This window comes from Anomaloglossus baeobatrachus, chromosome 8 (genome assembly GCF_048569485.1).
Source record: "Anomaloglossus baeobatrachus isolate aAnoBae1 chromosome 8, aAnoBae1.hap1, whole genome shotgun sequence".
In the NCBI taxonomy this organism is placed as follows: Eukaryota; Metazoa; Chordata; class Amphibia; order Anura; family Aromobatidae; genus Anomaloglossus; species Anomaloglossus baeobatrachus.
In genome coordinates, this window is record NC_134360.1 from 192,408,575 (window position 1) to 192,645,133 (window position 236,559).

The 236,559-nt window shown below is 45.6% G+C and overlaps 1 protein-coding gene across 2 annotated transcripts; it reads left to right on the top strand.

Moving 5' to 3' along the window:
• The first annotated feature begins 9,564 nt into the window (after positions 1 to 9,564).
• Positions 9,565 to 222,188, top strand: BRDT (bromodomain testis associated). 2 transcript variants are annotated; one of them, XM_075322321.1, is made up of 20 exons: positions 9,565 to 9,650; positions 24,008 to 24,235; positions 58,221 to 58,358; positions 58,500 to 58,644; positions 68,203 to 68,378; positions 87,454 to 87,819; positions 102,041 to 102,169; positions 111,976 to 112,155; positions 118,143 to 118,336; positions 119,259 to 119,536; positions 119,624 to 119,731; positions 143,043 to 143,171; positions 191,944 to 191,990; positions 192,949 to 193,108; positions 194,227 to 194,339; positions 197,501 to 197,612; positions 207,822 to 207,913; positions 212,762 to 212,970; positions 216,330 to 216,519; positions 221,788 to 222,188. In XM_075322321.1, exons 2-20 carry the CDS (start codon positions 24,047 to 24,049, stop codon positions 221,854 to 221,856), a joined length of 3,024 nt encoding a protein of 1,007 aa, XP_075178436.1. In that variant the 5' UTR covers positions 9,565 to 9,650; positions 24,008 to 24,046; the 3' UTR covers positions 221,857 to 222,188. The 2 variants fall into 2 exon arrangements, with proteins under 2 accessions (XP_075178436.1, XP_075178435.1); XM_075322320.1 differs by having other exon boundaries at positions 119,259 to 119,539; positions 221,788 to 222,187.
• The last annotated feature ends 14,371 nt before the right edge of the window (positions 222,189 to 236,559 follow it).

Here is a 236,559-nt window from a genome sequence, read left to right on the forward strand (position 1 = left end):
GTTCCCTCCGGGGCTTCATTCCAATAAATTTCTGGGATATGCTCGGGTGGAGGAAACTCGTTTTTTTCATGTGCTCCAGGGAAATACCCTGCCCCCTTATGCATCTCTACGGGCCACAGGGAGAGAGGTTTCCTGGATAGAATATATGCAGCTGAAATCGTTTCTATCCAACCAGGACAGGGAGAGGAAGTTGAGGACCCCCCCTACTCCATTTGAGAAATTGTTCTTGCAGGGTTCGTCACCTGGGCATGTCATCTCTCTTATTTATAAAATGCTGAACCAGAGAGACATGTCGGACAAACCCAAATTTGTCTATAGATGGGGAGAGGAACTGGGAGAGGACATTTCGGAGGACAGATGGAGCAGGGCGTTTCTGTGGACCCACAAACTTTCTCTGGCTTGTGCCGCCCAAGAGAAAAACTATAAAATTCTCACAAGGTGGTACCAATACCTGACCAAATTGCATGCTATCTTTCCCTCAGTGTCCGACATGTGCTGGAGATGTGGTACAGAAAAAGGGTCTATGTTACATATATGGTGGAGCTGTGCTAAATTGCAACCATTCTGGGACTCAGTGTTTTCTCTGTATAAAAAGATGAGTGGGGGTGAGGTGGAGAGATCCCCCCAGGTGGCCCTCCTCTCTATCCTCCCAGGTTCATTCAAGTCACAAAAGAGGGACCTGCTGCGATTTTGTTTAGCGGCAGCCCGTATAATTATTCCCAGATACTGGAAACAGACTAGATGCCCCACGTTAGCTGACTGGGTAGAGGAGATGGCAAACCTCCAGAGAATGGAGGAACTCACAGCTGAACTTAATGGGCTCACGGAAAAATTTATCACAGTGTGGGGACCGTGGATTACGTTCATGGAGTCTCCTGAGTTCACGGTGAGTCTGGCAGGTTATTTGGGATGAGAAATGGTGACATACCTTGTCTTCCCCTCTCCCCACACACTTTTTTCCCCCACCCTCTCTTTACCCTACTTTCTTCACTCTATTTGATTCCTTCTTTTCTAAGCTTATATCTGTTCTTTTTTTTTTTTCTAGTTTTCTACTTTTTCTTAAATGTTTATTCAATAACTTAAAAGGGGATTGTTTTATGCTGAGAGTGGTCTTGTCAATTATCAGGAAGACATGTTTAGCTGGAACTCTGATTTCTAGTGTATGGTTTGTCATGGAGTGTTAGCATAAGGATAGCTTATAGAGTTCCAATGAAATATACAATGTGATGTTATTTTTGTCATTCCGAAACTGAGAGATCACTGTTTATGTTTTATAATCTTTATAAATGTTCAAGATGTATGCTTGATTTATAAACTTAATAATAAAACAGATTTGAAATAAAATACCTGAAGAAAAAGAAAAAAAAAAAAAAAAAAAAAGCATAAAGCTATCCCACCAACGCCAAGGTGTACCCAGTTGGGATAGTACCTAGATTGTCAAAAACAGTGTTTACTAAGTACCCTATGTTTATATGCACTATGCTTTTATTTAGTTACAGCAGGGTATGTTTTCACAATTCCATGTATACCATCTCATACTCCGGCTCACTTTTTTGTTTTTATGTCTGTATATGTGTTCACATCTCTGTACTGTATGTTTACATGTCCTTGTTTCTGGGGTTGTGTATGTGTGTAAGATGCCTGTACGTGAGTCTGCATGCCCACCATCAGTGTTCACAGCGTTTTGGATTCAGAGTGTTTTTGCTGCATTGTACAGTACAAGCACAGTGGATGGGATTTCTAGAAATCCTATGCCACTGTACGTGTACAGCCAACAGCAAAAACTGACCTGTGATGCGGCTTCCCGAGCCCTGGCATGTCAATTTATTGCTGTGTAGCCACAAGTGTCTCCACAGAGAGAACAGAATAGAGAGACCCCGGCGGCCGGAACCCTGACTGTGGGCGCAGGTCACTGTGGTCCCTGTAGAGAGCACTCATGGCCCCACAGGAGAGGACCATGGGCACAAAGCCTTATAGTGTATTGTGTATGTGTAAAACGTATCTTTAGGGCACAACACTAAATCTATACGGGTGAGTGCCCACCATCAGGTGTCCTCACGGTCTGGACGCAGCGTACCTTCTCTGGTGGAGACGCTAGGCTCCTGGGCGGGAGATTGCGCTGTCCGTGTACACGATCAGAGAGATTGTCAGCGGATATTTGCTGTATTCTCCTGCTCAGAGGACTAGCATCGCTGTTAGAATAAATTGACTTGCTGAGGATAGGAAAGCAGCGCCACAGGTCAGTTTATGGAGCGACTAAAAGATCCCAAGGGACCGGAGATTTCTATAAATCCATCCACTGTGCCTGTACTGTACAATGCAGCATTTTGGAAACACCTTGTGTCCAAGACGCTGCTGATACTGATCGTGGGCACGGGCCCTAAGGGCTCACTCACATATGTGTAAGGGAATTTCGTTTGTCTTTCCATATTTATGAAAAGAAGTGAAATTAACCCCTGTACTGTGACGTAGCTATATCACCACCTTATGGCCTCCTTCATATGTCTGTGTATCTGGTACGTGTTGTATCCATTTTTTTCAAAGAGAGCTTTAAAAGATCTTGTGAAATACTTTTTCTATCTTATGCTAATGAGCGCAGGGACTAGTCCCAAGGGCATTTCTCCCTTTAGCTAGTTGGCCCACATAGCATACCCCTGTGGGCGTACTAACATGCTAATGAATACGCAGCGACGCTGCACATACCTCACTGTTCATGAGGGCCAGCGGAGGATGGATGCGCACTGGGCATAATCCGGAGTCCTCAGCACCTCCAGTCATGCGCACTATACCTCACTGAAACCGGGAAGCTTACACCCGGCATCAGTTGAGTACGCATGATCGGAAGCCTCGGGTGCTCCGGATCATGCGCAGTGCGCATCCATCCTCCACCGGCCGCCATGAACAGTGAGATATGTGCGGCGGCGCTGCGTATTCATTAGCATGTTAGTACGCCCACAGGGGCGTGCCAGCATGCTATGTGGGCCGACTAGCCAAGGGGAGAAACGTCCTTGGAACTCTTGGGACTAGTCCCTGCGCTCATTAGAATAAGATAAAAGATCTGCAGAAATACTTTTTCTAAAGATCTCTTTATCTATGCTATTAGATACAGGGACGGTTAGGCAGGGATTAGCAATATGCACCCAGAACTGCTCGTGGTTCTGGGTACATATTGCACCTGACAGGTTCCCTTTAAGAGGCATAAAACAAAAACCCTTATCTTACAGTACAGGCTGAAATAAAACTTTTATTTACCAAAAGGGCCTATCATGGAACCTGTGGATGAGTAATAACTTTTCAAAGGGATAACCCTTTAAATTGAACCAGTCACCGGGTTTTTTCCTTGGAGTCAGCTCTTATGTACCGCATTCTAGAATACTGTATATAAAAGCCCACGTCGCTCTGTACAACGTAAAAAAGAGCTGTATTAGGTTATGTGCGCATGTTGCATCTTTGTGGTGACCACAAAGATGCATGTTTTTGGTCCCAAAGAAACGCTCCCTTGGCATGCATTTCTTGTTGCGTTTTACTGTGTTTTTTACAGAATTTTTGCACAGTGCGTTTTTTAAGTCAAATCTATTGGCTGGAAAGGCTCAAAAATGAAGAAGAATTGACATGCTGCAGTGGTCACCACAAAGACGCAGCCAAAAAAAAAAAAGCTGCAACATGTGGACAGAAAAACGGAAATCTCATTGACTTGGCTGGGGAAGGAAATGCATGCAGTTTTGGGACCAAAACTGCACCTAAAAAAAAACGCACAAAAACGCAGCAAAAAATGCAGCGTGCGCACAAGGCCTTATGTGGCGCCCCTGAGGCTTTAGGCGCCTCAAGGTACTGCACCTCACCCGAGGAGCGGTCTTCATCTCGGATACGGAGGAGGTTGTCACTGGTAACCACCACCAAAACACCCATCCAACACATAACACAGGAGATCTTCCACTGGGACCGGGCTAGGGTAGGTGCTGGGGTGGCCATCATGAGGTATGGGACCTCTTGCTCACTAGTTCAGGAATCCGGGAGGCGGGGCTTCCACAGGGGACGTGAGGAGTGATCACACACACAAGTCAGTCAGAAGTTAGCTCCGGGCGCAGCAGCGTCTGGTCAGACTTGGGAACCAGCAAGAAAGGACATGGATAGTTCGGGGCCCATGGTCTGGAGCTGTAAGCTCGACCCGGGTTCTTAGGAAGGAAGGGGGATCCCAAAGTTCATGGGGAGTACAGAAGGCATCCGTGACCCGTTCCTTGGCCCAGGAGCTGGGGTGTAGGGAAATCATCAAAAAGAGACGCACAGAAGGAAACACCTGCCTCGACCTCCGAAGTATCCGGGATCGTCCGAGGCCCATCACAGCGGGATGCGACACACCAAAGGCAGAGTAACTCCAGTGAGTAAAAAGAACTTGAAAAGGCACCCTCTGTGTCGTCCCGTCATTGCCGCCATCATCCTCCCTGGGGCCTAGCTCTACCTGTGGAAAGCTGAAACACCCAAGCTGCGTCACCATCCACCCCAGAAGAAAGACGCACCCGCAGCGGCGGCTCATACTGGCCACACACCACAGGTGGCGTCACGAACACCTACCCCCATCCCCAGCCTTTATTGACACCGACGGAGTCACGGAACCGGGCAAGGCTACCGCGGCGACCCAGGAGAAAAACCACAGCCCGGTGACAGGAAGCCCTCCGATCCCGTGGGCGCGTCACTTACACTCACCTAGGGGGGCGGTCCGGTCTGATGGGCATCGCTGGTCTCGGGTCTGGGCGCCTTCTCCATCTTGTGCAGGTGTCATCCTCCTTCCCAGCTCCATGTAGATGATGTGTTCTACATAATCCATTGCACTCCTGCACATGAGCACTTTGATCTGCCTGGCTGAGGGGAGAGCACAGTACTGTAGTGTGTCTTTCACCTTTCCTCGCGCCTGCACATTACAGTACTTTGCTCTGCTCTCAGCAGGATCAGATCAAAGTGTGCATGCGCAAGAGTACAATGGAGGCTTCTGTGTGGATGATGTGGATGCATCATCCACACGGGGCTGGGAAGGAAGACGGCGACTGCACAAGATGGAGACGGTGCCGTTCTGAGAGCAGCGACACCCATCAGACCTGACCGCCCCGCAGGTGAGTATAATAAAGGTCTTTTTTATGTTTTTTATTCTAGAATACTATATATAAAGACTCACTGATTTTGGCAGGTTTTCAAGGGAAAAACCTGGTGATAGGGTCCCTTTAAAGGTGATGTCCACTACCTGGACAACCCCTTTTTAAGTGAAGTAGTTCCTCTTGTAAAATAAAATGAACTTATACTCCCTTCCTGCACCAGTGCTATTTCAGCAATGTTGGCGCTGGGACTTGCGTGACATTGCTATGCTACGTAAACACTGCAGGCAATCACTGGCCGGTGATGGGTTGCTGAACTCTACTTCCCTCGGACGAATGTCGGAAAAGCAGATGTGAGAGTGTGGCAGGCTAGTAATTGCTGTAGGTCTCACATGGCATAATGCCATGCAAACCCCGCCCGACGCAGTGCCAATATCATTGGAACTGCATCAGTGGGGGTGGGGAGTAAATGTTTTATGTTTTTACAAGAGAAACTACTTAATTTAAAAATGGGTAATCCATTTAGTGGACAACCACTGTAACTCCTACTTTATCCACGTGTACCACGGATAGGTATTGCCTGTATATCACACACAGAGAGCTCAAGTTTAATAGAGCCCAACTATTAAGAACTGTTCACCATAAAAGAAATCTCCATGTTTCCCAGACTCCAGTCACTTGGTAACTAAGCTACACATGCCGAAATATACTACCGTGTTTCCCCGAAAGTAAGACCCTGTCTTACATTAATTTTACCCCAAAAAGTCCCACCCTGTCTTACTTTCGGGGGAGGTCTTACATTAGCCGAAAAAAAATGACAATTTCTTTTTAACCAATAAATTAACATTTATTAACATGCTGAAGAGTCGGTCAGTCGGTCGGCCGTATCCCACTGCACACAGCCCCATACCCCATAACAGTGCTGTATCCCACTGCACACAGCCCCATACCCCATAACAGTGCTGTATCCCACTGCACACAGCCCCATACCCCATAACAGTGCTGTATCCCACTGCACACAGCCCCACACCCCATAACAGTGCCGTATCCCACTGCACACAGCCCCACACCCCATAACAGTGCCGTATCCCACTGCACACAGCCCCACACCCCATAACAGTGCCGTATCCCACTGCACACAGCCCCACACCCCATAACAGTGCCGTATCCCACTGCACACAGCCCCATACCCCATAACAGTGCCATATCCCACTGCACACAGCCCCACACCCCATAACAGTGCCATATCCCACTGCACACAGCCCCACACCCCATAACAGTGCCGTATCCCACTGCACACAGCCCCACACCCCATAACAGTGCCGTATCCCACTGCACACAGCCCCATACCCCATAACAGTGCCATATCCCACTGCACACAGCCCCACACCCCATAACAGTGCCATATCCCACTGCACACAGCCCCACACCCCATAACAGTGCCGTATCCCACTGCACACAGCCCCATACTCTATACAGTACATGTTTCCCTACTTGGTTTTTAAATGCTGGACGTTTTCCTCTGCGGTGCGACTGTGGGTGCGGAAGGCCTGTGCTGCAGGGAACGCTGTGCCAATCAGCAGGGAAACAGCGGTGACGTGGGGCTGGGGCGGCCAATTACAGCCCGAGCTGCTGGGCCAATCAGCGCTCGAGCCGGGGGCCGGCGGTGACGTGGGGAGCAGGGGCGGCCAATGAGCTGTTGAGCTGGGCGGATTGCGGGGTTAACACGGCGAGTTAACCCCATGAGCGCTGGACCCGCCCAGCTGCACCTGAGGATACCTCTGGAGCCTGGGGACCCAATGGGGGACAGCGGCGGCCCAAAAGGTAAGGGCCTTACATTTCACAGCGGCCCCCCAACCCTGCCTAACATTCGTGGGAGGCCTTACATTGAAGGACCCCCCCGTAACCCCCACCCTGTCTTACTTTCGGGGGGGGGTCCTACTTTCGGGGAAACACGGTAATAAATGTACTGCACCACATTCACTAATGTGCTTTCAGCATTTTTATCTAATACCCCAGACAAGGGGGAACACTCTACTGCAGTTAGGAGGGTTCTGTATGTAGGTTTGGGGTCTGTAGAAAGGGCTCGACTTGGGTCTGTAGTTCAGCATACAGATCTGTGTTCTGTACTCTATAGGATATTTTGTATACAGGCCTGGAATCTCAATATAGGAGGTTCTGTATAAAGGCCTGGGCTGGGGTCTGTATATGAGGAGTTCAGTATACAGATCTGGGCTCTGTACTCTATATAGGGGTATCCTGTATACAGGCCTGACATCTCAATATAGGGGGCTCTGTATAAATGCCTGGGCTGGGGTCTGTATATAGGGGTTCAGTATACCGCCCTGGGGTTTGTATATAGGGAGCTTTGTATAAAGGCTTGAACTGGGGTCTGTATATAGAGGGGGTCTGTATACAGGCCGGGATTCGGGTACATATATAGGGGTATTCTGTATACTGCCCTGAAGTATGTACATAAGTTAACTGGCCTGGGCTGGGAACCTTATATATTCAGCCTTGGGCTTGGTTGCATATATAGGGTTGTTCTGTGTACAGGTCTGTACTCTGCTACATATATAAGGGTATTCTGCATACTGGCCTGCTGTCTCTACATAGGAGGTTCTGTATATTGGTTTGGGCTGGGTTCTGTATATACAGGGTTCTGTATACCGGTCTGGCCAGGGGTCTGTATATAGGGGGTTCCGTATACCGCCCTGGGTTGTGGTCTGTATATAGGAGGTTCTGTATACAGGACTGGGCTCTTTATATAGGGGGTTTTGTATACAGGCCTGAGCTGGGGTTTGGATATTGGGGGATCTGTATACCGGCATGAGGTCTGTATATTGGGGGTTCTTTATATAGGGGGCTATGTATACAGGACTGGGCTTTGTCTATAGGGGGTTATGTATATAGGCCTGGGCTCTGGATATAGAGGGCTCTGTATAACTGCTTGGGGTCTGTATATAGGACGTTCTGTATAGCAGTCTCTATATATGGGGTTCTGTATACAGGCCTGGGCTCTGGATATAGTGGGTTCTGTATACCGGCTTGGGGTCTGTATATAGGGGGTTCTGTATAGCAGTCTGTATATATGGGGTTCTGTATACAGGACTGGGCTCTGTATATAGAGGGTTCTGTATAACTGCTTGGGGTCTGTATATAGAACGTTCTGTATAGCAGTCTGTATATATGGGGTTCTGTATACAGGCCTGGGCTCTGGATATAGGGGGTTCTGTATACCGGCTTGGGGGTCTGTATATAGGGGGTTCTGTATAGCAGTCTGCATATATGGGGTTCTGTATACAGGACTGGGCTCTGGATATAGAGGGTTCTGTATAACTGCTTGGGGTCTGTATATAGGATGTTCTGTATAGCAGTCTGTATATATGGGGTTCTGTATACAGGCCTGGGCTCTGGATATAGGGGGTTCTGTATACAGGCCTGGGCTCTGGATATAGTGGGTTCTGTATACCGGCTTGGGGTCTGTATATAGGGGGTTCTGTATAGCAGTCTGTACATATGGGGTTCTGTATACAGGCCTGGGCTCTGGATATAGGGGGTTCTGTATACCGGCTTGGGATCTGTATATAGGGGGTTCTGTATAGCAGTCTGCATATATGGGGTTCTGTATACAGGCCTGGGCTCTGGATATAGGGGTTCTGTATACCGGCTTGGGGTCTGTATAGCAGTCTGCATATATGGGGTTCTGTATACAGGCCTGGGCTCTGGATATAGGGGTTCTGTATACCGGCTTGGGGTCTGTATAGCAGTCTGCATATATGGGGTTCTGTATACAGGCCTGGGCTCTGGATATAGTGGGTTCTGTATACCGGCTTGGGATCTGTATATAGGGGGTTCTGTATAGCAGTCTGCATATATGGGGTTCTGTATACAGGCCTGGGCTCTGGATATAGGGGTTCTGTATACCGGCTTGGGGTCTGTATAGCAGTCTGCATATATGGGGTTCTGTATACAGGCCTGGGCTCTGGATATAGGGGGTTCTGTATACCGGCTTGGGATCTGTATATAGGGGGTTCTGTATACCGGCTTGGGATCTGTATATAGGGGGTTCTGTATACCGGCTTGGGGTCTGTATAGCAGTCTGTATATATGAGGTCCTGTATACTGGCTTAGGTCATTATCTATTGCTGAGTGGTCTGTTTGCAGTCTGTACGGTGCTATAACTGGAGCTAGCCCTACAGGGCATCCTGGGTATTAGGTAACATTCGGGTCACAGTGCGCACGGTTTATGGCTGCTGTGATAACACAGCACACAGCAGGCCGGGAGGCTCCAGGTTAGGATTCCACCTCTGCTCTCCCGCCCTCCTGCCCTGCCGCCGTGACTGCACTCAGTTACTACTGTTGTACCAGGCTCTTCCAGCAGACACGCCCATTGCGCGCATCCACATAGCATGACGTCATCACGTAGCGCTCAAACATCAATGACACGGCTGACACCTGTTCCCGCGTAAGTTGTCTACAAAGTGGGCGTGTCGTCGCCATAGAAACTCGGCGTGTGCGGAGCAACTGTAATAACCGGAACTGCGCACCAGTGAGCGTCAGGTAACAGCGCCATGACAGCGCTCCGTGCAGTGGGCCAGTCTGTAGTCAGAGAGGAGGAGTAATGGCGTCCACCAGAGCCTCCTGTGTCACCAGCCATAGGGACAGCTAGAAATAAGTGTGGTCATCTCCTCACACAACATACATAGCAATGATTGGCTACATGGGGCGCGGGGCCAAGATGGCCGTATACTGCTGGGGCACTGCGACAAATCACAGACTAGGCAACCACTTCAAGCTTTTTGTGGCGCACTGTAGCCCCCATGTTGTCTGTAGCCACATTCACTCATATTGCAACATACTTTGGCCTCGCAGCCTGTGGCACTGCATAGCTCCGGCCTTAGGGCGTGTTCACATTTTGTGATGCGTTTTTTTTTTCCATGGGGGGGGGGGGGGGAAGTCTTGTCACGCCGAGGGTACGCTCACGCCGAGGGTACGCTCACATGAGCGCATGACTCGCACAAGTACAATGCGAGAAAATCTTGCATTGCACACCGCCCCATGTAAGACAATGCTGCAGTTCAGATCTGTGAGTTTTTGCTTAGCCCTAATCAGACTGAGGAAAAAAAAAATCACAGCATGTTGCAATTGTCTGCCAGAGATGTGTCACTTGCACCCATACAAGTCTATGGGTATGAGTGTAACATCGGACTGCACTCTGATGACACCGGAGTGCAGTGCGATAGTCGCATCAGCTGACAATGGAGGAGATTGAGAGATTAATCCCACCTTCTCCTCCACAGCTGTGAGCCGATTGCAGTTGCATGACACTCGGCTCACGCTGGCAGCACAGTGGGAGCCGAGGGTCATTAACATATGACATCCAATGCTCTCATATCGGATGCCATAAGCTAGTGTGACTCCAGCCTAAGATTGAGTTTTAACGTTGCATAGTGTTCACAATAGCCGGCCGTTGGTAAAACAGTAAAAAAAAATAATAAAATATTGATCGTTGTTTTGCAGCATCAGTCACATCAGTTGTGCCACTATCTGCAACGCATCCGTTGCATCAGTCACACAACTGATTGTGACGGATGCAAAACAACGCAGGTGTGAAAGCAGACTGAATACTACAGTTTTTTTCCCACTGTTTACCTTTCCGAACAAAATGGATGGGATTTAATGAGAACACCTCCCATTATGTTTTCTTGGTCTATGGGAAGTTTAAAAAAACGCATATCAAGGCCCTTAGGCTACGTTCACACATCAGTTTTTTTTCATCAGGCACAATCCGGAAAAAAACTGATAAAACAGATCCAGCGCCGGATCCGTTTTATCCCCATTGATTTGTATTAGCGCCGGATTGTGCCTGGCCTTGCATCCGGCTTTTGACGGATCCGGTGTAATTACTCAATGTGGCGGCCGGATGGAACGACTCATTGAACGTTTTTTGTCTCTGAAAAAAAACCTTATCACACCAGATCCGGCGCGATATGGCGTGATTTACAATGTAAGCCTATGGACGCCGGATCCAGCAAAAAACGGATGTGGCCACTGGATCCGTTTTTTTAAACTAAGCATGCTCCAATTTATTTAAAAAAACGGATCCAGCAAAAAAAAAAAAACGGATGAAACTGATGCAAAAACGGATGAGCCGGATCCGTTTTTTGACTGATTCGGTATACCTGATCATACCATATCTCTTGTGCCGAGGAGGAAGTAATGAAGTATACAGACAGGACAGCATGGGATTCTTTCTGTGAGGTAAAACAAGTTTTTAAACAGATTCCATGCTGTAATGTCTTTATATCCTTTTGATTCCTCCCCAGCCCAGGAGATATGATATAATCAGACCATGTCCCTGTACGTACAGACCCTGCCATTACACAGTACACAGCAGGGACACATATATAAGATTATTTCAGCACAGGAATATTTGTTTTATACACATCCAATTGTAGAACTTATTATTCCAAGATCTAATGATTAAAATGAACTTTGTTCGTAGCAAAACCCCTTTTACTGACCTTTCTTTCTTTGTCTTGATGTATTTGTTTACGTTTATTGCATCAAATTCATCCAAATGACGCCTGAGGTTCCTGAATTTGCAGCAGAGAAAAAAAAAAAAATCTTCTTTCCTGTCATTAAAGTTGTGGTCTGATATAGGGATTTATGCTGAAAATTACTTTCTATCTAATGCAATAATCTAGCATCGCCCCTATCAGTGTCTTGTGATTTGTGGCCTGCCAGCAGCTCCATTGTTTCATGGAGGTGCCGGAAGACACAAATCAAAGTATCTCTATGGGAGCCTTGTTAGGGCTCTCATAGACTTGCATTGTGAGCTTGTGACGTAACTTTTGACTTCCAGTTAGTCAGAAGGTACGGGCACAAGATGGCACCATTGGACCAAAGCGATGCTGAAAAAGCTGCCAGAACCAGAAGGGAAGTATGAGGGGGCATTGGACTTAGATTTAAAGCGCCACTCTAGTGCTGAAAAAAACAACTTTGAAGTGGTCTTTAAAAACTCTTTACCCTCTCTTCATAATCTGACTGCTTTTCTTTTGTACTACTTCCTGTCTATGGGTTACTCTCTGTGAGATGTACACAATGACAGCGCGCTCTGTTGCTGACTCAGATCAACAGTAAGGCTATGTGCGCACAGTGCATTTTTTGTGGCGTTTTTGTGTGTTTTTGGGCTCCAAACTGCATGACTTTGCTTCCCCAGCAAAGTTTGAGTTTTCATTTTTGCTGTCCGCACACAACTTTTTTTTTTTTAGCTGCGTTTTTGAGCTGAAAAAAAAAATGGTCATTTTCAATTCTTTTCTGCGTTTTCCACCCATGCAATGCACTGAAAAAACGCAATAATCAAAAACGCAGCAAAACACAGCCAAAAACGCACCGAAACGCTCGTTGGCACACCTGGGTGGAAATACTACGCCTCAATCAAGGTCTGAGTCGTCAGAATAGCTGCTGTGTGACAGGGTCCCAACGACCACCGAGGTCGTTATACGGATCGCCGTATCGCTCCTTGATTAATTAGATCTGCCTGTTTGCCAGCTCACTAGCGACAATGTAGCGACGTACCAGTGATACTGACCAGGTCGTATCGTTGTCGGGATCGCAGGAACGTCGCTACGTGTAACGGGACCCTAAGAACGCATGTTCGTTTTCTACATGCGGATTTTCCGCATCTAATATGTCTGGGGAAGATCTACACAGAAAACTCAGTGTACCAGCAGGAGAAATTGACATGTTGCGGATTTGAAACTTGCACCACAGCTCAGTTTGTGCTGGATAAAAAGAAGCGCAGTGCGTAGGAGATTTCTATAAATCCCATCAACTTTACCGCATTTTTGACACAGTGAAAACACGCAGTATCAAAGGCTCATCATGGGAAGGTATTCTAAGGGTATGTGCCCACGATCAGGACTCGCTGCATCCTGGACGAAGCGGGTCCTGACCTGAGGGGCCACGATTATCATCCACAGGAGACTGCAGCGCACTGAACCCTGATTGAAAACATGCTACATCCAAAACGCTGCAAACACCGATTGTGATCAGTGTTTGCAGCGTTTTGGATGCAGCATGCTTCAGATACGTCCAAAATGCTGCTTTGTACATTACAAGCACAGTGGATGGATTTCTAGAAATCCCGTGCCCACTGTGCTTGTTTTTCTGCAGTAAACACTGACCTGCGATGTGTCTTTCCAGGCATGTCAGTTTTTGCTGCGGAGTTGCATGTGTTCTCCTTAGGAAGAACACAAGCGAAAGACCACAGCGCACCAAACCCTGATTGTGGGCACATACCCCAAGACCCTGTGCACACTGGAAAATGTAATTTTATTAAGAAAATTACGCAGGCCCTGAAAGATTACCACACCCGCGTTAAAAAAACGTGGCAAACCGCACCCTAAAACCGAATGCGGGTTTGCCGCGGTATTGGTACATGTGTTTTAATGCATTCAATGCTTTAAAGCACATTGAAAAAAAGTGTCATTTCCGAGATAGATAAAGATAGAGGAATAGATAGATAATAGATGATAGAGGGATGGATGGATAGATAGAGGAATAGATAGATAAATAGAGGGATGGAGAGATAGATAATAGGGGATAGAGAGATAGATAATAGAGGGATAGATGGATATATAGATAATAGAGGGATAGATGGATAATAGAGGGATAAATAGAGAGATATTAGCTTTATTTCTGTTTTTGTTCCCCCCCCCCCCTTAGTATTTCTCATACAGGAGTGACCCTGCGGGACCTTGTATCTGAGTTCTCGCAGGGTCAGTGATGTCACTCTATTACTGCTAGTGAGGCCCTGAAGTTCTCGCGAGCAGTAATATGTTAACATCACCGACCATGAGAAGTGACTTGGAGTTAGCCCTGCAGTCTTGTTACGAAGCTGCATTGAGTACTATGTGACAGACGTGGCTGGATCAGTCTGCAAGCGTCGTGGGACCTCTGTGGATTACGCCGGAGCTGTGTGTTTGAGGAGTTAATAAAGTGGTGATAAAGGGGTTTTTTGTGTGTTTTTTATTTCAAATAAAGGATTTTTCCGGTGCGTGTTTATTTTAATTACAGGTTAATCATGGAAGCTGTCTCAGAGACGCTGCCATGATTAATCTAGGACTTAGTGGCAGCTATGGGCTGCCACTCCTTATTACCTCGATTGCCACCGCATCACGGCAATCGGGAAGAGCCTGTAAGGCCGGTTTCACACATCTGGCTTTTCGCCGAATCCAGTACAGTGTATACAGTACAATGACAGCGCCGCAACTTCCGGGTCACATGCTCCAGTCACATGACAGCATGTGACCGGTGCTTCTCGCCCTGCCATTGTACTGTATACACTGTACTGGCGTGCGCAGAATCCGGCAAACCGGTGAAAAGCCGGATGTGTGAAACTAGCCTAACACGCCGGGACTGTCGCATAATGGATGCAACATGCTCGGGCCAGCTGCTGGCTGATATTCTTGGCTGCGGGAGGGGGGGGGGGCAATAACCCTGGCCCTCCCCAGCCTGAGAATACTGGGCCGCCGCTGTGTGTTTGCCTAAGGCTATGTGCGCACGTGTGCGCTCTGCACCGCACCTAAAAGGTGCGCTTCAGAGCGCAGCTGAAAAGCTGCATTCTGAAGCGCATGGTGCCGGCGAGAACGTGCGCTCTGCCTGCAGCTCCTGCCATAGACAGAGCAGGGGCTGCCGGCAAAGCGCACGGAAGAAGTGACATGTCACTTCTTAGAACGCAGCGATTCGGGCAGCAGCCGAATCGCTGCGTTCTAATATGCCACGTGCAGGGGACGCAGGACGCATGCAGTTACGCTGCGCTACAAAGCGCAGCGTAACTGCATGAATTACGCACACGTGCGCACATAGCCTTAAGCTAGACGGTAAAAATATGGCGGAGCCATTGGTTTTTTTTTTCGTTTTTTATTTTTAATATGCACATTTGATTTCTATGTGTATTATATATGTCTGTGATGTGTGTGTGTTTACTCTCTGCTCCGCTTCCTCTTCCTGTCATAATGACATCACTTCCCTGCAAAACGCAGGCAGTGATGAACATTATGTCCCTAAAAACGTGGAATAACGCAGGAAAACGCAATGAAATGCACAGAATTTGCTATCTGCGTTATTCCCTGCGTGATTTCATGATTACATTAAACCCCCTTTATACGCAACGACATCGCTAACGAGATGTCGTTGGGGGTCACGCAATTCGTGACGCACATCCGGCCTCGTTAACGATCAAAATTACTTACCTAATCATTGATCGTTGACACGTCTCTCATTTCCTTAATATCGTTGCTGCTGCTGCTGCTGCAGGTACATTGTTGTTCGTTGTTCCTGCGGCAGCACACATCGCTACGTGTGATACCCCAGGAAGGAGGAACAACACCTTACCTGCGGCCGCCGGCAATGAGGAAGGAAGGAGGGGGGTGGGATGTTCCGTCCACTCATCTCCGCCCCTCCTCTTCTATTGGGTGGCCGCTTAGTGATGCCGAACGAACCGCCCCCTTAGAAAGGAGGCGATTCGCCGGCCACACCGACGTCGCTAGGCGGGTACGGTAACTATGTGATGGGTGTTAGCGATGTTGTGCGCCACGGGCAGCGATTTGCCCGTGACGCACAAACGACAGGGTTGGGTGCTTTCGATGTCGCTGCGTGTTAACCAGCCTTTACAGTCAATGGAGTGAAATAACGCAGGTACCTGCAGAAAACAAGTGACATGCAATTCTTTTTGCTGCAGAAAACATGCAGCAAAACCTGTAGGTGACATAAACTGCAGTGTGCGCACAGCATTTTCTTTTACCATAGGTTTTGCTGGGGAAGGACTGCAGCAAGGTTATGAACATTTTCTGCAGCAAAAACTGCAGCGTGTGCACAGGGCCTTAGAGTCTTTACTGCAGCTTTTCCCTTTTGAGATCAACAAGGCTTAGAGCCTAAAGAAAAATCCTGTGTTTTCCTGGACACAGCATGCAGAAAAAAAAATCACAAAATGCTACATGTGAATATACTCCTACTGTGTGAGCCTTGTATAGTTATGTGGATTAATACAGGTATCGAAAATGTGCAGGAGGTACCAGTGGTTTTCCTCCAAATTAGTCAGCCAGGCCACTAATCTTCCCTGCTCACCCAGGTGGGTGCAGGTATCACATGGGTGTATTGGATCAGGTTGACACAATTAGGTTAGAACATGCAGACATAGGCCAGAGTTGTAACCGATGGAATTGCTGAAGATTTTGCCTGTGAATTTGATCTGGTAAGGAGCTCTAGAATCATTCATGATCACAGTCTGGATTTTTTTTGGCGAATAATCAGCACTGGTTTTATCATTGAAAGTAAAAAAAAATCTAATATATGGTGTATTTACTTTGTAATATGATTGGGACTATTGACAAACCATCACCTTAATTTCTAGTGTGTACAGGTCCCTTAACCTGCAGGAGATTACACTGCCAGGCAAGTGTGTGAGACTTTAAAAACCACATTCACATGTTGCAGTCTTTCCTTGTGGACATTGACCTGCTGTAACAGATGATTTCACTGCTGTCAAGTCAGAAAATCAGACATAAATTGCATTGGGAAAATCTACCATGTGCCATGGATTTTCTCAAATTTGTTACAACCCTAATCTGGGTATGTCATGGTCAGGCTGTGTGCACATGGTGCGTCTGTGTTTTTTATATATATATATATATATATATATATATATATATATATATATATATATATATATATATATATATATATATATATATATATATATATATATATATATATATGTTATTGTGGCACAAATCCACATGCCTATGTTCATGCCAGCAAAGTCAATGAGAATTTAAGTGTTTTACACACATTGCTTATTTTTTCCTTGCTGATTTGATGCAGAAAATCTGCAACATGTCAATTGTTGGGACGTTTTTTCTTGCAGTCTTTTTTTTTTTTTTTTTTAGCCTTTCCACCCATTGAATTAGGTAAGAAAAACGCATGTGTTTTTGTGCCAAAAGGAGCAGAGCTGAAGGAGAAAATTCCTGCAACGTGTGCACATGGCCATAATAAGCACTAGGGCGGCCTTTATATGTGCTCTTATAGCGTTTATGTACCTTAAATGAGTTTTCCAGTTTCCAAAAACCCCTGTTCTTCAGCTGCAGTTCTTCTCAAAAAAGCAAACTGTGCTTTATTCACCCTCCTGTGTCCAGATTTGAGTCTCTACTGCTTCTCCTGGTGTCTGGTATTGTCTGCAGTGCTGATATCAAGACTGTAGCTTATTCGCTTCTTGGGTAGAGCCTCGAACTGCTCAACTCACTGATTGGCTGCAGCACGTTTGACATGATATAAGCGCTGCAGACAATAAAACCTCTTTCACAGGACCGTGTTTAAACACGTACATGCCACACACATCGGCATGGTCATACATGTGACTGATACCGGTAAAACACATAATACTGAAATGAATATTTTTTTTTTGTGTAAAAGATGTGCAAAGCTAGAAAAATTCTAGAACAGATAAATTAGAGAGATCTAAAGAAAGATAGATAGTTGTTACGTGGGAGAACGGTTAGAGCAAAACTAATGACCGCTCTAACTTCTCCCGAGGTCCCCTAGGCAGATGTCAAAGCCACAGATGGACAAGCGGCCAGACGAGAAACAGTCCATGTGCATAGGGGGCACACCAGGACCGTGAACGCAACCCAGTTAGCTTCACTGGGCTGTCACAGTAGGACTGGAGTGGTAGCGCAGAAGCGGGATTACTGGTCCTGTGTGTACCGCGCCACGAATCTCCTACTGCTTCCAGTATTACATGCAACCCTGTCAGAGACACTACAGGTCTGTATTGGTGCTATGGCCGCTATGTGACTGCAGTGCTCTGCTGGTGTCACAAAGCACAAATGATGCTCGCACAGCCATGTGCGTCGTCCAGGGTCTTTTATAGACTAAGCCCTGCCCAAAGCCAAGAACCAGATGGCAATGGTGCCGGCCGTAGCCACTCGGGGACAGCCACATCACCAATTATGCCATCGACGGCCAAACACCGGCCGCCGCGTCATCGCTGATGTCATCGACGGCCAGTCAGCCGCCGTCGCATCATCGGTGACATCAGCAACTGCTAATCAGATCATGCCGCATTACTGGTGACATCATGCGCAGTAGCGGGAATCCCGCACTTAGAGCCTGGAAAGGCAGCGGGAACCCAAGCATGCGTGGAAGGGTAAAATAGGGACTTAGCCTTAGAACGAACAAAGACCCTAGACACCTGACGCCTAGCAGCCAAGTGCCTGAAGCGGCGGACAGGTGGCGCAGGAGAGTCACCAGGGAATGAGACCTATCGCAGGAGCGGTTCGAGGCTCCAGAGAACCCCGAACCGTAACACCAGCCTGGCCAGCTGCTTTGCAGCATTTTTATTTTTTAATTTAAAAAAATAAAAAAAGGCATTCACCAGAACAGCAGTAGCTGCAGGCTGCAACCTTCAACTCTCTGCTGTACACTGAGTGGTTATTAAAAATAGAGGGGATCCTACCCTTATTTTTTTTCAATTTTGAATTTTTATTTTATTTTTTTCCATTTTTCTAAAGGCAGCAAAGGTACAGCGGACAATTGGAGGCTGATATTATTAAAGGTGGGAAGGACCATGGTTATTTTGCCCTCTCCAGTCTAACATTAGCAGCCTGCAGCAGGCCCAGAAGTGGCACATCCATTAGATGCGCCAATTCTGGCACGTGACTTGGCTTTTCCCGTTGACCTGGTGCAGTGGCAAATGAGGTAATATTTGTGGGGTTGATGCCAGCTGTGAATTGCCAGTTGGCATCAACCCCTTGTATTAGTAATGGGTGGGCGTCTAGCAGATACACCCATTACTAACTCAGTAGATGAAAGTAGAATAAAAATTTTTATATGAACAAAATAATCCAGACTCCAGCCCTTGTTCACTAATTTTATTTCTTTATTTTTTTTAAAATCCAAAAGGTCCTCTGTAATCTATTGTGAGGTCCCACGACATTCCCCAAAAGCGAACCTGAAAAGCCATAAAAAGAGAATTTTTAAATAAGTAAAGAAAAGAGACACCTTCTTTTCCAATTTATTTACCTGTCAAAGTACTAATACTGATCCACCGTAATCCAATTAGGGGGTACCCATGGCGATCCCTTACTCGCTGGCACAGTCAATGGAGAATCGAATGTTCACTATTGATTGAGAGCAGCCCTTTCAGGCACACACACTGCTGTGTTCACTTCCCTGCAGTGACCTGAGATGGCCTCATAAGGTCAGTCCAGGTCACCGCAGGGGCGCCCTCAGCAGTGTGAGCGCGACAGTGACGTCGCAGTTTCATTAGAGTTCCCAATGAACTCTGATGAACCCGTGAAGTCACTGCCGTGAAACCCGCGGTTGTGCGGGTCGCTCGGTAGTGACGTCAAGAGGTCATCTGAGTTCATTGGATACGCTGATGAAACTGTGACATCACTGTCACGGCCTCACACACACTGCTGGATACTTGCCTGTCCCCGGCGATGCTGTCTCCGGTGCTGCTGCTGGGTCCGTGGTGCAGTGAATATTTATGAGCATAATGAGCAGGCTTGGAAGCAAATGACAGCAGCGCCGAAGACAGCATCCCTGGAAACGGGTCAGTATAGAAAATATTTATTTCAAAGACACATGTTTTTTCCAGTACGTGTCACACTTGGATCACATGTGTGCTGGCCTTGTGACATCAGTGCTGGCGGAAAAAAACGGAGATGTCGTTGTGTCCTCCACACAAACGTGTGCGCAGACCCATTGATTTTAATGGGTCTACGTGTGTCCACGTCTCTGGTGTGTGTGAAAAGAGGCCTAACAGACACCAGGAGCAGCAACAGAAACTCAGCCCTTAAAATGGTTGAGGAAATCAAATTTTAATTTTTTTTATTTTCTTTCTTAAACTGCTTCTGTGGCCAGATTTTCTGAAGCTGAAAACCCCTGTAAGTCTATGTGCGCATGCTGAGTATGTGGTTGGAGACATTTCTGAACCAAATCTGCATCTGCTGGCAGAAGAAAAATGTGTTTTTTTTTGCTGGCTGTCTTTTCCATGCATTTTTGATGCGTTGTGGTGTTTTGTTTTTTTTTGGGGGGGGGGGGTTTCCCATGCATTTGGGGTGGAAAAATGCTGCATGAATGAATAAATAAATGAATGAATGAATTGACATACTGCAGTTAATCTTCTGCTGTAAATCTGCAAGGGAAAAAAGCAACGTGCACTAAACTTTAGGATTGTCATTGACTTTGCTGGCATAAAGATTTGCATGCAGATTTGTGGCAAAACTGCACTCAAAAACACACAAATATGTGCACATTACATCTTTTCCAGGTTAACCAACCGTCTGAGTACTTAAAGAACAAGTCAGATCACTTCTTTAAATCACTCAGCATCTTTAGAAACCTGAAGGGAATCTGTCACCAGGTTTTTGCTTCCTCATCTGAGAGCAGCATAATGTAGAGACAGAGACCCTGATTCCAGCAGTGTGTCACTTACTGAGCTGTTTGCTGTCATTTTGATAAAATCACTGTTTTTTTCTGCTGCAGGTCTAGCAGTTATACAGAGCTCATGGATATGCTGGTCTCATGACAGCACGCCAAGTAGTCCTGTAATGATAATCTGGATTATTTCTGGAATCAGAATCTTTGCCCCTACATTATGCTGCTCTCAGATTAGGTGGCAAAAATCAATGATAAATGCTCAGAAGACAATATATGAGATGCAAGTCATATATATGTGTATGAGTGTGTATATATACACACATGTACGTTTTGATAAAATCACGGTTTAATCAGCAGTATCATTACAGGACTACTTGGCGTGCTGCCAGGTAATCCATCATTTCCATGAGCTTTGTATCATATCCACACATATCCAAAAAGAGTTTTCCGTGATCAGGAAAAAATATGGACCAATGAAAGGGAATGTCGTAAAATAGTAAAAGGCCCATTACTTATAGCAGCCTGTTTTTCAGAAATGCTGATCTTTGTTTACTGTGCTACAATAATGTTGTGCGCGAACACACACACAGATCAGCAGTGATTCCCCACACGTCATATTGAGGGTGCAATATGGGGAGATAAGGTATGCACACCAGTGACTATGTAAGAGGAATACATGAAATAGCAGAAACTGCTGTGTGAATACTGACATGAAAAATCCAATAGCTATATGCAAGATAATTTCTCTTGATTCATATGTTCATGGCAGTAATGCAGGTTCCATTTTTCACATATTCACTCTTGCATATAGCTATTGGATTTTTCAAGTCAGTATTCACACAGCAGTTTCTGCTATTTCATGTATTCCCCTTACATAGTCACTGGTGTGCATACCTTATCTACCCATAGTGATGTTTTTTTTAGGTTTTTGCCCAGTTCGGACTTAGAATCATATTGAGGGTGCAAGGCTGACTGGGGTCATCACACAGTATTCCCCCCCCCCCCTTCCCCTCCAAAAAACACACACAATGTCCCCAGTCACCCAATGCTGTCACAACCCACCCACTCTGTATGATGCTAAAAGTACCTCCACAGTAACTGCTCCCCCTCACAGTATGATGTCCCTACCACACCCATTGTCTCCACAGTGCACTTTACACAATGTTATGCCCCCACGCAGTATGATGCGGCTCCCTGTATGATACACACTACAATGTCACATGATGCTCTCCAAGTATATTAACTGACAGCCTTCCACACAGTATATAATGCCCTCCCCACACAGTGTGATGCAAAAAATCCAAAACTCTGTTCATTGTTTAAATTAAGACTCCCTACAATAGGCACGATCCAGTGAAGTCCTTGCAACTGCTGGGCTGAAACTGATGCACTGACCACATGTTCCCCACGGAGCCTCTGTTCCCCCATTGTATTAAACTGTGTCTGCACCTAATTGTCACCGACCCTCCCATTTCCTCAGTCTTATGGGCATCACTTCAGCCACATTATCTGCCTCTATTAGCCATACAGCATTGGAAAAGGGTGAAATTTGCACTTACAGTGGATGCAGAAAGTATTCAGACCCTTTAAATTTTTCACTCTGTCTTTCATTGCAGCCATATAGTAAATTCAAAAAGAGTTCATTTTTTTCACATTAATGTGCCCTCTACACCCCAGCTTGACAGAAACCCGACCCAGAAATGTAGACATTTTTTCAAATTTTTTTAATGAAGAAAAACTGAAATATCACATGGTCATAACTATTCAGACCAATTGCTCAGACACGCATATTTAAGTCACATGCTGTCCATTCCTTGAGATGGTTATAGTCCTTCATTGGAGTCCAGCTGTGTTTTTATTAAATTGATAGGACTTGATTTGGAAAGGCGCACACCTGTCTATATAAGACCTCACAGCTCACAGTGCATGTCAGACCAAATGAGAATCAAGAGGTCAAAGGAACTGCCCAAGGAGCTCAGAGACAGAATAATGGCAAGGCACAGATCTGGCCAAGGTTACAAAAAAAAAATTCTGTATTACTCAAGGTTCCTGAGAGCACAGTGGCCTCCATAATCCTTAAATGGAAGAAGTTTGGGACCACCAGAACTCTTCCTAGACCTGGCCGTCCAGCCAAACTGAGCAATCATGGGAGAAGAGCCTTGGTGAGAGGGGTAAAGAAGAACCACAAGATCACTGTGGCTGAGCTCCAGAGCTGCAGTAGGGAGATAGGAGAAAGTTCTACAAAGTCAACTATCACCGCAGCCCTCCACCAGTCAAGCCTTTATGGCAGAGTGGCCGACGGAAGCCTCTCCTCAGTGCAAGACCTATGAAAGCCCTCATAGAGTATGCAAAAAAAAAACAACAACACATGAAGGACTCCCAGGCTATGAGAAATAAGATTCTCTGGTCTGGTGAGACGAAAATGGAACTTTTTGGTGATAATTCTAAGCGGTATTTGGGAAAACCAGGCACTGCTCATCACCTGCCCAATACAATCCCAACAGTGAAACATGGTGGTGGCAGCATCATGCTATGGGTGTGTTGTTTTTTTTTCTGCTGCAGGGACAGGACGACTGGTTGGTTGCAATTGAATGAAAGATGAATGCAGCCAAGTACAGATATGTCCTGGAAGAAAACCTCTTCCAGGATGCTCTAGACCTCAGACTTGGCCGAAGGTTCACCTTCCAACAAGACAATGACCCTAAACACACAACTAAAATAACAAAGGAGTGGCTTCAGAACAACTCTGTGACCATTCTTGACCGGCCCAGCCAGAGCCCTGACCTAAACCCAATTGAGCATCTCTGGAGAGACCTGAAAATGGCTGTCCACCAATGCTCACCATCCAACCTGACGGAACTGGAGAGGATCTGCAAGGAAGAATGGTAGAGGATCCCCAAATCCAGGTGTGAAAAACTTGTTGTATCATTCCCAAGAAGTCATATGGCTGAACTAACTGAAAAGGTGCATTTTCTCAATACTGAGCAAAGGGTCTGAATACTTATGACCATGTGATATTTTAATTTTTCTTGATTCAAAAATTTGCAAAAATGTCTACTTTTCGAATTTTATTTTTTTTTCTTCTGTCAAAATGGGGTGCAGAGGGGTACATTAATGAGAAAAAAAATGAACTTTTTTGAATTACCAAATGGCTGCAATGAAACAGTGAAAATGAAAAGGGTCTGAATACTTTCCATACCCACGGTATATCTGCAGTAAAAATTGACATTACTGCAGTTTGTGCATGATATATCTTAATCGTCTTGCATTTTGGCAGCACTCTAAAACACATGGGATTTTTTTGCTGACATATACACACACACACACACATCAAAAAATGTGCATTATGGGAACTTAGCCTAGCCTAAGCGTCGACATGTTTGAGGAGGTCTCGATTTTTTTTTTTTTTTTTTTGCGGTTTAAAAAACTTTTACCCCGTATAAACTTTTTTTTTTTTTTCTTTTCAGGGGAATGTTTGCCGTAGAAGTAAACTGCTTTGCTCCATTATGTCAAGTAGACAGCTGCACTTATCAATCGTGAATCCGCCTCCACCAGAGCACATTAATCGCAAGAAAAGCGGGCGTCTCACTAACCAGCTTCAGTACCTGGAGAAGGTGGTGTTAAAGGCGTTATGGAAGCACAACTTTTCCTGGCCATTTCAACAGCCTGTAGATGCTGCAAAGCTGAACCTCCCAGTAAGGGTGTAATTATGTCACTTCTATTACTGATACCTATGTTTACTGATACTTGATTAAATGCTTGACAAATGAGATTCTAATTGTGCATTCGGATGGGCCAAAGTAGGACCAATTTCGACCGTCAATGGATCACATAAAAGTTGTTGGTCACCCGACGATTGACTATTTTGGGTGGTCGACTGCGCTATTACACTTGTCTGGAATTTGTTTTTAAAAACTATGATTTCTAGAATACACCCCCCCCCCTCCCCCAGGTGCTGGCCAGTATGGTGTGTTAAATACAGTGGAACCGTTAGCTGGTTTGCGAGCATTTCGCTATATGAGCAAAGCTTGCTGTAAATAAGCTTTGCCGTACGAGCAAGTACTCACCGCACACACTTCCGGTTCTGTATTGTATGTATAATCTTTCTTTATTAAATAATTCACAACAAAAAGACAAAGAACAGAAAGAGAAAAAGATCATCAGTATCATCAACATGACGTATACATCTTGTTAAAGACTTAAGCCTGCTTTACACGCTTCAATAGATCTTTCAATCCGTCGTCGGGGTCAAGTTGTAAGTGACGCACATCCGGCATCGTTCGTGACGTATTTGCGTGTGAAACCTACGTGCGATCGATATTGAACGCAAATACGGTGATCGCATACACGTCGTTTATTCCTCATACATTGGACGTTTGGTAGTACGAAACTAGTCACTTGTAACGTGTGACATCCCTCATACGATTTTGGTGTCTGAGGCTATGTGTGCAGGTGTGCGCTCTGCACCGCAGCTTAAAAAAGGTCCGCTTCAGAGCGCAGCTGAAAAGCTGCGTTCTGAAGCGCCTCACAATGTCTGTCATTCACTAATCTCTGTCAGTCCGTCAATATCTCTGTCCCTCACTCTCTGTCCATGTCAGTCTATCCCTCTTACCCCCTCTCTCATATACTCACCGATCCCCGATCACCGGCGCGGCGCTGCACGGCGTTCACACTGCTCCGGCGGCTTTTACTGTTTTGAAAAAGCCGGCCGCCCATTAAACAATCTCTTATTCCCTGCTTACCCCGCCCACCGGTGCCTATGATTGGTTACAGTGAGACACGCCCCCACGCTGAGTGACAGGTGTCACACTGCACCCAATCACAGCAGCCGGTGGGCGTGTCTATACTGTGTAGTGAAATAAATAATTAAATAATTAAAAAAACTGCGTGCGGTCCCCCCCAATTTTAAAACCAGCCAGATAAAGCCATACGGCTGAAGGCTGGTATTCTCAGGATGGGGAGCTCCACGTTATGGGGAGCCCCCCAGCCTAACAATATCAGCCAACAGCCGCCCAGAATTGCCGCATACATTAGATGCGACAGTTCTGGGACTGTACCCGGCTCTTCCCGATTTGCCCTGGTGCGTTGGCAAATCGGGGTAATAAGGAGTTATTGGCAGCCCATGGCTGCCAATAAGTCCTAGATTAATCATGTTAAGCGTCTATGAGACACCCTCCATGATTAATCTGTAAATTACAGTAAATAAACACACACACCCGAAAAAAATCATTTATTTGAAATAAAAAACACAAACATATACCCTGGTTCACCACTTTAATCAGCCCCAAAAAGCCCTCCATGTCCGGCGTACTCCAGGATGCTCCAGCGTCGCTTCCAGCGCTGCTGCATGGAGGTGACAGGAGCTGCAGAATACACCGCCGCTCCGGTCACCTCCACGCAGCTAATGAAGACAGCCGTGCGATCAGCTGAGCTGTCACTGAGGTTACCTGCTGTCACTGGATCCAGTGGTGGATGCAACGGTGGCCGCGGGTAACCTCAGTGACAGCTCAGCTGATCGCGCTACTCTCCTCAGTTGCTGCGTGGAGGTGACCGGAGCGGCGGTGAGTAGCGCGATCAGCTGAGCTGTCACTGAGGTCACCCGCTGCATCCACCGCTGGATCCAGTGACAGCGGGTAACCTCAGTGACAGATTAGCTGATCGCGCGGCTGTCTTCATTAGCTGTGTGGAGGTGACCGGAGCGGCGGTGTATTCTGCAGCTCCGGTCACCTCCATGCAGCAGCGCTGGAAGCGACGCTGGACCATCCTGGAGTACGCCGGACATGGAGGGCTTTTTGGGGCTGATTAAAGTGGTGAACCAGGGTATATGTTAGTGTTTTTTATTCCTAATAAAGGATTTTTTCGGGCGTGTGTTTATTTACTGTAATTTACAGATTAATCATGGAGGGTGTCTCATAGACGCCTGACATGATTAATCTAGGATTTAGCGACACAGACAGAGCCGCAGCATGACAATGAAGTCGGGTGAAGTTCACCCGAGTTCATTCTGACAGTGCGGCTCTGTCTGTGTCTGCTGTCATCTGCCATTCACCGCTGCTACATGGCTGTCTGTGTCTGCTGTCAGCGGCCATGTAGCAGAGCTGAACGGCAGATGACATAGTAAAAACGCATCCCTACACATTACACACGCTTGTCAAGTCAATAAATAAAAAAAAAAAAAAAAAAAAAAAGGTGCCCAATGCATGCGTCACAGAACACATGATCTAAAGGATCGCACACAAAATTGATCAATTTAACATAGACTACTAACGCACGTGTGACAGCAAATGAACGACCTACGTGCGATCTCATTCAATCGCATATGCGACCTGGGCGTGTCACATCGCATACGAGATCGCATACCTAATTGTAAGGTGTAAAGCTGGCTTTAGATTGATTTTCATCCTGTATTCCTCATATTATTGCCACAATTATGCCCTATATTAACTAACAACTTATTGTAGCTAAAACTACTATATATTCTTACATTTGAAACAGAAGGAATACTTATACATCAGTTGTTGTAAATCAGTTTTTCACATCATGTGGGGAATCTGTTCTGTGTCCACACCTTTACATTGAAAAAATTCTAATACCCCACTGAGGTTATATGCACTTCCAAACTTTAATTTTTTGATCAAAAGAAAAGCAAAAAGTAAGAACGAGGTAAGAAAGAGTAAAACTGAAGAAAAGAAGGGTAGTATTAGAAGGGTGCACAAGAATGGCCAAGGGGAAGGGAAGGAAAGCTAGGAGAGACAGGTGTCAAAAAGGGTTCGATAATCATTAGTATCCTTATATAATATCCATGGCGTCCATATTTTCAGGAACCTTTCCGTATTGCCTTCCGCTTCTGCTGACAGATCCTCCATATGAAGGATATATGAAAATTCCTGCTGCCACTCCCCCAAGGACGGAACATCCATTGATCGTCAATGTCTGGGTATCACTGCCCTTGCTGCCGTTAGACAAAACTGTAATAGGCCCTCCTTCTGGGCTCTGAAGGACCCAGGAAGCACGGTTCTGTATTTTAACTGCGTTCTGACACATACATACATACATACATACCTTCCTTCCTTCCTTCCTTCCTTCCTTCCTTCCTTCCTTCCATTCCATTCCATTCCATTCCATTCCATTCCATTCCATCGCCGGCCTCATGGTTCTTGTAGTTCGCTGGTACAGGATGTGTATCGGGTAACCATTGCGACGAGGGAGGAACTTCCGCTGTCAGCCGCTACTCAAAGACAGCGCGCTGACCAATCAGAGGCAAGCGGTTCTGCCTTTGACGTCAGCGCTCTGGCAGCAAAAGTTCCGACGTCGGTCGCGATGGTTACCAGATACACATGCTGTACCGGCGGACTACAAGAACCGGGAGGCCAGCGATGGAACGGAAGGTAAGGTGAGCATAATGTGTGTGTTTGTGCCATTCCACACATGCACAGTAGGGGACCAGGATGGGAGATGGAACAAGTTGTGGGACGAATTGTCTGAGCTTCCATTGTTTCCTATGGGAAATCTTGCTTTGCTAGACGAGTAACTTGGTTTACAAGCGCACTCCCAGAACGGATTATGCTCGTAAACCAAGGTTCCACTGTATTTCTATATTAATATTAGGGCATCTGTAAGGTGCCAGAATGCAGATTGACTTTTCTTGAACATGGGTTTTCTTTCTATAACGGCTATGGGGGGTATAGCCATATATGAAATACACAGTAGGAAAATTCATACCAAGCCGTTCAGATTTGTGTGCAGAAATGATGTGGATTCACTGCCGATTTCAATAATTGAATTGCAAAGTGTTTCCTTTTTAAATGAATTTTAGAGAAAAAAAAAAGTAATGCCTTGTTATATGTAGCTATATATGTGTATAACAGCCTAAGGTGGTTGGGGTATGCAACAAGATTCTCACTTTTTAGTGGTCTTTTTTTAATTTTGTTGTCATGCACTTCCCTTTCTTTCCTTTGTTAGACCAGAGGTCCCCAAACTTTCATACCATGAGAGCTACATTTAGCTCCCACCCCCTCACAGTTGTGATACCCAGAGCCCCCACTACCAGTATAATGACACAAAGCTTTTCCGCAGGCAGTATACCAAGCTCCAGGGGTTCCTACCTTACCCCCAGTCATGTTTGATAAAATTGGTGAATTTTTAGGCTGTCTACTTTACACTATTCTTCATTACACTTCACTTAGATCATACACAAATTTTGGCAGTGTTCCATTTTCCAGAAAACCCACCCCTTCACTCTAGATTCCACACCCTCTTGTTAAGTCAGAGGTGTCTCAAACACCTAGTAAATGAGGTGCAAGGCATTTATAGGGCATCTTGTCAGCACCGAACGATTAAAGTACAGGCACTCGGTGCATCATGGCGTGGCCAAACATTTTAGTGCACCCTCCACTTGCTTGCTTTCCCTCCACCCCTTTCTTAGATGGTCCTGGCTTAATAGAGCCAGAGAAGGGCAGTGATAAGATCCATCCTAATTCCCTGACATACATTCATTTATATTCTACCTGCTGTAAATGCTGCTGTTCTCCTGAATCTGGTGATGCATTTTTTTTTTTTTATTTTTTTTTTTCTGTCCCTCTCCACACCTGAAGATTAGCTCCATTTTCTCGGTAAACAAATCTAGTCTTTTTAGTCCTCTTTTAGCAAACATACCCATGTAGTGTTCAGGTCTGCACTTATTTGGTTAACGAGGCCGGAGGCCAAATGGTAGAGCTGGAGCAAAAAGAAAACCGTTGCAAGATTCAGGAGAACAGTGGCATGTACACAATGTAAAAGTTTTATGTAATAGTTTTAACAATCTTTAAGGCAAGGGAGCTTACATTTCTGATTGTTTGATATTGGCAGAAAAGGCCCCATCACACACAACGAGATCACTAACGAGATCGTTGCTGAGTCAGTTTCTGTGACGTAGCAATGATCTCGCCAGCGATCTCGTTGTGTGACACCTACCAGCGATCAGGCCCCTGCTGTGAGATCGCTAGTCGTTGCTGAAGGGTCCGGACCATTTTCTTCAAAGGGGATGACCTGCTGGGGCAGGACGCATTGCTGTGTTTGACTCCTACGAACGACCTTCTAACAACCTCGTTGACGACTGCAAGTGCTACGCCCCTTTTCGAGGTATGAATTGTCACACTAGCTGCTGTGTGACAGGGTCCCAACGCCCGCCGAGATCGTTACACAGGTCACTCATCGTTACTGCATCGTTGGTAATGTCTGACTGTGTGACATCTTACCAGCGATCCTTATCCGGTCGTATTATTGTCGGGATCGCTGGTAAGTCGTTGTGTGTGACTGGGCCTAAAGGCCTGTTTTCTGTTTAAAAGTTTTGCTAAATAAGGCCCTGTGCGCACTGGGAAATTTTCTTTTCTTAAGAAAAATCCGCACCCTCTGGCAGAATTCCGCACCCGCGTCAAACGCGTTAAAAACGCACCTGCAATTTTGCCGCGGGTTGGTCCCTGCGGTTTTTTACCATTATCTATGGCAAAAACGCAGGTACCTGCAGAAAAGAAGTGACATGCTGCTTCTTTTTTGCGTTTTTTTTTTTTTCTGCGTTTTGGCTGCGTTTACAACTGCACTGTGTCATTGACAAAGTGCATGCATTCTGATTCCCCAGCAAAGTCTATGAGAATCATGCAAAATCTGTGCGCACTATGCTTTTTGAAACATAGCGTTTTGATTGTCAAAAATTTGTCAAAAACCCATGCATTTGAAGAAGCAACATGTCAATTGTTTTTGCCATTTTGGCTTCGTTCTACACCCATTGAAATCAATGAGTTGTAGAAAATCACTGCCAAAATGTGAAGCAGTGCGCTTGCATTGCATTATTGTTGCGATCCGCATGTTTTTGTTAACATAACAAAGGCAGGTCTTTTCTCTTTCTCTCTCTTTCTCTCTCTTTCTCTCTCTTTCTCTCTCTTTCTCTCTCTTTCTCTCTCTTTCTCTCTCTTTCTCTCTCTTTCTCTCTCTTTCTCTCTCTTTCTCTCTCTTTCTCTCTCTTTCTCTCTCTTTCTCTCTCTTTCTCTCTCTTTCTCTCTCTTTCTCTCTCTTTCTCTCTCTTTCTCTCTCTTTCTCTCTCTTTCTCTCTCTTTCTCTCTCTTTCTCTCTCTTTCTCTCTCTTTCTCTCTCTTTCTCTCTCTTTCTCTCTCTTTCTCTCTCTTTCTCTCTCTTTCTCCCTCTTTCTCTCTCTCTCTCACACGTGAAAGACTCACCTTTGATCGCAAATCCCCTGAGTGACTGCAGTGAGTCGGGTGATCAGCTGTGCTTTCACTCAGGTTACTCGCGGCCACAGCTGCAGTCCCCCACCTGAAAGTGATGGCCGCGAGTAACCTCAGTGACAGCACAGCTGATCGCGCTACTCACTTCTTGCTGCATGGAGCTGACAGGAGCGGCGGTGTACTACTGCCGCTTCTGTCAGCTTCCGATGTAGCCGCGTAATCACAATGAAGTCGAGTGAAGTTCATTCTGATCACGCGGCAGTGTCTTGCAGCCAGCCATACTCTTTTTGACAGTGCGGTCCCACTCGGCTCTGCTGCAAGTCTATGGGGATGTTGCAGAGCCGAGTCGGACTACACTGTCAAAAATGTGCGTTCTGGATGCTTTTTCCCACTCTGTCTATGGCAGAGAAAGCATCCCGAACGCATGAATTCTCCAGGAATGTGCGCACATTGCGTTCTGCCGAATGTGTCTCAGAACGCAGCTTTTTCGGCTGCATTCTGAGACGCACAGGCAGTGACTTACACGCTGCGGAATTGAACGCAAAGTGCGCACATGGCCTAAGGACTCACCTGGAGTGTGTGTGTGTTTTTTTTTTTTTTTTTTTTTTTTTTTTTTTCTCTCTGCGTACTAGATCTATCTATAGTTTTCACGGCTAGCAGTCATACCTGTGATTAGTGTATGGGGCCATTCACATGTCCATAATTTGTCATCGACCGTGCGGTCCTGAGAAAATCGTGGAGACTAACCACATTTTTTGATTGTGGTTTGTGTTTTTTGGGGTTTTTTTTGTTTTAAATCTGAAGAGCTAATTGAATTCTTTGGGTTAGTGCAGTCCCATTTTGACTGACTGTCAAAATGCAGAAGGTGGAGAAACCATACGAGAAAAACTAATGATGACACTCGGACCACACGCTGATCAAAGTGTGATCCAAAAAACTCTGTCCATTTTTCTCATGCATGGAAAAATCGTATATAACCTGAATGAGGCTTTATTATGACACATGCTGTACTGCCATCGTGTGACTTTGTGATCTATTGGTGAATCGCGTTCGATAAGATCCCAGTCCTGGTTCCAGATGATGGAGATATCAAAGTTTCACTCTGATCTAAACTGTGAGACACATTTTGCAGTGATCTTTTACCTCCTTGCATCACTTATGGGACTCTCTATGGAGTACAGGCCTGGTTAGGCCGGGAACCCATATCCGGCTTTTCGCCAGTTTGACGGATGCGGCGCACGCCAGTACAGTATGATACACTACAGTGGCTGCGCCGCAACGTCCGGGTCACATGCTCCGGTCACATGACAACATGTGACCAGCACTTGTTGCACTGCCAGTGTACTGTATACACTGTACTGGCATGCGCAGCATCCATCAAACCGCCGAAAAGTCGGATATGTGTACCTGGCCTTACTATTGTAGCTTATACTATTGGAGGTCTGGTATTTGTCTTAAGGACCACAAGTTTGTTTGACAAAAAGAAAAAAAAAAAATATATATCAATGTATGAATGAAGAGTCATTTGTTATGTCATCTCTAAGAGCTGTTACTATGTCTTGATCTATTCTCAAGTGATTTTCTCACTCTGTACATAATTAGTTGGTGCTGGAAAAGTAACATCCAGATGATACCAGCCTTTACGCTTCATGTCCATTTTGGCAGTAATTGACTTTACAGTATACACAGATGACCCCCAATTCAACTCTTAATCCCACTTTCTGATTTTGATTCCTTCTTTATTACAGGTCACATTCTTAAGCTTTACGTGCCATCTAGCGATTAGGCCTGCCAATCCAATTCTAGAAAACTTTTACCCCTCCTAGTTGTATGCGGCGTAAAATGTGTGAAAGGTTCTATACGAAAAACACTATAATTACCCGCATACTGGAACTTATGGCCATACACGATTTGTCACTTTAGTGTCTTATTAAAACCACAACTTGTCTATAAAGATTATGTAATTCACATTAATTGTCTGGCTTTTGACAACTTACCCCAATTAGTCTGTATTTCTCAAATGTGAAGAATAACTGACCAAGGGGTAAAGATAGAAAGGTCACCATGTCGGTCTTGCAGCAGCTGAAGTATGTAATCACGAGCTACCAAGACTGAGCGTTTAACTAAATGGTGATTATTAAAATAAATATTGACCATTTGCTTTAGAAGACTTTTAGCAAGTATTTAAAAGGGATTTTCTCAACCATTGGTGATGTGCAACTCCTGGCACCTCCCACATACCTCCTATCTAAGTGGAGACTGTAACGTGCAGAGGCTCCTTGCGGCTGCCTTTCAATACTGTGTCACCTATAGCTTTGACATTTCAGTATGGCTTCAGTCACTTAAAGGAAACTTTTACAGCTGATTCATGTAGCCTGAACCACGGGCGGCATAAATCGGAGTGCGGCTCTGTCATTGCAGCCATCTTAGGGTTATTTTTCTGAAGATATTAAGCTATTTCTTGGCCTTTTAAACTTTTAAATGTTGGCTTCTTCCCACCCCCTCTCCTCCTAGATTGAATGATCTCTCCCTTTTAACTGTGTATACTTATATGTGAACACGCGTCAGTCAAGGGGATCGGGGCAATAAAATGGAGAAACCCTGTCCACCCTCCCCTGGATGTTTTCTGTGCATGTATGGCTAGCTGCGTATGGGCGGAGACCCAAACTACCCAGTTAATGTCTTCAGTTGGGGTTCAGGTCAAGTCCAGGACCCAAACTGAACTTTATCAAGAGCCTGGCTGCACCAACCGAACTTGCACGGGTCTGCACATCTCTAGTAGAAACTGCCTGCTTGGTTTTTTTGTTTTTTTTTGTTTTTTTTTTCCCTTCATGATCCGGCCAACTTTTTTCATCTCCAACCAGCATCACCAGCGGCGGACTGGAGTACCTGGGGCCCACCAGGAAAAATCAATCTTGGGGCCCACCAGCACCATGCAGTTACCGTACTGTATATAGCAGGGGTGGGATTCAAATTTTTAACAGGTTCTCTGTAAACCCCGCCCATTTGAAAACCACACCCATTCTGTAACCACATCCATTCTCTTAGCCACACCCATTTTCACGCAATTTCCTCAACCAAAAAATACAAGTAATTTTAAAGTAAAATCTCCTTCCCCTCCAATACCTGCACTCGCCTGTCCAGCACCAGTTGTTCCAGTCACTGTCACTCTTATTGTATTAAATGATTTTTCTACAGTTTTTTTAAAAATTATTACTAAAGGAGCCCTGCTAAAATAGGAATGGACGACCTTCCCCATGCAGATCTCATCCCATTATGGCCTCTTTTCCCCTACACATCCCATCCCATGTGGCTCCTTTCCCCCTACACATCCCATCCCATTATGGCCTCTTTCCCCATACAGATCCCATCCCATTATGGCCTCTTTTCCCCTGCAGATCTCATCCCATTATGGCCTCTTTCCCCTGCAGATCCCATCCCATTATGGCCTCTTTCCCCAGCAGATCACATCCCATGTGCTCCTTTTCCCATATAGCTCCCATCTTATGCGGCCCCTCTCCCCATATAGCCACATATAGCTGCCATCTTAATGCGGCCCCTCTCCCCATATAGCCACATATAGCTGCCATCTTAATGCGGCCCCTCTCCCCATATAGCCACATATAGCTGCCATCTTAATGTGGCCCCTCTCCCCATATAGCCACATATAGCTCCCATCTTATGTGGCTCCTCTCCCCATATAGCCACATATAGCTGCCATCTTATGTGGCTCCTCTCCCCATATAGCCACATATAGCTGCCATCTTATGTGGCCCCTCTCCCTGCATCTTCGGCTCACTGTGCGCTTACCTGCTCCAAGCACCGGTGGCCTCTCCTCTGTCTTCCATCCTCCGCAGCTCCCTGCACACTAAGGGTATGTGCGCACTAGGTGTTTTTTGTGCGTTTTTGGCCGCAGAAAAACACACAAAAATGCACCCGGTATGTGCGCACTAGGTGTTTTTTGTGCGTTTTTGGCCGCAGAAAAACACACAAAAATGCACCCGACCACGTTTTTGGCTTCATTTTTTGCTCACTGCTTTTTTTATGCGTTTTTTATCAGTGAACAATGCCATTAAAGATTGTTGAAAAAAAAATCTGATGTCATTTCCTTCAATATGTTCTTCATTCTCCACTAGTGTATGCAGGAGAGCAGACAGCTGCAGAACTACAAGGCTCAGCATGCTCCATCCAGGACTGTATGCAGGAGTTTTTTGCCCTCCAAAAAAATAACGTGGGCTTCGCCATATTTTTGTATGCTAGCCAGGTACAGCAGGCAGCTATGGGCTGCCCCCAACCCCCAGCTGCCTATTTGTACCCGACTGTGAACCAAAAATATAGGGAAGCCCTTTTTTTTTTTTTTTTTTTTTTTATTTCATGAATTTCATTAAATAATTAAAAAAAAAAATGATGTGGGCTTCGCCATATTTTTGAGTCCAGCCAGGTACAACTAGGCAGCTGGGGATTGGAATCCGCAGTGCAAGGTGCCCAAGCTTTCTGGGCACCCCCTCTGCGAATTGCAGTCCGCAGCCACCCCAGAAAATGGCGCTTTCATAGAAGCGCCATCTTCTGGCGCTGTATCCAACTCTTCCAGCTGCCCTGATGCCGGGTGGCTCACTGGGTAATAATGGGGTTAGGGCTAGCTGTATATTATCAGCTGGCCCGAAATTCATGGTGTCACGCCAATATTAGACATGGCCACCATGAATTTCTAGTAAAGATAAAAAAAAACACAACACAGAAAAATATTTTTATTAGAAATAAAACACAACACAATTAGTGACTCCATCTTTATTGAAATAAAGAACCCCCCTCCGCAGTAATCCTGGGTCAGGGTCCCTCGCCGTCCAATCCGGATCCAATATCATCTGATCGTTTGCTAGAAGGCAGAGCGATCAGATGATGTGTCAGGATCAAGGATGTGAATTCCATGACACAGCAGCTGATTGTATAAAAGCCGTTTATACAATCATCTGATGCATCAGTGCAAAAAAAAAAGAAAAAAACCCCACACACTTCTGTGCAGGCTCCTGTCAGACCGATGGATGCAGGACTCGGCGGTAATCAGCTGATAAAGTCTCCTGACTGCATCAGCTGATAGTTTAGCCGGCCGGGTAGTAAAAAGCCAGCGTCACCGCTGTCACTATCACTGTCAGCTGATTCCAGGTGACCCTGCTCGCTCCCCGGGCCCCCGCACCCTCCCCCAGGGCCCCCGCCTTCTATACTCACGTGTTGCTGCAGCCAGTGGGGTGACGCCGGTCCGTCCTCCGCAGCGCGATGCTGCCAGCACCTGCACAGGAAGGAAGCAGTCATCCCTCTGAGACTGCCTCCTCCTGCAGTGTCGCTGCGCAGATGAGTCAGAGCCGCGCGGCACTGACAGTGACAGCAGGCAGATCGCTCTCCCTGCTTGCCGCTCCAGAGGGAATGGGATTGTCACTAATCATATCGGCAATGTGCCGATATGATTAGTGAAATTACCGGCCGGGGGGGCCTCTCACACACATCCATAGGGGCCCAAGGGGCTCAATCATATCTCATATACAGTACTTGTATTGCAAGCTTGTGACGGAACTTTTGACCTCCAGTCAGACGTTAGTCACAAGATAGCGCCGCGGGAAGGGAGCAGCATTGTTAAAAAGTGAACACTGCAGAGGCCAAAAACTGTAGCTTTAAAGCACCACTCCAGTGCTGAAAACTCCCCTACAAACTCTGTAGTCCAGTCAAAATAAGGTTTGACCCGGAACAAATTCCAAGAAAGCGTTATGTTTTTTTTTGTTTTTTTTTTGTTTACTATATGTGGGTATATTCCAAAAATTGATCACCACAAAGGTCCTAACTATGACGTCATAAGACGATGACAGCCATCGCACTAAAAATAAGAAATATTTCCCTATTTCAAAGCTGTAGGTTACAGAAGACGAGTTTGCATTTTTTTATACTATATATTTTCATATAACAATTTTTATACAAAGTTTTTTTATACTAACTACATGGACAAGTGAGGTCATGACGTCCTCAATGACGTCATGACATACATGTACATTTCTAGAAATTATAGAATTAATACACAGTGCATTTTAAGACCTACTTTATCACTGAATAACTGTGTCAGGTCAATAGTCACTATTTTCATCATCAAAACAAGAATGCCACGGAGACACCATCACATGTTTCTCAACGCTGGCAGGAAACTAGACAGGTCTTTCACTGGGAAGGAACAACCATGGGAAGGGCAGTCTCCAGTCAAGGAGACCACTTATGCCAAACATGGTATCCATCCACAGACAGCTGTTTCGGGGTATTTGCCCCTCATCAGTGTGGAGTAGGAAACTGGCTAGTGGGAGCAATGCCTAGTAGAAGACTACATGGGTAAGGGTGGTTGACCTCTTGGAGATCAACATCCAACACCGCAGAGACACCATCATGTGTTTCTCAACGCAGTGACACTAGAACAAGGCCCCCTGTGAAAATATGCAAAACAAGAATGCCGCGGAGACGCCATCCTTGACTGGAGACTGCCCTTCCCGTGGTTGTTCCTTCTCGGTGAACAATGCCACCATCGCTTTACACCCAGCGTCTTCAATCTCAGCTAAGTTTTTCTTAGGTGTGGAAAACATTTTAGCACAGCTATTTAAGACAGAGTCTCTCTTCAAAACCTTGTGTAGACCGAGTTTTTTTCCGATTCCAAAAACCACGGAAGTGGTATCGCAACCCGTGAATGCATGCAGGAACAGAAGACTGCTGTAGACATGGTTTCCCAGGAACTTCTTCATAACCTTAATGTTGTATACTGTTGCAGGACTCCCTTTATCCGAGTAGAAATAAAGCTTGTTGCCATCGCTGGTTGACGCGTGATGAAGTAACAACACCAAAAGATCTGTATCTTCGCCAATGAGACTAGTACTTTTGTTGGATGACATTGACACTGCTGCCTTAACAATCTCCACATCTGCATCCCCTTCTGATTGTATTACGTGGCAACCTTTGTCATTCATGCGCTGTGAAACAAGATTGATAAGAGACTGTTTGTTCTCCACATTCGAAAGGAAGTCCTCCTTTTTCCCGACAAATTTCGTTCCTTCAGCAATGTTCACTTTGTTCCTTGCTCGATTCTTTTTGTGCTGTCGCTGATGGGTAATGTCCTTAGTATTTGATGGTTACATTGGAGGACCAAACACTATCGTAGCCTTACCATAGTGCTTTACTGTGAAAGATGCATAGTCTTCAGCGATTGAACAATATGTCTTTCCTTCTGACCACTTCAGCCTATGGAGAAGAGAACCTCCGTCAAGAACATAATGTTCCACTTCTGGTACATCCTTGAGTTCTGCGTCATCTGAACTCTGTTCTTTTATAGCAGCCATCAGTTGTGCTTTGTTTGCTTTGCGTAAGAGATGTTTTGCCTCAAAGAGGGATGGTGGGTTTGGTGAAAGTTCATACGCCATCACCTCATCAAGGGATAGATCAGCAGTTTGAGACACCGCAAGAAACCTTTGGAACAAGAGAGCGGGGTCTATTTTGTCCTTAGCAACGTCAATTGCCTCACTGGATGCCAGGGTCTTGGCTTTCATTGACCGCTTGTACTTAACTGAAAACAGTGATTGACCCTCCATTGTTGCCACTATTTCTCTGCCAATGGTGAACAGGTTATGGACATTCACATCCTTATTTGCATTGACACCGGTGATAATGTTGCGAAGAGACACTTCATCAGAGAAAGGTAAAAAGGTCTCGAGTTTATCTGCAATTTTCTCCAGGTCTTCACGATCTCTTCTTGTCCTTTGACGTTCTTGCCTCCTTGTGTTGTTCACTGGTGACAAAGCTCTGCCGAGTGAAACCCTGCATTGCATCACTGTAGGAAGAGGACACTGGCACCCAGAAGGCCCTCTGATGCTCGGACATTCCACTTCCTCTGGTAAAAGAAATATCATTATAAAAGAAATGATAGACACTGAAAGGCGAGTCGCCTTTTAACATTTTACATCTTTGGCGGCCATATTCTTTGACGTTACATTTGGACCCTTTGTGGTAACCATATCTTGGTAAACTTTTAGTATGTTTGTTTTTCCTTACATGTAATACTACCAAAAAAAACAATAAAACGCTTTCTTGGAATTTTGTTCAGGGTAAAGGTGTGTGTTTTTTTTTGTTTTTTTTTTTTTGTTTTTTTATTTGGATTTTGACTGGACTACTGGAGTGGTTCTTTAAATAACATTTTGACTTCTTCTAGTTTTCTAAACTTTAACATCTGTAGCGTTGCAAAATAAGTGGCTGTCATGCTCTGGAGGAGTGTAATGGGGGGATAGGGATGCACAGCCAAATTAGACAAAAGTGCCCATATTATGTGTGCTCTTTCCTCTTTTCGCTCTGGAGGAGTGTAACTAGACGTCTTTTATTACTTCTCAGATTTCTGTCACTGGCCATTTCCTACATGGCATGATCACTGCTGACACTCTTTGCTATACCTCAACTATGGATATGTAAGGAGCAGACATGTCCAGAGTGAACTTCAGGAAGATTCCCTCTTTAAAAAAAAATTCTGATCCAGTTCACGATTGCAATTTGCTTCACATTACAGAATAATTGAACTTTCTTTAACGTTCCTATGGGAGACCCAGACCATAGGGTGTATAGCTACTGCCTCCGGAGGACACACAAAGTACTACACTCAAAACGTGTAGCTCCTCCCTCCCAGCATATACACCCCCTGCTAGCCAGTCCTAGCCAGTTCAATGCTTTGTGTTTCAGGAGGTCACACACACATGCATTCTCTGATTTTGATTTTTGATTTTTCCTTTTGGATCAAAGATTTGGAAGAAAAGCGGGTCCAGCTGGACTCCCGGCATGTCCCTTCTCACCCCACTGTGTCGGCGGTGCTGCTAAGGTTGATTTTCCAAGGCTGGAGCCTTCTCATGCCGCGCTCCTTCAACATCCTTTTCAGGCTCTGGTTTGAAGTGGGAGCCAACACGGTCCTCACTGCTTTGCAGGAGACCGGTCTCCATCCGCAGCCCTTTTTCAGGATCCTGCTGGACGGAGCTATCACCCCCCAGGGACCTGGCAACCTGTGTCTCACAAGCTAAGTATATGAGACGTTATTACCACAGCAAGTGGTCTTTCCAGGGGTCCTTTATATTTTATTTATTGGGGGAGTGTGTTTTATGTTTGTGTTAACGTTTCCGGCCGGTTCTCCAGTTTTCACTGGAGAACCGCGCCGATGGTGCCTGCACGCCGGCCGCATGTTTTACTCTAGGCCCCGGCTTCGCCTGAGGCCTAGTTTCGGTTTCCACTGCCTCTGCATGTCAGTCAGGCAGAGGGACAGTGTGGCTCCGCCCAGCGGCTGTGCAGCACAGGGAAGGGACACTCCTCACTGAGGAAGGATTCCCTCCCCTGGCTACCTCATTTGCCGCTCTCAGAGTAGGCCCCGCCCCCTCTCCTCGCTCCGGTCGCCATTTTCTCAGCGTTCTCTGTGCCTGCATAGGCACAGAGATTCCACATTGTGACAAGTGGGGGCCTGGGCTGAGGGACTGGAGGGCACAGAAATGTCTGTTTAAACGATCTGGCAGCCACAACCTCCGGTTTGTGCAGCTGCTTATTTTATATGTTTATATATGCTGGGGGCCATTCTAGGAGAGGTGGTCAAGGAGTGACAGAGCCCCCACCTCTGCAGCATGTCTCACAGAGCGAGGCTGCAAGGCTGTTTTTATTATGCACTGCATGTAGTCTCGTACGGCTGTACCGAGCTCATATAACACAGTGGCTCCTCAGCCTGGAGGCTCATTAGTGGTCCCTCCAGCTGCTCCGGCTTCGGTGGCTGACCCCTGGTTTGGCAAGAATCCCCTATTTCCAGGGGTCGGCTGTCCCTGAATCTGCTGAGCATGCAGCCCCCTTCTCAGGGCGTTTTCTGCTACAGTTCGCTCCGCAAGGCTCACAGAGGACTCTCTTCTGGTCTCAGACCCCGTCCTCCTGACAGGGAGACGCAGGGTCCCCTGTCCTCCCCGTCCCGCAGCTCTGATTACGAGCTGACTCACTGGACGAGGAGGATGTCTCTACCAGGGGCTCGGACGCTACTTTACCGTCCGTAGGTGACGCAGATGCTAATGAATGGATTGCGTCCATTATACTTGTACTGGACCTCCATCCGCCTGTATCAGGGGAGTATTCCCCGCTGGCAGAAAGGCATCAGTATACCTTTAACAGGACAAGGAGTGTGTTCCTTAACCACTCCAGTTTTCAGCCCACTGTGTCCAAGCCCACAGCCTGTCCTGTCAGACCCCAAAGCGGGGTTCGGCTGCCTGTTTCCCCCTCCCATCAGAGGTGGTCAAGGAGTGAGCTCATTCGCCAAGGGTGGTCCCTCCGGTGTCTAGACTTTCAGCCCGGATAGTTGTATCAGTGGCTGACGGCACCTCTATAAGGATCCCACGGTACATTAATTTTGTACTGGACCTCAATCCGCCGGAGTTACCTTGCCTAGGAGAACACAATGTGTGTTCCTTAACCACTCCAGTTTTCAGGCCACTGTGACCAAGCCCAGGGTCCGCTCTGACAGTCGCTTCCCATGAAGCGTGATTCTGAGGACTGTTTTTCCCTGTCCACCAATGGTGGTCAAGAAGTGGGCTCATTCACCTCAGGTGGCTCAGCCCGGACCATTATGTCAGTGGCTGATGGCTCCTCACTTAAGGTTTTGCGGTCCGCCAGGTTGTCCTTCTGGCCAAATCTGTATGGGGGCGGCAGGAGCTTCGTTCTCCTCAGCTTTACAGCAGTGCGGGTTTTTTTTGTAGCCTTCTCTGCTTCTCTAGAGGAGATGCATTCCCTCACAGGGACTCTATGCCCGAAATGGTTACCTGAACTTCCAGACTTCAGTCTTTTCATCCTATGCCATGTCTGCCATGCTGGACACCGCACGGCGGTGGCCTTGGCTACTTTCTCTAGTCCCTTCCACGACAGCATAGGAGGTTGTCTCTCCACGCCCTAATTGGGACAGGAAGTTCAAGAGGTTTAAAAGGACCCTCCCACCTCCCACAGCCAGTGTCTTTCCTGTCCCCATGGGGCATGGAGAGGTTTTGTTTTTCTCCTATGCTGTGGTGGCCGGCGACCTGCAGTATATTTTTTTTTTTTTTCCCCCTATTACCTTCAGCCGGACAGCATCGGTCGGGCCTTCACCGCTCCTCCCTTGCTGTTCCCTCACGCTGTGGGGGACCGCTGCTCCAGCCTTCCGGATCCTCCTGAGGGGTGATGCAGGCTGTTGAGCTCCCCGGCCGGCGTCCTCCCTGAGCCGCCGGCCGCTTCCCGCATGCACGCTGCCGGAGCGATCCGGAAGTGCTCCCGGGGGCGGGACTTCCGGTCTTGCGGACTTCCGGTCGAGCGCTTACGGTTTGCGGAGGCAGCGTGGAGGCACGCCGACAGACTCGGCCTGCCCAGGACCGGATGCGGGAGGCGGGGAAAACGTGCACCGTCACTGGGGTGGCAGGCCCTTTTCCATAAGGGCTGCCACGAAGACATCAGATCATGGTAAGACCGTGCTCCCTGTCATGTCTTCCGCTGCCTCTGCAGAACCCAGTGTGCCCCCTGCTACTGTGAGTATGGAGGGGAATGGTCCCTCGGACATAGGTCTCATCAGTTGATTATGGCTCTCTGCTCTGTGTTTCTAGGAGGACAAGGCCACCAAGAAAACTGACAGAAATGAGAAATCAGAGAAGCCTGAGAAGTCAAAAAAAAAAAACTGACAAGTCCGATAAGCCTGATAGACCTGACAGAGTGGACAAAATTAAAAAATGTCCCATCTGTATAAAGAAGCTCCCTGCAGTATGGGATAAAAAGCTTTGCCAGCAATGTACGGACCAGATTATTAGGGCCGAACAACCATCTCTGATAGATGAGTTGCGGTCCATGATGAAACAGGAGATTAGGGCCTCACTGGCTTCTCTCCCTGTTCCTGGCCCTGTTCCTGGCCCTGTTCCTGGCCCTGCTCCTGGACCCTCTCCTCCAAAAAAGAGGAGACTCCAGTCGACCCCTTCTGATCAGGAGGACGCTGATTCCACCTCTGAGGGTCCTGATGACGGAATTCCATCTGGGGGGTCTGACCAGTCCTTTCTCTTTCACTCAGAAGAGTTGGGGGATCTTATTGAGGCAGTTCGGAGCACGATGGGTTTAGAGGAAGTGCAGTCTCTTCCTTCAATCCAGGACGAAATGTTTGCTGGCCTGAAGTCAGTCAAACGATTGGGATTCCCAGTTCATGCCAATATATTGGATATTGTCTCTCAGGAATGGGAATGTCCTGAGAGGCGGGTACGGAGTGACCTTAGACGCCGGTTTCCTCTGGAACCTTCGGGACTACATTGGGAGATCCCAAGGGTGGACGTTCAGGTGGCTAGGGTAGCTAAGCAAACGGCTCTTCCTTTTGAGGATACTTCCCAACTGAAGGATCAAATGGATAGGAAGGTAGAGGGCTTGATGAAGCGGTCCTGGGAGGCATCGTCTTCCTCTATTCAAGCCAACATTGCCTCCACCTGCGTATCCAGGTCCCTAATTAGGTGGTTAGACCAGTTGGAGGCTCATATTTCACAAGGGACCCCTAGGGAGGAATTACTAGAATCCCTTCCCTTGCTTAGGAAGGCTACCTGTTTTCTGGCAGATACCTCGGTGGAATCTGTCCGCCTGGCAGCCAGGACCTCGGTGCTTTCTAACTCTGCCCGACGTGCCCTCTGGCTTAAGGCCTGGAGTGGAGACTCCACCTCTAAAATGAGGCTTTGTTCCCTTCCGTTTAAAGGGGATTTAGTGTTTGGGCCTGCCCTGGATGATATCCTGGACAAGGCGACCGATCGTAAGGCCTTGCCCGATCCTAGACCTAACAGGAAGCGGTCCTTTCGTCCCTCGATGCCTCAGGCCTCCCAGCCCAGAGGGAAAGGGAAGGCAGGCAGGTGGAGCTATCCCAAAGGTAGAGGGAGAAACATCCTCATCCCTCCACATCAGCAACGTCCTCAGCAGGACAAACAGTGACTCGGCCCGGGTGGGGGGAAGACTCTCAGCGTTTCTTACCCAGTGGCAGTCCATAACCTCTTGCCAATGGGTTCTGAAGATCATCTCGGACGGTCTTCTCATAGAATTCCTTTCCCCCCCCTCTTCCGGGTCTCCGAGTCACTGCGCTGGCGTCACCGAGTTCACAGACTCTGTTGTACACAAAGATTATAGAGCTAGTACACTCGGGGGTCGTTTCCCCAGTCCCGAGTCAGGAAGAAGGGGTAGGACACTACTCCCGTCTCTTCCTGGTCAAGAAGCCATCCGGCGACGTCCGTATAATTATCAATTTAAAAAGTCTAAACCGTCAGGTCAGGTACCGGCGGTTCAAGATGGAGTCAGTGAAATCAGCTATTCCCCTGATAGGTCTACACCATCAGATGGCCTCTATCGATCTGAAAGATGCCTACTTCCATGTACCCGTCCATCCGGGACACAGACAATACCTCAGGTTTGCGGTACTTCAGGGGGAGGAAGTACTTCATTTCCAATTCAATGTACTTCCCTTCGGGATCTCCTCAGCTCCAAGAATCTTTTCCAAGATCATGGCAGAGGTGGTCGCCTTCATAAGATTGCAGGGTATCTGTCTAGTTCCGTATCTGGACGACTTTCTTCTCATGGCTCCGTCTGCTCCAACCCTCCGGAACCATGTGGAGAGGTCTTTGGGAATCCTTCGGTCTCTGGGATGGATTCCCAATCTCAAAAAATCACAGTTAACCCCCTCCTCCACTCGGCAGTTTCTCGGAGTGCTGCTGGACTCCGACAGACAGGCATCCTTTCTCCCAGAGGGCCACAGGATAGCTCTGTTATCCAAAATATCAAAACTCCGCAGGCAGGCTCGCCCGACGCTTCGAGCGGCTATGTCGGCCCTGGGTTCCATGACATCCTGCATTCCCTCGGTCAGGTGGGCTCAGGCCCATTCTCGGTGTCTCCAGGATCATATCCTGGCACATTGGGACAGACTCCCGTCATCCCTAAACAGAAGGTTTCGCCTCTCGGGGTCCGTCTCCTCATCCCTTCTCTGGTGGCTGAGTCCCGCCAACCTGCAGGTGGGGGTTGCCTGGACTCAGAGTCCCCTGGTTACACTGACCACAGATGCCAGCCTACGAGGATGGGGGGCAATGGTGGCAAATTCCCCATTTCAAGGGGTCTGGAGTCCTTACGTCAGTTCCCAATCCTCCAACTACCGGGAGCTCAGGGCAGTCAGGGAAGCCCTCCTTGCGGCTCAGGACCTCGTCCGGGACTCTCACGTCCTGGTATATTCAGACAATGTCACTACGGTGGCACATCTCCGACATCAGGGCAGTACACGCTCGGGCGCCCTGAAATCAGTGTCCTCCCGAATCTTTCAATGGGCAGAACACTCGCTGCTCTCCCTTTCTGCGGTCCATCTGAAGGGCTCCCTCAATCTTCAGGCGGATTTCCTGAGTCGTCGGGATGTTCATCCGGGGGAATGGAGCCTGGATCAGGCGGTGTTCTGCTCTCTAGTGGCGAGGTGGGGTACACCAGAGGTGGACCTCTTTGCCTCGGCAGGGAATCGCAAGGTCGCAACATATTTCTCCCTGAACCCAAGGGACGAGGCGTTGGGGGTAGACGCTTTCTGTCACAGTTGGTCCTTTCGCCTCGCTTACGCGTTCCCCCCCTCTTCCTCTTCTCGCACGGACCCTGAGGAAGATCAGAGACGAGGGGGTCCCAACTATACTGGTGGCCCCTCTGTGGCCCCGGAGGAGTTGGTACAGCCTGATCCTGACGCTAGGAATCGACGGCCCAATCCTCTTGGGTTCGGACCCAAGCTTACTGTCGCAGGGTCCGATTTTCCATCCGGCTCCTCAGAAACTCAACCTGGCTGCCTGGCTTCTGAGGCCCGGGCACTGAAGGCCCAAGGGCTTTCTGACAAAGTTGTGGCTACACTGCAGAAGAACCGTAAACCTGTGACTAATAGTATATACAACAAAATCTGGAAGAGATTTTACTCCTGGTGTGGTTCTCGGCCTCCTGACCCTCTTCGGCCTAATATTGCGCAGATTCTGGACTTTCTCCAAAGTGGTTTAGACTTAGGTCTTAGGCCTAGCACCCTGAAAGTTCAGGTGTCAGCACTCAGTGCGGTCTTTGACATGGCTCTGGCAGATCATCGTTGGATCCGTCGGTTCTTTGTGTCCGCTAGTAGACTCTGTCCACGTCAGAGGGTCCTGACGCCTCGCTGGGATCTCAATGTGGTCCTTACCGGACTATCTCGGTCTCCGTTTGAACCTCTGTGCTCTTGTAACATTCGTTCCCTTTCTCACAAGACTGATTTTCTTGTGGCTATTACATCTGCTCGCAGAGTCGGCGAACTTCAGGCTTTGTCCGTTAGGGAACCTTACCTGACCATCAGAGATGACAGCATTGTTTTTCAGCTGGACCCTTCCTTCCTTCCCAAGGTGGTTTCGGATTTTCACCGTTCGCAGTCCATCGTCCTGCCTTCCTTCTGTCAGAATCCTCGGACTCCGGGTGAGGAAGTGTTTCATTCTTTGGATGTCCGTCGGATAGTGTTGCACTACCTAGAGGTTACTGCTTCTTGGCGCCTTGATTCTAACCTGTTCATCCAGCCCTTTGGCCGCAATAAGGGCAAGAAGGTGGCTAAGAGTACAGTCGCCAACTGGATTGTGCGAGCAATTAGAGATGCCTACCTCGCTCAGCATCTCTCTCCGCCTACTGGATTCACGGCGCACTCCACCAGGGCTGCCTCTGCCTCCTGGGCCGAACGGGCAGGGGCCTCCCCTGAGCAGATCTGCAAGGCGGCTACGTGGTCTTCACTCCATACTTTCACGAAGCATTATCGTCTGGATCTGGATTCCAACAGGGATTTGGCCTTTGGCAGGAAAGTCCTGCAGGCTGTGGTCCCCCCCTAGGTATCAATTCTTTGGTATTCCTCCTATGCTGTCGTGGAAGGGACTAGAGAAATAAGAATTATTCTTACCGATAATTCGGTTTCTAGGACCTTCCACGACAGCAGGTAATTCCCTCCCCTATGTATTCATGTATTCCTGACTGTGTAGTACTTCTCATATGCTATGGATTCTTTGTAAGACACTGGCTGTGGGAGGTGGGAGGGTCCTTTTAAACCTCTTGAACTTCCTGTCCCAATTAGGGCGTGGAGAGACAACCTCCTATGCTGTCGTGGAAGGTCCTAGAAACCGAATTATCGGTAAGAATAATTCTTATTTCCTCGCTATCCGCAGGCTCCTGTGGCTTCGGAAAGGGAAGGCAGATGCTTCTATAGAAGTTCCTTGCTGGGCTCCCTTTTGTTGGGACCAGTCTCTTCGGAACCAACTGGATGAAATTAGGGAAGCTCTTGGCGGGGAGAGTTCTTCCTTGCCACAAACCTAAACCAGGGAACCTGTCCAGGGCAGGAATCAGTTGAGGTTTCGGTTGTTTTCGTTCCTCCATCTGATCGTTCTCTAAGCCCTCGGCCTCGTCCACTAGCTCGGCCAAGGTTCATAGACCCAAATGGCGCTCGAAGCTGCGTCTTCACAAGACCGCAGGAGATGCTGCCACTGAGTCAGCTTCCTCCGAGCTATCTAGCCACGCCAACAACGTCCTTGGTCGGTGGCAGGCTCTCCCACTTGGCGACGTATGGTTTTAATACGTCTCCGTTCAGTGGGGGCGGGATTATATCTCCCATGGCTACAGGATGGAATTCTATCCACCCGCCAAACAGATTTTTTTCTGTCAACTCCCCCCGGCTCCAAGGCCGCCGCCTTCTCACAGGCCGTGGCATTTCTTGCAGGCCAATGGAGTAATTGTACCGGTTCCCGACTGGGAACGGTTCTGAGATTTCTGCTTAAATCTATTCCTAGTCCCCGAAGAGGGCGGTGCCTTCCGACCTGGATCTTTAGCTTTTCAAGCATGGTCAGGTGTGGTGTTTTCTCATGGAGTCTCGGTCTTGTTCCGTGTGTTTTTCACCGGATCAATCAAGAATCCAAGGAGATTCCCTAGCAGCCATCGGCATCAGAGATGCCTATCTGCAGGTGTCAATCGCAGTTTCACACCAGCGTTGGCTACGTTTTGCAATCGGAGTGGTCCAATTCGTGGCTCTTCTCTTGGGGTTAGCCACGGCCCCTCGAGTATTCTCATTGGGGCAGCTGTGATTAGGGTCCTGCACCTCTAGGGATTGGCAGTGATCTTTTGCCCTGGACGGTCTTCTTGTCGGGGCTTCATCCAGTGCAGACTCTTAGCAGAGTGCTTCGCTCACTCTCGCCACTCTAACCAATTCGGGTGGCTTGTCATTCTGTCCAAGTCCACTCTGACTTCGAACCAGAGGTTCCCAGGGACGCAATTCGAGACTCTGTCGGCACTTGCGAGGCTGCTCTTAGTCGAACAGTAGTCCCTCCGCTGGCGGTCGACGTCGTTCTATCAGGCACCGAATACAGGTGCTGGTCAGATGGTGGCGTCAATGGAAGCGATTCCTTGCCCAGTTTCTCCTGCGTCCTCTGAGACTGGATGTTTTCCGCTGTACAAGCGAACTTCCTCCTTCCACGGGGTGGTGGCTTCGCCACTGACCAGGGGCTCGTTTCAGTGGTGGCTTCGGCCACTCTGTCTCAGGGACGCTCCTTCCTGGCCCCGTTCCGGGTGATCCTCACCAGGATGCTAGTCTATCCGCCTTGGGAGCAGTATATCTCCACCGTGGAGCGCAGGGCGCTTGGACTCTGTCCGAATCAGCCCTCTGGATCAATGTGCTGAAAATCAGAGCTGTATTTCTAGCTCTCTAAGCCTTTCACCATCTGTTGGCGGCTAGGCACATTTGAGTCCAGTCGGACAACGTGACAGCGTTTTCCTACATAAACTTCCAGGGCGGGACACTCAGCCGCCTGGCAATGTTGGCGGCTCAACGCATTCTTCAGTGGACGAGGGACTCCTAGTCCACCGTATCCGCAGCCCACATCCTAGATGTGAAAACTGCGAGGCAGACTATTTCAGCTGTCCAACCGTGGTCCACGACTCTCAGGTTTTGCGGCAGACGCACTGGTTCATGTTTGGTCCCAGTTTCGTCTCTTTTACGTGTTTCACCCTCTAGCTCTTGTCCAGAGTCCTGCGCAAGATCAGTAAAGAGGGCCGTCAGGTCATTCTCATACTCCAGACTGACCCAGGCAGGCTTGGTACCCTGACCTGCTCCATCTGTCCGTTGGGTTGCCATGGCATCTTCCGGACCGTCCAGACCTTCTCTCAAAAGGTCCGTTTTTTCCGCCAGAATTCTGGACTCTCCGATTGACGGCGTGGCTCTTGAGTCCTGGATCTTGACGACTTCTGGTATCCTTCCTGAAGTCATCTCCATTATGACTCGAGCTCCAAAGTGTCCTTTGGCCTTTTTGGCCTTGCCGACCCTCCTGTCCCTTCCTTCCACAGTCCGGTCTACAGCTAGGACTATCCCTCATTAAGGGACAGGTCTCGGCTCTGTCAGTGTGTGCCAGCAGCGTATCGTCCGGCTGGCTCCGGTGCGCTCCTTCAAGGGCGCATCTCACATCATTCCGCCTTACCGGCGGCCTATGGAGCCCTGGGACCTTAATCCGGTCCTCACGGTTCCCGGAAACCCCCCTTTGCGCCTCTTAGGGAGGTTTCTTTGTTTCATCTTTCACAGAAAGTAGTCTTTCTAGTGGCCATAATTTCCCGCCAGAGAGTTTTGGCTGCACTCTCTTCGGAGCCACCCCCTTTTTTGGTTTCTTTCATCAAGACAAGGTGGTCTCCGTCCGACTCCGGACTTTTTCCCTAAGGTGGTTACTGCTTCCACCTTATCCGGGGCAATTTTCCTGCCTTCCTTTTGTCCGGCTCCTGTTCATCGCTTTGAAGAAGCGTTGCATATCCTGGATCTGGTGCGGGCGCTCCGGATCTATGTGTCTCGCACCGCCGTTATTAGGCGGTGCACCTCTCTGGTGCTGACCACTAGTCAGCGTAGCGGTCTCTCGGCATCTAAGCCGACCCTGGTTCGTTGGCTTAGGTCGGCCATTTCCGATGCCTACAAGTGTACTCAAGTGCCTTCCCCGCCGGGGATCAGGGCACACTTGATCAGAGCTGTCGGGGCCTTTTGGGCTTTCAAGCACCAGGCTCCGGCTCAGTAGGTCTGTCAGACTGCCGCTCGGATTAGTCTGCATACTTTTTCGGAGCACTACCCAAGGCATGCTCATGCTTTGGCAGACGCGGGCTTGGGCAGACGCATCTTTCAGGCGTCTGTCGCCCATTTGTGAAGTTAGGTTTCGCCTGCTTCTCAGTTTCTGTTTATTCCCACCCATGGACTGCTTTAGAACGTCCCATGGTCTGGGTCTCCCATAGGAACGTTAAAGAAAAAGAGAATTTTGTTACTTACCGTAAATTCTTTTTCTTGTAGTTCCGTCATGGGAGACCCAGCACCCTCCCTATTGCCTGTTGGCAGGTTTCTTGTTCCGTGTGTCTTCACCGGCTGTTGTTGTTGTAGACAGAGGTTCCGGTTCTTCCGGGTTTTACTCTGTCTCTTCTTGTGGGTGGATGTCCTCCTTCAGCTTTTGAACTGAACTGGCTAGGACTGGCTAGCAGGGGGTGTATATGCTGGGAGGGAGGAGCTACACGTTTTGAGTGTAGTACTTTGTGTGTCCTCCGGAGGCAGTAGCTATACACCCTATGGTCTGGGTCTCCCATGACGGAACTACAAGAAAAAGAATTTACGGTAAGTAACAAAATTCTCTTTTTTCATAAGACTTTTGACATGCCATAGTGACAGTTGTGGTGATCGAGTAAATTCATAAGCACTTGTTTGTGCACCCTGATATTGCATCAGTATACACCACACGCAAGGAGTAAATAATGCAGAGCATTTCCCAGCAAACAGTGGTAGAGGATGGAGCATACTTGACCTGTCTCAAGACTACATTTCCCTTGGAACATTTGCTTTTCCAAACTCAACTACTCAACATAACACTACATACGGAGTCATTCATACACCAGGCTCTTTTAATCACAGTTTATTTTATTGCTACCTGACTGCAGAAAATTGAATAATGTAATTCACTTTGCTGGCTTTCATTGAAGAGCTGTAAAGGCTCATTCACATCTGCTTTTCATATGTTTTCTGCGTGACAGACTAAATCAGTGGAAAATAAAGTGCAGAGTAAAGACGTTAGGTAGTGTACGTTTCTACTCTGACACAGCTCAGTAAATACTGTATTGTGCAACAGATGATTTTAGATGAGATGTCGCCTGGATCTGGCTGTAGGTTACAGAGTGGGTGGTTATTGGTAACTTTCTTTTATTTTTCTGGTGGAACAGATGTCCTCATGATCATTCATTCATGGAATGTCTAACCAGAGGGTTTTTATTACTTGTTGAGAGAACCTGTCATAAATCGGTGATTGATGAGTAGCCCAGTTGCTGGGACCACCAACAGGCTAGTTTTAGTCCTGGTCGCCAGAAGAACAGGCTATACACATACTGAAGGCGACTAAACTTTTTTTTTGGGTGGTTGTGGGGTGCTGGTGTTGCAAAAAATGACTGCTCGAGGCATTCTTACTGTGGCTGAGCAGTTTTGGGCTCTTCCCCTACTTAGATGGAAAACTAGTATCTCCACCTTGATTGGCGGGTTTACAGTAGACATTTGGATGGAAAAAAAGTAGGTTTGATGGCGCACTGAGCTGCAGGTTATTTATATTTTCAGCAATTAACGTGCCATGATTACAATCGCTGCCTGAATAACCTATTACTAAAATAATACTGTGAAAACAATGCTGAGTAATCTAAATTTTGCGCCTGTGGTTTGCAAAAGTATATAGGACTGTGCTATTAACAGCACATAAAGCCAAATTCACATGTCCAATTTTGTAATGAATAGTATATGGATGCTGTCCGTTAATATCACACACCTATTCATTGAGATATTAGCTTGTTCTGCTAATCTGACTAAACAGGTTTCTGCTTTTTCTTTTTCTTTAAAAAAAAAAAAATAAAGAAAAAAAACATTTTTATATACAAAAAAAAAAAATAAAGCAGAGTTCGGGTGCCTTACGCAAATGTGTCGCCCGGGGACCAGGGGTTACTCAGATCCGGGCCACGGGGTCACTCCTGTGGGTATCACGGTAGCGTGACCCAGTCTGTGATCCCAGGCTCCACAGTAAAAGGGGATTTGGTAAGGGAGATTGTCCGTGACGCCACCCACGGTTGTGGTGATTGTGGACACCACCGCTGCGATGAAGGTGCGGGACTCCCGGGAACGGTGTTGGGATGCAGCTTAGGATGTTAACCCCTCCGTGGGTAGGGGCAGTTGGTCCCGGGGCCCGTTCGGGGATAAGCAGGGTGCAGTGCTGCGGTGCGGTGCCTGAGGGCACAGGCGTACTCACAAGTATTTCACACAGAGTCACTGGTAACTAGGAATTGCCGGTGTCCGCAGCCTTCGGTACGGGGGTGTTAGTGTCCCACACACGGTGCAGCAGCTCCTGTTGTTCTTTCCCTGCAGCCAGGTGCCTCTCTCTTCACTCTCTTCCTCTTCCTCCTCAGCCGGGAATGGGGAATCCACTCCCCTGCAGTGATCCGGGTCACCCTAGGTACCGGTGGGCCACTACCCTGCCCCGGCTACCTCTGGCCCCTTCCTCACTCAGCCTGTCCCGGCCCTTTCGGAGCACGCTTCACTATCAGCCTGGGAGCTACAACTCCAGACTCCTCTTCTGTCTGTCTCTCCACACACTCTGCTCCAGCCCCTCCCCTCTGCTCTGCTTTTCTCTTACCCTGGGGGATGTGGTTTGTCCTGCTGCATCGGTGTGGGATCAGGTTACCAAGGAGGATTAACTCTTTCTGTGACAACCTGGCTTTGCCAGGGCGTCACACAAAGCACTCGCATCTCTGTTCTCGGGGATGCTCGGTGACCAGACCAGTACAAGCCGCTTGCAATGTTTGATGGGCTTGCACAGGGGGTAACAAGTGATTGGATGTAGTGAGTACCGAAAAAAAAAAGTGAAATAATCCAGGTTCCATACCGAACTCTATCTAAAGTTCGACAACCTGCCGACGCGAACTTCAACGGGTCCGCTCATCTCTACCCACAAGCTATAATTTGGTTTGGTTTCCTTACCATGAGAAAGAAGATGTGAATGAGGCTTTGTCCTGACTTCGCTTTCTGGGATTGTTGTTTTTCTTTTGGAAGAACAGTGATTAAATCTGTGGATCCTGATGGGCTTGGAGGGGAGTAAAGGGTGCTTTACATGCTGCGACATCGCTAGCGATCTTGTTAGCAATGTAACACGCCAGATCGCACATACGATTTGCCGAGATCGCACATGTGACCAGCGCTACAAAAATGACCTATGTGCGATCTCGGCAATTCTTATCTGCGATCTGGCGTGTCACATCGCTAACGAGAATGCTAGCGATGTCGCAGCGTGTAAAGCACCCTTAAGACGTTCATTTTCAGATGGGTGGGGGATTATGTGTGTGTAATCTCCTTGGATCAGACATTTGTGGCAAACCTTATGCAAATTTCATAATTTATAAATGCCTCTAGCTACTATAACTGTGGTTTTAGCCCAGGTGTATAATGGGCTTCTGATACCTCAATGTCTCCCTTGTCATATCATTGGGGTTGAAATGTATTATAGGACACAGTGAGGCATTGTGTCGGTATGGTTTGTCCTACATATCACTGCCTGACGCTGCCAGCTGTGACCTTTTCTGGTGGTTGAGGTCTTATTCAGCAAAGTTATTTCAAGCCCTTTGATCATTTTAATGTCTATAGTATGTGTATATATTCTTACAGCGTAACCCGTTCACCCCCAGCCTGTTTTCACCTCCCTGACAAGCTTTTTTTTTTTTTTTTTTGTTTTGTTTTTTTTTTTGTTTTTTTTTTTTCCTTCTTCTCATTTCTGATCAGTGTCACTATAAGGTTTTAACTCTGGGGATTTTGAGATTATTTTCGTGACATTGTACTTAATGTTAGAGGTAAATTTAGGACTTTTTTTTTTTTTCCATTTATTTATGGACCTTTGTTGAAAATTTAGCAGTTTTCAAACTTATATTTATGCCTTTTTAAACCTGACTGTTATATCACACAAAATAGTTACAAAATAACATTTCACATGTGTACTTTACAACAGCATCAATTTTAAAACTCAATATTTTTAGTTTTATTTTTTTTTTGTTACGAGTCGTTAAATGGCAGTGGCTATCGCCAATGGCGGCAGACCACGCCGTTGCTATTGGGCCCTTGAGTCAGGTGCCCCGCCCAGTATCGCACTTATGGTATCATCAATTCAGATGCCAATACAATTGAAAGCAGTGATGAAAGAGGGAGCAGATCACTCCCACTGCCATCCTCCCTCCTGCTGTCTGCACTCTGACGTCGCAGCGGAGCATGATGACATCACTACTGCGCGCTGCTGTCCTGAGATGTGTAGAGCGAAGGACGCTCACACGGAGACTGGAGCAGCAGGGAACTGAGGAGAGGTGAGTATTTATTTAATCAGTGAGTACACTGTAGTCAGAGAACTGTGGGTGCATTACAGTGAAAAAAATAATTATTTGATCTCTTGCTGATTTTGTAAGTTTGCCCACTGACAAAGACATGAACAGCCTGTAATTTTAAGGGTAGGTTAATTTCAACAGTAAAAGATAATATATCCAAAATTAATCCAAAAAAATCACATTGTATAAATGTATTTAACGCTAAGTTCTAAGATTTTTTTTTTTTCTATGTACACAACTCCTTTCCCTCCACCTCACAGGTGTGGCATATGAGGATGCTGATTAGACAGCATGATTATTGCACAGGTGTGCCTTAGGCTGGTCACAATAAAAGGTAACTCTAAAATGTGCAGTTTTATCACACAGCACAATGACACAGATGTCCCAGATTTTGATTCATGCTGATTGCAGGAATGTCCACCAAAGCTTTTGCGTGTGAATTGAATAATAATTCTCTACCATAAGCGGGTATCCAAAGGCGTTTGAGAATTTGGCTGTGCATCCAACCGGCCTCACAACCACAGACCACGTGTAACCACACCAGCCCAGGACATCAACATACACCATCTTCACTCCCAAGATCGTCTGAGAGCAGCCTCCTGGACAGCTGCTGCAACAATCAGTTTCCATAACCAACGAATTTGTGCACAAACTGTCTTGGGAGGCACGACTGTCTCATCGGGGTCTTCATTTGACTGCAGTTCTTCATAATCGCCTTGAGTGGGCAAATGCGCACATTCCATGGCATCTGGTACATTGGAGAGGTGTTCTCTTCATGGTTGAATCCCAGTTTTCACTGTACAGGGCAGATGGTAGGCTGTGTGTATGGCGTCACTTTGGTGAGAGGTTTGCTGATGTCAACGTTGAGAATCGAGTGGTGTTATGGTATAGCAGGCATATGTTATGTTCCATGAACACAGGTGCATTTTGTCGATGTGATTTTGAATGCACAGAGATACCGGACAAGATCCTGAAGCCCATTGTTGTTCATCCACCACCTCATCATGTTGCAGCATGATAATGCACAGCCCCAAGTTGCAAGAATCTGTACAGAATTGCTGGAAGCTGAAAACATCCCAGTTCTTGCATGGCCGCATACTCACTGGACATGTCACCCATTGAGCATGTTTGAGATGCTCTAGATCAGCATGTACGACAGCGTGTTCAAGTTCCTGCCACTATCCAGCAACTTCACAAAGACATTGAGTGGAGCAACACTGCAGAGACAACCATCAGCAACCTGATCAACTGTATGCGCTGCACTGCGTGAGGAAAATTGTGGTCGCACCAGATATTGTCTGGTTTTCTGACGACTTCCCCTTTTCTCCCCAAATACTGTAAAATTGCACATATTAGGCCTTTTATTGTGGCCAGCCTAAAGCCCCCATCACACATAGCGAGCTCGCTAGCGAGATCGCCGAAACGTCACAGGTTTTGTGACATATCAGCGACATTGTTAGCGATATCGCCGTGAGTGTCAAGCAGCAGCGAGAGGGCCCCTGCTGCGAGGTCGCTGATCGTGACACAACGATCAGAACCATTTTTTGCTCGTTGGTCTCCGGCTGTGCAGCACGCATCTGCGTGTTTTGACGGCGGGTGACAAACGAGCGCCGTTTCTGAGTGTTCAGGGAGCTGTTGTTACACGGGTCACTGGTGGCTGGTGGCTGGTCGTTGTGGAGAGCTGCCTGATTGACGGCTCAACAGCGACCATGTAGCGACGTTCCAGCGATCCCTGCAAGGTCGGATCGCTGATATGTCGCTATGTGTAATGGGACCCTTAGGCACACGTGCAATAATCATGCTGTCTTATCAGCATCTTGATATACCACACCTGTGAGGTGGATGGATTATCTCTGCAAAGAAGCGCTCACTAACAGATTTCGGGTACCGTCTCACTGAACGACGTACCAGCAATTCCGACCACGATACAACCTGGTCGGAATCGCTGTTTCGTCGCTACATGGTCACTGGTGAGCTGTCATTCAGGCAGATCTCACCAGTGACCAGCCACCAGCGACTCTGCGCTTGGTAACCAGGGTAAATAACGGATAACTAAGTAAAGCGTTTTGCTTGGTTACCCGATATTTACCCTGGTTACCAGTGTACACCGCTTAGCGCTGGCTCCCTGCACACGTAGCCAGGGTACACATCGGGTTACTAAGCAAAACGCTTTGCTTAGTTACCCGATATTTACCCTGGCTACTTGTGCAGGGAGCCTGGAAAATTTATCTTGGTTACCAGCGTATGCTGCTTACAGTCTGTGCTCGTTGGTCTCCTGCCGTCAAACACACCAATGCATGTTGCAAAGCGGGAGACCAACGAGCAAAAAATGAACTAGAACAGTGTGTAACGATCAGCGATTTTCACAGCAGGGGCCAGGTCGCTGCTTAGTGTCACACACAGCGATATTGCTGATGAGGTCACTGGTACATTACAAAACCTGTGACTCAGCAGCGATCTCTCTATGTGAGAAGTACCGACACTACCAGACAGCCAGCTCACCGGTCAGTTACATTTGCACCCAGCCTGCTGTTGTTCCAGGCACTATCACCTATTCACCCTGGTTTCCTATGACTTACCCCTACCTCATGCCATCCTCTGGTATTTGCTATCCTAAGCCCATATTCTGCCAAGCATCTATTTTTGCGCTTATCTACCTCTTGATATATATGCCTTGAAAAAGCCTCAAATGTGAGCCGAAACTTTGGCATTTTGGTTGACTCCTTTTGCACAATATGAAAATAAAATATTCTTCAATATCATATTGAAATATTTTTTTCCTATGCGTGCCAGAAATATCAGTATTATGTTATACATTTTTTTTCTGAGCACCAACGTATTACATGGTTGTAGCAGAGCTCCTCCCTTCTTATCGGCTGAGTTGGCCTGGGAAGCTGCGTGGCACCATTTACAGTCAATGAGGGACCGACCATGTGATGCATGATTGTACTATTTAATTACATTAAGGTGCAATGAGGACTACTGGGATATTGTAATTTTTGGCCAGGTATTCTTTGCTTAATACAGAGTAGTCCTAAGTTTATGGACAGGGGATGTTCTAATTAAGGGGGGGGGACTTTCAAGAAATTGCATAGGAAGCTTTCTGACCTAATGTAAGTTGTTTTTTTTTTTTTTGTTTTCACTGCTGTTTTTTTTGTCATTTTGTAAGTTTGTTTTAGTTTTGTGACTTTCTTTATTTTATCAGTCTAAAGGGATAAAGCTCTCTCACAGGCCCAATGGTGCTTTCCAAATCATATTTTCACGTGGACTGTCCACTGTCCAAGCAGGAGTAAGGGGTTGTTGTTGCTGTTGTTGTTGTTGTTGTGTTTTTTTTTGTTCACACAATTATCAATATTTAGACTGATTTTTGATTTCTGTCTCATAAATTCATCCTTCCTGATTAAAAACAGATTAAAACAGTTGCAGCAAAAAAGATTTTTACTTTGATGTCGAATTGTAGTTAGGTTACCAATAATTGGTGTAACTCAATTCACTGGAATTGGTCCAGCAGACATGTCAGTTAGGCTGGGCTATTGCCTCTATGTTCAATGGCTCTGTCGGGGCTTGCATACAAATCCCTGAAAAACGGGAATTGGGTGTATGTGCCGATGTGTCCATTGACTGTATTGATGGAGTTGGAGTCACAGTTGGCTCTGTCATGCTTCATTTTGGACCATAAATGACTATTTGAGGCGAGCAGCCAGACGTAGTTGACTACATCGTGCTGCCTGCCTCAACTACGTGTATAGATCCAAAATTGGGGCATGAAAGAGCACACTAACTTCATCGGCATCATTATAGTCAATGACCCCAACGGCACATACGCCAAAATCCAGTTTTGCGGTGGTTTGGATGTAAGCCCCAACAGAGCCACTGAACATAGTGATGAACTTGGCCTAATTTGGGCCTGCTGGGCAAGACCCCTGAAAACCACTTCTTTCCTTAGGGCATCTATTTGGTTCTTACCAAAACTGATCAATTCTTTTCTTTTTATTTGCAGGATTATTATCGCATTATAAAGAATCCAATGGATTTGAGCACAATAAGGAAGAGACTGGAATATAATTATTACCCAAAAGCTCTGGACTGCATTCAGGACTTCAATACTATGTTCACAAATTGCTTTATTTACAATAAGGTAAAGTCATCAAATCCCTCATGGCCATCTGCAGCCTGTTGGTGTTAGTGAGGCAGAATGTGGCCCAACTATGTGAAATGTCAGGTGTTTTTAATTCTTTTACAATATGAATTAATCAGTCGCACATACTATGTATTGCAGCCTGGAGATGATATTGTCCTAATGGCTCAAGAGCTGGAAAAAATATTCATGCAGAAAATTGCTGAAATGCCCCATGAAGAAATTGAATTATCTGTTGTTGGGAACAGAAATGTTAAAAGAAAAATGCCAACATCATCTGAAGGAGGTATCTACCAAGTGAGGCACTCATCTGTGGCCTAAAACTTATTTTGTGTAACAGCTAGAATTTTTAAAACTGTAATTCCATCTCCAGGATCCTATCCCATTTATATAGTAGTAGCAGCAGCAGCAAATATCTCCAATTAGAAATGTAGCATACTGTGCCTTGCGAAAGTATTCGGCCCCCTCGAATTTTTCAACCTTTTCCCACTTTTCAGGCTTCAAACAAAAAGATAAAAAAATTTAATGTTATGGTGAAGAATCACCAATAAGTGGGACACAATTGTGAAGGTGAACAATATTTATTGCTTATTTTAAAAAAAAAATGTAAAAAAAATAAATAACTGAAAATTGGAGTGTGCAATATTATTCGGCCCCTTTAAGTTAATACTTTGTAGCGCCACCTCTTGCTGTGATTACAGCTGCAAGTCGCTTGGGGTATGTGTCTATCAGTTTTGCACATCGAGAGACTGAAATTCTTGCCCATTCTTCCTTTGCAAACAGCTGGAGCTGAGTGAGGTTGGATGGAGAGCGTTTGTGAACAGCGGTTTTCAGCTCTCTCCACAGATTCTCGATTGGATTCAGGTCTGGACTTTGACTTGGCCATTCTAACACCTGGATACGTTTTATTTGTGAACCATTCCATTGTAGATTTTGCTTTGTTTGGGATCATTGTCTTGTTGAAAGACAAATCTCGGTCCATCTCAGGTCTTTTGCAGACTCCAACAGGCTTTCTTCAAGAATGGTCCTGTATTTGGCTCCATCCATCTTCCCTTCAATTTTAACCATCTTCCCTTTCTCTACTGAAGCAAAGCAGGCCCAAACCATGATGCTGCCACCACTATGTATGACAGTGGGGATGGTGTGTTCATGGTGATGAGCTGTTGCTTTTACGCCAAACATATCGTTTGGCATTGTGCCCAAAAAGTTTGATTTTGGTTTCATCTGAGGAGAGCACCTTCTTCCACATGTTTGGTGTGTCTACCAGGTGGCTTGTGGCAAACTTTAAACATTACTTTTTATGTCTATCTTCGAACAATGCCTTTTCTTCTTGCCACTCTTCCATAAAGGCGAGATTTGTGCAGTGTACGACTGATTGTTGTGCTATGGACAGACTCCCACCTCAGCTGTAGATCTCTGCAGTTCACCCAGAGTGATAATTGGCCTCTTGGCTGCATCTCTGATCAGTCTTCTCCTTGTTGGACATGAAATTGTTGAGGGACGGCCGGGTCTTGGTAGATTTGCAGTGGTATGATACTCCTTCCATTTCAATATGATCGCTTGCACAGTGCTTCTTGGGATGTTTAAAGTTTTGGAAATCTTTTTGCAACCAAATCCAGCTTTAAACTTCTCCACAACAGTATCACAGACCTGCCTGTTGTGTTCCTTGGTCTTCATGATGCTATCTGCACTTTAAACAGAACACTGAGACTATCACAGAGCAGGTGCATTTATACGGAGACTTGATTACACACAGGTGGCTTATATTTATCATCATTTAGGACAACATTGGATCATTCAGAGATCCTCAATGAACTTCTGGAGTGAATTTGCTGCACTGAAAGTAAAGGGACCGAATAATATTGCACGCCCCAATTTTCAGTTTTTTAATTCTTACAAAAATTTAAAATGAGCAATAAATATCATTCACCTTCACAATTGTGTCCCACTTGTTGATTCTTCACCATAAAATTTAAATGTTTTATCTTTGTTTTAAGAAATGTGGGAAAATGTTGAAAAATGCAAGGGAGCCAAATACTTTCGCAAGGCACTGTAGTTCTCCTGATTAGCCATGGCTCTTACCTCATGTGCAGGGCATTACAGTAGCTTAGTGATCCTGATTACGACCACTCATATATTGACAGTTGCTAGTGGTTGTAACTATGAATGCTTAAGCTACTGTAATGCCCTGCATATGAGGCAAGCTACAGTATGAGTTAGTTGATACCAAACATGTATAGTTTTACTTTTATCTTATCAAGTAGGTAAAATTCTATACTTCTTTGTCGCTCTATTGGGAGACCCAGACAATTGGGTGTATAGGCTATGCCTCCGGAGGCAGCACAAAGTATTACACTCAAAAGTGTTAAGCCCCTCCCCTTCTGCCTATACACCCCCCGTGCTCCCACGGGCTCCTCAGTTTTTATGCTTTGTGCGAAGGAGGCAGACATGCACAGCACAGCTCCACAGATTGGTCAGCAGCAGCTGCTGACCAGGTCGGATGGAAGAAAAGTGGGCCCATATAGGGCCCCCAGCATGCTCCCTTCTCACCCCACTCTTGTCGGCGGTGTTGTTAAGGTTGAGGTATCCATTGCGGGTACGGAGGCTGGAGCCCACATGCTGCTTTCCTTCCCCATCCCCCTCAGGGCTCTGGTGAAGTGGGATCCTATCGGTCTCCAGGCACTGAGACCGTGCTTCATCCACAACTCCTGTGGAGACTGCTGGATAGGAGCCGGGTTCCGTTCAGGGACATGGCCCTGCTACTTGAAGGTACTCTGTATCCCTGTAGGGACCGTGCACGGCAACACCTCAGCTTTGCTGGGTGTGCTAGTGCACCGGGGACCGCGGCGCTGACCGGGTCTATATGTGCCATTACACACTCAGCGTCGCTGAGTGTGTTTATATGTAGGGGCTACCGCGCTAACCGCCGCTGCCATGTGAAACTGCGGCGCGGCTGGGACTTGTAGTTCGCCGGGGACTTCGGCGTCGGCCGCGCTTTTACGGCGGCGACGCTTATACTCGAGTCCCCGGCTTTTCTTGCTGCCTAGCTTCCTTTTTCCCGCCCTCAGCCCTGACAGGCAGGGGGAAGGGCGGGACGCTGCACGGAAGAGAGGGACAAACGAGCAGCATGAGGGCTGGAGCATGCTTTGCATACTCCACTCCCCTCACTGTGCACTGTGTGAGACGCCCACGGCTCCCTCCTCTCGTCAGGACGCCGCAGCCATTCCTGTCAGCTCCTCCGATGCTGCAGAGAGGGATTAACCCTGGGAAACCCAGACACGGTCTCTGGTGGCCTCCCAACCGCTTTAGGCGGCTGGTAAGCAGCACCTGGGGTGTTACCCCATGGTGCTGTAGTGTATTGATACATTCTGTGTTATTACTATATACTTTACACTGTATGAGCACAGTTCATTATGGCTATTTACCCTTTTGTGTTAATCAGGGAAAACAATAGCATGGCGCCCACAAAGACAGGGGTGCCAAAAAACAGGATTATTAGGCTGCCTGCGCCGCTTGTACGACCCAGCTGCCGGCAGGTCCCATTGACCCTCATTGTGTGCAATGTGTGGCCCCTGTGACTCTCTTCTTCAGCCAGAGCATCTGCTAAGAGGGGCCCAGGGGGAGACACCTGTTGACACGGTCCTTAGTGACGGGGATGGAGTTTGCAAAACTCTCTGAGACTATGGCTGAGATACTAGAAGCCTTGCAGTCCAGGCCGGTATCTCAGCAAAGGGACTCTGTTGAATCATTGTTCCCTGGCCCCCCTCAATTGGACCAACAATGTCCTCCCGGGATACATTCCAGGCTGAGGGTTCTGACTTAGACCCCAGCCCCAGACCGACTAAGCGGGCTCGCTTAGAATTTCCCTCGACATCATGTTGTTCAGGGTCTCAGCGGGGGGAATCTCCGGTTGATGATGCGGAGACAGCTGATCAGGATTCTGATCCTGAGGGCGCTCTCAATCGTAATACTCCAGACGGGGACGCCATAGTGAACGATCTCATTGCGTCCATCAATCAAATGCTGGATATTTCTCCCTCAGCTCCTCCGGCGGAGGAGTCAGATTATCAGCAGGAGTAATTCCGCTTCAGGTTCCCCAAGCGTACACCGAGTATGTTTCTAGACCATTCTGATTCCAGAGAGGCAGTCCAGAATCACCATGCTTGTCCAGATAAGCGTTTTTTCTTAGCGCCTTAAGGATACACGTTGTCCTTTTCCACCTGACGTGGTTAAAGGTTGGACTCAGTGTCTCAGAGTGGACCCTCCAATCTCACAGACTGGCGGCTAGATCATTACTTGCAGTGGAAGATGGAGCCTCGCTCAAAGATGCCACTGACGGGCAGATGGAGCTCTGGTTGAAATCCATCTATGAAGCTATCGGAGCTTCTTTTGTCCCAGCATTCGCAGCCGTATGGGCGCTACCAGCTATCTCATCAGGTCAAGCGCAAATTGAAGCAGCCACATGCACGGCCGCGCCACAAGTGGCATCCATTACCTCCCAAACCTCGGCAACACTATTAGTGCTGTCCTGGACTCTGCGAGCTGTACGGCGGTTGCGGCCGCCAATTCGGTGGTACTCCGCAGGGCCTTATGGCTACGGGAATGGAAGGCAGATTCTGCTTCCAAAAAAGCGCTTAACCAGTTTGCCAATTTGTGGCGTCAGGTTGTTTGGCGAGCGTCTGGATGAAGTCATCAAACAATCCAAGGGAAAGGATACATCCTTACCCCAGTCCCAACCAAACATATCCCAACAGAGGAGAGGGCAGTCGAGGTTTCGCTCCTCTCGGGGCGCGGGCAGGTCCCAATTCTCCTCGTCCACAAGGTCTCAAAAAGACAAAGGAGCTCTGATGCATGGCGGTCTAAGTCACGTCCTAAAAACACCACCGGGGGCGCCGCTAACAAATCGGCTTCCTCATGACTTTCGGCCTCCGCTAGTAGCATCCTCGGTCGGTGGCAGGCTCTCCCGCTTTTGCGACACCGGGCTGCCACAAATAAAAGACCGCTGGGTGAGAGTTATACTGTCTCACGGTTACGAGATAGAGTTTACCTCTCGTCCCCCGACTCGATTCTTCAGGTCATCCCCGCCTCCCGAGCGAGCCGAGGCTCCTCTGCAGGCGCGGCGCACTCTGACGGCTGAAGGAGTGGTGATCCCTGTTCCTCTTCAGCAACAGAGCCACGGTTTTTACTCCAACTTGTTGGTGGTCTCAAAGAAGGACGGGTCTTTCCGCCCGGTCCTGGACCTGAAACTGCTCAACAGACGGGTAAAAACCAGGCGGTTCCGGATGGAATCCCTCCGCTCCGTCATCGCCTCAATGTCCCAAGGAGATTTCCTTGCATCAATCGATATCAAAAATGCTTATCCCCATGTACCGATTGCTCCAGAGCACCAGCGCTTCTTTCGCTTCGCCATAGGACACGAATACCTGCAATTCGTGGCACTGCCGTTCGGCCTGGCAACAGCCCCACGGGTTTTTACCAAGGTTATGGCTACTGCAGTAGCGCTTCTACACTCCCTGGGTCACTCGGTGATCCAGTATTTGGACGATCTGCTGATCAAGGCACCCTCTATAGAGGCATGCCAACGCAGCCCTGACGCTACCCTGGAGACTCTCCAGGGTTTCGGGTGGATCATCAATTTTCCAAAGTCAAATCTGACACCGGCCCAATCGCTGACATATCTTGGCACGAAGTTTCATACTCTCAGCGATAGTGAAGCTTCCGCTGATCAAACAGCAGTCACTACGGAAAGGGGTACAATCTCTCCTTCAAGGCCAGTCACACCCCGTGAGGCGCCTCACGCACTTCCTGGGGAAGATGGTGACAGCAATGGAGGCAGTCCCTTTCGCGCAATTTCACCTGCGTCCCCTTCAATGGGACATCCTATGCAAATGGGACAGGAAGCCGACGTCCCTCGTCAGGATCGTCTCCCTCTCTCAGACGACCAAAGCTTCCCTTCGGTGGTGGCTTCATCCCACTTCATTAGCGAAGGGGAAATCTTTCCTACCCCCATCCTGGGAAGTAGTCACGACGGACGCGAGTCTGTCAGGGTGGGGAGCGGTTTTTCTCCACCACAGGGCTTAGGGTACGTGGACCCAGCAAGAGTCCTCGCTTCAGATCAATTTTCTGGAAATACGGGCAGGGTATCTTGCCCTGAAAGCTTTCCAGCAGTGGCTGGAAGGCAAGCAGATCAGAATTCAGTCGGACAATTCCACAGTGGTGGCATACATCAACCACCAAGGCGGCACATGCAGTCGGCAAGCCTCCCAGGAAGTCCGGCGGATTTTGATGTGGGTGGAAGCCACGGCCTCCACCATCTCTGCAGTTCACATTCCAAGCGTGGAAAACTGGGAAGCGGATTATCTCAGTCGCCAGGGCATGGACACAGGGGAATGGTCCCTTCACCCGGGCGTGTTTCAGGAGATCTGTTGCCGCTGGGGGGTGCCGGACGTCGACTTCATGGCGTCCCGGCACAATAACAAGGTACCGACGTTCATGGCACGGTCTCAAGATCCCAGAGCTCTGGCGGCAGACGCCTTAGTTCAGGATTGGTCGCAGTTTCAGCTCCCTTATGTGTTCCTCCGCTGGCACTGTTGCCCAGAGTGTTACGCAAGATCAGGGCCGACTGCCGCCGCGTCATCCTCGTCGCTCCAGACTGGCCGAGGAGGTCGTGGTACCCGGATCTGTGGCATCTCACGGTCGGCCAACCGTGGGCACTACCAGACCGACCAGACTTGTTATCTCAAGGGCCGTTTTTTCCATCTCAATTCTGTGGCCCTCAACCTGACTGTGTGGCCATTGAGTCCTGGATCCTAGCGTCTTCAGGATTATCTCAAGACGTCATTGCCACTATGAGACAGGCTAGGAAACCAACGTCCGCCAAGATCTACCACAGGACGTGGAAAATTTTCCTGTCGTGGTGCTCTGCTCAGGGTTCTTCTCCATGGCACTTTGCCTTGCCCATTTTTTCTGTCCTTCCTTCAATCTGGACTGGAAAAGGGTTTGTCGCTCAACTCCCTTAAGGGACAAGTCTCAGCGCTCTCTGTGTTTTTTCCAGAAGCGCCTAGCCAGACTTCCACAGGTACGCACGTTCCTGCAGGGGGTTTGTCACATCGTTCCTTCTTACAAGCTGACGTTAGAACCCTGGATTCTGAACAGGGTGCTGCTGGTTCTTTAGAAATCACCATTCGAGACAATGAGGGATATTTCTCTCTCTCACGCCTTTCGCAGAAAGGGTTTTTTCTAGTAGCAGTCACTTCACTTCGGAGAGTGTCCGAGCTAGCAGCGCTGTCATGCAGAGCCCCTTTCCTGGTTGTTCACCAGGACAAGGTGGTTCTGCGTCCGGTTCCGGACTTTCTCTCTAAGGTGGTATCCCCCTTTCATCTCAATCAGGATATCTCCTTACCTTCTTTTTGTCCTCATCCAGTTCACCAATGTGAAAAGGATTTGCACTTGTTAGATCTGGTGAGAGCACTCAGACTCTACATTTCTCGTACGGCGCCCCTGCGCCGCTCGGATGCACTTTTTGTCCTTGTCGCTGGCCAGCGTAAAGGGTCACAGGCTTCCAAATCAACCTTGGCTCGGTGGATCAAGGAGCCAATTCTCGAAGTCCACCGTTCGGCTGGGCTTCCGGTTCCCTCAGGGCTGAAGGCCCATTCTACCAGAGCCGTGGGTGCGTCCTGGGCTTTGAGACACCAGGATACGGCTCAGCAGGTGTGTCAGGCGGCTACCTGGTCGAGCCTGCACACTTTCACGAAACACTATCAGTTGCATACCTATGCTTCGGCGGATGCCAGTCTAGGTAGACGAGTCCTTCAGGCGGCGATTGCGCACCTGTAGGAAAAGGCCGTTTTACGGCTCTCTTACGAGGTATTATTTTACCCACCCAGGGATTGCTTTTGGACATCCCAATTGTCTGGGTCTCCCAATAGAGCGACAAAGAAGAAGGGAATTTTGTTTACTTACCGTAAATTCCTTTTCTTCTAGCTCTAATTGGGAGACCCAGCACCTGCCCCTGTTTTTTTGTGTACACATGTAGTTCATGTTGAATGGTTTCAGTTCTCCGATATTCCTTCGGATCGATGTTACTTTAAACCAGTTTATAATTCTTTTTCCTCCTTCTTGCTTTTGCACCAAAACTGAGGAGCCCGTGGGAGCACGGGGGGTGTATAGGCAGAAGGGGAGGGGCTTAACACTTTTGAGTGTAATACTTTGTGCTGCCTCCGGAGGCATAGCCTATACACCCAATTGTCTGGGTCTCCCAATTAGAGCTAGAAGAAAAGGAATTTACGGTAAGTAAACAAAATTCCCTTCTTTGTATTGTAGCATGTGGCTCATAGCATTGCTGCAACCTTCAATGCTGCAGGTTGGAAGTTAAAATCTCAAGGAAAACCAGACTTAGGGTACCGTCACACTTTAGCGACGCTCCAGCGATCCCACCAGTGATCTGACCTGGTCAGGATCGCTGGTGCGTCGCTACTTGGTCGCTGGTGAGCTGTCAATCAGGCAGATCTCACCAGCGACCAGTGACCAGCCCCAGCCAGCAGCGACGCGTGGAAGCGATGCTGCGCTTGGTAACTAAGGTAAATATCAGGTAACCAAGCGCTTGGTTACCCGATATTTACCTTGGTTACCAGCGCACACCGCTTAGCGCTGGCTCCCTGCACTCCTAGCCAGAGTACACATTTGGTTAATAAGCAAACCGCTTTGTTTAGTTACCCGATGTGTACTCCCGCTACTTGTGCAGGGAGCCGGCACTGACAGCGTGAGAGCGGCGGATGCTAGTAACCAAGGTAAATATCGGGTAACCAAGCAAAGGGCTTCGCTTGGTTACCCGATATTTACCTTGGTTACAGCTTACCGCAGGCTGCCAGATGCCGGCTCCCTGCACATTCAGATCGTTGCTCTCTCGCTGTCAAACACAGCGATGTGTGCTTCACAGCGGGAGAGAAACGTCCAAAAAATGAACCAGCAGTGTGTGTAACGAGCAGCGATCTCACAGCAGGGGCCAGATCGCTGCTCAGTGTAACACACAGCGAGATCGCTAATGAGGTCACTGGTGCGTCACAAAAACCGTGACTCAGCAGCGAACTTGCTAGCGATCTCGCTATGTGAGAAGTACCCCTTAGTTAAATTAAATGAATGTAAGTATGCACAGAGCAGAGAGATGCCAGCCCCTCTGTCTGAGTAGGAGGAAGTGCTGAGCAATGAAATTCATAAGGACACATGCAGTCTTCAGGATCTCTGATCACAGACCACAATGCACTGACTGGCCGAGGGTCTGTTAAGCATTGATAGACTTATAGAAACTTATGAAACTACCATGCATCAGTCGGGAGACCCATGCCGTACTCGTGCATTGCGATCCGTAACTGGAATGAGTTCCGTAGGGCTCATGCAGAGGTCTAAACATGCAGTGAACTTGCACGAGCAGAGACAAGACACGATCATCGCAGACAGAGAAAGTTACGACATAGCCCTGACGTCCCGTTACAGATCAATCCAACGAATTGCAATGGTTCCACAAGATGGTTAAGAACACTATACGTTTATACATTTTTATTTTTTTTTTTTTTATTTTTTGTTTTTAATTTTTTTGTTTTTCTTTATTTCCTACCTTGTATGCTACAGAATTCATCATATATTGGTCTACATGTGTTATTGTATGTCATTTGTCTAGCTATAATGTGCAATAAAGATGGGGGGTGTTAATAATAATAATAAAAAATAATAATAATAAAAAATAATAATTATTACTACTACTAATAACACTAATATTGTTAGGTACTGCTAATTTCTGTAGGATTACAGATGTAAATTCTAAGTAATATTCCCTCTTTTATTTCAGAGTCTAAAGAGGATGTGGAGCCTACTTATGTTCCAATGAAAAAAGTCACTTCTCAGAAAATGCACAGAAATCCATTTCCTCGGCCGGTTATTGCAATGATGCCTCAGAGAGCTACCCTGGTTCCTTTATCCATCATTAGGACTACAAGTACTGTACTCACCAGCCCTTTATCCAAAGTAAGCTTAGGCTCATGACTTTATATTTTACATTATATATACAGTATATTAAGAAAAAGAAATGGAGCTTAAAAGGCCAATATTGTAAAAATATCAAAGTTTTTATTTATACAAAATTCATATTGAAATGGTTACAATCATTATGGAAAAAGTGCATATACGGTGCTTCATAGAGAAAAAGGTGAGTTACCACACAATAGTGGGAGAGCAAGAATGATAACACCCCAAGTAAATTTAAGGGGGCAAAGGGTCATGAATAATTTATGAGTGGCTAGCTAGTGGCTATGGTATCTCTGTCCTAATAGTGACCATGATTCTATATAGCTCAATCAGCATAGATCTACGTAGCAGGACACGGATATACCAAGAATAAGGCTGATCAAGATCTCCCATTGGACGGCTGAGGGGCGTGCGGTGTTGGGCGCGCGGTGCGCGTGCGCGGCGGCAGGGACCCGATTGGCTAGGACGCATTCTCCAGGTCATGGGCTGCCCAATGAAGTCTAGCGACTTCCGTTATAAGGTCCTTGAACGGCAATTGCCGTACACCTTCCCTGATGAAGCCAGCAGACGCAAGCCGTGCGAAACGCGCGTAGGAAGGCTCGTTACACTATCGTGGGACGCTCTGATGTTCGCCCCTCCTTTTAACCATGTGTAAGTTACGGGTTTTTAGGGTCCTTTTTATGTGACTGGCTTGTTATTTGGTAATCCCTGTACTGCAAAACGGACTTATGCCGGTTTGGCTATTTAACTTTATGTGTTCAGTCAGGGTGAGGGCACCATATATATTTTTTAGTCCTTTTGTGACCTTTTATCTTGATCAGCCTTATTCTTGGTATATCCGTGTCCTGCTACGTAGATCTATGCTGATTGAGCTATATAGAATCATGGTCACTATTAGGACAGAGATACCATAGCCACTAGCTAGCCACTCATAAATTATTCATGACCCTTTGCCCCCTTAAATTTACTTGGGGTGTTATCATTCTTGCTCTCCCACTATTGTGTGGTAACTCACCTTTTTCTCTATGAAGCACCGTATATGCACTTTTTCCATAATGATTGTAACCATTTCAATATGAATTTTGTATAATAAAAACTTTGATATTTTTACAATATTGGCCTTTTAAGCTCCATTTCTTTTTCTTAATATTATGTGCCATATGGAGTGGCGTTGATTTTTGATACGAGATGTGCTTTGGTTCAATTTTCTTTTGTATTATATATACAGTACAGACCAAAAGTTTGGACACCCCTTCTCATTCAAAGAGTTTTCTTTATTTTCATGACTCTGAAAATTGTAGATTCACATTGAAGGCATGAAAACTATGAATTAACACATGTGGAATGAAATATTTAACAAAGTGTGAAACAACTGAAAATCTGTCTTATATTCTAGGTTCTTCAAAGTAGCCACCTTTTTGCTTTGATTACTGCTTTGCACACTCTTGGCATTCTCTTGATGAGCTTCAAGAGGTAGTCACCGGAAATGGTTTTCAAGTCACAAGTGTGACCTGTCAGGTTTAATAAGTGGGATTTCTTGCCTTATAAATGGGGTTGGGACCATCAGTTGTGTTGTGCAGAAGTCTGGTGGATACACAGCTGATAGTCCTACTGAATAGACTGTTAGCTGCTTTTTTCTTGCCATAATACAAATTCTAAGTAAAGAAAAACGAGTGGCCATCATTACTTTAAGAAATGAAGGTCAGTCAGTCCGAAAAATTGGGAAAACTTTGACAGTGTCCCCAAGTTCAGTGGCAAAAACCATCAAACGCTACAAAAAAACTGGCTCACATGAGGACCGCCCCAGGAAATGAAGACCAAGAGTCACCTCTGCTGCGGAGGATAAGTTTATCCGAGTCACCAGCCTCAGAAATCGCAGGTTAAAAGCAGCTCAGATTAGAGACCAGGTTAATGCCACACAGAGTTCTAGCAGCAGACACATCTCTTGAACAACTGTTAAGAGGAGACTTTGTGCAGCAGGCCTTCATGGTAAAATAGCTGCTAGGAAACCCCTGCTAAGGACAGACAACAAGCAGAAGAGACTTGTTTGGGCTAAAGAACACAAGCAATGGACATTAGACCAGTGGAAATCTGTGCTTTGGTCTGATGAGTTCAAATTTGAGATCTTTGGATCCAACCACCGTGTCTTTGTGCGACGCAGAAAAGGTGAACAGATGGACTCTACATGGCTGGTTCTCACCGTGAAGCATGGAGGAGGAGGTGTGATGGTGTGGGGGTGCTTTGCTGGTGACACTGTTGGGGATTTATTCAAAATTGAAGGCATACTGGACTAGCATGGCTACCACAGCATCTTGCAGCGGCAGGCTATTCCATACAATTTACGTTTAGTTGGACCATTATTTATTTTTCAACAGGACAATGACCCCGAACACACCTCCAGGCTGTGTAAGGGCTATTTGACTAAGAAGGAGAGTGATGGAATGCTACGCCAGATGACTTGGCTTCCAGTCACCAGACCTGAACCCAATCGAGATGGTTTGGGGTGAGCTGGACCGCAGAGTGAAGGCAAAAGGTCCAACAAATGCTAAGCATCTCTGGGAACTCCTTCAAGACTGTTGGAAGACCATTTCCGTTGACTACCTCTTGAAGCTCATCAAGAGAATGCCAAGAGTGTGCAAAGCAGTAATCAAAGCAAAAGGTGTCACTTTACTAAACAAATTACACACCTAGAGGAATTTCATCAAAAACATTTAAACTTGAATGTTGCACATACTGTATGTTTGAAAAATACCTAGCGGTGAAAAATTTTGCAACTTTTGTTCTTACAATGCGATTCTTAAAAGTGGACTTGGGTGGAGGGGTTTAGAGCAACATATTAGATTTCCATTAATTTAAGCCAGAAAGTGGCACACATTATAGCAGAAATGTACTTGAGTTCATGACCTGTGTACATTCAGGTGCACAGCATACTGGAAAATACTGCAAATTCTGGGAAGTTGTTAAGGGTTTTCCAGGACTATTGTTTGACAAAAAAATCACAGCAGTCTTCAATCCCAAGGTTAGTAATAGGGAGGGGTCTATGAGACACCCCCATTACTAATCATCTAAGTCATGGGTCCCCAAAACCAGTCCTCAAGGGCCGCCAACAGTGCATGTTTTCAGGATTTCCTTAGTATTGCACAAGGGATAATTTAATCACCTTTAACAGTTGATGATTCCAACACCCATGCAATGCTAAGGAAATCCTGAAAACATGCACTGTTGGCGGCCCTCGAGGACTGGAGTTGGGGAACCGTGATCGAAGTAAAAAGAAACGCAAGGAAAAATCCTTTTATTGAAAAAACAAACATTTTCTCCAATTTTTAACCCTCAAAGCACCCACAGGCCAAAAGTAATCCGCAACACTACGTCCCTTGTCAATCTCGTCTCTGCTACATCCTGAGGTTGTAGTGTGTGGTCTTATTAGAAAACGTAACCGATGGCGAGACACTGTGAATGTTTTCCAGTTTGGGGCTCCCTCTTGTGGTCAGTGCTGGCGGTGCAGTTGATGTGTGGAATGAAAGCCACACACCTGTGGAGGTCTGGCAATCTGGGTCAGATTGGGCTATTTAGCTGAGTAGTTTTCTCTTGTTACTTGCCGGTGGTCAATGTTTCCTGTGTGTTAAGGGCATTCTGTAACCAGCTCTGCTGACTGCCAGAACTCCTCTCAGATAAGTGGTCTTTGTACCTTGTGTTCTTGTTGTTTTTTCTGCTTTAATACTAAAGCTTGATTCCTATTATGTCTGTGTGGAGTTCTTGGTGGAATGGGATCATTCCCTGCTGCGAGTGTCTGAATACTTAGCTCCATGATTCTGCAAGGTATTGTGTTTGTCATGCTTGGTATTCATTCAGTCCCTCATCTGTATCAGTGTTTTTGGATCCCAGTAACATCCGAGTGCTGATACAGTGGGGGAGAGGTTGCGTGACCTCAGGATTTTTCCATATCAGAAGTGCTGGTATATATTAGGGTTTTTACGGCTGCTGACAGTTGCTCTTTCCTATCCATTCCTATAAAGATAGTTTGTGCCTCACCTTTGCTGAAATCTGTCTTTTTTGACTTTGTATTGTGTTTTTCTATATCACCGTAGCCTTTACATGTGGGGGCGATCTATCTAACTCTGTGGACTGCTCCGATCCAGATTAGCTTTCTTATATCTCTATCTGTGAGATTATTTAGTTCTCCGGCTTTGTCGAGGCGTCCAGGTCATCGTAGGCACGCCCCATGACTACTTCTAGTTGTGTGTCAGGATTAGGTCTGCAGTCCGTTAAGTTTCAAGCCATTCTGTTATCTTTTTGGGATTCCGCATTTTTTCATCCTCCTCGGTCCCTAAATCCTAACAGGACACACTGACAAAGTCACTGCTGTGAGACCGGTTACGTCAGTGAGTTCTCCTGCGGTCACAGCTGGCTGTTCCCACGGTACCCCAGCTGTGTTCTTGGGTGAACTCATTGAACTCCATCTCGGATTACCGAATTAGGCTATGTTCGTATGTTGAGTATTTGATTGCAGACATGTCATGTTTTTTTGTGCGTTTTCCTGCTAGGAGATGCAGATGTTTTGTAAAATGTCTGCAACCAAATACTTAACCGGTGCACATAGCCTAACCCAGCATTGAGTTCAACTGAGGTCACAGCTGGGGTACCCATAGTAACCCAGCTGTGATCTCAGGTGAACTCGTTGAACTCCATTTTGGATTACCAGAAAGTGCACATTCCGGTAATCCGCCATGAAGTTCAATGAGTTCAACTGAGGTCCCAGCTCTGTACTGTGGGAACCCCAACTGTGACCTTAGGTGAACTCCATGCTGGATAACCGTCATTAAGTTTAATGAGTTCACTTCAGGTACTTTCACCGGAGGTCACGGGTGGGGTACCGTGGGAACCACCAGCTGTGACCTCAGGTGAATTCGGACGACGCCACTCTCACAGCTCCATCAAGGTGTCCCGGTGGCCACAGTGATCAGTCACGTTTCTTAATGGGACCATACACTGTGTCCTCAGGATGTAGCAGAGCCGGGATGTCGTGAAACCTCGTGGTGTGATTACGTCGGATTTGGAGGAATGTTTTGGGGGTTAATAGATTAGAGAAAGATGGAGGTTTCTGTGTTTTTATGTTTTTTTTACTTTCACGATTAGTAATGAGGGAGGTCTCATAGATCACTACCCTTACTAACCTCGGGCTTGATGACAGCTGTGTGTGTTGTTTGTTTTTTTTCAAATTACAGCTGTCTTTAACACTTTATATTACACCAAATTGCTACCCCACAAGGGCAATTAGGATGAGCCAGGTAAAGCTCCAGAATTGGCTCATCTAATGGATGTGCAAATTCTGAGGCTGCTATAGGCTGCAATTTTAGCTTGGGGAGGGCCCAATAACCATTGGCTTCTCAAGACTGAGAATACCAGTCCTCAGCTGTCTGCTTTATCTTTACTGGGTATCAATATTGGGGAGGACCTCACACAGTTTTGTTTAAATTTATTTAATAAAAAAAATAAAAAGCTGCATTTGGTCCCTTGTATTTTAATACACAGGCAAGATAATGCACACAGTAGGGGGCTCCAGCTGTCTACTTTATCTGTGCTGGGTATCAACATACAGGGGACCCTATGCCATTTTTTCAATTATTTATTTTTACACTCCACTTCGGAGTCCCAGGCAACTAGTATGACAGCAACCAATCAGTCAACCAGTCTGGCTGCAGCTAATTACAGATGCTGTCACAGAGGCTGCACAGAGAAGCCGTGAATATTCATAAAATTTAATGAGCAGACCCGGAAGCAGTGTGAAAGCAGCGTAGTAAACAGGGCTGTGGAGTCGGTAAGCCAAACCTTCGACTCAGACTCCTCAATTTCCCTTACTCCGACTCCTACATATATTGCTTATAGTTAAGTGAAAAACACAACACAAACTGTAATAAATTGTAAATATGTAATACACTGTGTAATATACAGTAGATTACATATATAGTATGTAATATATATATATATATATATATATATAATATATATATATATATATTATAATATATTTCTTCATCGTTCCTTATGGGAGACCCAGACCATGGGTGTATAGCTTCTGCCTCCGGAGGACACACAAAGTACTACACTCAAACGTGTAGCTCCTCCCTCCTAGCATATACACCCCCTGGTAGCCAGTCCTAGCCAGTTTCAATGCTTTGTGTTCAGGAGGTACACACACACACATGCATTCTCTGATTTTTGATTTTTTGGATTTCAAAGATTTGGAAGAAAAGCGGGTCCAGTCTGGACTCCCGGCATGTCCCTTCTCACCCCACTGTGTCGGCGGTGCTGTTAAGGTTGATTTTACAAGGCTGGAGCCTTCACATGCCGCGCTCCTTCACCATCCCCTGGGGCTCTGGCTTGAAGTGGGAGCCAACACGGTTCTCACTGCTTTGCAGGAGACCGGTCTCCATCCGCAGCCCTGTTCAGGATTCTGCCGGACGGAGCGTTTAACCTCCCCCCCCCCCAGGGACATGGCCCTGCGTCTCAAAAGCTAAGTATTGAGACGTCTTTACCACAGAAAGTGGTCTTTCCAGGGGTCCCTTGTACTTTATTTATTGGGGGAGTGTGTTATATGTCTGTGGTAACATTTCCGGCCGGTTCTCCAGTTTTCACTGGAGAACTGCGCCGATGGTGCCTGCACGTCGGCCGCATGTTTAAATCTAGGCCCCGGCTTCGCCTGAGGCCTAGTTTCGGTTTCACTGCCCCTGCACATTAGTTATGCAGAGGGACAGTGTGGTTCCGCCCAGCGGCTGTGCAGCACAGGGAACGGATACTCCTCACTGAGGAAAGATTCCCTCCCCTGTCTGCATCATTTGCCCGCTCTCAGAGTAGGCCCCGCCCCCTCTCCTCGCTCCGGTCGCCATTTTATCAGCGTTCTCAATGTCTGCATAGGCACAGAGATACCACATTGTGACAAATGGGGGCCTGGGCTGGGGGACTGGAGGGCACAGAAATGTATGTTAAACGGTCTGGCAAGCCACAACCTCCAGTGGTGCAGCTGCTTATATTCTCTGTTTATATTCTCTGTTTATATTCTCTGTTGGGGGTCATTCTGGAGATGCATTCCCTCACAGAGCCCCCACTTCTGCAGCATGTCTCACATCAGAGCAAGGCTGCAAGACTGTTCTTAATAGGCACTGCATGTAGACTCGTACTGCCTGTACTGAGCACATTAACACAGTGGTCCCTCAGCCTGGAGGCTCATCAGTGGTCCCTCCAGCTGCTCCGGTGGTGCTGAGCATGCATTAGCCCCCTTCAGGGCGCTTCTGCTGCTACGGCTTGCTCAGCAAGCTCTCAGAGGACTCTTCATCTGGTCTCAGTCCCCGTCCTCCTAAAATGGAGACGCAGGGTCCCCCTGTCCTCCCCGTCCCGCAGCTCTGATTCACGAGCTGACTCACTGGACGAGGAGGATGTCTTCACTGGGGGCTCGGACGCTGCTTAATGTGCCATTGATCTGTCCAAAGGTGATGCAGATGCTACTGATTTGATTGCGTCCATTATATTTGTACTGGACCTCAATCCGCCTGTATCAGGGGAGTATCCCCCTCTGGCAGAAAGGCATCAGTATACCTTACAGAGAACAAGGAGTGTGTTCCTTAACCACTCCAGTTTTCCGCCCACTGGACCAAGCCCAGAGCCTGTCCTGACAGACGCTCCCAAAGCGTGGTTCTGATGACTGTTTCCCCCTTCCACCACAGGTGGTCAAGGAGTGGGCTCATTCACCAAGGGTGGTCCCTCCGGTGTCTAGTATTTCAGCCCGGATAGTTGTATCAGTGGCTGACGGCACCTCTCTAAGGATCCCACTGTACATTAATTCTGTACTGGACCTCAATCCGCCAGTATCAGAGGAACAACCCTCTCTGGCAAAAAGGCACCAGTTTACCTTGCCTAAGAGAACAATGAGTGTGTTCCTTCACCACTCCAGTTTTTAGGCCACTGTGACCAAGCCCAGGGTCTGCTCTGGCAAACGCTTCCCAAAGCGTGGTTCTGATGGCAGTTTTCCCTTTCCACCAGAGGTGGTCAAGGAGCGGGCTCATTCACCAAAGGTGGTCCCTCCGGTGTTTAGACTCTCAGCCCGGACCGTTGTATCAGTGGCTGATGGCTCTTACGGCTTTGCTGTCCGCCAGGTTGTCCTTCTGGCCAAATCTGTATGGAGGCGGCAAGGGCCTCTTTCTCCCCAGCTCTTGCAGCAGTGCGGCTTTCAAAGCCATCTCTGCTTCTCTGGAGGAGATGCATTCCCTCACAGGGACTCTTTGCCCGAAATGGTTGCCTTAACTTCCAGACTTCAGTCTTTTCATCCTATGCCATGTCTGCCATGCTGGAGACTCTCACCGCACTGCGGTGGCCTCGGCTAATTTCCTCGCTATCCGCAAGCTCCTGTGGCTTCGGAAGGGGAGGGCGGATGCTTCTAAAGAAGTTCCTTGCTGGGCTCCCTTTGGCAGGGACCAGACTATTCGGGAACAACTGGATGAAATTATTAAGGAAGCTCTTGGCGGGAACAAACCTAAACCAGGAAACCTGTCCAGGGCACGAATCAGTTGAGGTTTCGTTCTTTTCGTTCCTCCATCTGATCGTTCTCTAAGCCCTCGGCCTCGTCCACTGGCTCAGCCAAGGATCGTAAACCCAAATGGCGCACGAGAAGACCGCAGGAGATGCTGCCACTAAGTCAGCCTCCTCCTGGCTATCTGGCCACGCTAGCAACGTCCTTGGTCGGTGGCAGGCTCTCCCACTTTGGCGACGTATGGTTTTAACACGTCTCTGATCAGTGGGTGTGAGATTCCATCTCCCACGGCTACAGGATAGAATTCTATCCAGCCCGCCAAACAGATTTTTTCTGCAACTCCCCCCTGCTCCAAGGCCGCCGCCTTCTCACAGGCTGTGGCATTCTTGCAGGCCACTGGAGTAATTGTACCGGTTCCCGACTGGGAACGGTTCTGAGATTTCTGCTTAAATCTATTCCTAGTACCCGAAGAGGGCGATGCCTTCCGACCTGGATCTCAAGCTTCTCAAGCATGTTCAGGTGTGGCATTTTCGCATGGAGTCTCTGCGATCAATCAATGACCCAAGGAGATTTCCTAGCATCCATCGACATCAGAGATGCCTATCTGCATGTGCCAATCGCAGTTTCACACCAGCGTTGGCTGCGTTTTGCATTCAGAGTGGTCCAATTCGTGGCTCTTCCCTTGGAGTTAGCCACGGCCCCTCGAGTATTTTCAAGGGCGGGGCAGCTGTGATTGAGGTCCTGCACCTCTAGAGGTTGGCAGTGATCCTTTTGTCCTGGACAGCCTTCTAGTCTGGGCTTCATCCAGTGCAAACTGTTAGCGGAGTGCCTCGCTCACTCTCGCCACTCTAACCAATTCGGGTGGTTTGTCTTTCTGTCCAAGCCCACTCTGACTTCGACCCAGAAGTTCATATTCCCAGGGACGCAATTCGACACTCTGTCGGCACTTGGGAAGCTGCCCTTAGTCAAACAGCAGTCCCTCCGCTGGCGGTCGACGTCGTTCCATCAGGCACCTAATACAGGTGCTGGATCAGATGGTGGTGTCAATGGAAGCGATTCCCTTGCCCAGTTCCATCTGCGTCCTCTGCGGCTGGATATTTTCCGCTGTTGGAACAAGCGGACTTCCTCCTTCCACGGGGTGGTGGCTTCGCCACAGACCAGGGGCTCGTCTCAGTGGTGGCTTCGGCCCCTCTGTCTCAGGGACGCTCCTTCCTGGCTCCGTACCGGGTGATCCTCACCAAGATGCTAGTCTATCCGGCTGGGGAGCAGTATATCTCCACCATGGAGCGCAGGGCACTTGGACTCTGTCCGAATTAGCCCTCTGGATCAACGTGCTGGAAATCAGAGCTGTGTTTCTAGCTCTCTAAGCCTTTCGCCATCTGTTGGCGGCCAGGCACATTCGAGTCCAGTCAGACAACGCTACTGCGTTTGCCTACATCAACCTCCAGGGCGGGACACTCAGCCGCCTGGCAATGTTGGAGGTTCATCGCATTCTTCAGTGGACGGAGGACTCCTAGTCCACCATATCCGCAGCCCACATCTCAGACGTGGAAAACTGGGAGGCAGATTGTCTCAGCCGTCAAACCACGATCCTCAGGTTTTTGCAGCAGACGCGCTGGTTCAAGTTTGGTCCCAGCTTCGTCTGTCTTTCGTGTTTCACTCTCTAGTTCTTGCCCAGAGTCCTGCACAAGATCAGAAAGGAGGGCCGTCGGGTCATTCTCATTACTCCAGACTGACCCAGGCAAGCTTGGTACCCTGACCTGCTCCGTCTGTTCGTAGAGATGCCATAGCATCTCCCGGACTGTCCAGACCTTCTCTCACGAGGTCAGTCTTTCCGCCAGAACCTGCGGCTCTCAGATTGACGGCGTGGCGTTTGAGTCAGGGATCTTGACGACTTCTGGTATCCCTCCTGAAGTCATCTCCACTATGACTCGAGCTTGGAAGTATCCGTTGGCCTTTTGGCCTTGCCGACCCTCCTGTCCCTTCTACAGTCCGGTCTGCAGCTAGGACTATCCCTCAGTTCCCTTAAGGGACAGGTCTCGGCTCTGTCAGCGTTGTGCCAGCGGCGTATCGCCCAGCTGGTCCAGGTGCGCGCCTTCATGCAGGGCGCATCTCACATTATTCCGCCTTACCGGCGGCCTTTGGAGCCCTGGGACCTTAATTCGGTCCTCACGGTTTCCGGAAACTCTCCCTTGAGCCTCTTAGGGAGGTTTCTTTGTTTAGTCTTTCACAGAAAGTGGTCTTTCTAGTGGCCATAACTTCCCTCAAGGGAGTCTCTGTTGTGGCCGCACTCTCTTCGGAGTCCTCCTTCATCAAGACAAGGTAGTTCTCCGTCCGACTCCGGACTTTCTCCCCAAGGTGGTTGCTGCTTCCACCTTAACCGGGGCATTTTTCCTGCCTTCCTTTTGTCCGGCTCCTGTTCATCGCTTTGAAAGGGCGTTGCATACTCTGGATCTGGTGCGGGCGCTCCGGATCTATGTGTCTTGCACCGCTGTTCTTAGGCGGTGCACCTCTCCTTTGTGCTGACCGCTGGTCAGCGTAAGGGCCTCTCGGCATTTAAGCCGATCCTGGCTCGTTGGTTTAGGTCGGCCTTTTTCCGATACCTACCAGTGTACTCAAGTGCCTCTCCCGTCGGGGTTCAAGGCACATTTGATCAGAGCTGTCGGTCCCTCTTAGGCTTTCAGGCCTAGGCTACGGCTCAGCAGGTCTGTCAGACTGCCACTTGGTCTAGTCTGCACACCTTTTCGAAGCACTACCAAGTGCATGCTCATGCTTCGGCAGATGCGAGCTTGGGCAGACGCATCCTTTGGGCGGCTGTCGCCCATTTGTGAAGTTAGGTTTTGCCTACTTCTCAGTTTCTGTTTATTTCCCACCCATGGACTGCTTTGAGACGTCCCATGGTCTGGGTCTCCCATAAGGAACGATGAAGAAAAAGAGAATTTTGTTACTTACCGTAAATTCTTTTTCTTATAGTTCCGACATGGGAGACCCAGCACCCTCCCTGTTGCCTGTCGGCAGGTTTCTTGTTCCGCGTGTTATCACCGGCTGTTGTTGTAGACAGAGGTTACGGTTGTTCCGGGTTTTACTCTGTCTCTACTTGTGGGTGGATGTCCTCCTTCAGCTTTTGCACTAAACTGGCTAGGACTGGCTACCAGGGGGTGTATAGGCTAGGAGGGAGGAGCTACACGTTTGAGTGTAGTACTTTGTGTGTCCTCCGGAGGCAGAAGCTATACACCCATGGTCTGGGTCTCCCATGTCGGAACTATAAGAAAGAGAATTTACGGTAAGTAAATATATATATATATATATATATATATATATATATATATATATATATATATATATATATATATATATATATATACACACACATATATTATATATACACACATATATTATATATACACACATATATTATATATACACACATATATTATATATACACACATATATTATATATACACACAGTGGTACCTTGCTTAACAAGAACAATCCGTTCTGGGACTGTGCTTGTTAATCAAGGTACTCGTTCAGCAGAGCAAGATTTCCCATAGGAAATCATTGCAATGCTGACGATCCGTTCCACAACTTCTAAAATGTCCCATCCTGGTCCCCTATTCTATCATTACACACACACACACACACACACACACACACACACACACACACACACACACACACACACACAAAAACTCAAGCTCACACAGACACACATGCGCACACACGCACATATTATATGCTCACCTTACCTTCCGTTCCATCGCCGGTCTCCTGGGACTTGCTGTTCTCTGGTATGGGGCCGGGCTGTGTAACTCGTTACCATAACGACGAGGCAGGAAGTTCCCAGCCAGAGCGCTGACGTCAAAGGCAGAGTCGCTTGCCTCTGATTGGCCAGCGCTCTGCCTTTCATTAGCGGTGACAGGAAGTTCCTCCCTCGTCGCTATGGATGCAGATATACAGCGTGGACTGGAGCGGCGCACTACAGCACCCAGGAGGCCGGCGATGAAACGAAAGGTAAACATATTATGTTATATTATATGCTCACCTTACCTTCCGTTCCATCGCAGGCCTCATGGGTCTTGTAGTTCGCCGCGAGGACGCCGCGATGTACCCGGGAACTACAAGAACCATCAGACCAGCGGTGGAACGGAAGGTAAGATGAGCATAATACTGTATGTGCGTGCGTGCGTGTGTGTGTTTGTGCGTGCATGTGTGTGTTTGTGTGGACTGCAAGTGCAGGTCTGAGTGTGGTGGATGGACGAAACCGGAAGTGTGTGCGGTGAGAATTTCGCTCGTACAGCAAAGCATTCTCGTAAAGCGGGTTACAAATTTACAGAAAGTTTTGCTTGTATAGCGAAATTCTCGTTAAGAGGGTTACTCATTAAGCGAGGTACCACTGTATGTATGTATATGTATGTGTATGTATATATATATGTATATGTGTGTATGTATGTGTATATATATATATAGTGTATGTATGTATATGTGTGTACACTATGTAAGTGGCAAAGTACAGTTTTCAACAAAAACCTACTAAATAAACATTTGTGCAGTCTATGAATTTGTTCTAAGAAATAGAATTGCTTCCATCAGATCATTCTTCGCAGATGACCTCAAATCTGACCTAATAATTTTAAGGCTTGAAAACAACCTCTCTACACTAACTTGGGTTGGAGGCAAAGCCGTAACCACATGGGCAACATCTCTAACGATTTCCGGGTATAAAGGAATTGCCTCATGCACAGTCAGTTTTGGTGAACGGTTGAATTTTTCTATTTCTTTGAGAGCAAGGGAAAAATTTTACTGAAATCTGGTCAATCTGCTGCTATAGGAGATGGAGTGAAATCTTTTTCCTTACAGCAACGCTTTGCCTGCTCCATGTCATCCAAATACTTGTCAAAGTTAAATTCCTCATCTGATGAGGATGAAGATATGGCAGCAGTAGCACTGTCAGGACCCAAGTCCTCTTGCGCCTGGCAGTCCTGTAGCCGGTTCTCCTAACTGCTACCTCACACAAAGCTTCTTTTCCTTTAGAAAGCTGTTGATCATCAAGCAGTATACGATGACTTGGGTCCATATAAACAGCTGCTAGAAGAATTTTACTTTCCAATAGCTGTGTTTCTCTCCGTTTCATTGAACCAGAAATGCCATCTGCGATTAAACCTCCTCTTTGGGACAGGCAAAAAAACAAGTTTTCCACTCCCTTATGAAAATGCCAGGAGTTAAATCCTCAGCTTGTAATTTTTTTAGTCACATTAAATGGGTGATTAAGCAATTTCTTAAATTCAGCCACCTGTGTCCATTGACCTTCATTTAATGTTACTTGAGGGTTCACCATATCTATAAAAAGCGATTTTTAGTTCAAGCAATCGCTCAGTCATTAAATAAGTGCTGCCTCACCGAGTGGCTTGATCAACAATTGCCCCTTTCCCAACACGTCTCTTCAAGATAGAATCAATTTTAGGGGTTCTGGCAGCAATAACCAACTTCCTCACTTTTCCAATTAGATTTCCAGCATGTCCACCCAGTTTCACACATCCGGCTATTCACCGGTTTGGCGGATGCGGCGCACGCCAGTACAATACGATACAGTACAGTGTCAGCGCTGCAACTTCCCGGTGACATGCTCCGGGCACGCTGCCACTGTACTGTATACACTGTACTGGAGTGTGCCGCATCCGCCAAACCGGCAAAAAGCCGGATGTGTGAAACCGGGATCCCTCTTGCAGACTATCTTTTCTTGCCAGCTGCAGCGTGTGCACAACACAGCCCATGTGATGAATATGAATGTGTTTTGAAGTAGCTTCAACATGATCATCTAATCCTAAAGTATCATTTTGCTGTTCTTCTGTTGTAATATCTGTTTGTTCCTCAGTTACATGAACAGCACTGTAGCTCCATCTCTAACATACTAAATCCTAAAATTTTTTCTAGCTGTTGTTCATTACTCTCATTCATCAGTTTACTTGTACTTATCATGTTTGAAGCATTCTCCTTTACAATAGCAAGAACCTGTTCTTTTTTGAGTTCGTAGTCTTGAAGAACTTTTTCCACTAAGGCCTGGAGAAACTGGCTGGTGTGATGATCTTTAGTATCTTTTACTGCCAGTGTCTTGCTAACAATTTCTTTCTTGTCACAAACATATCGAACATTGATGGCAAAATAATTCAGTGAAATGCGGTGACTCTGGCATCCCAGAAAAGGCAATGGGTTTCAAAATAGAACATTCAGACACATCAAAGAATGAGCATATCAGTTTGTGTGGCCTTTTTCTAATCTGCTTTTGCTATTGAATGCATTATTTATGAGCTCAGAAACCTTTCAGGTGATGCGGTTTTTTAAAAAGCTGATCTGCTTCTGCAGCTGACAAACGTATCCTCAAAAAAGGCAGCAAAAACGCTGTGTGTGAATGCAGCTTTAGATCAGGAATAGAACAGACATTTATAGGACATTTCATAACTTTCCCAAATTCCTTTGAAAAATTATTCAGCACATTCTGCATTGCACTACTGTCCCCAATTTATTATATATTTTCGGAGTCTGTGCATTTTATACCGACTCCACCAAAATGAACCTTACCTGGTAGTAAGTATAATTGTCCTGCTTTAATCCTTTTTTTTTTTTTTTTTTTTTTTCCGGATGGCCAAACCCGTCTGTAACACTGACTTCCCTGAGAAGATCTCTTTTAGAAACACTTGTACTTGAGAATTGTTGATACTTTTTCTAAAATTTTTGTTCTCCAATTCTCAGATGGTTTTGTTCTTTGTCTTCCATGCTTAGTGTGGCGCACACAATACAAAGATTTAATTAACTTCTCCTCTTTTTATCTTGATTTTCATATTACCCACACTTACCACAAGTGAGTTTGAGCGAGCGTCACATGCTTTTTTTTTTTTTCTTGTTGTTTTTTCACCCACAATTTTAGAATGGTGGTAACAATGTTGAATTTTGTCAGACGTATTTTTGTGTGTGTGTGTGTGTTTTCTTTTGTGGGGTTTTTTTTTTTTTGTGTGCTTCCAAATACAAAATATTTAATTGCTATAATTTTCTGGGATAAATATTTCATATTCTGGAATCTTTTCAAAGGTTCCATTACTTTCAATCATGAAGTATGTATATATATTTTAGAATTAAATATGTAAACTATGGACTTAATAACTAAAAGGCAGGTAGTTGCTAAATATCTACCTGTTGTGCCAGACGCTGATCTCTGCCAGGATGGACGGCTTCGGTCAGCGATTCAGCGGCTGACGTTACATCGACAGAGCAGCGGCTTCTCTTCAGCTCTGCTTTGTTGGTGCGTGACTGCCGACGTGATGGTGATTGACAGCCAGCTCCCCCTGCTCTGAGCCGCTGCCAGGTAAAACAGGCAGGTAGTTTTAGCAAGTTAATTTTTAGGCCAGCATTATTAAAAATAAAATATTCCACGAAAACCTCTCTAATGACACTTCAGGCCTATAAAATGCAATTTTTATCAATTTCCCCATAATGTTAAGATGTCTGACCTTCTTTGTGCTCAACTGATACAGCTGTATCGTAGACACACACAGCATGGCTGTGATAGGAGAAGAAATACATTTTCTGGGGACTGAGAACTGAGACTGTTCAGAAAAATACTTTGTGCTCAGTCAGCTGAGAAGATGATTAATTTCTTCTGATGTTACAGCTCTTCTCCTTGAGAGCAGAGAGAGTGCTCAGTCTACACTGACGTGAGAACCGAATATAAAAGAGATCAGGACAAATCAAAGGGTGCAATACTGTTTTTTTTTTTTTTCCAAAACGTTTTTTATTGATTTTTCAAATTTGTAAAAACATGACAAGTATCATTGCAAAAGAAGAACATTCGTCTGACAAAATGTGACATAGAGGTGGGTGATACCCCAATTTGGAGTTCCATGTTGCTGTTCGATTTAAGATAGTACACAGTAACATTAAACCAAAACATAGGTAATGAAATATAATATAACATATGCAATACAATTCGTTAAATCTCTGTGTCGTCCCTGAATGATTTCAATTTTGCTAGCGTGTCTTGGTATTCCCAACCGTCTCGTCTCCCCCTCCCGCCAGAGCCCCCTCCTAGGTGATTCTCAGTTTACCCAGGCTGTCCTGGATATCGCTCAGGATATACCACTCCGAGTGAACAAAAGGTGCCATCAGGTTAATTATTTCTCCCTGTGTGAATTGGCTTTCAATAAAATGTCTCCATCTCACAAAAAACTTGGCTGTCAACCCATCTTTATCCCTCTCCGCTTCTAGTTTTTCCCACTTCAGAAGGTTGTGTAGTTCGCCCACAACCTCCTTTATGGATGGGCCCTCCCTTTGAATCCAGTGTTTTAAGATGCAACGCTTAGCTATCATGGCTATGTCATGCGTTATTGCGTATTTCCTCTTTTCCTGCGTGCTCGGTCCTCCTCCTCCCTCAAAGGAGTGGAAAATCCACACCATTAAGTCTAGTTTGCTGAAAATTCCCCATGTTGACTGGGCAAATAGTCTGACTTGGTTCCAGAACCTAGCGATTGTCTCACATTCCCATAGCCCATGCAGCATATCCGTTTTCTCTTTTTGACACTTAGGACACCACCTATCCCTACCTGGTATGTTGAAACCTATAATGGCCCTATGTAGAATTCTGAATTGAGTGTCTCTCCATCTCTCATTGGTAATATGTTTCCGCACTTGTACCCATCCTCTCAGTATATCATCCACCACTTCTTCCCTTCCCAATTGTTTCCCCCACGCTTTTAAAGTCCGACTATCCTCCCGTGAGATAAGCACCCCCCTTAGCGATCGATAAATTTTAGAGACATTTATACTTGTTACATCACATTCCAGTAACTCATCAATCGAACTTCTGTTCAGCTCTCTTCCAACCACACCCAGGTCTCCTATTATTCCATGTTTCAATTGTTCATACTGGATGACATGTGAGCTATTAAGGTTGTACTTATCCAACACTTCCCGACCTGTCATCCACCTCCTGTCCTCCACATTCATAACATCTATCATTCTCCTGACTCCCCTCTCTTTCCATCTAGTAAATAGCTTGTTTTCTCGTCCCAGGGGAAAATTTGGGAATGCCCAGGGGTTCAAGTACTTGGACACTTTCCATGAGAGCCCCAGTTTTTTCCTTACCGACTTCCATGTTAGCATGGTGTCTCGGAATATAATTGAGTTCCTTATGTGCCCTTCAACCCTGGATAGTGGGGAGTGCAGAATGGACGTCAGATCCCACGGTGACGCATATTTAGTTTCCATCGCATGATCTGAGTGCCTACTCGTTCCTCTCACCCAATCAATTACATGCCTCATGATACATACAAGATTATACCCTTGGACATCTGGAAAGTTTAGACCTCCCTCCTCTGCTGACTTCATCAGCGTACGCAGCTTTATTCTGGGTTTCCTTCCCCTCCACAGAAATTCTGTATACGCGGAGTTGAGCTTATTCACATCCTTTAGTTTTAGCAATAGCGGGATTGTCTGGAAGGGATACAGCAGCCTAGGAAAGCTCATCATTTTTATCAGGTGGCATCTTGCCAGTAATGGAAGTGGCAGACCTTTCCATCCCTTTAATTGAACTATAATTTTCCTGATTAGCGGTCCATAATTCAAGTTATAGATTGTTTCCACCGATCTTCCTATATGCACTCCCAGGTATTTAATTGAAGATTGTGCTATAGGAATTCCACATAGACAGCCATCCCTTATTTGTCCCCCCATTGTCCCATGATGCCCCTTTAGGAGCAATACTGTTTTTATTCAATGTGTTTCGAAAGCTGCCTCACTTCTTCATCAGGAAGCATTGCTACAGTGACATCCAATTTGTAAACGTTTCGCATTTGAATTTTTAGCGCCAAAAAAGCACATGTGTCAGTTCAAAGAGGAAGGTGTTAATGAAGAGTTGAGTATTCTATCAAAAACTTTTTTTTTTTTTTTAACACCTTCTTCTTTAAACTCTGACACGTCATGTGCTCTTTTGGCGCTAAAATTCAAATGTCAAACGTTTATAAGTTGGATGTCGCTATAGTACCGCATCGTGGTTATTTTCCTGATGAAGAAGCAAGTCGGCTTCGAAATGCATTAATTAAAAACTGGACTGTGTCCTGGATCCCTTTTTTATATTTGCTTCCCACGGCAGTGCAGACTGAGCACTACTCTCCTGGATACATGTTGTACATATGTGCATCTGCACCAGCCGTACACATTCAATAGGTTTTTATGTGGTTTGAAAACATCCTACCAAGGTGAGTGCACTATTTTTATTACAATTCCCATTCTACATTGGATAATACCCTATGGCACCAATCGTTTCAGATTTTCTTTAATAGCCCTTTTCCTTGGCTTACGGAGATACAGTATGTATATTTCTGAAACATAGGCCCATGTCTGTCCTGACACGTGACTGACTACTGGTTGAATTATGTGATTGGGGCTATTTGTTACATTTTTGGCGATTCCCTTTTGATGTGAAGAAATAGGAAAATCTATTTCACTAAACTTTTTTTTGCAACATTTTGTCTTTTTAAATTTTTATTTATTTTGTTTTAGGCAAAGAAGGGCATTAAGAGGAAGGCGGATACTACAACTCCTGCAGTGTCTCTTATATCTATCGCCTGTGAATCTTCTCCTTCTCTACCTGTACCAAGACAAGCTCAGACACCAGAAAGTCCCGAAAAACCACAAGCCGACACCTCTGTCCAAGATCTTCCAGACTCTGCGCATCAAGTTCACGTAATTGCTCCTAATCCACTATCTGAACAGCTGAAATGCTGCCACAATATTCTTAATGAGATGATGTCTAAAAAACATGCAAGCTATGCCTGGCCTTTCTACAAACCTGACCAGTCTGCATGCCTTAACCTGCCGGGCTTCAGTGACCTAATAAATTGTCCCATGGACCTGGGAACCATCAGAGTAAGTATATGAAGGAACCAGTGTTCTTATAAAAAAAATTCTCGGAGATTTTAAGAGATTCCAGTAAGTGAGATTTCCACTCAAGTATAAGTAGATTAGATTAGGATGTAATTTTTTTTATATATATATTATATTATGTATTCCTAATTTTCCTTGATGAGCTGCATGCAGTATCCAAGAGCTACAAAATTGTTTTTGTACTGCTGTGTAGTCAAACACTCAAAACTTTAGTTAAACCCCCCCCCCCCCCCCCCCCCAAAAAAAAAAAAATAGATCGTACTTGCCTACTTTATAAATGGTAAGACGGTCTTTGTTGCCCATAATAACTAATGAAAACATAAATTTATTTAAAGGGACTCACCAACAAATGACTGTAAAAACCAAGTACAGCCGCTCGGTACGTCATGGCGTGTCCAAACCTTTAAGTGCATCTTCCTCTGCTCGTTTTCCCTTTACACCCTCCCCTATTACGATACAATACACTTTATTGATTCTGAGGTAAATTTTATGGTATCACAGTAGCACAACATAAGAACATGAATTTGTAAATTAACAAGAAAGACTATAGCGTTGACAGAAGAATATACATTACAGGTCATACACAAGTGGTAAATTAATATCTTTCACTGATTTCATTCTTAAGTAATTGTTGTACCTTCCCATAGCAGTTGGCACTCTTCTTTAACAGCTCTGGCTTCATAAAGCCAGAGAAGGGCAAAAATAGGTGAAAAACAAGCAGATGGGAAGGTGCTCAGAAATATTTGGACCTGCCATGATGTAGTGAGCGCCTGTACTTGGTTAGAATAGTCATTCTGTTCTGACAGTCACTTTGAAATCAGATCTATCAAAGAATAAATAAAAGAATAAAAAAAATCTGTAAAAGAATAAATAAAAGCACTTCTTGACCACCTGATAATGCAATCTTTGGGAGGAACAATTAATGAATTAAGGGTCAACTCTCATATATCCTGTGCTCTACGCTGAACGCTTACACTGGGGTTTACATATAAATCTCTGAAATACGGGATTCCGACGAAACCCCTAACAAATTTAGTATGAGGCAGATAGTCATTTAAGCCTGTGTCGCCTTATGACTCGGTGGTGCATAAAAGCGCTGTCAACCAGTTTTGTGCACTTCTAAAAAGGACACACCTCTAAACAGAGGCTAGATGTAGTCCAGAGTAACTCTGCTGTCTCATTAAAGTGAATAGATCCCTCGGGCGTGTCATCGGATGTGTCATTTAGATGGAAACTGTGATGTTGGTGCTCAGCGTAGAGCATGGGATAAATGTGATCCGAGATGTTATGTAAAATGTTCCCAATAAAAGCTTCAACTCGATCCACAAAAAAAGTCGCAACTCAGGTTTGGCATTTGTTCGTGGAAATTTAGGGAGTTTTCACATAATTGGTAGCACAAAGGCTCTCCCCCCCCCAAACGAAACTTGGGGGGGGGGGGGAGTGGGAGGGGGAGGGGGGTGTCTGTTTGACACATCAGGGGCTCTGCAAATGCGACGTGGTGGGTGACTGCTGCCTATTCCAACCAATTTTGTGTTCCAAAAGTCTAATTGTGTTTCATCCCTCCCAAGCCTTGCTATGCACCTAAACAGTAGTTTTCCATCACATATGGGGTATCTGCGTACTTGCACAACAAAGTGTATGGTCCATTTTCTCTTGTTACCTTTGTGAAAGTGAAATATTTGGGGCAAAAGCAATATTTTTATTGAAAAAAGTAACATTTTCATTTTTTTTCTTTTCACATTACTTTAGTTCCTGTGAAGCACCTAAAGTGTTAATAAACTTGTTTGATGTTCTTTTGAGCACTTTTAGGAGAGTTGTCACTTTTGGGTATTTTTTTGTCACAGGCCTCTATCTCCAAATGTGATGTGGTCCCTAAAATAAAATAAAAAAAAAAAAAAGTTTTTGTAATTGTTGCTAAACTTTTAACCCTTCTAATCTCATACCAAAAAACAAAAATATGTAAAATAGATATGTGGTAATTGTTAGGTAAATCACACAAATTCATTAATAACCATATGGTTTAAGGACATAAAAATTCAAAGATCGAAAATTGTGACATTTTAAAACAAACTGTTTTCCTAAACGTAAATATCAACCAAAATTTACCAGTAACACGAAGTACAATGTCACAAATAAACAATCTCCAGATCACTAGGATCAGTTGAAATGTTCCAAGTTACCTTATAAAGCAACACAGGTCAGAATTGAAAAAAAATTGCCCAGCCAGGAAGGCATAAACAAGCTCTGGCGCAAAAGGTTTAAAGGGGTTTTCCGGGCACCCAGATTATTAAAGCATTTCAAATCCTTTTGGAAATTAAGAAACATCATTATTTACTTACTGTGAATATTCTGCCCTGTTCCTGAGCTTTCAAATGTGGTGATTAGGGATGATTGAATATCACAAATATTCGGCAATATTCGGCTTCACGAATATTCGATGAATAGGTCGCCGCTATGCGAATATTCCATGCTCAATGTAAGTCTATGGGAAGCCCGAATAGTTGCTATTCGGCAACTATTCGGGTTTCCCATAGACTTACATTGTGCATCGAATATTCACAAATAGTCGAATAGCGGTGACCTATTCGTTGAACATGGGCGTAGCCGAATATTTTGAGGTATTCGATCATCCCTAGTCGTGATGTGAACTCTAGCTCCTTACTTGCAACAGTCCGTTTAGAGCACAGATATATGTGGGTTCACAGTATAGTTCCAGTTGCAGTATATTCAGAATTATAGTTTTAATTAGTAGTTTTAACATTATTCCCACTAAGTAAAAAAAAAAGTGGGTATTCATATTAAATCTATAACCCATTTAATAAAAAATTGCTGGTATATCAATATTAATAAAAAATTGCTGGTATATCAATATAAATGTATCAGAACAACCACCATAGAATCAAGTAAACATACGAACCAGCTCACTGCTAGCAGTATAATCAGGACAATTACCACTTGAACCTGCACGGAAAGTCCCAGGTGAGGATGTCCACAATTCAGGATAGAAAAACCAAAATAATCCAGCGGATTCCAGGCTTTTTTTTATTTTTTTTCTTCTTAAAAATACTTTTTATTTCTCACATTAAAAAATCGGATGTCGAAACGTGTTGGATGTAATACCTTTTTATCTGCTGGATGCCATCTGTGATGATTTTTTAATGTGAGAAATAAAAAGTATTTTTAAGAAACAAACACCTGGGATCCGCTGGATTATTTATTTTTTCTACCCACCATAGAATACTACTAACATAGTGGTTAAGGTAATGGTATCAGAAAATATACAGTTCTATGCCTTATGAGTAAATGGCAATTTAGTAAAACTTACAGCCAAACAACCACTATTGCGGTTGTATTTGCGGCTGCGGAAAATGCAGATTTCCCGCAGCTGCACGTAACTGCATGTCAATTATTCATGCGGAATTATCTGCGGAATTCCTGCCTTTCCACTATGGAGATGCAGGGCGGGAATTCCGCACGAAATACGCAATGTTTCCGCAGGTTTACCGCAACAATTCCACAAAAATACTGCAGCAATGGTTAGCTGCGGATTCCGGGTTTCCGGATTTTGCTGCGTGAACCTGCGAAAAGACCTGCAGAAAAGTCCGTGGGCACATGGCCTTAGAGAAGATTCAGAATGTTTTGAAGAGAAGCACTTTTAACTGTACCTGCAGAAGAGAAATGGAAGCATGTGAACAAGAGTCAACACTCGTACTGCTAAAGAACCGATACCGGGCTCTCACGCAAGACAAGTACGACGATATAACTCAAATAAGTGCTTTGCCCACAAAGAGCACTCCAGTAAGCAATCGGAAGCTGTCACGAGGGTTCCATGATGAAGTGGTCTCTCCTATTTCTGATGTCATGAGATCGCAGTGCAGGGCTTCATACACGCTCTACTCAGGTTAATACTGTTGGCTATGCAGATTTTCCTTTTATCCCGCGCTGCTAGGGTTAAGTAGATTCTCTGCTCTCCTGAACTCTGAAGGAAAGCTACAGCCAGCTGTTCTGTATTGCTAATTGCCTCTGCTATAAAGACTTATCTCCCAGTCCAGGTTATCACTGGTGATAGTTTCTGCATAGCTTATTTCTGGAAAGAACCTGTCAGCTGTTGACCAGGAAGCCATTCAGAGATCATTTGCTGTGTTGTTTTTCCCTTCCTTAGTCCTTTTTTTGTTTTTCCCCTCTGCTCTGTTCCTCATTAGTACATCTTGTCATTTTTGGAGTGCTTTGTATGATTGCTGTTCATTTTACCCCTGTCTGTCTAATCCTCTCTTTTGTCTTTAATCTAGAGCGCGACTAGTGTTCCTGCTGCCGTGCGCACTATATAGGGCTGAGTCCAGGGAAAGTCAGGGATATGCAAAAGAACCCGTATAGGGACGTTAGGGAGTGCAGGGATCAGCCTCAGGTGAGTTTAGGAGGTGACCCTGCTCCCCTTTCCCTAGCGCCAGGACCCACCATTGTATTGTGTACCTTGTGTGTTGCGGTGCTTGCCGGGGGTTCCCGTGTACCTGGCGGAATCCCGGTAGTCACTGCGTGACAGCAGCTTCTTGAAGTGAAAAAAATAAGCGTTGTGGAGAAGAAAAGGAGGGTGGTAGTTGTGGGGGATTTCCTACTGAGCGGAACAAAAGCCATTATCTGCAGACCTGACAGCACCTCACAAGAGACGTGCTGTCTTTCAGGTGCCCAAATTGAAGATGTGCCCAATAGGGTATCAAGAGTCTTCACTGCTAAATAAGACTACCAATTTCTAATAATGTAGGAACAAATGACACAAGGAAAAAAGGACCTGGAAATTATATACAGAGACTTTGATGACCTAGGCCAGAAAGTGAAGGAAGTGGGAGCGGCGGTAGTCTTCTCATCCATCTTCTCAATGGATGGACATGGAACAAGGAGATTGAACAGGATTCTACAGGTGAAGAGCTGGCTACATTAATGGTGCCATCAGCACTGTTTTGGTTTTTTTGACCATGGAGTGAATTACCTGTATGATGGACTCCTTGCTAGAGATGGGTTGCTTCTTGCAAAAACAGGAAAACGCATATTTGGTAGACTCCTTGCTATACTCATCAGGAGAGCTTTAAACTTGAACAATTCATATAAGAACCCTGCTATAAGAAACAAGGATCACAAATAAATGAAAATAGAAGAGACAGTGATCATGCTATCCTCGTATTTTGGCTTACAAGATGAACACTGGTGGACTTCAGAAAGGCAGATTTTAATGGACTCGGAGAGGGTAGGAAATGTCCAATGGCTGGATGTTGTAAAGGATAGAAATGTCCAGGAAGTATGGGAGATTTCGCTAAATAAAATTCTCACTGCACAATCAGTAACCATCCCTAAAAGAAGGAAGAATTGGAAGCATTTAAAGAGACCAGTATTTATGAACACAGAACGTTTTATATCTTTATTTCTCCCTTTTGCAAGGGTTTATCAAAGGGAAAAGAGTGGCATATCTACGGAATATATTGCTGTCAGCAGGGCACGCGTTAGAAGAGTTAAAGCCAGTAATGAAGTGAGGCTTGCAAGGGAGTCCAAAAGCAATAAAAAGGTTTTGATGGTATGTCAAAAGGAAAAGAAAAGTCAAAGGTGTCAGGATTTTTACAAGCGTTAAAAGGGTGAAGCAGTCAAAAATGATATTGAGAAGGCCGAACTTTAAATTCCTAATTTGTATCTGTTTGAAAAATGCAAATGTAACATCAACTGATTCTCGCTGCACTATAAAATAATCAGTGTCAAACAATACACTGTCTATAATCAGAGAGTTGGTGAGGGAACACTTAACTATTTTGTATATTAATTTAAATCTTTTGATCCAGATGAATTACACTTTAGGGATACTGCAAGAGATAGCAGAGGAAATTGCAGAACCACTAGCCAAAATTTTGAAAATTCATAGTGAAGAGAAATTCCAGTAGACTGGAGAAGAGCAAATGTAAGTACTTGGATAATACAGTAACTAACAAGAGCCAGCATGGGTTTGTAGCAAACAAGTCATGCCAGACTAATCAAACTTCCTTCTATGATGTAACCACTGACTGGGTAGATCAAGGAAATGTGGTAGATATAGTATATCTCGACTTTAGCAGCGAATTTAATAAAGTTTTATAATGTTATCGTTATTGAAGAAATGACCAAATATGGGATTGAAAAGGCTACGTGTAGGTGGATTCATAACTTGCTCAGTGATCGTATTCTAAGAATGGTAATAAATGGTTGCACATCCAATTGAAAGAATGTTTCCAGTGAGGTACCACAAGGCTCTGTCTTGACTCCAGTGTTGTTCAAACTTTTTTTTTTTTTTTTTTTTATAAATTATCTAGATAAGGGAACTGTAGGGAAACTAATCAAAATTGCAGACTAAGGCTATGTGCACACGGTGCGTTTTTGTCGGGTGCGTTTTTGGTCAGAAAACTGCATGACTTTACTTCCCCAGCAAAGTCTGAGTTTTCATTTTGCTGTCCGCACAGTGCTTTTTTTGGCTACGTTTTTGAAGTGACAAAAAAAAATGTAAATTCTTTTCTGCGTTTTTCCAACTGTGCAATGCATTTGAAAAACGCAGCAAAATGCAGTGAAAGAACGCAACCAATAACACTGTAAAAACACATGCGTTTTTTTTGCGGCCAAAAACTCACAAAAACGCTGCATCTTTGTGGTCACAAAAAAGGCAACGTGCGCACATAGCCTAAGGAAAGCTAAGAGGGATAGATAACATTAGATAAGTCAGAGAGAGGTTTCAGAAGCATCTAGATAAGCTGGAACAATAGGCAGTGAGTAATAGAATGGTATTTAACAGGGAGAAATGCAAAATTCTACATGTGGGCTAGAAATACGAAAATAACATTTACGGAATAGGAGGAATAGAACTAAGCAAAAACAAGTTGGGGATATTCATAGATCACAGACTGCACATGAGTCAACGGTGTGATGCAGCAGCAAAAAAAGAATACTGGGATGTATTAAGAAAATCATAGTCCAGATCACATGAAGTAATTATCCCACTCTATTCCTCTTTGGTCAGACTTCATCTGGAATACAGTGTGTCCAGTTCTGGGCACCACATTTAAAAAAAAAAAAAATCAAAAACGCAAGCAAGTTCAGAGAAAAGCTACTAGAATGGTGAGCAGACTGCAAACGTCCTACGAGGAATGGTAAAAGGATCTGGGAATGTTTAGCTTGCAAATACGAAGGCTAAGAGGAGAATAAATAGCTGTGTACAAATATCTGAAGGCATGTCAATGTGGAGGGGTCATCCTTATCATTTACACATTGGAACATGAGACGTGATGGAATGAAAGGGAGAAGATACAGATCAATGAGTGGCTGCCATGAGAGGTGTCGAGTTCTCATTCAATGGAAATCTTCAGAGACTGGACAGACCTCTGTTGGAGATGGTTTAATGAATCCTGCATTCAGCATGGTGTTTGGACACGATGACCCTGGAGATCTTTCAACTCTAATAGTCTATTATTATTGCACCATTTATCCCATGGCGCTTTACATGTAAAAAGGAGTGCACATAATGGGGACAAGAACAAAAATCATAAACAAAACAATGCACAGACTGGTATAGGAGGAAAGAGGACCCTGCCCGCAAGGGCTCATTGTCTACAAGTCTATGAAATGAGATGGTTATAAGAACAGAGGTGTGACAATCCCTACACGTTTCCTCAGAATTCACTGCTGTGATTCTACAGGGGCTGGCAGTATAACATGATGGCAGATATTTTATGTCCCATTTAGATTGATAGCACTGATAAACATGTCAACATGATTGCAATACTTGTTCAGACCCCGCACTGTTGCTCCTTTTTAAAGGTTCACAAGTAACAGGGGATGACGCTAGAACCAGTCAGAGGTCAGGGATATGTCCAATAACCTGACTCGCACCTCACAGCACGCTCTATCCAATTCTGCACAGCGCAAATTAACCTGATGCCTACGATTGCAGTAATGCCAAGCACTTCAATTATGTTGCGGGGGCTTGATTATACCTCCTCCCACTGACCTCCAGAAGACCAATCCAGAGGGCAGAGCCGTGTCTGACATCCCTGTCACACCTCCTGACACGCGCGCTCTCCAATTCTAGGGTGATCAAGACTGGCGCCTCCTGTTACCATATTCAGAGTGCTCCAGCCAATAGGAATGTGGAGACTCGACAATGGTGCCTCCCACTAACCCTGGAAGCAGCACTGAAGCAAATTATAGCCAAGGTACGGTCAGCCCGTATTTGCCTAGCCAATCACAAGCAGACAAAAATGATCACTGATGTGTAGCCAAAGCAAAACAGGGCAATTAAACCATAATAGGTTTACAAATAAAAAGGCTAACTCATGAATGGAGATGTAGGAAGCCAAAATGTATAGCATGATGATATAAATAAATAAATAAATAAATAAAAAATGCATTAAAAAGAAAAGAATTAATGATACATATTCCATTAATAAATGGGATCATAAAACAATGTCCTGTGCCTCAACTAATATTTTGTAGGCATATAATAGGGTGGGATTGTAAGATTTAATAGTACACCCATCATATAAGGAAAATGTAATTGATTACATCAATGACCATCAAATCATACATCGCACAGTCCTAATTAGATGTGAGAACTATTAGTAGAGCTTGAGATATTGTACTTGGCCAATGAATAGAAGAAACATTTATACTGTTGCCAGCCAGTGGCAATGGGGTCCATAGTAAAAGGAGGATTGAGTACAGTAGGCAGCAAAAGAACAAACAAATATTTAAAAACTGACAGTGCTACACAATAGCCATTATAAAGGAAATGGCAAGGTTAAGTTATGGCTCATACAAGTATGAACTCAAAATATGAATCAATAAAATGAGAGGTATTAATTTGTACCCCAGGGTTCAAAAGAAAGCAGGCGGTAAATCCACCATTTTTTTTGCAGAAGTAACTTGTCCTAGTTTCCCAGTTACCACCTCTCTGTGGTGTATGCATTACTTCCAAGGCTTGAAAGTGGAGATCAAATGGATTATTAGGATGTGCTTCAAGCATATTTGTGACACCATGGTATCCTCCTTTTTCCTGATATAACTGATATGATTAAGGATTCATCTTCGGGAATTCTTTTTGTTTTTCAAATGTAGTTATGGGGGGCAGCCACATGTGTTCAGGTAAACCACCCCTGTTTTGTTTTACAGTTGGTGAATTCATGATTTATATATTTTACTGTGGTCGATGTACTCTTGTAGTTGAATTCACATGCTTTACATCCTCCACATTTAAAAGTGGTGACAGTTCTACAAGCTAACCAGGATGTCTTTTGGTTTGGATTCAGTAAAGTGACTGTGATTAAGAGAGTCCTTCTGTTTCTTTTTTTTTATTCCTACCCTGCCCCCCTTCCTACCTCTTCTCCCCCCCCCCCCCCACGACAGCACCACCAGAGTGAGAGGTCCACCCATCTTAGGACAGGGAACCCATTGAAATAAAAGGGTGGCACCACTTCTCTGCATAAGTTCGGTTTCCAATCCCAAGATGGGAGACCCAGAAGTCCATGGGTGTGGCGCTGCCACGGTGAAGACTGACTTGTGCAGTAACTGCATCCAGAGGACAATTAGTGAGGAGACCCCAGACTTCGCTGCCAGCCTTAGGGCAATAATCAGGGCAGAAGTTAGAGAGTCCCTTAAAGGCCTACCCAACCTGAGGTTAAGAAGGTGAAAAGTGGGGCCAGGGACAGGACCGTGACTTGGCTGAGATCTCAGACTCAAGTTCAGGTGCCTCTTCTTCCTCTAACTCTTTGAAGAAGGACCATGGAGGCAGGCCCTGTTTTCCTGCAGTCAACTGCCTAATCAAAGTGGTCAGAGCTACTTTGGGGCTAGTGGATACCGAAGGGCCCGAATCCATAGCGGACCTCATGTTCAAAGGGCTAGAACAGAGGAAGAGGCGCTCATTTCCGGTCAATGATAAAATCAGGAGGCTGGGGGAAGAGCAATGGAGGAAGCTAGCCAGGAAGGCTATCCTTTGCTTATCATTTAAGATAAAATATCCCTTTGGTGAGGACACTTCTCTCTGGGATAATGGCCCCAAGATCGACATAGCGGTGGCAAAGTCTGTGAGAAGATATCTTCCCCCAACCCCCACCTTTTGAAGCTCTAGTTAACCTCAAAGACCAACTAGACAGGAAAGCAGACCGCTACCTAAGGGGCTCATGGGAAACGTCAGCGGGGAAATTGAGACCAGTCATAACGGGCACCCTATGTTGTGCTTCTCTCAGATTAGGTGGCGAAAACCTGGTGACAGTTTCCCTTTTTAAATCTGAGGAAACGTGTAGGGTGTGTCAATATGTTCATGGCTGTCACACGTTTGATCCTATAATCACCTCATTTATCTATTCTTTGGCAGCTAAATCGCTACCAACTATACCAACTAGCTTCTATGTGTGCACATTTATTTATACATCTATTGATGCACTGTGTGCCTTCACATTAATAGTTGATTCCTGTGCAACTCAATATTACATGTTTAAATAGTCTGTTAGTCTATAGGTTAGTACTTTAGTGCCCCCTGCTGATTATGCTGGAACTACAGATAATTACCAGCCCTATATCGAATTTATTATTGAAATACATATTATTGGTTGTTTTAAATAGGGGTTGCTTTGGCCATTAGACTTTCTAAGTTGACATTCATTAGCCATAGAATTTTATCATTTCTGATAGCATTTTCCTCAACCACTATTTCAGCAGTATTACATGTTGGTTGTCTTTACACTTATTTGATCCACTAGCAATTGGTTATCAAATGGTTTGTAGGCATAGGATTCATACTTTTTTTTTTTTTATACTTGGTGTGAATAATCTTTTAAAATGACTAAAAAAAAAAGCTAATTCTTAAATTGACTCAAATTGGAACTGTTCTGTTCTGTGAACCCAGTGATCATTAGTTGGAGATGCAATATTCTACACTAAACATTCATAGCACAGATAAGAGATCTCACTGTCTCAAGTCAGGAACTCTGTTGTGTACTCCTGAATGAAAATCTGTGCTCCAAAAATCAAATGGCGCTCCTTCTCTCCCGAGCCCTACATTGCGGCCAAACCGTACCATACAGTCGAACTCTGTTTAAAACAACCTGTTGGGGATAAAAATGTAATTTTTTTTTTTTCACTGCCCAATAGTGTAAAGTTTTGTGACACACCTGTAGTGTCAATATGCGCACTGTACCCATATATTCATTGAGGGGTGCGGTTTGTAAAATGGGGTAAATTGTGGGGGATTTTTCTTCTTTTATCATGTCACGGGCTCTGCAAATGTGACATGGCACCCCCAAAACATTCCAATTAAGTCTGAAATATATAGTGTGCCTTCTGTTCTTCACTTTGTACTGTGCTTCAGAAATAGATTTTGACTACGTAGGGAGTATTGGTAAACTCAGGAGAAATTGCACAACAAATTGTACAGTGCTTTCTCTCCTGCTACCATAGTGAAAATGAAAATTTTGGGATTAAAGCAACATTTTTTTGCTTAAAAAAAAATGTAATTTTTCAAATTCACGGCTCAACATTGTAAAATTCTGTGAAGCGCTCCTTGTGGGTTCTACTTTCTAAAATACTGTCTCTTGTTAGTGAGCTCCACTGTTTAGGCACATCAGGGGCTCTGCAAACAAGACATGATGTCCGCTATCTATTCCAATTAGGTGCTCTAAAACTCAAATGCGGTGCCTTCCTTTCTAAAGGTACCGTCACACTAAGCAACTTACCAGCGATCCCAACAACGATAGGGATCGCTGGTAAGTTGCTAGGAGGTTGCTGGTGAGCTGTCACACTGCGACGCTCCAGCGATCCCACCAGCAACCTGACCTGGCAGGGATCGCTGGAGCGTGGCTACACGAGTTGCTGGTGAGCTCACCAGCAACCAGTGACAAGCCCCCAGCGCCGCGTGGAAGATGCTGCGCTTGGTAACTAAGGTAAATATCGGTAACCAACCCGATATTTACCTTGGTTACCACCGCACGGAGCTACACGTGCAGAGAGCAGGGAGCAGCGCACACTGAGCGCTGGCTCCTTGCTCTCCTAGCTACAGCACACATTGGGTTAATTACCTGATGTATGCTGCAGCTAAATGTGCACAGAGCAGGGAGCAGCGCACACTGAGCGCTGGCTCCCTGCTCTCCTACTTACAGCACACATGGGGTTAATTACCTGATGTGTGCTGCAGCTACATGTGCACAGAGCAGGGAGCAGCGCACACTGCTTAGCGCTGGCTCCCTGCTCTCCTACTTACAGCACACATCAGGTTAATTAACCCGATGTGTCCTGCAGCTAGCTACATGTGCACAGAGCAGGAGCCGGCAGCACAGGCAGTGAGAGCGGCGGAGGCTGGTATCGAAGGTAAATATCGGGTAACCAAGGACAGGGCTTCTTGGTTACCCGATGTTTACATTGGTTACCAGCCTCTGCAGAAGCCGGCTCCTGCTGCCTGCACATTTAGTTGTTGCTGTCTCGCTGTCACACACAGCGATCTGTGCTTCACAGCAGGACAGCAACAACTAAAAAATGGCCCAGGACATTCAGCAACAACCAACGACCTCACAGCAGGGGCCAGGTTGTTGCTGGATGTCACACACAGCAACATCGCTAGCAACGTCACAAAAGTTGTTCGTTAGCAGCGATGTTGCTAGCGATGTTCCTAGCGATGTTGCTTAGTGTGACGGGGCCTTAAGTCTTGCCATGTGCCAAAACAGTAGATTTCCACCACACATGGTATGTGTGTTCTCGAAATTGCACAACAAATTATATAGAGCATTTTCTCTTGTTGCCCTTTGTGAAAATGCAAAATTTGGAGCTAAAGTAACATTTTTGTGAGAAACCGTAACATTTTCATCTTTTTTTTTTTTTCTTCCCTTCCACATAGCTTAGTTCTTGTCAAGTACCTAAATTGTTAATAAATTTCTTGGATGTGGTTTTAAGCAGTGTGAGGGGTGCAGTTTTTAGAATGGTGTCACTTTTGGGTATTTTCTGTCATCTAGGCCTCTCAGTCACTTTAAATGTGATTTTGGTCCCTACAAAAAAAATGGTTTTGTAAATTTTGTTGGAAAAATTAGACATTGCTGATACATTTTGAACCCTTTTTAATTTCCTACAAAAAATGTCTTTGAAAAATTGTGCTAATATAAAGAGTAGACGTGGTAAATGTTAACTATTTTGTTTGAGATAACTCTGGTTTAATGGCATAAAAATTTAAGTTTGAAAATTTGTGAAGATATTGGAAATGTGAAGAAAAGTTTGCAAATGCAAAAAAATATCGTCCTAAACTTACCTATCATAAAGTACAATATGTCATGGAAAAACAGTCTCATGATTATTAGAGTTTTTACATCCTAAAGTGGCACTGGTCAGAATTAAAAAAAAAAAAAAAAAAAAATCAGTTTCCCAGGAAAGCAGCATGTACTTCAATGCAATTGCAGTACTCCTGTACAGAAGCAAAGATGTTACAGAAGCAAAGATGTGTCACTGCAGCATTGCAGAGCGCCGTGTATATCAGCGGCGCTACAATGATGCTGGTTTGGACTGTCAATCATCAGTAGATCACTGCCCCCCCGCAAAGAAGGGAAGCGGTGCACCTCTGAACATTCATCATGAGAATAACCCTTTAAGAATAACTTATAAGTTAGTCTAGATTCATCCTATGAACTAATTTAAGTATGCCCTCCAGATACTTTCTCATGCCATCTGGCACAGAGTATGGGAGACACACATGTACCCTGCACTGTACCGTTGCTGAGGCAGCCCTACAGCCCCTGATGAGTATTGTGCACTGGTCCTTTTAATTAAATGGGGATCATGTATGATACTGGCCGACGTACCACCCAGTGTGCAAATTTATCAGGCCATGTTCATTGTCAAATTAGAAGGGAGTGTGTGTATGGAAGCATGTTGCTAGATTAATTTTTATTTTTGTATTGTGATCTGTAATTATACAAAGCATTGAAAAACAATTGCATTGTCGGCTAACTTACTATTTTGGTTTTCTTACTATTTGTAAGGACTGTACAAGCAAAATCCATGTTTCCTTTTCCTCTGTAACAAACCAATTTTACTTGTAAGTTTTTACAAAACTTAATTGTGTGCATATCCTATAGCAAAACATTGTGGTAGATTGGGTAAAAAGTGCATTGACATACAGCTTTTCTATCATTTCTGCTAAGTATGTTTGTTTCATTTTTATATTCAGGACAAGATGGAGAACAGGCAGTACAAAGACTCACGGGAATTTGCCTCTGACATTCGGTTAATGTTCATGAATTGTTATAAATGTAATTCACCGGATAACGAAGTGGTGACCATGGCACGGAAGTTACAGGTAGATGGTTGATCTACATTAGAAAATATAGAAAACGCAGCACACCATAGCCTGTGAGACATATATATTTTTTTTTGTTCATAAGTCTCTGGCATATCAATTCATAAACCCATTAGGAAAAACTGTTAAGCAGAACAATACTACGTAAGGTGTCAGTGACATCAATGGGAGAGTTTTGCAAAGTAGAACATACCAAAATAATGTCCCCTTTAACTGCAGAAAAACTGGCATATGTGCCACGTACGAAATTTGTATTTAAGACCATTTTATGCCTAAATGGATATACTGTTTTGAAAAATGTCCTAAAAAGTAGGTGTAGCCAAGTGGGGTTCTGAACTGTGCCAAATTTGACTGCTGTGATCAATTTAGTCTTGCGCAAAAAGACGTTTTTGGTACTAGTCATAAAATCTGTTCGTAGTCTTCATTGGTGAACACAGAACCATGGGACGTCCTAAAACTGTCTCTAGGTTGGCAAAGAATTAAATATACTGTTACCACCTAATCTTCCATCACAACTCAAGCAGAAGACTACGTGGTAACCTATCAATTGAACGCTCAGCTACTGCCGCCCTCGGAATTTTCCTACCAAAGCTTGCGTCTGCCAAGGCAAAAGTATGGACCATGTAGACTTCAGAAATGAGCCCCTTAACGAGGTTGTGGACTATAAATGGTACCTTTTTACAGCTCTAATAGCGTCTAAACTGTGCATAGCCTTCTTAATAGGATTGGGTGGTGCCAGCAAAATGGAAGGTAAAATAATATTTCTTAATTTAGGTGAAAATTCAAGACCACCTTTTGAGAGAAAAAATGGAATTGGCCTCAACACTATTTTATCTTGATGAAGAACAAGGTAGGGAGAATGACGAGACAGAGCCGCAAGCTCAGAGACCCTCCTATTAGAAGTGATGACTATAAGGAAAGCAACCTAATAAGAAAGAAGAAAAAAAAAAAGTAGAGATCTCTCTGATAGGTCCAAAAAGCAGGGACTGAAGAGCTTCAAAAACAAGATTCAGATTCCAAAGATCCAGGGGAGCCTGATGGGGTGGTTTAACATGCACCACCCAATAAAAAAGAAAGTCCTAACCTGAGGTTTAGAAGCCAAATCTCTCTGAAACAAAATAGCCAGGGTAGACACCTGACCCTTGTTGGAACAAAGCCCCAGCCTTGCCTCCAATTCGAACATCCGGAAAGAGCGCAGCACTGAAAATGTCATTGGCGAAGTACAGGTACACCCGCACCAATGAAAATAAGCCTTTCGTGTGCGATGATAGACTCTCAATGGGGATGGCCTCTTTGCATTAGTCATAGTCTGAATGACAGATTGAGACACACCTGCAATCCCCAAAATTATGGCTTCAACGGTCACACTGATAAATTCAGCGCTCGTAAATTCGAATGGAAGACTAGACCTTTGGGACATATGATCCGGATGGTGCAGAAGAGCCTATGGAACATCCGCCAGGAGATTGACAACAGCCAAATACCAGTCCCTCGAGGGCCAGCCTGGAGCAATGAAAATGTGAGAAGAGGTATAGGTGGAAATGGGTAATGCAGAGAGAACTGGGACCAAGAGCTTACAATGATGTTGTTTGCGATCTCTTGAGGGTCGCTGCATCTTGGCACAAATTCGGCACCTTGTGGTTCAGTCTGGATGCCAAGAGATCGACATCCAGAGTACCCCACCGTCGACAAATCTATTTGAACACTTCTGGGTGGAGAGCTCACTCTCCCACATATATAGCTGCTGGTGACTTAGTCCGCCTAGGTATTGATCACCCTAGTTTTATCAACTGCTTATATTAGTGTAACCTTGTCCTCTGCTCATTCCAAAATCTCTGCTACCTCCAACATGTCAGAAGAGCTTCTTGTGGCTCCTTGGTAATTTAATATAGGCCACCACAGTATCATTGTCTGTCTGATTTGAAGTCTGATCGGGAACCCTCGGAATAAGTGCTGCCAATGTAATGGGGTCAGACAGATTGCCCTGAGCTCCAGCACATTGATTGGGAGGTGCTTTTCCTGGCTGCTCTAAACTCCCAGGACTGTTAAGTGATTGGAGATGGCTACCCAGTAGAAAAAGCTAGCACCTGTGGTGAGCACCTGCCACTGAATAGATTGATAGGCGCAACCCTCAGTTAACAAGGGGGCATTGTCCACTACCTGAGAGACTGGTGACAGTGAATAAGGAGATGTCTAGACTGATGCAGGAACTGTATTGACTTGTACCAGGAGGCTAGAAGTGTCTTCTGACCAAGATTGAGCAAACAGGACTGCCTCACAGGTTAACACCATCATCCCTAGGACCTTCATGCAAAATCAAAGAGAATACCTGTCCTGACATCTCAATGTTCTGATGGAAGACTGAAGAGAGAATATCTTCTCCTCTGGAAGAAATACTGATGCCTGAACAGTGTTGAACATCATACCCAGAAAGCATAGCTGCTGTGTTGGAACCAAAACAGGCTTTACCTGTTAACCATCCAACCAATTTGCTCCTCGGTCTGAAGAACTATCAGCAGGCTCTCTAGATTCTGAGCTAAGGATGGCACTTCCACAAGAATATTGTCTAGGAAGGGAAAAATAATTATGCCCCTGGACTGTAGCCGTGCCATTGCTGGGGCGAGGATCTCTGTGATTACTCTGGGCACTGTGACCAGACTGAAAGGGAGAGCCCTGAACTGATAATGATCTTGCTTGACTGCAAAGCCAAGAAAGAGCAAATGGGCCGGAAAAATTGGCACATGTGTAACACCTGAATGTCAGTGTTGTAGATAGATACGGTGGTGCTATGGAGGACTCAGAGACACAATGATGATAAATAACAGTTTTTTGCTATATATGTTTCAATTAAGATAAACAATCGCAACTCATTACAGCTTATAGGCTGCAACAGCCGAAAAATACAGTTCATAATCTATGCAGCTCAGAGAACGTCAAGTACCGGCCCGTAGGGAGGGTGAGGACTATATTCTCCGGCTATCTACTCCCTCCCTTAAATATTAATTGGGTGTACCCGGGATGTGCTACTACGGGTTGCGGTACGTGGTCTCTCCAAGAGTACAATCTTACAACCGCCACCCCCCTTATATTTGCAATTCACACAGGGTACCCAGCCAATTCTCTCCTTAAGTCCCTCTGCAGAGAACACTTAACATTATATAATATTATAATGTTCATACTTTCATGTAATTACTTTATCTTTCGCTGCCTCCGGGCAGTGGGAGGAATCAGAAAGAAAACAGTCAAACAATTTTAGTCCTCTGCCATGGGTAAAACACAGTTTCACTTTTAAATACCTTCTGGATTAATGCAAAATGTCTTCAGTTAGCACAGTCCTTTCTCTGTAAACAACTCTTTAACAGCAGTCTTTTTTTAAGGAGTCTTTGTTCTAACTAACTGTCCGTATCTAACTATTAACACACACTGACCGGTCTCTCAATAGTTATAACTCAGACTTATTTCGATGTCTTTACCCACACACATACAGCACTCAGGGTTGACTCGCAGGAGGCCAGGCTGTTATCCCAAGATGGCGGATCTTTTTCTCCTCGCAATATTCACTCTGCTTCTTGTTTATTTAAACCACGACTTAAACACATCATTCCTTAGTTCAGCATCTCCTTTGACGGAGCAATAAAAGTCCTTCTGTGGAAACAGATCAGCAGTCATTCCCTTTTCTCAAAAGATAGCAACCGAGCCGACAGGACCACACCGCCTCTCCTTAACAGCTCCAGTGCACGCACTTCACTCGCCCAACCGCCACAATATTTTAAAAATCGACTGTGCACAGTCATGCTCTACAGTGACACCCGGTGGCCATTCAAATCATAGCACAGGTATACTCCACTATATACAGTGCCTACAAGTAGTATTCAACCCCCTGCAGATTTAGCAGGTTTGATAAGATGCAAATAAGTTAGAGCCTGCAAACTTCAAACAAGAGCAGGATTTATTAACAGATGCATAAATCTTACAAACCAACAAGTTATGTTGCTCAGTTAAATTTTAATAAATTTTCAACATAAAAGTGTGGGTCAATTATTATTCAACCCCTAGGTTTAATATTTTGTGGAATAACCCTTGTTTGCAATTACAGCTAATAATCGTCTTTTATAAGACCTGATCAGGCCGGCACAGGTCTCTGGAGTTATCTTGGCCCACTCCTCCATGCAGATCTTCTCCAAGTTATCTAGGTTCTTTGGGTGTCTCATGTGGACTTTAATCTTGAGCTCCTTCCACAAGTTTTCAATTGGCTTAAGGTCAGGAGACTGACTAGGCCACTGCAACACCTTGATTTTTTCCCTCTTGAACCAGGCCTTGGTTTTCTTGGCTGTGTGCTTTGGGTCGTTGTCTTGTTGGAAGATGAAATGACGACCCATCTTAAGATCCTTGATGGAGGAGCGGAGGTTCTTGGCCAAAATCTCCAGGTAGGCCGTGCTATCCATCTTCCAATGGATGCGGACAAGATGGCCAGGCCCCTTGGCTGAGAAACAGCCCCACAGCATGATGCTGCCACCACCATGCTTGACTGTAGGGATGGTATTCTTGGGGTCATATGCAGTGCCATCCAGTCTACAAACATCACGTGTGTGGTTGGCACCAAAGATCTCGATCTTGGTCTCATCAGATCAGAGAACCTTGAACCAGTCTGTCTCAGAGTCCTCCAAGTGATCATGAGCAAACTGTAGACGAGCCTTGACATGACGCTTTGAAAGTAAAGGTACCTTACGGGCTCGTCTGGAACGGAGACCATTGCGGTGGAGTACGTTACTTATGGTATTGACTGAAACCAATGTCCCCACTGCCCTGAGATCTTCCCAGAGCTCCTTCCTTGCTGTCCTTGGGTTAGCCTTGACTCTTCGGACAAGCCTGGCCTCGGTACGGGTGGAAACTTTCAAAGGCTGTCCAGGCCGTGGAAGGCCAACAGTAGTTCCATAAGCCTTCCACTTCCGGATGATGCTCCCAACAGTGGAGACAGGTAGGCCCAACTCCTTGGAAAGGGTTTTGTACCCCTTGCCAGCCTTGTGACCCTCCACGATCTTGTCTCTGATGGCCTTGGAATGCTCCTTTGTCTTTCCCATGTTGACCAAGTATGAGTGCTGTTCACAAGTTTGGGGAGGGTCTTAATTAGTCAGAAAAGGCTGGAAAAAGAGATAATTAATCCAAACATGTGAAGCTCATTGTTCTTTGTGCCTGAAATACTTCTTAATACTTTAGGGGAACCAAACAGAATTCTTGTGGTTTGAGGGGTTGAATAATAAATGATCCTCTGAATAAACTTTTCACAATTTAAAAAAAAAATAAAAAAAAGAAATAACATTCTTTTTTGCTGCAGTGCATTTCACACTTCCAGGCTGATCTACAGTCCAAATGTCACAATGCCAAGTTAATTCCGAATGTGTAAACCTGCTAAATCTGCAGGGGGTTGAATACTACTTGTAGGCACTGTATATGTCTTTCACCCTGTTACATATGCAGATAAGCATCTCAAATCTCTATCAATGAAAGAAATTCCCTGCCTTCCATGGATGCAATCACTGACCGGAGTGACTCCATCTTGAAGTGATGATGAAGCAGATCCCATTTGATCAGGCACTTTAAATCTAAATTGGGCCACACACAGCTGTCTTTTTTGGAGATGATAAATTGGTTTAAATAAAACCGCTTGAAGCACACTGATGTAGAAACCCTTACATTTACCCCTGCCTGAAGCAGGGAAGCTAAAGCTTGGTCGAATACTCTTTTATGCTGGAAGACCTGGGAGGGTGAGGAGAGAAAGGGGAAAAAAATGTTCCTGAGGTAGAGTGGAGAAGTCTATTCTGGAACCTAAAGAGATTACTTCCGTGACCCAAGCCATGCTTCCTGAAATAAAAAGGTGATGACCACCCACCCGTGAAATTCCTGTGTGGGTGCCTGCCAAATATTGCTCTTCCTGCTGCCTCTGGATTTGGAGGGTCTAGACCCTGATCCAAAGGTGTCTGGCAGGTGTTGATTAAAAAATAGCACTTCTAGGCTCCTGAGAGTCCTTCAGTCTGACCTGCTGACCCCGGCTTGTTAGATGCTGGAAACTGGCAAAAGGGGTTAACCTGAAAAGCCCATGCTTCCAAGAAGAATGGCTGGCCCTGGACGTAGGAAGCATGGTGCTTCTGCATCTGTAGCTTCCAAAAGGATTTTATCTAGCCAGGGTCCAAATAAGTGCGAGCCCTGGAATGGTAGTCCTCTTAGCAGGTTTTGGGTTTTTTGTTTTTGTTTGTTTTTTTAAAGCTATGTCCACCCACCACACCTTAAGCCAGAGCATGAAGCGGAACGCTATGCAATTACTTGCCACCTCTGCAAAGCACACCGCTGCATTTAAGGATGCTGGACAGAGATTCTTATCTACCTGCGTAATCTGATCAGCGATATCGGCCAACTCCAGATTCTGGGAATCAGCCAAAAAAACTTTGTTGCAAATTCTTAGTTTATGCTGTCACCGCGTCGGAGACCCAGGTAGCAGAGAAGGCTGGGCAAAGGGTAAAACCTGCTACCTCAAAAGCGGACTTCGCCATAGATTCTATACGTTTATCTGTGGTGTCTTAAGAGCTGCAACCTCTGCCAGAGGCAGAGTGGTCACCTTGTTTATGCAATAAACTGGAGGGTCTACCACCTCCATGCGACTACACTTCTCAAAGCCTTTGGGTGCTCCCACGCGCTTTGTAAAACCTCTGAAAAAAAACTTGGTTAATTCAGCTACAGACTTAGCAAAATCACAGGTACAGGCAAGATAGGCCATATTCTCCTTGAATGTAATACATGTCACAAACTGATCAATGGGAAAACTTAGTATTACAAGTTACACAAGTGGAGAAAGTGACATTTGGAGGTTACGCTAGTTTGCGTGCACAGTCTTCTCTAGACTGACGTTATGAGCTCTAGATAAAAGGGCATAAAGAAAACAGTGACAAAAAAAACCTGTTACAGTGCTTTAATATTCTTTTGACACCAACAGCCTATCCTATCCACATTGCAGGAAGCTGTGTCCCCCCCCACCCCCCGTGAGCCTACTATACCACAAGGTGGAAGATGCCTCTGTGCTCCACACTACTTAGAGTAACATGCCTAAGACTTTGTGCACACTTGAAAATGGAATTTTCTCAAGAAAAATCCGCAAGCACTGAAAGATTACTGCACCTGTGGTTAAAAAAAAAACGCGGCAAACCGCACCCGAAAACCGCATGCGGTTTGCTGCGGCTTTACCGCGGTATTGCCGCGGTTTTGCCGCGTGCGGGTTGGTACATGTGCTTTAATGCATTCAATGCAATAAAGCACATTGAAAAAAAAAAAATTTTCCTTAGAGAGACAGCTAGATAGTTAGAGGGATAGGGATAGATAGACAGAGAGTCCCTGTGAGTACACACTGCATTTCTCATGGTCGGTAGTGAGTTTAAATTACCGGCCGGGGGAAATGCCTTGTGGTTACCTCTGCTGTCTCGCTGCGAGGCTGCATTCAGCAGTGTGTCTGTGTCAGTCGCGGCTGGATGCAAGCATCACAGGACGTGGATTACGCCGGAGCTGTGTGTTTCAGGGGGGTTAATAAACGGGTGAACCAGCAGCTTTTTTGTGTTTTATTTAAAATAAAGGATTTTTCGGTGTGTGTTTTTTTTCACTTTACTTACGGGTTGATCATGTGAGCTGTCACATAGACGCTGCCATGATCAAGCCTGAACTTAGTGGCGGCGATCCGCTGCCATTAACTCCTTATTACCTGGATCGCCACCGCATCACGGCATCTAGAAGAGCTGGGGACACTCCGGTACTGCCGCATAATGGATGCGACAGTCCCGGGGCAGCTGCGGCTGATATTCTCGGCTGCGGGAGGTAGGAGGGAGGCGGGGGACATTAACCCTGCCCCTCGCCCTCCCCAGCCTGAGAATACTGGGCCGCCGCTGTGTGCTTACCTCGGCTGGAAGGTAAAAATACAGCGGAACACACGTTTTTTTTTTTGTTTTTGTTTTTTCTATATTTCCGTTTGCTTTCTATGTGTATTCTATATGTCTGTGTCTGTGATGTCGGTGTGTGTCTGTGATGTGTGTGTTTACTCTCTGCTCCGCTTCCTTTTCCTGTCATAATGACATCACTTCCCTGCAAACCGCAGGCAGCGATGTACATTACCGCAGGTAAACTGCGAAATACCGGAGGGGATAACGCAGGAAAACACAATGAACCGCACAGAATTTGCTGCCTGCGTTATTCCCTGCGGGATTTCACGATTACATTGCAGTCAATGGAGTGAAATCCCACAGCGACGTGCAGAAAAGTGATATGCAATTGTTTTTGCTGCGGGAATCCCGCAGCAAAACATGCAGCTGTCAAATTCCGCATAGTGCACACAGCATTTTTTTTTCCATAGGTTTTGCTGGTGATTCACTGCAGAGATGTTCTGAACATTTTCTGCAGCGAAACATGCAGCAAAACCGCAGGAAATCCGCGGGAAAAACCGGTAAGTGCACACAGGGCCTAAAGGAGGAAATGGAAGGAGTGGATCCAGAGTGGGGCCTAGCGTCCCAAGATGGGCTGAAAGACCAGCTGCGCTGATATGCCAACAGTAATATCGCTGCCAACTGACTGGATATGTCTTAGCTGATTGGCTGGGAATTCAGCCAGTTAATTAACAGAGCACTCCAAAAGGCCACATGTGCTTGCGGTCTGCCCCGGCCTGCAGAGAGACACTCAAAGAAAAACAAGTAGCCTTGCGGCACAGTCGCCCAATGAGACAAACCAAAAATAACAGTGTAAAATAAGCCAGTTTATTCATGGACCGTGTTCTAAATCAATATTTAACCGAATCAGTTGAACTTAAATATCTTAGAGGCATAAGAAACATTAAAGATCTAACTGGTTTCGCAGAAAATTTGTTTTTTTATCAATGTTTGTTTGCAGCGCAGTTATCTAGCTCTTCCCGCTATTTTGCTTTCTTTTGCAGCCCCTTAGCCCTTACTATGACTGTTTTACCGCAATGTTTGATTACCCATTGACTTATATGACTTAAATGGGGTTCGGATCAAGTCCGCGCACCGAACTGAACTTTTAACTAAAGTCCCGACAAACCCGAACATCCATGGGTTCACTCATCCCTGCATAGGGGCTGTAGAATTGTCCAAAATTTGTATTAGTACCCTATTGCAAAATTAAATACATTACAATATTAAAAATATGGTTTCTGTATCCATTAAGGAAGAGACTCAGGCCTATATAGTAAGATGTCCCAAATTTATCAATGTACCCCACCATGATGAATTTGGCAGTTTCTACCTAATGCAGCTTTGTGATCATAATAAATCTGCTCTATTGGCTCGTTGATTTCTAGTCCTCTCCCCCTTACACCATATTTTCATAAGTTTTGGGGTTTTTTTGTGCGGAGGGTAGGAGCCAGTTACTGAGTGCTTCAGGTATTTAGAAGCTCTTAATTCTTGTCCTTTTAGAGCTTGGTTCTATCACATTATTGAGCCCAAAGATATCGTCTCAAATATGATCACAAATGTGGCTTTTACTGCCACCCCTTGCATTCTTTGGAAGACTTTAATGGGAAGCACCAATTCTTGTACCAATCTTTAGAAATCATTTTTAAATTGTGGTCCCTATGAGCCTTTCGGAGCCACCTTTTTTTTAAAAGCTTGTGTACTAATGACATAATCTTTCCATTATATACCCCACACCTTTTTGTAATCTATGTAAGTTGCTTTAAAAAATGAAAAATCAAAATGTATTTTATTGGAAGCATCTCCAGTTGAATCCTAATGCTTATGCTCGTGTTTTTCATATTTCAGGATCTTTTTGAGATGCTATTTGCTAAAATCCCGGATGATCCTGTTGCTGCTGCTTCATTCTCCCAACAAGTGGTAAATAGATACACGTCCAGCGAAAGCAGCAGTTCAAGCTCCTCAGAGAGCTCATCTTCTGATTCAGAAGATGATAGAGATCGACAGCTTGCCATGTTACAAGAACAGGTGAGTCTGTACTCACAGAAAAAAAGATGCGCACCAACTAAACCTTTTTTTACCTTATTAACCGGATCAGAAAACCACCAAGAAAAATTAAAAATTACCCCTTTTTAGTGCCACAAATACTCCCTTCCCCCCCCACCACCACCACCACCACCACCATAGTGTAGTGCCAAAAAATCAGTGTTAAATGACAGTAATGCTACCAACTGGGTCTTGTAGAGAAGGTTAGTAGCAGCAGCGTTAGATCACTTATAGGTACTTATGACAACCCACCAGCACCATATTATAATACTGATATGGTGGGGATTTAAGCTGATAATAGGCCATCAACGTCTTATAATTGGAGAACCCCATGAAACGTCTTTTCATGTGCCCTGTTAGGATCCCAATCTTTTGGATAGAGCCAGGAGAAACTAAAAAAAGAAAGCATCTCCCACTCTGATGAACTTTCAACGGCAAGATATTACATGGTTGCTCATTTACTTGAAAGGGTACTGTGCAGTCTTACATTTCTAATGCAGCACCTAAATACTTACCCTATAAACAGATAATCAGTGGTGTAACTAGAGTTCGATGGGCCCCGTTGCAAAATGTGGACCTGGCTCTTTTTCTCGGCACCCAGCTTTCCCATGCTTCAGTATCTTGATATAATATATGATATAATGCATCTCATAGTCCTTCATATATTATAATGCGCCCCTCATGTTATCCATATATTATAATGCATCCCCAACAGCCTTTGATATCATATAATGCATCTCCTAGTCCTCCACATATTCTAATACACTTCCCATAATCCTCCACATATAATTCACTCCCATAGTCCGCCATATATAATACACACCTCAGTCTTACATATATTATAATGCAACCCTTAGTCCTGCATATAGTTTAATGCACTCCACATAGTCCTCCATGTATTATAATGCACCCCATATTCCTCCATATAGTATTAATTAGCCCCCACATAGTTATGTAGCCCCTATATAATAGCAAACAGCCCCATATCGTTAAATGCACCCCCATAGTCCTCTGGCCACTATGATTAAATACATATACTCACTTCTCCTCTTCTACTGCTGCAACGGTCTCCTCAGCGTGTTCACTCTTCTGCCCCTCTTCACATCTCAGCACAGCAGGCGCGCAGTAGTGATGTCATCGCACTCCGCTGTGTTGACACATCAGAGCGCACACAATGACACAGCGGGAGAATTATGAGAGAGGGAGCGCACCGCTCACTCATCATTGCTTCCAATTGAAAGTGCGATCTTCGGCAGGGGGCTGGCATCTGGCCCCATAGCGGTCGCGTGGCCTGCTGCCATTGGCGGTGCGCCGCTGGCTGAGATCCTCGGGCACCCTGAACACCCAGGCCCGGTCGCGATTACAACCGCAATCGTTCTGCCCCTGCCTATAAACCTCTTATCGATCGGTGGTTATTCGATATGAAATGGTCTCCGAGCTGAGATGTTGTTGTCAAGTTCCCTATCTTGTCAGAAAGGTAGCTGCATATTCGTGCCCAATTTCGACTATAGTGAGTGGGACATATGTCAATGGGCAGGAAAGGGCGCACTTCTTTCTCTATGATGATGAGTGATTCTTTACAGTCCCCTTTCGACCAGGGACAGTGGACACCTGATTTTTGTGAAAACCATGAGTTACTTTGTTAACCCCTTTACGACCGCCGATACGCCTTTTAACGGCGGCATATTAGGGTACTTTTTCCGATCCGCCGCTTTTTAACGGCGGTCGGAAAAAAGGGTCTAGGGCCCCCCCAGAGTCGGAAAATTTCCGGGGTCTCAGCTGCCGGGGGTAGCTGAGACCCTGGAGATCATGATTCTGGCCGGTTTTTCCGGTCCCCGCTCACCTGATGACCGGTATACACCGTTTACCGATGATCAGGTTACAGAAAATGACCGCGCCGGTAAAAAATGATTTATCTCCCATCTGGCATGATCAAACATGCCAGATGGGAGATAAATCTTTTTCCCGGTTCCCTCCGGTCCCCTCGGTATCCCCAAAGTGCCCCCCCCGACCCCCAACCCCCTCCCGAAAATCCAAGATGGCCGCGCGCACCGGCGATCACAGCAGCGCGCCGGCCGCATTTCCCCCTTTCCTATGGTTTCTGTCGCATGTGCCATCACACATGCGACAGAAACCTGCTCCCCAGGCCCTGCCGGGTCCCCCCCTATCCACCCCGGTGTTCCCCGGTGTCATACATACCTGTCGGAGCGCTGATCCCCCGCGGCCCCCTCCTCCGGCTCCTTCTCAGCAGACGCCGGTCACATGTGCAGAGCGCGGCTGTCAGCTTCCTGTGTTCAGGACGCTGGCTGCTGCTGCTGCTGCACTGAGTCTGCAGCTGTGACCCGGGGAGGGTGGGTGCAGATTCTTTGCACCCACTCTCCTGAAATGGAGGGTCTGCCCTCCTAGAAAATGGGGGATACGTTCCCTGAACGTGTCCCCTATATTCTAGAAGGTCCAGAGTCGACGTGGGACGTCCAAATGGATTACAGCGGATTTTTTTTTTTTTTCAATAAATTGGTCAATCAGGGAATGTTTTTGGGGAGTGTTTTTTCAAATAAATTTTTTTTTGTTGTCAATTTTTTTTTTATTACTGTCAATTAGTTATGTCGGGTATCTGATAGACGCCGTGACATAACTAATTGCTGGGCTTGATGCCAGGTGACATTACACATCTGGTATCAACCCCATTTATTACCCCGTTAGCCAACGCACCAGGGCGCGGGATGAGCTGGGGCGAAGCGCCAGAATTGGCGCATCTAATGGATGCGCCACTTCTGGGGCGGCTGCGGCCTGCTATTTTTAGGCTGGGAAGAGTCCAATAACCATGGCTCTTCCCATCCTGAGAATACCAGACCCCAGCTGTCAGCTTCACCTTGGCTGGTGATCTAATTTGGGGGGACCCCACGTTTGTTTTTTTTTTTTTTTAATTATTTATAAATAATTAAAAAAAAACAGCTTGGGGAGCCCTCCAAATTGATCACCAGCCAAGGTGAAGCTGTCAGCTGTGGTTTGCAGGCTACAGCTGTCTGATTTACCCTAGCTGGCTATCAAAAATAGGGGGGACCCCACGTCATTTATTTTCATTATTTTTTTTTCTTTTTGGGCTAAATACAAGGCTAGGCACCCTTTAGTGCCACATGAAAGGCACTAAAGGGCGCCAGCTTAGAATATGCAGGGGGGTGGGACGTTATATATGTTTGACATCTATCCATTCATCCATTGTAGCATTTTAGGCTGTGTGCCCACAATCAGGGTTTGCAGCGTTATGGGCGCAGAGTGTTTTCCCTGCGTCCATAACGCTGCGTTGTGCAGTAGAAGCACAGTGGAAGGATTTTTAGAAATCCCATGCCCACTGTGCTTCTTTTCTCCGCAGCATAAACCGACCTGTGGCGCAGCTTCCCGAGCCTCAGCATGTCAATTTATGCTGCGGAGATGAGTGTGCTCTGCAGGTAACATAGAGCTCCACAGCAGCCTGAACCCAAATCGTGGGCATGGGCAGCTGCGTTCTCCCGTGGACAACACTCACATCTCTGCAGGAAGGCTGACACTGTGTACTAGACGCCGTGTCGCTGGATCATGGCCACATAGCCTAAAAGAGAGACATTTGTTGCTACAGCAACATTTTTGTGAAGTACCTGTGGATTCAAAATGCTTACTATACTTCTGAATAAAATCCTTGAGGGGTCCAGTTTCCAAAATGGAGTCACTTGTGGGGGGTTTCTAATGTATAGGTACCCAAGAGGCCCTGCTAATGTGACATGGTGCACGCAATTTATTTCAACTTTTCCAAAATTCAAATGGTGCTCCTTCCATTCCAAGCCCTCCCATATATCCAAACAGAGGTTTTTGGCCACATATGGGGTATCCCTGCGCTCACAAGAAATTGGATAACAACCTGTGGGGTCCACGTTTTGTTGTTGCCTCTTGAAAAAGTGAGAAATGTGATGCTAAAGAAACATTTTTGTGAAAAAAATGAAAATTTTCAATATGGCAACCTAAGCTTATCAAATTCTGTGAAGTATTCGTGGATTCAAAATGCTCAATATACACCTAGATAAAAGCCTTGAGGTTTCTTGATTCCAGAATGGGGTCACTTGTGGGGGGCCTCCACTGTTTAGGCACTTTAGGGGCTTTCCAAATGCGACATAGCGTCCACTAATTATTCCAGCCAAATGTTCAATCAAATTGCACTCCTTCCCTTCCAAGACCTGCCGTGTCCCCAAACAGTTGATTTCCACCACATATAAGATATCACCAAACTCAGGAGAAATTGCACAATACATTTCATGGTGATTTTTTTCCTGTTACCCTTGTGAAAAAAAAAGCTACCTGGTTGAAGTAACAATTTTGTGGTAAAATTTTATTTTTTTATTTTCATGGCTCAACGTTATAAACTTCTGTGAAGCACCTGGGGGTTCAGGGTACTCACCAAACATCTAGATACATTCCTCGAGAGGCCTAGTTTCCAATATGGGGTCACTTGTGGTGGTTTTTTTCTGTTTACGTACCTTAGGGGTCCTCCAAATGCGACATGGTGCCCGCAATCTTTTTCAGCCAAATTTCCTTTCCAAAATTCAAATATTGCTCCTTTCGTTCCAAGCCCTCCCATTTGTCCAAACAAAGGTTTCAGACCACATGTGAGGTATCACCGCGCTCATAAAAAAGTGGGTAACAAACATTTGGGTCAAATTTTTGGAATTACCTCTTGAAAAAGTGAGAGAATTGATGCTAAAGCAACATTTTTGAGAAAAAAATTACAATTTTCAATATGACAAAGTAACGTTATCAAAATCTGTGAAGTACCTGTGGGTCCAAAATGCTCAGTATACCCCTAGATAGAAGCCTTAAGGGGTCTAGTTTCCAAAATGGGGTCACTTGAGGGGGGTTCCTGCTGTTTAGGTACCTTAGGGGATCTGTAAAAGCAACATGGTGCCCGCAATCTGTTTCAGCCAACTTTGCTTTCCAAAATTCAAATATTGCTCCTTTCATTCCGAGCTCTCCCATGTACCCAAACAAAGGTTTCTGACCACATGTGGGGTATCGGCGCGCTCATAAGAAAGTGGGTAACAAAGTGTGAGGTCCAATTTTTGGTGTTACCTCTTGAAAAAGTAAGAAAATTAGTGCTAAAGTAACATTTTTAGGTAAAATGTTAATTTTTATTTTTTTTCATTCCATATTACTTTAGTTCCTGTGAAGCACCTGAAGGGTTAATAAACTTCTTGAATGTGGTTTTGAGTACCTTGAGGGGTGCAGGTTTTAGAATGGTGTCACTTTTGGGTATTTTCTGTCACCCAGGCCTCTCAAAGTCACTTCAAATGGGATGTGGTCCCTAAAAAAATGGTTTTGTAAATTTTGTTGAAAAAATGGGAAATTGCTGATGAACTTTGAACCCTTCTAACTTCCTAACCCCAAAAAATTTTGTTTCAAAAATTGCGCTGATCTAAAGTAGACAAGTGGGAAATGTTATTTATTAACTATTTTGTGTGACATAACTCTCCGGTTTATGGGCATAAAAATTAAAAGTTTTAAACTTGCAAAATTTTTAATTTTTTTGTCAAATTTCAGATTTTTTCACAAATAAAATAAAAAAATATCATCCTAAATTTACCTCTAACATGAAGCCCAATATGTCACGAAAAAACAATCTCAGAATCACCGGGATCCATTGAAGCGTTCCAGAGTTATAACCTTATAAAGTGACACTGGTCAAAATTGCAAAAAATGGCCTGGGCATTAAGTACAAATCTGGCTTCGTCCTTAAGGGGTTAAATGTCCAATGAGTGGTGCTCATATGGCTTATCCTTTTTAATATACTGTAGATGTGGTTGATTTTCACAGGCACGCTTTTCCTTATCTAGATTTTTCAGGAACATTGTCTGATATTGTGCATCTTTCCATGAAATGTTCTGTGTGTTCAATGCCTAGCTTGCGATATTGGTTTGTCACCATGTTCCCTTCCTTATTGAAAGCTGAGGGCTGTGCATGAACAACTTAAAGTCTTAACTGAAGGTCCGAGTGCCAAACCCAAGAAAAAGATATCCAAGAAGGAAAAGAAAAAGAAGCTGAGGGAGAAGAAAAAGAAACTGAAAAAGAAAGCTAGCCTAAATCAAAAGAAAAAGAAGAAAATGAAGCAAAAAGCACTGAAGAAGAAATCTATAGCCAAGTAAGCCTAAATGTTTAGTCCTCTCCAGCAAATGCAAATATTAGGCTATGTGCCCACGTTGGTTTATGTGCTTCTTTTCTGTACATAAAAAAACATGTTTTGGTAGAAAAAACGCAGCAGAAAACACGCTTTTTTTAATTTATTACTTTTGTGCTTTTTTTTTTCCTGCTTTTGCCGCTATGCTAGTCATGGCGATCGCGGGGTTCAGGTGCTGTACCCTCGCGATAGCTGCCAGGTCTCCGGATGATATTGCAGCCGGAATCCGACTCTCACTGCCCGAAGCGATGCCCGCATTGCTCCTGGCATTTTAACCCATTAAATTTAACCCCTAAACGTGATCACAGCATTGAGGAGGCAGGAAGAGGAATCTCTTACCCCTCTCCCTGGCGATCCAGTTCCTGTAATGCGATCAGTGTGACCTGATCGTTGCCATGGGATCCCTGGGTCGTCACCATGACAATCCCGGGTTACTGAGCTACAGACCGCCTCACACACCATGCTGTATGCATGGTTTGTTATGCAAACTGCTGCAATATAATCCAGTGTAGTGATAAAGCATTGCAGGGGATTATAGAAACGCAGAAAAAAATGCAGAAACAATTGATATGCTGCTGCTTTTGTCAGCAAGGAAAAAGGAACGTGTGCACAAGGCAGGATTCTCATAGACTTTGCTGAGATGCTTTTTCTTTGCTTTTATTGATTAAAATAAGCAAGGAAAAAAACGTATGAAAAAAGGCAAAAAAAAAAAACCAAACGCCACGTGTGCATGTAGCCTAAATGTCAATGTACATAAAGGAAGTAGAAATTGTTTTTTCTAGCTGGATGCCAGGCTCCAAGTAGAACCCACTAATCATTTCTTGGAACTGATTTTGGAAGCTCTTTGCATTCACTATTTTTAAACACTTTTTTTTTTTTTTTTCAGTGATTTCAAGAAAAAGAAAAAAAAGCTGTCCGTATCTGATGATGATCAGGCCAGGCCTATGACATATGATGAAAAGAGGCAGTTGAGTTTGGATATTAACAAGCTGCCAGGTGAAAAGTTGAGCCGAATTGTCCATATCATTCAGTCCAGAGAGCCATCATTGAAAGACTCCAATCCTCATGAAATAGAAATAGATTTTGAGACACTGAAACCATCAACTTTGCGGCACCTAGAACGATATGTCATGACTAGTCTGCGAAAAAGGCCCAAAAAGACAGGTGGTATGTGTGTGTGTTTGGCTGACCTTACTGTAAGACAAAGTCAGAGGTCCGGAAGTTATAATAACCTATACTTTTCTTTTGTAGGAGAAAAATCCAAATCCAAAGATCAGCTAAATAAAGAGAAGAAACTAGAGCTGGAGAAAAGACTTCAGGATGTTAGCGGGCAACTAAACTCTGCTAAAAAAACGAAAGGTATATTCAGCTTTACATGAAACGTTAACAAGTAACCTCTTTTATTGACCTGAAATCGTAAAATCTTGTTAAATCACAAAAACGTTTTTTTGTGGTTCATGACTAAAATAAGCCTTTTGCTCCTTTTTCAGGAATCTGCCTAATAAGCACTTTAAGAATGCTAAAAAGTATGAACATGTTCATAGTCCTGTCAAAACAACTTGTTTTACAAATTTTCGCTCTCTTTGAGCTTCTTTCAACTACTTCAAGTACTGCAGCGCCTAAATGAATGCGTGGTACATTTTTCAGGTGGCCTACGCTCAATAGTTTTATATAAAATGTGCCCCCTAAAAAAGTGCTTTGATCACCCTCCTCTGGTCCATTCCTGAGCTTCCGCCATTGATCCTGGTATCTGTTATTGTCTGCAGCACTGACCTCACGTTAACAGCGCTGCAGACAATGAATGACCTGAGGTGCTTGTGTCGTCAACTCTGATAGTGTTATTGAGCTCTGATATAGGCTGCAGTGCTATCAAAGTGACAGCCGAGAACTGTAGACCATAACAGGTGCTGGACCCAGTGAGCGCCACTAAAGACCAGGTTTTCTTTTTTTTTTTTTTTTTTTTAAAAAAAACAAAACAAAAAAAACACAAACCAAACTACAGCCGGGAGAAAGGGGTATTGATATTGGACAACCTTTAATTTTTAGGCCTATAGAATTTAAAGTTAGAAATGTAATCATGGGATGGTTAATAAATGACAAAAAAAATCCATTAACGGGTATGTCATTAGAGAATTACTTTTCTTTATCGTTCCTATGGGAGACCCAGACATTGGGTGTATAGCTTCTGCCTCTGGAGGACACACAAAGTACTACACTAAAAAGTGTAGCTCCTCCCTCTGAGCATATACACCCACTGGATAACCAGATCTAGCCAGTTAATTGCTTTGTGTTCAGGAGGCATACATCCACACATGCATTCTCATCTGATTTTTCATTTTTGGAAAGTTTTTGAAGAAAAGCGGGTCCAAGCCTGGACTCCCGGCATGTCCCTTCTCACTCCACTGTGTCGGCGGTGCTGTTAAGGTTGATTTACAAGGCTGGAGCCTTACATGCCGCGCTCCTTCACCATCCCTCGGGCTCTGGCTTGAAATGGGAGCCAGCACGGTTCTCCTTGCTTTGCAGGAGACCGGTCTCCATCCGCAGCCCTTCAGGATCCTGCTGGACGGAGCACTCATCCCCAGGGACTTGGAACCCTGCGTCTCAGCAAGCTAAGTACCTGAGACGTTTATATTCGGGGGGTCCCGGTACTTTATTATGGTGGGAGAGTGTGCTGTGTAACTTTTGTGACATTTCCGGCCGGTTCTCTGGCTGTCGCCTGAGAACCGCGCCGATGGTGCCTGCGCGCCGGCCACATCGCTTAAATTTAGGCCCGGCTTCGCCGGAGGCCTACTTTCGATTTCACTGCCCTCGCATGTCAATCATGCAGAGGGACAGTGCGGCTCCGCCCAGCGGCCGTTCGGCACAGGGGAGGGACACTCCTCTCTGAGTACATGTCCCCTCCCCTGTAAATCTCCTTGGCCCTCCAGATCCCGCTCTCAGAGCAGGTCCCGCCCCCTCTCCTCGCTCCGGCGCCATTTTTTCTCAGCGTTTTTCTCTGGATCAGCGCTGGCTGCAGCATCCCTGCTAAGCTGCTTGGGGGTCCGGGCTGTGGGATCTGGAGGGCACACAAATGGTCTGGTAAGCCACAACCTCCGGTTGTGGACCTTCTTATATACTCTCTGGGGGTCATTCTGGCTCAGAGCCCCCACTTCAGAAGCATGTCTCACACGAGGAGCAAGGCTGCAAGGCTGTACTCAATATGCACTGCATGTAAGCTCGTGCTGCCTGAACCGAGCACATATCCACATTGTGATGCCTGCTCTAACCTGACAATGCCTCAGCCTGGAATCGCACCCTCAGTGGTCCCTCCGGCTGCTCCGGCTCCGGTGGCTGAACCCCCGGCTTGGGTAGAATCCTTCTCTAGGTCAATCTCCCAGTCTTTTGCCGACTCCATGGGACAGCTGTCCCGGACTTTGCTGAACATTCATGAGCCCCCTTCTCAGGGCGCCTCTGCTGCTAGGGCTCTCTCAGCAGAGCTCACAGAAGATTCTTCATCTGGTCCCAGACCCCCGTCCTCCTAAAAGGAGACGCAGGGTCCCCTCTCCTTCCTCGTCCCGCGGCTCTGATTCACGAGCTGACTTGCAGGACGAGGAGGATGCCTTTACTGGGGGCTCGGACGCTACCTCCATGTGCCCCATTGATCTGTCCGAAAGTGACGCAGATGTTAGTGATTTGATTGCGTCCATTAATTCTGTACTGGACCTCAATCCGCCAGTATCAGAGGAGCAACCCTCTCTGGCAGAAAAGCACCAGTTTACCTTGCCTAAGAGGACAAGGAGTGTGTTCTTTAACCACTCCAGTTTTCAGGCCACTGTGACCAAGCCTAGGGCCTGTCCTGACAAACTCTTCCCAAAGCGTGGTTCTGATGACAGTTTTCCCTTTCCACCTGAGGTGGTCAAGGAGTGGGCTCATTCACCAAAGGTAGACCCTCCGGTGTCTAGACTCTCAGCCCGGACCGTTGTATCAGTGGCTCATGGCACCTCTTTTAAGGATTCCACTGACCGCCAGGTTGACCTTCTGGCCAAATCTGTATATGAGGCGGCTGGGGCCTTGTTCTCCCCATCTTTTGCAGCAGTGTGGGCTCTCAAGGCCATCTCTGCTTCCCTAGAGGAGATGCATTCCCTCACCAGGGAATCTATGCCCGAAATGGTTGCCTTAACTTCCCAAGCTTCAGCTTTTTCATCCTATGCCATGTCTGCCATGCTGGAGGCTTCTCACCGCACTGCGGTGGCTTCGGCTAATTCCCTCGCTATCCGCAGGATCTTGTGGCTTCGAGAGTGGAAGGCAGATGCTTCTTCAAAGAAGTACCTTGCTGGGCTCCCTTTTGCTGGATCCAGGCTATTCGGTGAACAACTGGATGAAATTATTAAGGAAGCTACTGGCGGGAAGAGTACTTCCATGCCACAAACTAAAACCAGGAAACCTGCCCAGGGTAGGAACCAGTCGAGGTTTCGTTCCTTTCGTTCCTCCAACTGGTCATCCTCTAAGCCCTCCACCTCGTCCACTAACTCAGCCAAGGACCAAAAACCCAACTGGCGCACAAAGGCGCGTCCACAAAAGACCGCAGGAGCTGCTGCCACTAAGGCAGCCTCCTCTTGACTATCTGGCCCCACCAGCAATGTCCTTAGTCGGTGGCAGGCTCTCCCACTTTGGCGACGTGTGGTTTCAACACGTCTCCGATCAGTGGGTGCGGGATATCATCTCCCACGGCTACAGGATAGAATTCTCTTCCAGCCCGCCAAACAGATTTTTTCTGTCAACTCCCCCCTGCTCCAAGGCCGCCGCCTTCTCTCAGGCCGTGGCATCCTTGTAGGCCAACGGAGTAATTGTACCGGTTCCCGCCCGGGAACGGTTCAGAGGTTTCTACTCAAATCTCTTCCTAGTCCCCAAAAAGGACGGTTCCTTCCGGCCCATCCTGGATCTCAAGCTTCTCAACAAGCATGTTCAGGTGCGGCATTTTCGCATGGAGTCTCTGCGATCAGTCATTGCCTCAATGACCCAAGGAGATTTCCTGGCATCCATCAACATCAGAGATGCCTATCTGCATGTGCCAATTGCAGTTTCACACCAGCGTTGGCTACGTTTTCAAATCTGAGAGGAACATTTCCAATTCGTGGCTCTCCCCTTCGGTTTAGCCACGGCCCCTCGAGTATTCACCAAGGTCATGGCAGCAGTGGTTGCGGTTCTGCACCTCCAGGGGTTGGCAGTGATTCCTTACCTGGACAACCTTCTAGTCAAGGCTTCATCCAGCGCAGACTGTCAGCGGAGTGTCTCGCTCACTCTCGCCACTCTAACCCAATTCGGGTGGCTTGTCAATCTGCCCAAATCCACTCTGACTCCGACCCAGAGGCTCACGTACCTAGGGATGCAGTTCGAGACTCTGCCGGCACTTGTGAAGCTGCCCTTAGTCAAACAGCAGTCCCTCCATCTGGCGGTGCGCTCTCTGCTGAGGCCCCGCCGTCATTCCATCAGGCACCTGATGCAGGTGCTGGGTCAGATGGTGGCGTCAATGGAGGCTGTTCCCTTTGCCCAGTTCCATCTGCGTCCTCTGCAGCTGGACATTCTCCGCTGTTGGGACAAGCGGACTTCCTCCTTGCACAGGCTAGTGGCTCTGTCGCCACAGACCAGGGGCTCCCTTCAGTGGTGGCTTCGGTCCCTCTCTCTGTCTCAGGCACGCTCCTTCCTGGCCCCGTCCTGGGTGATCCTCACCACGGATGCCAGTCTATCCGGCTGGGGAGCGGTATGTCTCCACCACCGAGCACAGGGCACTTGGACTCCGTCCGAGTCAGCCCTCTCGATCAATGTGCTGGAAACCAGAGCTGTGCTTCTGGCTCTCCTAGCCTTTCACCACCTTTTGGCGGGCAAGCACATTCGAGTCCAGTCAGACAACGCGACAGCGGTTGCCTACATCAATCACCAAGGCGGGACACGCAGCTGCCTGGCAATGTTGGAGGTTCAACGCATCCTTCAATGGGTGGAGGACTCCCAGTCCACCATATCCGCAGTCCACATCCCAGGCGTGGAAAACTAGGAAGCAGATTATCTCAGCCGTCAAACCGTGGACAGTGGCGAGTGGTCCCTGCATCCGGCAGTGTTTCAGTCAATCTGCCGCAAGTGGGGCACTCCGGAAGTGGATCTAATGGCATCCCGGCACAACAAAAAGGTTCCGGTTTACGTGGCTCGCTCCCACTATACTCAGGCCCTTGCAGCGGACGCTCTGGTTCAAGATTGGTCCCAGTTTCGTCTGTCCTACGTGTTTCCCCCTCTAGCTCTCTTGCCCAGAGTTCTGCGCAAGATCAGAATGGAGGGCCGTCGGGTCATCCTCATTGCACCGGACTGGCCCAGGCGAGCTTGGTACCCAGACCTGCTCAATCTGTCCGTAGAAGTGCCGTGGCATCTTCCGGACCGTCCAGACCTTCTCTCACAAGGTCCGTTTTTCCGCCACAATTCTGCGGCTCTCAGATTGACGGCGTGGCTCTTGAGTCCTGGATCTTGACGGCTTCTGGTATTCCTCCTGAAGTCATCTCCACTATGACTCTGGCTCGGAAGTATTCCTTGGCCAAGATCTATCACAGGACCTGGAGAATTTTCCTGTCCTGGTGTCGCTCTTCCGGCCATGCTCCTTGGCCTTTTTCCTTGCCGACCCTTCTGTCCTTTCTACAGTCCGGTCTGCAGCTAGGACTATCCCTCAATTCCCTCAAGGGACAAGTCTCGGCTCTGTCAGTGCTGTTCCAGCGGCGTATCGCCCGGCTGGCTCAGGTGCTCACCTTCATGCAGGGCGCGTCTCACATCATTCCGCCTTACCAGCGGCCCTTGGATCCCTGGGACCTCAATCTGGTCCTCACGGCCTTGTAGAAACCCCCCTTTGAGCCTCTTACGGAGGTTTCTTTGTCTCGTCTTTCACAGAAAGTGGTCTTTCTAGTGGCCATAACTTCCCTCAGGAGAGTCTCTGATTTGGATGCGCTCTCTTCGGAGTCACCTTTTTTGGTTTTTCATCAAGACAAGGTGGTTCTCCGTCCGACTCCGGATTTTCTCCCTAAGGTGGTTTCTCCTTTCCACCTTAACCAGGACATTTCCCTGCCTTCCTTTTTGTCCGGCTCCTGTTCATCGCTTTGAAAAAGCGTTGCATACTCTGGATCTGGTGCGGGCGCTCCGGATCTATGTGTCTCGCATCGCTGTTCTTAGGCGGTGCACCTCTCTTTTTGTGCTAACCACAGGTCGGCGTAAGGGCCTCTCTGCTTCTTAGCCGACCTTAGCTCGTTGGATTATGTCGGCCATATCCGATGCCTACCAGTGTACTCTGGTGTCTCCCCCGCCGGGGATCAAGGCACACTTGACCAGAGCTGTCGGTGCCTCTTGGGCTTTCAGGCACCAGGCTACGGCTCAGCAGGTCTGTCAGGCTGCCACTTGGACTAGCCTGCATACTACCAAGTGCATGCTCATGCTTCGGCAGATGCGAGCTTGGGCAAACGCATCCTTCAGGCGGCTGTCGCCCATTTGTGAAGTTAGGCTCCGCCTACTTCTCAGTTTTCTGTTTATTCCCACCCATGGACTGCATTGAGACGTCCCAATGTCTGGGTCTCCCATAGGAACGATAAAGAAAAAAAGAATTTTGTTTACCGTAAATTCTTTTTCTTATAGTTCCGTATTGGGAGACCCAGCTCCCTCCCTGTTGCCTGTTGGCAGTTTCTTGTTCCGCGTGTTATCACCGGCTGTTGTCGTGGACAGTCTCCGGTTGTTCCGGTTCTTGCTCTGTCTTTACTTGTGGGTGGCTATTCTCCTTCAGCTTTTGCACTAAACTGGCTAGATCTGGTTATCCAGGGGGTGTATATGCTCAGAGGGAGGAGCTACACTTTTTAGTGTAGTACTTTGTGTCCTCCGGAGGCAGAAGCTAAACACCCATGGTCTGGGTCTCCCAATACGGAACTATAAGAAAAAGAATTTACGGTAAGTAAACAAAATTATCTTTATTGTTTAGATAAGCATCACATTTTCATATTAAAATATATCTAAAAGAGTTACTAGTGTTTTTTTTTTATTTTTTTAGAATTTTTTTTCATGGAAATCTCAAACCTAATATTTAAAGAGGTTTTCCACTACTAATATGATCTTTTCATTTATCCTAACTTTTCCTAAATAAAACTCTCCTAATATATTTCTGCTATCTACTCTGCTCCTATAATCTTATCTCAAAGAAGCTCTTAAATATCTTTTTATTATTGTTGTTGTAGCTTTGAGCCTTCTGGCTGCAAACTGGAATCGGACCAACTGAGTGGGGCACGTCACTGGTCGGGGCAGGTGTGCCTCTCTGTGAGTGGCAGCAGTGGGACACGCATGCCCAGATCACACTTCACTCTCCTCTCAGCCCCCACCAGTAACGTACCCTGCTCAGTTGGTCCAATTCCAGTCTGCAAATGGAAGAATCAAAGCTACAACAACAATAAAGGTATTTATGAGCCTCTTGGAGATGAGCTTTCAGGAGCAGAGTAGATGGCAGAAGTATATTCAGAAAGTGTTAGTTAAGGCCCCGTCACACTAAGCAACATCGCTAGCAACATCGCTGCTAACGAACAACTTTTGTGACGTAACAGCGATGTTGCTAGTGATGTTGCTTAGTGTGACATCCAGCAACAACCTGGCCCCTGCTGTGAGGTCGCTGGCTGTTGCTGAATGTCCTGGGCCATTTTTTAGTTGTTGCTGTCCCGCTGTGAAGCACAGATCGCTGTGTGTGACAGCGAGACAGCAACAACTAAATGTGCAGGCAGCAGGAGCCGGCTTCTGCGGACGCTGGTAACCAATGTAAACATCGGGTAACCAAGAAGCCCTGTCCTTGGTTACCCGATATTTACCTTCGTTACCAGCCTCCTCCGCTCTCACTGTCAGTGCCGGCTCCTGCTTCTTGCACGTGTAGCAGAGTACACATCGGTAATTAACCCGATGTGTACTGTAGCTAGGAGAGCAGGGAGCCAGCGCTAAGCGGTGTGCGCTGCTCCCTGCTCTCTGCACGTGTAGCTCCGTGCGGTGGTAACCAAGGTAAATATCGGGTTGGTTACCCGATATTTACCTTAGTTACCAAGCGCAGCATATTCCACGCGGCGCTCCTGGCTGGGGGCTGGGACACTGGTTGCTGGTGAGCTCACCAGCAACTCGTGTAGCCACGCTCCAGCGATCCCTGCCAGGTCAGGTTGCTGGTGGGATCGCTGGAGCGTCGCAGTGACATCTCACCAGCAACCTCCTAGCAACTTACCAGCGATCCCTATCAGGTTGGATCGTTGTTGGGATCGCTGGTAAGTTGTTTAGTGTGACTGGGCCTTTAGGAAGAGTTAGGATAAAAGAAAGAGGATCACATTAATAGTGGAAAACTTCTTTAAGGGAATGCTGCTTGTTTGCAGAGGTCCCTTCTCAGTAGTTATCTTATTATTCTGGGGAGGATTACAATGAAAGTAGTACCTATATGTATACAATTGTTGATGGTCTCAGCACACCTCCTCTCCCTTTCTGTACAATACACAGTGCGCACATCTGGAAAACTGTCACTGAACAAGACCACCAAATTAATGGCCCAATCACAGTAGTGCTAACTCTAGAATCCAGAAAAACCAATGAAGTAACCAGAGTAGATAGCAAAGGATAAAATCAAATTATTTTATTGAAAGCATTATTTTTAAGACATTTTTTTAAAAAACATTATGTGAAAAAATAGAACAGTAAGGGGATGTCTGCCAAAAAACAACCCTTCCAATCACTGCTTCACTTCACGTATGTGTGTAACACAGAGGAACCACTGATATTCACTTAAAATAATGATTTATAAATGTGCATGAAAAAAAGGGGGGAATTAAATAACATGCTACACGCAAGAAAATCTCCCATAAAGTATTGCACAATCCCAGGGAAAATTATTGCACAGCCCCAGGAAAAAGGAACAAACAGCGGTTTAGAACGCCTCAGAATGACCATAAATAAATAAATTAATATTGCACTCTCCCATCAATACAGCAAAAATTCACAAACCAGTACGTATTATAAAATTCATTTCAAATGTGACCTCCTTATGGACAGAAATTATGTTGGAAGTAAGTATTAGAGTTCACTTGCCCACATAAACAAGGATAAGAGGGGGGGCGGAGCTAGACATGGCTGAGTGAAGACGTGATTTCTGGAGCTCCTCCATATAATCCCCCATAAAGCCGGCTTTTATATGCAAAATGGGCAAATCCACCACTAAAAAGGCTAAGCCCAGCACCCCAAGTCGGCCCCCTGCACCCCAGAACAACATTGGGGCATATTTCACCCGCTCCAAGGAGTATGAGACAACTGCACAGCCGGGGCACAAATCGCGGCCTGCAGGACCTGATCCGGCCCCTGCCCCTGTCCTGATGCCTGAGAATGCGACAATGCTGGAGGCCCGGGATAGGTATGAAGCAGCAGAGACTCCCCGTGATGTGAGTGAGCCGGCCGAGAGACCCACAGCGGCGGTGTGCACATTCAAGAGCTCAGCGACGAGAGGAGCGGTAAATCTGCTGGCGCCATTCCAAGATGGCGCCCGCTCCCCTGGGACGCGGCCTGAAGGATTAGCACTGGAGGACGAGACACCCGTGGCCGCGATCTTGCCTCCCCCGTACCCCAAGGCGTCGCCGATGAGACCGGTTAGCCCCCACAACTTACCTGCAGTCAGCGCCAGTGGATCCAGGAGAGTTGCAGCACGCGAGAGTGATCTGTACAAGTGCCCGGGCCCAGGTGATGACTCACCGCTGCAGCCCCGGGCAATGAAGAATCAGACGCCGAGCAGAGCGGCCGAAGCTCAGGCGCTGCCAGCCTCTTATGTGAGGGCGGCTGACGATGGTGGGGACGACGCAGCAGACACCCCTGTAGGACTGCTAGACCAAACGTTGCAGGTACAGGGGGGGAGAGAGGACCTGCTAAAAGGGGCCTACATCAGAGACGGTGGTAGCAGCATAAACCACACTCCCCTACCAAGGACCACACGGACCTCAGAGGGACCTGCGGACAGAGGAGGACCGCATGAGTCTATGGAGGTAGCCGCTGAGTTCTGGGAGATACCTCAGAAGGAGTTGCCCCCCACCTCTCCAGACAGTTGGTGCACGGGATCCTCCTGGGCTGAGAACCAGACGGGTGCAGACGGGGTTCTGGATGGGGGCACATTGATACCCGTACACAAAGGGCCCATGACGTTAGGGGCTCCCCCACACCATCTTGTAGCCGGACCACCGCTATGGGAGGACATGAACAACCCCCAAAGTGCGCAGAAAATGATCTTTGGCCCAGTTATACAGGACTCTTTTTATGCATACCCCAATATACCTCATGCTGCCGCCTCAGCGAGCGAAGATCGCCCGGCATCCTTGGCAGATCTGCGGGCACTGTTACAAGCAATTCCTACTAAGAACGACATTGCAGCACTGGCCAAGCAGGTGGTGGCGGAATGTAAACAGGAATTTATCCAATTGCGGTCTGATCTCTCCTCACTTACCCATAGGGTTGATACCCTTACCGAACAACAATCAAATTCTCAAGTCTCTATTCAATCCATCCAAGAGACAGTACAGAACCAGTCCAAACAATTATTTGCCCTTCAACAACACGTAGATGATCAAGAAAACAGAAATAGAAGAAACAATCTACGTATTAGAGGCCTTCCTGAATCGATTGCGCCCCCAGACATCCCAGCCGTCCTCCGTTCCATCTTCAATAATCTGTTAAGGAAGCCACCAGGGACCCCTCTAGAGCTTGACAGAGCCCATAGGGCTCTACGTCCCCCGGATCCAGAGGACCCTCGCCCAAGGGATGTTGTGTGCAGGGTGCACTTCTTTGCTGCAAAGGAGGCCATTTTACAAGCTGCCAGGAAGAAACCGAACTTATCATACAACGGCTCTGCCATTCGCATCATGCCAGATCTTTCAAGGCACACCCTAGCCCAACGTGCTACCCTTAAGCCTCTTCTGGATGTCCTAAAAGAAAAGGGACTACCGTTCCGGTGGGGATTTCCATTCTCCCTATCGGTTCAGAAAGACTCTCGATGGTGGGTCCTACGCTCCCCAGAGGATATCCCGACGTTCACCAAGAACTTGGGCCTACCTGCAATTTCTATCACGGCCTGGCCACTTACGCTGCTCCAGCCCTGGGTCCCAAGGGAAAGGAACACCTATTCCAGGCCAGACCCACCTTCTGGATACAACAGGGGACTACCTCCGCGAGGTGAACGGGGCCGCGGGGCGGGTCGCCCTCGTTACCCGACATAGAGAGGCTCAGAGGCCGCGTGCGCCCCTTTGACCTATCTTACCTACAAATATTCAAAGCTAAATGACTTTCACTTGTGTTTTAAAGTTTATTCAATGCCCGTATCATATCAGCATCTAATTCTTTTGCCGGCATTTATGGTTATCTCTAAGGTTCTTCATATATCCAGAGCTCTGCTTGGTCATGCCTGACATCCTTTTTCCCCAAATAGGTCGGGATCCTCTGTCCTGCCTAGTTAGGGCGGATATGTTCCCTAGGAACGTTTGTTCGGATTTAGTTTTCTGTGCAAGGTCTTTTTACCTGATGTTCTTTCTGTTTTCTTTCCCGCTATACTCTACTCATCTTAAACCTCTTTCTCTCCTTTACTTGGGCGGCCGGGCTGATCGTGTTCGATCCCCTTTCTCATATATTTCTAATGTCTCACTCTCTTATAGATGGCGGACCTAACTATTGCTTCTTTCAATGCCAGGGGCCTCAATGTTCCGGAGAAGAGATCACAGATATTATACCACCTTCACAAACGGAAGGTGAGCATGGTGTGTTTTCAGGAGACCCATTTCAAACAAGGGCATGTCCCCACTCTTAAAAATAAGTATTATCAGACATGGGTATCCTCAGATAACCCGGATTCCCGCTCAAAGGGTGTGGCGATAGCTATTCATAAATCCCTTCCGCATCAAATCCTAAAGTGCACGACAGATAGTTTTGGAAGATACATTATACTCTCACTGAGGGTGGGGGACCAAATACTTACAATTATTAACGCATACGCCCCAAATCAAAAGCAGGACAGCTTTGTTACACGTCTGGTGGACGCTGCGATCCCCCTGATACAAGGTACAGTAATTTTATGCGGTGATCTCAATGTCACCCTTGACCCCACTTTGGATAACTCCAGGGGGAAATCTAACATTGCCTACACCACCATTAAACGGATCAAAAAAGCTCTATTGCGCATTCAACTATTTGACACATGGAGATTGGAACATCCGTCCGACAGAGACTATAGTTACTATTCCCATACCCAAGACTCATATAGCCGCATAGATTACATATTATTACAGCATAACGCTCTCCCCTGGATCCAACACACTGAGATGGATAGCATATTGTGGTCTGACCATGCGCCGGTCTATTGCTCGATTGAGATCCCCTCTCTCCCAGCCCCCAGGGGGTCGTGGCGGTTGAATGAGTCGCTGCTGCTGGATGAGCTCTGTGTTACTGATGTTCAGACCTCCATCACAAGGTTCATAGAAGACCATTCCGTAGATGACACAGCTCCCACTTATAAGTGGGAAGCATTGAAATGTGTCATACGAGGTATTTTTATCAAACATGGGTCCCGAATTAAAAAAGAACGGGCCCAAGATATAGTAAAAGCTCTTCAAAAGGTTTCTGAACTGGAGCTCATTCACAAGCAAGCCTTATCGGCCGCAAACTTACAGGCTCTCTTACAGGCCAGGATAGAGGTTAAAAAACTATTGGACTCCTCATATAAGCGCCTAATGCAGGTAGGAAAGGGGAGATTCTATGAGTTTGGGGACAAGCCAGGTAGGTTGTTGGCTAATGCATTGAGAGAAAGGAGAGCCCACACCCTCATACCCTGTATTAAGAACTCACGCGACGAATTACTCTATGCCACCCCTGACATTTCTAATACTTTTCATGATTTTTATTCCAAGCTATATAATTTACCTGTCGAGCCCCCTGCGTCGAGTGACGGATGCCCCGCAATATCCTCACCTTTTCGACGTCTCAATAGCTCCATAATTGAGGACCTGGAAAGTCCATTTTTATTGAATGATTTACTAGCAGTGATCCGCGACACACCGGGTAACAAGAGTCCCGGACCCGACGGATTCCCTGCCAAATTTTACAAGGCCTTTGCGGAGCGGTTGGCACCTTTAATGCTTCTTTCCTTCAACTCAATCTCGGACTCTGCTCCTTTTCCGCCTCATTCAACCACCGCCTATATTTCCCTGATCCGTAAAGAGGGAAAGGATCCCACGGCATGTGGTAGTTTCAGACCGATATCACTCCTTAATGTCGATTTAAAATTCTACGCCAAGCTACTAGCAAATAGATTGGGCCCTCTGCTCCCTGACCTAATTCATCTAGACCAGGTCGGATTTGTCCCGGGTAGGGAGGCAAGGGACAATACTATAAAGACCCTAGATCTAATCCAACACGCGCACACTAAAAAACTCTCTCTTATGTTACTGTCCCTGGATGCCGAGAAGGCCTTCGACAGAGTCTCATGGCAGTCACTTTCACAGACGCTGGAGCATATAGGCCTGGGACCTGTTTTCTCATCCAAGATTATGGCCTTATATCATTCCCCGACTGCATATCTTAAGATTAATGGCACTCTGTCGAGACCCTTCCCCATCCGGAACGGGACCCGACAAGGTTGTCCCTTGTCACCATTACTTTATGTTCTAGTAATGGAACATCTGTTATCGGCCATCAGGAATAACCCGGATATACAGGGTGTTCGGATCGCCAACCGGGAGCATAAATGTGCCGCGTTTGCCGATGATCTCCTTATTTATCTATGTAACCCTCTTACATCCCTCCCGTCTCTACTACTGGAGCTAAACCGCTTCAGCAAATGGTCCAACTTCAAAATCAATTTTGATAAATCAGAGGCCCTAAATATCTCTCTACCCCTGACAACGGTAAATGCTCTTAAACCAAATTTTCCCTTTCGATGGCCGCCCCACGGCAGTATTGGATACCTGGGTATAAAGATCCCTGCTGACCCAGCCAGGCTTTTTCAACTAAATTATCAAACTTTCCTGTCAAGGCTCGAGGGAGATTTGGCCTCATGGCAAAAAGGCACTCTATCGTGGTTTGGCAGGATTAGCGCTCTTAGGATGACGGCCTTGCCACGACTGTTGTACTTAATACAGACGGTTCCGGTCTACATCCCGGCAACATACTGGGCCAAGGTACAACGCCTATTCAATCAATTTGTCTGGTCCAAAAAGCGAGCTCGCTTGAGATGCAGCGTATTAACTAGGACCAAGAACGCAGGCGGAGCGGGCCTGCCCGACTGTAGGCGGTACTACATGGCAGCCGCCTACGCCAGGGTTCTGGACCTTCTGCATTGTTCTGGATCCAAGCTCTGGGTTGATCTGGCGCAAGATTTGTGCCCTTTGTCAATTCCGACCCTGCCGTGGACTTGGCCTCTCCTCACCAAACATAAAATTGAGATGTCCTATAGCACCAAACAAACATTGAAAACAATACATTCTATGTCATCACGCAACCTCATGATCCAGCCTGGAGGGCCCCTTATGCCACTAACTGACAATCCAGAGTTCCTGCCGGGAGCATCGTCCAACAATTTTCTGGGCAGCACGAAACTAAACCCCCTGAGATTAAACCAAGTGGCCCCGGGGGGTTCCCTCCTTCCGCTCCGGGAGATTGTAGAGAATCGTAACTTCAAACTGCGGTTCCATTTTGAATATGCCCAACTCAAACACTTTATAACCTCCCCAGACACTGTCAGGGCCCACTGCCCGCCCCAAACACCTTTTGAAAATCTTTGTAGTGGGTCTTCTGATTCGCGCCATGCAATCTCAAGGGTGTACAAGTTTATGACAGGCGCGGCAGAGACGCCCAGCCCTCACTTCTGTGCGGCATGGGAAACAGAGCTCGGTCAGACGTTCCCTAGGAAACAATGGGAGCGTTGCTACCGTCTGACCCATAGGTCAGTGGTGGCCACCAGGATGCAAGAAACCAGTTATAAAATCCTTTCTAGGTGGTATAGGGTCCCAGCATCTCTCCATGCATGGTGTCCCGAAGTTCCTGACACATGCTGGCGCTGTGGAGCGCAGGGGGGCACCATGTCACATATCTGGTGGTACTGCCCGAGTCTGTCGGTCTTTTGGAACAAAGTACTGGTGGCCATCCATGAGGTTACCGGGATTGTGGTTCCCAGCCGCCCAGAAGCAGTTTTGCTGTACATCTTTAACATACCCGAAAAGGTCTATAAAAAATCTATCCTAGGTCACCTCCTCCAGGCTGCCAAGACAGTGATCCCACGACGTTGGAAGGATCCTACCCCCCCTACGCTAGATGAGTGGGTAATGGAGGTGAATGTAATTCACCGAATGGAAATGGTGATGGCCCAGTCACGTGGGCAAACGGTAGAGTTAGCCGCCAAATGGTTTCAGTGGGAATCATTCCTGTCGGGTAAAAAATTTATGGAACTAATCTAACCTCCGGAGGACAAGTACCCTGGCCCCCCTTATTCTTCAGATAATATACTACCCTTTTGATAAGTTATGGTCCAATAGACACAGTATCAGCCCCGGTCGCCGTGCCCAACTTCCCTCCCTTCCACTTCTTCCTCTGACCCGCTCTTTTCTTTCTACTCTTCACGACTGCCTCTTTTCTTAAGCTTTCTTCTTTGTTTCACTATTTTCTAGGGTTTAAAAAATGATTATCCATATATTTTTGTAATCATCCATATTCCATTATGAAGCCCTTGATAGTTTTTTATTGATTCAGATTATGGATGAATGCTATTTGATGCAGCGTGGTTTTGTGCCCTTCTCATGTATGTTTTATGTTTCTTTTTGAAAAATTTAATAAAACTTTAAATGGGAAAAAAAAAAAAAAAAAACAAGGATAAGAATGCCCAGAGGAAATAAGAGGGTAGTGATAACAACACAATTCATAAAAAGATAATCCTGTCCAAAAAGAGGTACTGGGTAGAAAAATGCATGGAGAAAATACCAGCCAAGGATGAGTGCAGAAAGGAGAAAGCAGGATACACAAGCAGTCAAATAAGAACAGATGCCTGACTGCCAAATACCATACTGGAAGCGGATGGAAAGGACAAATAACCTGACGGCCGTTTCGCCTAGGGCTTCTTCGTGAAGTCAAGCAGTGATTGGAAGGGTTGTTTTTTGGCAGACATCCCCTTATTGTTCTATTTTTTTCACGTAATGTTTTTTAAAAAAAGTCTTTTAAAAATAATGCTTTCAATAAAATAATTGATTTTATCCTTTGTTATCTACTCTGGTTACTTCATTGGTGTCACTGAATAAGCCCGGTCTTTTGTTTTCTATGGTCCATTTGGTTGCTGTAAAGCATATCTCTGAATGCTGTCCCAAGATTTTTTATTTTATTCTTGTGTTTTTGTCTTGGGTCTCCACACTTCTGTGTTTAGAATATGTCCAGTATCTGTTTTGGTTTGTTTTTTTTACAGTTGCAACACGTTCCCATTATAACCTATGATGCTGCTCACATGTCCGTGTTTTTACACAGACATTTTGTCCGTGCAAAACACACTGAGACATGTTTGTTTTGTGTCGGTAGCTCGAATGAGAAGGGTCAATAAATGTCCAAGGGTCCATGAAACACGTACAGCACACAGATGACATCTGTGTGCTGTACATGTTTTACATTGAAAAATATAGGAGAAGCTTTGTAATTTCTTTAGCCATCTGTGGAAAAATCCTGATGACCCACAGATGGTAAAGACGGGCACACTGATCCAAAACACAGACACCGGAACCTTTTTTCCATGTAAGTGTTTAAATATGGACGTGTGATGGAGGCCTTACTACGGTGAAAGACTTACTCTGGTATACTTTCCCACCACTGCCCCAGCTACCTCTCTTCGTTGATGTCTCATATCCACTGCCTCAGCATTACTGCTGATCCCAGTGATGGGCTTCAGCGGTGACATCAGATACAGTGCACTCAACTGCTGCAGCCAATTAACAATAACCAGTGTAGTGGTGCGGAGCCTGAGCTTAGAGCATGATTTGGTGGTATATGTACTGTTTTTAACCTTGGCCTACCTATATACAAAAAAAATTGAAATTACCCTTAAACAACTCGGGCCAAATGGTTGCCCCTCCCCCCCCTTCCCCCATAATCGCAGCCAGTAAATAAAATTACTAAAATGAGAAGATGCAAATTGGAAAAGAGAATATATATTTTGGCATAATTGTGTAAAAAAAAATAACTTAATAAATAAAAATGCATAGGTGATGCATTCTCTTTCTAAATCTAATTTTCAATCATGTTCATATTAAAGGGAACCTGTCAAGCTATTTTTGCTGGCCAAACCATAAGTTGCATGAGTTGCAGCCTGGCTGCATGATTGCATCTAGGTAAAGTATTGTCTCAAATGCTTTGGTGTTTTATGGAGAATATTCTTTGAAGATCTGATGAGTAGTTCGGCATTGTCCTGGTCATCTCTTCTCAGCGCTGCTAGAGGTGATTGACCAGTCTGTCGCTATGTGCTTGTGAGGGTGACACCTGTCAATCATCTGCAGTGGTGCTGGGAAGAGCCGGTTGGGAGTGGCAACGGGCTAGTCTAATCCGTTCTTATATTTGTATCCGATGTTTAACTTTTTTATAAATGTATGCCCTGTGTAACTTGTATTTCTTTATCGTTCCTATGGGAGACCCAGACCATGGGGTGTATAGCTACTGCCTCCGGAGGACACACAAAGTTACTACACTCAAAACGTGTAGCTCCTCCCTCCCAGTATATACACCCCCTGCTAGCCAGTCCTAGCCAGTTTTTTGCTTTGTGTCAGGAGGCACATGCATCTTTTTTTTTGATTTTCATTTTTTCTACAGATTTGGAAGAAAAGCGGGTCCACTGGACCCCCCGGCATGTCCCTTCACACCCCCCTGGCGGCGGTGCTGTTAAGGTTGATTCAGGGCAAGAGCCCTTCATGCCGCGCTCCTTCACCATCCCATGCTGGGGCTCTGGCTTGAAGTGGGAGCCAACACGGTTCTCACTGCTTTGCAGGAGACCGGCCTCCATCCGCAGCCCTTTGACAGGACCCTGCTGGACGGAGCACTGGACCCCCACCCCACCAGGGACTGGACCCTGCGTCTCAAAGCTAAGTATAGAGACGTTATTCAGAGGGTCCTTCTGCAATGTGGGGCACTTTATTAGGGGGACAGTGTTTGACTTTGATAATGCTGCTTGTACTGTGTTTCCGGCCGGTTCCACTGTTTTTTTTCTGTGTACCGCGCCGATGATGCCTGATTTTCGGCCGCATGTTTAACTCTAGGCCCCGGCTTCGGCCGCGGCCTAGTTTCGTCTCGTTCCCCTGCATGTCAGTCATGCAGGGGGACGCTGCAGCACCGCCCGCCGGCCGCTCTGCACAGGGGAGGACACTCCTTGTTGAGGAGATGATTCCCTCCCCTGTACATTTCTTAGCCCTCCGATTCCCGCTCCTGGGTTAACCCCCGCCCTCCCCCCTCACTCTAGCGCCATTTTCTCAGCGTTCTTAGTACGCTGATCGGCGCTGGCTGCTCTGCAGTGCAGAGGGAGTGAATATCTGGGGGGGGGCTGGGGGTCCAGGCTTGGAACCTGGGGGGGCACTCACAGCGGCCTGACAAGTCACAACCTCTGGTTGTGCACTTTTATATACTATCAGGGCATCGTGAAGGAGTTAATTCTTTATTATAGAACCTCCTCCTCAGCAGCATGTCTCACTAGGAGCAAAGCTCCAAGGCTGTACACTACATGTTCTGCATGTAAGCTCATATTGCCTGAACCGGCACAGGCCATACTGTCATGGTTCTTAGGTGGTGGTGCCTCAGCCTGGAGTCTCCCCAGGCTGAACCCCTGTCTTGTGTTTTCTACACATTCTAGACAGAGCCCCCCACCTCTGCAGCAGGTCTCACAGAGCGAGGCTGCAGGCTGTTTTTTATTATCCACTGCTGGTAGTCTCGTACGGCTGTACCGAGCTCATAACCGCTGTGGCCCCTCAGCTTGGAGCCTCATGCATGGTCCCTCCAGCTGCTCCGGAGTGGCTGACCCCTGGGGGAATCTCTTTTTCCAGGGGTCGGCTGTCCCGGCATCCCCTGAGCATGCAACCCCCTTCTCAGGGCGTTTTCTGCTTGCTCAGCAAAGCTCACAGACCCCGTCCTCCTGACAGGGAGACGCAGGGTCCCCTGTCCTCCCCGTCCCGCAGCTCCGATACGAGCTGACCCACTGGACGAGGAGGATGTCTCTATCAGGGGCTCGGACGCTGCTTTACGTACTTTGATCCGTCCGTAGATGACGGGGATGCGAATGATTAGATTGTGTCCATTATATTGGACCTCCATCCGCCTGTATCAGGGGAGTATTCCCCGCTGGCAAAAAGGCATCAGTATACCTTTAACGAGACGAGGAGTGTGTTCCTTAACCACTCCAGTTTTCAACCCGCTGCGTCCAAGCCCGCAGCCTGTCCTGCAGATCCCACAGCGGGGTTCTGCTGCCTGTCTCCCCCTCCCATCAGAGGTGGTCAAGGAGTGTACTCATTCGCCAAGCGTGGCCACTCCGGTGTCCAGACTTTCAGCCCGGATAGTTGTATCAGTGGCTGACGACACCTCTATAAGGATCCCACGGTACATTAACTTTGTACTGGACCTCAATCCGCCGGAGTTACCTTATCTAGGTGAACACAACGTGTGTTCCTTAACCACGCCAGTTGTCAGGCCCCTGTAACCAGCCCAGGGTCCGCTCTGACAGTCGCTTCCCATGAAGCGTGATTCTGAGGACTGGGTTTCCCCCGTCCACCAATGATGGTCAAGAGGTGGGCTCATTCACCTCAGGTGGCTCAGCCCGGACCGTTATGTCAGTGGCTGATGGCTCCTCAGAGGAGATGCATTCCCTCACAGGGACTCTATGCCCAAAACGGTTGCCTGAACTTCCAGACTTCAGTCTTTCCATCCTCTGCCAAGTCTGCCATGCTGGACACCGCACAGCGGTGGTTTTGGCTACTTTCCTCGCTATCCGCAGGTGTGGCTTCGGCAATGGAAGGCAGATGCCTCTATAGAGGTTCCTTGCTGGGCTCCCCTTTGGTGGGACCAGTCTCTTCGGAACCAACTAGATGAAATTTAGGAAGCTTTCGGCGACGAGAGTTCTTCCTTGCCACAAACCTAAACCAGGGCAGGAATCAGTTGAGGTTTCGGTGGTTTCCGTTCCTCCTTCTGATCGTCCTCTAGCTCGGCCTTAGTTCATAGAACCAAATGGCTTGAAGCTGCGTCTTCAGAAGACCGCAGGAGATGCTACCTCGGAGTCAGCTTCCTCCGAGCTATCTGGCCACGCCAACCACCTCCTTGGTCGGTGGCAGGCTCTCTCCACTTGGCGACGTATGGTTCTACCACGTCTCCGTTCAGTGGGGGCGAGTTTATATCTCCCATGGCTACAGGATGGAATTCTGTCCACCCGCCAAACAGATTTTTTCTGTCAACTCCTCCCGGCTCCAAGGCCGCCGCCTTCTCACAGGCCGTGGCATTTCTTGCAGGCCAACGGAGTAATTGTTCCGGTTCCCGACTGGGAACGGTTCTGAGATTTTTGCTTAAATCTATTTCTAGTCCCCGAAGAGGGCGGTGCCTTCCGACCTGGATCTTTAGCTTTTCAAGCATGGTCAGGTGTGGCGTTTTCACATGGAGTCTCGGTCTTGTTCCGTGTGTTTTTCACCAGATCAATCAAGAACCCAAGGAGATTCCCTAGCAGCCATCGGCATCAGGGATGCCTTTCGGCAAGGATCAATCGCAGTTTCACACCAGCGTTGACTACGTTTTGCCATCGGAGTGGTCCAATTCGTGGCTCTTCCCTTTGGGTTAGCCACGGCCCCTCGAGTATTCTCCTTGGGGCTGCTGTGATTAGGGTCCTGCACCCCTAGGGGTTGGCAGTGATCGTTTGCCCTGAACGGTTTTCTTCTCGGGGTTTCATCCAGCGCAGACTCTTAGTAGAGTACTTCGCTTACTCTCGCCACTCTAATCTATTCGGGTGGCTTGTCATTCTGTCCAGGTCCACTCTGACTTCGCACCAGAGGTTTTCAGGGACGCAATTCGAGACTCTGTCGGCACTTGTGAAGCTGCTCTTAGTCGATCAGTAGTCCCTCCGGATCGACGTCGTTCTATCAGACACCAAATAAGGTGCTGGTCAGACGGTGGCGTCAATGGAAGCGATTCCTTGCCCAGTTTCTCCTGCGTCCTCTGAGACTGGAGGGTTTCCGCTGTACACGCGACCTCCCTCCTTCTCGGAGTGGTGGCTTCGCCACTGACCAGGGGCTCCTTGCAGTGGTGGTTTCGGCCACTCTGTCTCAGGGATGCTCCTTCCTAGCCCCGTCCCGGGTGATCCTCACCAGGGTGCTGGTCTTTCCGCCTTGGGAGCAGTATATCTCCACCGTGGAGCGCAGGGCGCTTGGACTCTGTCCGATTCAGCCCTCTGGTTCAATGTGCTGGAAATCAGGGCTGTATTTCTAGCTCTCTAAGCCTTCACCATCTGTTGGCGGCTAGGCACATTCGAGTCCAGTCGGACAACGTGACAGCGTTTTCCTACATCAACTTCCAGGGCGGGACATTCAGCCGTCTGGCAATCTTGGCGGCTCATCATTCTTCAGTGGACAAGGGACTCCTAGTCCACCATATCCGCAGCCCACATCCTAGATGTGAAAACTGCGAGGCAGACTATTTCAGCTGTCCAACCGTGGTCCATTGCGGTAGGCACACTGGTTCATGTTTGATCCCAGCTTCGTCTCTACCTCTTGCCCAGAGTCCTGCGCAAGATCAGTAAAAAAGGGGGCCGTCGGGTCATTCTCTTACTCCAGACTGACCCAGGCAGGCTTGGTACCCTAACCTGCTCCTTCTGTCCGTTGGATTGCCATGGCATCTTCCGGACCGTTCAGACCTTTTCTCAAAAGGGTCCGTTTTTTCCGTCAGAATTCTGGATTCTCAGATTGACGGCGTAGATCTTGAGTCCTGGATCTTGGCGACTTCTGGTATCCTTCCTGAAGTCATCTCCGCTATGACTCGAGCTTCAAAGTGTCCTTTGACCTTTTTAGCCTTGCCGACCCTCCTGTCTCTTTCACAGTCCGGTTTACAGCTAGGACTATCCCTCATAAGGGACAGGTCTCGGCTCTGTCAGTATGTGCCAGCGGCGTATCGTCCGGCTGGCTCCGGTGCGCTCCTTTCAGGGCGCATCTCACATTATTCCGCCTTTCCTGCGGCCTATGGAGCCCTGGGACCCTAATCCGGTCCTCCCGGTTCCCGGAAACCCCCCTTTGCGCCTCTTAGGGAGGTTTCTTTGTTTCATCTTTCACAGAAAGTAGTCTTCTAGTGGCTATAATTTCCCGCCAGAGAGTTCTAGCTGTACTCTCTCGGAGTCACCCCCTTCTTGGCCTTTTGCATCAAGACAAGGTGGTCTCCGTCCGACTCCGGACTTTTTTCCCTGAGGTGGTTACTGCTTCCACCTTATCCGGGGCAATTTTCCTGCCTCCCTTTTGTCCGGCTCCTGTTCATCGTTTGAGAAAGCGTTGCATATCCTGGATCTGGTGCGGGCGCTCCGGATCTATGTGTCTTGCACCGCCGTTATTAGGCAGTGCACCTCTCTCTGGTGCTGACCGCTAGTCAGCGTAGCGGTCTCTCGGCATCTAAGCCGACCCTGGGTTGTTGGCTTAGGTCGGCCATTTCCGAGGCCCAACAAGTGTACTCAAGTGCCTTCCCCGCCGGGGATCAGAGCACATTTGATCAGACCTGTCGGTGCCTTTTGGGCTTTCAGGCTCCAGGCTACGGCTCAGTAGGTCTGTCAGACTGCAGCTCGAATTAGTCTGCATACTTTTTTCGAAGCTCTATCCAAGCCATGCTTATGCTTTGGCAGACGCGGGCTTAGGCAGACGCATCTTTCAGGCGTCTGTCGCCCATTTGTGAAGTTAGGTTTTGCCTGCTTCTCAGTTGTCTGTTTATTCCCACCCATGGACTGCTTTGGAACGTCCCATGGTCTGGGTCTCCCATAGGAACGATAAAGAAAAAGAGAATTTTGTTTACTTACCGTAAATTCTTTTTCTTATAGTTCCGTCATGGGAGACCCAGCACCCTCCCTATTGCCTGTTGGCAGGTTTCTTGTTCCGGTGTCTTCACCGGCTGTTATTGTTGTAGACAGAGGTTCCGGTTCTTCCGGTTTTTACTCTGTCTCTTCTTGTGGGTGGATGTCCTCCTTCAGCTTTTGCACTAAACTGGCTAGGACTGGCTAGCAGGGGGTGTATATACTGGGAGGGAGGAGCTACACGTTTTGAGTGTAGTAACTTTGTGTGTCCTCCGGAGGCAGTAGCTATACACCCCATGGTCTGGGTCTCCCATGACGGAACTATAAGAAAAAAAATTTACGGTAAGTAAACAAAATTCTCTTTTTTGGGAAATAATCCACTGATATATTTTATTAATTGCATCCTATACTAAATTACACATTGGACTGCCAGTGGGTTGAGGTAAATCACTACCTATATTCTGGTGTATTTTGGGGAAAGTTGGTTTTTTTTTGTTTTTTTTTGGGTGGGGGGGTTCTACATTTGCCTCATGTATATTGGTCAAAGCCTGCTAAACTGAGTCAATTTTATAATATTCATTTTGGGGCTTTTCCTACCTGCAGATGAGGCGCCATCAGTCCCACAGCAGATTGGTGGTCCGAAACGTCTGAGTGAAAGCAGCAGTAGTTCCTCCTCCACATCGGAGAGCAGCAGCGACTCCAGCTCTTCTGACAGCAGTGACTCGGACTCAGGTTAGGCGGGCTGGCATTATTTCTTGGCCGTATCCTTGTCTGTTCTATAATAGGCTTAAAAAATACTAAGAAATCCTCATCTTTTTATAAAAACATTTCTTTTTTAAAAGTAACAAAACATGATTGGCGTTCGTTTGCAAAATTCACATAAAACTTCAAGTATTGTAAAATGTCTCCATTTAGAAGGCACAAAATGTCCATGAATATTGGAAAAAAATCATCTCATTGCAGCTTTTTAGTTTTATTGCTAACAACGCAAAATAGCACCTACTTCTTAGGCCAGATTTACATGTAATATGGAGTACAATGTCTCGACCAGCCGCAGGTCTGCTGACCAGAACTCAACAGCTTGTGCTGTATATGCCTATATGGAGTTCTAGTTAAGAGACCCTCGACCAGTCAGAACAATAGTGGTCTCTACTCTGACCATCACGTGTATAACCGGCCTATGGTTGTGATACTAATCTCATTCGTGCCAACAAAACATTTGATTTTGGTATCCATTAAAGATTCTCACCACAATCAATTTCTGCAGGTGAATTACAGAAACTACAAACACAAAGCCTCAACAGAAGCACAGAAAATAAATGCCCATAAGATACTGGTGTTACGGTTATCATTCTGATGCTCTTGTGTGTTTCCATTTGTATTTATTTTCAAGTATCTGTCATTTAGTGTTCAGGCCTTTTGAGATTGCCCACTGTACAGGGATAAACAGTCGTTATTACAATACTTAGGTCCTTATATAGGTTGCATATTTTCAACAGCACATCACCCGTTTACATGTGCGATCACCCAACAAATGAGCTGGCTGATTACATCCATGTTTACACAGGACAGTTATCCAAAACAAGCAATTATTAACCCATGTAAAAGGGCCATTAAATAGTAATTAAACTTTTTCCTTCCTTTCCTTCCTTCCTTCCTTCCTTTCCTTCCTTCCTTTCCTTCCTTCCTTCCTTTCCTTCCTTCCTTCCTTCCTTCCTTCCTTCCTTCCTTCCTTCCTTCCTTTCCTTCCTTTCCTTCCTTTCCTACAGTTTCTTCCTTTCCTACCGTTCCTTCCTTTTCCTTTATTTTTTCCTTTTTTTTTCCCTTTTTTTTTTCATTTTCCTTGTTTTCTTTACCTTTTTGCTTTTTTTTCCTTTTTTCCTTTTCCTTTTTTTTCCTTTTTCCTTTTTTTTCCCATTTTCCTTTCCCTTCCTTCCTTCCTTCCCTTTTTGTAGTATATTTCATTACCTTATTTTGTTTCTTCTCTCTTAAACACTATGCTACAGAGCTGATTCAATACACAGTTCATATTCCTTTTAGAAGCTGCTTTGAACTGCTGCTTAGAAAAAAAAAATCTATACTCTATATTCCAAATGTCTGTGTACAGGACTTTCCCTGTCTGAGCCTCTCTGCTTCTGCTCCCTTAACAGAGACAGGGGAACTCCAGTAATGATAGTGTGACTACAGTGTGTGGATCTTTTTTGGAGCATAATCTTTCGGAGAGAAGGAAGCAAAATTGAGAAATTAATCATATTACAAAATTCACAATTTTGTAGAGCCAGAAGAATCATGTTAAAGGATACTGTCAGGCGATCATGCTGCCCAAACCACGGAATGTATGAATCTAAGCTAATCTGCATGATTGCTAGGTTATATGTATAAATCATGCTTTTGTTGTTGCATTTCCCAATGTAGTATACTGTTTTCTCATTTGGTTATTTTCAGTTCTTGTATCAGTGATAACAGTTTATCTATAGTGGGAAGATGCATAGCTCTGACCGCTAAATGTTAAAGTGATAATAAAAATGGTGAACATATTTGTCTCCTTATTTTCATTCATACCACAGTTTTCACTGCCGGTTCACACCATATTACCGTATGTATGACATTTGTTAGGTATGACCGTTTTGGATATTATGAATAGGTGTAAGGACATTTTCTTTTTACTGGATTGAAACCTTTTTATACGCTATAAAGTAAATCTATTGTGACATTTGCAGACAGATCTTAGATTTGGCAGCATGTGGTATAAAATTATTTTTGGGAGAAATGTATTTTGAGTATCCCTGGACACTCAGCTTCTACAGTACACTTTTCTATAACGCTATGTTCACACGTTGCTTTTTTGATGCAGGTAAAAGCTGCTCTCTTTGCAATAAAAAAGCGCTTACAAAAGCTGTTTTTTCAGCATTTTTGGTGCTGAATATATAGGTCCTTGTTAAATATGTACTTTATACAAAGGTTTGTTCTATTCACCAAAAATGCAGGGTTGCATTTTGATACCGTTGCTGCACTTCCTCATTGCATTCTATGGTGAAAATTCGCTGCAAAAATACCGAAAGAATTGACATGGTGCAGTTTTCCAAATTGGTCAGGAACAAAAAGCAATCGTGTGCATGAGACTGCTTAAATCTTGTAGCTTTTACTGGTACTATACAAAGCTGTTCTTAATTTTCAGAAACGCAGCAAAAACGCAATGTGTTGTCTGTTTCTGAATGCTTGACCTAAAGCATGCCTTCTTTTTAACCCTTTCTGATATTGGACATACTAGTAGGTCCTATTTTTGAGGTGTTCCCACAAATGGAAGTGCTGGTACATCCTAGCAATCATGCGGGCACAAGAGCTGTGCCCGTGTGATCGCTGCCGAGAGCTCAGCTTAAGTGATAGCCAAGCTCTGGCTGTCATAGCGAGGGTCGGTGCCAGAACCACTCCTAACTGTTTAACCTCCTAAATGCCACAGTCAATAGCGACTGCAGCATTTAGGAGGCTGGAAGAAGGAGTGCACTCCCTCTTCCACTCAATGGGCCCCCCCTCCCCTCAACACGATCATGGGGTTCCTATCATTGCAATGGCAACCTTTGGGCAAAGGATGATCTCTGAGTTATCGAACTACTTTGGCCTGTTAGACCATGTCAAGAGCATTGTCTGACAGGTGCTCTGTGAGTTTTTCACATTGACCGATATAATGTATTATAAATGCATTACACCAGCAATGAGACTAATAGTTAATGTTCCATAGGGATACTAAGTAAATTAAAAAAAAAATGAAAATATAATATGCTTGCCAATAAATACATATATTTTTGGAAAAACAAAAATAAAGTACACATTTTGTTAGTCATGCCCCCAAACGGCCTGATCTATAAATCTATCACACTAGTTAACCACTTCAACCATATTGAATGTGGAATACAAGATGATGACAGTCATAAATTGTATAAACATTGTATCTGTTTAAAAAGTAATCTCCTCCTGCAAAAAACAAGCCACCATACATCTGTCAGCAGAAAATTAAAGTTATAGATGTCAGACTATAGTGATAGATATATATATATATATATATATATATATATATATATATATATATATATATATATATATATATATATATATATATATATATATATATATATATATTATTTTTTTTTTTTTTTAAAATTGTGCGTTGAGGAGGCAAAAACTTAAAAAAACAAAAAAAAAAAATATATAAATGTGGTATCGCTGCAAGCGTACAGATCTGAGGAAGAAAGCAGTGTTATCACTTTTACCAAACCGGGAGCAATATAAAGCAAAAAAAAAACTATTACTGAATTGCTGATTTATTTTTATTTATTTATTTTTTTCTTTCTTCATTCTGCCTCCCAAAAAGAATAATAAAATGCAATAAAAAAAAGTTGTGCCTGAAAATGGTAACAATAAGCTTCATGAAGCAAGACGTGTAGGGACTGAGCTCCTTCACCCGGGAGTGAAATAAGCCCATTTGCATCAGCTTGGAGTGCCCAGGATGGGGAAGAGAAAGCCCCTAAAAGTTGCCAGGGACCAAGGAATCCCAGCGCCGCTCACCCTGGACTCCTATCTACTAAAGGAGCTGCCAGGAAAGCAAGACCGGGAGGACGCTAAGATGGCACATCCCCTGCTCCCACAAGCTGCTGCAGCTCCAGGAGACATGGGAGACAGCGAGCGGAGGGAACCGGAGCACTCCGCAGACGGAGGAGGAGGTGAGGGGTCTGGAGAGGTCGGCGGCGCGAGTGAAGGTAGAGAAGAGGAACCAGCAGGTGCCGACAGGAGGGGAACGGACCTCGTGGCAAAGATGGCAGCGGCGGCGGAGGAGCAGCACAGCGACTCGCCTGCTCGCGGCCGGGACCGGGACTGCGGGGAACAAGCTGAGGCCGCACGCCCACAGACTGCAGGACCGGGTAGGAGGCAGACGTTCTCCCTAGAGGCGAGCGCCGGCGGTCGCATAGAGATGGGGGAAATGCCGCTCCTCCCCCCACTAGAGATCCTGGAGAGCGACGGCAGCTGGAGTCCGTCGGCGCTAGCTGTAGAGCCGCAGGGGGAGACCGGTGGCTCAGCCTGGGGCGGTGAAGCTGAAGACTGGGGGAGCTCTGGAGGTGGGATGGGGGGCGGGGGAGAGGCATATGGGGAGGCCCAGGAGGCCAGGAGTGAGACCCGGCAGTCTGCAACACTTTCCCAGCCTGTCTGGGATGACCCAGACTTTCATAGAGGTGCCCCCCTTTCCTCCCCACTGGGACCACCAATATTACAAAGTGAGACTTACACCCCAAGGCCTCAAAGGCACCAGAAAGCAACGGGGGAAGCGGGGCCAAAGAGCCCAGTCCCTGTAATACAATATAAGGAGACCTCTAGGACCCCACTGAGTCCACCTGACGGAGTGGCTTCCAGGAGGGGGCCACCGGGAAACCTGAGTGCTGAACCCGTGCCTCTGCAGCCTGCTTGCCCTCCAGCAGACTGGTGGGAATTTGTACGTCAGCTCCCTACAAAAACGGACTTCCAAGCACTTATTTCTGAGGTAAAAGATACCTGCAGGTCTGAAATAGCGGCGGTCCGACAGGATGTGATATCTGTCTCTAAAAGAATAAACCAGCTGGAGACTGACCACAATGATGCTAGAACAACCATTCGCCACCTCCAGTCCCATGCCTTCTCCCAAGCCGACGCCATAAGAGATTTACAGCGTCATATTGAAGATCTGGACAACAGAGGTAGACGCCATAATATAAGGGTCAGATGCGTGCCGGAGGCCCAAGTAAAGGAGGACGTTACAAAAATTCTGCAGACCATATTTAATTCACTCCTTCAGCGTCCTCCTGATAGCCCAATTCCTATGGACAGGGCACACAGGGCTCTGCGCCCCAAAAATTTGACAGGGAACCCGAGAGACATTATTTGTCATATTGTGGACTTCCAACTTAAAGAGGAAATAATGTTCAGAGCACGACCGCCAAAACAAGCAATGTACCGAGATGCTAAGATTCAACTGTTTCAGGATCTTTCATGGCTGACGCTACAGCAACGGAGGGCCCTCCGTCCACTACTGTCATCCCTAAAGGCTAACAATATCCTCTATAGATGGGGGTTCCCGTTCAGTCTGTCGGCGCGGCGAGGGGAGTCGTCGGCCAGCCATAGGACCCCTGCGGATCTGGAGTCTTTTTGCCGGACATTCGGCCTTCCTGTCCCGGACCTGCCAGACTGGACTCTGCCCCAACAGATACAGCAGCTTCCTCAGACCTGGCAACCGGCTGCGGCGGCACGTAAACGGCGATCTAGAGGCCCAAGAGCAGAAGGACCTACCTGATGGCTTTTTTCCGTGACTTTATAGTCATTTTTGGATCCCATATGGGAATTTCAGGAGGTCAACTGATTTGCTTTTACGGCTTCCCATTTCCCGGGGACATCCTCCTGTATACAAAATCCCGGGGGAGGGGGGGTTTGGATCCCTGGTCCGGTTTGTGAAGTTCCGCCACTAACCCTTCTGCAGAGTCGTACCAATTGATTCGCACTTTGGTTTATAGTGCAGGTTATATTTAGTGAGGTATTTTTAATTTGGTATAAAAGTAAGTCGACTCTGCTGGTGGGGTAGTGGACGGTTGGGGTTGAATCCATACCCTTAGTACATAATTGGAGAGTTTATATTTTTTGGTAGAACATAAGTATGTTTTGGTTTATTCTTTCTTGTTCTGGTTGTACTCACAGATATGCAATTCACTATAGTAGAGGCGCTCTGTCCCGGAAGAATCCAGGGAGTATGATTACCATACACATCGCGCGACAGTCACAAATGCTAGCCCTGACATTAGCTTACTTTAAGGTACTGGGATGGCTACGTTGATGAGCCTTAATGTGAAGGGGTTGAATTCCGATGTTAAAAGGAGGCTGGTGCTTCAGGAGATGCGAAAATCACTGGCGGATGTGGTGTTCCTGCAAGAGACACACTTCACCGAAAAAAGTTCTTTTAACTTTGCCCGCCATTGGTTTCCTCAATCCTTTTCAGCTACAAATACAAAAAAGAAAGCTGGGGTGGCTATACTAATTTCTCGCACTTGCCCGCTTCAAGTGAGTAAGTGGGAAGCAGATCCCTCAGGTCGCTACCTGATCATACAGGGCACGCTGAATGGGATTAAATTAGTCCTATGTAACCTCTATGCTCCAAACTCTAACCAGAATAGATTTGTTTCCTCGGTCCTTTCACGCCTCCCGTCAGATCGGGGGGTCTTTCACATTATAGGAGGGGACTTCAATATGGTGTTTTCACATAGAGCCGATAAAATGCTAGCACCCTCGCAATCCACAAACTTGAGTAGGTCATCAAATCTGTCTACGGGATTTCGCAAGTTGATCCATAAATACCACCTATTTGATCTGTGGAGAATTGATAACCCGACAGCAAGACAATACACTTTTTTCTCACACCCTCATAATTCCCACAGCCGAATAGACTATTTCTTTGGTAATGTCCTCACGCTTAGAACACTCAGACAAGCACAAATAGGCAGTATCACGTGGTCAGATCATGCTCCTTTAAAACTACACCTTAATTTAACAAATGTTCCCACAAAAAGAACCCATTGGAGATTAAATGAATCCCTACTCACTAACCCCACTTCTCGAGAATATATCTGTAAGGCTATACAGAATTACTTTGCGGAGAACTCTCAGACCCCTCCATCTTTCCCAGTGATATGGGAAGCCCACAAGGCGGTTATTAGAGGGGAGTGCATAGCTATTTCCTCCAGGCTCAAAAAGGACTCACAGCACCTTTATTGTCAATGTGAAACAGACCTCCGAGCAGCGGAGGAACACCTTCGCACCCGCCCCTCCTAAGACCCGACTGAAAGCGGTAATAGACCTCAGATCTAAATTAAAAGAGATATCGCACGGGAAAATAGAAAAGCTATTGCGATACTCACGTCAGAAGTATTATGAGTTTGGCAATAAGCCGCATACGATGCTGGCCAGAATGCTCCGGGACCAAACAATAACTTCCGCACCTAGCGCCATAAAGGATACTTTGGGCAACCCTCATTATGATCCCCCAAAAATTGCACAACTCTTTCACGCATATTATACATCCCTGTACTCTATTCCTCCGTCACTACCAATGTCCCACCCAGATAGAACAACAATTATGAATGACTATTTGGCTGACTGTCACCTTCCAAAACTGTCCCAGGAAGCTCTGGAGGATCTTAATCGAGAAATAACCCCGGATGAGATCCATCAGACCGTTAGAGACCTCCCAAACCTCAAGGCCCTAGGCCCAGATGGGTTTACTTACCTATATTATAAAACCTTCCTGGGAGAATTGTCGCCTCATTTGACTCACCTTTTCAATCTCTTTATGAAGGGTGAGAACATCCCAAACACTTTTTTACACTCTTATATATCTGTTATACCTAAAGCTGGTAAGGATCCCATGGAATGTGCGAGCTATCGCCCGATCAGCCTCTTAAACTCGGATCTTAAAATATTCACCAAACTGTTGGCAGACCGTTTAAATAACTGGATTCCACAGCTGGTCCATAAGGACCAAGTAGGTTTCGTTCGCTATCGGCAGGCGGGGGACAACACCAGAAGGATCTTGGATTTGGTGGAGGTGGTGAACAGGGAGGGAGTGGAGGCACTTCTTCTGGGATTGGACGCGGAGAAGGCTTTTGACAGACTGGATTGGTCCTTCATGTTTTCTGTGTTGGGCCACTTCGGCCTGTCGGGACAGTTTGTCTCAGCCCTACGGGGCTTGTATTCTCTCCCGGCGGCAACGATTCGCCTCCCTCATGCACACTCCAACCCCCTGCCGATTCGGAATGGAACTAGGCAGGGTTGTCCTCTGTCCCCTTTGCTATATGTTTTAAGTATTGAACCACTGGCAGCACACATCCGACTTAATCCGGACATTGGGGGGGTCAAAGTTGGGGACAAATCATTTAAAGTGGCCCTATTTGCAGACGACGTTCTCCTGTCTCTGACTAACCCCGCCATTTCCTTGCCAAACTTACACGCAGTACTCACACAATACGCTAGACTCTCAGGCTATAAACTTTAACTCCGACAAAACAGAGGCCTTGCCGCTTAACATCCCAGAAACTAAATTACAGACCCTTAAACAGAACTTTAAGTACTCTTGGCGTTCAGACTCCCTACGATACTTAGGAGTCAAAATTACCCCTAATTATAGAACATTGTATCAGGCTAATTTCCCGCCTCTGATACGCGAGGTGGAGAATAGCCTGAAAAAATGGTCATCACTTCAGATCTCTTTCTTGGGTAAAATCGCTACAATTAAAATGTCAGTCATCCCTAAATTTCTGTATCTGTTTGAAACACTCCCGGTGCGGGTTCCCCTGGGGGTATTGAAAAAAGTCCAATCAAAACTTTTGCAATTTATATGGCACTCGGGAAGGCACCGCATCCCGGATTCAGTACTATGCGCACCACGTACAAAAGGGGGCTTCTTGTGTCCGAATCTTAGGCTTTACTACTATGCCGCACATCTGCGTAGCCTGGCGTCATGGACGACCTTACCGGCTTTTAACAGGTGGACGGAGATAGAGAAGCTTTGGTTGGCACCTTTCCACCCTAGCTCGCTAATATGGGGACGCCCTAGTGACACCCCCTCCAGAGAACTCCTGGGTCCGATGGCGTTTACAAGAGAGGTATGGCGGCAGTGCAGTATGAAGTTCCAGCTGGCCTCACAGTCTTCTCTGCTGACTCCTTTCTTGTTCACACCACATCTGACAAAGGGCATGAACTCGGAGGTGACGGGGCAGTGGGTGAAGGCGGGCCTATACTGTTTCCGGGATCTGGTCAACCCGGGTACGCTGAAATTGAAACCATTTTCGGATTTACGATATCAACACAACCTACCCCTCCGCCTATTTTCCTCATACCAACAGATATCACTTTTTTTCACAGACACTATGGGTCGGACGGGGGCGCAACGTCCCACAGCATTCGAAATTCTTTGTTCGGGCAGGACTTCAACCAGGGGACTGATCTCGGCTATTTATAATATTTTGATAATGGGGGACCAGCCGGAAGCACTGAAGCATTCATATATGAAGAGATGGGAGGGATGGGTTTGACGCCCCCTTTCAGATGCACTCTGGTCAGTTATATGGGCTAGGACATTTAGGTCCTCGATTAGCACTCTTTATAAGGAAAATCAAGTAAAGATCCTCATGACATGGTACCACACACCAGAACTCCTTCATAAATTTAACCGTACATACCCAGATGTGTGTTGGAGATGTGGCCTTGGGGGAGCATCCCAATACCATATATTCTGGACATGCCCGCTCATAGAGGGCTTCTGGGAGGAGGTGGAATCCTTGATTGGCAGATTGGTGGGGGGTAGTGTGACCAGAGATCCGGTAGTGTATCTGCTGAATGCCCTTCCATCGTCTGTAAGCAAACCTGAACTAAAGCTTTTACTCCATGTCCTTACTGCGGCCAAGTGTCTAATTTCACTGTTTTGGAAAAGGGTAGCCCCGCCCTCAGTCTCAGATCTATATGCCAGAATAAAGGATGTCAGGAATATGGAAAAGCTGACAGCACAGCTCCATAATACAATGGATAAGTTCATAGTGACATGGTCTCTTTGGGATGCCCTAGTGGACACATACCAGATGTAGGGTGAGGCATGAGAGCGACGGGATAGATACTCGGGGGTTGGACGGATACCGGGGGACATCTTCCATCTTATACTTGGCGCTTGGAGTGTTGGTGAAATGATCGATTAATGAGCATGACTGTGAAATGGTACATTTATTCATGTAACTGCATATCTGTGTATTATTCTTTTCGTTTTTAATGTATAATCTGTTTTAAAAAATCTTTTTCAAAATAAAAAGTTGAACAAAAAAAGAAAATGGTAACAATAAAAAGTCAGCTCATCCTGCAAAAAAACAAACCCTCAAAAGACTATGCAGAAAAATGAAAACATTATAGCTCTCAAAATATAATTCAAACATTTAGTGTAATAGTAGCCAAACATAAAAACCTAATATAAAACTGGTATTGCCAAAGAATAAAAGTCTTATCACTCATATCGTACAGTGAATTACAAAAAAAAAAAATTCTTGACCTACTGTTTTATTCTGCCTCCCAAAGATCGCAGCAAAGCTCAGCTGACCTTTATCCTGTGCTCTGCTCTAAGCGCTGACACCAGGTATATCTCTGAAATACGTGATTCAGATGGAACCGCCAACTGAACATTTAGGCTCCTTTCACACTGGGTTTTGCCTTATATACGTTTTCTGCAGACGGACCCCTGAACGTAGTTGACTACATTTGGGTGTCCGTCTGCAGAAAACTTATATGCACAAAAATGGCATAAAACAGAGCACACTCTAACGTAGTGTGCTGGCATTACAGTCAATGTTCCTGTCGGCGCATGCGTCCGAAACACGTTTTGCAGAGTGCGGGAGAGGCAGTTCGGATGGATGCCCCGACGGGACCTGTGAATGTAAGGCAAAACGCAGTGTGAAAGGAGCCTTAATGTGAGGCAGGTGGAGACGCTGTGGACTCTCTCTGGCCTATAATCCAGTGGTGTCTGGCTTTTTAAGCATTCATAAAAGCGCGGTCTGCTACCCTTTTTGTGCATTTCTGAAAAGACAGACACTGCTGAAGAGAGGTCAGATGGAGTCCAGAGTAACTCTGCGGCCTTGTTGTAGTGAATGGATTCGTCAGGTGTGTCATCTGAATCACGTTATTCGGAGATTGAGATGTAAACCCAAAGTAAGTGTTCATCGTACAGCACCGGATAAATGTGACCCAAAATGTCATTTAAAATGTTCCCAACAAAAGCTTCAACTTATTGCAAAAAAAAAGTCCTCACTCAGGTCATAATCTGTCAATGGAAATATTGGGGGCCTCCATGTTACTGGTAACCCAAAGGCTTTGTAAAATGGCCATTGCTTCCCCCAAAAAGAAATCCTGCAAAAACTGCACTTAAAAATCCAAATGCCCCACTCTGCAACCTCCACTGCTGCTTGTTTTTGGAAAACACTTATGGAGTCAAAATAGTCACTATACCTGTGGATAAATTTAGTTTGGTGTCATTTCCAAAATGGGAACACTTGAGGGGGATTCTGCTCTTTTGGCACTTATGGACTACATATATGGAGTCTGAAACTATTCCAGGAAAATCTGTGCTCCAAGAGTGTAATAGTTCTTCTTCCCTCCTGAGTCTCACGGTGTGGCTAAGCAGTACTGTACAGCCACATATGGTGTATTTCCATGCTCAGCCGAAATTGCGTGACACAATTTGATGCCATTGTTGCACGTTTTCCTCTGTGAAAATGTAAAATCTGGGGCTAAAACAATTTTTTTTTTTTTGTGGTAAAAATTAGGGATGATCGAATACCCTATTATTCGCTTCGACGGATATCCGGCAAATACCTCGCCGCTATTCAAGTATTTGCAAATATTCGACGCCTAATGTAAGTCTATGGGAAACCAGAATAATTTTACGTCGGACCTGTCTGTGACCTGTGCTGAATGAGGAAAAGGCTGAAATGGATGGGAAAAGGAAACCGTATGGGCACAGCCTATAGAAGGTGCCTCACTGCATTTCTGGTGTCTTTTTAAATAACGTGGTCAGAGCAGCATGCGGCGTTTACGTAGTCATCAGAACAGGTCTCAAAGCAGAGTAAAAGAGGGGAAATTGCTAAGAAACAGTTTCTAGTGCCTAATAACTGTAATAAAAATCAAGCCCCAACCTCCCAAAAAAAACACTTTAGCATATGTTCACACGTTTCGTTTTTTACATTTTTCCTTTTTCGATTAGAAAGGGCTGTAACTTATACATTATATTGGTGTCTCTCTCACACCTCCTTTTTGGGACATATTTGACAGCATGTTAAAAGGTCAGCTACAATGTGCTCATTGGGATGTTGACCTTGCCCTCCTCCTCCTCCACCAGCACCACCGACTCCAGTGGCTCTCTACTCAAATGTAGGAAGGGCCACTGGCTGTCCTCAAATCTCTGACATCTTAGGGCTCTCAGGTGGGCCCTGTAACATACATTGGGGAGGGATGGCAGTCATTTGTAGTTTTCTGCGTCCCCTATATCATTAGTATGAAAGTTGGAATATGTACTCCATAACACTTTACAGTGCTATTGCCAATGTGGCCATTTAGTTGTTGGCCTTGCCCCCCTCCTCCTCCACCAACACCACCAGCTCCAGTGGCCCTCTATTCAAATTCTATTAAAATGATACATTTCTGAATGTTTTATGGACAAATGAACGCCACGCTGGGACATCGAAGCTGATGTCGTTGATGATGATGATTGCATCTGACCAAAAGCAGGTTGGGAGCAGGAGGCACAATCGCCTTCTTCCTAGACCGCAGTTTGTGAAGCATGCATCACCGTGGAAGTGGCAGTTTTTTCACTCTGTAACTCTGGCTTTATTCCACTAACTAACACCTAGGATTTAAAAAAAATTCAGTTCCCCCAGTGGGGAATGGTTCAAACACCATGTAGCACTGCATCACAAGGTACTTCCAACAGCTTTTTTTTAAAAAAAATTGGTAGGATTTGCAACAGAGCATAACATGCCAAGGCGTTTAATACATTCAGTTTTCCCAGGGGATAATGGTTCAGACACCATGGAGCACTGCATTACAAGGTACTCCCAACAGCTTATTTTAAAAAAAAAAATTGTTAGGATAAGCAACAGGGCATAACATGCCAAGGAGTTTAATAAATTCAGTTTCTAACACCGCCAAAAGGTCGCGGAAAGCCTCTGTTCCCACAAGTCGATACGGAATAATCTCAAAGGCTATCAATCTTGCAATGTGTTCAGTCATGGTTTCTGCCCTTCGGTGCGTAACTGGGTATTTTCGCTTCTTTTCGAAGGTCTGTGGTATGGACAACTGAGCAGAACGCTGGGACACCGAAGCGGATGTAGTAGTTGATGATTGAGTTTGGCCAACATCAGGTTGTAAGAAGGAGGCATCAGCGCCACCTTCTTGCACACCAGTTTGGAAAGTGACAGAGTTTTGAGTCTGGAAATTGTGTTTTCTTTATCGTTCCTTCCATGGGAGACCCAAACCATGGGTGTATAGCTACTGCCCCCGGAGGACACACAAAGTTACTACACTCAAAAACGTGTAGCTCCTCCCTCCTAGCATATACACCCCCTGCTAGCCAGATCTAGCCAGTTTCTTGCTTTGTGTCAGGAGGATCACACACACGCATGCATCCTTTTTTGATTTTTCATTTTTTCCAAAGATTTGGAAGAAAAGCGGGTCCACTGGACTCCCGGCATGTCCCTTCACACTCCCCTGGCGGCAGTGCTGTTAAGGTTGACTTCAGGGCAGGAGCCCTTCATGCCGCGCTCCTTCACCATCCCTTAGGGGCTCTGGCTTGAAGTTGGAGCCAACACGGTTCTCACTGCCTTGCAGGAGACCGGCCTCCATCCGCAGCCCTTGTGCAGGACCCTGCTGGACGGAGCACTGGACCCCCACCCCACAGGGACTGGGCCCTGCGTCTCAAAGCTAAGTAGAGACGTTTATTCAGAGGGTCCTTCTGCATTGTGGGGCATTTTTATTGGGGGGACAGTGATTGCTTGATAATGCTGCTTTTCTACTGTGTTTCCGGCCGGTTCCACGGTTTTTACTGAGAACCGCGCCGACGATGCCTCATTCTCGGCCGCATGCATTACTCTAGGCCCCGGCTTCAGCCGCGGCCTAGTTTCGTTTCGTCCCCCTGCATGTCAGTCATGCAGGGGGACACTGCAGCGCCGCCCGCCGGCCGCTCTGCACAGGGGAGGACGCTCTTTTTTGAGGAGATCATTCCCTCCCCTGTACATCTCCTTCGCCCTCCGATTCCCGCTCCTGGGTTAACCCCCGCCCCCCCCCTCACTCTGGCGCCATTTTCTCAGCGTCTTAGTACACTGGTCGGCGCTGGCTGCTCTGCAGCAGAGGGAGGGAATACTGACTGGGGGTCCAGGATTGGAATTCGTATGGCACTCATAATAGCGGCCTGATAAGTCACAACCTCTGGTTGTGCACTTTTATACATTCTCAGGGCATTCTGTAGGAGTTAATTCTTTATTATAGAACCTCCTCCTCAGCAGCATGTCTCACTCTAGCAGCAAAGCTCCAAGGCTGTACACTACATGTTCTGCATGTAACCTCATATTGCCTGAACCGGCACACTGTAATGGTTCTTGTGTGGTGGATGGGTATTCTAGATATTCTAGACAGAGCCCCCACCTCTGCAGCATGTCTGAGGCTGCAGGCTGTTTTGTATTATCCACTGCAGGTAGTCTCGTACGGCTATACCGAGCTCATAACCACTGTGGCCCCTCAGCATGGGGGCTCATTAATGGTCCCTCCAGCTGCTCCGGTTTCGGTGGCTGACCCCCGTGGGAATCCTATTTCCAGGAGTCGGCTGTCCCGGCATCTGCTGAGCATGCAGCCCCCTTCTCAGGGCATTTTCTGCTTCGCTCAGCAAAGCTCACAAGGAACTCTCCTTCTGGGCTCAGACCCCGTCCTCCTGACAGGGAGATGCAGGGTCCCCTGTCCTCCCCGTCCCGCAGCTCCGATTTCGAGCTGACTCACTGGACGAGGAGGATGTCTCTACCACGGGCACGGACGGATCCGTCCGTACGTGACGCAGCTGCGAATGATGGATTGCGTCCATTATTCTTGTACTGGACCTCCATCCGCCTGATCAGGGGAGTATTCCCCGCTGACAGAAAGGCATCAGTATACCTTTAACAGGACGAGGAGTGTGTTCCTTAACCACTCCAGTTTTCAGCCCGCTGCGTCCAAGCCCACAGCCTATCCTGCAGACCCCACAGCGGGGTTCTGCTGCCTGTCTCCCCCTCCCATCAGAGGTGGTCAAGGAGTGTACTCATTCGCCAAGGGTAGCCACTCCGGTGTCTAGACTTTCAGCCCGGTTAGTTGTATCAGTGGCTGACGGCACCTCCATATGGAGTCTACGGTACATTAATTTTGTACTGGACCTCAATCCACCGGCGTCACCTTATCTAGGTGAACACAACGTGTGTTCCTTAACCACTCCAGTTTTCAGGCCCCCGTGACTAGCCCAGGGTCCGCTCTGACACTCGCTTCCCATGAAGCGTGATTCTGAGGACTGTGTTTCCCCTGTCCACCAATGGTGGTCAAGAAGTGGGCTCATTCACCTCAGGTGGCTCAGCCCGGACCGTTATGTCAGTGGCTGATGGCTCCTCACTTAAGGTTCTGCGGTCCGCCCGGTTGTCCTTTGGGCCAAGTCGGTATAAGGACGGCAGGAGCTTCGTTCTCCTCAGCTTTACAGCAGTGCGGTTTTTTTGTACCTTCTCTGCTTCTCTGGAGGAGATGCATTCTCTCACAGGGACTCTATCCCCAAAACGGTTGCCTGAACTTCCAGACTTCACTCTTTTCATCCTCTGCCAGGTCTGCCATGCTGGACGCCGCACGGCGGTGGTCTGGGCTACCTTCCTCGCTATCCGCAGGCTCCTGTGGCTTCGGAATTGGAAGGCAGATGCCTCTATGGAGGTTCCTTGCTGGGCTCCCCCTTGGTGGGACCAGTTTTCCCGGAACCAACTGGGTGAAATTAAGGAAGCTTTTGGCGGGGAGTGTTCTTCCTTGCCACAAACCTAAACCAGGGAACCTGTCCACAGGAATCAGTTGAGGTTTCGGTGGTTTCCGTTCCTCCATCTGATCGTCCTCTAGCTCGGCCCAGGTTCATAGAACCAAATGGCTCGAAGCTGCGTCTTCAGAAGACCGCAGGAGATGCTGTCACTGACTCAGCTTCCTCCGAGCTATTTAGCCACGCTCCTTGGTCGTGGCAGGCTCTCTCCACTGGGCAACGTAGGGTTCTAACACGTCTCCGTTCAGTGGGGGCGAGATTATATCTCCCTTGGCTACAGGATGGACTTCTGTCCACCCGCCAAACAGATTTTTTCTGTCAACTCCTCCCGGCTACAAGGCCGCCGCCTTCTCACAGGCTGTGGCATTTCTTGCTGGCCAATGGAGTAATTGTACTGTTTCCCGACTGGGAACGGTTCTGAGATTTTTGCTTAGATCTATTCCTAGTCCCCGAAGAGGGCGGTGCCTTCCGACCTGGATCTTTAGCCTTTCAAGCATAGCCAGGTGGGGCGTCTTCACATGGAGTCTCGGTTTTGTTCCGTGTGTTTTCTTCACCGGATCAATCAAGAACCCAAGGAGATTCTCTAGTAGCCATCGGCATCAGAGATGCCTATCGACAGGAGTCAATCGCAGTTTCACACTAGCGTTGACTACGTTTTGACAATCGGAGTGGTCCAATTCGTGGCTCTTCCCTTGGGGTTAGCCAAGGCCCCTCGAGTATTCTCATTGGGGCAGCTGTGATTAGGGTCCTGCCCCCCTAGGGTTTGGCAGTGATCTTTTGCCCTGGACGGCCTTCTTGTCGAGGCTTCATCCAGTGCTGACTCTTAGCAGAGTGCTTCGCTCACTCTCGCCACTCTGACCTATTCGGGTGGCAAGTCCACTCTGACTTCGAACCAGAGGTTCTCAGGGCGTCAATGGAAGCGGTTCCTCGCCCAGTTTCTCCTGCGTCCTCTGAGACTGGATGTTTTCCGCTGTACAAGCGAACTCAATCCTCCCACGGGGTGGTGGCTTCGCCACTGACCAGGGGCTCGTTTCAGTGGTGGCTTCGGCCACTCTGTCTCAGGGGCGCTCCTTTCTGGCCCGTCCCGGGTGATCTTCACCAGGATGCTAGCCTATCCGCCTTGGGAGCAGTATATCTCCACCGTGGAGCGCAGGGCGCTTGGACTCTGTCCGAATCAGCCCTCTGGATCAATGTGCTGGAAATCAGAGCTGTATTTCTGGCTCTCTAAGCCTTCACCATCTGTGGGCGGCTAGGCACATTCGAGTCCAGTCGGACAACGTGACAGCGTTTTCCTACATCAGCTTCCAGGGCGGGACACTCAGCCGCCTGGCAATCTTGGCGGCTCAACATTCTTCAGTGGACAAGGTACTCCTAGTCCACCGTATCCGCAGTCCACATCCTAGATGTGAAAACTACGAGGCAGGCTATTTCAGCTGTCCAACCGTGGTCCACAATCCTCAGGTTTTGTGGTAGACACCCTGGTTCATGTTTGATCCCAGCTCTGTCTCTTTTCGAATTTCACCCTCTACCTCTTGTCCAGAGTCCTGCGCAAGATCGGTAAAGGGGGCCGTCGGGTCATTCTTCCAGACTGACCCAAGCAGGCTTGGTACTCTGACCTGCTCCTTCTGTCCGTTGGGTTGCCATGGCATCTTCCGGACCGTTCAGACCTTTTCTCAAGAGGTCCGTTTTTTCCCGTCAGAATTCTGGATTCTCAGATTGACGGCGTAGCTCCCGAGTCCTGGATCATGGCGACTTCTGATATCCTTCCTGAAGCCATCTCCGCTATGACTCGAGCTCCAAAGTGTCCTTTGACCTTTTTGGCCTTGCCGACCCTCCTGTCCTTTCCACAGTCCGGTCTACAGCTAGGACTATCCCTCATTAAGGGACAGGTCTCGGCTCTGTCAGTATGTGCCAGCGGCGTATCGTCCGGCTGGCTCCGGTGCGCTCCTTTTAAGGGCGCATCTCACAGCATTCCGCTTTTCCGGCGGCCTATGGAAACCTGGGACCTTGATCCGGTCCTCCCGGTTCCCGGAAACCCCCCTTTGCGCCTCTTGGGGAGGTTTCGTTGTTTCATCTTTCACAGAAAGTACTCTTCTAGTGGCTATAATTTCCCGCCAGAGAGTTCTGGCTGCACTCTTTCGGAGTCGCCCCCTTTGTTTTTGGTCCTTTGCATCAAGACAAGGTGGTCTTCGTCCGACTCCGGCCTTTTTTCCCTAAGGTGGTTTCTGCTCCACCTTATCCGGGGCAATTTTCCTGCCTTCCTTTTGTCCGGCTCCTGTTCATCGCTTGAGGAAGCGTTGCATATCCTGGATCTGGTGCGGGCGCTCCGGATCTATGTGTCTCGCACCGCCGTTATTAGGCGGTGCACCTCTCTGGTGCTGACTGTTCGTCAGCGTAACGGTCTCTCGGCATCTAAGCCGACCCTGATGTTGGCTTAGGTCGGCCATTTCCGAGACCTACGAGTGTACTCAAGTGCCTTCCCCGCCGGGGATCAGAGCACATTTGGTCAGTCCTGTCGGCGCCTTTTTTTTGGGCTTTCAGGCACCAGGTTACGGCTCAGTAGGTCTGTCAGACTGCAGCTCGAATTAGTCTGCATACTTTTTCGAAGTACTTCCCAAGGCATGCTCATGCCTTGGCAGACGTGGGCTTGGGCAGACGCATTTTTCCGGCGTCTGTCGCCCATTTGTGAAGTTAGGTTTGCCTGCTTCTCAGTTGTCTGTTTATTCCCACCCATGGACTGCTTTGGAACGTCCCATGGTTTGGGTCTCCCATGGAAGGAACGATAAAGAAAAAGAGAATTTTGTTTACTTACCGTAAATTCTTTTTCTTGTAGTTCCGACATGGGAGACCCAGCACCCTCCCTATTGCCTGTTGGCAGGTTTCTTGTTCCGTGTGTCTTCACCGGCTGTTATTGTTGTAGACAGAGGTTCCGGTTCTTCCGGATTTTACTCTGTCTCTTCTTGTGGGTGGATGTCCTCCTTCAGCTTTTGCACTAAACTGGCTAGATCTGGCTAGCAGGGGGTGTATATGCTAGGAGGGAGGAGCTACACGTTTTTGAGTGTAGTAACTTTGTGTGTCCTCCGGGGGCAGTAGCTATACACCCATGGTTTGGGTCTCCCATGTCGGAACTACAAGAAAAAGAATTTACGGTAAGTAAACAAAATTCTCTTTTTTTTACCTAGAGCTGTCAACCAGCTAGTGGTGTGCTTGGCTAACATATGGTTTCTCATGCTGGAGGTGCCCAAGCTGGACGTTTTTCTGCCTCTGCTAAGCTTGGTCTGACAGATTTGGCAAATGGCAACCGTTTGGTCCGAAGGACTCTTGGGGAAAAAAAAACTCCCACAGAATCGCACCACGGACCCTTGGACTCTGAGATAGCACAGGTTGTGCCCGGACCCTTGGACTCTGGGATGCCACAGGTGGTGGTGTCATGTGCACAGTTGATTGATTTCTGGCAGTGGTCGAAACCCTATCTCTTACAGCCTTTTTGCGGACTATGGGCACATACTCCTCTACACTGCTGCTCTCGCAATCCATGCCACCCGTCCATGATGGATCAGTCACCTCCTCATCGACCAGGTCGTCTTCAAATTCCTGAAGGTCAACATCTTCGGTAATGGAGGTTTCAGGCTGACCTGAGGGCAACTGTGTTTCATCATCCTCCAACACTTCCGTACCTGATTGCCCAGCATGTCACAGCCAACAACATTGCTTTCTTCTGGCCTTGGGTGCTCAAAGATCTGTGCATCACTGCACACCACAGCCTCACCTGCGTTGGTGGTGTGCGGTGAGAGGCAAGAAAGGTCAAAGGTTCCCGTAAACAGTTCCTCAGAGTAACCTGCTTTGGTGTCATATGTTTCCTTTAGAATACTGATGTGAGGAAGGAGGACCAGGCTGAGGATTCGATGGGCCAGCCTCTGGGCTACTCAAGTCTGTCTGTGTGTGGACCCTTGGGATTTGCTACTCGACAAGTAACTGTAGGCATTTTCTGGTAGCCAACTAATTACCTTTTCGCACTGTTCATGGCGCAAGAGAGCTTTCCCACGTAGACAAGAAAATTGGGATAGGAAGGCAGAGGAAGATAAAGCAGGAACCTTTTTCTTTTGGCTTGATATCACACTGCTTGGGCGACCACCACTGTCACTAACACCTCGTCCACGGCACTTACCCCCTCTTTTTTTCCATGGTTTTTGGTTTGATTATTTGAAGGTGAATACTGTAACGTGACCTTTTGTACAGGCAGTGGAACAACACTGATGCCGGTTTGTTAAACTTGTACCTTTATTGGACAAAGTACCACTTGGAGGAGTCAACAAAGATGTTGGGAAGTCTTTCAGCCCCAAAAGAAAACTGGGTTTAACAACACTTTTATGTCAGTATTGGTTTTTGGCACTCAGACTGTATTTTAGTATTTTAGTAAGAGCAGAACACTAGGTTCTATAAAATAGGAAGACGCCACCATCAGAATGCTAGTTTGGTGCTATGAAGGTATTTTGCTTCAGGAAGCAATAGTGCCACTGACACCGTGTATTAATTAAAAATTGGGTAACGCTAAGACTGTTTTTTAATATGAGCAAGCCACTATGTAGGTTCTGTAAGATAAGAATCCCCCAAAATTACACTAAGTTGATGATAGGAAGGTACTGACCTTGAGGCACAAATAGTGCCACTGACACCGAGTATTAATAAAAATTGGGTAACACTGAGACTGTGTGTTAGTGGCAGCAGGCCACTATCTAAGTTGTGTAAGATATGAAGATCCCCAAAATTAGGCTAGTTTGGTGCTATGAAGGTATTTTGCTTCAGGCACAAGTTGTGCCACTGACACCTAGTATTAATATAAATTTGGTAACACTCAGACTGTGAATTGAGATGGTAGCTGACCGGCACTACACTACACCTGAACCCGTTGTTTTTACAATTTTGGGACCTTTTTTTGCAAGTTGTAATACCTATTGCTAGTATAACAGACACAAGGGATGTAGCAGTGCTGAGATTGTTTATTAGTAGCAGATGTCAGGACAGCTTTAAGGGTATGACCGCACTTTGCGTTTTCACCTGCGTTTCAGGTGCATTTTAGGTCCGTTAAAACCTCACCGCTCACTGTACACTGATTTGATGAAGAAATGTCTCCACCCAAAAATTCCATGTGTATAACATTGCCTAATCCAGTAATCGGGCATTGAGTTCAATGATCGCACCTGAGGTGAAGTCACTGCATTCAATGAGTTCACCAGAGGTCACAGCTGGGGTACTGTGGGAATCCCAGCTGTGAAGTCACCGTTTCCAACTGCAGCTCCGTTAGTGTGTCCTGGACAGTTCTAATGTGACCGTGCACTATGACCTTAGTTGTAGCAGAGTCCAGATGATAGTGGGACCTCTTGTGGATTACATCGGACCTACAGGGATATTTGGGGATTAATAAATTGGAGAGTGTTTTTTTAAAATAAAGGATTTTTCTGTGTTTTTTTTCTTTTTGTGTAAATCAGATTTTATTCGAATAAAGAACATGTTTACAAGTTATAGGATAGGCAACATATGATATACAGTAGAATAACTCAAATCGTGGAGGTAATAAGTAATACAACACTTTTCTACTTGCATAATAAGTCCTTTCATTACACACTTCAGGTCAGACCATCATCACCCATGTAATAGCTTTGCTTTGGAGATGATGCCCACTGGGTGACCAACAATCCGACCCCCATACAAAAATGTATGCAGCCTCGTTTACAAACGGGAGGCAACGTAGATGCTCAATGTCCCTGAGATGACAATCCTTTCTAACAATGTAAACATAACATAAAATGTACAAAGAGGAAAGAAAGATGAGAAAAGAGGAAATGTAGGGGGAGAGGGAAAAGAAAAGAAGGGCGAAGAAGATGTCTCGTCTGAGTCGTGTGCAGCCCCCGGCACTTTTGTTATGTGGAATGGACAATCACAGAGGTCGCACGCCCCCAACTGAAGCTTGAAGCCATAGTACCAGGTCTGGTGTCTCTCTCTACATAATCCACGGCGCCCACAGCCTGAATACTCGCTCCCCCGAGTCAGACGCCTGGCCGACCAGCTCCTCCATCCTATAGATCTGGTTCATCAATGCCACCAGTTCAGCCCGCGAGGGCACTTTGGTCTGCCTCCAGTACCTTGGGATTAATCTCCTTGCCCCCGTCAAAAAATGCCTTAACAGGCTTCTCTTGAAGTTGGCGATCGAGATATTGCTTAAGGATAGAAGAGCCAGTTCCGGCGTCGGCTCAAACCTAGTGGATGACACTTTATTCAGAAGGGCAAACACGTCTAGCCAAAAATATTGTATGAGAGGACAAGATCACCACATGTGGATGTATGAGCCTCTATCGTTTGAGCATCTCCAGCATTCTTCAGAGACAGATGGGAACATGGAATGAATTCTGGAGGGGCAGTGATACCACCTAGAAACTATTTTGTAGCCCCGTTCCTGTGACGCTACATCCAGCGACGACTTGTGGGTAAAGAGTAATATTTTTGAGCGTTCCTCACGCGTGAGGGGTCTCCCCAAATCCACCTCCCATTTCAAGAAGGGGCATCATCCTCCCGTCCAGACAACTCAATCTGGAACATTTTGTATAGCAGGGCAATGGTGTGTTCCAGAGGCTCTCTCCCCAGACACAGAGACTCAAAGGGCGTCAAGGGCCTATAAAAGTTAGGTTGTGGTGAAAGGGAGTTAATAAAGCTCTTCAATTGCTCATAACCAAACCAAGCTCCTGCGGGAGTGCGGTTGTCAGGAAAGAAAGAATGAAGGGGCCTCATACCCACATTGGACACTAGATCCCTCATTATGGACACCATGCCTCCTGGACATGTGAAGAAATATGTTGCCTGTTAAATATGTCAGGAGTAGAGAATTATTATGTAAAGGTGTCAGTGGTCCAGGTATAGTGGAAATGCCCAGGAATGCGTTTGAACTCCTGAGAAATAAGGACAAGCTCTTTACGAGGAATGGCCTGGCTTGAGTGCACGGGTGCGAAGGGGCTGGTGACCACAACGCTACGAGAGGGGCGCAGTCTGTCTGAAATATCTCCACCTCCACCCAGCGCTTAGAGGTTTTGTTATGGTAGAGATCCAGAAGGCATGTTCTAAATGAAGCAAGGTGATATTTTTTGAGGTCTGGAAGGCCTGCCCCCCCCCCCCCCCCCCGCAAGTCTAGGTTTGTTCAGGACTCTATAGGCCAGCCGAGGGCGTCTGTGTGCCCAGACGAATCTGGTTATGGACGTTTTTAATCGTGAAAAAAGGGAAGCTGGCAAGGGTATGGCAATTGCCTGGAAAAAATATAACAGGCAAGGCAGAATATCCATCTTTATGGCATTTATCCTGCCTAACCAGGATATTGGCAGCTTATTCCATTTCAGGAGATCTGCCTCTATCTTCCCCAAAACTTTAAGGATATTAGCTCCGTACAAGGACGAGACATCAGCAGTCAAGTCAATGCCAAGATATGACAATGATTTCCCTTGCCACCTAAAGGGGAAGGACGCTGGAAGCTGATCGGTCACCTGGTGCGTAAGGGAAATATTAAGCGCCTCCGACTTGTGCATGTTCATTTTAAAATTGCTCAGAGAGCTAAATCTGTGAAGTTCCAACATAATGTTCGGTAGGCTCTTCACTGGATTTGTTATGAACAGCATCAAGTCGTCGGCGAAGAGAGCTAGTTTATCCTCCCTGCGCGGAGCCGGGACCCCTTTAATTGATTGGTTGGACCTTATTGCCACAGCCAAGTGTTCCATTGTGAAAACATAGAGCAGGGGGGACAACGGGCACCACTGCCGCGTTCCGTTCTTGATATCAAAGGAATGGGAAATACCCCCGTTAACCTTAATCTGAGCAGAGGTGTTTGTATATAAAGCCGAGATTTTATGTAGCATTGTTTGCTGCAGACCTGCCGCCTCAAGGACCTTGAACATGAACTCCCAGTGCACCCTGTCAAAGGCCTTTTCTGCGTCCACCCACAGGATGCACGTGGGTAATCCAGTTCTCCACACTCTATCAATCAGGGATATTGCACGTATTGTGTTATCTCTTGTTTCTCGTCGTCTAACAAATCCTACTTGATCAGTGCTAATCAGACAGGGAAGAAGCGGCTGCAGTCTATTTGAAATGAGCTTGGCATACATTTTAATATCTATGTTGATCAATGATATTGGTCTATAGCTCCCGCACTGGGAGGGGTCTTTACCTAGCTTGGGGAGGACAATTATGTGGGCTGCCAGTGCCTGTTTCGGGAAGGATCCGCCATTGGATACGTAATTACAAGTGGACAAAAATTGGGGGCTCAATTGGTCAATAAAGCGCTTATAGAAACCCGCTGTAAACCCATCAGGCCCTGGGCTTTTCCCAATCTTTAAATCTTTAATGACGTCTGTTACCTCCTCTAATGAGAAATCCTCCTCTAGGCCTGTGGTTATTATTGGGTCCAGCTCTGGTAATGTGTTTTTTTTTCTTTTTACTTACAACTGTCATTAACCCCTTATATTACCCCATTTGCCACCGCACCAGAGTCAGGTAAAGTGCCAGAATTGTCACATCTAATGAATGCGACAATTCAGGGGCGGCTGCAGGCTGCCATTTTTAGGCTGGGGGGGGTCCCAATAACCATGGCCTCCCCAGCTGTCCCTTTTATCTTGGCTAGGTTCTTGGCTGGGTATCAAAATTGGGGGGGGAACCACACGCCGTTTTATAAAATTATTTCATTAAAAAAAAAAAAAAAGCCACATGGGGTCCTTCGTATTTTGGTACACAGTTAAGATAACTCACAGCTGGGGGCTGCAGCCTGTAGCTGTCTGCTTTATCTGTGCTGGGTATCAATATAAGGGAGACCCTACGTCATTTTCCATTTATTTTTTTTTACACTAGCGCATCGCAACCAATCACAGACACTGGTAGTGTGACTGTAACCAATTACAGATGTGGTCACAGAGGGAGGGTGAGGGAAGCAATAAATATGCATAAGGTGTAGTGAGCGGACCCGAAAGTAGTGTGACAGCTGCACGGGAGACTTGGTAAGTATAACTGTCTTATTTTAATCTCTATTTTGCTGCTTTTTAACTTTTAGTACACAGGCGTGACGTTCCAGAGCAGGAACTACACCTTAAAGGCAGACTGTGACACTACTAGGCGGGTAAAAGTATGCTAATGAAATGTGGAGGCAGGGCTATCTTCCAGGCATCATAAGCCCCATAGCCTGGAAGAACTCATTAGCATAAAGTGATAAAAGGTGATACTTCAACAACAAGGCATCTGATATGAGTCTTACATGTAAGACTATTATCAGCATCTTATTACTTACATGCCCATATTAACTGTTTTAAATGGTCAACGTGGTGACAGATTCCTTTTAAAGGGAACTTATTAGCAGCGTTTTGCTCTGTAATTTAAGGACTGTATGAGGCAGGGGTTAATATAATAATAATAATTTTATTCTTTTATATAGCGCTATTAATTCCACAGCGCTTTACATACATTTGCAGCACTGTCCCCATTGGGGCTCACAATCTAAATTCCCTATCAGTATGTCTTTCAAGTGTGGGAGGAAACGGGAGTACCCGGAGGAAACCCACGCAAACACGGGGAGAACATACAAACTCCTAGCAGATGTTGTCCTTGGTGGGATTTGAACCCAGGACCCCAGCTGCAAGACTGCAGTGCTAACCACTGAGCCACCGTGTCGCCCCCTTGCCCGCGTGGGGAGGGGTTAAAACACTGAATCCATTGATTTGTCACTTATCAGGCTATTGTTATTTACTTACAATTAAGGTTTTATCACCAGGTGATTATCACTGCCTGCTAAAGGAACTTCTCCCCCAGCTCTGATTTAACAACTCACTGGCAAACAATGTACAGAGAGCTGTGGTGTTGGCAGGGGCAGCTTTCTGAGCTCTGCTCTAAAAGCTCTGCATCCAGTAAACAAAGTGATAAATTATTGGAATCAGGGTCTCTTTTCTCTTACATTATTCTGCTCTCAGGTTAGGAAGCAAAAACTTGGGGATGAATTCCCGTTAAAGGATTAAGCTCCATAAGGCATTGGCTATCATTTTTGTTATCGTCAAAAGTTCTATCAGCCTGGAGTGTGTATTCTAAAATACATCAGCTGCTGCAGAACCTCATAAATCACACTTCAGTTGACTTTAATTCTTTTTCAATAACATCCTTCGGTAAGTAGTTTACAATCCATAGCCCCATATATAGGCTCCCTGTAGCCTTGGGATTAAGGCCGCTGAACGCAGTGACGTCTAATATTGTAATTTACAGCAGGAGATACATAAGAGGAGGCTCTGCATAGTAGAACTATTTGCAGTGAGTGGTGCAGTCATCTCAAACCTCTAGATGGTGCTATTAACTCATTTTATTTTCATTACTACTCTAGACATTCTAATCTAGACTTTTTTTTTTTTTTATTATTTTTTTATATTTGTGTGGTTGTAACCTTCCTGAATTTAAGATTTATTTTTTTTTGTAGGCAGACTAGGTGCACAACATGCTTATAGTGCAGTGCCCTGCATTTTGACGCTGATTACAGAGATGCTAGAACTGGTGTTGTCAGATGTATAATAGGATCATATAAGTCAGGGTCCTATTGACTTGAATAGTAGATGATCTGCAGTAGCTGAGAGCAGCCACAATACAGAATACAGAGCTTGGCCATTCTTTTCCTTACACGTTTACCTCTGGCCACCACTAGATCTAGTAACCGCTTATCGAACAGGGTGCCAGGTGTCTGGCTCCCAACATATCTTAAATTCATGACATCTTGTAAGGCTAGGTTATATCAAAGTAGTCGACAACCCCATCAAGTAAAGTAAAAGTCTCACATTTGGATATTATTAGGGTTTTTATATATATATATATATATATATATATATATATATATATATATATATATATATATATATATATATATATATATATATATATATATATATATATATATATATATATATATATATATATATATATATATATATATATATATATATATATATATATATTGGGCTGTGGGCTGAAAGCAAAACGCTTCTGGAGGTGGGTGGGTGATGGTTGTTTTTTTTGTTTTTGTTTTTTATTTTTTTGTTTTTGTTTTTTCTAATTTTTTTCTAATTTTTTCCGTGAACATTACATCTTAGAACGCAGAAAGTCAGTCAAATTTGAGCCGATCACACACTTCCCGAAGTGCGCACAATGCTGCGCATCATTCTCACTTCATTTTCCGAGCCTGAGCCTCAAGCCTGAGGTTCGCTCATCTCTAATCCTGAACACACGTCAAAATCTACAACAGACGACCTCAAAAGGCGCAAGCCCTCACAGTCCCCTATCCAAACATCATTGAAAATCTGTGGCTAGACCTCAAAAGAGCAGTGCATGCAGGATGACCCAGGAATCTCCCAAAACTAGAAGTCTTTTGCAAGGAAAAAAAAATGGATGAAAATCCCTCAAATAAGAATTGAAACTACAAAAAGCATTTAAAAGTTGTGATCCAAAGGGGGTGCTACAAGGTACTAGCTATGCAGGGTACCCAAACATTTTCTCTGGTCCATTTGTGGGGGGTTTTTTTGTTTTTGTTTTAAAAAGCAAGAGATGAAAATTTTAAAAAATGAAATTACATTTTTGCTTAAAATACAAAGTAAATGTGTCATCTTTAACTTTTTTGACCTTTTTAAAAGATCATTTAATTTTCAACTTGCTTAACTGTGGACAATAACAGTAATTTTGACCAGAGGTGCCTAAACATTTACATCCCACTGTATGTGACCACCAAAGATTAAGTTCGTCAAGGGGACTCCAGAACTGATCATGAACTTTTGACAGCAAAGATTAGAGTCCAATTGCGCAGACGGACTAGACAATGGGTAGTTTCCAACTTCAGTTTGACCAGCATACCTGAAGGGTTTTCGGCACAGTCTGTACAACCAATTTAGATCACTGTACATGGATGAAAGCCTGAGGAATTATGCATACATATAAAGAATATTATCACTGAACAAGACAGACCATACACAAGAGGCACAAGAGACCCCGGCAGCCATATTTAACAGATGAGTCCCTAAATATCCTCAAAGAAAGAAGAATGGTGAAAGGTAACAAGCGGGACGTAGACACCATCCGTAAAAGACTAGAGAACCGAGAAGACAAAGAACTTTATTACCAAAAGATATGTACAGAGATAGAAAATGAACATCTGAAGGGCAAGACCAGGAAGACACATGAAAAGCTCAAAGTGATACAACGTAAGTTTCAACCAAGCTGTAGGAGTAAATTGGGAGCAGAAATGAGGCCAAGGAATTATTACTTTAGTAGGTAATATTACCAAATTAAACTTGATGGATTGTTTTTTATTGTGGCTATTAAGGGGTCACCTGTCTCTCCAGAGGACTTGTAAGAAGTGAAAGGAACATCTGAAGAACAAATAATTGCTTGCAAGGAGTCCAGGGCAACTAAATGTGATTTAGGAGCTACCCTTTCTGGTGGATCTACAGTATTGTGCAGACACGCTAATTGTGGTAGCCTGGAATTCTGTAATGTAATTATCTGGGTTTGGAAACAATGGTCTTTTTAAAATTCGTTAATACTTGCATTTCTCAACTTTCAATAAGTATAATGTTAAAAATAAAAGGTTCCCACATAACGAGGCTGCACTGGTCAGTAGAAGAGAAGCCAGTGTTGATCCTGCATAGATGTTAGCGTTAAACTTCTGTCATTTGAAAATGCAAGCGGCAGAATTACAGCTGTAGCCAAACACTATTAAATCATCTACAAGAGGCAAACATTGCAGGAAATCTGCAAATTAAGCCGGACAATTCACCATTTGCTTGCAGCTGTTTACTGAAGAGAATAACGCAACCAATTGTAGCCTGCCAAATTGTTTGTAGAACCCCATCCTCAGACTACGTTATTTAACAATCTTATTACTATTTGGGTTCCATGTTGATTAAATTGACTTGTTTAAAGTTATGCAGTCAAAAACATGCCCTGTAAAAGCATAAAGGTTTATAAAAAGAAAAAAAACAAAAAAAAAAACGCATGGAACTGCAAACGTTTTTTTGTAACAGTCCGGATCCGTGTGGGTTCAAAAGTACCCGAACACCAACACCAGACCCGGAGTTCCCAGGGAACTCTAGGTATCAATCCAAGTCTGGCAACTCGAGTAATTAAAAGAAAAAGGGGAAAGCAGGCACATTACACATAGTTTCTTGAATGGCTGTACAGTGCATCTGGGTCCTCTTGTACTACTTCCGGGGCCACTCATTATCCTTCATGCATATTCACTGCTTCACCCATCCATCGGCAGTCCCCGCATCTGCATCCACCCTGTGTGTCAGCGGGTCTCACTGTACCAATCACAAATGCTGTGTATACCTAATGGTGTAAAAATAAATAAAATTGGCTTATGGCCCCACCCATATTATGATTCCCAGCACAGATCAAGCATAAGGATAGAGCTTTCAGCCCTCAGCCATGAGCTTATCTTTGCTGTGTATCAAAAGAAGATGAACTTTATGTGGCTTTTTTTTTTTTTTTTTAATTATTTAAATACATAGTTTTAGAACCTCAATTTTGATAGCCAGCTATGATAAAGCTAACAGCTGGGAGCTGGTATTCTTAGGTTGTAGAAGCCCATGGTTATTGGGCTGCCCAGCCTAAAAATAGCAGCTCGCATCCACCCCAGATTGTCACATCCGTTAGATGCTACAATCCTGAAACTTTACCTGGCTCATCCCGATTGCCCTGATACGGTGGCAATGGGGGTAATAAGAGGTTAATAACAGTTCACAGCTGCCACTAAGCCCTGGATTAGTGATGGGAGATATGAGACCCCCATTACTAATCAGTAAGTGAAAAGAAACAAACACCGAAAAAATCCTTTAGTTGAAATAAAATACAAAAAACTTTCTTCTTCACCCCTTTATTAAGCCCCAAAACACCCAGGTCCAACGTAATCCACACAAGGTCCCACGATGATTCCAGCTCTGCCACATCTGAAATGACCGCACACTGTGAGCTTCAGACAGAGAATGACTAAGCCACGGCGATGAGTGGTGACGTCCTTCAGTTTATTTGCGGTTACAGCTGGAGGTTCCCACAGTTCTCCACCTGTGATCGCAGGTAACCTGACCACAGGTGACTTCATTGAACTGAGGGACCTCCTTCGCCAATTTACTTATTTTTACATCAATAGAGATGCGCACACAGTGTCTCTGGTTGCAGTCAGACATTCCCCCACCCTGTGTGACAGAGTGTCTGACTCCTTTCAATCAGAGAAGCGGGGACTGCCAGTGGGTATGAGAAGCAGTGAATATGTTTAGGGTTACTGAGCAGCCCCAGAAGTAGCAGTAGAGTTGCATGGGAGACTAGGTAAGTATAATGCGCCTGCTCCAATCCTTCTATCCCTTCTAACACTATTTTTAAGCTCCTGATTTGGGTCCCCATAAATTGTTATATGGGGACCGGCATCTGGCCAGATATCCTGGATCAATTCCGGGCCCGAACTGTTTGTTTTGGTTTTTTTTTGGTTTTTTTTTTTTCTGGTTTTTATTTATTTTTTTTTAAAACCCGATTGGACCTACTGATCCCGGGTATCTTCCCTAAGTGAATATGTAGTTATGTTCTGGGACTGTTAGCTGCACATGTGCATTATAAACTTCTGCCTTCAGCCATGCACCAAGCATGACTGTTATATGGGAGATGCATCTCCCCATGAAAACAGCTGATATACATATCTGCTAACTTCAGCTAGGCGATGAAGAGTCATAAAGGGTGGGATTGTTATGCATGCACACTGGCCCGACGTCAAGAAAAAGTATTTATGTGGCCAAACCAGAAAAAGAGAAATAAATTCTATATCAAATTAGATCATGTGTTTGCAGAATAATCGTTTAAAAGGAATTTTATACCCTTTCGATCTTTGAGTTGTTAATACAGGTTTATATACAGCCGAAATGAGTGATACCTGTATGCCTTATGGACTATGGCTTATAAATTCAAATTCACCTTTTATAGCTTTGGTCTTTCAGGCTATGGGTGTGCGCTGCCCAGAAGAGAAGACTGCCTACCGCCTTTATTATACAAGATTTCTCCTCCCCTTCTCTTCCTTAATGTTCATGTGACGTCAGGTACAGGGCTGGAGATCCCATACCTGCACATTCTGCCTGCTGTCTCCCCTGCACTGTCCCAGCCTTCTGTGGGATTTGTCTTCAGTTTTGATTTGCACAGTCTGCAGAGTTTTATGTTATGATTCCTTGACCGAGGAGGATCAGAAAAAGGACAAAAACTCTGAAACCCAAAAAATTACCAGAGTGGCTGGAACCTTAACGAACTGCAGACCTAATACTGACACACAACTAGAAGTAGACGTGTGGCGTGCCTACGATGACCTGGTCGCCTCAACAGCCGGAGAACTAAATATTCTTACAGAGAGAAATATTAAAAAAGCTAACCTGCCTCAGAGCAGTCCCCGGAGATATAGATAGCCCCTCCACATATAAAGACTACGGTGATATAGGAAAACCCAATACATAGCTAGAGAACAGATTCAGCAAAGATGAGGCCCAAAGTATCTGCATAGGAAAGTATAGGAAAGAGCACTGACGGCAGCCGTAAAAACCCTAGTAAATACCAGCATGCCTGATATGGAAAAATAGTGAGCCTACACAGGCTCTCCCCCCACTATATCAGTACTCTGGTGTTACTGTGATCCAAGAAAAACACTGATATAGAGGAGGGACTGAATTTTTTACCAACATGACAAAACCAATAGATAGCTGAACATGAAGCAAGGTACACAGATACTCCCAGCAAGGAATGATCCAACTCCACCAAGAACTCCACACAGGCAAAATAACAAGAACGTGAAAACCATAAGCAGAGGTACAAAGACCAACTTATCTGAGAGGAGTTCTAGTAGACACAGAGAAAAGGGCTGGTTTTAGAATGTCCTTAGCACACAGGAGATACATTGAGCACCGTCAAGGAACAGGAGGAAACTACTCAGTTATATAGGCCCAATCCGAATGGCCTTATTGCCAATCCTCCTCAGCTGGCTGGTTCCCATTCAGCAAGTCAACTGCACTACCAGCACTGACCACAAGAGGGAGCCCCAAACTGGAATCCAATTCAAATGTATTCACAACTGTTTTAAATGTTGTATTAGATATCACAGAAGGGTGAACAGTTCATTGGAAAGACAATGTGATTTTCTGTCCTGATGGCGAATGAATCTCTGAAACGCGTTGAATTTATGTAATCCCTGTCCAGGATTATAGCAAACTGACATTTATTATGGCAGCGCCTTCTTTTCCACTAATGTCATTGGAAAGACCACAGGCAGAATGCGCAGGCGTGGAATTTCTGGCCACGCACCTGATGTCACCGGGACACTAAGGAAGAGATTGAGACGATAAATCTTGTATAATGAAGGCAGGAGGCAGTCTTCTCTTCCAGGTGGTGTACGCCCCATAGTTTGGAAGATCAAAGCTATAAAAGATTAATTTTACTGAACAAGTCATCACCAGGAGGCATACAGATATGTCTTATTTCAGCTGTATATAACCTGTATTCCCATATTTATAATTTAATCCTCAAAAGGCTGACATTCCCTTTAAAAAATATAAATACATTTTATACAGGGAATCCCTTGCAAAGGAAACCAAAGCATTTTTATTATTGGGTCCTTCTACACTCTATAATGTAGTGATTCCCAACACCAGTTCTTAAAGGGAAGGTGTCGTGCCCAAAAAAAAAAAAATTTCAATAACTGAAAAAAATGTAAAGTGTTAATGTTTTAATGTTTTATTTAAATATTATTATTTGTTTTTAATTGAGCAAAATATAAAAAATAAATTAAAAAGTTTTTTGATATTTTCCACTGTTAAACACTAGGGGGAGCAGCTGCTGAAATCCTACAAAAATCACACTGTAGAAAAAGCCTGGATTACAGTTGCAGTAAAGTGGGTAGAATCTGCTCTCCTGTGTGTAATGTCACACCTCTCCCTCCAAATCTGGGTGTTTCCAACAGATAAGCGAGAATGCAATGTAGGGACACAGTGCAGAGCCATTTTGTTGGTGACCACAAATGTCTGTCACCAAGAACAGATGCATAGTGCTCCCAACATAACGCTCAGCGCGCCCCGGTCCAGCAATGCTCTGCCGCATGCACACACACCTGCAATGTTCTGCCACATGTACGCCCGCAATGCTCTGCCACACGGACACACGCAGTGTGTGTGTCTGTACACTGTGTATATACTGTGTGTGACAGCACCCAGCATGAGGGCAGCGGAGCCAGCGTGTGTGTATACTATATACCATGTACTGTGTCTATACTATATACTGTGTGTATATACTATATACCGTATGAACACAGTGTAAATTCTGTGTGTGACCGAGCAGCATGAGGGGAGGTGGAGCCAGCGTGTGTATAGACTATATATCATGTACTGTGTGTATATACTATATACCGTGTGTACAGTGTGTATATACTGTGTGACCGAGCAGCATGAGGGAGACGGAGCCAGCGTGTGAATATAATATATACCGTGTATTGAGTGTATATACTGTGTGTATATACTATATACCGTGTGTACACTGTGCATATACTGTGTGTGTGAGACCGAGCAGCATGAAGGAGGCGGAGCCAGCGTGTGTATATATTATATACCATGTACTGTGTGCATATACTAATAGACCGTGTGAACACTGTGTATATATTGTGTGTGTGACCAAGCAGCATGAAGGAGGCGGAGCCAGCGTGTATATACTATATACCATATACTCTGTATATACTACATACCGTGTGTACAGTATGTATATACTGTGTGTGACCAAGCAGTATGAGGGAGGCGGAGCCAGCGTGTGTACAGTATATACTATATACCGTGTACTGTGTCTATATACTGTGTGTATATAATATATACCGTGTGAACACTGTGTATATACTGTTTGTGACCGAGCAGCATGACTGTGCAATGCTCTGCATGCACGACCACCCGCAATGCTCTGCCACATGCACGCACACACAATGCTCTGCCACATGCACGCACACACAATGCTCTGCCACATGCACGCACACACAATGCTCTGCCACATGCACGCACACACAATGCTCTACCACATGCACGCACACACAATGCTCTGCCACATGCACGCACGCACACACACTGCTCTGCTAGGCACGCACACACACTGCTCTGCCAGGCACGCACACACACTGCTCTGCCAGGCACGCACACACAATGCTCTGCCAGGCACGCACACACAATGCTCTGCCAGGTACGCACACACAATGCTCTGCCAGGTACGCACACACAATGCTCTGCCAGGCACGCACACACAATGCTCTGCCAGGCACGCACACACAATGCTCTGCCAGGCACGCACACACAATGCTCTGCCAGGCACGCACACACAATGCTCTGCCAGGCACTCACACACACTGTTCTGCCAGGCACGCACACACACTGTTCTGCCAGGCACGCACACACAATGCTCTGCCAGGCACGCACACACACTGCTCTGCCAGGCACGCACACACAATGCTCTGCCAGGCACGCACACACAATGCTCTGCCAGGCACGCACACACAATGCTCTGCCAGGCACGCACACACAATGCTCTGCCAGGCACGCACACACAATGCTCTGCCAGGCACTCACACAAACTGCTCTGCCAGGCACGCACACACACTGCTCTGCCAGGCACGCACACACACTGCTCTGCCAGGCACGCACACACACTGCTCTGCCAGGCACGCACACACAATGCTCTGCCAGGCACGCACACACAATGCTCTGCCAGGCACGCACACACAATGCTCTGCCAGGCACGCACACACAATGCTCTGCCAGGCACTCACACACAATGCTCTGCCAGGCACTCACACACAATGCTCTGCCAGGCACGCACACACAATGCTCTGCCATGCACGCATGCACAGTGCTCTACCACACGCACGCACAAAATGCTTTGCCACGCGCACGCACAAAATGCTTTGCCACGCGCACGCACAAAATGCTTTGCCACGCGCACGCACAAAATGCTTTGCCACGCGCACGCACAAAATGCTTTGCCACGCGCACGCACAAAATGCTTTGCAACGCGCACGCACAAAATGCTTTGCCACGCGCACGCACAAAATGCTTTGCCACACGCACGCACAAAATGCTTTGCCACACGCACACACACAAGCACGACCGCTGCGGCCGGGAAGGGAGTGGGGCCGTATACTACTCACAGAGGCTGATAGGTGACAGGCCATGGGCGGAGAGTGTGGGGGTGTCATTGGAGACTGTAGCATCGGCGGCGGGGGGGAGGGGCGCCGGTACACTACTCCCACGGGCCGAACGGGTGACGCGGAAAAGTTCAGCACACAGCATGATCGCTGTGAGCTGCAGAAAGATGGCGCTGATCTCCTCCCTCTGCTGTGATCTGGACAGCCCAGCAGGGCCATTTCACAGCAGGGAACTCTCCTGTAATAAGCCTAGGGGTCGGATTCAGACTATCAGAGTCTATGCACAGGGGCTGACATAAAGGAGTGAGTATCTGTCGTTACACACACAGCAAATCCAGCATGGCAGCCCCCAGTGCCTCCAGTAAAATTAGAATTAAATAAAAAGTAAATAAGCAGTGATTTTAATTTTGTATTAAAAATACTTGATATCATAATCACTATTTTTAATACAAAAATAAAAAAATGCCACCCCCACCCTACTGAAGTAGTCAGACTGGCTGAACTTTTATTATCCATTGATTCTTAACAATGTATCAGATAAATTTGGAAGAAATTTGGATGGAGCACAGAAGTACAAAATTGGTCTTCAGTGTGTCATCTGTTTTATATAAATAACCATACACGTTAGTTGCCGAGCCTGATCCAAAAAATGGATGAGAATAGGACATGTTCTGAGTCTTACTGACCAGAGTCACTGATCAATCTTAAAACTGGTGTATAGGGAACCATGAAACTATGGGTCAGTGTCAGTCCGGGGAAAAAAAACAACACCACTATTGAACATGTCCCACGGATGTGGGAAAGTAACCGAATGTGTCTGGGAGCACCCAACTCTTCCGCCAACAAATGATTATATTGGGGGAGATTAGGATCCAACATGTCAAATTTCATCCATTTTATTCCCGAAGAGATGAGCCGTCATCAGGGGAGTTTGGCAGCGGCTTTCTGAGTACTTGGTGAGAGAGAGAGACAGAGAGCATTGCCAGCTGAATCATTGTTTGGCCAACTGCTAGGACTTAACTGTCTTCGGGCAGGTACTACAGTTATATCCTGAAATATTTGTTCTGTGACAGACGTTTTCATTTTAGCGGTTTCCGACAATATATTCAATACAGATAAGTTCTATAATCAATATGAGCTTAAAGTGCAGACTCTTGGCCTTCATTTGAGGGCATTCCTATCCTAATCGGAGTAAGGGTTTAGCAATTAGAACTCTTTTTTTATTATGTAACTGCCTCTTTTTTAAGAGACCAAAAGTAATTGGACAATTATCTCAAAAGCTCTCTAATGGGCTGTATGGGATATTCTGTCATTAATCCATAATTAATTAAGCAGGCAAATGGTTTCGAGCTCATTCTAGGTCTGGCATTTGCATTTGGAAGCTGTTGCTGTGAACTCACAATATGTGGTCAAACAAGCTCTCAGTGCAAGAGAAACATAAGATCATTATGATGGGGAAAAAAAAAGAAGAAATCCATCACAGCGATAGCAGAAATTTTACAAGTAAACAGTTTTTGGAACATTCTGGGGAAAAAAAAACACACTCTTGAGCTTGGAAACTCAAAAAGGCCAGGATAGAATCCTTTATATCGTGAAGAAAAAACCTTTTTACAACATCCACCCAAGTGAAGGACACTGTATGGTGTAGGTGTTAGGCTATGTGCCCATGTTGCGTTCTGTCCCTGCAGAAATTTCTGCAGCGATTTGAACAGCACACGTGCGCTTCAAATTGCTGCAGAAACAGTCCGTAATAAAAAGCCGATTTCATGCGCTCTGGATGCAGCCTCTCCCATAGACAGAGCGGGGGCTGCATCCAAAGCGCATGAAAGAAGTGACATGTTGCTTTTTAGAACGCAGCGCTTCGGCAGAAGCCGAAGCGCTGCATTCTAATACACCATGTGGGCATGGATTAGGCACAATCTTCATAGATTGTGCTGGGGACGCAGGATGCATGCAGTTACTCCTAATGTCCGGGCGGGTTATGCACGTCTATCCCCGCCCACCCGCCGCCTGTTCCTCCCTCTCTCTGGTTGTATTCAAATTTCTCTCTTCAGTAACATGACACCAGAGTTGGCACCTGCGCATAGTGCTTATCTCCGGCGCCATGTTTCTGAAGCCCACAGTAGCTAGTATTACCTGCAGCTACGATATCATGCTGCTCCAGGACACAGTGACCGGGTCTCGCAGCACTGCCGTCACGGGGTCATGTGAGTCCATTGTGAACTTACCTCACCTGACCCCCGATGTCGCTGGCAGGCTGCTGTCTGCTTTTTCCTGTGGCGTCCCGGTGTCCTAGGCGGCTGCTGTGCTGGCACCGGTGTCCTGGGGCGGCACGATATCGTAGCTGCAGGTAATACTAGCTACTGCGGGCTTCAGAAACATGGCGCCGGAGATGAGCGCTATGCGCAGGTACCAACTCCGGCGCCATGTTTCTGAAGAGAGAAATTTGAATACAACCAGAGAGAGGGAGGAACAGGCGTCGGGGGGGCGGGGATACATGTGCATAACCCGCCCGGACATTAGAAGAGAGGTGCACACGTCAATCAAAAAGTGCTTGGTTTTTCAAACTTTATAAAGTTGAATTTCACAGCCTAAACACCCGAGCTTCCCCTTGATGGTATGTACACACTGTGCCTCATTGTGCCAGTACTGCACTGGCTGCACCTTATATAGGAAAATGCTGATGTTTGGTTCCCTTTAAGGACAAAGCCAGTTTTGTACTAAATGACCCGGCTATTTTTTGCAATTCTGACCAGTGTCCCTTTATGAGGTTATAACTCTGGAACGCTTCAACGGATCCCGGTGATTCTGAGATTGTTTTTTCGTGACATATTGTACTTCATGACAGTGGTAAATTTAGGACAATATTTTTTGCTTTTATTTGTGAAAAAATCAGACATTTGATGAAAATTTTGCAATTTTCAAACTTTTTAAATTTTTATGCCCTTAAACCAGAGAGTTATGTCCCACAAAATAGTTAAGAATGTCTACGTCACATGTCTATTTCACATCAGCACAATTTTTGAAACAAAATGTTTTGGGGTTAAGAAGTTAGAAGGGTTCAAAATTCATCAGCAATTTCCCATTTTTTTCAACAAAATTTACAAAACCATTTTTTTTAGGCACCATATCACAATCGAAGTGACTTTGAAAGGCCCAGGTGAAAACAAATACCCAAAAGTGACACTATTCTAAAAACTGCACCCCTCAAACCCTCACCCAAGAAGTTTAACCCTTCAGGTGCTTCACAGGAACTAAAGCAATGTTGCTCTAGCCCCAATTTATTCACTTTTAGAAGCAATAACACAACAATATGGACGCCAAAATTTGTTACCCAGTTTCTTCTGAGCACACTGATGCCCCACATGTGGTTAGAAACAAATGGGAGGACTTAGAACAGAAGGAGCAATATTTTAATTTTGGAACACAAATTTGGCTGAAACAGATTGTGGGCACCATGTCGCATTTGTAGGACCCCAAAGGTATCTAAACAGCAGAAAACTCCCACAAGTTACACGATTTTGGAAACTAGACCCTTCAAGAAATTTATCTAGATGTTTGGTGAGCACCTTGAACCCTCGGGTGCTTCACAGAAGGTTTATAACGTTGAGTCGTGAAAATAAAAAAAATCTTTTTATTTGCCACAAAATTGTTACTTCAATTAAATAGCTTTTTTTCACTAGGATAACAGGGAAAAAAAAATCACCATAAAATGTATTGTGCAATTTCTCCTGAGTACGCTGATACCTCATATGTGGTGGAAATCAACTGTTTGGGCGCACGGCAAGGCTCGAAAGGGAAGGAGCATCATTTCGCCATGTCGCATTTGGAGAGCCCCTAAGGTGCCTAAACAGTGGAGGTCCCCCACAAGTGACCCAATTCTGGAAACTAGACATCTCAAGGATTTTATCTAGGGGTACAGTGAGCATTTTGAATCCTCAGGTACTTCACAGAATTTGATTACCTTAGGTTGTCATATTGAAAATGTTCATTCTTTCTCCCAAAAATGTTGCTTTGGCACCAAATTTCTCACTTTTTCAAAAAGCAACAGCAAAAGTGAACTCCACAGTTTGTTTTCCAATTTCTTATGAGCACAGGGACAACCCACATGTGGTCAAAAACCTTTGTTTGCACAAATGGAAGGGCTCAAAACGCAAGGAGCACCATTTCACTTTTGGAAAAGCCGAAATAAATTGCAAGCACCATGTCGCATATGCAGGGTCCCCTATACAGCAGAAACTCCCCACAAGTGCCCCCATTTTGGAAACTAGACCCCCTAAAGGATTTTATTCAAGGGTATAGTGAGCATTTTGAATACACAGGTACTTCACAAAAATGTTGCTGTAGCTACAAATTTCACTTTTAGGCTATGTGCCCACAATCCGGCAACACGGAGTTTGCAGAGACTTGAGTGTTGTCCGCGGGAGAACACAGCTGCCCGTGCCTGGGTTCGGGCCATTGTGGACTTTAGCTTTATTCTTCCAATGGAGAACACTCTCGTCTCCGCAGCATAAATTGACATGCTGAGGCTCAGAAAGCCGCGCCGGATGTCCATTTTTGCTCCGGAGAAAAGAAGCACAGTGGGCAGGAGATTTCCAAAAATCCTTACGCCGTGCTTGTACTGTACAACGCAGCATTGTAGACACAGCAAAAACACTCTGCGTCCAAGACGCTGAAAACCCTGATCGTGGGCACACAGTCTAAAAAGCTAGGATGATGGATGGATATCAAACACATAATGTCCCACCCCCTGCATATTCTAAGCTTGCACCCTTTAGTGACTTTCATGTGACACTAAAGCGTGTTTTAGCCTTGTATTTAGCCAAAAAATTAAAATTATTAAAAAAGACATTGGGTGCCCCCCATTTTTGATAGCTAGCTATGGTAAAGCAGATGGCTGCAGCCTGCATACCACAGCTGGCAGCTTTATTTTTTTGTTTTTTTAAATAAATTAAAAAAAAAAGTGGGGTCCACCCAATTGGATTATCAGCAAAGGTAAAGTGGACAGCTGCGGTCTGGTATTCAGTGTGGGAAAAGCCATGGTTATTGGACCTTTCCAAACCTAAAAATAGCAAACCACAGCCACTACAGAAGTGGCGCATCCATTAGATGTTCCCATCCTGTCACTTAGCACCACCTCATCCCATTGCCCCTGGTGGGGTGGCAAACAGGGTAATATATGGGGTTGATACCAGCTGTGTAATGTCACCTGGCATCAAGCCCAGAGGTTCCTGATGTCACGGCGTCTAACAGATACCCGACATCATTAACCCCGTCAGTAAAAAAAAAAAAAAAAATACAACAATTTTTCTTTTTTTTTTTTTTTTAAAACAAATTCCCTCCACCAATTTATTGAAAAGAAAAAAAGATATGATCCAACGTAATCCATTATGGAGATCCCACGACGACTCTGGACCAGAGGGACCTGCATTAGCCTCATTCCACAATATGAGGGGCACGCTCAGAACGTATTCCCCATTTTCTGGAACAGCAGGCCCTTCATGTGAAGAGTGTGGCTGCAGATTACTGCACTCACGCTCCCCCGGTCCACAGTACAGCAGTATGAGCGGCAGTGAGCTCTGTGTCCCTGCTTGCAAGGAGCTGGCTGACAGCTGTTGTCTGCGCATGCGGCCGCCATCTTTTCTTCGGCACAGTCATTTACTGTAATGTGATAATCGGTATACACCGAAGATCACGTGACCGGGGACACAGAAAAAACAGGGAGCTGAAACCCTGAAGATTTTCCAATGCTGAGGAGCGCTTTTCACTTTTTTTTTTCTGACCGCCAATTTAAAACTGTGATCTGGCATAAGTACCCTATACTGCCGCCGTTTTTATCCGTATGGCGGTCGTAAAAGGGTTAAATGATCCCTTGCAATGTAAACAAAAATGATGCAAAATTAAACCCATGCTATTTGAATGGTTTGAAGTCTGTGTGTTTGTATGTGTATGTATATATGTGTATGTGTGTATATATAATATATTTGTGTGTGTGTGTATAGATCAACATGGAAAAGATTGGCATCCTTTACTCAAACATCCTGTGTGACTAAAGCCTAACAGTAATTTTTTCTGTCTTTTGGTGTGCTTTTTTATTTTTTTTTGCAGCAAAACCTGATCTTTTAGCAGTAAAGAAGCTACAATTTTTGCTGCGTTTGCCACTTTTTTTTTTTGCGTCATTTTTGGCGTGTCATTTTGTTTACAGTACATGTTTTAATAAACTTAGTTTTATTCACCAAAAATGCAGCAAGAAAAACATCAGTGTTTTTTTTCACTCTCATTGCTTTCAATGGTGAAAAAAGCAGAATTGACATCCTGCTTTCAAAAATGCAGCAAAAACTCCTCATTTTACCATTTCAATCAGGGGAAAAAAAAACCAGGCCTCAGCTCTACTTGTGTTTTACACGGATGAGTGCAATCCAATAAAACATTGGCTTGCACTCGCCCCAGTGTGAAACTTTGGGGCAGTGTCCATCTGCAATTGATTTCTGATGCCATATCTGCATGAGAAAAGAATTGCAGCATGCTGCGTTTGGCAGTGAGACTCTAACACGCACCCATACAAGTCCATGTGAGCATGGGAAACATCGCACTGCACACGGATGTCATCCAAGTGCAGTGCGATATATACATGCAGAGACAGGCTGTCGAAAAGAGGGAGAAAGTGCTCTCTCTCTCTTCTCCGAACCTTTGATCCGATCACAAGATCAGAGCGCAGTCACATGACACTCGGCTCACTGTTGCAGCAGAGCATGACCCGAGCATTGGAGAGGATACCCAAGTGGAGCCAAGGCGAAAGGCATAAAGTTAAAGATGACACACTTTGTAGTTTAGGCAAAATATATTTTTTATATAGATGGCTAGCTATCTATATCTATCTATCTTTTACCTTTTAAAAACTACAAAAAGGAAATGGGCTGATCCAAAGGTTTGGACACCCCTGGAGATTTGTGTGCTCCATTAACTGTGACAAAGGTTACAGATCTTAATTAGCCTGTTTGTGAACAAGCCATAACCCTATCATCATTAGGAAAGGCCAGGTGATGCAAATTTCACAGCTTTATAAAGCCTTTTCTAAAAACAGCAGCCATGGATTCTTCTAAGCAGCTGCCTAGCACTCTGAAAATGAAAATGGTGGAGGCCTACAAAGCAAGAGAAGGCTATAAAAACATAGCTATGCATTTTCAAGTTGCCCTTTCCTCTGTTTGAAACGTAATTAAACAATTGCAGTTAACAGGAACAGTGGCGGTCAAAATAAGGTCTGGAAGGCCAAGCTAAATTTCTGAAAGCTGCTCATAGGATTGCTAGAGAGTAGTAATGGGAGAATCGATTTTTGGTCCATACCGGATACCTAGTGTGCATGCACGGAGCCCGAACACGGGCTTCTCAGGGAAGTCCATGTTACTGTTCGGGTTAGGCCACACGAATAATGATAGAAATTGAAAAAAAAAAAAGATAAAATAAGGAATCAAGCAGGACCATTATACTTGTCAATCTTCCACACGGCTGTAACACTACTTCTGGGTCTGGTCATTAACCCTCAAACACATTCACTGCTTCCCCCGCCCACCGTCAGTCCCAGCATCTGTGATTGGTTGCAGTCAGACCGCGCCCCCACCCTATGTGACAGCGTCTGTGATTGGTTGGAAGCACACTGTCTACATCCCTATAATGATGTAAAAATAAATGTTATGAATTGGTAACCGTGGACAATCTAAAAAAAAGTCCCATTAATCAGGAAAAAACTAAAACCACAAGTGTAGTTGGAAACTAAGCTGACTGCAATCCCCTAGCTATCAAGACAACACTAGAAGTAGCAGTGGGATGTTCCTAACACACCTAGACACCTCGTCACTGCCGGAGAAACTAGCTACACCTCAAAGATAGAATTGAGGAATCTTAACTCGACTTGCCTCGGAGCAGTCCCCAAAGGAATAGCAAGCCCCCAACATGTAACGACGGGGATGTAAGAAAACACAATGCACATAAAATATAGATTAGCCAAGGTGAGGCCCAACTTACTAGATACAGCAGGACAGGAAAGATAACTGATTGCGGTCAGCAAAAAACCCTGCAAAAACTCCTGATAGAAAAAAGCCCCAAGACCATACGGTCTTTTCGCCACTATATCAGGTACTCTTGTGCCAGACACTTTGAACCGATATAATGGAAAGAAACAAATTCACAAAACAAATAATATTCTAAAGTGCAAATAATCCGAACAGGGAGAACCTCCCTTTCTTGCTGAAGGAACTGCCCTCCCAAAATAGCAGAAAGACAGAACCTCACATACAAGAAAACAAACACAACAAAATGGAGAAAAAAACACACACCTGTAGGTGCAAAACCAGCAATTAGGCAAAGAAAACCTGCAGAATTATCTGGACTAAGGAAACATTTATCACCAGCGGCAGCTAAGCAGAAACGGCTCTCCTATATACATCAGGCTGGTCAGCAATAGGATTTCCTGGATTCCCAATTAAGGCTATGTGCGCACTAGAAAGTGACTTTTTCTTAAGAAAAAGTCGGACCCTCTAAAAGAATTCCGCACCCGCGGTAAAAACCACGGTAAAACCGCATCCCCGATTTGCCGCGGATTTTCCGCAATTTGGTCCCCGCGGTTTTTACCATTATCTATGGCGAAAAAACGCAGATACCTGCGGAAAAGAAGTGACATGCTTATTAATTCCGCAGCGGAAAATCCGCAGGTAAATCTGCGGGTATAAAAAAACGCAGTGTGCGCACAGCATTTTTAAAAACCTATAGGATTTCCTGGGGAATGACTGCAGCAATGTTAGACACATTTTCTGCAGCAATTTCACGATAAATCCGTAGCGTGTGCACAGGGCCTAATACAAACACCGTTTTGAGCCACAGATTCAGGCTCCGCTTCATTACCATTCCTGGCCACCAGAGGGAGCTCCATGCCAGCACCCACTCGGATGACATTCACAACATAAATGAATAAAAATGGTATAGGGTACCCATATATTGTGCTACCCAGCACAGATAAAGCATGCGGCTACAGGCTATGTATAAGCCATGTGATTATCTTGGCTGTGTATCAAAATAAGAGGGACCCTATGTGCTTTATTAAAAAATTATTTTAAAAAGTGTGCAGTTCCCCAATTTTGATAGAAAGCCATGATAAAGTAGACAGCTGGGGGCTGGTATTCTCAACCTGGGAAGGCCCATGGTTATTGGGCCTCACCTAGCTAAAAATATCAGCCCAAAGCTGCCTAGAATTGTCACATGCATTAGATGCGACAATCTCGACACTTTACCTGGCTCATCCTGATTGCCCTGGTGCTGTGACAGTCGGGGTAATATAAGGGGTTAATGACAGCTCACAGCTGCCACAAAGCCCTAGATTAGTAATGGGTAGTGGTCTGAGGGCCCCCCATTACTGATCCTGTAAGTGAAAAGAAATAAACACAAACACTCGCCACAGCCTGAATTGGAACCTATTTGCTGCCAATAAAACAACCTAATGGGGGGACAGCAGGCCCTCTTTCCTAGCCACTTAGATAAAATGGTCATTGTTGACCAAGATTATAACTCCAATTGCAGCAGTTGTATGAAGTGTGAAATGGACATTGAGCGCACAAGAGTCCACTCCATGCAAATACTCCCCACTTTTGCTCTACATTAGGGGTAGTTGGTGTACGCCAGGCAGGGACAGATCTATTTAACACTAGGTGCTCCCTGCTTAGGGAACCATCACAGTCACGTGTTCTGCATTACTGATGAATGCCACTGGTTATAACTTATAAAGGTGCAGACGTTTTTCAGTCTGATTAATGGATGCTGTTGCTTTAGACCTGCGCTTTAGTCTTTTAATGAAAAGTACACTGGTGTAAAATGCGACAAAGCTATTAAAAGCCACAGGTCTCTTACAAAATCTATTGCACCTTTTGACTGTCTGCACCAGAAGAGCAAATCCCTTCCTTACGGGCAACCATAGGTTGGCGCGGTTATATAACAGTTTCCAAATTGTCAGACCATACTCTGTTTAAACCCAACCATTTTATTAAAACTAAAATAAATTCTGGGGAAAAAAAGGACAGATCGAAATATTTAAAAATTACACTGTGCATCTCTAAAGGGATTATATTATGTCCTTAGATCGGACATCATCTCAACGTTCTCTCTTCAAGGGCATTGTTAATCCCTTTCTTTTATGACACTGTATGTCAGATCTAGATGGGTCTGTATTCTAGGGGCATGAGAAAAATGTGTGCGTTCTCCGTGTATATGACTGAATTATTTTCAACACGATCATTTATTAAACCCTCAATGTATCTTCCCAAAACTATATGTGCAAAACAGATAATAACAATTGATTGCTGATTCATTTTCCCATTTTCCCCATCTTAATTTATTTCAAACCCGAGCCTATTAATTTGTGTTGTCTCCTTTCGTTTTTCTTCTTTTATCACAATTGTTGTCAGCACCTCCGCTGGAGGAAAATGCATAGCCGTCTTATTTAAAATGTCACAAAACTGTATAAATGTTTTGGGTAAAACCTGAATAATTTATTTGTTTTCTGCCGTGCAAATGTCTGTCCCAGAGTGCAATTAATTTTGAGAACACTGATGTATGGTTCAGTCATTATTGGAGCCTGGAGAATATTTTTGCCTAATAAATAGCGAATGTTAAACTTTACATGAACAAATAAATGTAACATTTACATGTAGGTTCCTCCACCTGATTGTGAGACACTATATGCATAGATCTAAGTCCCTACATGAAATGCAGATGTATGTGTGTGAATACATTTGTATGCGTGTATGAATGGATGCAAGTAAATGAAGCAGCACTCCAGTTAAAGGGGTTATCTGGTTATTTTTACTTTCTTTTACTATTTCCCTATTGGGCTACATTGGGGCAGGTAAGTAGATAGTGACCACTTGCCTGCCCTGCTGTCAGTCCCTCTCCACCGGCTCAGAGAGGTCATGTGACCTCCTGTCGCGATTTTGTTGCCTCCGGTCATTTCATGTCAACATGGGCAGGATCATGTTGACATGCAAATCTGTGAACAGCATGTTGCTGCCCTGCTGGGCGGGTACAGTGCATGGAGTCCCCACCCCCTTCCATACACCCTCCCACACATTCCCCCCACACCCGGTACTCTATCCGCAACCTCCCCAGTCACTGCTGTGGGGTCCATGAGCTGAGGGGAGGGGCCTGGCGGCGGCTGCCCACGGTGTCACTGCCAGCATCGGGCCCCCTGCTCAGGATCGCACATTAAAATGTATCTGCATCACATATGCCAATACATTTGAAAGCACTGATGAGAGGGAGTGCTGCGCTGCTTCTCATCACTGTCCCACTGTCTGTGTCTGACCATTCAGGATAGCGGTGACGTCACTACGTCCGCTGTCTGGTCTGGACATATCAGCACAGAACGTGCAGCAGCGGCAGGGACCGAGGAGGGGTGAGTATGTATTCCCTACATGTGTTTCCTATGGGGGTAAGGGGGTCAGTGCAGAACGATGGGGGGGGGGTGCTACAGAGCTCCATGTGTGTATGGGGAAGGGTTGCAGAGCCCTGTGTGTGTGTGTGTGTGTGTGTGTGTGTGTGTGTGGGGTGCAGAGCCCGATGTGTGTGTGCGCGGTGCAGAACCCGATGTAGGGCTGTTATTTCCAATGCTAGAGTGATAACAGGCCAGTTGCTGGGGCAGAATACTGACAGGGAATGTGTGTGCAGAGGCCGGGCAGGGGGCGAGGCTGGACAGTGAGGCCGGGCGGTGCCAGCTCTGACTGGGAGGTTTAGCACAGGAAGTGGTCATGTTTGCTGGAGCTGAATGTAAACAAAAAGCTGCAGAGAATAAAGGGATAATTCAAGAGGAACAAAAGTTAGAAAACAAAAAATAACAATGTAGGTGTGATTTATATGACAATACAGCACAGATAAACTCAAACATTTTTGGTAAGCTAATGTCGGACAACTCCTTTAATTTATGCAAAAAGCTAGAGAACTCTTTATTAGCCCATGTAGCAACGTTTTGGTTCCACTACAGAACTTTTCTCAAGGTTTGGAATAGTCCTCCAAATTTTTACACAAATTAACTGTAGTGCTGCTTAATTTATTTTAAATTGCTCTTTAAAAGATTTGTTGGAGGTCATCACAGATATTGTCTTATTTAATAGGAAACATAGTGCGGCAATAATTGCCATCAAAATGATTGACTTGTAATGGAGTCCGTCAGGACCAACCGAGGTGTCAATGGGGTCCCTCGAGTATACCTCATGTCTATTGTGCAACAGATTCTGCAGAATGTGGTGGCACTTCTTGTATTGCACATTTCCAAAATTTAGAGGCAAGCCTTAAGCTTGCCATACACGTTAAATGGCTGTCGTCCAATTGACGCTTCGGCCAACCGCTATCTCGTGCAAGTCTCCCATATACAAGGTCACACGTTCAGCTGAGTGCTCTTGGGATCTCTGTGAGAAATCCACCAATTAATACGTCGGCAGTTGAGGAGAACCATGCTAGCAGCAGTTCAAAATTGGACATATGCAATTGACATTTCCTTCGACGATCATTTGGTTAGAGCCCCATGCACGTTATACTATCAGTCTAACCCATTGATATCCGCCAAAAAACAGCTATATTTTTATACTTCATGACTAGAGATGAGCCAACCCAAACTTTAAAGTTCAGTGTTCGTACTGAACACAAAAAAATCAGTGTTTGGAGCTCGAGTGCTTTACGTATACAAGGCACTCCAGAGAGCATTGCTTGGGCACACTTGATGCTCGGCACAGTGTGAGCTGCTTGCAGTGTTTGGCTCTCACTGGGGGTAAAATCAGCGTTATCTGATGTAGTGTGTACACACAAAAACCCCTCCCTCATTCCGGAAGTGCTCTGTTTATAGCTGGCTGTGTGTGGGCGGAGACTCTAACTGCCCAATCAGTGATTTCCAATGAAGTTTGGATCCAGAACAGAACTTTTATCTAAAGTTTGGCTGAACCCGCAGAACCCGTTCTTCCACAGGTCCGCTCATCTCCGTCAATGACAATTAGTCCTTCAGTAATTAAAGCATTAGCAAGTTCTCATCTGCTTCTCCCCACGCACTAAGCCAGATTGTCAGGTCTCTCCCTATATCTTCCAGTGTAGATGAATTGGAAGGGAAAAGTTAGGGACGTGTCTGTTGAACTAGTCACCTTGTCCCTGGTTGTGCTTTCAACTTTTTCTGTTGGAATCTCACAGCGCTTCAAACAAATGTTCTTGTGCTGAGATAACTTTATAAATGTGTCCCTGCTATTTACTGTGTAATGGCTGTGTCTGACTATACAGGAACATGGTCTGATCATACCCCACAGCTTCTGGGCTGTGGAGGACACAAGAGTATACAGTCAGGACAGCACGGGATCACAGCTACTGCTTTCTGTGAGGTAAAACATTTCCCTGCTTGTTATAAAAACACATTTTACCTCACAGAATCCATAATCTGTTGCTTAAAATGTATTTTTGATTGTGGGACAACCCCCTTTAATGCTTTGCATAAAAGATTCTCTTTTAAAAAGTGTTGCAAATATTTGAATTTTTTTTCTATTTGCTTTTTGATATTTAGAATGCAAAGCTCTGTGTTTTTACACTCCAATTTTTTTTTTCTTTTCTTTTAGATAACCACTATCCTAATAGGAGTGTTACCCCTGCAAAGCAAAATGAGGTGAATACAGTGATAATCTGCCATTTAAATTTTCTTTGGTTAACAGCTACTTATTTTCTATCATAGTATCCATTTGTTTATATAGTAAAAAGAAATGAAAACCCTGTTAGATCTTTAAATGCAAAGCAAATATTAAAAAAAAAAGTAGTTTTAGTAAAAAAAACTTTAAGTTTAAATGGAGTTTTTTCCTGTAGTTAAAATATGTAATTTTTTTATGATTGTCCGCATCTGACACACACCAATTCTGAGAATGAAGGGAACGCAGCATTATTTTAGTGCTGTATCCGAATATACTTTTTCCATGCCATCATCCATTATATGAATGGTGCCACGCTGCAGTCTCCTGTATAGTCTGGGGATACTGTATAGTGGAAAACAGTGAAAAAGGCTACATGGTACACTATAAATAATAAAATAAATCTTTGCTAACATATTCCGCAGCACTTTACATACATCAGGAACACTGTCCCCATTGGGGCTCACAATCTAAGGTCCCTAATATCGTCTTCATTCTCAGGATTGGTGGGAGTTAAAAGTTAGACAACTACTGTTTTTTTTGTTTTTGTTTTTTTTGTTTTAGTGATGGTATATTATATGATTTTATGAAATACAAAGACTCCTTTAAACAGGGTTTTTACATACTTCAGATATTGGTTTGGAAATTCCCACGGTGCTGTTTTTAATTTTGATTTTGTCAATTTGTTGTAAAAAAAAAAATATGGACACCTAAAATTTGAGCTACATTGGATAGCCTTTAACTGTTAAAATAGTCCCAATTAGTCTCCTTCAATCTAGCAAGTGTAAATGCAGTCCACAATAAGTTCCCAGTCAGTATCCTCCACCTTCTGGAAGCTGTGGCTGACCACTTAATTTACTGATTCCTGTTTTATATATTAGCTGTGTTCTGACAAGTTGGAATATTAGACATGTTGAATATTCTGCTTTTCTGTGTTTGCAGATAACTGTTACTAATGTGTCCAGAGACTTAGCCACTTCTCAGCCTTCTCTTTCCAAAGACTGTCCACAAACTACACAAGTTCCCTCTGTCAGCGATCCATGCAAACCCGTATTGAATATTACGGAGGAACTTGAGTATTGTATTCTCCCATCGCCATTAGGTAAAGGGTTGATTTTGCAGATTTCAGCAACCGCAGTTCCAAGTTGACAGTACGTTATTATCTAAATGTGTATTGCATATCCATTAGTATCCTGAAATGTATTAATGAAATCCATGACACCTAAAAGGGTTATTCACCGATATAAATCTATATGGGGCAGCATGGTGGCTCAGTGGTTAGCACTGCAGTCTTGCAGCTCTGTGATCCTGAGTTCAAATCCCACCAAAGGACAACATCTGCAAGGAGATTGTATGTTCCCCGTGTTTGCGTGGGTTTCCTCCCAGGTTCTCAGGTTTCCTCCCACACTCCAAAGACCTACAGATAGGGAATTTAGATTGTGAGCCCCCATGGGGACAGTGTTGCCAATGTATGTAAAGTGCTGTGGAATTAATAGAGCTATATAAATGAATACATATTATTATTATTATTATAATAATATCCTACACCTTCCTAGCCCTATCTCTGTGCCTTAAGGGTACTTTACACTCCGCGACATCGCTAGCGATGTCGAGCACGATAGCACCCGCCCCCGTCGTATGTGCGACATTTGGTATCGCTGCCGTAGCGACGTCACTGTGACCGCTGAACAATCCCTCCTTCAAGGGGGAGATGCGTTCGGCATCACAGTGACGTCACCGCAACGTAACTAAGCGGACATCCACTAGAAGCGGAGGGGCGGAGATGAGCGGCCGGAACATGCCGCCCACCTTCTTCCTTCCTCATTGCCGGTGGACGCAGGTAAGGAGATGCTCGTCGTTCCTGCGGTGTCACACATAGCGAAGTGTGCTGCCGCAGGAATGACAATCAACATCGTACCTGCAGCAGCAACGATATTAAGGAAAGGAGCAACGTGTCAACGATCACCGTTTTTGAACAATTTTGCGTTGATCGTTGCTCATTAGTGTTACATGCTGCGATGTCGCTACCGGCGCTGGATGTGCGTCACTAACAACATGACCCCGACGATATATCGGTAGCGATGTCACAGCGTGTAAAGCACCCTTTACACTATAGTCCCAATGCACTAAGCCACTTCAAATCGTATTGGACAAATATATTTAGCACTTACTGCTTACTATTTTGCACTTTTCTAACATTACAATTTTTTTTATTTATAGATATAAGTACGTTTTTGTCCCCAATCTTGTCTCCTATGTGTGAGTCCGATACTCCTACACAGAAAGAAACCCCACAATCCTGTCTATTGGAGACTGAGAAAACCGAACCAGAGGTAAGTGTTGCCTTATTCTACCATCTGGATAATTACACAAATGCATGGATCGTTTGTATCTATTCCTAATTGCTTTCTAATCCCTTTTTGAACCCCATGACAACACGTCTTACAAATAAATTCAACTATACTAGAGGGAATGGTAAAAAGTGTAAGGGTATGTGCGCACGTGTGCGTATTACATGCAGTTACGCTGCGTTCTGCACCGCAGCGTAACTGCATGCGTCCTGCGTCCCCTGCACAATCTATGGAGATTGTGCAGGAGCCGTGCGCACGTGGCATGTTAGAACGCAGCGATTCGGCTGCTTGCCGAATCGCTGCGTTCTAAGAAGTGACATGTTACTTCTTTCGTGCGTTCTGCATGCTGTCTATAGGGAGAGGCAGCATGCAGAGCGCACGAATCTGCCGGCACCATGCGCTTCAGAACGCAGCTTTTCAGCTGCGCTCTGAAGCGCACATTTTCGGTGCGGTGCAGAGCGCACACGTGCGCACATAGCCTAAAAGGAAAAAAAAGAAATCTAAATAAATAAAAAAAACATGCCCCCCTCCTCCTTTTCCCATTGTATAAATAAAAATGGAATAAACATATTTGTGATTTGCAAGTCTGAAATTACAATATTTACCCCATTCATTAAATGCTTCAAAGCATTAAAATCAAAGTGGCAGAATCACTGTTTTATAGTCCTTGCATCACACAAATTCTGCTTTCTTGATGAATATGTTAGAAGATAATCCTCTGCCATAAGCATCATCAGAGCAGCATTTGCAGTTTCTCATCAAATAATCTGTCAGCAGTATGTAGTAAACACGGCTCAACTCTGCACTGCCTACTAATTATAAGCTATGCTGTAGATAAGTTCAGGAGACTTAACCCCTTCACGACCTTTGACGGATCTATCCGTCATGGAGCATGTGAGGTTAAGCCCCGCCCCCTGCCGCCGGCAGGATGCGGCGATCCGCGCACATATCAGCTGTTTTTAACAGCTGACGTGTGCCTGCATGTTCCCAGTGGAATCGCTTCCACCCGGAACATTTTAACCCCTTACATCTCACTGCCAAAGTCTGGCAGTGAGATGTATATGCGCGCGGCCACCGGAAGTCACGTGCGCAATCACGTGACTTTCAGTGGTTGCCATGATAGCACAGGGTCATGTGATGACGCCTGTAGCTTACATGACTCACTTCTTTCAATGCCGGAATACAGCCGGCATTGAAAGTAAAGCATCGTATCTGCAGTTCTCAGCTCTGTAGCTGAGATCTGCCGATAGTGCAGAGCGATCGGATTGCTGATGGCTATAGCCCCCTAGGGGGACTAGTAAAATAAAAAAAAAAAGTAAAAAAAAAAAGTTTAAAAAAAAAAACCTAAAAGTTCAAATCACCCCCCTTTCGCCCCATTGAAAATGAAAGGGTGTTAAAAAAATAAAAAATATATACATATTTGGTATTGCCGCGTTCAGAAATGCCCGATCTATCAAAATATAAAATAAATTAATCTGATCAGTAAATGGCGTAGCGGCAAAAAAATTCCGAACGCCAAAATTACGTTTTTTGGTCGCTGCAAGTTTTGCGCAAAATTCAATAACAGGCGATCAAAACGTAGCATCTGCGCAAAAATGGTATCATTAGAAACGTCAGCTCGAGACGCAAAAAGTAAGCAGTCACTGAGCCAGAGATCCCGAAAAATGAGAACGCTACAGGTTTCGGAAAATGGAGCAAAACGTGCGCCACTTTTATTGGACCAACTTGTGTTTTTTTTTTTAACACTTTAGATACAAGTAAACCTATACATGTTTCGTGTCTACAAACTCTCACTGACCTGAGGCATCATACCCACACATCAGTTTTACCATATAGTGAACACGGTGAATAAAATATCCCAAAAACTATTGTATGATCACGCTTTTTTTGCAATTTTTCCGCACTTGGAATTTTTTTGCCGTTTTACAGTACACCATATGGTAAATCTTATGGTTTCTTTTAAAAGTACAACTCGTCCTGCAAAAGACAAGCCCTCATATGGCAAGATTGACGGAAAAATAAAAAAGTTACGGCTCTCGGAAGAAGGGAGCAAAAACGGAAAGTGCCCCAGGGCTGAAGGGGTTACTGCTTGGACAATCCCTACTTATTTCCCATGTTTTGCCCCCATTAAAATAAAAAAAGCTTATACCCACCTCCTATGCTGAAGCAATTTCAGCTGTGTCGGTGCTCACATTAATGGGGCTAACGTGAGGTTGTTGGGCAGGATGGTGTACAGGAGCATATTTGTATACTACAGGCAGAACATGTTCTGTCAGTGTTGGAGGCAGAGCTGTGCTGGCAGGAAGCAACTGAGAGCCCAGTAGTGTGCATGACCGATGAGGACCACTGGAATTATAGAGAAACATTAGAAAGGGCAACAGGAGGATAAATGAAGGCTGAAAGAAACTGGAAGATTTATAAAAAAAAAAAAATTATATATATAATATATATATTGTGAGTGTGTGTGTGTGTGTGTGTGTGTGTGTGTGTGTGTATATATATATATATATATATATATATATATATATATATATATATATATATATATATATAATATATTAGATATAGATACATACATTATATATATCTATATATATATATATATGTGTGTGTGATATATTTATATATATATGTATGTGTATATATATGTATGTGTATATGTATATATATGTATGTGTGTATATATATGTGTGTGTGTGTATATATATATATATATATATGTGTGTGTTAGTGTGTGTATGTATAATATATATGTGTGTGTGTATATATGTGTGTGTATGTATGTGCATATGTGTGTGTGTGTGTGTGTGTGTGTATATATATATATATATATATATGTATGTATGTATGTATGTATGTATGTGTGTATGTATATATATGTGTGTGTATGTGTGTATATATATATATATATATATATAGTGTGTATATATGTGTGTATATATATTATATTAATATATCTACTGTATATGATATTGATATATACATATAATATATATATAGAATATAATATATATATTATATATATAATAATATAAAATATAATGTGTGTACATTTTTAGAAGACCGCATTATGCTTTGGGGAATAACCATTTGAGTTGTGCAGCAGTAGAGAGTGAACTGAATCACATTTTTTTATTTACCAGGCTTCATTGATTTCTAAAACAGAATTTCTTGAGACCAAGGACACAGCTGTTAACCCTGAAGGATCTACTGAATATAAGATTGACCCAGGAGGTCTTCTACTAAAGCCTGAATGTGAGTAAGCATCTTGTGCTCAGTTATGTTGCCACAACCACGTATGACTAGTGGTAAACTCTGAGCATATTTTAGCGTTCTGTATAAAGCAATGGATGAGAAGAGCTGGGAAGTCTCTAAGGGACTGGCTGCCTACTTCTTTAGGTGTTCTAAATAATCTGCAGGGAAACCTAACATAAAGCTCTTAGGCCCTGTGCGCACTTGCCGTTTTTTGCCGCGGATTTCCTGCGGTTTTGCTGCATGTTTCGCTGCAGAAAATGTTCATAACATCTCTGCAGTGAATCACCAGCAAAACCTATGGGAAAAAAAATGCTGTGCGCACTGTGGATTTCTTTGTCGCTCTATTGGGAGACCCAGACAATTGGTGTATAGCTACTGCCTCCGGAGGCCACACAAAGTATTACACTTAAAAGTGTAAGGCCCCTCCCCTTCTGCCTATACACCCCCCGTGGGATCACGGGCTCCTCAGTTTTCATGCTTTGTGCGAAGGAGGCTGACATCCACGCATAGCTCCACTGTTTAGTCAGCAGCAGCTGCTGACTATGTCGGATGGAAGAAAAGAGGGCCCATACTAGGGCCCCCAGCATGCTCCCTTCTCACCCCACTTTTGTCGGCGGTGTTTGTTAAGGTTGAGGTACCCATTGCGGGTACGGAGGCTGGAGCCCACATGCTGCTTTCCTTCCCCATCCCCTTAGGGCTCTGGGTGAAGTGGGATCTTATCGGTCTCCAGGCACTGAGGCCGTGCTCCATCCACAGCCCTGGGACGCTGCTGGACATGGAGCTGAGTATCTTCAGGGACATGGCCCTGCTACGATTGAGGTACTCTGTGTCCCCATAAAGGGGACCGCGCACAGACACACGGCAGCACTGCTGGGTGTGTTAGTGCGCCAGGGACGGCGGCGCTGCCCGCACTGGTGCCATCGCACACTACAGCGTAGCTGGGTGTGTTAGACTATTGGGGGACTGCCGCGCTAACCGCCGCTGCCATTTTTATCTCAGGCGCGGCTGGGACTTGTGGTGCGCCGGGGACTTCCGCGCCGACCAGGGCTTATATGCCGGGCCGCGCTTCTCACTCTAGTCCCCGGCTTGTGCGGCCTAGTCTCACTTCGTTACCGCCCACAGGCCTGCCAGTCAGGGTAAGGGCGTGACGCTGCACAGCACGGCAGCGCTGAGAGCTGGAGTATGCTTTGCATACTCCACCCCTCTCACTGTACACAGTGTGAAACCGGATTCCCGCACTTTCTGGGGCACGCCCACGGCCTCCTCCTCTACACAGGACGCCGGCAGCCATTCATGTCAGTTTTTTCTCTGGCTGAGAAAAGAGACAAGTTTGGGAAGACCCTGGCAGGGATTCTGGTGGTCACACAACCGCTGTGAGCGGGCGGTAAGCAGCACCTGTGGTGCTGACCCCACTAGTGCCGAAATGCACATATAGATATATGCTTGTACGCTATACATTGCACTGTTCGGTCGCACTTTTGTATTTTGGCTATATACCCTCCTTGATTGTTCGGGGGAGTTAACAGCATATCGTCTGTGAAAAACAAGGGTGCAGAAGCACAGGTTTTCTATGCAGCCTGTACAGCATGTACGGCTATACTGCCGGCAGGTTCCACGGACCCCAATTGTATGCAATGCACGGCCCTTGTGGAACTTACTCAGCCGGAGTCTCTGCTAATGGTCCAGGTGATGGGGACGGAGTTTGCAGTATTTACTTCAGACTTCTGAGACTATGGCTATGATACTAGAAGCCTTGCAGTCTGGCTATGATACTAGAAGCCTTGCAGTCCAGACCGGTCTCTCAGACCATGGGCACTGTTGTTTCATTGCCCCTGGTCCCCCCCCCCCCCCAACAGTTGGTACAACAAGGTGCTCCTGGAGTGTCTCAGGGATCCCAGGGTGAGGGGTCTGACTCGGACCGCAGTCCCAGACCCCCTAAGCGACCTCGCTGGGAGCATCCCTCGACATCACCGCATCATTCAGGGTCTCAGCATGGGGACTCTCTCTATGATGAGGCGGAGGTATCTGATCAGGATTCTGATCCTGAGAACGTTCTCTACCTGGATACACCTGATTGTGATACCGTAATGAACGATCTTACGGCGTCCATCAATCAAATGTTGGTTATTTCTCCCTCAGCTCCTACGCCTGAGGAGTCAGCTTCTCAGCAGGAGAAGTTCCGTTTCAGGTTCCCCAAGCGTACATTGAGTACGTTTCTGGATCACTCTGACTTCAGGGAGGCAGTCCAGAACAACCAGGCTTGTCCAGATATCGTTTTTTTCCAAACGCCTTAAGGATACACGTTATCTCTCCCCTTTTGGTCAAGGGCTGGGTTCAGTGTTCCAATGTGGACCTCCTATCTCCAGCGGCTAAATCCTTAGTTGCAGTGGAAGATATGGCTTCACTCAAAGATGCCACTGACAGACAGATGGAGCTCTGGTTCAGATCCATCTATGAAGCTATTGCCGCGTCTTTTGCTCCAGCTTTCGCAGCCGTCTGGGCGCTCCAAGCGGTCTCAGCGGCTCAAGCGCAAATTGAGGCAGTCACACGTATGTCTGCGTCGCAGGCTGCGTCTTTGACATCTCAAACGTCAGCGTTTGCGTCATACGCCATCAATGCTGTTCTGGACTCGGCGAGCCGGAAGGCGGTTGCGTCCGACAATTCAGTGGTAATACGCAGAGCCTTGTGGTTGCGAGAAGGGAAGGCAGATTCTGCTTCCAAAAAAGTGCCTAACCAGTTTGCCAATCTCTGGTTACCGCTTGTTTGGTGAGCGACTGGATGAAATCATCAAACAATCAAAAGGAAAAGGATACATCCTTTCCTCAGGCTAAACCGATCTACCCCAACAGAGGAGGGGACAGTCGAGGTTTCGGTCCTTGCGGGGCGCGGGCAGGTCCAATTCTCCTCGTCCAAAAGGCCTCAGAAGGATCAGAGGAATGCCGATTCACGGCCTAAATCACGGTTACAGGAGAGAGTTCTCCTCTCGTCCTCCGACTTGATTCTTCAGAACATCTCCGCCTCCCAAGAGAGCCGAGGCTCTCAGGCAGGCGGTGTGCACTCTGAAGGCAGAAGGAGTGGTGGTCCCGGTTCCTTTTCAGCAACAGGGTCACGGTTTTTACTCCAACTTGTTTGTGGTCCCAAAAAATGGCGGGTCTTTCCGTCAGGGCAACAGACACGTCAAAACCAGGCGGTTCCGGAGGAATCCCTCCGCTCCGTCATCGTCTCAATGTCCCAAGGAGATTCCTTGCATCGATCGATATCAAGGAGGCTTATCTCCACGTGCCGATCGCTCCAGAGCATCAGCGCTTCCTGCAGTTCAACATAGGAGACGAACACCTTCAGTCCGTGGCACTGCCTTTCGGCCTGGCGACAGTCCCGCGGGTTTTCTCCAAGGTCATGGCAACAGTAGTAGCGGTCCTCCACTCTCAGGGACACTCGGTGATTCCTTACCTGGACGTTCTGCTTGTCAAGGCACCCTCTCAAGGGGCATGCCAACACAGCCTCAATGCTACTCTACAGATTCTCCAGAGCTTCGGGTGGATCATCAATTTTCCAAAGTCAAATCTGACACCGGCACAATCGCTGACATATCTGGGCATGGAATTTCATACCCTATCGGCGATGGTGATACTTCCGCTGGACAAACAGCGGTCACTGCAGCAGGGTTGCACAATGTGACATCCTTAGCAAATGGGACAGGAAGTCGGCGTTTCTCGACAGAAACGTCTCCCTCCCTCAGGCAGCCAAAGATTCTCTTCGGTGATGGCTTCTTCCCACTTCATTGTCAAAGGGGAAATCCTTCCTACCCCCATCCTGGGCGGTGGTCACGACGGACGCGAGTCTGTCAGGGTGGGGAGCAGTTTTTTCTCCACCACAGTGCTCAGGGTACGTGGACTCAGCAAGAGTCCTCCCTTCAGATCAATGTTCTGGAGGTCAGGGAAGTGTGTCTTGCCCTAAAAGCTTTCCAGCAGTGGCTGGAAGGCAAGCAGATCCGAATTCAGTCGGACAACTCTACAGCGGTGGCTTACATCAATCACCAAGGAGGAACACGCAGTCGGCAAGCCTTCCTGGAAGTCCGGCGGATTTTAATGTGGGTGGAAGCCACGGCCTCCACCATATCCGCAGTCCACACCCCGGGCGTAGAAAACTGGGAAGCAGACTTCTCAGTCGCCAGGGCATGGACGCAGGGGAATGGTCCCTTCACCCGGATGTGTTTCAGGAGATCTGTTGCCGCTGGGGGATGCCGGACGTCGACCTAATGGTGTCTCAGCACAACAACAAGGTCCCGGCATTCATGGGACGGTCTCACGATCACAGAGCTCTGGCGGCAGACGCCTTCGTTCAGGATTGGTCGCAGTTTTCAACTCCCTTATGCGTTCCCACCTCTGGCACTGTTGCCCAGAGTGTTACGCAAGATCAGGTCCGACTGCCGCCGCGCCATCCTCGTCGCTCCAGATGGCCAACGAGGTCGTGGTACCCGGATCTGTGGCATCTCACGGTAGGCCAACCGTGGGCACTATCAGACCGACCAGACTTGCTGTCTCAAGGGTCGTTTTTTCCATCTGAATTCTGCGACCCTCAACCTGATGGTGTGGCCATTGAGTCCTGGATCCTAGCATCTGCAGGGTTATCTCAAGAGGTCATCACCACTATGAGACAGGCCAGAAAACACACATCTGCCAAGATCTACCACAGAACGTGGAAGATATTCTTATCTTGGTGCTCTGCTCAGGGAGTTTCTCCCTGGCCAATTGCCTTGCCTACTTTCTTTCCTTCCTGCAATCCGGTTTGGAAAAAGGTTGTCGCTCAGCTCCCTTAAGGGACAAATCTCAGCGCTCTCTGTATTTTCTTCAGAAGCGCCTAGCCAGACTTCCTCAGGTACGCACGTTCCTGCAGAGGGTTTGCCGCTTAGTCCTTCCTTACAAACGACTGTTAGAACCCTGTGATTTGAACAGGGTGCTGATGGTTCTTCAGAAACCACCATTTGAGCCTATGAGGGATTTTTCTCTCTCACGCCTTTCGCAGAAGGTGGTTTTCCTAGGGGCAGTCACTTCACTTCGGAGAGTGTCTGTCGGGGCAGCATTGTCGTGCAGAGTCCCCTTCCCGGTGTCTCACCAGGTCAAGGGGTTCTGCGTCCGGTTCCGGAATTTCTCCCTAAGGTGGTATCCCCCCTTTCATCTCAATCAGGGTATCCCCGTACCCTCTGTTTGTCTTCATCCAGTTCACCAATGTGAAAAGGATTTGCACTTGATTAGATCTGGTGAGAGCACTCAGACTCTACATCGATCGTACGGCGTCCCTGCGCTGCTCGGAAGCACTCTTTGTCCTTGTCGCTAGCCAGCGTAAAGGGTCGCAGGCTTCCAAATCAAGACTGGCTCGGTGGTTCAAGGAACCAATTCTCGAGCTTATCGTTCTGCTGGGCTTACGGTTCCCTCAGGGCTGAAGGTCCATTCTACCAGAGCGGTGGATGCGTCCTGGGCTTGAGGCACCAGGCTACGGCTCAGCTTGTGTGTCAGGCGGCTACCTGGTCCAGCCTCCACACTTTCACGAAACACTGTCAAGTGCATACCTATGCTTCGGCGGATGCCAGCATAGGCAGACGAGTCCTTCAGGCGGCGGTTGCCCACCTGTAGAAAGGGGCCGTTTTTACGGCTCTATTACGAGGTATTATTTTACCCACCCAGGGATTGCTTTTGGACATCCCAATTGTCTGGGTCTCCCAATAGAGCGACAAAGAAGAAGGGAATTTTGTTTACTTACCGTAAATTCCTTTTCTTCTAGCTCTAATTGGGAGACCCAGCACCCGCCCCTGTTTTTTTGTATACACATGTTGTTCATGTTGAATGGTTTCATTTCTCCGATATTCCTTCGGATTGAATTTGCTTAAACCAGTTTATTGGCTTTCCTCCTTCTTGCTTTTGCACTAAAACTGAGGAGCCCGTGATCCCACGGGGGGTGTATAGGCAGAAGGGGAGGGGCCTTACACTTTTAAGTGTAATACTTTGTGTGGCCTCCGGAGGCAGTAGCTATACACCAATTGTCTGGGTCTCCCAATTAGAGCTAGAAGAAAAGGAATTTACGGTAAGTAAACAAAATTCCCTTCTTTGACAGCTGCATGTTTTGCTGCGGGATTCCCGCAGCAAAAACAATTGCATGTCACTTCTTTTCCGCACGTTGCTGCGGGATTTCACTCCATTGACTGCAATATATTCGTGAAATCCCGCAGGGAATAACACAGTCAGCAAATTCTGTGCGGTTCATTGCGTTTTCCTGCGTTATTCCCTGCGGTATTTCGTGGTTTACCTGCGGTATGTACATCGCTGTCTGCGGTTTGCAGGGAAGTGATGTCATTATGACAGTAAGGTTGGAAACACATCTATGCGAGTAAAATCGGTCCGACTGGGCTAAAAAATACTCGGCTGATTTTAGTTCACGTTAGGTGCGAGTGCAACGCAAGTGCGATGCTTTTTGCTCGCGTGTGTGTCGCGATTGCGATGCTAGTTTCATGCAACATCTTAATTATATAAAAGCTATTACACATGTGTCATTTAATTTACCTTTGGGAATGTGATGTCACATTCATCTGTTGAATATTTAATGAGCGAAGTTACTGCCACACTCGCAAATGTGAACGCTGGTGCGCGTGTGTGATCCTACTTTTAATCCCCTTCCATAGGAAATCATTGGGACAAATGGTGCGAGAAACTCGCAAAAAAGCAGAATGCTGCGATTTTTTTTCTCAGTCCGATTTGGACTGAGAAAAAAATTGCAGATGAGAGCTGAATCATTCACTAACATGTGTCCGATTCCAATGCGAGTTTTTCTCGCATTGCTCTACTGCGAGAAACTCGCAAGTGAGAAGCAGCCCTTAGAGGAAGCGGAGCAGAGAGTAAACACACACAGATCACAGACACAGACATAGAATACACACAGATAACACTCACACACAGACATATACAATACACATAGAAATCAAACGGAAATATAGAAAAAAAACTGCATGGGCTCCGCTGTATTTTTACCGTCCAGCCGAGGTAAGCACACAGCGGCGGCCCGGTATTCTCAGGCTGGGGAGAGCGAGGGGCAGGGTTTATTGCCCCACCCCTCCAGCAGCCGAGAATATCAGCCCGCAGCTGCCCCGGAACTGTCACATCCATTATGCAGTAGTACCGGAGTGTCCCCAGCTCTTCCTGTTGCCGTGATGCGGTGGCAGACAGGGTAATAAGGAGTTAATGGCGGCGGATCGCCGCCACTAAGTCCAGGTTTGATCATGGCAGCGTCTATGAGACAGCTAACATGATCAACCCGTAAGTAAAGTGAATAAGCACACACCGAAAAATCCTTTATTTTAAATAAAACACAAATAAGCTCCTGGTTCACCATTTTATTAACCCCCCAAAACACACAGCTCCGGCGTGATCCACGTCCTGCGATGCTTGCATCCAGCCGCGACTGACACTGACACACTGCTGAATGCAGCCTCGCAGCGAGACAGCAGAGGTAACCACAGGGCATTTCCCTCGGCCGGTAATGTGAACTCACTACCGACCGTGAGAAGAGAAATGCAGCGCTCTGTCCTCTATCTATTCTTCTATCTATTTGTCTATCTATCTACTATCTATCTCAGAAGGAAATTATTTTTTTTTTCTTCAATGTGCTTTATTGCATTGAATGCAATAAAACACATGTACCAACCCAACCGCGGCAATACCGCGAACAATACCGCGGTAAAACCGTGGCAAAACGCATGCGGTTTTCGGGTGTGGTTTGCCGCGGTTTTTTTTACCGCGGTTGCGGTAATCTTTCAGACCCTGTGGAGTTTTCTTAAGAAAATTCCGTTTTCCAGTGCGCACAGGGCCTTAAAATGTATAACTGTGTTTGTAGACTGCATCCTTTTTTTTTTTTGCTAGGTTTGATGTTTTAGTACTGATAAGCTAGTGACCCATGAAAGGCTCTGAACTACTTATTTAGAAATTAGTGCTATAAACGCGTGCACAGGGTCTTTGTTGATTATCAAGATATCAATGTGAGCTCCATGATTCTTTTCACTAAAGGGATACCATAGGGGCAGTTACCTGATCCACCTTCGCAAGTCATATGAGTGGGAAACTGTTTTAGATAAAATGTGCAATTTTGCACAGATTTGACTGCACTGACTTATTAAGACACTACACTCCTTAATTTAGAGAGATCTATGTTGTGACCGTTCCTTTAATCAGGCTGTCATTTGTGGTCAGGCAGAGTAGACCTTTAAGGTATGTTCACACGATCAGGACCCGCTGCGTCCTGGATAAGCCACAGGAGAATGCATCGGCCAATGCTCACAATCTGGCTTTGGGGCACTGCGATCTCTCGCTTGTGTTCTCCCTACGGAGATCGCTTGCAACTCTGCAGCAAAGAAAAACATGCTTGCCACTAGGAAAGCCGTACCGCAGGTCCGTTTTCTCTGCTGGCCGTACACGCACAGTGGCCAGGAGATTTCTATAAATCCCATCCACTGTGCTTGTACTATACAACGCAGCATTTTGGACGCAGGGAAAACACTCGGCATCTAAAACACTGCAAACAATGATCGTGGGCACGTTCTTACATGTAAATTGGGGGAATTATGATTGTGTATTATAATAATCTTTGCTTTAACAAAAATCTGTCACCAGGTTTTTACTTTCCCCATCTGAGAAGAGCATACTGCAGTGGCAGTGACCCTGATTCCAGCAATGCATCACTAAACTGTGCCGCTTGCTACAGCTTTGATAAATCACTGATTTATTTGCTGCAGATATAGCAATTCTCTTTAATTCTGTGCTCTTTATAACCCGCCCACACCATTGATTTGCAGTTTTCTGTGTACAGTGTGCATAGGCAGAAAGCTGCCAACCAGTGGAAGGGGCTGGGTTATGCAGAGGTCATGAATATGGAGGACTAGCTGGCAGCAGGCTAAGTAGTCCTCTAATGATAATCTCCTGCTGATAAAATAGTGATTTTATAAAAACTACACTATTTAGCCCAGTAAGTTACACATTGTCTCTGTCTGTACATTATGCTGCTATCAAATTAGGTGGCAAAAACCTGGTGAAAGATTCTCTTTTAAAGAAGCATTACTTTTTATTGCCGAAGCTTGTGAAAATATGTATGCAGTATATCTACAGGGAAAACTATTCTCCTTGCGGAGACTGACATACCAAAACGACATGCCAGTAGTGAGGAGACTTTAAGCCGCAATGCTCCTCTAGGAAATATAGGAATTGTCTCTTCAGGGAGGCAGAAGATGAACTCTAGTGCCACCTACTGGAGGTAGCAATCCTAAAAGTCAAAAGTGACCCTTTAACGAGCCTTGTCATATGACTTGGGATTTATGCCTGATCAGAACCTCAATTTGCAGACATGGTCTTTCGGGATGATTGCCCCTAGTCAGTGCAAAGTATGAGATCTGATCTGGCTATATGAGAAGCTAAGATGGGGTCGTCTTGGTTGTCAGTCTCTGCAAGAAGAATAGTTTTCCCCTAGGACTAAACACCCTCATGCATGCGTACCATCACACACTCGATAATCAACAGATCAATGTGTCTTGTTTGTGCTTGATCCAGACGTGTCAGATACAGGAAACCAATGAAGTGATACTTTGCGTCAGATTTATTTTGCATTAGACACTTTTTGCCCTTTACTGTTCCCCAAATGGCATCTAAAAAAAGAGATGAGACTTCAAAGTTTGGCCCAAGATACTGTAGCAGTGCAACGTAAATTAACCAAGATGCACCAGATGCATCCTACAGCATGATTTGGCATATCGTCTGCCTGCCTGGTCTAGTTTTAAGCTGATGATGAGGTCTGTATAGTGCTTTGGAAGTAATGGCGCTATATAAGCGAATAAAACAAGTAGTATAAAGACATCTGCCCCGTCGTATGCTCCTTTACGGATGAGGCTGAATTTTCGGGGATATGTTTTGGAAGTGATTAACAGTCGGGATGTGATCTAATGTGGATATTGCATTCTGAGGCCCAGGAAAGTAATGGAGGCCATTGCATGAGTTTGAGTGTATATTTTAATAAATTGGATCATTCTATACAATTGTGGTTGCACGATCAATGTCTTACACAACTGTATACAAATATTTCGCTATAATGCGTTATATGATGCAATAATTCAAATTTAAATGTAGCTTTTTTTAATCTTGAAAACGCAATCCAATGGGCATTTTTTTCCTTTAGATCCATTCTCAAATGATTTGCCGAAAAGTCCTACCAAAAATAGTATCGAGTTTACTCCAGAAGACTGTATTATTGAAATCCTTCCAGTAAAGGTATGTTATACAAATTTTTGTAGTATTATTGGTAAACTTAATATGTAGGTTGAACTCATTGGTCTTGAAACAACTTGGTGCCACCCAGGGCCGGACTAGGACTAAAATTTAGCCCTGGCATTTGGGGGTACACAGGCCCACTTTTCGCGTGGTGAATGTGTAATATATTTCTGCACTTGTATATGTGAGTACTGTATGGCGCTATGTGACCACTGTATGGCGCTATGTGACACTGTATTACTGTCACACTGTATGGCACTATGTGACACTGTATGGCACTATGTGACACATTTTTGCAGTGTGTAGCAGACCTTGATGTATTTTCTGCTCTTTGCTTCCCTGATTTGTGGATTGTTCCGCCACATACCTGTGTCCTAATCACTCTCCAAGCGCTGCCATCACTACAGGGGATTGTACCTGTACGGACAGGTCCAGGACTAATATCACTGATATCACACTAATTAGTCCTCAATTAATGACTCCGCGCCTCTCTCCACACACACACACAATACAATGCACCCCCATTACCCCTCCCTACACACACACACACACACACAATACAATGCACCCCCATTACCCCTCCCTACACACACACACACACACACACACACACATACAGTACAATGCACCCCCATTACCCCTCCCCACACACAATACAATGCACCCCCATTACCCACACACACACACAATACAATGCACGCTCCATTACCCCTCCCCCTCCATACACAATACAATACACCCCCCATCACCCACTACACACACACACACACACACACACACACACACACACACACACACACACTGTACCCCCATTACACCACCCCACACATACACTCATACAATACAATGCACCCCTATCACACACACACACACACACACACACACACACTACAATGGACCCCCATTACACACACAATACAATGCACCCCCATTACACACACAATACAATGCACCCCCATTACACACACACACACACACACACACACACACACACACACAGAACCCCCCATTACCCTCTCCCCAGACACAATACAATACACCCCCCATCACCCCCTACACACACAGATTACACTACCCCATCACTACACACTCCTGCCCCCCCACTCCTGGGAATACAGTACTCCCCCTCTGCCTGTCACAAAGCTGTGTTCTTTCACAAATGTTCCCCGTTATGTGTCCTCAGCCCCTCCCCACTCACCCCCATTAATTAAACCTGTCATCTTTGGCTCCTCCATGGAGCGCTTACCGCTTGCTGAGATCTCCTGTGTGGCACCCGCAGCACTGTGATGACGTCGGCAAGGTGCTGATCTCATCACGTTGCTGCACGTCGGGGGCGGGGCCCAGTCCCGGCGCGCTGTTCAAACTTATTTACGTCTGAAAGACGCAAATACATTTGAATAGGAACGGAAGCAAGCTGCGGTCAACGGTACCACCACCGCCGCGCTCCTCAGCAGTGTGTGCATACCGGGTCGGCACAGCAGCACACAACAGGGCCGGCACAGCACAGCGCTGCCTCCTGCTCCCGCTGCAGCTAGTGTGCCTGGCATGCACACACTGCTGAGGAGCGCGGCGGTGACTGCAGATACAGCGGCCCACTACAGGCACCGGCCCACTTCAGGGACTGGCCCCTCTGGCATTTGCCAGAATTGCCCTATGGTCAGTCCGGGCCTGGTGCCACCTGAAACCCAGTGTATGTGACTGAAAGGGGCTTTATATTACATCATTTGTCCCTGTGGTGATAAACTGTTATATGCAGGTAGTTATTAAAAGGAATCTGTCGCCAGGTTTTTGCCACCTAATCTGAGAGCAGCATGATGTAGAGGCAGAGATCCTGATTCCAGCGATGTCACTTACTGAGCTGTTTAGTGAAGTTCTGATAAAACATCACTGTTTAATCAGAAGTGATTATCATTACAGGACTACTTGGCGTGCTGCAGGTAGTCCAGCATATTCATGAGCTCTGTATAACTGCTAGATCTGCAGCAGAGAAAACATTGATTTTTATTAAAATGACCGCAAACGGCTCAGTAAGTGACATCACTGGAATCAGTGTCTCTGTCTCTACATTATGCTGTTCTCAGATGGAGGAGCAAAAACCTGATGACAGATTCTCTTTAACTATCTGCCTGTCCTGCTCTGTGGCAATGTTGCTCAGCTCAGAGCCGTCACGGACCTCTCCTGTCGGTGATTCTGCTTCCTGTGACGTCATGCCATCAGTGCAGTTCCTTCTCTTCTACTCTGCTCTGTTGACTAGACGTCACTGCCGACATAGTGTTGACTAACAACCGGATTTGCCCAACACAGCGGGTGCCAAATACAAATCAACATGACGTTGGCAGTGATGCCCCCTTAACAGAGCAGAGCAGAAGAGACAACTATACTGTCAATGTGACGCCAAAGGAAGCGGGAGAACCACATGAGTGATCCGTAAACAAAATGACATAGTAAGGAAGGATCAGACTAAAAGATACACATAAGGGAGTAAGATTAGAAAAACATCTCCATTGTGAAGAGGCAAAGAATCCTCATCCTAAATTATTACTCCTTGATAATGTACAAAGAAAAAATAATTATGATGTCAACAAATGCATAGATGGACATGATGCAAAGTATAAGATGTAAAATGAAGTAAAGGGCACAATGGCTAATAGACTCAATAGGTATTCATAACAGCTAATAGGAATATATGCACTGACTTTAAATTGTAATGTGCATGGCAGCTGCCGAAATCACACCAGAGTCTAAGCATGAGATTCCATACAGTAATAATAATTTAGTGACAAGTTAATCCAGGTATCAGAAACGCACCAAGGCCAAAACTTTGGTAATAGAAACACATGCTCTGGTCATTTAAATGTAAATGACCGGTACCAACATCTTACCTGCACCTAACAAAAAGGCTGCATATAATTAGCAAATCCCAGATACTAATGCGCTAATAACTGTAGTGAGAAATTAATATAAGTGTCAAATTTGCACCATAATATAATAAAGCATACTTTAAGTGCTAAATGCATACATAAAACTTGAGACATGATGCCAGTAAAATACAAAGGAAGGAGCAGGAGGCGGCGCACAGGCTCCTTGACATGCTTTTCACCAACACCGGGCTTTCTCAGGAGGTGAATACCTGCCAATAAAGTCTTAGCCCCATAAGGAATAAAAATGTCCTAGAAAACTGATTTTTAATGGTCATATGGAAGATTTTTATTTATTGATGGAGGATGTCTCAGGCCTTCTCATCCCGCATGTGTAATTTTGTGATTCTGAGTAGACACCGGCAGTGCATGATAAATAAGGGGCTAGTCAGGAGTGATGAATGAGGGGGTAAGGCTTGTGTTTATGTAATAAATGATGAGGCAGATAAAGTGGTAGCTAGCATAAATTTATGTTAATGTTTTTTATGTTTTGTTTTTATTGCAAAATTGGCAGCTTGCAATTGCCAAATTTGATAGTTTCTGTATGATGTAGAAACTTCTTTTGACGTGTCATCCATCCGTCAGTAAAGTCCGATTTTATAATCACCTTGTCCTCTCAATTTCATGTCTTAGTATGGAAGATGGAAGCCTTATTAAAACCTTAGAGATGTGGCAAGGTTTGGCATATATGCTATACTAGCTGTAGCACCCGGCATTGCCCGGGATAGTAACTGTCTCTTTCTCTCCCAGTCTGTCTGTCTCTCTCTCTCTGTCTCTCGGTCTCTCTCTCTCTTTCCCTGTCTGTCTCTCCCCTGTCTGTCTCTGTCTCTTTCCCCTGTCTGTCTCTGTCTCTTTCCCCTGTCTGTCTCTGTCTCTTTTCCCTGTCTGTCTCTGCCTCTTTTCCCTGTCTGCCTCTTTTCCCTGTCTGCCTCTGTCTCTTTCCCTGGATGTCTCTGTCTCTTTCCCCTGTCTGTCTCTGTCTCTTTCCCTGGCTGCTTGTCTCTGATGTACCATATGAATATTTTATATATAATTTGTTGTATGTGCTACAAAATGGGACCAATAGAAAACTCTGCTCATCCCCCATTAGAGTCCATAACCAGTTCTTTGAGTGGAAAATAAAGAAATCTCGTAAGTTTCTGGATGTGCCTTTTTTAAAGCATAGGGGGTGGGTTTGTGCTAAAGTAGTAAAACCTAACGCTAAATATTTTAGGAATTAGACATGGCGATATCAAACAGACTTAGAGAATTGGAATCTACCTACGCCGTTGCACTGATTTTTTAGGTTTTTTTTACATGGTAAATATGAATCTGTAATGACTTCTTTTTCATTGACTGCTATGGGACCCCCTAAAGTACCCATTGCTGTACTTGCTTGTCCCGGTTCCTAAGCCCCCATTCAGTGGTGTACGTCACTGCCCTTTTCTCCCCCAAGTACGGGATATTCCTGGAATTAAACTCCTGTCTAGACTGGATTAACTAACCTGGGAGTTTGGCTTGTAGTGGAGGCCCCTGTTGCACATTTCCCTTGATCTTTTCTTATATTCTTGCCCTGTGGCCTTCGTTACAAAATGGGTGTCACTTTGGTAATTACGAGATGCTCGGTTTACGTATTAGTTGTTTTATATAGCACTATCCTATTCGAAGAAACCAACACAAACACTGGGAGAACATACAAACTCTTTGCAAATTGGGGGGTTTAAACTCAGCACTCCAGCACTGTGCGTTGCCAATGTGGGGGCTAATAAGCCCACTTTGTCTTGTAATAGAGAATTTAGCTACACTTCCATTTCAGTGCAAGCCTTGCTAAATTCACCCAATCACTAAATCAAACCAATTCTATGTTTGCGATAAGTTTGTAATTATTGAACCATGTTGGAAGTGGTGTTTTTTTATTATTTTTTTTTTATTTATTTTTTTTCTGTTGTAGACTGCAAAAGTTCAAAAGTCCTGCTGGGCAATTTTTTCCAAGGCTCTCAATACCATTCCTGTGGCCATAAAGTCATCAAGTGACAGCTTCCAGCAGTTCAAAAAAGCTGCAATAGCTAAAGAGGAACGAGAAAAAGCCCTGAAACTTCAAGAATTAAAGAGACCGCAAGGACTGCAGCCTGATAAAGGAGGCAAAATATATAGGATTGTGTAAGTTTCTGAATACCATATTCACATTGGAGCATTAGCAATGTGTAAAAAGACAGTTTGATGCTTCACTATTCTTATTTCATTACAATGACACAAGACTTTGTCGATATCACTGTGAAATGTTCTCAAGTTGTTCTTCACACATGGGAACCATGAAAATATTGCTCATCCAGAATAGTCTACGGTTTGGATCTTTGGGTTTCTGAATTCCATGCTCACGATTTCAGTAATAGCGGCCAGCGTGTTCCTGGTCAGTCTGTACCTTTTCTGTGTCTTCCATGCAGAATTTCCATTGAGACGATTCTAGTCATAATACATTGTTAAAATCAGCTAAAGTTAGACCGTTCTGCTTCAAGAAAAAAAACTTGATCTCACATACTTGAATATCAAAAATTTTGATATTCATTTGAAAGTGCTGGACCATCCATGCAACAATCCCGGCTTTTTACCCTGCTCTTCCCAATTGCCCTGCTGCAGTGGCTATTGGGGTAATAAAGGGTTCATGATAGCACACAACTGTCATCAAGCCCAAAATTAGTGATGGGTAAGGGTCTTTGAAACCCCCCCATCACTAATCCTATAATTAAAAAGAAATAAAGACAAACACAGGGCAACCACACACTCCCATCCTCCCAGTTGGCACTGTGTTAAATGACTGGTGGCGTGTGGGGCATCACCCCGCAATTTAAGCCAGAGTGCGGGACCCAGTTCACTGGAGGTCATACCGTGGGAAAACAGTTATGACCTCCGGTGAACTGAGTGACATCAGTGCTGTTAGTCGGGTCCCCCTTGTCAGCATTTCCTGGAGCCTGGAGAGATCGGACATGTTTTCAGTCTCTCCAGGCTCGGATGTAGCCGAGCCAGGATAGTCGTGGGACCTCGTGTGTATTACGTTGGACCTGCAGGGGTGTTTTGGGGGTTAATAAAGTGGTGAAAGAGGGTGTTTTTATTTATTTATTTTTTTTTGTATTTTATTCCAAAGAAAGGATTTTTTCCGCTGTTTGTTTTATTTACTTTCTCTTACAGATTAGTATTGGGGGGGGGGTCTCAGAGACCTAGATTTATGGCTTAGTGGCAGTTGTGGGCTGCCTGTTATGAACTGGTAACTGTGAATGATCACAAAAAATCCTATTAATCAGAAAAAAACAAAAAACACAAAAGTAGTTGGAAACTAAGCTAACCGCAATCCCTTATCGATCAGACAACACTAGAAGTAGCAGTGGGATGTTCCTAACACACTTAGACACCTTGTCACTGCCGGAGAAACTAGCTACACCTCAAAGATAGAAATAAGGAATCCTAACTTGCCTCGGAGTAGTCCCCAAAGGAATAGCAAGCTCCAACATGTAACGATGGTGATGTAAAAAAACACAATACATAGAAAATATAGATTAGCAAAGGTGAGGGGCGACTTACTAGATACAACAGGACAGGAAAGAGAACTGATTGCGGCCAGCAAAAAACACCAAACTCCTGATAGAAAAAAGACCTAAGACCACACGGTCTTCCCCCACTATATTAGGTACTGTTGTGCCAGACACTTTAAACAGAACTGCAGATATAATGGGAAGAAACAAAATCACAGAACAAATAATATTCAAAAATGCAAATAATGAAAATCAGAACAGGGAGAAACTCCCTCTCTTGCTGAAGGAACTGCAAAAATAGCAGAGAGCCAGATCCTCACATACAAGAAAGCAAACCCAGAACAAAATGGAAAGAAAAAAAAAACCACAAACACCCGTAGGTGCAAAACCAGCAATTAGGAAAAGAACACCTGCAGACTTACCTGGAGTGAATTCTGGCGCAGGATAAATAGAGGAAACTGAAGGACAAACTCCAAGCCATCTTCAGAGGCAGAAGCAAACATCGATCACCGGCAGCAACTAAGCAGAAACTGCTCTCCTATATACAGTAGGCTGGTCAGCAATAGGACTTCCAGGATTCCCAATTAATACCAACACCTGTTTGAGTCACAGATTCACACTCAGCTTCATTACCTTTCCTGGCCACTAGTGAGCTCCACACCAGCACCCACTCGGATGACATTCACAACAGCTGACCCAACAGTTGGGCTTTATCTTGGCTGGGTATCAAAATTGTTATGTGCAGGTACCCCCCACCGGTTTAACTTATTTATTTATTTATTTAAATAATATTTTGAAAAAACGCATTCGGTTCCTCCTATTATGATACAAAGTAAAGATAAGCTGGGGGCTGTAGCCATATGCTTTATCTGTGCTGGGTATCATAAAATGGGGGGGGGGACCCTATGCTAAATATTTTATTTATTTTTATATTACAATAGATGCACGTAGCGCCTGTGATTGGAAGTGTCAGACACGCTGTCACTCAGTGTGGGGGCACGTGTGACTGCACCCAATCACATGAGCCGGTGGGTGGGGAAAGCAATGCATATGCAATGAACGTAATGCGTTGCACCAGAAGTGAATGCGTGGCCTGGAAGCAGTGTACAGCTATGCCGGAGCCTCAATAAGTAAGAAGTGCTTGCTCCCATCCCCCTATCCCTTCTACCAACATTTTTAATCTCCGAATTCTGGTCCACATACTTGTATGGGGACGAGAATCCGGCCCGGAACTGGATTTTAAAAACCAGATCACCGGGATCAACTGGTCCCGGTTATCTGTGTGTCCGCTCATCACTAATCATAGGCTCTTGAGGCAGCTTTATTCTAGTGAAGTTTTCGAAATGATGACCTGAAACCTATTCGGTCTCCTTTACTTCTTCGTAGCACACAATGTCAGCCTTCTGGCACCGAGTAGGCCTCCAGCCTTACAAGACACGTTCAATGACGTTAAAGGCCTATATTTGACACGGAGAGCACTAGTGAAGTTTAATGATGGCGGAACATGACATTGTGTGCTTTGGAAAAGTAAAGAAGCCAGAGGGAACTACGTAGAGGACCAAACTGAGGGCTCTAGCAGGGTGACAATTTGCGATGAGGTGAATATTTTATTTTAATTTTTTTTACCTCCTCCACTTACTATGCTCTTGAGTCTAGTGAGACCTCAGAATATATGAAATTACATTGAAATTACATCTGAGACCCATCAACTTTTGATGTGAATAGAGTTTCTTCGCTAAATTCAATCAAACCACTGAATTAGAATTTCCGCAGATTCGCTCATCACTCCTTACTACCATAGTAGTTGCACATGTAGAGCTACTCTGATAAATAATCATGGTGCCCATCCCCTAGAAAAGCACACTTTTTAGCTTTGGCATCTATGAATTCTGGATAAATCCTTTCAAAACAACTCTGGTGGCATCAGGAACGTAACGTCTTGTTATGAGCACAGTATTTATATTGCATTTTAACACCCACAATGTTTTACAGAGACGCAAAAGAAATGGAATCAAGTAATGGTATATCCCCAGAGACAAGTAGTCCTGAAGTGCAACCTCTACATCTGCAAGAACCGGCCAGTGACCCCCATACACCGGATGTTGTCACCCCAGAAGGCCTCAACGAAGAAGAACGTATCCTGGCAAGAAGGAAAGAGCAAGAACGACGCCGCAGGGAGAGTGTAAGTGTTCGGCAAAGAAACCAGTCATGGCATTTGTCCTTATTACCAGTAGAATTGGTGTATGTTATTTGCATTGTATAAAGATATTGTACAGAATGACTGACTGACTGACTAAAACTTGAAGGCAATAGGTAAAATAATTACACCAAAATATCCCAATAAACACTATACAGCTAGTAAAAAAATATATCTTTATTGATGGCATATTCGCTAAAAACATTCATGACAAAATCCAAATGAAAACCTACATAAAAACTCAGTAAGCGGGAAAATGGGTCATACAGTATGGGTAACCATATAATAATTTATACAACCATCAGCGTGTGTGTGTGTGTGTGTGTGTGTGTGTGTGTGTGTGTGTGTGTGTGTATGTATGTATGTATGTGTGTATGTGTATATATATATATGTGTGTGTATATATATATATGTATATATATATATATGTATATATATATATATGTATATATATATATATGTATATATATATATATATATGTATATATATATATATATGTGTATATATATATATATATGTATATATATATGTATATATATATGTATATATGTATGTATATATATGTATGTATGTGTGTATATATATATATATATATATATATATATATATATATATATATATATGTATGTATATATATATATGTATATATATATTATATATACCGTATTTCTCGGACCATAAGACGCACTTTTTGTCCCCCAAATATTGGGGGAAAGTTGGGAGTGCGTCTTATGGTCTGACTATAGGGCTGCGGCCGGGAATGAGGGTGCTGCGGTGGAGCGGGTCATCGGGGGCACGAGCAGGCAGCAGCAGCGCCTGCCGTGACCACGTGGGCCCGCTCATTACATATGCACGCCCATCCTCCCACCCATTTCTCAGCGCAGAAGCCGTCGCTGATAGGTGGGCGGGAGGACGAGCGGGGACGCGCGCATAGTAAAGAGCCGGTCCACATGATCACCCCTGGCAATTACAGCCTGGAGTGATCATGTGCGGCTGTATTCACTGCCCCCCGCGCGTCATCATCAGCGCGGGGTGCAGTGAATCAATACACTCACCAGTCCCCGTATGTGGAGCCGTCCCCCTGCAGCACACGATGTCTTCCTGTCTGTGCCGGTCAGCTGATCTGTGCTGATCGGCACAGACAGGAAGACATCGCGATGCTGCAGGGGAACGGCTCCACACACACAGATTAGTGGCGCAGAGTGGAAGATGATCGGTGCTGGAGGGAGTGAGGAAGAGGTGAGTATAAACGTTTATTTTTTTTTCTCTGTGCTATAGGATACAGGCCATATACCAGGATGGTATATGAGCACGATGGGGGCATATAGCAGGATGGGAGTATATGAGCAGGATGGATGGGGGGTATATGAACAGGATGGGGGTATATGAACAGGATGGGAGTATATGACCATTATGGGGTATATGAACAGGATGGGAGTATATGAACAGGATGGGAGTATATGAACAGGATGGGAGTATATGAACAGGATGGGAGTATATGAACAGGATGGGAGTATATGAACAGGATGGGAGTATATGAACAGGATGGGAGTATATGAGCAGGATGGGAGTATATGAGCAGGATGAATGTGGGAATATGAGCAGGATGGATGGGGGTATATCAATAGGATGGAGGTATATGAACAGGAGGGGGTATATGAGCAGGATGGGCGTTTATAGCAGGATCATATACAAGGCAGGAGGATCATTACCAGGATGGGATACCTTAGTAGAGAATTCGGGGACATTACCCCATAACAGTGTCAGCAGTAGATCCTCGCCCCATAAGTGTGTCATGACCACATTTTTTTGCTTAAAGTTTTATTTTCCTATTTTCCTCCTCTAAAACCAGGGTGCGTCTTATAGTCCGGTGCGTCTTATAGTCCGAAAAATACGGTGTATATATATATATTTATATTAGATTAATGATACAGTCACTTGTGCCTTCATAACAGTAAATAACTAATACAGCCTCATCATTAACCTGCCCCCCTGAAACCTTATACCAAACCTGTAGTCATAATGACCGTACACCAGCTCACACTCCTGGATTCCCCATATACCCCAATCTCTTATTTAATACTGTATGACCTGTTTTTTTATGTAGGTTTTAATTTGTATTTTGTCAATGTTTTTAGCGAATATGCCATCAATAAAGATATATTTTTTTTTTTTACTAACTGTATAGTGTTTATTGGGATATTTTGGTTTAATTGACATTGGTATATCCTAATAGGAATAATATTTTTGACAAGCTTGGTCAAACTTCTAATTTTGGGTTAGAATAGGTAAAATAAATCCATCTATAGACCGTTCCTAGATGTTTTGCAGAGCCATTTTGTTTTAGGCAAAGCATGAATTGACCAAACTGAACCCTAATTCATGGTAATGTGATCTGTACAGAAATGTGTCGGAGTTTGCCTATTAAATGATGACCTTCAAGAGTGGCACAAATATAGGCACAACTCTAATGTAGGCACAATCAAACAGAGGGTCCTTGGACTGCTGCGTCCCGCAGGTGCTCCAGCAGTGTAGTAGTGCCAGATAAACCTGACTAGTTTGTGTCACGCTGCCAGGGCACTGACGAGCCAAGTAAATTACATCACATCATATATTGGATGATGCATTCCAGAACGGACTGTTCTCTTCAAATCCTGATGATCCCAATGGACTAGAAAAAGAGAACAACCCGTTCTTCAAACACTTTGTTCATTAAAATGTGATTTACTCCACTTTGATCTTCTGTGACTCCTTGTCCTGACAACTTGACACCAAGCCCCTGCATTGATAGTCTTCCGATAAAGGTTTATTAATAGTTTTTTTTAAAGTTGTGTGTATGTTCAGTTCAATAATCTAAACAAAAAAATCTATATATATATTATACAATTTTCACATTGACCTTTAGGCCTTATATTAGACTCCTGCTTCCTGTGTTTTACATAGACGTTACGTAGCACTAGGCTGACTCAGTCTCTATTTGCTTGTGTAGAAGTATAACCTGAGCATGCTCTAATCTGGGCAAAGGTCCATGTCAAATGAGGTACGCTGTGATCTCACCTATTGTAAATAATGGATCCTCTGATCAATTTCATTCTAATCCTGTCTGTGATGATAGTGAGACTGCTGAAATGTCATCAATACAGAACAGGAAGTAGGATTCTAGTATAAAGCCTAGTGGTCAGTGTGAAAATTCTAAGATTTCTACATTTTTATTGCTGGTGATATCAAAAACTACTTGGCGTAACGGTCATTTTCACTTTTATTTCATAAAGCAATAATACACAAAAAAATAAGAAACTTTATAATATATCTAATCAGAGAAGTTTGTTTCTTTCTCTGACAGAATTGATCAGTCATTACCAAAATTCTCAATTCTGAGGTAAAATCTGTGCTCAGTGAAGACTTTTCCACTACTGAGATAGGAGATGGCCATTGTTACTGATGAGATTCTATGATGACAGGAAGCGCTAGAGGCAGAGGGAAGGGGGCGCTAGAGCAGGGGGGGCGCTAGAAGCAGAGGGAGGCACTAAACCTAGTGCTCTCCCCTCCATTATATTGCAAAATGGGACTGCTGTCCTTGATATACCTTTCTTTTTCTTTGGTGTACATTTCGGTGATCTACACTTTTTTTTTTTTTTTTTTTGGGTGTAGTGTACCATATTTTTCGCTTTATAAGACGCACTTTTGTTCCACCAAATTTTGGGGGAAAGTAGGGGGTGCGTCTTATAATCCAAATATACGGATTATATACTGCAGGGCCCAGTGGAGGTGGGGGCAGCTCTGGAGCGGTGCTGGAGGTGGTGAAGGCTGCAGGAGGCAGCGGGAGATCTCCTGCTCCCGCTCATATAATATGCACTGCCCCTGTGCATCACCGTGGTGTTGAAACCGCACCACGGTGATGGGCTGGGGGAGCGGCGCATATTATATCTGCCTGTGTTAGATATGGCCCCCATGCTGCTGCCCATCCTAAAATAAAAAAGCTTTACTTACCTCCTCCAGTGCTGATCTCCGGTGTCTCCCCGGTCTCCCTGCTGCCGCTGTGATCAGGCACGTAGAGATGATGTCACTCTGCTGTGCCGATCACATGACCGACACAGAGAGCCAGGAAGTGCAGGAGCTCAGCGGCACGGAGGGAGACACGAGGGAGGACAGTGCTGGAGGAGGTAAGTAAAGAGTTTTTTATTTTACTATGGGCTGCAGCATGGGGGCCATCTCAAACACAGGGGGATGTGTGCCATCCATAGGGGGCCATGGGCAGCACAGGGGGACGTGTGCCATAAATAGGGGACGTGTGCGATAAGTAGGGGACGTGTGCCATAAGTAGGGGACGTGTGCCATAAGTAGGGGACGTGTGCCATAAGTAGGGGACGTGTGCCATAAGTAGGGGACGTGTGCCATAAGTAGGGGACGTGTGCCATAAGTAGGGGACGTGTGCCATAAGTAGGGGACGTGTGCCATAAGTAGGGGACGTGTGCCATAAGTAGGGGACGTGTGCCATAAATAGGGGACGTGTGCCATAAATAGGGGACGTGTGCCATAAATAGGGGACGTGTGCCAGCAATAGGAGACATGTGCCAGCAATTGGGGACGTGTGCCATCAATGGGGGACATGTGGCATCACTGGGGGACATGTGCCAGCACAAGGGGGCTATATTCACTATAAGGGGGCCATATCCAGATTAAGGGGGCTAATTTTAGGATGGGGAGGCTATGAGGGACATATACTCTATATGATTTGTTAGACGGACACTGGCATTATAAGACGGACCCCATTTAACATTTAAAAAAAAAATTCTCTTTTCCTTCACCAAATTTGGGGGTGCGTCTTATAATCAGATGCGTCTTATAAAGCGAAAAATACAGTGTATATATATTTTTGCACTGTACATTTTGTATATTTTAGGTATTTGCACTGTTATGCACTTGTGTGCGTATCTTTGTCTGTCCTCTTAATGCATATCCAATAAAAAATCATTTTTTCTGTGTGGATGTACATGAAGGGTACAGTGTCTATATACTGTGGATGCGCTGCCTCAATCCACCTCACTATTTGTTCCACAACACAAGCCTTTTCTGTAAGAAGTGAACTTGATAAGCTACTGCGGTTATTAGATGTTTCGTTTGATATCCTCCATCTCCAGAAACCTCTAGATGTCCTTTAACGATAACCTCTACAGGAAAATGTGACAATGACTCTCCACATCTCACAGAAAAGTGTGAATGAAGTAACAGCATCTTCCTTTCCTTTCCAGATGGCTGGAACCATTGACATGTATCTGCAGAGCGATATTATGGCGGATTTTGAAGAATATCTGTGCTGAACCCTGCAAATATTGCTTTGTACTGAGAATGTATTGATAGAGCTGGTAACTGTTGTAAGTGCGGTTACCTTCTAAGGCACCAATAAATATAGCTAATTGGACAATGGAGTCACAGGAGTGACAAAGAGCAAATTATAGATTATATATATATATATATATATATATATATATATATATATCATATTTTTCAAATAACACCTAGGATTATACATTTATTTTGTTTCAAAATGGAATATATTTAGTTGCATGTTTTGTAAATTAATTTTGTTGTCTTTTTTTTTTTATTTATTTTTTTTGTTTTAACAACTGTACACTTTTTGTTGACTTTGTACAGCTATCGTTCTAATAAAAGCCATTATTTCCTTAATGTTTATGTTGTTTAAGAGTACAGACAACAGCAGATTTAGTCTGTTTAGTGTATATTTGCATATTTCTATGACCAAGTTCACACGAGAGTCTACCGAAAAAAAAGTTTGCTTTTCACTAATTAAAAACACTATCACCTATGGCATTTGTTTTTATACATGAATAGTGATGAGTGGACTCGCAGATACCCGGGATTGGCGGGTCTAACTGGGTTAAAAAAACTAAGCATGGGGGTATTAAGCATGGGTCTCCCCAGCCTGAAAATACAATCTCCCAACTGTTCAGCTTTATCATGGCTCAGTATCAAAATTTGGGAAGGGGACCGCACACCGTTTTTTAAGATTATTGAAATCATTTTTAAAAGAAGCCGCATGCGGTTTCTCTTATTTTGATTCACAGCACATGGTTGTGGGCTGCAGTTTGTAGCCATGTGCTGGGTATAATAATTTGGGGGGACCCTTAAAGTGCCGTCACACTAAGCGACGCTCCAGCGATCCCACCAGCAACCTGACCTGGCAGGGATCGCTGGAGCGTCGCTACACGGGTTGCTGGTGAGCTGTCACACAGGCAGATCTCACCAGCAACCAGTGACCAGCCCCTAGCCAGCAGCGACGCGTGGAAGCGATGCTGCGCTTGGTAACTAAGGTAAATATCGGGTAACCAACCTGATATTTACCTTGGTTACCAACGCACACCGCTTAGCGCTGGCTCCCTGCACTCCTAGCCAGAGTACACATTGGGTTAATTACCCGATGTGTAGTCTGGCTATGTGTGCAGAGAGCAGGGAGCCGGCACTGACAGCGCGAGAGCGGCGGACGCTGGTGACGAAGGTAAATATCAGGTAACCAAGGAAAGGGCTTCTTGGTTACCCGATGTTTACCGTGGTTACCAGCGTCTGCAGAAGCCGGCTCCTGCTGCCTGCAAATTCAGTTGTTGCTCTGTCGCTGTCACACACGGCGATGTGTGCTTCACAGCGGGAGAGCAACAACTAAAAAATGGTCCAGGACATTCAAAATAAAAGAAAAAGAGGGTGCGCTCCTGTGTAAAATCTAATGATAACTTATTACGTGTGCAGTGTGATGGTCACACTCACCTGATCCTGTTGTACGTCAGGTACAACACTGGGGAGACAGCCGAAGGGAGGTCCACGGTGTACCGCTATGGCATCAGCGGGGATCTCGTCCTTTCCAGCCCGCAGTATTTCCAGCTCAGGCCGCCGCTCACGCGATCGATATCCCACATGGAGAGCACAGCCGTCAGACCAGCGCTGAGCTGCAGCTCCTCCTTTGTGGTGGACGGACCCGTAGAAACGATGCCGGTGACTCACCGGCCCTTCAGAGGCTTGATGTGATTCAGGCAGAGTCTTGGAACAGCTGCAGCAGCCCCGTGCACTCCAGGAAGGAGAATGAGAATGGATTTGGGGATAATGAAAAAACCACGGTGTTGGCTGCGCTGCTATTAAAGTTCATAAAGATGATGGTATTGTTCCAAAAAACTTTTTTTATTGCAAGATTATAAGCCACAACGCGTTTCGGGGTTAAATGTTCCCCCTTCCTCAGGTAGCAACAATCATATGAAGTGGTATGCCTTATATATACATAAATATGTAGGTCCCCACACCCCTTGATTAATTCAACATATGGATCATAATGATCAATCAGCAGGGTTTTCAGGGACCTCGCCTCACAAAAATCAATTGTACATATTCACATTTAACAGCGATGTTCAAGAAACCACAAATATATTTTATCTCAAGTATATTGTGATACCCTCATCATTAAAAAAATCTTTTGAAATATATTTAAAAATTAATAAACATGAATAAAAAACTCATCAAGGAAATTACTTTAAAAACAAGAAAATATGAAATTTAGATTTTGAGATTTAAAATTTACAAATGGAGGGTGAAAATGGATTAAATTAAATATAAATATAAATAAAAAAAAAAAAATTCTTACTAAAAAATAAAAAAAAAAAAAAAAATTTGACAAACAAAAAAAAAGAAAAAAAAAAAATTTAACTATACAGTTCTAATACAGGGCTAAAATATTAATTGTTAAAAGTGAGAGTGATAGCTCTAAAAATCCATAGAAAGGATCGCTAACTAAAACAGGTCATAATCCATAATTTATAGTGTTTGACATATGAAAAATACATTTGCTGAAAAGTAACTGCCTAAATAGTAATTAAACCATATTTTAACCTCAATTTTATTTTATTTATGGTGCTAGTGAAAATTATGCTCTATTTGATCTGCTCAGTCATTATATTGAGGCCTTCTGGATTCAAAGTGGCTAATTTAAATATCCAGAAGGATTCGCGTTCCACCAACCTCCAATACCTAGCTGTAACATCAGCCATAACCTGCTCAATAATCACCATTTTGACATTGTCTCTGTCTTTATCATGTTCCAATAAAAAATGCCTGGAGAGACTGTGGGTTACTATACCATGGCGAATATTGTATCTATGACAGTTTAGTCTATTGTGTACCATTTGCGTTGTGCGGCCTACATATTGTAGGCCGCACGGACATTCTAATAGATAAATGACATAGGAGCTGGTGCAACAGAGATGTTGCTTTATTAAGAATTCCTCTCCTGTTATATTTGATTTGAAGGATTGTACGCCATGTTTTAATGTTCTGCAGCATAAACATCGGATTTGTCCACAATGGAAATTCCCGACTGGTTTGTTAATATCTAATCCATTTTGAGGCAACTGAGTTTTTTTTAAAATTGTTGTTTTGCTAGGTGCGATTAAATTTTTGAGGTTTTTACTTCTCCTAAAAATAACCTGAGGTTTATCGGGTAAACATCCCGAAAGGATCCTGTCCCCTTTTAAAATATGCCAGTGTCTCCCTACAAGCTCCTTTACTTTACCATACGAATCACTAAAGGTAGTCACTAAACAGCTTTCGAAGGTGGTTTCATTTCCCTGTACTCCTATATTTGTCTTTTTCCCTTCAATAATATCCAAACATTTATCTTGATCCAATAGGAGGCTTCTTTTGTAAGCATCAGTCAATATTTTTTTCGGATAGCCTTTACTACTGAAGCGACTTTGCAATATTCTAGCTTCAGCTTTGAAAGAAGCAATATTGGTACAGTTCTTCCTGATGCGCCAATATTGCCCATACGGTATATTTTTTATCCATGTAGGGAGATGGCTGCTTGAAAATTCAAGATAACTATTGACATCCACCCTTTTAAAAAAGGTGGATGTTTCAATAGTGTCCTCCTCATTGAATTTGATATTAAGATCCAGGAACTGGATAGATTTCCGGGACATTGTGGCTGTAAATCTTAGCCCCCATTCATTCAGATTGAGTGACTTTACGAAATTTTGAGCACTTTCCTCAGAACCTGACCAGACAAAGAACAGGTCATCTATGAATCTACGATAAAATACCATGTTCTCCAGCGCTAGGGGGGACTGTGCAATATGAAGGGACTCGAAGCACCCCATATACAGATTTGCAAAACTGGGGGCAAATCTCGTCCCCATTGCACAGCCCTTCAATTGTCGGTAGGTCCTTTCCTCAAAAGTAAAGACATTGTGATGTAAAATAAACTCAATGGATTGCAAAATAAATTCCCTCTGAGAGGTTGGAAGTGAGTCATCCATTGCCAGATAGGATTCCACACTTTTCAACCCCAACTGATGATCAATGTTTGAATATAACGCAGCTACATCCAATGTAATAAAAAGACCATTCGGAATGGCAGGTAGTTTTCTCAGTAGCCTAATAAGGTGTGAGGAGTCTCTTAAATGTGAATCTAGTTTGCCGACATATTTTTGCAAAAAAAAGGTCAACATAATGTGACAAATTAGCCGTAATAGAATTGATTCCAGAAATGATTGGTCTTCCCGGCGGGTTGGTAAGGCTTTTGTGGATTTTCGGGAGAAAATAATAAAAAGGTACTGAATAATGCTTAATGTCCAGATACTGTCTCTCCCTTTTATTCAGTATCATTTCCTCACCCGCCTTTTTAATCATAGTTTTATACACAATGAAGTACTCAGGGGATGGGTCTTCTATTAGGGTCTCATAATATTCCAGATCTCCTAGTTGTTTCAAACCCTCCTCCACATACCATTCCCTGTTCATCAACACCACCCCTCCCCCTTTATCCGCACTTCTTATTATCAATCCATGATTATTTTTGAGAGAATATATTGCACGCCTCTCTTCCCTTGTTAGATTATCATTTTTAAATTTACACCGGAATTCTCTGATATCCTTAAGCAGAAGTTGGTGAAAAGTTTCAATATTATTTCCCCTGTGGTGGTGGGGATAAAAATTCTTGTTGCCTTTCACTTGTACAAAAAATCATAGCTCACCCCTCTTCACTCCCAGGCTCCAACCGATGCAGGGAACGCCCAGGCCCGGGCGGAAAGACAACTTCAAAAAAGGCAGATATCCAGCATCAAGGAGAGTAGTAGATTAAAACTTGCTTTTATTTAGGCGAGTAAAAACAAAATGTAGTCCAGTAAGCACAGAGGCACAAGTTTTAGGCGTGTAAACCAACGCGTTTCGACCAGAGCGTCTTATTCATGGCATGTGGATTACCCCAAAACTGATAGCATATATAGGAGGCACACATTATACGTCATTGGCAAGGCTGAGTGCTTAATTAAAATTAAAACAGGTGCAAGTCCCAGTGCAGTATAAACATATAAACATATGGGACTGGAGTAAAAACATGTGGGTGGAAAACCGCAATATGAAGAACAACATATACATTGACATGTAAATGAAAAAATATAAATACAAAACAGATCAAAAGTTATAGTTGACAGAGGATTTGAATTGAAAACAAAAAGTGAGTATGCATGTGTGCATATATATATGTGCTTCATTTAAGGAAATTGTAATGAAGCATTAGAAAAAGAAGTGAAGAAATTTTTTATTTTTTATTTCAACTTATTGTAAGAAAGGAACCTGCTGGACATTCAGACTGTGCGATATTATAGCACCAGATCCGAAAATCCTGCTTGAATCCATAATTAGTGCACCTGCTCTGATGATTCAGTACGTGGCTGGGCCGATTCCAATAAATTTAAATAAGTCCAGAAAATTTGCAATGGACATTCACAAAAAAACTGTGGAACAATCATGGTGTTATATGCACTGGCAATCGACATATCCCGCAAAAGCCATGCAAGTCTCGCAGGTAGCATACTCATAATGTAACATATATAATGGATTTGACAAGAGGTAATTTCCTTTCGATGAGTCACTAGCCATGAATGGCATTCAATACATACTCAGGCATTATATATGAAACTTGCGTAGATGAAAAGTAAACCTTTAACAAGTTTACCTTTATTCCACATAGTTTTTTGTATATTAAAAGGACATTTAGTCATTTATAGTAATGAAGTATATATTTTATATTCTTTGCAAAAATAATTTTAATGATATCATGACATTGAGAAGGAAAACTATATAGTGCATGGAAAATCTTATTAAACCTGCGATAGCCCGCGAGTCTCCCTTCCAAATTAACAGTAGGTCGTCTATGTATCTAGTGTAAAAAATAATATGGTCAAAAAATGGATTGTTATGTAGATCAAAAATATAGACCTCTTCAAAGACCGCCACCACAATATTAGCTAAAGATGGGGAAAATTTTCCCCCCATACTAACTCCACAACGCTGTAAATAAAATTCCTTGTTGAAAGAAAAATAGTTGTGTGTTAAGAGAAAATTAAAATGAAAATTCTTGGATCTTTCTATATCTATTGGAATCAGCTAAATTATCGGAGTATATATATAATGAGGGAATTAAGCTGGATCCTTTCGATCTGGCGCTACAATACGAGTGGTACCTTTCTGATGCCCTGGATGTCAATGTCTCTAGAATTTCAGCGGTCTGACGATACCCTGTTAATATTTACAACAGATACTTGTACTCATTTACATTTATGGGCATCGAAGAAGTGATCAAACCAGTAAGAGGAGGAGATTGCAGAGGAAAACTCCTGAATATAGAATCCTTCGGGATCTTCAGGCTTGGTATTGGGATACCGCACGGTCTGAACACCCGATAGGACTTAATTCTGCAATTTTCCTAAGTAACCCACTAAAAACAAAAACAATAAAGATAATTCATAAACAATCAGGTTTAATAAGATTTTCCATGCACTATATAGTTTTCCTTCTCAATGTCATGATATCATTAAAATTATTTTTGCAAAGAATATAAAATATATACTTCATTACTATAAATGACTAAATGTCCTTTTAATATACAAAAAACTATGTGGAATAAAGGTAAACTTGTTAAAGGTTTACTTTTCATCTACGCAAGTTTCATATATAATGCCTGAGTATGTATTGAATGCCATTCATGGCTAGTGACTCATCGAAAGGAAATTACCTCTTGTCAAATCCATTATATATGTTACATTATGAGTATGCTACCTGCGAGACTTGCATGGCTTTTGCGGGATATGTCGATTGCCAGTGCATATAACACCATGATTGTTCCACAGTTTTTTTGTGAATGTCCATTGCAAATTTTCTGGACTTATTTAAATTTATTGGAATCGGCCCAGCCACGTACTGAATCATCAGAGCAGGTGCACTAATTATGGATTCAAGCAGGATTTTCGGATCTGGTGCTATAATATCGCACAGTCTGAATGTCCAGCAGGTTCCTTTCTTACAATAAGTTGAAATAAAAAATAAAAAATAAAAAATTTCTTCACTTCTTTTTCTAATGCTTCATTACAATTTCCTTAAATGAAGCACATATATATATGCACACATGCATACTCACTTTTTGTTTTCAATTCAAATCCTCTGTCAACTATAACTTTTGATCTGTTTTGTATTTATATTTTTTCATTTACATGTCAATGTATATGTTGTTCTTCATATTGCGGTTTTCCACCCACATGTTTTTACTCCAGTCCCATATGTTTATATGTTTATACTGCACTGGGACTTGCACCTGTTTTAATTTTAATTAAGCACTCAGCCTTGCCAATGACGTATAATGTGTGCCTCCTATATATGCTATCAGTTTTGGGGTAATCCACATGCCATGAATAAGACGCTCTGGTCGAAACGCGTTGGTTTACACGCCTAAAACTTGTGCCTCTGTGCTTACTGGACTACATTTTGTTTTTACTCGCCTAAATAAAAGCAAGTTTTAATCTACTACTCTCCTTGATGCTGGATATCTGCCTTTTTTGAAGTTGTCTTTCACTTGTACATGTACGAAACCATCAGGGGCTTCCCCATCAGTATCAACCCTTTTCCCACTTGCCTGTTTTGATAATATTAGAAAGTGTCTTCTTAGCGTGATTTTGCGCACAAAATCATTGATGTCTAAGAAGAGACGGAAGGTATCAACATTACTAGAGGGGCAATAGGAAAGACCCCTTTTGAGCAATCGAATTTCACCTCGTTCTAACTGGTGACTAGAAAGATTGAAAATTCCAATGTCCTTGTACTCTGTTATCTAAACCGCTGTCCTTTTTAGTGGAGTTGGGTTTATCCCTGTTCTTGTTTCCTCCTCCCCCTCTACATCCTCTTCTCTTATTTTTCTTTTTATTCGAGCTTTTGAGGGTAACAGGTGAAAAAACTCAGTAATTTTTTTTTCTCCATAGCTCCCCGAGGAGGTATGGGTGAGGTTGAAACCTGTTCAGTTGCTCCTACACCCATACTATTGGGACAGGGTTCGTCAAGTTTAGAATTTATATTATCCTGTACAGTCCGCAGACCCCCCAAGTCTGAGGAGGGGGGTTCACTAGCAATAATTTCTGAAACCTCTGGATTTTTTAGAAATTCTTGAATTTTTTTATTTTTTTGGATTTTTTGCATTTTTTGGGGCTCATATATCACTGACTCCTGAGTTTCATGTAGAGTAACTAAGGTAAATATTGGGTAACCAACCCGATATTTACCTTGGTTACCAGCGCACACCGCTTAGCGCTGGCTCCCTGCACTCCTAGCCAGAGTACACATCGGGTTAATTACCCGATGTGTAGTCTGGCTATGTGTGGAGGGAGCAGGGAGCCGGCACTGACATCGTGAGAGCGGCGGACACTGGTAACGAAGGTAAATATCGGGTAACCAAGGAAAGGGCTTCTTGGTTACCCGATGTTTACCGTGGTTACCAGCGTCCGCAGAAGCCGGCTCCTGCTGCCTGCACATTTAGTTGTTGCTCTGTCGCTGTCACACACAGCGATCTGTGCTTCACAGCGGGAGAGCAACAACTAAAAAATGGTCCAGGACATTCAGCAACAACCAGCGACCTCACAGCAGGGGCCAAGCTGTTGCTGGATGTCACACACAGCAACATCGCTAGCAACATCGCTGCTACATCACAAAAGTCCTGCCTCAGCAGCGATGTTGCTAGCGATGTTGCTTAGTGTGACTTGGCCTTTAGGCAATTTGTTTATTTTTACACCAATCTATAGTGACCCGCAGACAGGGTCTGTGATTGGTTGCAGTCAGACACATCGTCACACAGGCTGGGGGCGCGTCTGACTGCAACCAATCACAGATGTCAGGATTGCCAGTGGGCAGGGAAAGCAGTGAATATGTATGAAGCTAATGAGTGGCCTCGGAAGCAGTTACAGCCGTGTCGGAGACTCGAAGTATAGCGCTCCTGTTTTCTTCTTTTTTTTTTTTTTTTTTTTTTTTTTTTTTATTACCCGATTTGCCGGACCCGAATCATTACTCTGATTCCCCTCAAAACTCCAGTTGCGGCACTTGGGTACTTTTGAACCCGCATGGATCCATACTCTTACATCACTAACATTGAATAAAATTTACAAACCAAAAACTGTTTCCTATGCTAATGGCAATATGTTTACATAAATAAGATACTATATGGGATTTTTTTTATTATTATTTATTTATAGAGCACCATTAATTCCATGGTGCTGTACATGAGAAGGGGGTTACATACAGAATACATACACAAGTTACAGTAGACAGACTAGTATAGAGGGAAGAGGGCCCTACCCTTGCGGGCTTACATTCTATAGGATTGTGGGGATAGAAACAAACTAAAAGGAGCTGCTGATGTTCCAGAATTGAATCATTGTTAATCATTCATTGGCGTGGTATAGAGCGATTCCTTGGCCCGACAGTGCTACTTGACAAAAAAAAAATCCTAACTATCCCTCATCTAATAGGAAGAAAGCTGTCTCTGTGGTGACATCCATTGGAGGTAGCTGTCTGACAAGCTACACCCATGTGCACACGGGTTATTTAGGATTCTTGCCTCTTGTCAGTGCAAAGTAGGACACTGGGCATTGACTTAATGGGTATCTACCTCTAATGGGTGCACCAGTGATGCGACTTTCTTTATTTCTTGAAAGAAAGCTAATTTGCTATGCATAATAAAGTGGTTGGTTTACATCCAGATACAATTTATGTATGCGTCAGTATCTTTTTTAGTAATATCTAGCCGAAAAGGGGCAGTGACCGTTCTTCCATTAAAATAATATACACCTATGATATGTCAAACGTATTTCTATTAGCATTGTGGGTCGTATAATGGCCAGATCAATATTTAATCACTGGCACAGATAAACGCATGTAAACCAAACACGTGCTTCATGGCAGACAATAACGTATATCCTCCTTTCACAATGTTTACATACATCTGCACATGCAGAACAATCTTACACCTTTCTTTGTCGCTCCTAATTGGGAGACCCAGACAATTGGGGTGTATAGCTATGCCTCCGGAGGCCACACAAAGTATTACACTAAAAGTGTAAAGCCCCTCCCCTTCAGCCTATACACCCCCCGTACTGCTACGGGCTCATCAGTTTTTATGCTTTGTGCGAAGGAGGTCAGACATCCACGCATAGCTCCACAGCTTAGTCAGCAGCAGCTGCTGACTATGTCGGATGGAAGAAAAGAGGGCCCATAACAGGGCCCCCAGCATGCTCCCTTCTCACCCCACTTTTGTCGGCGGTGTTGTTAAGGTTGAGGTATCCATTGCGGGTACGCAGGCTGGAGCCCACATGCTGCTTTCCTTCCCCATCCCTCAATTAGGGCTCTGGGTGAAGTGGGATCCCATCGGTCTCCAGGCACAGGAGACCGTGCTCCATCCACAGCTCCTGAGGACCCTGCTGGATAGGAGCCGAGTATCGTTCAGGGACATGGCCCTGCTACTTGGAGGTACTCTGTGTCCCCGTGGGGACTGCGCACAGCAACACTCCAGCATTGCTGGGTGTGCTAGTGCACCGGGGACAGCAGCGCTGGCTGCATGTGTGCCACTATACACTCAGCGTCGCTGAGTGTATTTGTGTAGGGGGACTGCCGCACTGACCGCCGCTGCCATGGTTATGCCTGCGGCGCGGCTGAGACTGTTAGTGCGCCGGGGACTTCCGCGCCGACCGCGCTTATACGGCGGCCGCGCTTATAACTATAGTCCCCGGCTTCTGCGGCCTAGTCTCATTCTTTTCCCGCCCCCAGCCCTGCCAGTCAGGGGAAGGTCGGGACGCTGTACAGGTCGGCAGCACTGAGGTCTGGAGCATGCTTTGCATACTCCACCCCCCTCACTCTGCACAATGGGGCACCAGTTCCCGCACTTTTCTGGGTCACGCCCACGGCTCCCTCCTCTCCTCAGGACGCCGGCAGCCATTCCTCTCAGCTCTGCTAACGCTGGAGAGGAGAGACAAGCTCAAAGAGACCCAGGCAGGAATTCTGGTGCCCACACAAACGCTTTGCGCAGGCGGTAAGCAGCACCTGTGGTGCTGGCCCCACTAGTGCAGAAGTGTACTTATAGTTTATATGATTATAGTCTATACTTTACACTGTAGGGTGCACTGTTGATTTGTGGCTATTTACCCTCCTGTATTGCTCAGAGGAGACAACAGCATGTCGTCCACAAATAGCAAGGGTGCCATGGCACAGACTTACTATGCTGCCTGTGCAGCATGTACGGCTATACTGCCGGCAGGTTCCACTGACCCTCATTGTGTGCAATGCTCGGCCCCTGTGGCACTTTCTCAGCCGGAGCCTCTGCTAGGGGTGGCCCAGGGAGAACCACCTGTTAACACTGTCCAGGTGACAGGGACGGAGTTTGCAGTTTTTACTGAAAGACTTTCTGAGACTATGGCTAAGATATTAGAAGCCTTGCAGTCCAGGCCGGCATCTCAAGCCAGGGGCACTGTGGTATCATTGTCCCCTGGTCCCCCTCAGTTGGAACAGCAATGTCTTCCCGGGGTGTCTCATGGATCCCAGGGTGAGATCTCTGACACGGACCGCAGCCCCAGACCGACTAAGCGAGCTCGCTATGAAGTTCCCTCGACATCATCACAATGTTCAGGGTCTCAGCGAGAGGACTCTCTGTATGATGAAGCGGAGGTAGCTGATCAGGATTCTGATCCTGAAGCCGCTCTCAACCTTGATACTCCTGATGGGGACGCCATAGTGAATGATCTTATTGCGTCCATCAATGAAATGTTGGATATTTCTCCCTCAGCTCCTCCAGTGGAGGAGTCAGCTTCTCAGCAGGAGAAATTCCGTTTCAGGTTTCCCAAGCGTACAAAGAGTATGTTTCTGGACCACTCTGACTTCAGAGAGGCAGTCCAGAAACACCGAGCTTATCCAGATAAGCGTTTTTCCAAGCGCCTTAAGGATACACGTTACCCTTTTTCCCCCTGACGTGGTCAAGGGCTGGACTCAGTGTCCCAAGGTGGATCCTCCAATCTCCAGACTGGCGGCTAGATCCATAGTTGCAGTGGAAGATGGAGCTTCACTCAAGGATGCCACTGACAGACAGATGGAGCTCTGGTTGAAATCCATCTATGAAGCTATCGGCGCGTCTTTTGCTCCAGCATTCGCAGCCGTATGGGCACTCCAAGCTATCTCAGCTGGTCAGGCGCAAATTGACGCACTCACGTACGTCTGCGCCGCAGGTGGTGTCCATAACCTCTCAAACGTCGGCATTTGCGTCCTACGCTATTAATGCTGTCCTGGACTCTGCGACCCGTACGGCGGTTGCAGCCGCCAATTCGGTGGTAATACGCAGGGCCTTGTGGCTGCGGGAATGGAAGGCAGATTCGGCTTCCAAAAAAGTGCTTAACTGGATTGCCATTTTCTGGCGACCGTTTGTTTGGTGAGAGATTGGATGAAATCATCAAACAATCCAAGGGAAAGGAAACATCCTTACCCCAAGCCAAACCAAAAACACCCCAACAGAGGAGGGGACAGTCGAGGTTTCGGTCCTTTCGGGGTGCGGGCAGGTCACAATTCTCCTCGTCCAAACGGCCTCAGAAGGATCAGAGGAACGCCGACGCATGGCGGTCTAAATCACGCCCTAAAAAGACCGCCGGAGGTGCCGCTACCAAGGCGGCTTCCTCATGACTTACGGCCTCCTCACACCGCATCCTCGGTCGGTGGCAGGCTCTCCCGCTTTTGCGACACCTGGCTGCCACAAGTAAAAGACCGTTGGGTGAGAGACATTTTGTCTCACGGTTACAGGATAGAGTTCAGCTCTCGTCCTCCGACTCGATTCTTCAGAACATCTCCGCCTCCCGAGCGAGCCGAGGCTCTTCTGCAGGCGGTGGGCATTCTGAAGGCAGAAGGAGTGGTGGTCCCGGTTCCTCTTCAGCAACAGGGTCACGGTTTCTACTCCAACCTGTTTGTGGTTCCAAAGAAGGACGGGTCCTTCCGTCCTGTTTTGGACCTAAAACTGCTCAACAAACACGTAAGGACCAGGCGGTTCCGGATGGAATCCCTCCGCTCCGTCATCGCCTCAATGTCCCAAGGAGATTTCCTAGCATCGATCGATATCAAGGATGCTTATCTCCACGTACCAATTGCTCCAGAGCATCAGCGCTTCTTGCGCTTCGCCATAGGAGACGAACACCTTCAGTTCGCGGCACTGCCGTTCGGCCTGGCGACAGCCCCAAGGGTTGTCACCAAGGTCATGGCTACAGTAGTTGCGGTCCTCCACTCTCAGGGTCACTCAGTGATACCTTACTTAGACGATCTGCTGGTCAAGGCACCCTCTCAAGAGGCATGCCAACACAGCCTCAACGTTACTCTGGAGATTCTCCAGAGTTTCGGGTGGATCATCAATTTTCCAAAGTCAAATCTGACACCGGTCCAATCGCTGACATATCTTGGCATGGAGTTTCATACTCTTCCAGCGATAGTGAAGCTTCCGCTGGACAAACAGCGTTCACTACACACAGGGGTACAATCTCTCCTTCAAGGTCGGTCACACCCCTTGACGCACCTCATGCACTTCCTGGGGAAGATGGTGGCAGCAATGGAAGCAGTCCCTTTCGCGCAGTTTCACCTGCGTCCTCTTCAATGGGACATCCTACGCAAGTGGGACAGGAGGCCGACGTCCCTAGACAGGAACGTCTCCCTCTCTCAAGCAACCAAAGCTTCCCTTCGGTGGTGGCTTCTTCCCACCTCATTATCGAAAGGGAAATCCTTCCTACCCCCATCCTGGGCGGTGGTCACGACGGACGCGAGCCTGTCAGGGTGGGGAGCAGTTTTTCTCCACCACAGGGCTCAGGGTATGTGGACTCAGCAAGAGTCCTCACTTCAGATCAATGTTCTGGAGATCAGGGCAGTGTATCTTGCCCTAAAAGCGTTCCAGCAGTGGCTGGAAAGCAAGCAGATCCGAATTCAGTCGGACAACTCCACAGCGGTGGCTTACATCAACCACCAAGGTGGGACACGCAGTCGGCAAGCCTTCCAGGAAGTCCGGAGGATTCTGCTGTGGGTGGAAGCCACAGCATCCACCATATCAGCAGTTCACAGCCCGGGCGTAGAAAACTGGGAAGCAGACTTTCTCAGTCGCCAGGGCATGGACGCAGGGGAATGGTCCCTTCACCCGGACGTGTTTCAGGAGATCTGTTGCCGCTGGGGGATGCCGGACGTCGACCTAATGGCGTCACGGCACAACAACAAGGTCCCAACATTCATGGCTCGATCCCAAGATCACAGAGCTCTGGCGGCAGATGCCTTAGTTCAGGATTGGTCGCAGTTTCAGCTTCCTTATGTGTTTCTTCCTCTGGCTCTGTTGCCCAGAGTGTTACGCAAGATAAGGGCCGACTGCCGCCGCGCCATCCTCGTCGCTCCAGACTGGCCGAGGAGGTCGTGGTACCCGGATCTGTGGCATCTCACGGTCGGCCAACCGTGGGCACTGCCAGACCGACCAGATTTGCTGTCTCAAGGGCCGTTTTTCCATCTGAATTCTGCGGCCCTCAACCTGACTGTGTGACCATTGAGTCCTGGATCCTAGCGTCTTCAGGATTATCTCAAGAGGTCATTGCCACTATGAGACAGGCTAGGAAACCAACGTCCGCCAAGATCTACCACAGGACGTGGAAAAT

Bases quoted from the DNA above. Each gene is read 5' to 3' on its own strand.
- BRDT (XM_075322320.1), top strand. From the start codon at position 24,047: ATGTCAAGTAGACAGCTGCACTTATCAATCGTGAATCCGCCTCCACCA. The intron at 24,236-58,220 runs GTAAGGGTGTAA...TTTTATTTGCAG, and splicing joins CTGCAAAGCTGAACCTCCCA to GATTATTATCGCATTATAAA. The intron at 68,379-87,453 runs GTAAGCTTAGGC...ATTTTGTTTTAG, and splicing joins TCACCAGCCCTTTATCCAAA to GCAAAGAAGGGCATTAAGAG.